The sequence below is a fragment of the Fistularia commersonii genome, chromosome 23 (genome assembly GCF_037954325.1).
Source record: "Fistularia commersonii isolate RoL2024-O1a breed Wild chromosome 23, RoL_Fcom_v1.0, whole genome shotgun sequence".
Lineage (NCBI taxonomy): Eukaryota > Metazoa > Chordata > Actinopteri > Syngnathiformes > Fistulariidae > Fistularia > Fistularia commersonii.
In genome coordinates, this window is record NC_141306.1 from 3,721,483 (window position 1) to 3,960,727 (window position 239,245).

The 239,245-nt window shown below is 44.8% G+C and overlaps 9 protein-coding genes across 11 annotated transcripts in view; 4 read left to right on the top strand and 5 right to left on the bottom strand.

Moving 5' to 3' along the window:
* Nucleotides 1-1,715: 1,715 nt before the first annotated feature.
* ctxn3 (cortexin 3) lies at nucleotides 1,716-8,986 on the bottom strand. The gene is made up of 2 exons (XM_086170435.1): nucleotides 8,767-8,986; nucleotides 1,716-2,980 (listed from the first exon to the last, which is right to left on the bottom strand). Exons 1-2 carry the CDS (start codon nucleotides 8,795-8,797, stop codon nucleotides 2,556-2,558), a joined length of 456 nt encoding a protein of 151 aa, XP_086026561.1. The 5' UTR covers nucleotides 8,798-8,986; the 3' UTR covers nucleotides 1,716-2,555.
* A 3,821-nt stretch (nucleotides 8,987-12,807) lies between these two features.
* prrc1 (proline-rich coiled-coil 1) lies at nucleotides 12,808-27,797 on the bottom strand. Its single transcript, XM_086170221.1, has 9 exons — nucleotides 27,754-27,797; nucleotides 25,427-25,593; nucleotides 24,338-24,706; nucleotides 23,198-23,343; nucleotides 22,973-23,075; nucleotides 21,770-21,933; nucleotides 20,760-20,863; nucleotides 18,042-18,144; nucleotides 12,808-15,571 (listed from the first exon to the last, which is right to left on the bottom strand). Exons 2-9 carry the CDS (start codon nucleotides 25,521-25,523, stop codon nucleotides 15,362-15,364), a joined length of 1,296 nt encoding a protein of 431 aa, XP_086026347.1. The 5' UTR covers nucleotides 25,524-25,593; nucleotides 27,754-27,797; the 3' UTR covers nucleotides 12,808-15,361.
* A 1,174-nt stretch (nucleotides 27,798-28,971) lies between these two features.
* On the bottom strand, nucleotides 28,972-42,418 carry LOC147220675 (long-chain fatty acid transport protein 6). The gene is made up of 10 exons (XM_086170222.1): nucleotides 41,944-42,418; nucleotides 39,849-40,049; nucleotides 39,223-39,381; nucleotides 37,350-37,474; nucleotides 36,319-36,513; nucleotides 33,586-33,676; nucleotides 33,308-33,506; nucleotides 32,288-32,385; nucleotides 31,246-31,376; nucleotides 28,972-31,167 (listed from the first exon to the last, which is right to left on the bottom strand). Exons 1-10 carry the CDS (start codon nucleotides 42,416-42,418, stop codon nucleotides 30,991-30,993), a joined length of 1,851 nt encoding a protein of 616 aa, XP_086026348.1. The 3' UTR covers nucleotides 28,972-30,990.
* Nucleotides 42,419-45,225: 2,807 nt separating this feature from the next.
* megf10 (multiple EGF-like-domains 10) lies at nucleotides 45,226-103,111 on the bottom strand. 2 transcript variants are annotated; one of them, XM_086170595.1, is made up of 25 exons: nucleotides 102,978-103,111; nucleotides 91,875-92,010; nucleotides 88,195-88,296; nucleotides 87,117-87,217; nucleotides 84,923-85,015; nucleotides 73,671-73,917; nucleotides 71,933-72,053; nucleotides 69,810-69,946; nucleotides 64,535-64,747; nucleotides 59,445-59,619; nucleotides 58,854-58,974; nucleotides 57,975-58,138; nucleotides 56,108-56,210; nucleotides 55,813-55,959; nucleotides 55,456-55,590; nucleotides 54,678-54,806; nucleotides 54,477-54,605; nucleotides 53,999-54,127; nucleotides 53,663-53,791; nucleotides 52,196-52,417; nucleotides 51,348-51,463; nucleotides 51,132-51,255; nucleotides 51,008-51,052; nucleotides 50,718-50,930; nucleotides 45,226-49,109 (listed from the first exon to the last, which is right to left on the bottom strand). In XM_086170595.1, the coding sequence occupies exons 2-25, from the start codon at nucleotides 91,991-91,993 to the stop codon at nucleotides 48,943-48,945; spliced, it is 3,381 nt and encodes a 1,126-aa protein (XP_086026721.1). In that variant the 5' UTR covers nucleotides 91,994-92,010; nucleotides 102,978-103,111; the 3' UTR covers nucleotides 45,226-48,942. The 2 variants fall into 2 exon arrangements, with proteins under 2 accessions (XP_086026721.1, XP_086026722.1); XM_086170596.1 differs by lacking the exon at nucleotides 102,978-103,111 and adding an exon at nucleotides 94,503-94,601.
* A 7,123-nt stretch (nucleotides 103,112-110,234) lies between these two features.
* Nucleotides 110,235-116,522, top strand: chsy3 (chondroitin sulfate synthase 3). The gene is made up of 3 exons (XM_086170888.1): nucleotides 110,235-111,221; nucleotides 111,312-111,595; nucleotides 111,953-116,522. The coding sequence occupies exons 1-3, from the start codon at nucleotides 110,663-110,665 to the stop codon at nucleotides 113,513-113,515; spliced, it is 2,406 nt and encodes an 801-aa protein (XP_086027014.1). The 5' UTR covers nucleotides 110,235-110,662; the 3' UTR covers nucleotides 113,516-116,522.
* A 4,155-nt stretch (nucleotides 116,523-120,677) lies between these two features.
* Nucleotides 120,678-131,914, top strand: lmnb1 (lamin B1). The gene is made up of 11 exons (XM_086170751.1): nucleotides 120,678-121,179; nucleotides 125,924-126,080; nucleotides 126,163-126,288; nucleotides 126,914-127,084; nucleotides 127,880-128,005; nucleotides 128,118-128,338; nucleotides 128,499-128,727; nucleotides 128,805-128,909; nucleotides 128,996-129,115; nucleotides 129,229-129,354; nucleotides 131,000-131,914. Exons 1-11 carry the CDS (start codon nucleotides 120,821-120,823, stop codon nucleotides 131,039-131,041), a joined length of 1,782 nt encoding a protein of 593 aa, XP_086026877.1. The 5' UTR covers nucleotides 120,678-120,820; the 3' UTR covers nucleotides 131,042-131,914.
* A 3,875-nt stretch (nucleotides 131,915-135,789) lies between these two features.
* slc27a6 (solute carrier family 27 member 6) lies at nucleotides 135,790-161,318 on the top strand. Its single transcript, XM_086171108.1, has 10 exons — nucleotides 135,790-136,351; nucleotides 143,093-143,302; nucleotides 144,746-144,904; nucleotides 146,783-146,907; nucleotides 150,415-150,609; nucleotides 155,558-155,648; nucleotides 155,722-155,920; nucleotides 157,602-157,699; nucleotides 158,418-158,548; nucleotides 159,914-161,318. The coding sequence occupies exons 1-10, from the start codon at nucleotides 135,865-135,867 to the stop codon at nucleotides 160,088-160,090; spliced, it is 1,872 nt and encodes a 623-aa protein (XP_086027234.1). The 5' UTR covers nucleotides 135,790-135,864; the 3' UTR covers nucleotides 160,091-161,318.
* A 19,678-nt stretch (nucleotides 161,319-180,996) lies between these two features.
* slc12a2 (solute carrier family 12 member 2) lies at nucleotides 180,997-231,177 on the top strand. Of its 2 annotated transcripts, XM_086170597.1 has the most exons (27): nucleotides 180,997-181,937; nucleotides 203,038-203,157; nucleotides 204,787-204,862; nucleotides 206,664-206,759; nucleotides 207,714-207,853; nucleotides 207,974-208,084; nucleotides 208,176-208,284; nucleotides 208,360-208,484; nucleotides 208,998-209,082; nucleotides 209,167-209,327; nucleotides 209,410-209,517; nucleotides 210,198-210,321; nucleotides 210,509-210,610; nucleotides 213,412-213,567; nucleotides 214,319-214,418; nucleotides 216,518-216,629; nucleotides 217,225-217,365; nucleotides 218,706-218,812; nucleotides 219,675-219,754; nucleotides 220,903-221,046; nucleotides 222,416-222,463; nucleotides 223,853-223,975; nucleotides 224,696-224,807; nucleotides 228,124-228,210; nucleotides 229,284-229,419; nucleotides 229,573-229,640; nucleotides 231,015-231,177. In XM_086170597.1, the coding sequence occupies exons 1-27, from the start codon at nucleotides 181,389-181,391 to the stop codon at nucleotides 231,148-231,150; spliced, it is 3,456 nt and encodes a 1,151-aa protein (XP_086026723.1). In that variant the 5' UTR covers nucleotides 180,997-181,388; the 3' UTR covers nucleotides 231,151-231,177. The 2 variants fall into 2 exon arrangements, with proteins under 2 accessions (XP_086026723.1, XP_086026725.1); XM_086170599.1 differs by lacking the exon at nucleotides 222,416-222,463 and having other exon boundaries at nucleotides 181,254-181,937.
* A 3,429-nt stretch (nucleotides 231,178-234,606) lies between these two features.
* Nucleotides 234,607-239,245, bottom strand: part of minar2 (membrane integral NOTCH2 associated receptor 2) — a 5,801-nt gene continuing 1,162 nt past the window's right edge. The window contains exons 2-3 of the mRNA XM_086170600.1: nucleotides 238,937-239,191; nucleotides 234,607-236,655 (exon numbers count right to left, since the gene is read on the bottom strand). Of these exons, the coding sequence (XP_086026726.1) occupies nucleotides 236,455-236,655; nucleotides 238,937-239,191 (456 nt within the window). The 3' untranslated portion in view covers nucleotides 234,607-236,454. The remainder of the gene's footprint in view (nucleotides 236,656-238,936; nucleotides 239,192-239,245) is intronic.

Sequence of the window (239,245 nt, forward strand, 5' to 3'; positions counted from 1 at the left end):
ATCCATTATCTCGGAAAAACAGCGGGATTAATCCAAGGAGCAGGTATGAATAACCCCGGCCCTCGAGCATACAAATGAAATTATTCGAGATCACAGAAAACCCTTGGCACGTCAAGTGTATTAATGAAATACCTATTTCGGCCTCCGTACTTGAGAGGATCCCGGTGACAAAATAGAAAATAACAATTGGCATTTTTTTTTTTTTTTTTTTTTTTTAATGACACAGTATCAGGTTTCTAAAGCGATCACAAAGAAAAAAAGGTTTTCTACGTTCGGTATTTGGCACAGTGAAGTCTTCCACAGCACAAAGAGACAGTCGTAAGCTAAGACAGTGAGGTGCGGCAAGGTCAAATGGCTACCCTGTATGAGGCGAGGCACCGCGGGGGTCGTCTTTGACGTACAGCGTCCGTCGCTGTAAACCGGAAGAGTTCGACAAAGGGGTGACGGAAAATCGCTGCGAGGTTTGCACAGGCGCCGCGTGGTGTGAGGCTGTGACGATTAAGCTTTCCGGACGGCGACATTCACCGTGTCATCAGAGTCCCATGTGAGGATCCGTCAACTTCGTCTCGGGATCGTGGTTTTCCTTCAAGTGCACATCGCGATCCGTCGGAGGGCCGGGTGTTGAGCCCAAATAGCTTTATTATTGTCTCAAGTACCGAAAGAAGCGGTGAATATTCGTACGGTTTGATTTTTTTCCCCCCGCTGATCTGATCACCTAACTCCTGTTTAAATCACCGTATTTCATTTCTAAAGCTCCAGGCCGCTTAACTGACAGAATATGTAGATGGATTACATAATCGAGCCTCCTTCCCCCTGCAAAGCGCCAAGTATCGCGGCTCCGCGCTCTGCCATCCTGCACCCGGCGAAGTCATCGGGAGGCGATGTGCGTCCCCGCCGAAGCACCTCGTTATTCATTTTCAGTGCGAGGTAAGTGTGCAGGTACGGGCGCGGAAGACAGGCGGGGCGACGAGTGGCCGCAATCCTGTCGAACAGCAGCGGCGTCCGTCTCGAGACTCCGGCTCGAATGTCACGGGGCTTTTCGGACGTTGAGCACACATGCAGAGATCTGCTTTCGGTTTGTCCGAGACAGGGCCGCAGCGCTCGCTGCCTTTTTCCTCTTTTTTTTTTTTTTTTTTTTTTTTTTTAGCGTTAAATTATTAACAAAACCGACAGAGACCCTATCGCTGGAAAATACATCAAAGTGAAAGCGTAACTGTTTCGAACAGCAGAAACCGTCTTTGGGAGAATTTCACTGCGGGAGGATGTTTGATTTCTTGGCATGGCATCCATCTACATATACAACCCGTGGCACTTAAATATGACTTTGGCTTCTTCGGACCAATTAACTCTTTGCCCGCCGATGACAAGATGCACGGTTTCGCCAACATGTCGCGGCTGACGCTGCTAAAATAGCTTAGGAAAGGGACCACTGGCATGCAGCGAAAGAAGCGAGCATCATGCTGTGCCACGTCATCTCGGATGGCGGCGGCGGCGGCGGCAACGAATCTGCAACGCAAGCTGCTTCCACGCCGAAGCCACTGCGGCGGCGGAGGCACAATATAGCACGGTCGACGTTAGCCGTACTCATTAGCATGCTAATCTAAATGTATTCTTCTTTCATTGTTGTTATTGTTGTTGTTTTTTTAATGTAAAATGTAAACAACAATGGATTAACCAGGATAAAATGCTCTTTTAGTCTAAAACTAGAAGCTCTGTTTGTTTTTTTTTTTTTTTTTTTAATGTATTCCATATTGACATATTCATAAAACTGAATATTTCTTGGCTGTTGACAGACCGGCTAGTTTGGTCGTGAAGGTGAGTGCTGGCTTGTATCTATATGAAAAAATTAAATCAAATGAAAAATAAAACAAGATAGAAATATATAAAATAAAATAAAATAAAATAAAATAAAATAAAATAAAATAAAATAAAATAAAATAAAATAAAATAAAATAAAATAAAATTAAATTAAATTAAATTAAATTAAATTAAATAAGCCAGTGGGGGAGGAGTTTAAAATTACACTTTCAGTAGTAGCCAACGCTCGTCTTGCCACTGTGCCACTGGGCGCTAGGGTTGAAAACAAAGTGTGTTTTCGAGGCGCAGCGACTGCACTGGGGGGGGGGATTAGACGTGGGTCAAGTGAGCGAGTGTTTGTCGACATCGAAGGAAAAACGTGTGCAACAGAGAGAGGGGGAGCTGAGGTACGAACTGAGAAACCGACGGAAGAACGAAACGAAGGAAAACAAAACTCCCGTCCTTTTCACTCGGCGCGTGACTCGCGAGCCGTCCGACTCGTGAGCCGTCCGAAACGTCCGGATTTGCCGTTTGTGCATGTTTGTTGTTTCCACTCGGCGGACACGGCGGGACCCCCAGCCAACCGCCGTCCGGCGAGCTTCTCTTCTTGAACGCCATCGCCCCGTCAGCTTCTCAAGGGTGACATTCGAACGAGGCGACGTGAGACGATCCGCTTTGGCGCCCCCTGCTGGCCGACGACAATGGACGTAAGCATGTGCGGACGTTCTCCAGGACAGGTGGGTGTTCTTTCCACAGCGCTAAGCAAGAGTGTAATCGAACTGGCCCTTCTCCAGCCCGTCCAGGCCGTCGGCCCAGGTGGAGGTCGGCATACTGCGATACGGGTCGAGGAGGATACGGAAGCATCTCACGATGAGTATGAGGAGGAAGACGAAGAGGAAGATGACCAGGGCGAAGGTGGTCTTCTGTTCCAGGGACATGGCAGTGATGGTGGAATCCGACGAGGACGCGGAGGAAGAAGAAGAGGAGGAGGAGAGGGCGACGAAGTGCCCCCCGGCGGAGTGCAGCAAAGAGGAGAGAGCAGAGGTGAAGGGCTCTCCCTCCATCATCCAGGAGCAGAAGTGTGCAGAGAGGGCAGGACACAGATACTGCAGCTCCCCTAGGGGGCGCTGTGGCATCCTCTTCACGCCGGCTCGGCCCCGCCCCTTCAGATGGACCTCATTCCCTGGAGAAACAAGCATCGCTTTTCAGTCAACTGACAACAAAAGCGACATCGATCTCATTTTTTTTTTCGTTTCACGTCGGGGTCGTCAACACCCCCCAGCTCCGCATCCAGCGGGAGGTTTATGTAACTTTATCACATTGCATGGTGAAAATGTTTTCCCTTTTAGCACATCGCTAGCAGCTTATGGGTTAATGAACATTTTGTTTTATCCATGCAATCTTCCATTCATCCTGCGGTCATGCTCGCAGGGGGTGCCGGAGCCTTTCTCAGCTGTCATTGGACCAGAGATGTACCGACCGCAGGACCACATACAGAGACGGACAGACATTCACGCTCTCATTCACACGCCTCGGCATTTTTCCGATTTATTCCAATCAACCTCCCGCATGTTTTTGGACTGTGGGAGGGAAAACCGGAGAACACTGCGCCAGATTTTTTCCTTTCATTTATATGTCATATGGAGGCTCACAACCCTGCATTTACTCATTCACTCAACCATTCAAACATCTGGGCTGCTTCGGGTCTCCTGCAGGTTTATGGACTGTAGGAGGAAACCTGAGAACCTCGACGAATAAGATAAGATAAGATAAGATAAGATAAGATAAGATAAGATAAACTTGATTGATCCCCATAGGGGAAATTCAGTTATAGTAATAGTTATAGTGCGAACAAATATGAATATAGATACAAATAAAGACAATTAGGAGATAGCAAAAGACATCCACAAATAAATAGATAGCAGAGAGAACAACAACAACAACAACAACAACAACAACAACATCAAGGATGAGAATGGAAAACAGAAAAAAAAGACACTAAGGGGGAAAATAGACAACCAAAATGAAAACAACAGGGATAGAAACATAGACAGAGTGACAATAGCAATGACAAAAATAAACAGAAATAAGCGATTATGCTGAGACCAACAAGGATAAAATAGACAACGGAGAACCATGGTTGCGAACCGCTGCACCACCTTTTTATTTTATTATGATATTTCATGTGCGGAGTTTGAATTGGATTAACGGCTCCGATTATCCGTGCGTTCATATTCAATAAAGGCGTCGGCCGTCTATCGGCCCGGTTTCTTCTCACCGCAGCAATCACGGGCTTACAGAAGTCCATTTCAGGGCAGCAGATACCGAGACCGGTGCTACATGATTTATGGCAGGGCAGTTTTTGCTCTAGTTTTTGCTTCCCGCCAAACCCGATCGGCCGCGAACGCCCTCCTCCCGTTCCGCCCGGGGGGGTCACGGAGCCCCTCTGGATCGTACTTCATCAGAAGATTGGCGAGTTACAGGCGGCGCCGGTGACAGATTCAATTTATATTTACCGCTCGTACACCCTCCGCCTGTCATCCTCGTGCATAAACACGTTTTGTGCACGAGGTGTGACCATCCGTTCAGCCCGATCCTCCTCCATCCTGCGTGATCACTTTGATTGAGTGATGGCAGAGAGCCTTGTTTTTTATTTATTTTTTTTTAAAGCCAATAAAAACATGCTTGTCTGTACACTTTGCGATTTCCTCCATCAGTTCAATTAATGCCGATTTTTTTTTTTTTTTATCTGTTAACTCTAAATGCATAACGACGATCTGCTAATGTTTAGATTTACCCGTAAATCTGTCCAGTCCTTCCGTGAAGACGATGGTTGCTCTTGTGTTTTGGAAGCACCGGGAAACTAAAGGTGCTTAGAAGAATTAGGGAAATTGAAAAATATAGCGGGCGAGGCAGGTTTTGCGTCGCCTCAGTTTCTGAAATCGCTCTGGATGGCAGCTCCTCCCGTGAATTTTGATTGTTTTTTTTTATGCTGAGACAAAAGGAAGAAGTGAGGGAGCCTTACACCTTTCATACAGGCCAACTTTCATGAAAAGGCGAACATTTCCTCTAGTCTCCTTGAGCTTTTACAAATATTTCAGCATTAAATGATGAATGAATGAATTCATTCGTCATCTAAACTGCTTTTCCTACACTTAGGGTCGCTCGGTTGGAAATGGGCGAGAGACGGGGTTCATCCTGGACCGTCCGCATATAGACATGCAACCATTCACGTTCTCATAGAAACGTCCAACATTCACCCTCTTAAACAGAGACACCAACTATTTAAATTCAAGTCCCGTTGCCGTGACAAGAGGATTTTGACAATAATTCACCATAACCTGGATGACTGAGAACCTCCACTGACATACAAACCATCACCCTCACATAAGGAGACATCCATCATTCACCCTATCGTATATTTTCAAGATGGCAGCCTGTCGCAGCAGCTCCAACTATTTTTACTTCTCTTTCTGTATTTATTTATTTATCCATCCATCCATTTATCTCCTCTCTTCGTTCTTCAGTTGGCTTTTCTGTTTATATTTACATCCATATTTATTGTTATTGTTGCGCTGCTGTGACAAATAATTTCCCCCATTGGGATCAATAAGTATTATCTTATCTTATCTTATCTTATCTTATCTTATCTTATCTTATCTTATCTTATCTAGACATATAACCATCACCCTCTCATATATGCAATTATGCAGTTGTCTTTTCTATTTATGTATATATATATATGTATATATTTAATTTATATTAATATTTATTTATATATGCATATTTGTATTTAATTTATATTAATATTTATTTTTATATATGCATATTCATATGTAATTTATATTCATATATATTAATGTATATTTATATTTATATTCATATTTATTGTATTGTAAAGCTGCTGTGACAAATTCATTTATTAATTTCTTAATTCTATTAAAATTCCCCTATCTCCTATGGGGATCAATAAGTATTACCTTATCTTATCTTATCTTATCTTATCTTATCTTATCTTATCTTATCTTATCTTATCTTATCTAGACATATAACCATTCACCCTCTCATATATATATGCAATTATTCAGTTGCCTTCTCTATATATATATATATATTCATATCTACTGTTATTGTTGCAACTAGACTTGAAGTAGCCTCTCGGATGAGGCTACTTACGTCTTCAAGATTTGTCAGAAGATTTCCACAAGTATTCACCCTCTCATCCCACATCTGAGCAACTTAAGTCTCCAATGAAGTTGTAGTTTTGGCCTGTGTGAGGAAACGCGGGGTGAACATGGAGACTTCCAGTCCAGGACCCCCAACATTTCAGCATCTTCATCCTGATTCAGGAGCTGCTCGATCCACAAAGGCGTGCCCTTCGGGGGGGGACCCGGAGGAAAAGCCGAGCCCGAGCTCCGTGCACTCGAACCCCCCCCTCCTATGATGAACACGGCTTATAAAATAATGTTCTCATCCGTAATCCGTCATTATAGAACGGCGGCGGCCTGAGGCGGAGCTGCTGTGACCTCCTTGACGGAAGGGGACAGGCCTCCTCTGACATCCGAGGTGCGGTGAGATCATCCTGCTAGAAAATACGGCGATAACCTTCCGTATTAATGCCCGTGTAATAACCATTAGGCGGCGGGTAATAAAGTTTATCGCTGTCATGGGTCAGCTCGCCGGCGCCGGGTCAGATTCCGCTTTAAGTGTTTCAAACATAGCCGAGCTCTGGAGTCTGGCCCGTTCATACGGGGGCGCGTGGAGGAGGAGGAGCGGGAAACCCCGGCGCGTCGGACGTCCCCGAAGGAACCGTTAGACGGATAAGATGGTTTATCGATGTGAGGGGACGACCTTCTGCATGTCATGTGACGATGAGGTCGGGGAGGGGGGCCGAGCCGGTGACCCCCGGCTCTAATTCTGAGCGGCGAGGTCAATAATCACCAGATAAAAGGGGTTTCTGTCCTCATATCTGACACATTCATTCATATATTCATTCATTAATGCATTATAGATACTGCCTATCTTGCACTTGGGGTGCTGGAGTCCATCCCAGCCGAGAGGCGGGGTTCACCCTGGGCCGGTTACCACGTGTAGAGACACATTCACCCTTTCATTCATAAGTCAACCATTCACCCTTTCATTCACATATCACTTAAAGACAAAAACAATTCACTATCTCACTGAAATGTATTATAGAGATATTCATCCTCTCATTCAAACATCATATAGAGACATCCAAATATTCATCCGTCATATAGAGTGATTCAACCATTCACCCTCTCATTCAAACGTCATGCAGAGACAAGAATCCATTCACTCTCATTGAAATGCAAGACATTAATCATTCACCCTGTCATTTAAATGTCATATACGAACATTCACCCGTCATATTGACATACTGCCATTCACCCTCTCATTTACCTGCCATAGAGAAAAGCAGCCATTCAATCGCTCATTTAAATGCAATATCGAGACGTGCAAACATTCACCCGTTCATTTTGAGATACTGACATTCGCGTTTTATTTCGAGACAAAACCATTCACTCATTTAAATGGAATTCGGAGATACAAACATTCAGCCTGTCATTCACATGTCTTGACATCTTAGGGCGGGGGTGGGCAAACATTGGCAGACAGAAATTTGACAGACGGGACGGGTCAGCACAAGATATGATACATATTAAAAAAAAAAAAAAAAACGCATGAAAAAACGCTTTGAAAATAAAACCAGCTTGGTTTTGAAGCTTGCATTTCATGCACGAACCGTTTTTTTTCCCCCTTGTCGCGTCACGTCCAGCTCATACATGCGTGTCAGTATGTCAAGGCTAAATCACAAAGCCAATCAAATTCTCAACTGTTCTCAAGTGGCTCCAAAAATGAAATAATCAACTTTTTCTCATAAAGTATGAATTCTGTACTGATCTTTGGCCGGCCGGATTATAAAGACCGACGGGCCGTATGTGGCCCGCGGGCCGTAGTTTGCCCGCCCCTGTTTAAGGGTCTTCAATGAACCTCCCACGCTGAAGGAGGAACATGGAGGAACCCACGCAGACACGGAGACGGAACCGGGAACCTTCTCGCCGCGAGGAGGAAGCGCTCGCCACTGCGCCGCCCAACCCGAACAATTTGGCTGAAGTGGTGGAAGGTCGCCTGGAGGTTTCATGGCCACGGGTCCTGTCTCAGAGCATCCTTCAAACATCACACCTTCATCACCCTGCAGCAGCTCCAGACGCCTCCACCCAACCGCCGTCCGTCCCACCCGGAGGAGGGGGGGGGCCATGATTATCCGACACCAGAACCGAAACCTTCTCGGGACTTGTTGATCCCCCTGACTTTAATAATAATAATAATAATTATAAAAACAAAGCAGAGCCGCAGTTTTAACCTTCAGCCTGAGGGGTGAGCTTAAAGAGCTTCCAGAGATGTGACACCAGATCTGCTGTGACCCCACAGGCGTCCTCCCTCCAGGGGAAAGCATGTGTGTGTGTGTGTGTGTGTGTGTGTGTGTGTGTGTGTTTAGTCTGAGACTAGATAGGATAACGCATAGTGTATTAGAAATGCACGAAAGCTTTAGGTCATTGGGCGCAGCGCGATGGAGAAAACGCAACATCATGACGGCAGGAGTGTGTGTGTGTGGGTGTGTGTGTGTGTGTGTGTGCGTGGAGGTTGCAGAGTGAAGTTGCCAGACAAGGACGCTGCAATATCACTTAAGGTTCCCGTCCGCGGGCACCATGACGCGGACAGGTGAGACGCGCACGGCCGCACGCACGGCCGTCCACAGCCGCGCAAGGCTGGACGCACAGTCAACAAGTGCAAAAGCATCCGTGTCGCAGAGACGCGTGCACGCACACCTGCACACACGCACGCGCGCACACACACACGCAAGTGTGCGTGTGTGCAAGTGTGTGTGTGTGTGTGTGTTTGTGTGTGTGTGTGTGTGTGTGTGTGTGTGTGTAGGGGGGGGGGTACCTTTGTGTGTTCGCAGGGACGTCGGCTCCATGTCCGGGGTTACCGGGGGGGCCGGGGGTTCTGGCCCATCCTACCCGCTCCTCGGCGCCTCGCCGTCGGCCGCGGATGCGACAGGGACCGGGAGCGATTCGACGGAGGGTGTGCTCCGGCTGGATGCCATCCCAGGCTGCGCGGCTCCCGGCTCGGCTCAGCCCGCTCAGGCGCTTCCCGGCTCCGCTACGAGGGAGGGGGCGGAGGGTCCGGAGGGGATGGAGGAGGGGGGGCGGATCGGCCCAGCCCACATCCCGGCTGCTCCCCCCCGGTACCCGCCTCTGTCTGCCGGACACGGCGGCTGCAGCATCCCTGTCAGGACACGATGGGGGAGATTGCGACAGAAAATTATCTTTTTGTGTGTGTTTCCAAAAACATATAAAAATACTTTCATATCATTTATTTCCCCTTAATTCCATTTCATTTCATTAATATACTCATGAGAATTAAGTTGGTTTTTTTTACATTATTTTTTTTTTATTATCATCTTCATATTTAGGTTGTTTTGGTATTTACTTTATTATCTAATTTTGTGCTTTACTTGCCCCCTTCAAAGATTCATAATAACATTCATAATAAGAACAATGATGATGATAAAACTCTCCAGAAAGTGGTTAAAAATCGAATTGGTCGTTAGTCATATATTCTATCAATAATTCATTTATTCACTGAGTCATTCATTATCTGCTTATCTTGCACTCAGTTGTGGGGGGCCAAAAATAGTTGCCACTTTTGCATATATTTATACTGTTTCATATTCTTTATTTCTATTTCTCATATTTTATACATATTTTCCTTCTATCTATATATGTAAGATAAACTTTGTTGACCCCCACAGGGAAAATTCCTTTGTCACAGCAGCAGTTATAATGTCAAAAAAATTAAAAAAAGTGAAATAAATATGAATATAAAAGAGACAGAGGGGGGCAAAACATCCACAAATTATTACGAATTATTAGGATTGGCTGGAGGAAGGTAAAGCACAAGAAGAAGAAGGTGGAAGCAAAGCAGAGGGAGCGGGCGACTTATCTTTCCTTAGCTAAAAACAAAAAACCAAGGTGGACGTCTAATCTCTTTTCTCTGCTCTCCAATCGCTTGACCGCGTTATCATTCCACCCGGATCACATTTGCTCCCCCCTTGAAGTCCGCTTTGGTCTTAGCGTGTTGCACGAGGACCTCGAGGGGAACATCTTGACGTTTATCGACTACCAAAAGACACATCCGGCTGGATCAAACACCGAAGAGGGGATTTTCCCGTTCCGTTTTTATCCCACCAGGACGAATCTCGCTCCTCACTAAGAGCCGGCGTGGAGGAGTGAGGAGCTCCTGTGGTAAGAAAGGATTTTCCCCCTCCGGGCGACATGAATCATTGATGTGAAAACACTGTATACCCTTCCTCCGCTTTAATTGAAACCTCAGCAGACGAGACTTTTTATTCATCGTCGTCCAAATTCGCGTTGAGGCCGAGACGCGCCCGGAATGCCGAGAGAGTCCGGGAGAGGCGGGCGGCGGACGAGCCGTCACTTTCGGGATCCCGACCGAGCTGATTCGATTTTCGCCCGGGAGGAGCCGCTCTGCCGCACGCACGCTGTTTACCAAAGGTCTGCAGGTCGGCCTGCGGATGCGTCGTCGGAGGTTCGGTCAACACAAGCGAGCAAATAAAGCTAGATCGTATAGTTGTACTATGTTTGTATTTCTTGTGCGGTTGTACGAGAAAAGTACCCATTTCCATCGTGCTGTTTTCCTGTTTCGGGACAGACAAGGGATAATCTTATCTTATTTACCCGGTTATATCTCATTTACTGGGTTTACTCGCTCCGGGCGTTTATTTTGCCATCGGCTCAGGCGGTTATCGAGATAATCTCGATAATATTCTCCATCCCTCGGTTCGAGATATTTGGAAGGCGGTGAAGAGCCGACGGGCTAAAACAACATTTGGTCCTACAGATTGAGGCATAATTACATTTATGAATCTAAATCCTCCCCTGCCGTCCCATTCCAAAGTGTAATAACAGTATTGGGCCATGAAAACCTTCATGTATATATATTCATTTCTTTGATGAGAGCTCATACATGTATGTGTACTTGATCTCTGCGATTGGATTAAGCCTTACTGTGCAATGAAATGCAGTTTGGTATCTAACCAGAAGAGATATAACAGAAATGTTAATATAAAGAGATTGAAAGGCCGAAAAGATGGAGTTGAATTAATCTTTTTCCAATTATGGGGTTGCAGCAATTTTACGTCCACACTTACGGCGATTTGACTGACGAAACAGCGATTTGGTTGTATTTTATCAGACGCCATCCACAGTCTGGAGGTTAAGCGAAGCGTCCGAGTTGTCCGAAAGTATGCCGACCCCGTGATTGACGGGCGAAGGGATCGGGTGAAACCCCGCCTCCCGCCATAAGCAATAAGCAACATAGACAATGACAGAATGAATGGATCGTCGCTCTACAATCGTTCGTCGTCCAAACCGCCGATCCTGTCATTGTGCGAAAGGCCGGTTCGCCCTGGAGCTCCGGCCTGTCACAGCGCCGCACAGATTCCAATGAACGTCCTGCATGTTTTTTGGACAGCGGGAGGAAACCCTATCGGAATTGAACCGGCGCTGTGAGTTAGAAGCGCTAACCACCGTGCCGCCATGAATAAACAATCATGCAGAAAGTAAACAGCAACCAGGATGTTTTACATACACACACACACCCATGCAGAAACCAGATACAGGATGTAGAATGGAGACTCCAGCGCCTTTTCACACTGAGGGCACTCTGGGTCTGAAGTGTTACAGGCACAGATCGCGGGAGCGGAGCTCTTTCTACATTCGGTCTGACCTTGTTTGATATGTACAGAGCGCTACTCTACGTTATTATTTTATAAACGCGCCAAGGGCCGGTCTTATGAGCCAATGCGTGCTGGGAGGCTCCCGGCGCTTCCACGCGCTAGTGGAAAACAGACGACGCTTAATTTATTTTTTGATCATAAACACAAAAATGATCATTTCTTTCTGGCGCCTCATCATGACGGAGAAAACCGACGTTGCTCTCGATTCGCTCCGTTTCGCGAGAGGAACGGCTAAATTAGGCCACATGGGGTACAGTGAGGTACTGCGGCGCTACCTGACAAGAAAGTCTGTCAGACTGAGTGGGGAGGTAAAGACGCGAGGTGGACGCCCAGTACTCCCGACGGGGACGAGAAGATTAAGTCAGTCAAGACTCGGAACATCCATTTGCGATGAATAATTAATTTGCCCGTGTCTGCTTGAGCTAAACTCGCTGTGACTATGAAAAGCGCTAGCTGACGGTGATGCCGAGAGGCCCCAGAGAAGATGAAAAGATGTTGTGTTTGACGTCGCCTCGTTTACACCTGGAAGGGGAAAAAAAAAAAAAAAAAAGCCACACGATCACATGACCGCATTTCCAATGATACTGTTTCAATACAAAGCACCGTGGAAAAGTTATTTATTTGTGTAAAAAGGCACATTTACAGGCACATGTAGTACACCGAATGTTCTTTTCAGCCAAACGTCCGACAGACAGTCCAGCGAGCAGAATTTAGAGCAGAATGCTGGAACGGGACATATATTTGAGCGTAGTTTAGTCGCCCAAAAACACAGAACAACTGTGCTTTTGTGTCATAATTTATACTTGCTTTCCACACAAGCAAGAGGGTCGTCCTCCGAGACCACAGAGATGGCTCTACACTTGGCAAGTCATTTAACACCTTCTTCGCCTCTGGAGCGGCTCAGGTTCTTTACTATTTGGGTGTGAATCTGCGCTGGTGATTAATTTGTGCTCCGCAGAATAAAAACAAAACTATTAGCCTGGTGCTGGATGCCTTCATGCACCAGCTCAGACAGCTGCGGCAGCCGGAAACAACACCTACATAGACGTTCGGACGTGAGCGAGGTCCAACGGAGAGCGGACGAGTCTTCTGTTATTACAAACAGGGACGGCAGGTGTTTGCTATCACGGCAGACGAACTCACCGGCATTTGAATTTCAGACGGACGGGGGGAAAAATCGAGATGGACGAAAGTAAACGCCAGCTGTTTTCATCCAACCGTCGATATACGCGGTTTCATCGGTACGTGATCGCAAGGAAACAGCTCCGGACCCTTCACTCTGGGACCCAGTCATAGTGGACTTGGCAGGTTCCTGCACTTCGGCGCCGGGTTTTAGAACATGGTGGCGCAAAAAGCCAGAAGTAGGGGTCGTCAAGTCGGGAAAAACATACATTCCTGAACCTGCAGGCCACTGCTGGCTCTCCTAAGGGCTGAGAGAGTATAAATTGTATGAAAAGCTCAATTACGACCATGATGTTTACGTGTACTAGTTTCTTTAAATGTATAACTATGCTCTTTTCATTTTTTTTACTGGAAATCTTATAATTTCCGAGTTTTGGGACCGATAAAACTATCAGCAACGCCTGCCGGACGCGGCTAAATCCCACACGTTGGCTGTTTGCGGAAGAGCGAACACCTGCCTGACGTCCCTGTTATTATATTCAAAACCGTGAATGCAAAACTGGCTTCTGGCTGCACTTTACTCATGCAGATACAATTATTATTATTTTTTCTATGTTCACAGGGGTGTAACAAAAGCGAAGGGGTTTTGGCAGCCAATTTTGCAGCAAGACACATTGAAATTGATTAAACGTGATACTACGACAATGACACTACATTCAAAATCATTAGCGCTGCCCTTCGGTTCGTCGTGGTCGTGTCCCAGTTGTACTCCGCACACGATTGGACGATAGAACCCGCACATGCAAACGGCTCCAGTGATGAATCGAAGGACATATCAGCCAAACGAAACCATATTTTGGGCGTTTTAAGGATACTGGGGATGACAGTCAAAGGAAAAATTGGGTTTGTGCTGTTTGGACCGATGCAGTCGTGGTCCATGACTAATGAAGCTAAGGGCAATAACGCATCATAACATATCCTGGAGGAGACTCAAATGGTTGCAACTAGCTGTCTCGATATATTATAGTAGCCACAAGAAGTTTTGCTGAAGGCTCTCCATCCGGACATATTGTGTCACGCTCCATTCGGGAAAATACGACAACAGTACTAAACCACCGATGACAGGATAAAGAAAGCCGGAAAGGCTTTCTTTGAGAGCCTTCAGCCAATTTCAAACACATTATTTTGGGGACTGTAAGTTCACATTTTGTGCTCACTTTCTGGTTAGAACCCACTCTCCCGCAAGAAACCTTTCTTCACACTGAGACTATCACTCTGGTCATTTTATGATATCTAAAAAGTATTGATGCTAAATGCACCGACGTAGCTGAAGGTCAAAAAGACATTGTCTTTAGGCGCAAATCCAACCGTGGAGGCCCCTTGACACCACCGGCTTCTCCACTCTTCTCTTTGGACACCCTGAGTCAAAAGTCCATTGAAATTCTTTTCTACATTGTGCTTGTTTGTAACAGGTTTCCCAAATGACTTGCACTTTAGACTGAAGGTGCCTTCTGAATAAAAAAAAAACAACCACCTTATAGTGAGGTGTAATGGCAGCCTTCTGCTGATATTAGCACATCAAGCTAGCAGGCTAACTTGCACAGATAAATATAATGTATCTTTTTCAACATTGTGCTTGTTTGTGGTGTATTTCTAAATGAATTATTTTACACATAAGAGTGAAGTAACCTTCTTAAACGAAACAAAATCTTTGTCTTTAATTTCTATAGTGAGGTTTCATGGCAGGCAGCTACTGTTATCAGCAAGCCAAGCTAATAACTGCTAGCAGGCTAACTTGAGTTGTTTACCTCAAACTTGCTCAGCAATTTGGGATTTTCAGTCTTATCTAAGAGATACTGTCATTACTCCAAACATAAGCCAATCATAAGCAATATAATTCACCTAAATTTCTCCCACAATCTTGTACAACAGATTAGCTATTTAGCTATTGCCCAACAATTTCAAGACTTCATCTGTGCTGTGTTCAAGACCGAGCAGCCTGGAGATCGGATTGGGATCGAGTTCCCGGTCTACCTGGACTCACCCTGCACCTAAACCGGACCGGGTTCTGACCGTTCCTGGTCTGATGGGGTGCGGTCGGGTTCATTTCCCTGGTGACGGGCGGCGGCGTTCCCTCTGCGTTTTGGGTTCAATCAGGCCAAAGGCATTTTGAATTAGGTCGAGTTATTCTCCCAAACGATGTGGGTTTGTTGCACAGATTTGGGTGAAATGGGTCAACGTTTATACGGAATACAACTGGGACACGAGCCACGGCGGCGAGAGTCTCTTCAATAACCTTTCCCGAAAACAAAATAAACAAGAAAATCGAATATTCAACGTTAATTTCTCAAGAGGACGAAGGTTGATTTTTTTCCTTTTTTTTTTTTCCATGTGATGTTACATTAAAACCCTGCTGACAAGGTGTGATGTCAACAAAGGTCTTCAAACAGATGTGCGTCTGGCTTTGTCCTGCGAGGACACTCGGGGGACGGAGTGCCGTGAGGGTCCTCCGTCTCCGATTAGCTCCTCGTTTCCTCAGAACGTTCCCCGGATCCTCTCCTTCGGCGAGACGACGACGGCGGCGGCGGCAGCTCAGCGTCACGCAGTCCTGGGCGGCAGCCGCTGTTTGTAGATCCCGGCCAGGGCTTTGGCGGCAGAATGGATCATCTGGCGTTGGGTCATGCCCGTCATAGCCTGGTGCCAGTCCGTTCTGTTGATGTTGGGGAGGCTGCGCTCCAGGACTTCGCCCACCGTCACAATCAGGCCCGACCAGCGGAGGTTATAGTCGGGAGGGGTCAGGGACTGCGCCTGCATGGGCGGGGCACACAGGTCATGTCATGGGCATCTTCGCGAACGGCGCGTATGTCGGTCGACAAATTGGCACGGAAGTTGTTCATTCTGTTCACTGGTCAGGAATCTCAGCTCGGTTTATCTTCTGGAGTTTCCACCAGACAGAGCTCTGGTGGAAACGTGTTTTGTTTGCAAAAAAAAAAACAAAACAAAAAAACCCAAGACGAAATGAACTACCGTAATTTCCGGAACATTGAGCGCACCTCAATATAAGCCGCATCGGCGAGCCAATCGTGGGCTTCCTTCCGCGCACTACAACCGTCAAAGCCGTCTTCTTCCGTGTCGAAATCGAATTTCCCGGTCATTTCATTGGTCTGATGTGACGAGGATAAACGTTTTAGCGGCGTGAAGCTCGTTAGCGCCCCCCCGCACAAAAAAGCCCATGTATTAGCCGCATCGTTGTTTACGTGAAAAAAGTCCCGGCTTATCTTACGGAAATTACGGTAATTCTGGGGTCGGACATCATGACCACCCTGCGTGGTCGCCTCAGTGCCTCCGTGACTCTCGCGGGGCCGCCATCTGCTAAATTTCACGGCGTACTGTTTTGGGAGATGGAAGCGATGGTGGCGACTGAGCACTTGAAAAAGAGAGACATCGAGTCATCGACATTGAGACGCTCTCCTTCTTTCTGAAACCGGCCTCCATCTGCGCTGCGTGAGGAGAGGACGCCGGGGGTTAGGAATTAAGTTGAAGGCTTCACGGCTTTATGGAAATGAGCTCGGGCTGGCAGACGCCGCGGACACACGGAGACAATTACAAAGAGCGCCAGGGGGTGTTAAGGGGAGACGGGGACGGACCAGGTGGCATTAGAAGCGAGGAAAAAAAACAAACCAAAACACACAGGTGACCTTCGGCCGACGCGGGACAGATCGCACCTCCTTCGGCCCTCGTGTGATTTAGTTTTACGCAGCTTTCGCAAACTGTCCAAACGCTAACGCAGTGGTTCTTAACCCGGGTTCGATCGAACCCCAGGGGTTGGGTGGGTCGGTCTCAGGGGTTCGGCGGAGGTCAAGACACACATTGGTGATGACATCACTGGCCGCGGGTGATCACGCCACATAGCTCGGCCTATCCGTGCCGCGGGGATTTTGGCGCGATCAGTTGTAGTAACTTGTGACTGTCGTGATGGTACGTCACGTGATTTCTTTCTTAATATTTTAATCCCTTCATACTAATTATGTCGGGCAAAAAAAGAAAGCGGTCGGAAGAACACGTACAATACGGATTCACATGTATGACGGAACGTGATTGGAATCGATGTCCTAATTGCATGATTTGGAATGGCAAGATGAGCAATTCTAGTCCAGCACCGGCAAAACTAAGGGAAGGTTTCTTTCAGCCGCATGGAGATGGGAACTACAAGAACATAGCGCTCGCTGAATTCAAGGTGAAGGGAGCCAGATTCGATGAAAAGGCTACTCTGCCTGTTCTTTGTACCCATCGACGAAACGATCCTCGATCCAATAAAGAAGGGTTTGGTGAATACGCATGTAAAACAGGTGGGGTTCAGTACCTCCAACAAGGTTAAGAACCACTGCGCTAACGCCAGACATGAACGACGACGACAGCTCGGTGTTCTGCGTTTACACGCAAAGCTCAGCGACGTGCACCTTGAGCGCCACACTCAAAAACAAAACACAGAAGAAGAAGAGGAAGGCAACAAGGACAACATGGAGAGCGAAGTTGGCGCATTATTCGTGCTCACGGCTGGAATAACAACCTGGATTATCAGACGGGATGAAGTGTTTTTCTGCAGGGTTAAGGGCCATTCGCTAACGCAGGACTTATTTTGGTCAAAATGTCTATGTTTCTCGGCAAGCCCAGGAAACCCTCTGTGTTTTAACAGGCTGGAAGAGATTAGACCTGTTCGTCCGTCAATTTCTCAAAGCTCTTGTCTATTTTGTCAGCTGCCCGGTGAATGTGATAGCTTTTAAAAATAGAGCTCCGTTCTAGAAACGGAGGTCCACGGTTCCCCCGCTGACTGATATGCACGAAAAAAGGGCCTATTTCCTGAAAAGATTCGAGGAACTGCGAAAAGTTCCGACAGTGTGAAAGGCGCTGATGTCACGGCGGCTTCGAAAGCCGGCTTTTTTCCAGCTTAGAAGGTTGAGGGAAGCCATCTATGTAAATCCTGACCCCATTACGTCCCCGATCAAACGTATTTGATCACGATGTAAACGCTAATGCTCCGGACGCGTCGGCTGCAGCCGGTTTGAACCGTTTGAACTGCGTACCAGGGAACTCATCCCATGAAAACAAACAAAAAACAAACAAACCATGACATCTGAAACCGTCAGAGTCCACAGAATATCAATAAAATTATGCAGAATGGAGGACGTGCATGCAATGACTGAGCTCCTGGAGCACAATCATTGCATGTTTAGTGAATATTGGAGGCTACTGACTCTGCCTGAGCGCTGATGCGTACCTGCTGGACGTGTTCCAGAGCCAGAGGGGTCGCCTGTGTGAAGACCTCCGATCGGATTCCGAGGCCGGGGTCCTCCAGGATCAGACAGCCGATGTCGAACCACCTGGAGACGACAACTGCGTGGTCAGGGTTCACGGCTCGGTCTGGAGAACACCGTGGGCGGCGTCTTCCCACAGCTGGGAGGACTAATGATTTACAATGATGCGATCATGGATTTAGGACTATTTGATTGGGGCCTTGCTAAAAAAACACACCTCTTTAAAAGTTCCGTAATTTCCGGGCGATGAGCCGCGACTTTTTTCACTTAAACAGCGATGCGGCTAATGTATGGATTTTTTTTGGGGGGGGGGGGGGTAATGCGAATGAGCTTCACGCCGCTACAACATTTATCCTCGTCACATCGGACCGATGGAATGACCTGGAAATTCTGAGTCCGTTCAACTCCTACACCGAAGAAGACGACTTTGTTTTAGTACGCGGGAGGAAGCCCAAGATAGCGATGGGCTAGCTGGTGCGGCTTATATTGAGGTGCGCTCAATAGTCCAGAAATTACGGTACTATTCTTATTTTCTTGGAGTCGGCAATGTAATACTGAGCCAATCCATGATTTGTGGTTATTTATGGTCTTATTTAGTCATTAAATATCACAAAAATGGCTGGATTTTATTTTTAAAAACACGTAATCAAATGAATCAATACATTTCAAAGGCTGGACTTTGTATTTATGAATCATTTAAGACTTGCGATGTTCAAATGCGCCTTTGTTATAAAAAGAAAGCAATTGGGAAAGTGGATGTAATAAACAATCAGTCTGAACTGCCGCAGTTTCAAACTCCGCAGGCGGCGTTTTCTCTTTCTAACAAGCAGCCACTGCCGTCTGACAGCTACATGGAGGAGTCTGGAGAAACGCCGTGCCTCCAAGAAGTCTCTCCTGTATTCTTCAGAAGGCAGCGGCGCCTGTGAGATAGTGTGTGTGTGTGTGTGTGTGTGTGTGTGTGTGTTTTCCTTGTCAAAGCGAGGCGGCTCCTTTCCCAAACTTTTCCTCGTTATCGATCAAAACTAAAAAGTGTGCTGTCAGGAACCGTCTTTAAATGACTCAGGCCGGGTTCTCCGAGGAGCAGTCGGGACTTTGCTGAGAGCAGAAACACCGCAGCTGTCGGTTTATAACAATTACTATTACTATGGACTATTTAAAAATACATAAACAAAATAGATATTGGTCTAGGGAAACATTTTTAAACGTCTGAATGTGCGTTTGTTCCAAGTGGGCTCCGCTTTGCCTCGCGACTTTTCAGATAAAGGTGTAGCAGGAAATAGATGCTGAGCTGAAGCAGCTCACGGTTACCGTTCAGGAAGCGAATGATCTCGGGAGATGCGGCGGCGAATCCATGGTGATATTCAACGACGTGACATATTTGAATATGAATGACAGGTCTGAGCGCCGCCGCCTCGCGGCAACAAAGGTCCCCGGTTCGATTTTGACGGGGGGGTCTTTCATTGTGGAGGCTCCGTGTTCTACAGGGGCTCCGTCTAAAAATGTACGTCTCGAAGCCGAGCCTCGGAAAGGCTTTTGAACGGAAGCGTGACTGGCTTTATGTCTTTTTATGACACGGCGGATAGACGATGAATGAATTCATTAATCTATTTTTGGAGGAAATGTTTTCTCACCATATGCTGGTAACTTGTGTTACCAGTGAAACAAACACCTTCTCTCTCCCGATGCGTCAACAATCTGAAAAATGGGGAAGGTTCCTGTCGCGTCTAATGCGTCACGCGCCGATGCATTAGAACAGGAGCCTGTTTGACCGGGAGAGCCGTAAAAGCCAAATATTTCTAAATATGTTTCATTGAGAGCCATATAGTATTTTTAACATGCAATAAATTAAATATGTCTTACTTTTAATGCGACCTCTGGCGCCGCATGGATTTGTTCGAAGTGCCGCTTTATATTTGCCCGTTTTATCGATGCAATTTTATCAGTCATACCGCAGATCCGAATGTAAATTTTTGCACGGTAATCATCGTCTTTTTTTCTGTTACAAGGGATGAAGCGGATAAACTAGTTGGCTATCTGATATAATTGATTTATCCACCTTTACAACGACCCGGACGTGCTCGGGAGCCATTGGTTCCCGACCCGCCCGACGGGTGACCTGTGAAATTTATCTACAAAACTACTTTCTGTTTACTTTAAAATGACACGGCGTTATGAAGAAATATCACAAGAATTTTAAAATCAGTTCCAAACTGATCTTTTTTTTTGTCAACTCAAAATTATCTGGGACCCATATACCGTCACCGGAATAGCCATATATGACTCGCGAGCCATAAGTTTCTGCATTAGATCGAACCTGGAGCTTCATGTCATTAACAACCGCATCAATATCTAAACCTAACCTCAATAAAAGCAGAGTTTGTTTTTTTCCAAATGTGTCTGATTTGACCGAAGAGAAAACCAGGTTCCCCGAATGACCTGAAAACAGATGCTTCTCCGGGTTCTTCGAAAAACGAGCAGAAAGGGCCCGCCTTTCGGTGTCTGTCGCAGGCTCGGGAGTGAGAACGTGTGGTGAAACTAAGAGCGCTTACATAATACAATCGAACATATTTGTTTGCTCTCGAGACTAAACGGGTATAATTTGCCCAAACGCCGCTGAATGAAAGGTTTAAAAACTCCCTCCTCTAATCCTGGAGGACGTCTCCTCTGTCTCTGAGTCTTACTTGTCAGGAAAGAGCTCCGCGATGAAGTTCTCCAGGGAGACCACTGGCTGCTTCTCGTGTATCACGCCGGATCGTCTCAGGCTGTCAATTCGCTCCTGAGCCCCCTGAAACAAACACACACACACACACACACACACACACACACACACAGATGCATAACTGCAGACCCGTCGGTGATGCTCAGCGTGGAAGTGCAGTGATGCTGCAGGGGAATGTTTGCCATGGTTGAGAGTTGGGGAGGCTATGTGTCTTAGATTAAAATACTAATATGATGGAAAAAAAAAAACCAACAAGATCTATCATTTAGACTGATTTCCTGAAATGTCAGATATGGTGAAGCTCCTCTATGAATCCATGCAGAGCGACAGCGGCTTGGCAGCGGGATCCCAGTGAAAGATGGTATCGCGCTGACGACGGGTTGGGACAGTGGAAAATTTTCAGCCGAGGCAGCCTAATGCTGGGATCATGACATCATCATTTTTGTTGATCAGCGTGGCGCCGTGTGGCTGGTTAGAACAGGCCGTGAGGTCACGGCGAATTGAGGGGTTTGACTCTTCGGGCCGACAATGACGAATTCAAACCGCTTTCTGCTCAAACACCAAAGTCACTGGAATGGTTTATTACATCATTAGAACAGGGTTCTCTAGCAGGACTGACGGTACACCAAAACCTTACTCATAAAAACACTGTATTAATAGAAAAATGTGTGAGTTTTTGTGCAAGAGCCGTGAAAAAGCATCAAAAAATGAGTGAGACATTGGATAAAAATGAGACAAAAATGCTCTTGAATCTTAAAACTTTGCAAATCAACAAATACTCGGGAGCCGCAAACAGTGGAACCCGGCTGCAGTTCACGGCAGTCGCCACTAGAAGTCAGTCTGAGAAATAATGCATGTCACGTGCGCACAGCAGAGATACAGAGGCACATCGGGAAGTTGCACCTGATGCAAAAAAAAAAAAAAAAAAAAAAAAAAAAAAAAGAGAGGTTATGGGTGTGTTTGTGAACTGACCTTGACTCCGGCTGCGTAGCCGACGGGCTGCGGGGCGATGTTGGACTGACCGGGCTCTCCGGTGACCATGGCCATCCCGAACACCTCCTGGAAGGCGTCCCGCACCGCGTCCACGTTCGTCTCTTTATCTGACGTCACCACGATGTCGATGTCGCCCCCGGACTCTGTGGAGCAGCGACGCGGGGCGCATTTACCACACACTGTGTCGGCGGTCAGTCAGAACGCTCGGACGCTCGGACGGATATCGAACCAAAGACACGGTTCTCCTGACCACTCATTAGACTCCAGCCGACTGTCCGTAGGCAAAAGATGTTCTACTCGGCACTGGCAGTTTAATATACCAGTTTAAATAACCCCTCATCCTTCACAGCAGCTGCGATCAACACCTTGCACACTGATGAGAGACGTCTGCTCTGCAATCACCTCTATCCATCATTCTAATGCACTGGCTTGCAGGGACTGATATTTCCATTATTATTTTTGAAGAAATGAATAATAATGTCATGGTGGATGTGAAACGTGAAGGGCTGGGAGCGATGCTGGATGTACTGCTGTCACCGGGGGTTCCCGAACCTCCCTTTCATGTCAGTCTCAATGTGAAGTTCCAAAAAAAAAAAAAAAAAAAAAAAAAAAAAAACCTGGGTTTCCCCGAGTTTCCTTGAATTTCCTTTACTTTGCAGCGAGCGCCACGCTCACCTAACAAAGACAGAGCGGAACAAGACGGCACAGACATCATCGCTTGGCGGCCGCTTGTTCAGCTGACAATGAATGAATGCCACTTCCTGTCCGACTGCCTCGGCTGCGCTGCTGCCGACCGCCACCAGGGGGCTTCGGCTACGACGATGACGACAACAAAACGATGTTTGTCTTGCCCTCTTCCTGAATCTGCTCATCTACTTTCTGCACTGACTCATCCTAGCTTGGAAGGGTGTCCATGACAACAACCAGGGGCCAGTCATTTCTCTTTGCTTCAAAAACATCCATTAGGACCCCAAACTTTCCAGACAACACCACCGCCCGAACCGAGACTTTGTCAGTAACCTCGAAACCAAATGTAGGTATTGGTTCCTTTGGTCGACACCCACTGCGTTAGTGGAATCAGGGCTCTTTCGATTGCTTTTAAACCAGGGAGTTTGTCGTTTGCGTCGATGACAAAGCAGCGGGAAGAAGAGGGAGAAAGACGGTCAGCGCAGCCGGACTCACTGATGTACGGAGCCATCCCGGGATCCAGGGTGGTGATCATGGATTCCACCGAGTGCTTGGTTTTATCCAGGACGGTCTTCACCATCGGGTTCCCCGCCACACCCTGCGGGCGAACGTGTGCCACTAGATCAGTGCCTCCCCCCAGGAAAACGGACGACCGTTTTTCAAATCATTTAGGAAGATTCCTTGACGTGAGAGTGCGAGGCGAAGAGTCGGCGGTGCTACCTTGAAAAACCCCCAGATCCCTCCTCCGCTGTTGACGTCCGCAGACACCCTGGGGTCGTCCTGCTCCTCCGGGAACGTGATGGGGGACCTGGCGTCTAAACCCCCCGACATGACCGGCTGCTGCACCATGGGGTTGGACACCACGCCTGGGGGTTCGGTGGAAGCCATCGGGGATTAATCGATGAACCGAGTTGGTGCCAGATTCACTCGAAACGCAGAACACTGTGGCGGCATCGCGGATGTCCGCGGCCAGCAATTAGATAATTATAAGAACAGCTCTTTCTGTTCGCCAGAGGGACAGCGAACGAGAGCCGCAGCGCCGGGCTGATGGGCATCCTAATCCATCGACAGCCACTGTTTTGGTGGAAGTATTTATTCATTCATGCTCCGATGGCTGCGTTCTATTACCCGGCAGCTTCCCCCCTCCCCTCCTGCGCCTGTCGCTCAGAGCTCAGCTTGAATCAACAATCAGCCGAAAAGATGATACGTTTTTAATTAAAAACGCCACCGATCCAAATTAAATGACGACTCCATATCATTCTCAAGCGACGTGACCTGGCCCATAAACCGACGAGGGCTCAACTATAATGTGACTTTGTAATATAAGAAAGAATAAAATCCCTTTCCGTGAGAACACCGAACGCAATCCTTATTCCTGGATCAATGCTGTGATCGATCGGTGAAAATACCGAAGGGGTTTAATATTATGATCTCGACTCCTGTCTCAAACGGTGTGGTGGCTATTTTAGTTTTTGATGTGATCGGCCGACTGAAAAATGTGTGCGAATACCACAGGGTTGTTTGTGGCAGCGACGGGTCTTCATGCAGAAAGGCGGGGGTTGGAGCGCGTTTAGTTTAAGGATTTTTCAAGAGGTAAGAAAAAAGAAACAAAAGTTCGAGTCTGTGGTGAATCACTTATCCAGCGCGTACGATGTGAATATATGATAAATATCTCAGCCCCGATAAATAAGTCCCCACAAGAAATATGGTTAAAGGCAAAACACATGTGGTACGGGAAAAGCTTTCCAGGAGTTTTCCTTCCGAAGAATCAATTTCGAAAAGAAAGGTTGGAAAAGCTGGCCTGAGATATATACTATTGATATTTTCCACAAATGCTGTGTGCATAATAAACAACGGCACCTGGGAGAGCTGAAGGGCTGGAGAAGGTCGGCAGGAGCGGGGTCTGCGGCGCCCGACCGGCGTGGCCTCGCGTGATGTCGAACCCCGCACTCATGGAGAAGTTGTGCGCGGGAGGCCCGATCGGGGGGGCGGTGGCGCCGGGCGCGGAGGGCGGCGGCGGCCTGATGGAGGACGTCGGCGGGGGCGAGGCGGCGGCGAAGGGGGAGGCGAGGGAGGAGGGAGGAGGGAAGTTGGAGGAGAGGGCGGCGGGGGGAGCGAGGGGGGTGCTGAAGGTGGGCGGCGGGAGGCCGGGAGGCAGGGAACCGGGGAGAGAGGGGGAACTCATGGAGAGGGAGCTGGATCCTGGGGGAGGCAGGGGGCTGGACAGGCCTGAAACAAAACAACCACATTGGACCCTCAGCTATTTCAAGCTTTCTCATGCTCACGTCAGTGTATTTTAGAATAATATATTTACAACAGATATATAGTTATTATCATTTTTATATTTTGTCCATATATATATATATATATATATACTGCTCAAAAAAATAAAGGGAACACTTAAAGAACACAGCCTAGATCTAAATGAATGAAATATTCTTATGAAATACTTTGCTCTTTACACAGTTGAATGTGCTGACCACAAAATCACACAAAAATGATCCATGGAAATCAGATGTATTAACCCATGGAGGTCTGGATTAGGAATCACACTCAAAATTAAAGTGTAAAAACAAACTCCAGGCTGATCCAACTTTGATGTAATGTCCTTAAAATAAGTCAAAATGAATCTGTCTTGCTTCCTGAGTGGACACTATGATTTCACAGAAGTGTGATTGCCTTGGAGTTACATTGTGTTGTTCAAGTGTTCTTTTTATTTTTTTGAGCAGTATATTTACAACAGATATATAGCGATTATCATTTTTATATTTTGTCTATATATACATATCCTTTGTATGCATATTCTTTCTATCGTTATTATTTGCATACTTTACTACCCTGAAAAATGAATTTTCCCGCTGTGGGTTCAATACTATCTGTGTTATCTTATATTGAAAGAATTACAGGTGCGTTTCGAGAGAGCTCTCGGCGCGAATACGCGACTCCTACCGATGCTCATCGGAGGGGGGGCGACCATGGCGGCCACGTTGGGGGGTGGGGTCGGGGTGGACGGGGGTGTGGTCTCGATCCCACTTTCTTCCATCATCTCCTCAGCCTTCAGACGTCCCCTTCTGCCCCAGAAGCCGGGTCACGGATCGGGATAGAGTGATGTGCACCTGGGGGAAGAGTTTGGGGCGACGCTCGGATCATTCCTCCAGCCGAGTTCTGTGAATTCAAATTGGATACTACAGGCCCGGGGAGGTCTGATCCGACAACTCGAGCGGCTCGACAGGTTTGCAGGTTGTTAGTTGAGGATATGACTCAACGTGTAACCGGTGTCTCGCTAAAATAGACAGACCGCTCAGGGGAGGGGGCTCGCTGCGGTAGAGCGCCGTATCCTTGGAGACCATCTGACCAGGACCAGGATGACCTCCAAACGCACTATCATTCACAAATATGCATGATTAGATTTCTAAATTCAGATTTTACTCATGATTTAGACCTGAGCGGGGTACAATGTCAAGCTCTTTTGCACATGGATGTTTTTGTTTCTACGGTACGTGATGAAGGAACCCAGGGCCGCGCAGGGGGGGGGGCTTATCCAGTGACCGTCAACGAGAAGCCAGACGTAAACATTATATTTATTATTTTTTACGGGGGAAGGGGGTCGCCTGTCAATCAAAGGGCAAAACAGACACAAACAACACACCTTCTCATTCAAACTTCATATACAGACATGTAACCATTCACTCTCACATTTGCACGTCATATAGCAACAATTAACCATTCACTCTCTGTGGGGGGAAAACGGAGAACCCGGAGGAAATCCAAGTAGACACTGGGAGAACATAGAGACTCCACACAGAGAGGCCTCCAGTTGGACTTGAACCAGGGACCTTCTATGTTCCGTCTGTAAATTGCCATCTGTTAACCATACTAATCACTAACTATTTGTACATAATCTCCACATAACAATTATCCACCATTTTCACACTAGCTGTACATACACTGCTCATATCTTATCCACCTCTACTTGCACTAGCTGTAAAAAAGATAGTGTTTATTCTGTAAATACTGCATTTATCTGTGAATACTGCACATTCTATACATATGCACTTCTGCAAAGATGCTAACGGCATTTCGTTACTCTGAATCCTTACATTCGTAAGACGAATCTAAATCTAACCAAGGCACTGTAGGTCTATTAAGTATAGGTGGTAATTATGTACAAATTTTACAGTGCATACATTCATTTTCCAGAATTTCCCGGATCTGCAAACATGAAGTGCAAGTTTGAGGAGACACACAAGTAATACCTCGGAAGTATAACCCAGGTGTGAAAGTACTGCGACGGCCCACTTCAAAATTATGAATGACATCCACCCATCTAAGGAATTATTGAGGGTACGCTTTAATATTGACTATAATACTTGTACCTTTTGTGAAGACAACATTGAAATCACTGACCATATATTTTTCTCATGCGAAAAAGTACAGGGCTTTTAGGCTAAAACTCAAAAATGGGTTAAAGACAATTTTCCATCGTCACCAGTTTCCTTCTCAAGAGATGACATAACATTTGGTTTACTTTTAAGCAACAAAAGAGATGAACTATGTGTCAATGTTATTTTAGGCCTGGCCAAGTTCTTCGTTCAAAAACACCGAGTGCAAAAGTGTTCCCCCAATTTTACGTTCTTTATAAAAGATTTTGAATTATATAAAAAAAGTCCTTAAAACTTATGGAAAAATAAAAAAAAAAACGAAAAATATACAGTTTGATGTCCGAGATTTCTTGTGAACCACCAAGTTAAATATATGTCATATTCCCCTGGCAATTTTTTTTTTCTAATCAATTTTTTTTTAATCTATCTATTTAGTTAATTATTTTCTTTTACTTTTTTGAGTCTAGCATTAAACATTTCTAACAAACCTTTAAAAAAAAAAAAAAAAAGTACTGCAATTGACAGAGCCTTCACTGACTGCAGACACTGACAGACAGACGACCACATCGACGTGAGCGTCAACGGGTTGTGACGTCACAGGGGGAACCATCGCCCTCGTCCCCCAGCGGTGGGACGCTCTCAGCGGGAAACGACGGGAGCCTTCGTCGGGGGTCCGGCGGAGCTATACGTTAGCTTCCGCCCGGCTGGAGTTGACCGCCGGGCGGAAGGGGACACGTGTACACACCGTTCCGGCGGAAGAGGAAAAAATAAAGACGAACACAACCGGAGAAACGTCAACGTCCCCACCGACCGGTAAATATCGGGTAACGGAGGCCGGGCGGAGGCCGCCGCCGCCAGCTTAGACACCGAGGGTCCGGCGGTTCGGATACTCACCAGTTTAGCCGGACGAGCTCAACACACCGACACGGACCCGCGGCCGACCCGTTCTGATGACGTCACGTGTTGCCACGTCTCCTACAGGGCGAAGCCACGCCCCTTCTAGCCCAGCCGCGCGAGCCTCCCGGAAGAGCTGCACTGCCTCGCTGGTTCTGTTTGTTTATCTTGATATTTAATGAAATGTAAAAAAGAACAAGGAAGTAAACTAAGTACATATATATATATTATAGTTTATTTGTATTTCTTAGTCTCTCCTTTATTTTTTTTTACTGTTTATACGATTTTCTACTATTATTTATTATTGTTATATTTTTCTTGTAACTGGCACAACAATTTCCTTCGGGATAAATAAAGTTGTTCTTATTCTTATCTTGCATATCAATGAATGACTATTATATACATACATATACCCATATATAATAACAACTAGCATTATTTCTTAACAATACATATCTAAATGCACTTTGGACAGTGTAGGAACACTGTACAGGAAAACACGTTTCTAAACTGTGCATGTGACAATAAACGCTTTGAATCTTTTAATATAAGTGTATACACACACATATATAAATTCAGCAATATTTTTCTTTGAGACTATTTCAAAAGAGGTAAACAGGAAAGATAAAGAAATGTGTCAGAAACCGACTGGATTTACACACACACACACATACATATATATTTGTATGTGTGTATGAACATATATATAAACACATACACACGTAAATAAATATAAATTCAACTGGTAACTCCTTTATCTTGCTGGTTTCCTTTTTGGCCCTTTCCAGCTGTTCTTTAAGAAAAATGTGAAACAAAGGTATCTTCTATTTTAAATGTCCTTTTTCCAAATAAAAAAATGAATAGATAGTGAAACACATCCTGCGTTCATTTTAAGCATGAGATGAGTGGTGGGCATATCAAAAACATCACAAATGTGGGAGCTAAAACCAGACAAAGTGGAAGATAATGATACCAAAATGTGTAATAACACCGGCCTTTACAACAGATGATATTAGTACACAAATAACTATCTAAACTGAGACATCTCGGCATGATTAAATTTGGATTACTTCTTTCACATGAAACAAAGACCGCTCTCATTCACCTGTGCACTTGTAATAGAACTTTGATAGAGCGGCATGACATCTGAAATACTGGATAAACATATGAGATAGATATTTTGAATCACCATAAATAAATAGATTTCAAGGCACATGTTTCTGAATGATTTATTAAAAGCAAGGTGGATTTAAAAAATAATACAGAATACACTAAAAACAAACATCTAACATGGATATAGCCATTAATATCAAATAGTAGACAAAAAATTTGTACATCATCTCTAGACATCATTGCAGAATATTTTTTCTTGACTTGGATTTCTCAAATGTATGAGCTCTTGAAAAAAAGTGTCTAAAATGACCAGTTACTGATGATTTTTTTTTTTCAAAACCTATCTATTGAGGAGCACAGATGAAATGGTCTTCTTCCATCACATTTTGTGATCTGAAGTCAGAAAAGGTGGAGGAAAATGGAGGGAGGTGGAGATTGTGAACTGGAAAGGAGAAGGACGAAGGTTAGCTGTGACAAAACAGAATACGTGTGTGAATGAGAGGGACCCAAGTGGAACACTGAGGTTACAAGCAGTGGAGGTGGAGAAGGTGGAGGATTTTAAGTTTCCTGAGAAATTCATGGAAATGACAAGAATAACTGGAAAAGAGACAGGTACAAATATCTTCCAATGATTTTTTTTTTTTTTTTGCATTATCCTGCAAACGAATAGAAATACAAAACCATCATTTTTTCAAACTTCAAACACAACACAAATTAATAGTTTGTTATTCCACTGTACAAATTCAATGGATATAAATAGGAAAATATGATTTGTTATTAAAAAGATACATCAGTTCTTTCATTTCTAATATTAACATTTAAGTATTGTGTTGTTAAATGAATATTAACATTATAAACTTAGTAAAAAAATTAACAATGTAGTGTATAAGAGTATGACGGTATAAAATAGATTTTTTTTTTAGATATTTTCAAGGCCATGGTATCAAGGCTCCTGGTTTGGATGGAGCAGCACAGCAGTATCCTCCATCCAAACAAGGAGTCTCGCACACCTTCAGAGCCAAGGCTGTTTATAAAATGTGTTTTTCAAACCTGACAAAGCGTATCAAAGAGTATCAGCATAAAATCAGCCTTTAAAAACCCAAGGAAAACTAATTTTGCTGTTGATATGTATGCCATGTATATGCAGCCTCGCTGCGCAGCCGTGAGAGGAAGGTGCATGTCAACGCTCTCAGCATTTTATCCGAAACGGGAGCGATGAGAGCTTCTCAAGGTGGGCGTCCGCCTCCACTAGGGGGCGCTATAAACACCTGCATCACATTCTGGGGGACAATGCACTCTTCTGTCTTTGGGCCATGGGGACACTTTTCATATATATAAAGTAAGGCCACATAGTGTAAAAAACACGGGGGCATTTAGAATAAATACAAATCCCATTGGCTTCTGACAAATTGTTTCATCGAGGTTATTAACGATAGATTTGTCCATAAAGGACGTAGCAATGGGGATGGACAGGCTGACGGATGAAGTTGGACAGGGATCTCTATGGAGTTGGATGTTTTGCAGACGACAGTGTAATCTGTGGCAAGAGGAGGGATGGTGAAGATCGAAGTAAAAGGATGCTGGGTTTGGAACTGCCAGGCAGCAGGTCTGGAGGAAGACCAGAGAGGGGGGGAAAGAGGACATGAAGGTAGTTGGTGTGAAAGGATTTAGAGAGGCTTAGATGGTGGGAGATGATAGACTGCGGTGAACCCTGAAGGGAACAACCAAAAGAACAAGAGGAAAACAGCCATAAAAATGAAATGACTAGTTTCAGTCAAAGTTCACATGGATGCCAGTGGGATCGAGATGTGGTTTGTCCTCAGAGACGCTCAGTGAAGCAGCTGAGGTAGCCTCATTTCACAGTTTATTAACCTGAGTTCTCATCGAATACACACACAAAAAAAAAAATCTCCCCCCTGTAGCCAAAAAGGAGAATTGATATTCCCTCAGTGTTAAGAGCGAATCTTAATTTCATCTCTATGACTGTTAGAAGGCTCCCTGGAGATGCTGCCGACCATCAAGAAAAAAAAAAAAAAAAAAAGCTAAGACCTAAAAAATAAAAATATTTCCGTTTTTGTGTCAAAATTGCATTTTCTTGTCATAATCTTCAAATCCAAAAAATGTTTATAGCCTGATTTTTCCGGTCACGATGTCCTGATACAGAGACGGATCCAGGAGAGAGTAATCCTTGTTGCAAGAATCCAGGAAATACAGAGGATCCCCGATGAGCTCTGGGTCGATACCCTCCTGGACCAGCTTCACCTTCTGCTGCTTGAAGGTCTCCGTCACATCCAGAGCGCTCTGGAGACAAGAGGAGACCTTGACAGTTGCTTCCGCGAATACGGACCCGGAAGGGGACGGGAAACCTGCGGGACGTACCCGTACTCTGAGGAACCAGGGCCAGGCGTACGCAGGGAGGGCTCTCAGCAGATGGCTATGGAGCTTTGGACCAATCAGTTTGTGATCGGGCTTTAAGACGATGGCGGCCATGCCAACCCGGCCCTCATATCCTGCGAAGGAAAGTTCATGAACGAGAAGCAACGTAGTAAAAAGACAAGTCTGAATGGAAGACCACCAGTTTTGGAGAGACACTTTTGTTGCACGTTAAGTTGAGGGTGACCTCCCCCTTTAAGATAAAAAAAAAAAAAAATTAAAAAATTAAACATTCTGTCATTATCGATAGCACTTGTCCTGCGTTCAGGGTTTGCGAGAGGGCTGGAGCCTATCCTTGCTGTGATTGGGCGAGAGGCGGTTGGGTGGTTAGACGTTCCACGAAAAGTAAATTTCCGCCAAGTAAAGACGTGATAACTTTGATGGTATTTTCAGATATATTAACCCTCAGCAAACCTCACTCAACCCTTTATGAACCTCATAACAGTAGTTATGGCGATGAATACTGATGAGGCACCGCAGAGCGAATGAGAGCTTTACAACTCTTTTGGCGGTTTGTCGGGTGGTACAGTATCATCAAACTCTTGCGGATCTTCTGCTGAAGGCGCAGGCGTATGCTGGTGGTTTTTCTTCAGAAACATTGTTATAGGCAGTTGCTACCTCTGCTTTTTTTCTGGTTGAAAATGCTTAAAAACTGCCACGGGCCCGTTTTTCAAATACCGTGAAAAAAAAAAACCCAAAAGAACGTTTAATCGCGAGAACCAAATTCCCCCCCAAAAAACGCGAAAACCGAACCGCTAAGTAGCGAGGGTCCACTGTACGATAATTCGCCCTCTCAAGCGGCCAGATTTAAACGAAAATTAACATCGGTGCCATTCCACTGTTTTTACTGCTTCCGCCGCCCCGCCTGCACTTCAGCTCATTTGAAATCATTTATGGATCCCGCAGAGCACAAGTTACACTTCAAAGAACCTGCAAGCAAGGTGGTGAAGACGTTGCACTGCAGAGCCACTGCAGTTTCGCACCAGACCTGGTATGGAGACTCCATAAACGTTGGCCTCCTGGATGAACTCCAGCCGACAGAGAACCTCAGAGACCTCCATGGTGGACACGTTCTCTCCTTTCCACCTGCGGGAAACAGCGTCATACCTTGGGTGATTCTATGACACGACCCCCCCCACGCGTTAAAAAAAAAAAAACAGGCGATTGACTTTTCTCGTTGGGAGTTGGGTTTTGGGTGGAACGCAGCGGAGGAGGGGCAGGACGAATACCTCGGAGACCGGCTGCCACCTCCAACTCGCACAAGCACAAGCACGACATTGTCTCCTGGTGAACCCACGCGGAGCAGCGGATTCTCTCTTCATGCTGTGGGTTTCAGCTTCATGCCGACACTGGGCGAATGAAGCATTCCTTCAGGGCAAGGCCCAAATCAAACCTTCGGGTCAAGATTTGCCCTCTAAACTTTTACGGAGACAAAAAGCCTCACCGTATTTCCCCGCGTTAATCGGCTAATTTCGAACCATCCGTTTCACAGTTTCCTCTTCTGATCTCCATCAGATTTGCAAACAACACGGAACCATACATACAAACATACACAAAAACTAAATTCTGATATCTTTTAAGCTGGTAATTTCTTTATCTTTTATGAGTTCCTGTGTAGCCCTCAAACTGTTCTTTAAGAAAAGTGTAAAACAAAAACATCTTCTAGTTTGAATTTCCTTTTCCCAAATAAAAAAAAAAAAGACAATACATACTCAAACACATCCTGCATTAATTTTAAGCATGAGATAAGTGGTGGCCCTATCAAAAACATCACAATTCTGGGAGTTAAAAACAGAAAAAGTGGAAAATAATATGATTTTTTTATGACTTTACAACAGATTATATTAGTACACAGATAACTATCTGAATTCAGAAATCTGGATCTTTATGATTTCCTGTTTAGCCGTTTCCAACTGTTCTTTAAGAAAAACGTGAAATAAAAATATTTTCTATTTTGAACCCCCCCCCCCCCCCCCAAAAAAAAGACATAAACTGCACGGCACGGCACCTGAAGGTGTCGCCGACGCGGTCACGGAAGAAAAGGAAGTCCCGGTGGTCTCGGAGCAGCAGGTCTCCGGTGTTGAAGTAGACGTCGCAGGGCTGGAACACGTCCCTGAGCAGCTTCTTCTCCGACTGGACTTTGTTTCCGGCGTAGCCCAGGAACTGGTTCACGGCCGTCAGAGGGGCGACCAGGATACCTGCTTCTCCTGCACGTAGGGGAACGCAGGTCAGCTTCACTCAGAAGGGCTTTTTGGATTTTAAACCCCCTCGGTGGGGTAACTTTACCTCTCTTTGCTGGAATGCACCGTCCAGAGGCCGTCCGGACAGGCTCGTAAGTCTGAGGGTCGTACTTCAGGAGCTCAAATGGCATTGAGAGCTGCGAGAGAACAAATGATTTGATGAGACAAAACTGACCAAATGAAGCCAATAAGCGTACACTGAATAAACAAAGAGGAGCGCTGTTCGTCAGGAGGACGCAAAAAATGGTCGTTTAACTTGTTACGTCCTTAATGGAGGACTATAAAAAAATCCTAAATCAAATTTTGTGTCTCGTCAACTCAGTGTAAGTCTATCGACACTTTGTCATTGGCTTAAAATGAGCATATTGACACAGTGCAAATTAAAACAGCTGGGTAGAAAGTAAAATATTTGGTCTGAAATGCAGTGGATTAGGCAGTATCGAATGGAGGTTCTCAAGTGAAGTACAAGTAGGCTACTTCAGTGGTGAACTTTGTTGCTACCAGTGACGGGCCGTGCACTGCACACCTTGGCCTTCAGTAGTGCTCCATTTATCAACCCCCCCCTTAATAACTGTTTTATGGCTATAAAAAACATCTCATTATGCCATGAGTGGACTGAAAGTGACGGACAAATCTTTTTCCTAGCTTTAACAGGCCTGCTAGCTTCGGAATTGCTCGACCTTTCTTAGCTATGTCCAGCTTTTCTTGAAAAGTCTGTCTTGACAATAAATTTGCAACCACATCATTTCTTCTCTTCCTTCGGCCATTAAGGGTTGACAAATGATATCAACTATTATATCAACACAACTATGTCTGTGTTCGTGCAGCTTGCCACAGATGTAGCCTGCTAGCTCTGGCTAGTACACTCTCTGACTCTCCAATCAAAGGGTGTGCGACACGCTGACGTTACCATAGCCTTCTAGAAGGCCTTGGTGTCACAACTCAAAATCTGATAGGTTGGAGCATAGCCTGTGAATCTGATTCTGCAGGCCTTCAGGCAGATTTCTTTGACTTTGAGCCGGCCTGGCAACAAATAACGGCTGAAATGCGATTGGTTACATGTTTTAATATGAAAATGCATGTCAGGAAGCAGCACAGCCAGGGAAAAAGCTATGAAAGGAAGTGGACAGAGCATTTGGAAATATTTAATGAGTATCCATTGACAAAACATAATTATAATCCGTGTGTGATTCGGATATTTTTTAGGCCAGCAGAGAAGGCCTTGCAGTTCCAGACGGCCCACCGCTGGTTGCTACTCATTGCACTGCAACAAGAAACTGACTTCCAACAGGGAGGGCGCTTGTCCTGTGGACTGAATAATACAGGCTGTTGGCGCCACCTTCTGGTCAGAGCATACATAGCATCAAAATTGACCAAAAAAATGTCTGTCAGGAACTTTCAAAATGAAAAATGAACAAATCCGTAAAAACATTTTCATAGTCGAAATGAGAAGTGAAATGCCGACTCGAATGCAACCTGTGAGCGAAACTGACGTGAATCGCCGGATAAAAAATCCTCAGTGGCCTCTCTGGCCCTTTTTGTATCCTCTCTCTGTTCCCACGAGAACGCAGCCAAGGCTCCCCAGAATGAATTCATTTGCATTTCTGCCGGTTTCCCTAATTTGTTTGGTCATACTGTTGGAAATGTTTTGCACACATAACTAACTGAAGCTGCCCTTTTTCCCCCAAAATGAAAGGGAGAATACACCGTTCGGTTACAGATTTACTTTTTTATGCACGCATGTTTGATGCCGAATGCATTTGCATGGGAAACTAACAGTACTGCGCTGTTTTGTTATTTTCCCCCCAGAGCGGACAACTGAAGCTGGCCAGCCAACAACAGACATTCACACAGAAACAATAAGGACACAAAGCCACGAAAGAAGGAACGAAGCTGTGAAAGGGAGAACGGGAACGGTGGTCCTGGAAACAGAGATGAATGAAGAAGTGATACAAATCCCATCTCTGAAGCCAAATTCGCAGATTCCGGATACCGTAGTAAAATGTCACTGCAAGTCATTGTCATTCTCCTGCTCAATGCCTTCAGCAGGGGAAGACTTTCACAAGTAGAAGTGGAACTTATCGATTAAGAAGAAAGAGTGGAGATGACACCCCTGCTCCTTTTCCATCTCCCAAAAATACGAGAAGCCCAAAACTGAGAATGAAGCCTTTCTCTTTCAGACATTATCATCATGTTTCTTCATTAAGCATCACATCGGTTAGCGCCTCTGCCTAACAGCAAGAAGGTCCCTGGTTTAATTCCGACAGGAGGCCTTTCCGTGTGGAGTTAGCATGTCTCTCAGTCCAAAAACACGCTGTGGCCCAGACTTGCGAATGAGAGCTGGTCTTATGGCTCCATTTGTGGCTTGCGATACTCAACATCACCACTAGATGTCACTACATCCTGTACATTGGTCATTTAAGGTTGCAACTCGAGCTGTGCTTTCTTTCCCTTTGATAATAACTTAGCGTTGGGGGGGGGGGGTTAAACAAAGTGCCTGTCTCTCTCTCCAGAGTCTGTTATTCAGTTAAGCGTGGTTGCATCTTCTAAACAATAGCCTTCCACTGTGGAAAAGAGAAGCAGCTGCCTTGCATGAGGAAGGACATCCTTCTAGCGGAAAGAATCATCAGCACGGCAGAGAATCGATTGCACGCTCCGCAAACCTGCTGACAAGCTGTTTGGAAAGGGCATCTTGAAAGGAGCTTGTTTTCCCGAAGAAAACGGGAATAACATTCGGTAACCAAAAGCAGAAAAGTTGAAAAAAGGGCATCCCACTCACCCTGTTGAAGTAGCTGGCCCTCCCGATCGGTCCCACCTCATCTGTGTAGTTGAGGAAGCCGATGCTGGCTTCGGTCAAGCCGTATCCCTCCCTGATCTTGATCCTTTTGAAGCGTTTGACAAAGTTCTGCCACACGTCCGCCTTGAGGCCGCTTCCTGCCGCGAGCCACACCTTGTGCGCTCGCTCCTCGGGAACCTGGGTACGGGAAGGGAGGACGGCCATGACACACCGGTGATCACCATGATTAGATTCTGGTGTTGTGTTAAAGATGGGACTCATAAGAAGTTTAGTTCCACAGTCGCAGACTTCAAATTGGAAGTCGGAAGTAAATCTCCAGACTCTTATCGAGACCTCCTCGTCTTTAGCAACTAGACTTGAGTTTCTTCACTCGAAGAAGTTTCACCCCACATCTGAGAAGTTTCTTCAGTTCTGAAGTTCGGTTCTTCACAACTGAGGAAGCCTCTCGGATGAAGGGTGAAACGTCTTCAGAACGAATCACCACGACCCGGATGACTGAGAACCTCCACAGACTTAAGAGTCATCTTGGTCGTTCCAAGTAACAACAAGTAACAAGGCTTGTAACAATATCAAACATGTTTGATATTATTGCAAGTCTTTCAGTCTTTATGGTGATGTCACACAATCAATAAGCGATCGCTGAGCGGCAAGAAAACCTGGATAAGGAAGCCCTGTAGGTGGAGCTGTGGGCAGAACAGCCCAGCTTGGACGATGCCAACTCTTCAACATTTCACAGCAAAGTGGAGAATGACTTGAAGAGCAGAAGCTCTGCAAATACCTGCTGAAAATATTGCATTTGCTAATTGCTGAAAGATTCTAGTTGTAGATTTCCAAAACTCTTCAAAGTTTTTAGACGTGAGATCAACAGTCTTTGTAAAATCTCGGTCTCAGACTTAAAATTGTAAAACAGGTTTTTAGATGTGAGATGATACTTTTGCACGAGGCTATTTTCCGCATTTTTTCAAAGTCTTTCGACGTATGGGTGACATTAGAAACGCAGTGCTCCTTCTTACGGCGGGTTGGTTGACCAGGTAGCGGCAGAGCTCTCCGATGTACTGCACCACCGTCACGTCGTGTTTCACGCAGTCCTTCCAGAAGTGACTGGCGGAGAACTTCTTTTTCAGCACACACGTGGCACCTTTGGTCCAGAGGAGGCAAACAGTGAGGAGGGTAAGACTTATGTGCCACCGGGGTTTCCATATATACACAGAAACAATGGAAAATATTTCTTGTGTGAGAAAAGCGTCCTTTAAGGCTTTCCTCCCCGCTTTCCTTATCGGTCTAAAAAAAGGATATCCGAGGTCGCGTTGGGTTTCCTCCACATCCGCCTCGGCTCCCTTGCATGCAATCTTCCCGAAATTGTGTATGTTTGCCTGGATTATATGTATCTGTAGCAGCCCGAGACGTACAAATAAACTCCTGCTGAGCTCACAAAATCATCCTCTCGGCTCTTTTGATGCAGCCATCGCTGCTGTTTATGCACGGCGGCTCAAGGGTGGAGGCTCCTGCAGGCTACCGTGGTTCCTCCTCAGTGGGGGTTAAAGCGAGGGCACATTTCCCATCGTGGGTAAATCTTTGTTATTATTCTTTTTAGCTGCTAGCTCTAATGTGAGAACCAGTAGTATCAATGCTAACCCTTGTTTTCCCCTCAATAATATTATATAATATCTTATTAATAATATTATCTAGCCCAGTCATAATATGATTTATGTGGTTCTGTTGGAAGATCGGTGGTTTGATTCCCGGCTAAATGCCAAAGTGACCTCGGGCAAGACGCAGACATGTTTGTTCTAGCGTGTGCTTACGAACACAGGCGCCATGTTCCCGTGTTTTAGTCCACATGTGTCATGTGTCTCAGGGTTGCAGCCGAGATAATGATGAGCAGACAAAGTCCGCAGAATCATGTCCTGTTTCAGGCTTTCACACACACAGGTGTGCTTCTTTAAGCAAGAGGTCACAGCAAAGTACTTTGCTCTGTACCTGTCAACTATCAGCGGCGCTGATAGCATTTCACATGTTACGACCTGTCTCCAATTATTTTTCTCTAAAACTCTTATTGTGGCGTCGACCTGTTACAACAGCTGCGGTCACGAAATAACCAACAGAGCGATAAAGATGGCGGCTCCTTTCATCCGGCCTCGATGTTACACAATTTCAAACAGCCTCCATCCGAGTGCATGCAAATTCTTATCGATCTTGCTGCTTCATTGAGAAAATAAAGAGGAACCGGAGGGCAGTTGATGTTGATGCCTGATGAGAATTTAGCATCGTGCCAAGTATTTGACATCGAGGTATTAGATGAGTTCATCGGGGTGTGGATGACCTGCATTCCAGGTGCGCTCAGTGCTTCGTGTGTATTGAATACGCCAATGGTCAGCAGCTAACTTTAGCAGCTAATTTAGGCTAACGGTTAACAGCGTGCCCACGCAGTCATCGGTGAGATGTTACAAAAACAAACATATTCAACAAATTAGCATGAGACGCGTGAGTTTCATTCAGTCTTTGTAACTCTTTGCAACCGAAGGTGTGAAAGCGCTCTGCGAGTGGAGACCATTTATTTAGCTTTATCAATAATTACTGAATTAACTGACACTAATGAAGAAAACACAAAATCAGTGTTGTCTCGTTAGTTTGGTTCACAATGGAAAAAAAAATTCGATTTCAGCCACACAGAAACGAGACAAGCTTTGGAGTGGATTTACTTTGCAACTGAATATGTTTAGAATGAACTCGATACTATTGAACAGGTAAAAATCCTAATAATCAGCTTGAACCGCCTTGTTAGCGATTAATATTCATTCCGACGGTCGTACTCTGTTGTTCGGCGCAGCGCATTGGAAATTCTCCGTCGCTTTTTCGTAAAGAAAGCACGGCGGTCGCTCTTACCGAGGTGGATGCATCCTCCGATCCCGAGCAGGGAGGCGGACATGTGGTAAAGAGGCAGGGTGATGTAGAAGACGTCATCGGACGTGGCGCCGCACATTTGGAAGAAGGCCATGCTCATGATGGCTTTCATATGTCCCACACGGGCGGCTTTGGAGAGCCCTGCAACAGAAAGCAGCGTCCAGGAAAACTCAACTGGCACTGACTGCCCAAGACTTTCCATAGAGAGCCTTTCTGCGGGCTCTTTTGCCATGCCTTTACATGAAATCAGCTCAATTTTTATTGATGAAAATAAATTATTTAACAATCCATACACACACACACACACACACACAACTTTCAGCCCTTAATTTTTGGGCAAACAGACACAATGTGATTTTTTTTTCTCCAGGCAATGTCATTGAATGCGTCCGCTTATTCAAAAAGACCAACATTGTCATTCAATCCAAAACGTAATCCAGAATACCCAGAACAAGATGTTTGAGATTACATGGCAGGCCAAGGGAGAGAGCAAGGAAACCTTTTTTTTTTTTTTTTTTTTTTTAATAAAAATCACATTGTTGCAACGTGGCTGGCTGGTTGTGCGACGAGTTCGTAAGGACATAAATGAAGAGAAGCTAACGCAGTACCTGTGGTGCCTGAGGTAAATATGAAGAGGAAGTTTGACATGATGTCAACTTTGGGAAGGCCGCTGAGGTTCTCCGAAGGCATCCGGTCCACCTTGTCCAGTAAACTCTTGAAACCTGTGGAGGGCGATGCATGATTCGCCAACCACACATCCACGTTGTCCTTCAGGTCAGGAAGCACCTCCTCCACCACATGCTCCAAATCTGAATCAACGCAAAGAGTTAGGTTACTGTCGTGGCAGAAATACGTGTTTATTCTAACGTGTGCTGACGCACGCAGGCGCCATATTCCCGTGTTTTGGTCCACATGTGTGTTCATGTGTCTACGGTTTGCAGCCGAGATAATGATGAGCAGACAAAGTCCGCCCAATCATGTCCGGAATCAGGCTGTCACACATACAGGTGTGCTTATTTGAGCGAGAGGTCGCAGCGAGGTACTTTGCTCTGTACTTGACAACTATCAGCTGTGCTGATAGCATTTCACATGTTACAACTTGTCTCAGAAAAAGAAAAAAAAAATCTGTTATTGCAGTGTGCCGGTCAGAATCTTGTGTTACAACAGCTGCAGTCACGAAATAACCGACGGAGCAATAAAGATGGCCGAGGAAGAGAGTTCTCTCGCGCCGCTCCTTCAACCTGGCCGCGATGATGCGCAACTTAAAACAACCTCCATCTGAGTGCATGCAAGTTCTTACTGATTTTGTTGCTTCATCGAGAAAATAAAGAGGAACCGGAGGGGACTTGATGTTGTTCCCCGATGAGAATTTAGCATCGTGCCAAGTATTTGACATCGAGGTATGAGATGAGCTCATCGGGGTGTGGATGACCTGCAATCCAGGTGCGCTCGGTGCTTCATTGTCTCTTCGTGTATTCCTTGCACTGAATACGCCAATGGCTTGCAGCGAACTTTAGCAGCTAATTCAGGCTAGCAGTTAGCGGTGCACCCATGAAGTCATCAGAGAGACTTTGCAAAAACATATTCAACAAATCAACAAAAGATGCGTGAGTTTTCATTTTTGTCTTCCTTGCATCTGGAAATTGAAGTCAAGTCAGATTTTATTCATATTTATACCTCGGACAGAAACCTAGGATGGATCCCTACTCGATGTGGGCGGCCTTCTGTCTCGCCTGGTTGGGGTAGACAGATTAATTGCTGACAAGTAGACACAAGTTTAAAATACTAGATGTGCACTTTGCAGATTTTACTGCAAGGTTTTGTGGCTACAGTCATGGCCAAATGTTTTGAGAATGACACAACCATAGAAACATCTGGCAAACACCTAAAAACCCCGAGCAGTTTTACAGCAAAAAAATATCAATAAGATTGGGTGGCGCCGTAATTTACGTTCCCGGATCACAGCAAGAAGGTCCCTGGTTCAATTCTGATGGGGGGTAGTGTCCTCCTCGTGTCTGCGTGGATTCCTTTAACAGTCTAAAAACATGCAGGAGGTTCATAGGAGACCCTAAATTGCCCAGACGTGCAGGGAAGAAGGGTTGGATATCTCGATATGGGGTCCTGCGATCCAGGATGGACCCCAATGATTGCTGGGGTTGGGCCCCAGGGCCCAAGTGCAGGATGAGCTGAATAATATTTATGAGCTAGCCATATAGCGAGATTGATTTATTTAAAATCGATCTAATATAGAACATTATTTTTTTCTACTTTCTTATCAATTGCTGTTTTCACACTATCGTTTTATTTATTGCCTTTATTTTCATTGTTTCTTTGTATTGTATTGTAATTGTAATTGTATTTTGTGTATGCATACACATGTCTGTATGGGGTCCTTGAGTGTCATGTAAGACACCTTAAAATAAATGAATTATTATTCATTATTATTATTATTAAAAATTATAACTATTGTAATTATAACTTTGCTGGTTTTACAATGCTTCCCTTATTTATTTATTGTTAGATTTTGTCTCACCTATTCAAGAGTGCTCACCGCGGAGGGGGCGGGGCCTAAAGATGCCTTTACGGTACCCTCGGAAAGATGAGCACCGCCGAAGCCCCCCCACATCATTACATCGGCATTGAAGTGCGCTGCTAGCGGGAGGGGGGGCGCGGTCGCGGATCTCGGCGGTGAAGGTGCGGTACCTGCGCCCACGACCAGCGTCTTTGCTCCGCAGCTCCGCAGACAATGAAGAAGCACCCCGCCTCGGATGTTGGTGTTCAGAAAGGCCACCTCGCAGCCCAGCTTGCAGAGCCCCAGCCACGCACAGATGAAGTCCGGTTCGTTGCACATCAACAGAGCCACAGTGTCTCCCTGTTTCACGGAGGCGTCCCTGAACGCGTTGGCGAAGCGGCTGCTCCTCCGGTCCACGTCCCCGTACGTCAGGCTCCGCTCCTCGAAGATAACGAACGCTTTGTCGGGGTTCCTCCGCGCCTGTTGGAGGAAACAGTCGAGGTACGTGATGACTCCCCGCTCCATACGAGCCCGCAGCGTCTTCCTGTACCTCCGAAGGCTCAAATAGTAGCGCAGGTCCGTCCAGAGGAAAGGACAGACGAGTTTCTGGTAGAAGAGAAGAGCCAGCAGTCCCGCCAGGACGGTGCTTAACGTGAAGGCTAGCATCTCGGCGTCGGAGCGCAGCCGCCAGCCGCTCTCTGTGAGGAGCTGTCCGGCCCCCGGCGGTCCGTCGGCTCATTAGCATACCGCTCAGCGGCAGCCAATCAGCGACGAGCGGACGCGCCTTTTTTTTTTGGTTTTTGTTTTCATCACTACCGGGCGCGTGTCCGAGGGGCTCTCCGGCTCCTGACGGCGAGAATTAAAATTAATTCAGAATAATTGTATATTTATTCAATCTTTATAATCTTTCTCTCTGAAAATTTTTGTTTTTTTGTAATTCATCACCATTTTTTGGTCATTGCTTGTAAAAGCATATATGATTTCTATATGGTTCACGCGCTCCTCGGCTCCTGTCTGCGATTGGACGATGCAAATGTGCACGCGCGCCATCACACGAAATTTCAATTTAACATGAATTCAGAATAATTCTATATTTATTTCATCTTTATAACCTGTCTCTCTGAAAATTTTTGTTTTCTGTAATTTATCACCATTTTTTGGTAATTGCTTGTAAAAGCATATACGATCTTATGTCGTTCACGCGCTCCTCGGCTCCTAACTGCAATTGGATGATGCAAATGTGCACGCGCGCCATCACACAGAATTTCATTTTAAATTAAATTTAGAATTTTTTTATTTTTTTTTAATCTTTATAACCATTCTCTCTGAGAGCTAAATACATTTGTTTTTTGTTTTCTGTCTTCTTCAATTAATCACCTTTTTTTTTTTGGTAATTGCTTGTAAATGCAAATATGATTTCTTATATATTTCACGTGCTCCTCGGCTCCTGACAGCGATTGGACAGTGCAAATCGAAATTTCAATTTAAAATGATTTCAGAATAACACCATGACATACTGTTATTTTCTCCTTTAACCACAAACATGTATTCGCCTTACCATATTTCTTGAAACAGCCTTCCATCTGCATCAACCTTTTGCTTCCTGGACATTTAGGGATCATTTGTATTTCTCAATTCTGCTTGTTGAAAGCTGTGGATGTGGATACACTGCAATTTAATGGCGGGACGCCATCACTTTGCAGGCAACATGATCAGCATGAATTCTGGGAAATGTAATTTATGGGCAATGCACGGGTGTGACTTATTTATTTTAAGACAATCAGACCTTTTAGGACGTTCTTGTGGGCCACATAAAATGACGTGACGGGCCACTTTTGGCCCGCAGACCTTGAGTTTGACAGATGTGGTCAAATCTAAAGCAGGCAGGTGACAACAGAAGCTTCAATTCCACTCGTCCTTTCCGTGAGCTACCCTCAGGTACTTTAAGATAGTGCTCTTCAGTTTACCTACTTTATCATCCTGGGATTTGTCACAGCATATTTTACAGTTGTGCTGAAATGGGATTTAGCCCGGGGGGGGCGGCCGGGTTCTCATCGGATGTTCCATCATCTTCCTAAGATTTTCAGGGATCAAACTCTACACAGAGAAGCACCGCAGAATGCAAAGAGTCCTCTGGCCGACCGGGAGCGGGAGGTGAACCTGGAGAAGAATGCTCATTTCAGCCAGATGTCAAGGCCACAGGACTCCAGCCAAATATGTCCCTGTGGTCGAGAACAGCCGAGCTAACACAAGGCCTCTGTTAAAAGATTCTTGAGAGGGAGAGGAAAAACAACTCTCAACTCGTAGCTAAAGTCGTCTGGAATGTCTAGACGGCCGAGATGTTCCCCACGAGAGAAGGGATGAAGGGGATTTGCCGCTGCATCAATGTCCGGTCTATGAAAGAACATGACCGGTGGGTCCTGTGCTGTTCAAGACACGATAAGGACCGTGTCAGTTGTGGGGAAAAGCAACAAGTGGTTTTGGATCTGAATGAAAACGATCAGCTGGGCCGCTCGAGCGGATGATACAGAGCACGGTTTAAAAAAGTACATTTATATCATAATGCTGAGAAAAACATGGTGCGTTTTAGACGACGTGAGTAAATTAGAAAAAGATATACCGTATTTTTCGCGCTACAAGGTGCACTTAAAATCCTTCAGTGCGCCTTATGTATGAATTCTTGTTGTGCTTACTGATCTCGAGTCAACTTTACGTGGCGCACTGCACTTAAAAAATCTGTCAAAATGTTTTGGTGCGACTTTTCTAAGTGATGAAGCCGCTCCACTTGATTGTCGGGCCGTTGCCGCCTGACACGGGTACGTTGTATTAAAAGCGAGTCCCTGGTTGAATTTGGGTTGCAACACCAGACAATGTTAGATAACTAATAATATAGTGCAGGAATACAATGTCGTTCCAACCTCACACTAGCTTCAGTTGTCCAGTGTTGCTGGCAACAATAAATCAATCAGAACAATAAGTAGTACGATTACATCCACCACTTTTTGTTATACCTGTACGCACTGTGCTGCAGTAGAACAGTATGACTGGACATTTGTGTGTATGAGGACCCCCAAAAATGACTTGCTTACAAAGCGGGATTCAAACTAAAGGCTATCAGTCATGCACATAGGAGCAGAGCAGCCGCAAAAGAATTCAACATTAATGAATCAATTGTATGGAAGTGGAGGAAGCAAACAGAAGAACTGAGCCAAGTAAAGAAGCCAAACAGAGTTTCCAAGGGAACAACGCAAGACGGCCACAGTTGGAGAACAAAATTGAACAGGAGGTTATTCAACGAGTGAATAACTTGAATAAAGTTCGACGAAAATGGCTATTTTGTTTCAATTGATGTACCGTATGGTTTATCATGCGCCTTATGTATGAAAATAGACCCGTTTATTCATATTGCGCTTTATGGTTCGCAAAATACGATATTTCTCATTTCACGTGAGTCAGGAATCATCACTACAACATGGCACCATTTTCTGTTTTAATTCCAAAAAAAAAAAAATAGAAGTTTACACAAACAGCATTGTAATGAAAAAACAAAGCTCCGAAACAGAGTCCATTGGTAATAGTGGCTTAAATCATGATCGTGGTGCAGTTTGTGGAGGAAGCGCGCTCTTCTGACGGCGTAAGTGGCGGAAAAATCCAGAACGGAGACGAAAGAGCGAAGTATCTTCAGTGGTCACATAAATATGAAGCGCTCCGGCAGAACACAACGAGACATCATTACAAAAAAATGTCAAGGACAAAGGGTCACCATTCATTTGACTCCAAATGCCACGTTTGTTACCGTTTGAAAATAAAAAAATAAGACACTGGGTGATGTTGAGAACTGAATCAAAACTATATACATTATTTTACAGGATTTCAGACGGGCTCAGCACAGCTTAAGACGGTTTGCAAGGTCGCCATTCGGGTTCAATCGAAACAGGAAAGCCAAAAAGAAAGAGGGGAAAATAAACAGTAAAGAAGGATGTTTGAAACGGTCGTGCATGTGTTTGATAGCGGTGACCGCGTTCTCTCACGAAGCAGAAGTCCAGCTCGTGCTCGTGATGTTTCACCGGTGCTGGCCGGCTCTTCGAATTGCACAGCAATAAAGCTAACCGGGTCGGTTTGGTTGCGTGAGCAGCGCCCCGACACACATCTGACACACACACACACACACACACACACACACACACATTCGATTCGGTTCTTAAGACTTGTGTGTTTTCTCAACTCTGGTCTGGATTATTGGGCGAGTTGCTGAGCATTTTCCCACCTCGGAGAAAATACAGTTGTATAAATATATTTGCAGTACTTTTTGTATTCTCTTATTTTCTACAGAAGCTGCTTCAGCTGTTTCTGTGCTGCGTGAAAAAATTAAATCCTCGTCATGAAAGAGGTTGAGCGGAAGGTTCGAGAGGGGAATCGTCACAAAGATTAAAACCGATGAGAAAAGTATCAGGATGCAGACGTGTTTCAGAATAATAGAAAAACTCCCGCATTTGTACAGTTTAAACGCTTATAAAAATCTATATCAACTCAGTTGATGTGTTACGAAAACACAGGCGACACATCCTTGTAGACATGGGGGGCTTTAGCTGACATCCTCTCATGCATAAATACTTAAAAAAAAAGAAAACTATTGTGCCGATTTGTAATCATAAAAGTTCCCTATTACGGAAAAAAAAAAGTGTTGTAAAGTCTGGACTTCTTGAGACGCCGTCCTGTGGCGGGACGTGCAAACGTCTTGTGATTGCATTCACGCGTTTAATTATTTACACTAAAGGGGCAGAAATATAGATGGATTTAAAATTAAATAAAATGGAGTTTTAATAAATATGGATCACCATGAAACCGCTTTCGCGACTTAATTCATTAATAATGACTTCGACAAGCAGCAACTGCACTTGAACGCCTGGCCTTCTTTCATTGCATTTAAAAGAGAGTGAAAATAGTAACATTCAAATTTTGGATTTGCATCAGAGCTCGCTTCAGTTCTCTCGCGGTTCCGCATTTCACCTTGAAGGCGGTGCACAGAAGCGCCATGAGCGTTGCTGTTGAACCGTGATTACAAACTACAGTGGTCCCTTAAGATACAAATCGCTTTATATGCAAATTTTTTTAAAGATATGAAGTGCGATTCATATCTTATTTCAAATTTAATCAATTAATTGACCAATTAATCAACTAACTGATGAATTAATCGGTTAATTAATCGCCCAATTAATTAAATCAAATTTGATCCTTGAAATAAAATGTCATGATACAAATCCGAAAGCGAGAAAATCAAAATTCGAAATTCGCCCAGTACGCATCTAGCGATCTCCCACAACTCGAATACGCTTCGTGACATCCAGGTACTTCGTACAGTACGCGTGTATAATGTTGCGTTCCTATCTGTTGACTGGCACCATTTTATATCTTTGTGCTTATTTTGTGTATTTCTTTTAATAATCATCACAGGCCCTAAGAAAGCAAGCGGTGAACCCAGACAGAAGATGCTTTCTATGGAAATTAAGCACAAAATAATGTCACCGATATCGCACGTGAATAGAATCGCAATGCATTCGCGATATGTACCATCCTAAAGCAAAAGTAATCCATAAAGTTATGTCTACATCCAAGGGCATTACTATTACGTCGCAAAAAACGACTATACAATGATATGGAAAAATTGGAGAAAGAGATCGTAGGTGATGCCGTTACGTAGACAATCATAAGTGAGAAAGCGCTCTATATATCGTGATTTAAAACGTGAGTCGGAAGAGATGGGAGACAGTTCTTCTGAACCAACTGGGCCTGAATTCAGTAGTGAGGCGCGGGGAGGCGGCTAGTTCGGATACTAGTGCTACCGATTTGGTTTCTGTTATTGTAAATGGAGAAAATTCATTTTGGTACAAAAAAAAAACAACATACAAACCCACTTCAAGAACGAATTAAATTTGTATTTTAAGGGACCACTGTACTTAGCTCAGTATTTAGGTAAACATGAAATTCTTCGAGAAGGGTGGATAACAGTAGCTTTGGTAGATTCATCGCCGAACCGATGTTACTCCGATGTACACCCCGTGATAGATGCGCTCCGTAATCCCACATTAGGATTCTACACCGGGGTCACATCTGGTCCACGTGAGGGACAAATGTTTACATCCGAAAATGCCAGAGGAAGACGTCGAGGACGACGGACGGGAGTGGCTGCGAGGTGCCACCCGTCCTGTCTGTGGACACATAGGTGACGGGTAGAGGGTCTGCTGAGATCCCATGTTGGGAATGGAGATAAAATCAACCTTTAAGCATAACCGTAAAACACTGATGCACCAAATAATAGCAAGAAAACAATAAAAGCATTTACAGACACGCAATTATTTACAATGGAGTTTGGTGGTGGTTGCATTATTTCTTACGTTTACTTATGCGGCATGAACGGCGCTAGAATAGAAACAAGATTTTGAAGGCGCGGCAACGTGGGTGTGTGAAAATGGGAGGTTCGTGGGGTGGATGAAGCTGTTTGGGATCGAAATGAAACGCGGGAGCAAACGGCGTGGAAAAGGAAATGTCTCGTAGGAGTCGCCGTAAAGGTCGATCACTCGTCGGAAGCCGGAGTGACCTCCAACAGCTATTGGAATATCGCAAAACGAGACACGCTCGTGACTGGGATTTAAAATGCGCAGTGCCGTCAAACAGCACAAGTACCTTTGGTTATTCCAGCAACCGCCCGATCACGCCCGGCGCCACGGCCGGCGACACAAACCCCTCGTCTTCCGCACGTTTGCCGATGGAATTCACCGGCTCCCGACATCAGTCGCTAAAACAGAACGTCCCGACCGGCGTCCTCGTTTTCGGTCGTTTCTCCGAAGAAGCTGCCCGACGGCAGCCTATCAGGCGTGGAACCTTCTGCCTCTTCTGATTCGGGCGTTGTGCTTCTTGCTTCCACAGTTGCGTTCAGAAAAGCGAGAAACATACTCCATCCCTTTAGTGGTTGCCCGGTAACGTCCAACCAGCAAACTGCTTCGTTCCTTCTGGGCTTCACTTGAAAGGTCACTGCTGAGAGTCAAAGTGGTACCTCCGTGTTTTTGTGTGCCCGCTCTCTTCCGATATAAAAAGAAATATCAAAATAATATCAAAGTGTAACGGCGATAAAACAGCGATAAGATGCAGCGGCGTATGAATAGCCAGCTCGGAAGCTGTCTGTCACAGGCTCATTCGCCTTCCGGGTCCTTCTTCTCAGAGCCTTGGCTCTCCCGGGCCGGCAGCAGGTCGTAGTGGCAGGGGATGCGGCTGTTCTTCGGCAGGTCGTAGGGATCCTGGCCAGGCGGCGCGTGGCCGTTGGTGCCGCCGGGAGGGTGGACGGCGCTCACAGTCGGCTCTGGGTGGAAGAAAACACAGGGAAAAAATAAATCACCCGCGTGAAGCACCCGACAGGAATCTAAGAGGAATTCGGAGTGGAGGGACAAAGGGGCGGCAAAGGAATGGTTTGTTTTTCGTTTTGACGTTGGAATTACTGAGACAGGACACGTAAATTAAGCAGTGACGAATCTTATATGACAAGTGTTTGATTCTAAATCACAATTAGTCAAATGAATATCTCACATCGACATACTAGTCCTCGCTGTCTTTCCCTCCATCTATAAATCCTTCCTCTAGGACCTCCTGCCTGGTAGTTCCAACCTCAGCACTCTTCTACCCAATTCTTTTCTATCCCTCCTCTGTCCATGTCCAAACCCTCTTAGTCTAACTTCATCTCCAGTACATCCAACATGTGCTGTCCCTCTGATGGACTCATTCCTGATCCTCTGTCCACCTCACTGCCAAAGAGAACCTTAATATCTTCGTCTCTGCTGCCTCCAGCTCTGCCTCCATGTCTTTACACCAGACAACATGGCTGCCCTCAACTCTGCCTTCCATACCTTTCCTTTCATCCTGGCTGATGATCTTTTATCATTACTGACACTTTTCACCACTTCTTCTCCACCCTCTCTATTGCTCTGGAGTCCAGAGTACTTGCAGTACTTGCAATTCAGAGTACTTACAGTACTTGCAGTCCAATGTACTTACAGTACTTATGGGCCAGAGTACTTAGAGTACTTGCGGTCCAGAGTACTCAGAGTACTTGCGGTCCAGAGTACTTAGGGCACTTGCAGTCCAGAGTACTTACAGCACTTGCGGTCCAGAGTACTTACGGCACTTACGGTCCAGAGTACTTACAGCACTTATGGTCCAGAGTACTTACAGCACTTACAGTCAACAGTCCAGAGTCTGGACTCCCTGTAGCCTCACCCTCCCACTTGGGTCTCTCTCATTCACAAGCATACATTCTGTCTTCCTGCAGCTAACCTTCATTCCTCTCCTTCCCAGAGTAGACTTCCACCTCTCTAAGTGTTCCTCCACCAGCTCCAAGCTGTCACTACAGATCACAGTTTCATCTGCAAACATCATAGCCCATGGAGATTCCTGTCTAAGCTCATCTGTCTGCCATCGCAGCAAACAAGAAGGGGCCCAGAGCTGATCCCTGATGCACTCCCACCTCCACCTTGAACTACTCTATTACGCCTACAGCACACCTCACCACTATCTCACAGCAAGCATACATGTCCTGCACCAGTCGAACATACTTCTCTGAGAGATTATTTCATATATATATATCATCTTCTTCTTTCGGCTTTTCCCTTCGGGGGTCGCCACAGTGAATCTCTGTATCCTCCTCTCTCACACTAACTACATTCATATCCTCTCTCACTACGTCCATAAATCTATGATTTTACATATATTTCTATATATATCTATATCTATAGATATATATGTATGGGCAGTAAAAGAGTATCAGTAGAGCAGCCATGTTTTCTGGTTTGGAGACACGTAGAAGATGTGGAGGCTGTGTGTGTCATCAGTGTGTCAGTGGTCAGGGTGAAATGTGGGGCAGGGGAAATTGAATTTGTACAATAATAAGAAATTATTATAACCTTGAGCTCCTCACCAACTTCATAAACATTCTTGTTATCGATAGTGGGGTTGCTGTTGCTGATCTCGGCATAGGGCGAGTCGCGTCTGGCGGGCGACTTCATCTCCACGTAGCCACACTCGCTGCTCTTGGCGGTCAGAAGCGGGGGATCTTTAATTGTGGCGTACGGGTTTTCTGAGCTGTTGAGGGAGCTGGAGCTGGCGTGATAGGGTGCGCCCTTCACCAATTCTGAACGACACAAAACACAGGAACCAATGAGAGCAAGCGTTTAACATGCCAATTTGTTTTAATAATCCGCAACCTACCGTGTAAGGAATTTCCCATGCACCGCCTGTCAATGCCATAGGCCCCTGGTTTGCAGAAAGAAGCAAAGGCCGTGAGCAACGCGGGTCAAATTTTGAGTTTGTATTGAATTTATCAATATCTCACCCAGTTCGGTGAAGCAGTCCCCGTGTTTCCAGTCGGCGGGAAGGGTGCCGGTGTGATCGGGAACCGGATATCTCTTCCTCTGATCCATGTTTTTCAAGTTCACAAACATCTGTCCGTTCTTTCCCTGTTCAAGTGTCACATGAGAGTTATTGAACCGTCAGCTCTGACAACCTTCTGCCCCCCCCGGCCTTTTACCGGCCTCTCCGAAGGTCATACCTTTTCGTACAGAGAGGCGCTAACATGCCGGGGACTGATGCACTGGGTGAGTGTGTGGTAGCTTGGGTTGGAAAAGTAGTTACTGGGATGCGTCTCGCAGGGCGGGGGGTGGGCATCTGTGACAAGAACAAGGTTACACTTTATAAGCTGGATGAGAACTTAGAGAACATGAATTATAAGATAACATTTGCTTTTTCTTTTTCTTTTTTTTTTTGCTCTTCTATTTATTTATGACCCTTGAATAAAAAAAAACCCTTTATGAAATTGATCCAAGCCCAGCTGATATCTGACTGCTCAACAAACACAAGCTGTTTTATTTTTAATTAATATTTGTTTTTGGCGCCACCATGTGGTCACATGTGGTAACTACATGTTTTTTTGACCCTCACAGAGAAAATAAACAAGAGTTCTCACTCTTTTGTGTGAATTTCACACATTCTGTCTGCTCCTGGCATTGAAGTGCAGGACGGGCTTATTCCCCCCTCTTCTTATTGTTCAAGCTCTCATAATCTCATAATTCACAAATCGGACTTGTGATCAGTTCTTCCAAATGTAATAATACATCCCTGACCCAAGTAACAATATCACAACAATAGCACTTTAAACTTGCAAAAGACATATTTTATTGCCTATTTATATATTGTATAGTTACTTTATTGCCTATCTGTATATTTTATATACTATTTTATACAGTTTTATATTTGTATTGCACAGGACTACAGATGGAAATTAGCTATGAGCTATAATCTGGTACAAACATCTCTGCCTCTGTGCTTAATGTATTTGTACACTGTCCTAATAAACTTCAAAACAAACAAACAAACAAAGACATGCGACTCATGCTATACCTGATATGGTGTAATCGGCGGTGACCCTCAGCGCCGGTGTGTAGGTCACCGCAGGCATGGCGGGCTCTTTGACCTTCTGCTTCTTCCTGTAGATTATGAAGAGCAGGAGGAAGAAGAGCACCAGCAGCACCAGTACGATGATCCCCGCGATGGCTCCGATTTGGTAGGTGTCCACGTGCATGGCGGCGCTGGTCAGGCTGTTCAAGCTGCCCACCACCACGCCTGCTGGGGAGCACGGGAAGGGGGAAGGGCAGGGAGGGGTCACTCAATTTGACATCTTTGTCCAAGCACTTTTTTAACATATATGTGGGATGTGGAGGTAAATTCATCCAGTGTTGTCACTGGGTGGGAGTCGGGGTGACCCTGGACCAGTTAGCTGTTTCGATTAGTTTAGATTCAACCATGTTGTCATTACATGTGTACAAGTGCAGGTCAAGCAGTTAAGCATACGACCAGAAGTGCAAAAAAGCAGCAGGTGCAGATTTGAAAAATAAATTAACAGCATATACATATTATATGTCATTAATGTCATTATTATGTCAATAATGTGATTTACAGATAGGGTGCTACAGATTGATATGTGCATTAAATGTAGTCGATTCTAGACAGGACATTTTTTTAGGCTATTGAATACACCTGAATATAAGCCGCACCGGCTGAAAATAAATAAATACATATGTGTACACATATAGGTTGCACTTGTCTATAAGTCGCAGGTGTCCATGTTGTAATATGAGATATTTACGCAGAAATGTTTTTTTGGGGGGATTTTAGTCAAATACATACACATTCACAAACACATACTGGAAAAGCTTTTTTCTGAACAGCGCCTATAACACGGTTGATGAAAATAATAAATAATAAATAATAAATAATAAATAATAAATAATAAATAATAAATAATAAATAATAAATAATAAATAATAAATAATAAATAATAAATCTATCCCCGCTTTGTCCTGCTCCAGCTGAACGCTATCTTGGTCTCCCTCCTTCGCACTAAAACCATTAAAGTCGTCTTCTTTGGTGAACGGCCTCAGAATTTCACGGTAATTTCATTGGTCCGATGTGACGAGGCTAAACATTTTGGCGTCATGAAGCTCGTTGGCCTAAAAAAAAATCATTGTTGACGCTGCATTTTTAAACCCGGAAATAACCCGGAAATTACGGTAAATAGTGCAAAAATAATTATATCCAGTACTAATCTACAGGACTGCCAAGTGGTTATTGATTTGGCCACATATAGATACAACCATTCACCTTCTCATTCACACGTCTGTTTAATTTAGGGTTTCCAATGAAGCTCGTGCATGTTTTTATCCCATGTGAGGAACCCCACGCAGATATGGCGAGAACATGGAGGCACCATGAGGGCGAGAACATGATGGCAAAAGAGCCGTCTCGGCCAATACACTAGGAGAGAGGAGAAGCCAGGACATCGCGGGAAGCGACGATGCGCATCCTCACCCTGGTCACAGCGAGCTCCCTTCCAGCCCGGGCTGCAGTAACACGTTCCGGTGATGTGATCGCAGGTGGAGTTGTTCAGGCAGTCGCACACCTGCCGGCAGCCGTAGCCGTAAGACCCGGGTGGGCACTCTGCAGGGAAGGATGGAGACCGATGTGGAATTCCGACTTGCAAAACACACAGAACGGGAACCCAAAGCGCCGTTTGGCGGTTCGGGAGCCGCGTCCAAATCGCCGCTCGGTTTCACAGGATGTGCATGTCTGAGCAAAAGCGTGCGTTTTTCGGAAAGGTTTCGAAATGTAGCGACCCGACGGCGGGTGGGATGGGGGGGGACCTACTTTGCTCACAGTTCTGTCCCATGAAGCCAGTGCGACAGGTGCACTGACCCGTGATGTGGTCGCAGTCGGCTCCGTTCCTGCACTGACAGGTCTGGGAACAGTCCTTCCCGTAAAATCCTAACGGGCAGCCTGCGGGTGGAGGGGACGCGATTTTTGAAAGAAAACCATAAAAGTGCTGAATTTAAACGCTCAGAAAATGATTTTGAGGGTCAGAGAAAGGTGACGGATTCATGATTTAGCGTGAAAAAAACTCTTTGGTGTTAAAAACTACTGCAAATCACTTATTCTCATTTAAAAAAAAACAAAAACATCCCAGCTCAGTGCAGGTCGGGTCAAAAAGTGACAAAGCAGTTTGGAGAATGACTATGAGCCTCACACATAATCGGGAATGTTAGCTTGAAGATCAGGTGCGCATATTGATTTGTGTGTGTGTGTGTGTGTGTGTGTGTGTGTGTGTGAGGGAGTGTGTAAAACTCACGCTGCGTGCAGTAGAGGCCGGTCCATCCAGGCGTGCACTTGCATTCCCCATCATATGCGCTGCAGTACGCTCCGTTGTGACAGTTGCAGGTGTGGATGCAGTTTGGTCCCCACTGGCCGGGTGGACACGCTGCAGGAAAAGCCAGGTGAAAACATCAGATCCCGTCGATCCTTCGAACCCTCGGCGCCGGGTTGGACCTACGCTGAGAGCAGTCGCTGCCGATCCATCCGGGGTAGCACTGACAGGAGCCGTCGATGGGGTTGCAGGTGCCGTTGTTGGTGCAGCTGCAGCCCCAGAAGCACCGCTTCCCGTAGAAACCTCCGGGACACACTGCACACCACACACATCAAGTTAGCTAGTAGGCTATTATTCATAAATAGCTAAACGTGTATTTGAGATTCATCACTGGGAACTGTAGTCAATCTTACCAATACCGTTTACATTATCGTGTATGTTTACATTTACCTGCACTTTTTAAATTTCATACATCAGGTTACGACTATGTGTTTATTGTTATTTATCTATCAATACTAAATGGACAGCAAAGTAAGAATTTCATTGTACGAGAATCATGTTTCCAGACTGTACACATGACAATAAACTCTTTGAATCTTGAATGTGTCAGGGACCTAGCGCAAACATTAGCAGCCATAGCTTTTAGCTTTTTAAGAAAGTCTGGGATTATCCCCTTATTTATTTATTTTTTTTTACATTCGCGTATTCATTAATTATCTAGCTCATTAATTATTCTATTTAATCATTCATTCATGCTTTTATTGATTCATTTATTTTGACAATTTGACTGGTTAAGAAAGAAAATAACCATCAAAGCCGTAACATGTTAATCAAAAGAAATGAAATGAAAATGGTAAAACATAAAAAATCAACAAAATGAAATTCTAGTTCTAGCTGGGTGAGTTTTGGCGCCCCCTAGTGGTCGACAATAACCGACTCCGGCGTGCCGTGCCGCGGCGCTCACCCTCATTGCAAAGCGCGCCCTTGAAGCCCGGCAGACAGTCGCAATGTCCGGACACGTGGTGGCACGGCCCGTTGCTGTGCACGCACTGGGGGCACATCTGGCTGCAGCGGTGTCCGTAGTAACCAGGGGAACAGACTGCGGAGGAAAGAGGAACACGCAGGTGAGGAAACATCAAGAAGGGTTGCAAGTGACGATTTATAATATTTAGCAAAATGGAACGTGAGAAAACGCGCTTGTTCGGACGACCAGTCGTAGGGAGGCTTTGCATGTGGTGAAGGTGAAGGTGAAGGTGAAGGTGAAGGTGAAGGTGAAGGTGAAGGTGAAGGTGAAGGTGAAGGTGCAGGTGCAGGTACGTACTCCTCTGACAGGTGGCGCCCCTGAACCCTGGAGCACATTCGCAGGTCCCTTCGTCCGGAGAGCAGGACGCTCCGTTCTTACAGTTACAAGGCAGAGAGCAGTTCGGGCCCCAGCGGCCTTCTGGACATGCGCTGTCGCAGTGGATACCTGCACGTAAACACGGGTGCTCAATGATCCTTGGACTCCTCCCTTATTCTTAGCCTATTCCCTGTATCTTATCTTAGATATAGTGACAAAAAAAACACGAATGTTCCCGAAAATGTTTTTCGGTTTGGGGGTCAGCGGTCGCTCCTACCCGTCCAGCCGGCAAGGCAGCGGCAGTGTCCGGTGGAGTGGTGGCAGCCGTCAGCGTGACTGCAGTCGCAGCGTTCCCTGCAGTCCAGGCCGTAGCTTCCATCCTGCCAGTGGATTCAAGTTCACGTTTTGTCAAACACACACACATGCAGTGGAACCTTGGCTTACAAGTGCATCAACTTGCATCTTTTCCTAGATGCAAATTGCTAATTTGATTTTTTGCTTTGAGATACAAGCTGAGATCTGAGTTAAGAGCAGGATGAGCGAATAACACCTCCGTGGCCGCTGCTTTTCATAAAATTGAGCCGCCCGCCACTCGCTAGTCCAGGAGTCGCCAACTTTTACCAGATTTGCCAGATTTACCACATTTGGACCAGTTTCCCCACAGTAAAGCAAACACCTGGAGCCACACAACCCTTTTGAAATTTAAAATGAATTACCACTGCATATAATGTTATTTTTTTGCCTTTTCTTTGCCTATCTTATTGTTGTTGGTTTTTTAAATCAATGAACAATTGCACAAAAAAACAAAATGGCATTTCTGCATGCGACAAAACATTTTCAACCCTGAGAAAAAGATGTTGAGTTGAGGGTTACTTTTTAGCAAAATACTCAAAGTCTATTTGAGTCCTTCTTGTACTTGAACTTCAATTTTCAAACCAAAAAAATATTTGACCACGATTTATTTTGATGGTAAAAGATCACCATACTTTTCAAATTCAAAGTGACATTTTTAATATGTACGAACTAAAGTAAAATGCATTTTTATGCATTTTAGGATTTTTTATTTATTTTGGATCAATATTTTTCACTACCTTTATCTCTACTTATCACTTATCATATATATTTATACATGTGCAGGAAACCTCACTCATCATTTCAGTTTCACTACCCACATCTCCTACTGAGCGTCTGTTATTTCTATAACCATTCTTTGCACAAGACATTTCTTATATTTGTTATTTTGTTTTCTGTTTGTTATTTTATTTTCTATTTTCTACTTCTACTGTATGTAGTCTAGTTCAATTGTATCTATATCCTTTATTTGCATAGTCTTCCCTTTCATTATAATTTGCACATTTTTCTACATAATAATTCTGAATTTCCCATTCAAGGATCAATAAAGTCTTTCTTCTCTTATTCTATCTTATCTTAAGCGATTAAGCGATAGAGCGCCGAATAAAAACTCTACCGCCTCCGGCATCTTTGTTTGATTTTCAGGCTAAGTACAATTTTTGACATTCTCTTTTATTATGTATTATCATTTTTTTCATACATTACCATTATTTATTTTGATTTAAAATGATTAAAAAAGTACATTTTACCAATTTCAAAGCAAATCATTTTTAGCGTTTCAACTGATTTCAATGGGGAAATTTAATGGACTTACGAGCTCGGTCGCGGGACCAATTAGGGTACTCCCAAGTTAGGGTATTTATACATATATATATATATATATATATATACTGCTCAAAAAAATAAAGGGAACACTTGAACAACACAATGTAACTCCAAGTCAATCACACTTCTGTGAAATCATAGTGTCCACTCAGGAAGCAACACAGATTCATTTTGACTTGTTTTAAGGACATTACATCAAAGTTGGATCAGCCTGGAGTTTGTTTTTACACTTTAATTTTGAGTGTGATTCCTAATCCAGACCTCCATGGGTTGATACAATTGATTTCCATTGATCATTTTTGTGTGATTTTGTTGTCAGCACATTCAACTGTGTAAAGAGCAAAGTATTTCATAAGAATATTTCATTCATTTAGATCTGGGATGTGTTTTTTAAGTGTTCCCTTTATTTTTTTGAGCAGTGTATATATATATATATATATATATATACGGACGTGCACGGTCCTCACCTGGCAGTGGACTTCGCATCGCTCCCCCCTCCACCCCGGAGCGCAGGTGCAGCGGCCGTCCAGGGCGTTGCACGCCGCTCCGTTCCCGCAGGTGCAGCTCTGGTTGCAGCCCAGCCCCCAGGAGCCGCTGGGGCAGTTGATGGAGCAGTCCACCCCGTGCCACCCTGGACCACAACATCCACAATGTAGCTTACGCTTTTACACCAACAAAAAGTGAAATGCATCGGTTGCCGTCAGATGGTACGATCCAGGGGGGTTACAAGACTTTAGCGCCGTTTAGCATTGTTGAAATGTGTCAAAATAATGACTGAAATTGGAAAAAGATATACTTTATAGATCTCCGTACAGGATTTTTTTTTTTTTATGAGCAACAATGACAATGTTGATAAAAATTAGTATAAATATAATTAAAATATAGCAAGAGTGAACAAGGGTAATCAACAGAATGAAAAAAAAAAACAAAAAAAAAACAAGGATAAGAACAGAAGCAAAGTGACAGTAAGAATGACAAAAATAAACATGATGCGAATGGAGTGAGACCAACAATGATAAAAAAAAAATATATAAAAAAAAATCAAAATTGACGGAGTTAGGGCATGATAGGAACTTCCGCATCATCATGTATCTTTATATTTTGGTTTATTTTTTACCCCTCTTGTCATTCCATTCTCATCCTGTTTATATTTATGCTTGTTGTCATCGATTCCCATCCTTGCTATTTTCTTCATCCTTTTAATTGTCTCTTCTATTTATTTATTGTTATTGTTGCGCTGCTGTGATAAACAAATTTATCTTATCTTTTATGTTTTGTTTGAGTGTAATTCCCATTCCGTCCAGCAGGGGCCCGCCATCCGGCCCGAACCGCCGTGTTCTGCTCACCTGGTCTGCAGAAGCACGAGCCGTCCACGGGCGAACACTGGGCTCCGTTCTTGCAGCTGCACCTGGACGAGCAGTTGACTCCGTGGGATCCCGCTGGGCAGGGGACGGAGCAGTCGGGGCCCTGCAAGGGTCAACGCCGTTACAGATCGGAGGCGAAGTCAGGGGCCCACGGGGAACATGTGAGCTGGAAGCCGTGGATTTACAGCGTTTCTCTCCGAAAGGCACGACTGAACTAATATTAATAGAATATTCTTCTGCACAGCTGATGGTTTTCGAGTCGGGAGTGCTGTGTCTAAGAAACTTATACGAGGGCTTTGTAGCGTTCCTGGAAAGTAGCCGTGCTGTAACTCGCCTCTCGTTCTTACGCGATGTTGCACATCATGTTGGAAAGTCGTAATCTGTGATGTTGTAATCACACCGCAATATAAGGATTATTGTGCTAAAACAGGGATTATGAGTCGGATCCGAGCTGGCCGGAGATGAAGGGATGGGTCAACGGACATCCCAGGATGCGGCGCTCACACGGAGCCCCAAAACGAAATCAGATCCGGGCCTCGGTTTAAGCGCCGAATCCCAGACGAGAGGATTTACCATGAATCCCGGGGCGCAGGTGCAATCCCCCGTCACACTGTGGCAGTCGGCGCCGTTCTGGCACGGGCACACCTGTCGGCAGGACTTGCCGTAGAAGCCGGGCGTGCACGTCTCGTTGCAGTAGAGGCCGGACCAGCCGGGTTTACACGTGCACTCCCCCGACATCGGGTGGCAGCTGGTGAAAAGGGGAGGAACACACAGGTCGTCACGGAAAGGAAGCGGCGTTTTTGTGCAGAAAGTGTGACTCGCCGTGTCGGGATTTAAATTTTTCAATGGGCTGCCAAAGCAAAGCTGGTTATTAGAGGGAGGCGTCAAAGGCGTCGCCTTGGCAACCCTCTCATTCACTTCCCGTAGGGACATTCATCCATTCACTCCCTCATTTGAATATCTCAAACATGCAACTCAATCATTCGAGATTTTTATAAAGACAGACAACGTTCCCTCATTCATTCATCCTCAAGGGTTCACTGACACATTGATATGATATAGAAACATTCACTCATTCATTCACACATCATATAGAGACACACAACATTCACGCTCTCATTCACACCTCATGTCATATGAAGAATACGACTCAGTCATTTGCACGTCATTTAGAAGGAAATAAGCATTCATTCATTCATTCATTCATTCATTCATTCACAGGTCGCATAGAGACAAACACCATCACCCTCTCATTCAATTATCATACAGAGGCAACCATTCACTCACTCATTCACATTTCATATTAAGACGGACAACCGGTCCCTCATTCATTCATCCTCTACAGTTCACTGACGCGTTCACACCTGATATAGAGACACGCAACCATTCACTCATTCATTTGCACGGCATATAAAAAAAATAACAACATTTACCCTCTCATTATATAAAGAATTCGACCATTCACTCACTCATGTGGATATCTTATACAAGCACACATAATAAAGGGACGTGCAAAATTCACCCCTTCATTCACTTCATATAGGAACATTCAACCATTCACTCACTCATTCACGTTTCATATTAAGACGGACCACCGCTCCCTCATTCATTCATTCATCCTCAACAGTTCACTGACACATTCACACCTGATATAGAAACATGCACCTTCATTCACTTCATAGAGGGGACATGCAACCATTCACTCATTCATTTGCACGTCATATAAAAAAACATACAACCATTCACTCACTCATTTGAATATCACAGAGACATGCAGCCAGTCCCTAACTCATTCATGTTTCTTATTAAGACAGATAAGAATTCATTCATTCATTCATTAATTCACAACAGTTTACTGACACGTTCACACGCGATATATAGATGTGCAATCATTCCCTCATTCATTAGCACATGATGCAGACATACAACATTCACCCTCTCATTCACTTCACCCCTTCGCCCACTCATTCATTCATTCACATCTCGTATTTGAACTCAGGCGTGATATACAGACGTGCAACCATTCACTCATTAAATTTGCACGTCATATAGAGACAACCAACATTCAACCTCTCATTCACATGTCATATGAATACATTCAACCATTTACTCACTCATTTGAATATCACAGAGACATGCAGCCAGTCCCTCACTCATTCATATTTCTTATTAAGAATTCATTCATTCACAACAGTTTACTGTCACATTCACATGCAATATATACATGTGCGACCATTCACTCATTCATTGGCACGTGATGCAGACATACAACATTCACCAGCTCATTCATTCACTCACATCTTGTAATCGCATTCATGCGTGATATACAGACGTGCAACCATTCACTCATTCATTCGGACGTCTGTATAGAAATATACGGCATTTACCCTCTCATTCAGAAATCATAGGACAAGGACATTTAACATTTGCTAAATCTTTGGCATGATATTTAGAAACAAATAAGCGTTCACTCTGTCTTTCACACATCTGGACAAATTTCGGGTGTCCAGTGAAGCCCATGCATGCTTTGCTCGGCGCTCCTCCGCTCAAATCCATCGCTACCTCATCATGTCCTCCTGACTTCCTCACTATTTTCTGAAAGACGGGGAGTTTTCTGTCGAAAAAAAACAAAAAAAAAAAGACAAAACCAAAAAGCCCCCCCCCCCCTGTCGCCCGAGGCAAAAAGTCCTGCGTGAGCTTTGCCGCCCCCCGGCAAACCCCCGGGAGCCGTCCACTGAGAAGAAAGGTGGACTTTTATGCAAGCGGCCTTTTAAGACAGGGATATTATTTGAACTGAGAATCCTGCGTAATAAAGGTCCCCTTTAATAACACATCAACAAAGTGAGAACAGCTGTTTTGGGAAGATCAGGGTCCCTTTTATGTTTCTGTCTGTTTCGCAATCCCCCACCAGTCTTGTGACCAGCAGGGAAAACACGAGCCGGCGGGTGTTGAAAAATAAAAAAATGTGAAAAAAAAAAAAAAAAAAAATCCGGCTATTTATATGGGAAATTTAATTTCGATCGGGCCGGAGTTGCATTGTTGACGACTTGATCACATTCACACACAAACACACACACACACAGGCCCGTCTCAGATTAGAGATAGAACCCGTCGCTTTTTGTTTACTCAAGTAACACTAAACCCCATTAGCCCGGGAGGGGAAATCCAGCCAGGATCATGTCACGGATTTGCTGTCTTACAGGACGTTTGACTTGCAGGCACGAGACAAACGTCCGAAAACAGGGACTTTTTGGGAAAGGGGGCGGAGTCTCCATGCACTCCTCGAGTCTGCGTGGGGTTCTTCTGGGTTCTCCAGGTCCAAAACCCTGAAAAGTCGGCTCACGGGAGATCCTAAATTGTCCGGACGTGGGAATGAACGAATGAACGGTTGTGGAGATTGACGTTGTACGTCTACGTGTGGCCCTGGGATGAAGCGGCGCCCGGTCCGGCGCCCGAACCCGGCCTCTCGGCCAATCACAGCTGAGATAAACTCCAGCTCCCCGGCAAACCCTGACCACGGGATAATTGGTATAGATAATGAAGGAATATTGACCCATTTATGGCATATGTACTCCAATGTAGGTTGGAGACACACTGTTCCTGGAGACAAATATGGAATTCACTAAAGTGAGTGTTCCTCACACACACACACACACACACACACACACACACACACACACACACACACACATACAACCCTGCAGTTTGGCCTGAAGCCTCCATGGGAACAGAGCAGCCATGTTGTTCTATCAACCACATTAGATGATGAAGAGCCTTGCAATGTTTGCTTTTCTTTACAGGATGAGTGTTTCTAGGTTGGTTTTATCTCAAATTAACCTTTAAAAACGGGGGCACTTAAAATCCCCCGGCGTTGCATGATTTAAATGTTTCCGATTTGCAAACAATCGTAACCACTGTGAATTTGTTTCAAATTTAAAAGAGCATGGAACCAAAAAAATTGTGAATAAACAGTAAATTCATATATATATATATATATATATATACACATAAACTACTACTTCACATTACCACTTTGCCGCTTATTCCTGTATATTGGTACATATGGAGATATTTTTTTTTAAGATTATACTTTATACTGTTACACATCAGAGTTTATTTATTTTATGTAACTGTTACTTATTTTTTTTTCACTTTTTGCTGCTGCTGCAGCAGCACAATGTCCCAATCATGTCATAATTGAAATATCTTAATAAAGCTAAAAGTGCGCAGAAACCAAAATGTCCTCAATAGAGGACGTGGGGGTTACGAGTGAACTCAATCCAAACAAGGGTCTAGAAACATCTTCACAAACATGCAGGTGGTGTGTATGTGTGTGTGTGTGTGTGTGTGTGTGTGTGTGTTTGACTGACAGCTGGTCCACCTGACACAGCAGGCCCATTGAGCACCAGCAGAACAGCTGCCGGCTGGCGACACATGCATCCCGCCAGCTGCGTCGTCCCAAATGATGGGTCAGCTGTCTGCGGTGGCGAGCCTCACCTCCGCTCTCTCCACCCATGAACTTGCTTGTGGAGGTGCAGCTACTAACCGATTAGTAATCTCAGTCATCCAGGTCGTGGTGTATTGAAATCTCGTTGAAAAATCACAGCAGTTACTGTCAATTCTGGACTATAGGGCGCATCTTTGTATAGGCCGCACCTGCTAATTTTTAAAAGAAATTGTACATAAATAAGCTGCACTTGTCTTTTAGGTGTCCTGGTTGAAACATGAGATATTAACAAAGCGAGATGTTTTTTCAGAACACGTGGCGAGGCGACCTTACGTGCAGCAGCTTCCTTCTTTAACAGCCACACTGATCGCTTTCAATTTGAAAGCGGCATCAAATGTTTTTACGCGCGTCTTTTTCCCAATAGGGGTGTGTGCTTTTAGCGCAAGATGTCTGATCTGAAGAATTATCGTAAATGCGGGTGGGTTTCCCGAAACGGTGTCATTTGACCACTGTGACGGCGTCGGCGGAAAGAAGGTACCGTATATTAGCCGCATCGCTGTAAAAAGCGTAGCGTGTGAAAAAAGTAGAGGCTTACAGGACTGTCTCAGAAAATTAGAATATTGTGCTAAAGTTCTGTATCTTCTGTAATGCAATTAACAAAATAAAAATGACTTTTTCATGATTTTGAGATAGGATTTTTGAGTTTTCTTAAGATGTCAGCCATAATCAGCAATATTAAAATAATAAAAGGCTTGCAATATTTCAGTTGATTTGTAATGAATCCAGAATGTATGACATTTTTGTTTTTGTAATTGCATTACATAAGATAAAGAACTTTATCACAATATTCTAATTTTCGGAGACAATTTACGGTATTTACGGCCGGAATTTACGGTATATTCGAAAACTCTCTGCAGGTCATTAGAACTGAAGGGGCCTCTCGGATAGGCGAAGAAATTCAAATCCAGATTTTGACAAGCATTCTTTCATTCAGTTTCTACGCCTGGAGCCAATCTGAGCGGGGCAGGAGGCGGAGCTTAACCTGTCAATCACATTATGGGATGAAATCGGAGAACCTGCCTGGACACCGGCGGGGAATGCAAAGTCCTAATAAGAAAAGGTTTTTGTCGCTTTGGGTTTGCAAACGACATCCCATAATTCAAAAACGGTCACACACTGCACAGTTCTGAAAATGGGTATTTTTTTTTCCCTTTACCTGAGGGTGTTTTCAGCAAAGCACGGGCACTTCCTGTCACAACGCAGGCCGTAGTTTCCCTCGGGACACAGTCGCACGTCACATGTCTCCCCGGTGTAGCCCGGCTCGCACAAACACATCCCGTTGCTATGGTAACACTTGGCGTTGTTCTTGCAGCGGCACGTCTTGGCGCAGCCGGCCCCGTAGAACCCGACCGGACACTCGTCCTGGCACCTGCGGACACATGAACGCGTGATTTGGACGTCATATTAAAGTGTGAAACCGCGTGCACGTTGATCCTCCGGGTGTGCGTGCGCGTGTGCACGTCCAACCACTTCCAGGGATATCGGGAGTCATGTGAGAGTCTTATTTTGGAAGGATTGGACCCCTTTCTATAGGAGCGATTGTGCGGATCTGACTGTAACTAGCGTGTCAAGAAGTGCGCGTGCACATCCGACCCCCCCTGTTACCCAAAGCAGGGGGGTCAAAGGTCAGCGCAGCCTACGGCGAAGGTTAGATATCAACACCAGCCAGGGTCTCCTGTCAATCAACCCCCTTAACAACACACCCATACTTTTTTTTTTTTTTGGAGACAGCTGTTATTGCAGGGGCGACGCCCAATATTGACAGCTGGTCAACATGTCAGCGTGATGTAAACACCGCTGGACGGACTTCTGTTGACCTCCCCGGGCCCCCTTGGCTACATTCTAAGGTTTTGTGTTTGGAGAGCAGCATCCTGGGGCATTTAGTGAAATTGGTAACCGGACTACTCCCGGTAGCAGACTACTCCCCATTTTTACCATCTCAGCAACCCCAAGATTGTTACACAAGACGCCGTGTGTCATAAAAAGTCGCCATTATTCCCTGAAGGCGTCACTGAATGATGAGAAAAGAGATTTCGCAGAAGAGTACGAGGTCACACTGACGTCAAGCTGCGAAGTAAGAAGAGTGTAATTAGACACCGCGTGTAGTTCTATGAAGTGAATTCCTGAGGCTTGGTCGAACCCACGCAGGCTCGGCAAACGGGATCAGTCCGATGACTCAATCGGAATCGGGTATCGAACCGGCTCAACCAACAGAGCCGGGTTTTTGGACCGCGGGAGGAAACCGGAAAACCTGGAGGAAACCCACGTTGACATGGGAAAGACATTCAAAGTCCACACAGAAAGGCCCCTCTGTCGGAGTCCAACCGGGAACCGTCTTGCTGTGAGGTGGAGTGCGAACCGCTGTGCCCCCTGTGCTGCCCAGAAAAAAAAAAAAAACTGACATTGATGACTCGTGTGCAGCGGCAAACAAGTGGGTTTTCAGCTTTGCTTCAAAGAATCCACAGATCAGGCTGTTCCACAATGTCGGTGCACAAAAACAAAAGGTCCCTATTTCCTAGTGGACACAAAAGAGAAGAGCCTCTGGGAAGTGCGGTGCGCGTCCAGGCATATTCGGCTTCACCCGACGTGACAGACCCGGGGGAACCCCTTCACTCGGAAATTCTATGGGTTTAGAAACATGAGATTCCGCACGGGTGGAACGGAAGATCCAGGCATTGACTCGAAGCGGCCAAGCACAACAAACTGAGCGGTACCATCGGGGTTTCTTGGGGTGCAGAGTTGCACGGTATGCTCGAGGATCGGGTCCATCCACTGCGATGGCTTTTTGCGGTGCCGATGTTTTTAGGTGCCTGCAACTGCAGTCGGACGTGAACTCTGAACTCGGCACCGCCTCCGAGCGGAACGTATCGCTCGACAACCATGGCGACATTAAGCACGCAAGGGAGGCACCCGGGCTTTTAACGACATTTGAAAAGGCCGTCGGGATCTGGAGTCCAAGTACCTTCGCGTCTTGTGTTCAATCGCCCCAGACCCACGCTGGCTGACGGACAAATTCAAATTCGGGATTCTTACTTAGAAGTCAACTTCAAAAAGCTCTCAAACAAAACCTGAAACCCCTCATTCAGGTCTGACTTCCCCCCCGCCGCTCTCAGCGCTCGGCCGAGAAAACAAAAAAGGGCTTGGCAACCCGGACCGGTCCGAAAGAAATTAACCAACACGAGAAAAAAAAAAAACGACCAGAAGTAGAAACTGACTTTTTTTTTGTTGAACATCTGTGTTTAACAAAAAGTAAATCAAGGGCACCAGAAGAAAGGGTCACGGGGCAGCGGCCGCAAACCTGCTGTCTGTAATGGGAGCCGCTGCGGTTCGGCCTCTCGGACGTTCCTGGAAGAGGCTAATGGGGCCAAACCGACCGCTCAGAGACGAGCTGCCGAGGATCCTCATGATCTCCTCCATGATTAGAGGACAAAGATCCACCCGGCCCGGCCCGCGGATCACGCTGGGGCCGAAAAACAAAACGCCCCCCAAGGACAAGTAAGAACAGGGAAGAAGGGGGAACAAACATGGAGGCCATTGTTTGCTCTTTCTAAGAAAAGCAGATGAATTCCCTTCCATTCAGAATATAGAACACATGCCCATCTATTCTTTAATTCCTTTCCCTTAACGCTCTTTCTTTTGGAATATTCATCATGCAGACTACTAAATCTGATTTCCTTGTGTTTCAGAATTTGCTCACTCAGTTTCCTCTGCAGCCTTTCCTCTGCAATCTTTACCGAAATGACGGCTCTATCTGGAGTCGTCCGACCGCACCGGCAAACGTGTCGCGACTCATTCGGCGGCGGCGGCGGCGGCGGTGGGTGTTGCTCCTTCCTGACGGGGCCCCCGCTGCGCTCTTAATGGATTCCAGCGGCTTCGGGTGGAGCCTGACCAACCTATTTACAAGCGGCGCTACACCATGACGTTTGGCTTCGCTCAAACCCTTATTTACTCATAAAAGGGCACTCGGGAGGGCTATTCCTGTCTCATCACTGGCCCGCCTAAGTATATGCTGCGCGCTCTCTGATATTGTTAATTATATGGACGCAAGGCGGCACGCGGCAAACAGCTAAGATCAGTCTGAGAAAACACCAGCCAGCTTCCTGGTCTTGATTTCTCTACGGTAATTTGGAGGAGGCGGATGAGTTAAGCAGATACAGATGAGTAGAACCGGAGCCTGTTGGTTCACTCCTCCGTCGCGAAGAAGGCCGTGAGGGAACGACGACGAGCAGAACAATGCGAAAAAAGACCGATATTCTTTTTCGACGGGTGTAAGCAGGAAGGAATTCCGTTTCGAATGCCCGTACAGCGATCCCTCGCTATAACCGTTTACTTTTCACGGTTTCGCTACTTCACGGATTTGCATCGTGCATTGTGATCTGCATTCTGATTGGCTAAAAAGTCACTCCGCTTCTTCTCTCCCTGTGCGTCAATAACGTTGCAGTTTAATATGTACACGTACGTAAAACAGCTTGCCAAATTTACATTACGTACGTGCAAATTCTCTTGCAATTTCCAATTTCTCTGAAACCAATAATGTTGACAAAACGCTCTGGACTGACAAAAGGGCCCAAAAGGCAGCGGAAGATGCTATCTAGCGCAGATAAAGTTAAACTTCTGGACATGCTAAGGGAAGGTAAAAGCTATGCGGCTGTAGGTCGGCATTACGGAATTAATGAATCTTCCATTCGTAAAGAAGGAAGAAAAAAACATAAGGACGACAGCAGCAATAAGTTTCGCAGCAGCAATAAGTTCGCGGTGGGCGGTGCTAATCTCCGCAATTTGAAGCCTTCTGTTCACATTGATGATTAAAATTATTATTTGACGGTACAGTACAGAAGTTATTTGTTGAAAAAAACCTTTCTAAAGTACAGTACTTTTATTTGTGAAACACATGATTGAGCCTGTAAAATGGTTTGTTCTTTCTTTTCAATGTATAATAGAGTATTTAATTGTATAATAATTGTAAAAAAAAAATAAAGGTTTCTATTTCTCGGCTTTTGCCTATCACGGGTTCTTTTTGGAACATCATAACCCCCGCGAAAAACAAGGGTATGCTGTATAGTCCCATGTGTGCTTTCATCCTATGCTGTAAAGCAACGTGTCCACCAGAGGGCAGTGCCGAGTTCACTTCCAACTTCCAAGTTCTGCGTTCTGTTTTTTAGACAATAACAAATATGGCAACGGCAGAGGAACTCGTGATAATGTTCGTCCTACGAGAGTGAATAGTTGTATGCGTCTATATCATCGCCTTCATAAAATAATGGCCTACCGCCCCTCACACATCTAAAGACTTTGACAAAATTTGGAAAAGACTTGTGTAAAATTACCATCTCACATCTAAAGACTAGAGTTATAAGTCTCAGCCTAGTCTGACACTGAGATTGTACAAAGTCCCTGGATGTAAATGCAATGTTTTCGGTGGGTATTTGCAGAGCCTCTGCGATTTCAGTCCATTGCGTTTCTTTCTCGACCCGGTGCTGGTATGTCGGACAGTTGATATCGTCCAAGCCGGGCTGTTCTGTCCATAGATCCACCTTCTGGTCCTCTTTCTGGACCCTCCGCATTGATCGGGATGTCCTTCGCCGTTCCCCGTTCATCCAAACCGCAAAGAAATACCGTCTCTGTTGCCACTCTGGTGATTATTTGTCTTCTAGGTTTCCTGCTCCGGTTTTGTTGGAGTTCATTATTGGTCGTTGGTTGTGTTACGTCACCGCAAAAGACCGAAAGAGTTGCGATAATATCAAACATGTTTGATTTTGTCGTAATCCCAAGACTAGGAAAAGACTGAGCTAGGACTGCTCCAAAACTGTAAGATTACCGCCTTACTCTTAACAACCCAGACGACGGGGGCGCGTTACGACTCCAGTTAGACTCCAGCAAGACTCTTAAGAGTTTCCCTCTGATTTACAGTTTTATGTTTTCGATTGTGAAAATCGCAAGGTGTAAGCCCGGCATCGAATCATTTTTTCAGAAAACCCAAAAAGCTGAGCCATCCGTTGAATAAGGAGTTGATTTAGGCCCAAAAAAAAGTTTTTTTTGTCAAAAAATGGCAAATATTTTAAAAGGGTGAACCCCACCTCTCGCCTGGTAACAGCTGGGACAGGCCCCAGCACACAATTATTTGCTATAATGATTAAAATTCCGAAAATTCTAATGATTTTTATTCAATTTATTCACTGATTCATTTCTTTCAAGTATTGCTGCTCTTGACTTTTAGCCACATTGTCCTTGCGATAAAGTTATTAACAAACACCTTCAGGGGACAAAAAGCATCAATATCGTGGAAAAAGTACCATGAACTCATAACTCAATGTTGTTGTCGTCAATCCCTCGTTGCCCCTTCGTTTACATCAGTGGTTTCCCGACACACGCGATGTCCAACACACACAGTTTAGCTTAGCTTAGCCTAGCGGTGATAAATAGTGTCCTACCGTTCCCCGGTGTACCCCGGGCTGCAGAGACACTGTCCGCTTGACGAGACGCAGAAGCCGTTGTTGTGACACTGGCACTCCAGGGAACAGTTGGGACCGAATCGGCCCTCCGGACACGGCTGGCCGCACACGGTGCCCTGCACGGAAGATGCAAGGTCAAGTCAAAGTCTGCGTTATTGTCAATTTCTCCGCACGCACTGGACATACAGAGGAATCGAGGAGATGTATCTCACAATACTGCTGTGACATGACATTAACAAAATGATAATAATACTATAATAGAGTGCAAATTCACAGTAAAGTGCACTTTTACATTAAGTTGAATCATGAGGTATGAAGTTTTAAGTGCATGCAAATACAGACTGATATTTGACGGGAGTTGACAGTTTAATGCAAAGCAGCGATGTGAGGTCGGGGGAGGCAAATGTCAAATGTAAAATGAAAAAAAAAATTAAATGGTTATATTCATCAGTGATTTGCACTATAAAGGTCATTTAACTTCACCAGTTTTTTATTCAAAAATGGCTGGATTTTCACATTTACAGCTCAAATATTGAGAAGAGACATGCGGTGAGGCTGCGGACTGTTGAGCCTCAACGTAGATTGAGCAATGACAGCTGACTGTTGGCATGTTCTGCACTACGGCTGCATCGCTGGTTCTCTGTATGTCACTATTAAGATGTTGACCGTAATTTCTGGACTATTGAGCGCACCTCAATATAAGCCGCATCGGCTAGCAGATCGCTATCTTGGGCTTCCTCCTGCTAACTAAAACCGAAAAAGTCGTCTTCTTCGGTGTCGGAGTTGAACAGACTTGGTCATTTTATCGGTCCAATGTGATGGGTATAAATGTTTTAGCGGCGTGAAGCTCATTACCCCCCCCCCCCCCCCCAAAAAAATCCATACATAAGCCGCACCGTTGTTTACATGAAAAAGTCGTTGCTAATCGTCCGAAAATTACGGTAAACTATTTTGGTCCGGCGGCCACATGCGGCCTAGTTTAATGTCAAGGGGGCCAAACCGGTCAAATCATAGCGTAGTTACCTAGAAGTAACACTATGTTCAAATGTTTCCTTTGTTTTAGTGTAAATGATAAAACTCTTTACATGTAATGAACTGTTCCTTTAAAAATACGTGACAAACAACCTTAGATTCATTAAGAAAAGTGAGTGCAATTTCAACAACACTTTGCCGCAGTTCTGTCTTCTCAGTACTCTATGCATTTTGTTGTATTTTTCGCCATGGCGAGTCTCATAGTGGCACCCAAACCAAGGGGTTTCCTATTTTTCTACAGGTTTCTTATTGACTTCAACAAACAAATAAGAAGTGGTCCATTTATCTTAGATAACCCTAAACTCCATGTCCACTTTTCTCTTTTTAGACAACGAGGGTGTCGGGCCAACGGAAAAGCAGGTAAATATCTGGACAAAATGCTATTTACAGAACCAGAAGTCGTATTTCTGCTATGAGTTCTGAGTAACATAGTGCCATGTTGCTAAAACTGACTAAAACAGTGCACCCGTAGCAGACAATATGGGAACTGGATTTTAATTTTTAAAAAGTAGGGCATGATTTCTATGTATTTTTTCAAACTGCAGATTCTTTCCACGGACCGGATTGGACCCCCTGGTGGGCCGGTACTGGCCCACGGGCCGTACGTTTGACATCCTCGGTTTTACCACATGAACTTCATTTCCAATGCACAGTGCTTTTTTTTGTCAACAACTACTTTTGTGTGCTAAGCGAACGTAAAACAGCTGCAAAGAGCCACTAAGTGAGGCAAGCAGTTCCCCTGCCTCACGGTAGGGGGCGCTCGTGATTCCAGCGATTCCTCGGCTTATTCGGTGAATAAGCTACTCTGTAGGATTCATGTGTTTGTAAATCTGATTGTGATGAAGTCAGTGCCTCACCAGCCATGAACCTCACCGCACATCACTGGTGCAAAGGTCAGTAAGCGGGACCATAATGGTACCTTCTCTTGTTTCCAACGGACGTGAAGAGTCGGGCAGAAAAAGCGTTACTCACACCCGAGTATAATTTCGACTTGTGTTTCCTCGAGGAGCGGTGTCACACCGCCGGGGAGTGTGTGTGTGTGCTGTGTGTTTGTGTTTCAGTGTGCATACCATCCAACCCGCGGGGCAGGAACACTCTCCGGTCACATGGTGACAAACACCTCCGTTCTGACACGGACACCTCTCCTCGCACTGCTGCCCGTGCTTCCCCGGAGGACACAGGTCTTCGCAGCTGACGGGAGAAACAATGCATCCGCTCATCTGAATGAATCATCAAATTTTTCCCGCAACCGTGTTTAAACTCTCGACTTGACATTTATGTTTTTCGTGTTAACTCGCGCGGCCGGTCGGTTTCCCCCGAGCGTGCCATGGATCACCGAGGCGTGAGATTATTTTCTCAAATCACGTTTATCCTTCCCAGGATCTCGTTTGAAAAAAAAAAAAAAATGCACTTCTTGAACTTTCTCATGCAGTGTCATTGCTTGAAGCTACTCTTAGCACAAGGCAGCTTTGTCATCGGCGAGCCCGGGGAGGCGGGGGAACGGCCGCGATCAGGTGAACGGTTGCACTCGACAAAGCCAAGCCTGCGTCCTCGTCTATGGAGCTCTTGTTTTTAGGGCCAGAAAACTAGAAAACAGAAAAACCCTTCTGCCTGGAAAGAACAACAACGTGGTTTCATGTAACGGATGACAGACTGTCAAAGGATCTATTAGATAATGTGGCTTTTCTATGAGAAACAAAGAAAAAATGTGCTTTTTGCGTGTGCGGGATCTAATTTATTCATCCATCCATTCACTCATTAGTCTATTCATTCATCCATCCATCCATGATCTACCATTTATCCTGCACTCCGGGTCAAGGGGATGCTGGAGATGATCCCAGCTGTCATTGGGTGAAAGGCAGGGTACACTTTTGACCTGTTGCCATTCATTCATTCATTCATTCATTCATTCACTCATTGTTTATTTTGCTTTTCCTGCACCAATGTTGGAGCCTTTCCCGGCTGTCATAGGGTAAGAGGCTGGGTACACCTTGGACTGGTCGCCATTCATTCATTCATTCATTCATTCATTCATTCATTCGTCTATTTAATTTATCTTGCACCAAGGTTTGCAGGGTGGCTGGATCCTTTCCCACTTGTCCTTGGGTGAAGGATGGGGTACACCTTGGACCGGTCGCCATTCATCCATTCATAAATTCATTCATTATCTATTATACTGATCCTGCACCAGGGTTGCAGGGTGGCTGGAATTTTTCACAGCTGTCATTGGACGAAAGGCAGGGTACACCTTGGACTGGTCGCCATTCATTCATTCTTTAATTCATTCATTCATTCATCCATCTTCTTCCACTCACCCTGCACCCAGGGTAGCACTGATGCTGGAGCCTACCCAGCTTTCATTGGACAGAGGCTTAGCACAACTTGGACTGGTCACCATTCATTCATTCATTCATTCATTCATTATCTATTCCACTTATCCTGCAGCCAGGTTAGCAGTGTGGCTGGATCCTCTCCCAGTTGTCATTGGACGAGAGGGGGGGTGCACCTTGGATCCGTCGCCCTTCATTCATTCACCCTCTCATTCACACATCATCGACATGCAAACATTCCCCCATTCATTCACAGATGGGACCCGACATTTAATGTGATATGCAAATGCAATGTGGGGAGTGAGGAGAACTGTGTGCTTGCTAAGACAAAATGCAATTGATGTGTTTCAGTGACTAAAAATGAGGAAAATAAAAAACGTCCGGACTGTATTTGAACCCTGGCTCGAGTCAAGTATGGGATACTTTGACGTAAGTGCACTGTCACCGTTGTCGTTTGCAGCCACATACTCCGACTTACAAAGCTCCGGTGTATCCCGGCGAGCACGTGCATTCCCCGGTGACATGGTGGCAGGCGGCGCCATTCTGACACTGGCATTTCTGCTGGCATCCGGCGCCGTAGGTGCCCAGCTCGCAACGCGCCTCGCAGCGCCAGCCTCGGTGGCCGGGCGTGCAGATGCACGCTCCGGTGATGGGGTTACACAGCGCTCCGTTCTGACACTGGCATCTGTTGCTGCAGTGGGGCCCCCAGTGGTCTCCGTCACAGGCTGAGGAGGACAAAAAAAAAAGGGGGGGGGGGGGTTACTTCAGCAGGAGGAGGAAATAAAAATAACATGATACTACGTCAAATGTTGGAAGGAAAGGAAAATATCTGTTGACTTTTACAATTTTCTGCCAATTCCACCTTTCACATTCTGGTCTAAAGCTCCAGCTTTGACACCATTGATGCGACAACATTATTATATACATATATATGTAGATATATGAATATAAATTTGTATGTGAATATATATGTATGTGTGTGTGTGTGAGTGTGTCTCTATGTACACACACATACACGTCACATATATATGTTTAGATAAATATTTATGCATGCCTGTGTATATACAGCACATACATACATGTATACACACCTCTTTATACAGTTTATATTTAGATGGATATGTATGGATATATTCATACATATATATGAATACTGTCAAAAGCATTTCTCGCTCCAACAATATTAATGCAACAATATATGTATATATATAGATTTATAATTATCATTATATTATGATATATTATATTTCTTCTTCTTTCGGCTTTTCCCTTCAGGGGTCGCCACAGCGAATCAACTTTCTCCATCTAACCCTATTCTCTGTATCCTATATCATATTATATTATATTATATCATATTATATGATATAATATTACATTATATTATATTATATTATTTTATATTATTTTATATCATGTATAAGGACCCTTCTTGTACTCTCTGTATATATGTATCCTACACATAGATGCATATCCATATTTATCCAAATAAAGTGCAGTGGTTGCACTATATATATATATATATATATATATATATATATTTATTTTTATTTTTTTATTTTTTTGCGGAATTGAGAAAACGCATGTTCGTGTTTCCTCGCAGAATGAAAGGAGAAGTGTTCCTTGTCGTTGCAGAAGAAATGATCGTCATCGTTCACTTTCACCGTGATTTCCACAAGCGTTACTGCATAGAGACGTCCCGTTTAAATCCCAATTCTTAGGTTCTACATGTATGCTAATGATTTAGAATATGAATTACACAAGCGAGGGATGAGCAGGATTCAAGTGTGAGCCATTAAAGTTCATATGAGATCATTTCATCCTTCAAACTTGTCATCAAGGGGACGTCCTGGGGGTTTATATTTAGTGGAAGCCGAAAGTGAGACCGTTAACCAAACACAGGCGAGGAGTCAGCGGGGTGTTTTTCATTTCTCCCTTAATATTCACCAGTTATGAAAACAAGGCACGACAGCGCGGGGGAGAATCTCATCATGCATGTCAGCTGATCGGCATCGCTTTCAAACCACTGATGATTGACAGATTTGACCCTTCATTCATCTACAAGTTCAATCTTGTTGATAGAGTTACGTGTAGCGCGTGCTAGCGGGTTGCTACATCAGACCTGGTTTTTTTTTTTTTTTTTTGGGTCATCCTCTCACGGCATGGCAGGAATTTGACCTGAGTTTGCCCCCCCGCCGCGCCTCATTTCCAGACCGTCACTGTCACGACACCTTGTCCTGGAGTTTGTGTCTCAAGCGCCACCAGATATGGTGTCCAAATTTGCAAAATAAGATTTAAGAATCCTCCTTTTTTTCTTTTTTTTCTGTATTATTTCAGCCCTCCGCTTTGACAGACTGACTTGTTTACATTATGTGAAACGTTCCCTGAGGGTTTGGCGCGAGCCGGGCGCGGCGGTCACCCGGTCCTTGCAGAGGAATCCCCCGACTGGGGCTCTAAACGGGAAGTGTTTCGGCGAAAGGAAAACCCCTTCCTGGACGCTACACCGACTACTTCCTGTCGCTCCCATTTGCATTTGTTTGAACTGACGCTTCCCATCAACGCCGATATGTTGTTTAAATCTGCCATCTTGCAGCGCCGATCCACGCCTGGTGGGCCGGATTGTGGGATGTTGATGCGTTCAGTATTAAAATTTTGAATCAAACTCATTCACTCTGATTCTTATTCTAATACTTATTCTCTTTCATTTGTTCTTATCCTCGTTGTTGTTTTGGTCGTCTATTCTTACCTTGGCTGTCTTTTTTTTTTTCTTCATTCTATTGTCTATTCTTGTTCTCTTTTGTTGCTCTCTGCTGTCTATTTATTTGTGGATGTCTTTTGCAATCTTTTAATTGTCTTTTAAATGTCTCTCTATTCATATTTGTATTTATTAATACTATAACTGTTATGCTGCTGTGACAAACGAATCCTATGGGATCAATAAAGCATATCTTATCTTATCTTATCTTATCTTATCTTATCTTATCTTATCTTATCTTATCTTTCATTATTTATGCCGCTTATCCTGCAGACAAGTGGGCTGAAGGCTATCCCATTGGACATTGGACGAGAGGCCGGGCTCGAACTGGACCAGTTGGCAGTCAGTCGCAGGGCTGCAAATTGAGACATACAACCATGAAATCAGCCTCTAAAATCAAATTAATCATGCAAATGAATTAATTTAAATTAATTAAGTTAACTTTGACAGCCCTGCACAAATCTCTTTGTTCTAAAGAGGAAAAAGAAGAGCACTTCTCCTTGCAGACAGGAGCAACCGGGGAATCGAACCACCAATCTTTCAGAGCAGAGAAAGAAAAAAATCTTTCATTCGTTCTTCTATAAATCAGTCTGATTTTTTTTTTTCCCGTGAACCGGTCACAGATATTCCCGCAGACGAAGCGAGGATCGTGGTGGATTGTGTTTTTTAACGTCTCTACGAATCAGGCTGTTCTCATTTCCAGCGCGCACAAACAGAGCCGGGACGTTTGTGTGCCCGGCATGCAAATCAACGCGACCATGTCAAAGCCGTTCGCCATTCTGAAGCTGTTCAAGTGATTAACAGGCCCCTTTTATTCCGCCCGCATTAGCCCGCTTCAATCCGAGCATGCTTCCTTTCCCTCCGGGCGGCGTGGCCCTGTGTGAGGATCAGCGGACAAAGGGGAGGAGGAGGAGATTAGAGATAGGAAGATGCACATGTAAAACCCTCTTGCATTCAAGTCTGGCATCCTGGTACCTTTGTGAAACCTGACCTACATTGAAGAAAGGCCAAACTGCGAGGGCTCGGGGCTCCTCATTCGCTCGCCTGAGAACAGCCTGTTCCCATTCATCTGCCTATTCAAGACTGTAGTATAAAAAGAATAAATAAACAAATAAAAAAAGGCTACACTGTGACGGTCACAAGGCTGGGCTCAGCAAAGTGGAGGTCACATGGTTTTATTTCACTGGATATGAACGAGGAATTACACGTTTTTGTCACACCAGGTGCTGGTGAGGTCCGATGGCTAACGCACGGCAAACGCCATAACAGATTCCGGCGCTCCCCTGCCGGAATCGACCAAAGCATACAAGTCTGCCCCGAGAAGAAAGACTTCCGAAACGCCAAAACAACCAGGTTGGTGAAATGGGTTTCGTTCAAAGGAGCACTTTCAAATCTTGACTTCCAAAACCGGATAGCATACCCCTTCACCCCTTCACCCATTCCCCCATTCACCCATTCATCCATTCACACACCGGCTAACACAGCCATGGTGGCAGTGTGCTCATGCGAGGTCCTATCCGGGCCATCAGAGGCAACTTGCGCTTGGTCACAACTTTGGCTTGACAGCTGGAGATGGGAATCGAACCGCCAATTTTCTGATTCCCTTCCTTCCCACCCTCGCAGCTAGCGATTAACCCTTCATTGAAACATCATCTTGGCAATCGGACTTGAATTTCTTCACTTGAAGACGTTTCATCCCCCTGTCTGATGAATTTCTCTGTACGAGTCTGGTTTCCAGGATGTCCAGCATGAAGTGCGTCTGTCTTATCCTTTCATTTAGAAGATGTCGTTGAATTCTCTGAAGGATGCCTTCTGCTCTAACAGAGGAAAGTAGATGTGGGCTGTTTGGGGTGATCTTTTGTTGTTCACAATGTAGGTTGGAGCATCGGTGGTTCCTGTCGTCTGCGAGTGTCCTGGCCGTCTTTTCTAACTCCCGCACAAGTCGAATGGTTGTCACGCCAAATTGTACAGCAACATGTCTGTGGAGGTTCTCAGTCATCTGATGAATTCTTGTCAAAATCTTCTTGTCTTGGCAACTGGACTTGAGTTTCTTCACTTGAAGACGTTTCACCCCTAACCGTCGGTTCTAATGAAACCTCTCGGAAGAGGTTTCGACACTAATTTTGACTTTGCACACTTGTATACAACTTTGTGCGCCGGAGTTTCCAGGTTGCTGCTCGAGGACAGAGGTGAGGTCGTACCCCAATTACTTGTATTATAACACAGCCCACGTCTGTTTTCGGTCCCTCGGCTGGCACGTCCACTTTCTTCTGAACTTGGCTGCACTTCCTCATTCACACCCATCTGCATCCTGCCTTACTACCAAGCAAGCGATTTTAATAATGCTTTACATGTTTTGTCGGACACGTCCGGAAGCCCGCGAGCCCTCCCCTCTACCCTTTTTCTGGGCCTCTTTCTTTTGCTCCACTGTCACGACGAAATTTTGGGGGGAAGAGGAGTTCAATCTCAAACCGGTAATTTGAGCTGCCAGTTGTTGAGAGTTGGCTCCCCCTTTTCATACTAAGGAGGGTGGGGGCGGCGGCGGCGGCGGCGGCGGCAGAGAGGGGTTCTTGTTTTCCCGTCTATTCAGTGATTACCCAGTCCACCAGGCATGGTGCACTCATGGGAACTTAAAAAACGTCTTTCCCACTGATAGAAGAGGATTCCTGCTGAGGAAAGACATCTGTAGCGTTCCCATTTCCCTCCATGTCGCGTGGGAACATCCTCCAGGTTCCTGCCGTTAAAACGTTAAAATCTGCGACCGGCACGCAACGAGCCTGCATGGGAGACGCCGCAGACTCAAAGGCAAATCATAACGTGACAGCGTTTGACCAAACAGATGGCGTGTCCGCCGTTTCTGAATGTCAAAAGACAGCCGACTCATCGGGAGCCGATTCAGCGACAATATTTAGGATATTCAATTATTTGGCGGCACGGTGGCGCCGCGGTTAGCGCTCCCGCTTCAAAGCTACAATCCCTAGTTGGATTCTGACATAGAGCCTTTCTTTCTGGAGTCTCCATGTTGTCCCAATGTCTGCGTGGGGTTCCTCCGTGTTCTCCGGTTTCCTCTCGCAGTCCAAAAAAATCCAAGAGTTTCATCAATTGCCCAGACATGTGAATAAGAGGGTGAATGTCACGTCTCTATACGTGTCCACTGGCAATAGAGCCTAGCTGAACTCCGCCTCTCGCCCAATGACAGCTGGGATAGGGTTCCTGAGTGCAGTATTGATAATGAACAAATAGAAATATTCAATTTTTTCAGTCATAAATATTGGTAAATATCAAATACAGTCACTGCTAGTCAGACTCACAATGTACTTGACCCTATCCCTACAAAGTTGAACAAGTGTCATGTGAAGAATTCACTTGTCCATGAAAGTACAAGCCTTTTTTGTGGTTGATATTTGACACCAATTTGTTTCCTACAAATGACAAATTAGGTCCTGAGGCTTTTCTAGAAAGGCTGGCAAGGATGAAAACAACAGGAGGTTAAGAGTTCAGCGGGCCCGGGGGGGCTCGGGGTGACATGATTCAGCAGGAAAAGCCCGAACGAAGGCCAAGACGGCTATTTTATGGATGTGAACGAAAGGGATTTTACAAAGGAGACTGTTCCCCGGCAAGATTGTTACTCTGGTCTCTCTGACAAATAATCCCATTACTAAGGGTTTGATTGTTTCACTTGGGTAAAAACCTATAGACGAGGTGAGCAATATTCAAACTATGGCAGAATCCACTCAGAAGCTTCTCCTGCAAACTCACTGAACGTCTTCGTGTGGAAGCAGGGATGAGTGTCAACAAGGAAAATGTTTGTTTTGTTTCCATCCCTTCCTGGTTCAGCCCACTGAGAGTCTCCAAACGTATATCATCCATTGAACCAATTCATGAGTCGCCCATATTGCCCTCGGGCTCTCTCATTTTACAAGTTCCCAGGGGGCGTGGCTTGATCTACTACACTGGTCTTGCCGAGCGTCCTCCGTTGTTACTTCTCTTGTGAACATTAAAGCTAATACTGTATCGTTTCAGCTAATAGCATGTATCTGTTAGCGCTATCATCATTGGTTTGTGATCATTTTTGTACCTGTCACTACCACATCTTTCTCGCTCTCTCTTTCTGCCCCGACCGGTCGAGGCAGAAGGCCGCCGACATTGAACTCGATTTTGTCCGGGTGTCCTCTGGTGCTTGCTCCTGGAAGAGAATGTCGGGTTTCTTTAAATCAGGGTCATCAGACGACTGGGTTGTGATTCAGCGACGTCCAAACATAATCGGACTTGATTTGGCTAGTGGAAGGCTGCGCTAGCTGTGTTCGGTGTAAAATGCATATCAGTGCGAGTCACGTCCCGGCCAGCTGTTGTTGTGCCTAAACTCTGGGAGCTGAACTTGGGCCTCCTGAGCGTCTTGTGTTGTTGTCATGTGTGCTGAATCATAAGCCCCATCGCCTCCAGTCATTTCCTACCACACAATTTTTCTACTATTATTCCTGCTACCCGCTGAACACTGCCATCCCCCATTTCCTGTTTCTGGCCCCTAAATTGATCCTCAGACTTATTGTTGGGGTCTGCTGACCTGTAAAGAAAAGAGCCGTCAGACAGAGGCCTTTGGAGTGTCTTGGGGAAATTAAAGTCATGTTGAAACACGGCGACTGACTGACCTAATACACTCAATACACAGGCGTTTTTTTCCCTCTGCTCTCAGTGACATACAATCCCTGCCGTGCTATCTGCTTCCAAAGCTATAGTTATAGATCAGGACACATAATGTGGATGAAGGAGCGAATGTTGTATGCTCTATATGACTTGCGGATGAGGGAGCAAATGTTGTATGTCTCTATATGACTTACGGATGAGGGAGCCAATGTTGTATGTCTTTATATGACTTACTGATGAAGTAGTGAATGTTGTATGTCTCTTTATGACTTGGGAATAAGGGAGCGAATGTTGTATGTCCCTATATGACATGTGAATAAGCAAGTGCATGTTTTAGGTCTCTATATGACTCGTGGATGAAGGAGCAAATGTTGTAGGTCTTTAGAAATGAGGGAGCCAATGTTGTATGTCTCGATGTGACTTGCAGATGAAGGAGTGAATGTTGTACGTCTCTATATGACTTGTGAATGGTGTATGTCCCTATATGACGTGTGAATAAGCAAGTAAATGCTGTATGTCTCTATATGATGTGTGAATAACCCCGCAAATTATTGCATTTCTCTATATATGAGGGTGAATTGCTATAATCATTAAGATGTCCAACATCCACACACACACACAGACAGTAAAATGGTTTAATCTTTACTGCGAGCTATGGGACTCAATACCCTGGTGTCACTGAGTTCACCATGGGATTGATATGTTGCCCCTCCCTGTCGGGCCGGACCCTGCTAGTCATGCAGGCTCACTGCATCTCTACTGCCCTGTCAACGGCAATGAATGATTGGGCGCGTTTTATTCACAACAGGTGAAATCCACTGGACGGCCACGCTCTGGATGCATGTTCAGACTTGCTCCGGATGTTTTTGGCCTCATGTGAGCCTACAAGAATAGAATCCGTTTCATTTCATCCCACCCCTGCTCGTCCCCCCACCCCGAAAGTGTTTTCGTGTCTGGATACATTAATGCTCGTCCTCGGCGGCGCTCGGATAATATTAAAGGGACCAGCGTGGTATCATCATCAGCACTTGTCGGAGCAGAGGCTTCTGCTGTGTGTGTGTGTGTGTGTGTGTGTGTGTGTGTGTGTGTGTGTGTGTGTGTGTGAGCAGACAGACAAGCCAGGCCCCGTGGAGCCCAGGGGAGCCCCGGGCCTCAGACACAACAATAAGCTCCTTTATTACAAGCTGAAAGTGAAGACAGCGGGGTCCCGCCCTGTGGGCTCTTTATACAGTATCAGCCTATAGTCCTGACTGGAGACTCGCTGCCAGGCTCTCCGAGGAGGGAAATAACCATCCGCGGAGAGTCGCCGGGATCTATACGAACATCTCGCTACGTTACGCTGAGTCCGGGATGCTGTTGGATCAGCGTTTTTTTACGGCTATCCGCCCCCATCCACTAAAATCAAATGTTTGCATTTTCAATCGCAAACGCCGGATCCGGAGCCAGCAGTGGGGTCAGAGGGTCAAGACTTGTATGTCTTTGTATGCCATATGAGGGACTGCTGAAGGGTTTATATCACTATATGAGGGGCAACTGTCTCTATATGATATGTGAGAGACAGAGTTGATGGTTGTTTCTATTTGACATGAGAATAAATGAGAGTGAATAGTTGCATGTCTCTATATGACATTTGAATGACTGAGTGAAAGGTTGTATTCCTTTAATTTTTTAAATCCTTGTTATAACTCCATTCTCCCCCCTGCTTATCCAATTTTGTTGTTTTTTTTTCATTCTGTTATCTATTTCTATTCTTGCTGTTGTTGTTGTCACTTGTTTCTTCTATTTATATGTCTCTTCTATTTTAGATTTATATTCATATTTATCAATACACTGCTGTAACAACGAATTTCCCCCATGGGGATCAATAAAGTACGATCTTTTAGACTTGTGAATGAGTGGGTGTGTAAATGGTTTTACGTCTCGATTGGACGTGTGATTGAGAGGGTGGATGGTTGTTAGTCTCTATATGCCATTTGAATGAGCGAGTGAATGGTTGTATATCACTTTTAGTGAGTGAGCGGGTGAATGTTTGTATGTTTATATGGCCTGGGAATGAATAAGTGAATGGTTGTTTTGCTCTATGAGGTACGAATGAGTAGGTAAATGGTTGTATGTCTCTATATGAGGTATGAATGGTTATGGTATGTCTGGAAATGTGGCCCCGACAGCAACTGGTGAGCGATCCAGGGTGAACCCCACCTCTCGCCCAATGACAGCTGGGATATTCTACCCCCCGACCCTGACCGCAGGATAAACCGTGTAAATATAATGAGTGAATGAATGAATGATTCCAGTTTGGCATCTCCAACCCAAGCTGACAGTCTGTTCCTTCCGATGAGAAGCAGCCATGATGAAAACTGGGTTTTAGTTTTTTGTCGTTCGTCAGCGTCAACTGTTTTCTCCACTTGCCGAATCCCAAGTGGCCGAAAGGGATCCGCTCCGCTCCGCCCCGCCCGGTCGGTCGGTCGGTCGGTCGGTCGGGACTGTTTTTCTGGAGTTCGTCTTGGAGATCCGTGCCGCTGCCCGCTTGCGGTTTTGGAATTTCCGAATTAATGAGCTGCGATTGGAAAAATCTCGTCATTTTTTTGGCCGAAACAAAAAAAAAAAAAAAAAAAAAATCTATGGTTGAATGTTATTGTGCTGGTCCTCATCAGAATCACCTCACAGAAAACGTCTCTGCCGCCAGACGCCAAACGTTTTCCTGCACCGTCGTCCCCCCGCGGTGCAACGCAGTTTCGGAAATTCATAGTTTTGGCAGCCGGTCAAAGCTGGCAGCTGGTGGGCGACGGCTGCGCGGCCGCGTATCATGCATCACGTTGACGTCCGAAGCCCGGAGGCCGGAGCGGCTGCTTCGCCAGACTTGATAAATGATGTCAGACGGCAGAATGCGCCGGCCGAGCCTCGACAGGCCGCCGCGAGGGCTATCGCCGTTCTCCGGCAGATTCATAGCCGGATCTAGGCGTGTGTGAGGTTATTCCGTTTTCATGCTCACGCGCCATCAATTTCCATTTGAAACGTCTGCCCCGGAGTCTCACTGTCAGCCTTGAGGCAGCGTGACCTTTGACCTTTGAATTTCTAGGAGCCGTAATTCACAAAACGATCATGAACGCACGAATACGGGGAGAAACCCTCTCAGAAAGGATCTGAACAACGGAACCAGCGCTTCCGTGTCGCAGCAAGAAGGTCTGACGGGAGGGTTTTTCTTTGTGGGGGTTCACTGGAGACCCGGATAAGCCGCTACTTTTTTCCACTCTCTTTGAACGCTGCGGCTAAAACAGCAATGCGACTAATTTATAGATTTTTTGAAATGACCGTGAAATTCTGAGGTTGTTCAATTCCGACACAGAAGAAGAAGATTTTAATAGTTTTCGTGCGCAGGAGGGAAGACCAAGATAGCGATTTTTGTCATCTGCCGTGTTACAGGCACTGTTCAGAAAAAAACATTTTTGGTACATATTTGTAGATGTTATATTATATATATATATATATATATATATATATATATATATATATATATATTTTTTTTTTTTTTTTTTTTTTTCCCTTTATTTAACCAGGAAAGCCCCATTGAGATTAAAAACCTCTTTTTCAAGGGAGTCCTGGCCAAGAGGCAGCAAAAGAATACGATTCCATTTAAAATGAAATTAAAGTGCGATACAAATAATATAAAACAGTTACAAATCTGTGAAGATTTAATGTATTTGTGTGTATTTAATAGAAAAAAAAAAATTTTAAAAAATGTTTCTGTGTAACATCTTTCTCTGTAAATATCATAACATAGAAACCTGTGACTTATAAACAAGTGCAGCCTATATATGGACACATATATTTATTTTGTTATTTTTAGCCGGTTTGGCTTATTTTATGTTCTTTCTGACTTGTGAATGAGAGGATGAATGGTTGTGATCATGGTGAACCAGCCGGATAAGTGGTTTAGATAATGAATGAATGAATGATATAAACAGAAGCATCTGTATCCACATTGAAACCCCGACCAGACGTTTTTTGTGTTTTTGTGTTTGAAGGGTTTCTCAACTCCCGGGGATCATGAAACGATTTGATGGAAAACATTAGCAGCCACCAGGGGTAACAGTTGTCTTCACCAGATGCCAGCTCCTCGCTCCTCGCCCTCGACGTCATGCGCGCACGTCCGAGCCGCAAACCCAAAAAAAACGCCGCGGCGTGTTTGCGTCTGTAAGACGATCCCGACCTTCCCCGGGTTTTTTTTTTTTTTTTTTTTTTCTTCTCTTTCCCCCCCTTCTGGTGAGTTCAGAAGGTGAGACTTCACAGCGGACGCGCAAACACAGACGGACGGCGGCAGCTGGAGGACTTACCGCTGGAGCAGTTGGAGCCCCCCCAGCCCGGCTCGCACTGGCAGGTGTTGGGGGCCATGCAGCGGCCGTGGACGCAGCTCTCGGCGCAGTGAGCTGGGCGAGGAAGAAGAAGAAGAAGAAGACGTGAGAGAAGAAGAGCACACAAGGAGACGCGACATCTTGGTCGATGTTTTGCATCCAGAATTTTTTTGTTTAGAGAATAACTGCAAATCAGATGAATGAAGCCTGATTAGCTCACTGGCATCTTCTTCCATGCACTTCATTTAGCAATTACAGCACTGTCGTGTGTGTGTGTGTGTGTGTGTGTGTGTGTGTATCGTGCTGACATCTCTGCGCTGTGACCAATTTCACATGAAATTTATGAGCCAATTTTCAAGTATAACACCAACTGGCCCCAGGACAGCGGATGTAAATCATTCCCTGGCTCTACCGCGTAAAGTTGCATCTGTATTTTTGTTTATTTTATGTTTTTCTCAGAGAGAGAGAATAAATAAGAGAAAAGCGAGACGTCATTGGATTTTCGGACTTTATTAACTGGATGTAAGGGGAATGTGGAGCCGCGGGGAACCGATACACAATTTTGTGCAGTAATTTATCTAATTACTGTACAATTATAACTATATATAATTTTAAAAATTATAAATAATTTTTTTAGGTAACATAAAAAATATATAGAAAAATGAAATATAAAGATATATAAATGTAATGTAATACATATATTTATATATAAATATACAAAACGTTATATATATATATATATATATATATATATATATATATATATATATATATATATATATATATATATATACAACTTTATTTGTTCCTGAGGGGCAATTGGGGGGCACATTTGGCAGCAGCATGAAAATTGTGAACATTAAGGATAAAATGTAATAAAAATGTGATAAATTGTAAAATATATATATATATATATATATATATATACACACACATATGCACATATTTATGTAAAATAAAAAAGAGAATCATACATATAAATATCTGTCTGTGTATATACTGAATATATATATTTACACACACACACACACACACATATATATATATATAAAATTATATACTATAAATTACATTATATCATAAATTATATAAAAAAAATTTTTTTTTACATTTTATCCTTGATGTTCACAATTTTGATGCTGCTGCTAAATGTGCCCCCCAATTGCCCCTCAGGAACAAATAAAGTTTTTCTGATTCTGATTCTGAGGAGGAACCTGATGAATAAGCTTTTGAGGCGACGTCGCCACATCGGGGCTCGAGTTTGGGTCTTTCACGCTGTTACGCGACGGTTTACACATGCCTCCCTGAGGAAAATTTACTAAATGACTGTACTTCCTCGAAAATGTTCCTCAAGGTAGCCCCGAGAGAGTCGCATGTGACAGTTGCTAAAAAAAAAACACACAACTGAGGATGAATTCCCCCTCTGAACTCCCGCGGCGGATCATCACACCCCCTCTTCATCTTCGTCTAAATCTCCGGCTACTCGCGCTGCAGCGTGTGTGAAAATAAAGGCTTCCTTTCACGGACGCAGTTGTTGTTTGCCACCGGCCAGGGCGCCGTCACACCTGTTGCGGGCGGAGGGAGTGTGTTCGGGGATCGGCGCTCACGGTTGACGAGTGAGATCCTCATTGTGGCGACGCGCGGGGTTGACTCAGGTTGTGTTGTTTTTTTTTTTTTTCTGTGCAAAGGTCAAAGGTCTCCCGCACACCCCTTTTTCCATCTGAGACTAAAAACTGGCTTTTCATCGCAGCTGCAAGGGGACCAATCAGCACTCGGCATCAAGTCAGGTGACCGCCATTCCCGCTCCTTGCTGATTCTGTGCGTTCTTGAGAATACCTGCTCTTATTGTGCCGTAACATCGAGGATAAGATGTGCACTAAATGCGCTAACCGCTGCTCCGCTGTGCCAAGGATATATTTTCAGGAACACGGAAGTCGATAATTTATCTTATTTTTATCAAAACAGCGCAACTGTGGGACCGACGTGGTTAATCATGATTAAAAACATCAACAACGCTCAGATTGTCAGTTTGAGGTGGAGCATCTTTCTTGCGACACAAAATAATCTGAAAATAATCAAAATAATAAACAGTAAACTGGCAAAGTTTACTGTTATAAATAGAATACAAATTATATTTTGTGTGTGTTTATACAGGCGTGTTTGCAGGAATACTCACGGGAGCAAATCTCTCCGTCTTCGAAGAAGCCCGGACAGCACTGGGACTTTCTCCGGTACATGGTCTTCTCCCCGCGGCGATAAGCCGTCCGGTAGCTCACCCTAAACACACACACACACACACATATAGGAAGTGATGTCATACTGACCATCACACTCTCAGGCCAAGCAATGCCACCAGACACATAAAGCACTTATGGGATGGATCAACCTGGATAATACACTGCTTAAAAAAATAAAGGGAACACTAAAAAAACACATTGTGGATCTGAATGAATGAAATATTCTTATTACATACTTTGTTCTTTACATACTTAAATGTGCTGACAACAAAATCACACAAAAATGATCAATGGAAATCAAATGTATGAACCCATAAAGGTCTGGATTTGTGGAAAAAAGTGGAAAAACACACAACAGGTTGATCAAACTTGGATGTAATGTCCTTAAAACAAGTAAATATGAATCAGTGTTGCTTCCTAAGTGGACAGTTTGATTTCACAAAAGTGTGATTGACTTGGAGTGACATTGTGTTGTTTATTTGTTACCTTTATTTTTTTGAGCAGCATATAAATAAGCATAAAATACTGTGTGCGGTTTGTCTGTCTTGTTCTTAGATAAGATAAGATAGTATTTTATTGATCCCCATAGGGGCTTGTTTGTCACGGCAGTGCAACAATAACAATGACAATGAATATCAATATAAATGTAAATATAAATATAAATAGAAGAGACATATAAACAGACATTCTCTGTTGCTGAATTCTGTTGAAATTCCACTTCATTCAGAAAATATGATAAATTCTCTCCACTTTGTATGATTCTTTTGTCACTGTGTGGTTTCACAACATGAGATAGGATTCAACCACCCCCCCCCCCCACACACACACACACACACAGAAATGACAGCAGAGCTACATCAACCGAACCAAATATCTTCCACTGTCTAACAACATTATCTAACATCAGCTTAAGAATGTATATAAAAATAATATCAGCATTCGTAATAAATCTTCATGTACACACACACACACACACACACACACACACACACACACACACACTTTGGGGTAACTCACCTGTGTCTGGTGCATTTGAACCAGTTGAGGATGTCGGTGCAGCTGGTGTAATAAATCTGATCGAATGGGTGGGCATACGACTCCTGCACCGTCACAGAGTAGCTGAAAGCACAGGAAGAGGCAGACGAGGGATCAGACTTGTGTGTGTGTGTGTGTGTGTGTGCGCGTGTGTGTGCATACATGATCAGGCGGGATTGGAGACCCTCTTTGGTGAACTTTGTGCACGGCTGCCTACAGTACTGTGTGTGTGGCCCTTCATTTCTGAGGCCTCATTTGTCAGCTCTCAGTGAATGTGCCACCGCAAATCAGACAGACTTGGAGTGGTGGGGTTGGAGGGGCCAAAGGTACCTTATGACTGCCTCGTGAACACTTCTGACCACAGGCTTTGGGTAGCGAGCATCTTGCTTCCCTTCCCCCAGAAAAACACGAATAAAAAAATTAGCATTCGCTCTTCTTGTCTACAGTACCGTTGAATAGTACAGTGAACTTTTTGGTTTTTCGGTTGTACTACCAAGGCGCTTTCGAGACGGCGGGTCTGATCCGCGGAGGGAGGGAAGAGCATCGGGGTGAACTGAGTGCATCTGCAGCTGTTCCTCAGATTATGCCATGAAAGGCATTATGGGCGGGAAACCTGCCAAAACGTCTCTTCTTTTATGACTCAATAATGAGTTTTCAGTCGTCTAAGACTTTTCTCTGTACTATTGTGCCTTATCGCCGCATAGCTTCCTGTTAAGCACCGTGATTTTTAATTGGTCTTACAGGATTTCAGTTTCACGCGAGTCATGAACCGTCTGTAAAATCAAAGGTTGTGTGTTCAGTTGCTCAATTGCTCCATTTGGTCGGAGAATCAGATTCAGAAATACTTTATTGATCCTTTAGGGGAATTTGCTTTTTGTTACGGGAGCAGCTCCCACTCAAAGGGTACAAGATAAAAAAATATAAGCATCAGATAAAAAAAGTATTGATAAAAGTCCATTTAAGAACTAAAAAATATGTACAAGTATATATGTAAGGAAATATCCGGGCTAATAGTAAAAAAGAAAGAAAACATTCATTTCTATGCAGATGACACACATATTTATCTATTAATAAAGACAGTTGTGAAGTTTTGGCCCTAAACATTCACGAACCCCTCAAAATCTACAGATCACGTATGTTCAACAGACATTTGTTTGACACCTTGAAGTTGGTGAAGTTGACGAATTGAACTGTCTTACTAGAGAACCGGTAGCATTTGAAAACTTGTTTCGGGGCTGCTGTTAACATGCCTAACATGTTAACATGCCTAACATGTTAACAGCCTCTTTGGTCGATCAAGACCAAATCCTCACGCGACAACAACAGTTTCTTTCCCGCAGCAACTGGTCTTATCAACAAGGCCAGTGACCCCATTGACACTCCCCCCCCCCGAACCCACGGCCTTTTTTATGTCACGGTAACCACACCTGCAAAAACACATTTCTCTACTAGTACATGAATATAAGCTGCACCGGCTAAAAATAACTAAATAAATATACGCGTACATATACTTGTCTATAAGCCGAAGTGTCCATGTTGTAACATGTAACTTTTTTTTTTCCCCATCAACCCATATTTATACCCTGGCTATTGTGTCCAACAACAGGCCCTGAAAAAATTCCTGCGATTGGTAACTTAATTGACAATAAAACCAATTTCGTTTGCGAAATCTGACCGCACAGTCATGTTCTAGGATTTTTTTAGTTTCAACACTGTAACACACATTCAATCTCTATATTCAGTTACTTAAGATATTCTGATAAGAGTCTACATTTTTGACCGTTTGTTTGCATAACGAATATTTTTGACATACTCATATATACATATATACTATATATACATATACACTCCTCAAAAAAATAAAGGGAACACATTCTAGGTCTGAATGAATGAAATATTCTTATTAAATACTTTGTTCTTTTACATAGCTGAATGTGCTGTCAACAAAATCACACAAAAATGATCAACGGAAATCAAATTTATGAACCCTTGTAGGTCTGGATTTGGAGTCACACTCAAAATGAAAGTGGAAAAACACACTATACGCTTAATGTCATGTCCTTAAAACAAGTCAAAATGAATCGTTGTTGCTTCCTAAGTGGACAGTTTGATTTCACACAAGTGTGATTGACATGGAGTGACATTGAGTTGTTTAAGTCAGTGTTAGTGTGCCGTGAGAGATCATCAGGTGTGCCGTGGAAAAATGCCCACTTTCACTTGACTGCTATGCAGTGTGTGTGTGTGTGTGTGTGTGTATGTCTTTGTCAAAAAAAAAAAAAACTCACTAACCCAAGCTTACTGTTCTGTATATTTCCTGTGCATCTTGTATGTGCAAGTGTTATTTGCAGTCCCTATGTCCTCTATTGTAAGAGTCGCTTTGGATAAAAGCGTCTGCCAAATGTAATGTAATGTAATGTAATAATGTAATGATTGGTCCGAAAATTGTTTATCCAAATAATGTGTCTTCCTATGTCTATGTGGGCAGCGTGGCCCATTCGATGGCAACGGGTAGTGAATTAACCTGTGCGTCTGTGTATCAGAGTGATTAGTGACACTTTGCGTGATACATTTTTAAAATAAAAAGTACTTGTATCTGCGTAAACAAACAGGCAGCGTTGTTGAAAACTACCAGGACGAGTGAGAAAGCAGTGAAAGCTGTTATAAAGTCGCTGAATCATCTCTAAATCCAAACAGCCGCACACCGAAGCAAAACATTAATACTACCTGCCGGCAAAATCATTGTAGAAAAAATGCTCGGCTCTGGTGTTGATAAAGAAATAGGCCGAGTTCTCTCAAATAATACCATTTTCAAACATATTGATGACATGTCTTCAGACATTGAAAAAAGTGTTCCGAAAAAGTTGCAAATCAGTGGGAAATTTGCATTGCAACTTGACGAATCTACAGATATTAGATATATTAGATTTCACACTAAATAAATTGAGACTAGGGTTTCGTTCTGATTCGTTAAAAAATGTTTTTGACATATTTATTTGGTGGTGCGCCGTGTGATTTTTCTAATGTAAAATATGTGCCATATATATATATATATATAATACACAGACAGCATGTACTTTATGTAGAAATCAAGCGGCTTCTAAAATTTGGGCATTTCAAAGCATCAGCCCTTCCTGTGTTTGAAAGAGATGCTTAAAAATGTGTCCGGCTGTCGGGGGGAAAAACGTGCATCGGGACGATTTCATTCCAGACGGCGTGAAATACTAAACTGGGTCAATTGTTTCTCTCCAGTCTCCACAGGTTTTGTACTTTTTCCTCTCTCTACTGCATTCTCTGCAGGTATTCCAACCCCCAGAGCTGCTCCTGCTCAACACCCACTGGTAAAAATTACTCACACTGATCTCTCTCACTCTCTTAACCCAACCGGCAGATGGCCGCCCACCTAGAGTCCGGTCCGGTTCAAGGTTTACCCCGGTTAAAAGCCTTTTTCTGTCTTTTCTCTATAATTTTTTGAAACCATTGCCAAGTGTTTGCTGATGGAGAATCTATCTTGGGTATCTGAGTGTCACCCTGCTTCTTATGCAAAACTCCCTGAGATGAATTTGAACACTTAATATTCACGTGTTACTTCTTTAACCATCTCGGGATTAGCGCTCGTTTAAATAAAAAAGATCGCGGTAAACAGTTTATGTCATGTGACTGACCTTTCCCAGTGGCTGCAAACATTGGGATCCTCCAGGTTGAGAGAGGAAGTGATACAAGGCAGGAAACAGAAGGCCACAGCCAACAAGACTGTCCGGTGGCACCGCAGCGACAGGGCCATGTCAGTCGGCGCCGCACCTTTGGACGGGAAAGGATAAGAGAGGGAGGTGACGGTTAGCGTCTCGGTTACCGTCAAGCAGAGAAAACCCCACAGAAACGCCCAAAAATGTGAAAAACAAGCCTCTAATATTCAGATTCTGGCTCCATTTTCAAATCCCGTAACTCCAGTATACATCATAGAATATAAAACGTCCAAATAACTGACAATATATTTGATTTTTTTTTTTTTTATATTATATTATTCATATCATTTTTATACAATATATTTTATCCTAAAATGCTAATAAACCTGCTCTACCCGGGGCGATTGCCCGACCGTTGCTGTGACAAATACCGAGAAATTTGACCCGGAAATCGAATCCGGTTTGTACCTGTCCCCCTTCCGCTCGGGAAAAAAAGGCAGATGTTGGCGGGTGTAGTTTTTCGTCCAGTGTGAAAGACGTGCACGTGCGTGAGAACATCTGGAGGAGTTGGACTCTGGCGTACCTGCAGCCCGAATGTGACACATTCGCCCGAGGGTCGATAATGAGTCGCCTTTTTCAAAAACTTGACACCGTCACCGGACGCTTCCCCGCAGGAGTTGTTGCAATTGTTTGAACGTTCTGGTCAGAATGAGAATTCAACAAGACCGACAGCTTTGCAATTTGCAGCGTTCTTTAACCACCAAGCACATTAGTCAACAAAAACACACGTATACACAGGTCACAGACGATTTGATTAAATGGGGTCTTTTGTTGAGCGAACAAAATGTTTGATTGAAATGAGTTGTCGTACTTTGTTTATCGTGACGATAGAATTTCAGATTGTTTGTTTGTTTCCTCGTTCTGCCTTTTTTATCCATCTCCGATCACAATGATGAGAAGGATTGGATAATGTTCAACGCACCGGTTTAACGCAAAAACTCAAAACAAGCCACTGACGGAATCGGCTTCAGTGCTCCAAAACGAAACAAAACAAAACCCAAAACAAGCCACTGATGGAATCGTCTCCAGTGCTCCACGCATATAATGTCTGAAAGAAGAAGGACCTGAAAAGGGAAACCAAGCGAAGCCCATCCCTATTGAAAGAACTATGGAGAGCCACCTTTCCTTGCGTCACCAGGAACAGCCCAACGGACACCGATGAACCAGGATACAAGGAAGGCGCCTGACCCCGAGCCAAAGTGCAGAACTGTAATTGTGAGGCCAGTCAGGGAGACAAATAATACTTCGAACCATGTACATACACAAGCCACAACCGTAGCGAGGGCAAGGAAGTCCCAACGAATGAGCATACTTTGGTCCAAGAGTGTCTCAAACGTCTTGGAGTCCCACAAGGTTAAGTTATAAGGTCATTCATCTTCATTACCATCCAGTTTTGGGACAAATAGGCATAACTTAACCAGTTAACTTATAGTTAACTATAGTTAACTCTATTTCTCACAGCAGGCACGCCCTGATGTGCTGTGGCTTGTCTGGGCGTCCACTCCATTCCCTGGCCTTTCAGACAGAAGTCACGTGACGAGGTATAAATAGTGCACAGGCGGGCCAGGGGCGCCAGGGGCTCCAGGGTCTAATTAATTAACCCGCAATTACTCAGATTCAAGTCTACAAAAACCATTTACCTAATTCACCGGAACAAAATCGTCGCCCTGCATCACGAGGCTCCATCTTCATCAGTGGACCCCAACCCTGGACCGATATCGGTTTGCAGATCAATTGCTACCGGTCAACTAAGAAAATCTTTTTTGGTACACATGATAGTTTTTTCATTAGACCTTCCGGATCTAATTTCTAAAAACAACTGCTGCACTTAATGTACTTAATATATATATTAAATACTGCCAACGGATAAAATTTTTTATTATGTGAGCCTGAGATGTTTGAAAAAAGATATAACAACTTGATCAACCCTGTTAGTGTGATACAGAAAAATTGAACGAAACGTAAATATAAAAAAATGCAAAAGTATTTAAGTTGTGGCCAATGATAAATGAGGGATGGGATACTAGATATTAGATATTGGATATGGGATATTGGATATGCGATATGGGATATTGGATAGGCCGGTCTTTTAGAATCTAGGGTCAAGAAGAAGTTGGGAATTCCACACCTTGTTTATATTTGTGATGAGAGGTGTCAAGCTTGAGGCCGGTGTTGGGTTCCTTTTTAAATTTAGCGCCAAACACAACTGGTTATCTCAGAATGTCTAAGCGCAATCGAGCACTTTAAACTTCACCAGAGCTTGAACGGCGTGAAGCATCCACGATTCGGCACGGCGGTTCCAAGCAGGAAGCGCTGTACAATTATAAGAAAAAAAAAAAAAATGTGATCCAAAGATAAACGTATCACTTAAACCCACTTGGAGATTTTACCAGCAGTTTTCCCGGCCTGTGTGTTTAACGCTTGAGAAACAGCTGGCGACAGCAATAAACAATACGGCTCAAGATGTTTGACTGATAGCTCTGCGTTGGCAAATTAAACGTACGGAGGCCGGCGAGTTAGCGTTGCCGAGCGGGCAATTTCACAAACCTGGAGCAGGTTGGTTGCGGTAGCCTGCGAGACGTCTCCTGCGCCTGTACGGCCGCTTTATGGCCCGGCGGGGCCGGCGCTCTCTGGTTTCATTGAGCTGCAAAGGCACAGCTGCAGCCACCAACGCAGGAGCCCTCCCCGCCCTACGACAACTGCACTGCTGCACAAACAAGGGCCATGCTGTGCGTGTGAAAGAGCTCCAGACACACAACCCCTAAAGGAACGGATTAGGCAGGGCCGCACAACTTTGATACACTGTTCCAGGCAGCGCAGTGTTGACGCCTCTCTGTCCGCGCACGAAGCACTGCCAGGAACCAGGACCTGGTGTCTGAAGTCCCTCCAGGTCCAGACAAAGGCTGCACTCATGCCACGGACCGATATTTATCTGCCAATTCGTGCACTTTTTGGGACCTGATTTCTCGGAGTGTGTGTCAAACCTTTAGCCAATCCTGCGCTCGCCCTTCCGCTCTCAGTCCACGGTTTAGCGTTTAAAGAGACTTCTCATGGCAAAGAAGTGGATACTTTGGTTTCCATGAAGGCACGCCGTTCAAATACAGCGGACGTCTTGTTTAGATCCTTTAAAAATCACGCCGAATTTTGCAACTTGCGAGATCGGACGGGATATCTAAATCCGTGAGCTCAACTGGTGTTAACCACTAAGACCAAAAATATGAAAATGCGCACGTAGAGTTGGCCAGCAATTTGGCATGGTGCTGTACGCCGCGACTTTAGGGCTGTTCGACATATTACAAAAGACAGTAATGGTATGTACAGTCGGCCGTGTTGAATGCACAAAAATCGAGCTTTGCGGGTCCACTTTTGAAACGAGCAGGAGCCCGGGCCGGAGCTACGCTGGAAAGCGACATTTCATTTACATAACATTACATTTGTGTCTTCTATGAAACCATTCTGGCCGATTCATCGTGTTTATTCGCAGAGTCCCCAATTCTCCAAAACGGACACAACGCTAATAAACTCAAAAGGCATTTATTACTAAAATCTCAAGCGGGGAAATTAAATGAACGCAGCCGATAAATCCTGATCGGTCACAAAACTTTGAGTCTTATCAGACATTCAATACAAACCGCATGATAATAATAAAAACAATAACGTCATAGTTGATAGTAGTTGTTTTGACTGGCACAGTGTCACCTAAGTCAGACAATACACAACATCGCCGGTTGTCTCTCTCGAGCGCACACTTGCCAACGCTACGCAAACAACAAACCCTGCTGATCGAAAAGGGAGGCACAACTTGTATGTTTGAAATACGAACCGTTTTTGCAGCACGGGTTGAAGCCGATCATCCCGCGGGGGCTTGGCGTATTAGAATACAGCTGGGTTTATCTTTCTTTTGCTTCAAACGTGACACAGGGACATAATAACCGACTGCAAACAAATTAACCTGTCATTGTGATAATTGCTAGAACGTGGAAAACATTATTTACAGCAGAGCCACAACAGACTACATGCAACCTTTAGGAGGGGAGCGGACAACAGCTGCCTGAGTGTTGCCACATGTGGCCTGCGAGCCTAAACGTTGGGCCCGGTTCCACGACATTTGGCGATTTTTAACCAGTTCTGCTTTGCTAAGTAAAAATCCAAAGCACAATTCGGTGAGAAATAAAGATTGTAAACGAATCAAAAACCAGTCCCTCGTCCGCGCACTCCATTTGTTTTTCCGCCATCCTCCCACTGCGGACTCAAACCCGCGGGTCTGTTGTTCATCAGTGTTGGATCAGTGAGCGGTGTTAAATACGGTAAGCGAGCGCAGTCTGAGGTCTTCTTGCCTTCTCTTGGCGGAAGACGAACACACACCAGCACATGATTCAAATTAGGGGGTTCTAAGGGGAGATCAGCTCCTCTGGAGCAGACATGAAGGCCCCCCCCCCCCCCCCCCGCTCCTCCTCCGTTGAATGTCAAGACATTTAGGGGTAACAATGAAACATCACAATTTTGAGGTTATTGGGTTTGAGCGGAGAGTGAGTCGGGACGGCCATGCAAATGAATGGTCAAAGTTAGAACGCTGACAGAGATGTTTTCCAACGGTCAGTCGCAAAAAAAAAATTAAAAATACCAGATTCAAAGCAGAAATAACCATTTGAGGCGGCTGTGGCTCAGATGGTAGAGCAGAAGGCTGGCGGTATGATTCCCGGCTCCCCTTGACTGTACGCCAAAGCGTCCTTAGACAAGACGCTGAACCCAAAGTTTCTGGCGATGGCCTGGTTAGCGCCTCGCATCGCAACTCTACCTCTGTCTGTGTGTGAATGGGTGACTGCTATCTAATGTAAACCACACGGTGAGAAAGCAAAATGTGAGTGGGGACAGTTTACCATATTTACCATCGAGTATCACCAGACAAAGGCAATGACAAGCTCCCGCTAACGTTAGCTTGCTGGGTTCACCGACTGCTACTGACTGTGACATTGTGTCTTCAATCAAGCTACTGTCATTTCTGGACTATTGGGCGCACCTGAATATAAGCCGCACCTGCAAAAAATGACGAATAATATATATATATATAAAAACTTTTTTTTTTTAATTAAATACATACCGCTAACATCCACAAATACGTACTAGAAATGCTTTTTTCCGGGCAGTGCCCGTAGCACGGCTGATGAAAATGATTAATAATAAATAACATAAGGAAAAGTTTGCTTTGTCCTGCCCCAGCTGATCGCTATAAGATAAACTTTATTGTTCCCCGTAGGGAAAATTCTTTTGTCACAGCAGCGTAAAATAAATATGAATATAAATATAAATGGAGAGACGGTTGGAAGACGGACAATAGCAAAGACATCCACTGCAGGGAGAACAACAGCAACATAAGGAATAAGAATGTACAACAGAATGGAACGATAAGGGTGAAAAGTAGACCACCAAACCTAAATGAGGATATAAATCTTCATATATCATATAAATATGTATGTTCGTCTTCCTCCTGCGCACTGAAACCATTAAAGTCGGCTTCTTCTGTGTCTGAATTGAACGGCCTCAGAATTTCACAGTAATTTCATTGGTCCGATGCGACGAGGCTAAATGTTTTGGTATCATGAAGCTCATTAGCCCAAAAAAAATCCATAAATTAGCTGCATCGTTGTTTAAGCCGCAGTGTTCAAAGCGTACGAATAAAGTAGCTGTTATTAATTCGGAAATTACGATTAACCGTTTATTCTGTTTGTTTGTTTGTTTTTTTGATTTCAATCAGGACAACCGATCAGCAGGGCATGCGTACTTGTATGTATTTGTATGTATTTGTTGTATTTCGAAACCACATACATACATACAAACCTGTATTTGTATGTATTTGTTGTATTTCAAAACCACCCAAGAAAGACTTACATTGTACTATTGGTACTTATGGTGCAAATGGTACTTCTGGTAGAACGCTGCTTGACAGTGTAGATTTAATGATGGACTAGTGCGACCTGTTGACATGGAGATCTAACACGCAGGTGCTACTTAACTAGTGGGCTTGGTCTTTGCGGCGCCTTCAAGGTTCACATTTTGACCAACACAAAGACCGACCTCAGCTGACTCGGGGTTCTCGGACGTCGCTTTGGTGACGAGGAGTTTGTTTACATCGCAGCCAAGCGTTCTTGAATCGCAAAACTTCTTGCGCTCAACTACAAATTGAATTTAAAAAAAAAAAAACGTATGGAGCCAAAGAGAAATGTTGTAACTGTTTCGTAAAAATGTTTTACTGGCTTCAGAGGAATCCGATGCGGGACGTCTGTGGGAACGGGGCGATTTATTTGTAGAAATCTGGCGTTTCTCTTGAAAGACATGGAAATGAGTTGCGCTCTTACTTTTCCCATCGAGCCTCATTGGTCGTGCCTGACAAAACAACAGCTGAGGCTGGTGAAGTGGATTTACAGCTGACTCTAATGGACGTTGAGCTGGCCCGACTTTAAGTACAGCTTAGACTGACACAACTGTGACAGGCCGAGACCGCCATGCCCTGTAAACACCATTAGAGCGAGCGTGTCTCCGAAGGGTTGGATATTTTGGATCATCCAGTTTCCAGAAGAGATGAGTTCCAAAACATAAGAGGTATCTCGTGGGGAGGCGAAGCTGCGAAGGAATTGTTCGCTCAAAAAAAAAAAAAACAATCGCTCTTGACTGGCCGAGCAAAAAAAAAGAAAAAAAATTAAAAAAACACAACAAACAGCTGCTGCGTGTGTGTTTTGTCATCGTAACCCTGCTTTAACTTCCGTCCCCGCGCAGCCTTTTGTCTCCCCGCTGTGCCGGCTCACTTTCCCTGGGGAAAACAGAAGTCGCCGAACGCTGAAGGATCACTTCACCTGACACTCGAGCTGCTTTTAGAGCAGAACTCGGCATTTGACAGGAAGGCAACCCACGCTCTACGGAACCGACCGGGGAAAACGTATTCGAGAAGGAAGGAATAAGGTTTAAACCAAACCGGTCAAATGGATGAATAAGTTACCGGCCGGCGTCGGACGAGAATAACAGATCTCCCGACACCTTGGAGAAGTTCAGACCTGGGGGCATCTCAAGAAGGAATAACTCGCAAGAACAAATCATGTTTTGTTCCGATTTTGTCGGTTCTTGTGATGGTGAATGTACCAGAGTAACCTTGCGGACAGGGTTGGGAATCTTGTGCAGAAAGTTTTAGCAAGATCAGTGACAAGCTGCTGTAACATCACGTACAAAAGTAGCGGAGTCTGAAAGAGGAACCAAGAACGGCACCGAAGCTTTCTTTCGTCCATTCCGTCGTTTGCTAACCCCCGCGTTTTTCTACGGCCTCTGCTCGGGTTCTGTTTGCCAAAGATCGAGCGTGTTGTCGATAAACGGACCCAAATTTGAAGAGTCAGCAGCTGTCAAAACGGCCCTGAAGACATTTTTCTTTTTTTTTTTTTGCCACAAATAAAAAGCAGAACACGGACCAAAGATCTGGAGAAATAGGAACGAGAGGAACATAGGATCCTACAGTAACAGCAGCGGTAGCGTTTTTTTTTTTTTTTTTAAGCGATCGGACGAAAAAAAACCAAAAACACCCTTCGTAAAATTTCCCAAAATTCAATAATTAATTAATTCATAGTCTATATTGCCACAGGCAGGGTTCACCCGGAACAAGTCGCGGTCGATCGCGGGGCCAAAACAACCGGCCACTCTCTCATTCGCGTCACCGTGGAGGGAACCAATGATCAGCTGGTGAAACCCGAGTATTGATCACCGATCGATTCCATCAACCCGCCCCCTTTCCAGCCAAACGCTGCAATTTGAGAAAATGAACCCGGCGTTTTTTGTTTTTTTTTTTTGCTCGATGAGACAAAATAAACAACTCGGAAGCTGAGACTCCGACACGAGCCAACGATGGGGTTCGGTAAAATCCGAAGAGGTGAAGGTGGAAACGCCTTCCGATCAACATTCTAACAAAATCTCTTAAAACTCTCGTAAATCCTTTAAATATAACCAGATACATTCCACGGCGGCGGATAAACCAAGACAGCGATCAGGAGGACGTGAGCAAATGTGACTTTCAACCTCAATACCTTATGGAGCAGAAAAAGTCCAAGCATGTCTGAGTGTGTGTGTGTGTGTGTGTGTGTGTGTGTGATTTTGGCAGGTGCAACTTATTAGACTCATTAAAGTCTCCCGGGCACTATTTGTTCAGTCATTTCTCCGGTGGGTGCCTCGCCGCTCTTAACGTAGGGACAGGTGGTCCGTTTGGAAAAGCGGGACGAGAAGCGACAGGGGGATCCAGGAAGGAAATAAAAGCGCCCAGTGTGTTTCCGCGCTTCCATATCTGTCGGGGAAAAAAACACGCTCCTGTTGCACTTCCCTCCCAAACGGTCGCATTTTAGAATTACAGATGGGAAACAAAGGACGTTTCTAAAAAAAAAAAACAGTTGCAGAAAATGTGGAATATGGGTTTGATGGAGAGGAGATGATGGCCAATTTTCATTCATTCATTCATTCATTTTCTATTCTGCTTTAACCGCTTCATAGAGGGACCTAAAATGATTCATCCTCTCATTCACACCTCATATAAAGACATAAAACCGTTCTCCTTCGTGTCTGTGGACGTTCTCAGTGGTGAATTCTTGTTGAAATCTTCTTGTCGTAGCAACTGGATTTGAATTTAAATAGTTGATATCAATGTGAGAGGGTGATTGTTTGCATGTCTCTATATGAGAGGGTGAATTATTATATGTCTATATGAGAGGGTGAATGGTTGATGTCTCTATATATGAGGGTGAATTGTTCTGTTTCTATATGAGAGGGTGAACGTCACATATGAGAGGGTGAATTATTATGTCACTATATGAGAGGGTGAATGTTGGCTGTCACTCTATATGAGAGGGTGACTTATTATATGTTGCTATATGATAGGGTGAATGGTTGGATGTCTCTATATATGAGGGTGAATTGTTGTATGAATTTATATGAGAGGGTGAATGTTGGAGGTCACTATATGTGAGGGTGAATTATTATACGTCTCTGTACGAGAGGGTGAATATTAAATGTCACTATATGGGAGGGTGAATTGTTGATGTCTCTATATATGAGAGTGAATTGTTATATGTATTTATATGAGAGGGTGAATGTTGGATGTCAAGATATGAGAGAGTGAATTATTATGTCACTATATGAGAGGGTGAATATTAAATGTCACTATATGAGAGGGTGAAAGGTTTATGTCTCTATATGAGGATGAATTGTTATATGTCTCTATATGAGAGGGATATGTTGGATGTCACATATGAGAGGGTGAATTATTATGTCACTATATGAGAGGGTGAATGTTGGCTGTCAAGATATGTATGGGTGAATTGTTATATGTGTGTATGAGAGGGTGAATGTTAGATGTCACTGTATGTGAGGGTGAATTATTATCTGACTCTGTATGAGAGGGTGAATGTTGGATGTCTTTCACGCCTCATCTAAGAGGCTTTTTCAGAACTGAACCAGTTGCCGTGAGACAAGCATTCACCCTCTCATTCACATGTAAAATACAGACACTGGATTCACTCTCTCATTGACAAGCCGTTTTTAAAGAATTCAAGACTTGTTGTTACACAGAGCGCAACAAAATGTAGAGATAGCAGCTTTAAGGTTCGGTGTAATCAAAAACAGACACAAACCAACCTTAAAAGGCAGGACGCAACACAATAATAGCAGCATCTCTGCGTTAGCGATAAGACAGAAAAAATATGAGACTAAAAGTATAATATAACATCTAGAAAGATAAACAGATAAATATGGAGAAAGAAAAAAGGATGTGAAAAGTGGAAAAAAGATTCAAGTGTTCAGGGTTGTACCAACTATTCGCCCTCTCTACACATGCCATTGGATTCACATCTCATATAGACATTTAAACATTCACCCTTTCAATCAAATGCCATATTGAGACCTACAATTCACTCTGTCATTCTCACATCTGGGCATTTCCAGGTGTCCTGTGAGCTTCCTGCATGTTTTTGGACTGTTGGAGGAAACCGGAGAACCTGAAGGAACCCCCACCCAGGGGAGGAGATGGAGACTCCACACAGAAAGCTTCCAACCGGGGACCTTCTGGCGCTCGCCGCCCCGGGGTCAATACTAATTTGATCTGTGTTCGTCACGTGCGCCAACACAGGATGGATTTCCATCCTTCCTTACTTTTCCTGCTGGTCATAAACCTCACAAACACACACATGCAAAGCTCTCACACCCCTGCAGGCTTGGTGTCTGATGTTGTGGTCTGGTATCCATAACTCGCACACACACGCACACACGCGCACGACAAGATGATAAACGTCCAGACACCGGAGCTCCGACCGCTGGAGTGGAGAAACATCTCGATCGCGTCGAATCCCTCAGAGCTTGGGAGCTAAACTCGGAGTGAAACTTGTGATTTCAAACCCCCCTACAGGAACCTCAGAGCGTCCTCCATCAGGCTGGAGCTCTGCATCCGGCCCTGGAGGCGACCCCAACACCACATCCCCTCAAGCGGTGTGTGTGTGTGTGTGTGTGTGGGTGGGTGTGGGTGTGTTTTCTTGTATAGCATTTTTAGAATCCCCAAGTTTCTTTTCCACAGGGAGTGCAGCAACTCTCCAGTGGGAATTTACACACACTCCTCCTAAATGATACTTAAATTACTTCATTTCACTGCGGTGTTTTTTTTTTTGTAGAAAAAAAAAAGAACTATGTGTTTAAAATTAATTTTAAAAAACCTGTCTGAGTGGGAAAACATAAGAAACGTAAGAAAAAATAAGTTAAAAACAAAAAGGAAAGTGGATATGAAAAAAATATTCAGGTGTAAACATTTCTGTTAATTTCTGCACGGTTGGATTTCAAATCAAATATTATTTTAAGTTTTGTTTTTTGTTTTTTTAATCCAGTGGATTGGATTATCAAGAACCAAAATAAACGCAAAGCAATTCGTTTGCACTGTCAAAAATATAAATAAAAAACAACAACATACTACAAATAGTGGTAGGAAGTGGAGGTGTGTGGTGGAGGTCCTACCTCATGGGTCCACTTGTCCGGTAAAATGTCCCGATCAGAGGCGCAGGTTCCCGGGCAGCAGGGGGTCCGGGGACCCGGAGGTCATGGAAGGATCCGGAGGGAGGAGGGGAAAAACACAAAAGCGTCCGTCGGAGTCTCAATCCGCGCACTGAGGCAACTTCCACCTCCCACAGCCTCTTCCATCGACGCTGCAAGCGCCGCGGCGATGACGTCAGAGGTCGCTCAGCCAATGGGAGGCGAGCTTTGGAAAAGGTCAAGTTTATCTGGAGTCAGAACTTCATCCTGACCCTGGGGCAACATCAGCACAAGACTGAATCCCCCAATGTGTATTTGGGGATTTCTTGTTTTATTTTAAGAATATTTGGAACTTTCAAATCCCCTGAAAAAATCTCTCTCTCTCTCTCTCACACACACACACACACACACCCATTCTAATACTGTCTTTTTTTTTTAAAGCGCCTTTCCGAAAAAAATCACTCACACCTTACAATAGAGGACGGTTTTAATGTAACTGTTTAATTCCACAAACTCATCAAGCATCAAGTATGAAGATTTTTAATTGTTATTGTGCAGGCACAGTGAAATTTTGCAATGAGAGCTCATGCAACTCATAAGTATTTGCTTGAATTATTGCACAGCTGCTCCCGGGGAATCACCAAAATATCGTTTTTTGTTTTTTTTTTGCATTACCTTTTCTACTATATTGCAATTTTTCAACACTCCCATCCATTATACCTCCATTTATACTGCTATGCATTTTCTCTCCAGGACACATCACATGTCACCTCCACAGAAATTTCCTATGTAAACCGTCTGATTTAAAAAAATTACTCTAGGCAGTAATATTTTTATATATAGTTAATTCTGTCCTGTTTTTGTTCCCATTCCCTGCACATTCTTCTACGCTGTTGTGACAATTAAATTTCCTTCGCGTGGGATCAAAAAAATCAACTCTTATCCTCATTTTTATCCTTAATATTAGCTATTTCAGTGCCCCACCCCACCACACACCCTAATTTCAGACATTTTTCTCCCACAGTCATTAACATTCTTGCATGCCACTGCACTGTTTTCATATTATGTCGATTTTATTGTGATGCTATTCTGCATATAATTACCTGTATCCATGTTTAACCCCTTCAGACGTGCACATACAAAAACTTATACAATCAAGATTCAAGAGGTTTTATAGACATTTTGTGAAGACTCATGGCTAGAGGCGTGCATAAAAAGAGGGACAAAAAAAATACACACTCAAAATAGATGAAAATAAATGTATTTTACCAGAACTTTTAAAATGAACAAGTTGAGCCTCCAGATTTTTTCTACTGTTCTTGTTTAAAGTGTCGGGATTCCAAAGCCGGTGAGACTGGACCGTGTCTTTCACCTCTGAGATTTTAAGACGAAGGAGAGGATAAAAAGAGGTCTTTCTGAGAATAAACCATTTATTTTTCTTTTTAAATATACTGCATACGAGATAAGACTTGAGGCAAGGTGGAGCTGGGAATTGATCGGCCTGCAGAGACAGAAGTCAGTTTCCTGACATTCAATTAGACCTAAAAAAATGTTTTTATTAATTAATCACTCCATGCTTATTCATTCAGATATTTTCCAGAGAAACCAGTTTGATCAGGATCATTCGCTCCGTGTGGAAAAAAAAAGACTTGAAAAGATGTCTTTTTTTAATACATGTCACCAAACTGAACTTGTAAGCCATATCAGATAAATAAAAGAAACACTAACTCCAAACAAGTTATGAAATATTACATGTTAGCACCAACCAGAAAGGACTTTAGATTAAATTGGGTTATTTCCATTTTCATGATGCAAAGTCGATGAACCGAAACTCAGACGAGGAAACAAAAGGGGGGAGTCTGATGAAAGATACAAGATCTCAAAAAACATGTTGGAATTTTAACTTTCGAGCGGCTCTTGAGTTTACAAACTTGATTTTGCTGTCATCTACTGGTGAGATTCTTACCTGCAGCTCATCCAAACCAAACCTCCTTCTTTTCCTTTGGGCTTTTTCCCCTCAGGGGTCGCCACAGCGAATCAACCTTCTCCATCCAACCTTATTCTCTGTATCTTCCTCTCTCACACCAACTAACTTCATTTCCTCTCTCACTACGTCCATAGATCTTCTCTTTGGTCTTCCTCTAGACCTCCAATTCCTGCATCCGTCTACCAATATATTCACTATCCGTCCTTTGTACATGATCCAACCATCTCAGTCTGGCTTCTCTGACCTTCTCTCTGATGGACTCATCCCTGATCCTATCCATCCTGGTCACTCCCAAAGAGAACCTCAACATCTTCATCTCTGCAACCTCCAGCTCTGCCTCCTGTCTTTTTGTCATTGGTTTCCAGTCCACACAGCATCGCTGGTCTCACTACTGTCGTCTACAATTTTCCTTTCATTCTGACTGATAGTCTTCTATCTCTTCGTACCCCTGACACTTTTCTCCACCCATTCCAACCTGCTTGAATCCGTCTCTTCACGTCTTTTCCATCCCCTCCATTGCTCTGGACTGTTGACCCCAAGTACCTGAAATCCTCCAGCTTCTTGATCTCCACTCCCTGTAGCCTCATCATTCCACCCGAGTTCCTCTCATTCGCACACATATATTCTGTCTTGCTGCGACTAACTTTCATTCCTCTCCTTTCCAGAGCATACCTCCGCCTCTCTAGATTTTCCTTCACCTGTTCCCTGCTCTCACTGCAGATCACAATGTCATCTGCAAACATCATGGTCCATCGTGATTCCTGTCTAACCTCATCTGTCAGCCTATCCATCACCATTGCAAACAAGAAGGGGCTCAGAGCTGATCCCTGATGGAGTCCCACCTCCACCTTGAACTTCTCTGTTACCCCTACAGCACACTGTACCAGTGTCTCACAGCTAGCATACATGTCCTGCACCAGTCTAGCATACTTCTCTGCCACTCCAGACTTCCTTATACAATACCAGAGTTCCTCTCTCAGCACCCTGTCGTATGCCTTTTCTAGGTCTACAAAAACACAATGCAGTTCCCTCTGGCCTTCCCTGTACTTCTCTGTTAGCATTCTCAAAGCAAATACTGCATCTGTAGTACTCTTTCTAGGCATTGAAACCATACTGATGCTCACAAATGCTGACTTCTGCTGTCAGTCTAGTTTCCACTACTCTTTCCCATAACTTCATTGTATGGCTCATCAACTTTATCCCTCTATAGTTACTGCTATTCTGTACATCCCCGTTATTCTTAAAAATGGTTGCCATCCAACTTCTTCTCCATTCCTCAAGCATCATCTCATTCTCTAAGATCCTCTTCAATAATCTCGCCAGAAATCCATAGACCACACCTCACCACTGTGTCACTGCTCGCCAAGCCTGAGGGCACTTGGTGTGTAAAGGCACAGATAGGAGTGTGTGGGCGTCCAAGAATTGACAAATGACCTTCATTGCTGATGAGATTAAACATTTCTAAGTATTGATATGAAATGCATTGGCGCTAAATTGCTGTTCATGAGGAGGAGGTGCCAACTTTTCAGACATTTGCACAGGAAAACCCTGGAATGTTCACTTCCCCTTCAAGTGGAAATTGGCATTTGACTGACTCTTGTAATTAAAAAGTCTATGAATACTTATCGAGACCGATATCCATTGGGTCAATATCTATCCAGCTAATCCCGCAGGCTGTCATCAGGCTTCGTATAGAGAACATGGAAACTTCACACGGAAAACGCGTGAAAGCTAATGCTAATGCTAATGCTAACATTATTCATTGATTTCCATGGAGAGCACAGACAGCCCTTCATTAGAAGTTCTGAGAACAGGATCTGTTTGTTTTCACCCGTGGATGTGATTTCCTCACAGCAGAGTAACTGCCTATATTTTCCGACAGAGAACCGGAGCACCAAACCTGCAGTTAGGTTTAGAGAGCGTTCAGCAAATATTAGATTTAGGAAGAAAACCCTCAATGTTTGCTCCGAGGAGTTTTCGGGAAGTCAGCGACCGAGGCTCCGCCGAGGCGGTTCGGTTTAAGGCTGCGAGTCCGGCGTTTGTCCGGGACTGAGTGGAGGAAAAAAAAAAAACAGAGAGTCCCCGGAAATTCAACCACCTTTCCGGACTAGCGGGAAATGGAAGTCCAGAATAGAAGTCCGCCCTTTTCCTCGCAGCCAGAGAGACTTCACCCGAAACGTCGCTCTGCATCCGTTATGAAAGATAAGAGATGGCGACGAAACCGATGACATGAATGTGCAAAAACTTAGTTCCTCATCTGGAGACGAACGGCCTCGCTAAAAGAGCGTGTGTGTGTTCAGACGTGCAGAGACGAGTTGAATTGAATTTGCGTGTCATGAAGTTGACAAGACATTCTCTATCTACACCGCTGAGCCTGCGCTGGATTCAGAGAAGGCTATGAGATTGAAATTTTAAAAATTTCAGCGATGATAAATGAAGTTTTGGAGGTTCACCGCACTGCTGTTTATTCCTTTTTTGTGCATTTATGAATCTAAATGTGAATAGCTCTAGAACATGTGCAACTACGTTTTACATCGGATCTTTTGGGTGAGATTCAATGAACGTTTTCCGATCATGCATGTTTCATACGGATCACTGTTTGCGGAGGTAATTTTTGGTTGCAAACTGTGAAAGGTCATTTTCAAAAGTGAAAATAATAAAACCATATTTGAGGTATTTTATTAGTTACCTGGGTTTAATGAGCATGAGTGAAGTAGTTCAGGTGTTTTGTGACATCTTGTGTGGAAAAGAACTTCATTAATTTATACCAAAATCAAATTAAGAGTTTATTTCCTGTTTCATCTGTGATTACATATCAAAATGTTTTCCTATCTCTATATGTTAGGCCTTATATTTGAGTCTTTAGGGGCATGCAGTCAAGATTTGCCCCGGATCATCAAAAGACCTCTGCACACCACTGGTCTGGGAGCAGAAAAAAAGCCCACACTTTTGTGTTATTATTTTATGTTATTATGTATTGGGAAACACCTTAGCATCAGCTTAGTTATAACAAAAGCTTTATCTTAACGTGAAAGAGGAAGGATATGAGGCCCATGTCGAAAGCTTCACCACCAGGATGCGAGCAGACCGCATCCGCCCTACTGGTCCTGCTGAGCATCTCTGCAGAATCAAGCCAGGTTGGAAGTCACCGGAAGTAGCTCCTGCTTTGCGGAAGTGGTTAAAGTAGCTTGACAGTTGTTAGTTTCAAAAGTTTAACCCGTTTCTGATGCATTTAACAATTATTTGCCCGCAAGTTTGGTAAATGTTAAAATTGAAACATCATCGCTTAATTCATAATCGTATATAAAAGACGAGTAACGGATATTAGCACTGCTTCTACGTGCTGTTATATCTGCTGCTTGGGTGGTAAGCCTTCAAAATAAGATGCAAGAAACCTCCTGTTGTGTTCATTTAGAGGTTTGTTGTTGTGTGAAAAGTGTTAACATCGATTATGTTATTGTCAATGCCTGGTTTCGGTTGACTAGTGTTTAAAACAAACGGGTTCGGTGACGAGACAACGTGTTAAAAGACGTTATGCTTTTATTGTGAAAAAGGGGATGCCCAACCGGAAGAGTGTGTTGACGGGAAGTCCGGCTCTTTTCAAAGAGTCGACTCTTTCGGCTCGGCTCATTGAAAAAGAATCGGAGCTCTCTCGGATCCCAAAACAGATCATCAATCACGATCAGAATCAGAATCGGTTCACTAAATGTTATATAGTTTACACATTCAACTAATTTGCTGTCGTATAGCAGAATACGGAATAATTATAAAAATAATATTTTAGGTAAAAAAAAAACTTCTCTTTTAGCCTAATTTTGCAATAATGAATGATTTGTGTGTTGATATGCAATTCTTCAGACACTTTTTTCTTTTAGAAATATACAACCGGATAGAACCATAACAATCACATCATTAGAAGCGTTTTGGTTTTTTTTTGTTTACATTTTCTTATACTTTGTATGATATTGATTTTAACTTATAATATTCATAAACCTCTACCGCATTGTCCGCTTTCTGCTGTGCAAATTGAAATATCCCCATTTGTGGGATGATAAAAGGCGTATTGCGTTCTCTTCTTCTAGGGGGGGAATGTGGAGCCTCCAAAAATCAAGGATAAAATTCTTTGCACTGGCTGGCATTGAGAAATGCCAGATGCCTCAGCTATGATATGTGAATATTTTATATTTTTAATAAATAATATCATTTTTTATGAAAATAACATTTTACCTTATATTTTATTTGCCCTGTTTTTGAAAAGACTTCTAGGATCTTCCCACCATTACCTCAAGGTGTCTGGATATCTGCACCACCCCAACTACGAAACATGACTTCATTCCTCCACTTCAAATCATAGCTCAAATTATATGCCGTCAAATGTCAAAAATAAAAAAATTGTAGCATTTTAGTCAGGGAAACACCCGGGTAACGGTTAAATGTCCATTTAATGAGCAATAGCTGTTGTTGGCCACAGCCACGCCACACAAGCCTGCAATATAACTAACCCTCAATGCCTATTTCCAGGTTAAAAAGAAAAAAGAAAAAGAAAAAAACACACCCACAAAATTCCCAGCAACCCCAAAATCCCACAGAAACAAGCATCAACATGAACCCCAACATTCGTGACTCGCTTCAATATTTTTTATTTTATTTTATTTTTTGACATTATAACTGTTACGCTGCTGTGACAAGGGAAATTAACCTATGGGGATAAATAAAGTTTATCTTATCTTATCTTATCTTATCTTATCTTATCTTATCTTATCTTATCTGTTTAAAGCAGACTAGTCCATCTGATGCCAAGTGCTCTGACACTTATTGTTTCTTTTACATGTATTCTGTGCATATGTTATGCCAGTATGGTTTCCTTGGGCGTTAAGTAAGACACCATCAAATAATATGAATTATTATTATTATTGTTGTTGTTATTGTTATTGTTGTTGTTGTTATTATTATTATTATTATTATTATTATTATTATTATTATTATTATTATTGTTATTATCATTATTATTATTATTATTATTATCAAAGACTTTGGAGTAGAGCTTGTTGTGTCCCTCAAAATAAAATCCCGCCCCTGCCTGCATCACCAGCAGAGAAGAGCGCAGGAAAAGCATGCGTCTCTCAAGACGGGAGCCGAATCTTCTGATTCGCAGCTGAAAAAGAGTCGGATCGTTCGGAACGACGCATCCCGAGGAGCGGAGATGTTCACCGCGATGACACATCGGCTCCCCGGACAATCCCAGTGAACCGGGCTCCGGGTCGGACCTCTTCAACCTCCGCTGGCCTACCGATGACGTGAAGCTACGGCGATCGGGCGTGGAGGAAGGCCGGCGGGTAGCCGCGGGGATCACCCGGACACCCGGGGGAGCGAGACGGGGGTGGGGGATTCGGATTCGATCGACATGGATCTCGGCCGTGATGCGTTCAGGGACCGAGCCGCGGTCTGACGCTTTTCCGATGGGACGGATCGGCTTCCAGGACGGGCCCGGCGGAGGGGAGAGCGTCTCGTCTGGCTTGCCCGCGATGGGGGAAAGTGTGTTTTCCCACATCTGTTAGGGCACCGACTTGCCACGGAGATGTCGGCCGGCCCTACACGTCAGCACCTCCACAGACAACGGCGGCATTCATCCCCCCCCCGCGCCTCCGCCCCGCATCCGGAGCCCGCGTCTTAACGAGCAGCCATGGCTCTGAAATCGCGGAGGCAGTGGACGACCTTGATCGCGGGCGTCTTGCTCGGCTTCACCGCGTCCTCCTGGCTCCTCGTCCCCCACGTCCTGGAGGGTCAACGGCGGGGGGTGTCGGCGTGTCGGCGCCGCGACGACCCGGCCGACAGCAAGCTGCCGCGGGAGACCGCGGCCGCCCGCCCGCCCCCGGCGGCGGCCACCCCGCCACCCCAGACCGGGGGCTCCTCCGCGGGGAACCGCAGCGGCGCGGCCGTGGATCGGCCGGAGCGCTTCCTCTACGTGGGCGTGATGACGGCGAAGAAGTACCTGGGGACCCGGGCCGTGGCCGCCTGGAAGACGTGGGCCCGCTCCATCCCCGGGAAGGTGGAGTTCTTCTCCAGCGCCGGTTCCGAGGAGATCCGCCTCCGCCACGCCGTCCCGGTGGTCTCCCTGGCGGGCGTGGACGATTCCTACCCTCCACAGAAGAAGTCATTCATGATGCTCAAGTACATCCACGACCACTACCTGGACAAGTATGACTGGTTCATGCGGGCGGACGATGATGTTTACATAAGAGGTGATTACAGTGTGTGTGTTTTTTTTTTTTTTTTTGATGATTTACACATTTGCACCCCTAACCCCCACCTCCACCTCCAACCTCTCTCAGGTGAGAAGCTGGAGTCCTTCCTGAGGTCGCTGAACAGCAGCAAGCCTCTCTACCTGGGTCAGACCGGCCTGGGCACGCCGGAGGAGTTCGGCCGTCTGGCCCTGGAACCCGGGGAGAACTTCTGCATGGGAGGCCCCGGGATGATCTTCAGCAGGGAGGTGCTGCGCCTGATGGTGCCCCACATCGGCACCTGCCTCAGGGAGATGTACACGCCGCACGAGGACGTGGAAGTGGGCCGCTGCGTACGGCGATTTGGTGGGACGCAGTGCGTCTGGTCCTACGAGGTACGCCGTTCCTCAGCATTTTTATATCTTAAGGAAACGCCGATCGGATTTCATGACTCGTGCGGCACGGCGAGGAAGTCCCTGCTTGCGGATACTTTCGAGGGTGAAACCCGCCTCTCGCCCGGTGACAGCTGGGACAGGCTCCGACCCCAGATAGTGCATGAAATATTCCGTCAAACTTTTGTTTGTGATCCCCACGGCTGCAATGCATTCATTTTTTTACCTCCCGCTTGCATCGTTTCCAGAGAAGCGGTAGCCTAATGCTTCGGCGTTCCCCGGTATTTGCTCGTATTTGCTCGCGATTAGCCGCGGTCTCGAACTTCCTCGTTGTAATCACGTGGAACCTGTCGCCCGCAGATGCAGCAGCTTTTCTACGAGAACTATGAGAAAAACAAGAAAGGCTTCATCGAGGAGCTGCACAGCAGCAAGATCCACAACGCCATCACGTTGCACCCCAACAAATGGCCCGCCCACCAGTACCGGCTGCACAGCTACATGTTGACCCGCGAGATCTCCAGCCTCCGTCACCGCACCGTCCTGCTGCACCGCGAGGGCCTGGCGATGAGTCGGCTCAGCGACGTGGAGGTGCTGTGGGAGGACCAGCAGCTGGGCGCCCCGCCGTCCTTCATGCGTTACCAGCCCGGCGACAGAAACGACGTCATCGAGTGGGACTTTCTGACCGGCCGCCATGTTTACTCCGCCGTGGAGAACAAGATGGTGCGCCAGAGGCTTAGGAATTCGCTGCAAACCGCGCTGGACGACGTTGTGCTCCAGGTTATCGAGATGATCAACGAGAATTCCAAGCCGCGCGGCCGCGTCATCGACTTTAAAGAGATCCAGTACGGCTACTACCGCGTGAACCCGTTGCACGGCGCGGAGTACGTCTTGGATTTACTGCTCCTGTACAAGAAACACAAGGGACGTAAAATCGTCGTGCCCGTGAGGCGACACGCGTACCTCCAGCAGTCCTTCAGCCGGCCTTTCTTCCGAGAAACGGAAGAGCTAAACGTGGCCGAACTGGTGGCGGCGATCAACTCCGAATCCCAGTCCCTGTCCTTCCTGTCCAACTCGCTCAAGTTCCTGTCGCCGTTTCAGTTCCAGGAGTCGACGCAGGAGATGTGGGAGCAGAGCCAGAGGAAGGTCAACATCCTCGTGCCTCTGTCCGGTCGCTTGGACACTTTCGTCCACTTCATGGAGAACTTCGAGAAAGTGTGCTTGATACCCAAACAGAACGTCAAGCTCACCGTCATCCTGGTGGACGGCGACGGAGGAAAACACATTCAGTTAATCAAAGATTACCGCAAGAAGTATCCCAAAGCCGATTTGTCTGTAATCCCCGTGACCGGCAACTTTTCACGGGGATTTGCTCTGGAGCTGGGCTCCTCGCAGCTTGATAATGACACTTTACTGTTCTTCTGCGATGTGGATCTTATCTTCAGCGGCGACGCCTTGCAGCGCTGCAGAGACAACACGGTGCAGGGGAAGCAAATCTATTTCCCCGTCGCGTTCAGTCAGTACAGCCCCAAGATCGTCTTTGCCGAGAAGCCCCCGAGTGACAACAGATTTGCGCTCACCAAGAAAAGTGGGTTTTGGCGGGATTACGGCTTCGGGATCGCCTGTATCTTTAAGAGCGATCTGCTAAAATCCGGGGGGTTCGATACCTCCATCCTAGGCTGGGGAATGGAAGATGTGGACTTGTACACGAAAGTTGTCAATTCTGGTTTCAAAGTGTTACGCAGCCAGGAACCAGGAATCATCCACGTGTATCACCCCATCCACTGCAACTACTCTAGTCTCAATCAAAAGCAATACAAAATGTGCCTTGGGTCGAAAGCAAGTGCATACGCATCGACAATGCAGTTAGCAGAGCTTTGGCTGGAGAAACATGCCGAAGCTGCGTATAACAGGACTTCGTCATGACGCCGTAGCTTTTCCGGACACCTCCGTGCAATTTTACCTCACATCGGCTCCGGCGCAGACAGACAGCAGCGCACTTTTGCAATGCGACCGAGAATACGCGGCCTTCTTTGGCTGGGAAATTTGATCCGGATCGGACGAGAAGACGACATTTAGAGAAAAGGGGAGCTTGAGCCAAACCGCTAGAACCACACAGAGTCCCGTCTGAAGCGGACTCAGAGCAGGCAGACTCAACCTGGAAGGAACCCGTTGGACGTAGCGCAGCAAAGCGAAGTGCAAGATTAGCGCCCTCCTTGCTAACCTACTTAGTGCGGCTGGTAATCCGTACATTAAGCCTTACACTGTACAGACATGGTCGTGTCTTTTATTGTCCAAAGGTGTATCGTTAAATTTTGCTTTTCAAGTCTTTTAAAAAGGTACAATCGCCGCGTAATCCGACCGAGCAGCAGCTTCATCCTCCGCTACCCAAGCCAAAAGGCTATAGCGTATTAGCAAGGAAACCCGCCTCTGTTTTCAAGAAGTCACGACGTGCAAAGTATGACAGGAAGACGAGTTCCGTCCACGCAACAGCTGCTTTCATTTCGAAGACACCTCATTAGCCGGGAGCTTTGTGTCGGACCCGGGAGTCTGAGAAGACTAATCCCGGATCCCTGTTGCCAGGTGATGTGCTTTGCGAAGGTGACTCACTCGAGCTCCTCGAGGAACAAAGTGGAGCCAGGAAACGAACGCAGGCTGCGCGAGCCGGTCCGGGACGTCGGCCGTTCACCCATCCGCCCGTCCACAGGTGGGGAAAAAAAATGCAATGTTTAAATGTGTGATAGCGCGGGCGCAAAGTTTCACGATGCAATCGCAACAGCAGGTACAATCAATGCCTTTTCAACCAGCCAATGGCCGGGGTCAGACCCATCGCATCCGAAAGCTTCTGTTCGCAATAAGGAATCAGCTGGGTAGTACGGTAAAAGCAGTACGGTAGCAACAATCGGACCGTCGGGGACTTTGGCATCACTCGCCCTGCGACGATTGGGGCAAAATGCTAACGGGAGTGGTAAGAAGCTCCGTTGGTGTTTAGAGAGTTCTGGTGAATGCCAGCAGCGAATCGGGAACTCCATCCCGGTGGACAGAGATGTTACATAAATGCAATCATAAGTTCTCGCGCATGCGGATCTTCCTGGATGAAGTTATCGTGCAATGCGCAAAGCCGCCAGGCCATCATCTTTTCGAATGTCCTCATGAAGACCGACCGTTTGCACCCCCCCTTCCAACGCTGCTGTTTACTCATCTCGCGAGTGTTTTCCCTGACGTCGGTCGAATGTAACTACCCGCAAGGTGCTAAGTAGTGATAATTCCACTCACCCGAATGCTGAATCCAAACCAAGACTTTACGGAAAGAGCCACATTGTAACTCAAATACAGATGTGATTGTTACTTTTATCGTCGTTTATTGCCGTTATTTTACAGGGAAAGTGCGAAGGTGAGTAGATACAACAGGTGATGTCGCGATTCGGTGACGAAACTCGTCCGGCCGTCGTCGGAGATGTGACATAACCTTGTGTCGAGCTGTACGTGGAGATTTTGTCGCCACGGACGTGTCGGCGTGGACCGGGATGCTGGTTGTTTACATTTAATGCAACTCACGACTCCCTGAGGATTCAGTGCAGGTCAAGGTTTTACTCCGGACTCGTAAAATCTTTCGTTTTGGTGGCAACAGTCGTGTCAGAGGTGGACGAACGGCAGGTTGGAGTGAAATTTCTAGAAGACTACTAATTATTGGTCCGTTTGTTGATCCGAAAAGCCAAAAAAAAAAAGGTATCTTGATTTCTCGTAAGGCGTTATCCGATGTTATTTTGATTTGCTCTAAAAGGGCCACGGGAGTGTCCAAAAATGGAAATCGTGGTCTCAAAGACCTCAGCGGTATTGCACTGTCCCCCATTCAAATTGGACGTTATGTGAAAAGAAACGGGGGCGGAAAGGAAGTCTTATCCCCTCGCCGCTCTCCCCATGCGTGTCGAATTAACAGCCGATTTTACTTTGACCTCGCAAAGTGAAAGGAATGCCAGACCTCTCGGCCAGTAATTCTGAGAACCGCCCGGTCACGTGGCTTGACGGTACATTCACATCGCTAGCTACTTCCAAGCGCGTCCCGATTGATTGCGTCATATGTACATTATCCACCAAATTGTATTTTTGAACCGAGTGAGATATGTTCTCTTGCATTTCCTGAAATGTCATTAATTAACCAGTGATGTGTTTTCTTAACTGCCAGTCAGGAGGGCGTTTGTACTCCTGCCTCAGGTCCATAGTCTCACCTAGTGCACTGCAGCCTCGTGCTTTAGATTTCATACCCACTGCCACTGAGTGCAAATAAAGTCTGCTGAATGAAAAAAACCTGCCAGTTAATTTTTTTCTTTTAAATAGCGTAGGCCGATTGAGACACCGCTACAACCAAATTCCGAATTTTCTCGACGTCGAAAGAAGACGCGACGAAGCCCGGCCCTCGTTGCAAGATTTAAAACAAGCCAAATTACCGTTTGTTTGTGTTTTTTTGTTGGTTTTTTTTGTTTTATTTCTATCCAGTTCTAGGCTGCAGCCGTACGCACCTCTCCTTTCAGCAATACAGAAACAATGAGTAATAAAATAGCTGATGACTAACACACTCAGGTATATGGGTAAATATACTGGTAATAATGTAATCACAATATTTACTCATTAAGCATGAAATAACCTTCAAGAGAAAACGAGACAGTCACAGTGCTACATTCCATAAACATTTTCCTCTTCATTTCTATGGAAGTGTATTGCAGGATGATGCTTTTTTTTTTATTGGTATATATATATATATATATATATATATGAATATATATATATATGAATGCAATGTTTTTGGAAATGTGCACTTCCATGCAAGTCTAATTTGTATCTTGTTTATGTTTCAGCCTTTCAGACATAAGTCTGTAGGCAATAACAGCTGGTGTATTAAGAAATTAATATTTATAATAAATATTTAACCCCGTGTATGTGTTGCATTGTGTGTTTTTACCTTCATGCTGTATCAGAAGCTGAAGTGCAATAAATTTTTGTTACACAATCATATGCACGAGTGTAAAGGGGCTTGTTAATGTAGTTTTAGAATTGTCGAAATCTTCTTGTTGTAGCGACTGGACTTGAATTTCTTCTCCTGAAGAGGTTTCACCCCTCATCTGAGAGGCTTCTACCGTTCTTCTGAAGAAGAGTTTTCTTTTAGAGTTCTATTTTACCATAATAACAATCTACTGTGCCTTAAGGCACTGTCAAATAAGAAGATCAAGGCTTAAAGTCCAAAAAATTCAAACATTTTTCATCTTCGTCTTTTTGTTTATGGGTTTCATGTTCTATTCCAGCGATTGACGGGGAGTCCAGTCCAGGGGGACTCCTGCCTTTTTCCCCAATGACTCCAGAAAAAGCGCAATAGATATCAAATACTTGGAATTTCAGCTCTCGGCTGGTCAAGAAATGCCACATTCGTTGGTTGATTAAGCCTGTGTGAAGAAAGCGTTGTTGCAACTGATTGAGATAAGTTATTCAGCTAAGACGGAGCTTGGAATTCCATCAGTGATTACTAGAACGAGAGGCATTAATCCTTGCTGACAACATTATTTTACACCACTGTTCTCCAGGGACAGCTGAGTGACTTCAGGAGAAAAGTTTTACATCCAGCGGCTTTATCCAACCAAGCAGATAATCTGCTCAATTTAAATACTAGCAACAATCACTGGACCGGCCAGCGACTTCAATCAGAGTACATGTGTTACATGAAGGAATTCCCCTTATTTTCACCATGGGACCTTTAGTATTTCTAGTGTGACTCAAATTGAATATTTGTCATCATCCTGTCTGACCCAGCTTTGGACTGCGACGTCAAGTTAGCCAACTTTGTTTGGCAGTGACAAGTCACGGTGCCTCCGAGCGGCGGCTCGACAGAGGAAGATGATTGCCCTCGCTCATGTCATCTTGTCAGTCGCTGACCAAAGGTTTGTTGTCGAGCACGAATCGATACGGGCGTTCGGTTTCAACCCTTGACTCCTGCATGAGAAGCCCATGACATTGATGTGAAAATTGTTCGACCGCGCCTGATCGCCAATATATCGATGTTTTGTCAAGTTTTTGTTTGTGTTTGTTGGTCAAGTGCAGCCAAAGTTTTTTTTCCATTTTAAAGACGACTGTTAGACCAAACATCGATGTGCTTACTCTGGCCTTCTGAGATTTGTACTGTAATTTTTGGACAATTGAGCGCACCTGAATGTAAACCACACTGGCTAAAAATAACTAAATAAATATATGTGAACAAATATAGGCCGCACTTGTTTATAAGCCACAGGTAACATTAAGTATTTACACATTTACACTGAAAGATGTTACACAGAAACTTTTCTTTTAAACTTAAAATTAAGTACATACTGGTAACATCCACAAATGCTTTTTTTTTCCAAACACTGCCGTTGACATGGCTGATGAAAAAGATTAATAGTAAATAACGCAAGGAAACGTCCATCCATCCGTCCATTTTCTATCTTCACTTTGTCCTACTCTAAAACCATTAAATTTGTATTCTTCAGCGTCGGAATTGAACGGCCTCAGAATTTCACGGTAATTTCATCGGTCCAATGTGACGAGGCCAAATGCTTTGGCGGCGTGAAGCTCGTTAGCCCAAAAAAATCCATAAATTAGCCGCATTGTCGTTTAAGCCGCAGTGTTCAAAGAGTGTGAAAAAAGTAGTCTTATAATCCGGAAATTACGGTAATAAGAAAATTAACATAGTGCTGATAAACTTAACTACTAGCGGCCTATTTGTCGCATTGTGCCACGTTATCGCCCCAGTGCTCACGAACCATTGGCTCGCGTTGCAAAGGCAACGCTCTTTAGACCTTGACCTGAGACCTCAGTGCCGTTAATCCCGGGTTCGGAAAAACCTCCGAGGGATTGTGACGGTTCTACTCCCAGCCAGCTTGGAAAGCCAGGAGATGGGAGATCTGCAGCTCACAGGATTTTGGTACTTACCTTGTTTTAATGAAGTAATGAATATAGAGACTAACTGTCAAAGCAGACAGAAAGAGGTGTTGGATCAGGTGCTATTGGATCAATTCTGCCTTCAATTTCCATTTGTATAAATTTTTTTTGTCATCAATCTGTTTATTTGCGGTCATGCAAGAAATTATTTGTTTAAAATGTTAAAATCTCCCGGTGGATTTTCAGATGAAAATTGGGTCGCAAGACAAACGTGAGAAATAATTTTGCTGATAAGATGCGATTCTCACAAAATGAATTTTAGTAGTGATGGTTATTGGACGTTTATGAACACTAGTCTAGTCTGGTCAACTATTTTCACATCAGCTGAATTTCGATGGTGATCACATCCTGTTCTACATTCCATAAAAAAAAAAAAATTCTTTTTTATTTCATGTAAAATCCGACCTGCAGAAAGCCTCGGTGGTCATAAAATCAAGGTGTCAGACCGACTAATGAAAAGGAGCAGGACAAGTGACGGGGATAATCTTTCTTTGAGTTCCAACGGCAGTTTGTCATCTTGCTGTGCCATTTTCTGTATTTTTTCTCCACCAGTGCCCTGCGGGTGGCACCGTAGTGACGTGAACGATGCCCAAGAGGCGTGATTTGAGCATTTACTGAAATGTTAAGGAAATTCCTTAAACTGGCGTTTGTTGAATGCTGAAATTGAGAAAGCCCACGGTACCAGGGGTCGAGGAGATCAGATCATGCTCTCCCTTCTAGTTTGTGTTATAGTGGCCAAAACACGCAGGCAGGTATTGAACCAACTGGCTAACTGCGCCTTCAAAACTCTCCCAGCTGTTTCTCTCTAGGTTCAGGGAGTTAAATTGCCTGATTTTTGTGCATCCAAGGCAAAATATGGATAGGCACGTTACCTTTATTTTTTTTGGCAGTCTCTCTTAAGTATCTAAACACATGGAAAGTAGAGAGGGTTAGTGATGCTGTTTTAGTTATTACTAATGCAGCTGCTTTGTCACTGAAAACTTTGCACTCTTCTTCCTCTCTGTCTTGGTCCACATGTCATTTTAAGTGTTTGCTAATTTCCAACTTTTGTTCACGCCTTTACAGTCATTGTTTGGGCTAAAACTGAACAGCAAAACAAGCAAACAAAAAAAAACTATACAAATTTGAAGTAAGAGTGTTTTCTAAACAAATGTATTCTCTCTGTCATTGCTGTTGAGCAGAGAATTTAAGTGCTACAATATGCAACTATTTCATCTGTCTTTTTCCAACTTGCACACTGGACAATATTTGCATATTCCTGCAGTTGTTCTGCAGACTTTGGCAGATGTGACGGCTCAGCCCCTCCAAAGGAGGCGCCTAGAAATTCCTTCAACCCTGGAAAAAAATAATGTCTATAGTATCAGATAGTTTCTTACACTACAAAACAAGATTTTTTTTTTTTAATTAATTTGTCCAATGGAGTTATTCCAATGTGACAAATGTTTATATCACAGAGAAGGATTTTCCGCTGGCCTGCAAAGAACACAACCAGACAACAATGGACAAGATTATTTTGTCGAGAAATTACTTTTTTTTTTTTTTTTTTTTTTTCAGAAACGTACAATTTTTACAGTTATTTCACTTTTAGACTCAAGTGTTAACGATTACTTTTCTTGAAATGTATTTAAAAAAAACACGGCTATCAGCTCCAAGGCACAACCAGACAATGGAAAAATTATTTTCATAAAAATAAAAGAAGATGTTTTTTTTTTACTGTTTTTTTCCCCTTTTAGACTTTTCTTCAAATATAGTACAAGATACATTTTGTTATGTTTTGCAGAGTCAAAAAATAGTGTTATACTTCCAAAAATGTTGTTTAACCGCGGTGTTTTCTTTAAGTCCTGGTCCTAGTAATAGCGGTCGAAAGACAGCCGTTATCTAAAAGAGAAAGCAGCGCTTGTTATTGTCACCGCCGGTGTGCTTGATTTCGACACACCGACCTCACATAAAGGAAAACCCTGTGAAAGAAGACCCCGCCCGCTCGAACAGCTTACGGTAAACGAATCGAGCGAATCGAAAAATTGAAATTAGGAAAAGGCATTGCGTCGGAGCCCGCGATTGGTCGATTTCACACTACGTCACACTTCGCGGAGCCGCCATATTCCCAAGCCAAACCCCTCTTTCATTCCGTTGAAAAAAACGCCGGACACTTCTGGGAGTTGCTCCACCGACGTGCCGGTCGCTAAATCGGCACTCCCGCACAAGCTACACACGTAACGTCGGATTAAATCGCTTTTTTCGGTTGTTTTATTCGACGTTGAAACGATGGCGACGGCGGCTGCCACTCCGACGAGCCAGCGAAGCACGTGCGGCAGCGGCGGCACACCGCTAAGCCCGACCCGGATCACCAGGCTCCAGGAGAAGCAGCAGCTCCGGGACCTCAACGACCGACTGGCCGTCTACATCGACAAGGTCCGCAGTCTAGAGTCCGAAAACGACGTCCTCCACCTGCAAATCAGCGAGAAGGAAGAGGTGAGGAGCCGGGAGCTGAGCGGACTCAAGGCGCTGTACGAGACGGAGCTAGCCGACGCCAGGAAGTGTCTGGATGACTCGTCCAAGGAGCGGGCCTGGCTGCAGATCGAGCTTGGGAAGATCAAGTCCGAGTACGACCTGCTGCTGCAGAAGTAAGCCGATGCCATAAAGCACTTTACCCGGTGGGAGCGGGGGGTGGTGAGCTTGCAAAACCCGGACGCCGGCTTTTTGATTTTCGAGCCACTTTTTGCGGCGCTACGAGGTCACGAAGAGCCCCGGTGACAAAGAACCGCGCGTCGGGATCATTCCCCCCTCCCGTCCCGCCGCACGGTTGTGAAGAAGCCGGAAATAAAAAATAAAACTTTACAGGAAAAAACAAACATTTAGGTTAAATAAGGATCGCTTCCATTGACTGACAGCTGATTCATATCCACCCGTTACTCTTTAGCTGCACGAAATGTAAATGCTTAACTGCTGAGCAAAATCGTTTCCGTAATCTTTAAGAAATGCAACCCCTTTCCGGAGTGCAGATCGAAAAGATCTTCTTAATCCGCGCAGATCTGGAACTGAAACTACCGTCCTTTCTAAAAAAGAAATAATTGTAGTATTCCCATTCCCTGTTGTTGTCGCCACAAATGACAGAAATGCAGATGCTCATCTGAAACCGTCGTGCATGTATTAAGCATTCCATCAGTCAAATCAACTTTTTTATAAAGCACATAAAAAGCAACAGCTGGATTAAACTGCGTCCAACGTGATGTGGTATGTACGCATCATCTTTCTGCTGTGTGCAGAAAAATGCCCCAGCAAAGAAGAATCCAGGAACAAGTCTAGCCATCAGATAGAACACTCCCTCTTACTTGACCTTTTAGCCGAGTTCGTGTGTGTGTGTGTGTGTGTGTGTGTGTGTGTGTGTGTGTGTGTGTGAGGGGTGTGTGTTCACTTTTTCTTATACTGCTGGATCAGGTCTGTGTAAAAGGGGCCGCTGGAGCAGCTTTAGTTCTGCGTCCGATGCAGAATGGCTGTGTAAACCAGGGGTGATGTCATGGTCGACGTTGTTTACTTTGGGGTCTGCAAAGTTTTCGGGGGTGGGGGCTCAGGAAGCAAACGCTCCGCGATTTCATTCCAGTGCGTCCAATGTAAAGTTGGTTAGTTGGTTGGGCCGCAGCGAAAACAAAAGACGGACTTTTTCCCAGATGCGGTCAAATCACAAAGAGTGATGTCATCAGCAAATGCAGTAAAATGAGATAAGGTAATCCCGCGGTCGGCCTGCGACCACAGCGGGAGCCGTGGAAACCAGCCTGAGCTCGACCGATCTTCAGATCTAACCCGCTCTTTGCCAGAGCTGATTCGCATTCAATTGGGTTACCAGTGTTGAGAAAATACAGTTAAATTCTGGTGTAACAGAGATACATTTCTAGACAATCAGGCCGCCGCCTAGTCTGTCATTGAAAATTCACCCGACGGATTGTTTGTTTAGTACTTTCGCCCTGGGAAGGGAAAACAGTTTGTTTGGGTATACTTGTCCCACAGAGGGAGGTGGTGCAGTAACTTTCAATTTCAGTTTTTGGTGTCTGTTTCAAGAGGGTATAAATCAAACTGCCAATAAGATGGCTGCTTAGTGCTTTACTGAAAAATATATAACAATCTTACACAACCTGGCCACAATCTAATGTGCACTTGGCCAAATGGTAAATAAATGTGTAAGTTTGACCAGCCCGAGGATTATATATCATGGCCTCAGGGCACCTGGTCCTCTGGGCCATATGTGATATCCTAGTCACTTCATCGGATGTACAGCAGCCACATGTTTGCAGACATCGGTGTCTTTGTGTGTGTGTGTGTGTGTGTGTGTGTGTGTGTGTGTGTGTGTGTGTGTGTGTGTGTGTGTGTGTGTGTGTGTGTGTGTGTGTGTGTGTGTGTGTGTGTGTGTGTGTGTGTGTGTGTGTGTGTGTGTGTGTGTTTACCATATATCTGGACCACTTGACCTCAGCACCTGTCAGATAAACAGCTGTCGACTTATGGGCACGAAAAACCTGTGCACATTTGACCGATTGGAATCACAGACCTCGTGCTCTTGACCGGCAGGTTCCCTCGGCTTTGACGTTTGTATTTGTGGGGAAAGTGAGCGGCTTCTCGCTGCATTACACTTGTGTGTGAAGTCGTAACAGGGCGAGGCTTTAGGCTGCCAGTTGAAGGAGCATCGGGGTTTTACTTGAGTAACGCAGGAGAGAAGTTTTCCAAAGTACTCCTACTATTTCAATCCACAGGTTCTTTCCATATTCAAATAAATGAAAAGAAGTAATGCCATTATTATTATTATATGTCCTCAGGTAAACAATCAATAACCTTAATCTAACAGAATTTCATTGAATATATGTTGGAATGTGTCTGTATCAGTGTGTAGTGTGCACAGGCTAATTGTATATGAGCAACTTATGATGCACATGATCTTTTTGCTTTGCTATTAAACTCAGCCTGTTTGATGCAAATCAATCCCGACATTGTGACAGCCCAGTGAAATTTATGAATGACAAGTGCTGATCGAGAGTTTAGAGCCCAGCAGGGGGCCTGCGAACAGAGGAAATAGTGTGTGTGGTCACACACCCGAGACGGGAAGGCACAGGTGGCAGTGACAGCCCGCAGCCGGCGCTCAGGCCAGTCCGTAAACCCATTAGTCCAGTTTAAACTGGCCCAGGCGGCGACTGTAATTCAATATGTATTCAGTGAACATCTCCTCAGTCCTACCGAGGCGTACGGCTGCCTGACCAGGCAGGAGACCCGGTCAGTGTCCCATTAGGATATGAACCAGCTGGAAATAATACTCCGCACCAGCAGACTGTCATTAAAAGCTGTTGCATCCCATGACTCCATCTGCCAGCAGGCCGGCGTCGCAAGAGTCATATAATGAAATGGTTGTAGTTAAGTAGAGGGGTAAAAAGTGTGTATCGGTATCTTGCGGAGCAAATTAGCCGTAATGTAAGTATTTCCTCTCAAAAACCAGAATGACCCAGTTTCACACTACGATTACAAGTGTTAGACAGTCCCCACTCTCCAACGCTGTCTGATCCGTGTTCGGGATGCGTTAAGGTGTCCGGTGTAAACCGAGGCGTTCACCCTGATAAGCCCACGTTCCACTTTATACAAGGGATGTGCATTTCAGCACCCGACGCAAAACTCAGTGGATGAAATCTGAATGAAACGTTTCCGAACATGCTTGAGCCGATGGATTTTCCTGATTGTCAGCAACTTATTTGAAAGGTGACTACTAACCAACCGGTCAATCGCAGTCGGGTTGAGGTTGTCCGTCAGTCCGCCGTTACGCGCAAGTGAAGTCGCGACGCGCTTGTCAAGCTGCGTGTCTGCATGACTGACATCATGAGCGCGTCATCCGCGAATAACGAATTCGCCGAAAAAGATTCCCGAGCACCCCCTTCCTTTGTCGACCAAAATCGTCCCCGAGGGAAAACAGGAAGCGGAGGCGATCCGTGTTTTCAGATAAATTCACCCGATTACCTACTCCAAAGGCATCTTTGGTATTTGTCTCATGTTATTGTTGGAATGCTGTTGTGAAGCGAGAGCCATAGGGCCTCCGGTTTTTCCGCCGACCAGTGTTTTCACCCGTAAAATGACGGCACAGACATGCCGTAGTGCGTTCTGCTCATACTTCACTCAGTCTAACACACATTCCTGTGAGCCTACTCCAACCCTGAGGCACGCCACTCGCAAATAAATGGCCACTGTCCCCGCAGAGGTTCTCCCAGCAGAGCGCTCCGCTCATAAAAGCTCCTGTTGACACTGTAAAACCTGTCCTTGAGCCGGGGAACCGATATTCGAATTGTTCGAGGATGGACTTTGTTTGCCCGCAGTTCTTCCAACAACACGCTCAGAACATTAAGGAGCCGATATGAGGAAAATGGGTTGGAAATAAAAAACAAAAAAAAGGAAATGGTTAACCTGTGAAGAAGTGACATAATGGAATGTTGCCTGCGGCGACGGGGCCAACCCCCCTTCATTCCTCGCCGTGTCAAAGCTGACAGAGGACTTTATTGGCTGTAAACTGGATGACATCTGGCGGCAGGCTGTCTTTAAATGGCTTTTCGCCGACGCGCCGCACATTGACACCTTCGGTGGCCGTTTGAATGACGTCTCGACGCCTTCCCTCGCATCGGCTCAGGAACTGAAAGCGTTTCCAATGGCGACGACTCTTAAGACACAGTTTCCTGTGATGTATGTTTCAGGGTTCCCACCCAAAAATGTGACTCATGAAACCTCAGCTGAAGATGAGGAAGGCCACCAAGGGCTCTTACATTTACTGATAAGGGATTTATTCATGATTCACAAGAATTCCAGTGTGTTTTATTTCTTACGCACATTATTAACTGCAAGGCTGTTTGGCATTATTTTTCATCCTGACGGCCTTATTCTTTGTCCAATCGGAATCCCTAAATCTCGAGTTAACGCAGGGACCCCGAGTTGACCCCTTTCGTGGAACGAAGTGGAAAAACGCTCTCGTCTGTATTCACATGTCTTTGTGCTGGAACATAACGCGAACACACAATACACAGTATTCAGTCCACACAGGAAGTAACCATGTTATCTTCTCCACAGCTCCACCACGGGTTCTAGGACAGTATATCATTTTGCGAGCTCATCCTCATCCGAATAAATATGAAGGAAAAGGATACTATTTTTTTTTTTCTCCCCTCCAAACACCACATTTCTCGTAACTCTACAGAGAAATTGGGATGTGGAGGAACCCGTTTAACTCCACTGATAGGTTCTCCATGTGGTCTAAATGTATTGAAATGCTCATCCTTGGAATCACGTCTCTCTCACGCTCTCCCCGACTGACTCGCGGATTCTCGATGCCTTTCCATTTCGCCGCCGACGCAGCTTCAGCAAGCGGGACTCGGAGGCCACCGGAGCCCAGGCCAGGCTGAAGGACCTGGAGGCTCAGCTCAACTCCAAAGACGCCATGCTGACCACGGCGTTGTCGGAGAAGAGGGGCCTGGAGGCCATGCTGGCCGACCTGCAGGAGCAGATCCAGGAGGTAGAGCGCCGCCGCCGCCGCCCGCCTGTGCCCGTAGCCCCACCCGGATCGGAAGAGTGAGATTGCCGTTTCTGTTCGCCAGCTCGACTCCGGCCTCGCCCAGGCCAAGAAGAGCCTCGCGGACGAGACGCTCCTCCGCATCGACTTGGAGAACCGCTGCCAGAGCCTGGTAGAGGACATGGAGTTCCGTAAGAGCATGCACCTGGAGGTGAGACCGCGGCGCCCGCTGTCAACACGCGGGAAACTGACGAAAGAACTGTTACGATAGGCCTTCCTTCCTTTTAAAACCACGTCACAAGGCCTCGCTTTAAATAGTCAGCAAAACCGTGGCGTGCAAGTGCATCAACTTACGGTTTTCCGTGATTTGAGCCGTCGGTTTTTTTTTTTTGCCTTGCGCTTTGCATTAAAGTGCAGCATAAAGTTACATTCATAATAAAGTGTAGTATTAAACGTTAAGCAACGGAGCATGAAACTGTTTATTTCATTTGCTGGCATCTCCGTCCAACTTTCAAGGTAAATACAGTTTAATAAAACCAGTTTATTTCTTTACATATTCTTTTTTGTGCGTTATTTCTCTTTATATCTTATTTGTTATTCATAAAGTACATTCGTTTTTCTTATTTAATGCACGTAACCAAAAACAGAGGACCTGAACGGATTAAAAGCGTTTCAGTTGACAGGGAAATGCGACATTAATGTTGTGATTTCTTTTAAAGTTAATCATCTCTGCTGTGATCTTGCCTGAAAAATACATTGAAGAACTTCAGCCGAGCTTCTTCTCCCACACTGGGCTCAAAACGCCCCCCTGGACTGAGCGTGTTGTATTTCTGCAGGAAGTGAAAGAGGCCCGGCAACGGTACGAGAGCCGCCTGGTGGAGGTGGACTCGGGCCGGAAGGAGGAGTACGAGTTCAAGCTGACACAGGCGCTGTCTGAAATGAGGGCCCAGAACGAGGAGCAGATCAAGATCTACAAAGACAACATGGAGGGCACTTACGCTACCAAAGTACGCGACGCGTCAACACTCTTGACATAAGTGTGTGTGTGTGTGAGAAACGGGTCAGAGTGTGATCTCTGTCAGGAGCAGAAAGTTAAAGAAAACGCTTTTGAAAAGTCAATCGGGGAGGGAATCCTCGAGGAGCCACAAAGATTTTTGAAATGCTTTTCTCGCAAATTGGCATTTATTTTCCAAAGCTTTGTCAACCTGTTTGACTTCGTGCCGTTTGATTGCTGCCAAATGCATTTGTAAAATGAAATGCGCGTTCATCGATCTTCCCTCGGTTAATATTTCACCGGTGTCGCCCTCGCCTCGAACCCGGCGCTCTTCCACAAACTGTCGTATTTGTCAGGAATATCACCGGGCGGTTGCAGATGTGCGATACTCTGCACTCCGACTCGCATTTCAAATTAAAGTTTACTGTCGACAGCTTAATTAGAAGTGCAGTAGGACCAATGACCCCTCTCTCAAAAATCCCCCTGAGCAGCTGTAACACACACACACACACACACACACACACACAGCACCAATCTATAAAGTAACACTTACCCTCAGAGGGTAAAAACACATGGCATTAAAAATGTCATTTTACCATTTAACACCTTGTCTCACTGACGGGATTTTTTCTTCCCCCCACTTTTCTTTTCATTTTAATTCTTTTTTGTAACAGCGTTGTTTCCCAGTCAGTGTGGAGAGGTGTCACACAGGAAATTACCACTGACGCTAACTTCCTCTTTCAGATTGTAGTATGTGAAAAGGAAATTGTATGAAGCTTTGCGCGTGTGTGTGTGTGTGTGTGTTCAGCTGGAGGACCTGCGTCGCTTTTCTGAGATGAACGGAGCGTCGGCCAACATGGCCCGCGAGGAGCTGAGGGAGTCCACCCTGAGGATGGAGAGCCTCAACGCCCAGCTGGCGACCCTGCAGAAGGAGGTGGACGCTCTTTTCCGTTGAGCTCAGGAGCCGTAGTTTTTTTTTTTTATTGAAATGTTGGATCAAATGTCCCTCGCTGTCGCTCACCGTCGCCTCAAACCCTCCCCGTCAGACCCGGGGCTGGCGCGACCGCATCGCCGAGCTGGAGGCGGCGCTGGCTCAGGAGAAGGACGCGAGCCGCAAGCTGCTGACGGAGAAAGACCGCGAGGTGGTGGAGATCCAGGCCAAGATGCAGCAGCAGCTCAACGAGTACGAGCAGCTGCTGGACGTCAAGCTGGCCCTGGACATGGAGATCAACGCCTACCGCAAGCTTCTGGAGGGAGAGGAGGAGCGGTGAGACGAGTTTTTACAATCTTCTTCCGGAATAGTGACCGAGTCAGAGATTCTGCACTTTAGAAGTATGAAAAGTTTATCTCCGAACGAGGTCTGTTTTTTTTCTTACCGTTGGAGCTCCTGCGCTGACGCCCCCCTTTCTTCTCCATCTCCTCCAAAGGCTCAAACTGTCTCCCAGCCCTTCGTCTCGCGTCACGGTGTCTCGGGCTTCCTCCAGCAGCCGCAGCGTTCGCACCACTCAGGGCAAGAGGAAGCGCGTGGACGTGGAGGAGCAGGAAGCCAGCAGCTCGGTGTCCATCGCCCACTCGGCCTCGGCCACGGGGCCCGTCGGCATCGACGAGATCGACACCGACGGAAAGTTCATCAGCCTCCAGAACAGCGGGGACGAGGTGCGCCGCCCGCCGGGAAACGGAAGTCCGCCTGGCTTCGTGTCGCTCGAGTGCTAACCTTCGTTGTCCCGTGACAGGACCAGGCCATGGTGGGGTTTGAGATGATCAAGACCATCGAAGGGGTATCAGCCACCTACAAGTTCACCCCCAAGTACGTCCTGAAGGCAGGACAGAAAGTCATGGTGAGACTTCTGAGGCGCAGTGTTTGTCTGGTCAGCAGCTTCAGGAGGGAAGACCCTGTAGCCCCAAAAAAAATTGTCTTTGTCAGATTTGGGCGTCCGATGCCGGCGTGACCTCCAAACCTCCCTCGGACCTGGTGTGGAAGAGCCAGTCGTCATGGAGCTCAGGGCAGGACGTCCACGTGGTGCTGATCAACCCTCAGGGCGAGGTGAGACCAAGAACCTCCTCAGCCGCGTCTCCTTCCGGATTTCCCGAGAAGAAGTCGAGCGGCGGTGGCGTCCAGGTCCCAAAGTCAAACGCCGTCTTTCTTCTGCGTGGCAGGAGGTGGCGAAGAGAACCACCACGTATAAAACCGCAAGGGAAGAAGAGCAGGGCGAGGAAGACGATAACGGGCTGGAGGTCGCCGAGGAGGAGGAGGAAGAGGAGGAGGACCTCTTCCAGCAGCAGGTTCGTCCACACCGTCTCTCACAGCGCTGAGTTCCAGGTGTTTCCAGACACGCTTCCTCCATGTGGCAAACACTGACCCCTGGTGGAGACTCGCCATATGTGATCGCCTGTTCCGTAAAGGCGACGTCTCAGCGCAGCCAGTCCTCGATTTACGTCGGCCACCAAACCCGTCGAGGGTTCGGGATCTGCCGAAGGCCTCTCCATCTTCTTGAAAAATCCGTTCCAGGCCAGGTTTTCACTGGAGAGGATTTTCACGTCTTCACGTATACACTTCTTATCGCCAAGACAGTTGTGTAAGTTGGGCCAAATCAGTTGGCTGAGCAGTTTTTCCGAGCGTTTTATTATTTACAATTCCATGTCCGTGTAGATTGCTTTCCTTCGGGGCGCTGCCGTCAGAAGTGTCCAAAAAAAAATCAACACAAACAAAAAAGCGAATGTCGCACAATCCAATATGGCCTACGACCGGTGAATGTAAACTCATACAGTGCCGCGTGTTGACGTGATTTGATTTGTTTTAACGTCGCACTTGGGAGCGATGGAACGACACTAAATTTCTGAGCGATGGCGACCCAACCATGGAACGCCGTAAGTTGAAGACAAAGTGCAGAAACTGCTCTTTGAGTTCCACGCCTTTCAAAGGATAGGCAACAGAAGGTGGAGGTCTACCCGCATCTGCATGAAAGGAACGGTATTTGAGAAGAAGGGTTAGCGGTTCATTGCAAACTATCGATCCGTGGGGGCGAAGAAGGAGCCGGAAGGCGAAGCTCTCGATCTACTTTTAGAAGGAGAACCAGATCATGGAAACCAGTGGGGTTTTGGCCATTTGGTCAGGACGGCTAGCCGGTGAGTTGCTATGGGTGTGTCCTACCTGCACGAGGCCCTGGGGAAGATACTGGTCTGGGAACGCCTCAGGGTTCCCCTGGAAGAGCTGAACGGGGAGAAAGAAGTCGTGTATGAACAGCACTGAATGCAGGCCTCGAAGAATCGTTACATTATATTACATTTGGCAGACGCTTTTATCCAAAGCGACTTACAATAGAGGACATAAGCACTGCAAATAACACTTGCAAATACAAGATGCACAGGAAATATACAGAGCAGTAAGCTGGGGTTAGTTTTGTTTTTTTGTTTTTTTCTGACAAAGACGTACACAAACGTACACACACACACACTGCATAGTCTAACTTGGTGCCTAACCTGATCTGGGGCAGCTCAAGCATCAGCGCAGTAAAAAGTCCTGAAAGAGAAAAGTTTTTACCTGTTTCTTGAAGGTTGAGAGAGATGATGCTAGTCTTTTTACTTCCGGAAGTTTGTTCCACCACTGAGGAAGTAGAACTGAGAACAGTTTTGCCTGAGATCGCTTGGAGCGAGCAAAAGGCACTGCTAGTAGGTTTGTATTAGAGGAACGCAGCTCTCTGCCGGGAACATAAGGTCTTATCGCCGGGAATCCCAATGAATTCATTCCCGGATGATCCAAAACCGCAGACACGTCAACATGTTGCCACTCAAACTGACTGTGGGTGTACAAGTTTGAAAGTTTCTCTGTCTGTGTGTGTGTGTGTGTGTGTGTGTCTGTGTGTGTGTCTGTGTCTGTGTGTGTGTCTGTGTGTGTGTGTGTGTGTGTGTCTGTGTGTGTGTTGTCCAGGGCGACCCTCGCACGGCCAAGAGAGGCTGCTCCATCATGTGATCCCGCGGCCGCCGCCCCCTCCTCTTCTGAGCCTCGCCACTCCGCTGCCAACTTCATACTAGAACTATTTTTCTATCTTTTGTAGTGTATTTCAATACAATGTATGGATTTTATTTGGCCTTTTCCTAAGAATTAAAAAAAAAAAAGAGAAAAAAACAGAAAAACATTTTGGTAGATACTTCACGGATACCAAAACGATGATAGTTATTTGAAAAGAAACTTGTAGATGGAAAAGTTTTGTTTTTAAAAGATGCAATGTGGCTCGACACGACGACCGACCGTCTTTTAAGCAAAGGAGTTTGTGTGTAACGTTTTGTTTTTTTTAAATTTTCTTTTAACTCTGTTACATATTTTATTACGAGTTATTCTATATTCAGCCTTTTTTAAATGACACGGAAAGCTCCCGGAATCACATGTTAGGCAAATCCACTTTCCCGGGTTGGAAGGGCAAATACACTAACTAACCCTGAATTCGGTCCGTGGTGACTTTTTCAGTCCGGACCTCAACTAAATAATAATTTGGTCATTTCCGTTCAATGCCAACCCTCTAGTACGCGTAGATGGACTTTAATACCACGATTGTATATTTATATGGAAGTCAGAGGATTGTTCTTGTTAGCTCCGTGGTCCCTGGTTCGAATCGGCCTCTGGCGACACCTGTTGGCCGGATCAGGAACGACATTTGAGCTCCATGTAGCAAAGGAATAGTTACTGTTCCTCACTGACTCACGAAAAAAAAAAGGTGTCGCACCACTACAATGTTGATTGTATTCTTTAACTTGTTATTTGAAGTGTTGGAAGTACCCCTGTTGGTGTTCATTTGCATGCTGTGGTTGTAATCCCAATAGTGGAATTATTAAATGTTTTTTCTTTTACATGTATCTACTCGTGTCTTATTTTGGATGATTCTCTGACTTTTCTTCCTATGTTTGGGATGAAAGCGAATGAGTTTCAAGAGATAAGGGGCAGATTTTTTGGGACTCGGCTGACCGGCTCCTTAATGTTTCCCATAACTAAAACCAAATGCGTAAGCAGGATTTGCAAGTTGACCAGCCCCTTACGCAAGGGTATATTGTCTCCCAAATTGTTAGCGCCTCCATCTCCAAAGCAATAGGGTTCCCAGTTCGATTCCGACTGCAGGCCCTTCTGTCTGGAGTCTCCGCTTTCCTCCCACGGTCCAAAAACATGCAGCAGGTTCACTGGAGACCCTGAGCTGACCAGGCGTGAATGCAAGCCTCTCTGATGTACAAAGGAAAGGATCCATACTTGTATGCTCCCAAAAAACTTGTGAACGGTTGTACGTCTCTACTTTTCCGATCATATTTGACAGTTTGACTTGAACTGTCGTAGACGGCGGCACCGACGAAAAGGCAGGAAGCGGAGACGAAGATGCTGAAGTTCTCGTTGGGAGTGACGAGCCTATCAGTGGGACAGCACATGTTAGATGTTTAGATAAAGTCAGACTGAGATGTGAATGTATCTACAGAAGGATGCCGGCAGACAGGAGGTCTAGAGAAACACCAAAGAAGAGTTATGATGGAGCGAAAGAGGGTTAGATAGAGGAGGTTGATCGCCTGGGGCGACCCCTGAAGGAAGCAGCCCAAAGGAACACAGTTTTACTCACTTCCTGATTTGTTGGTGCAGATTTCGGTTAATGATAAAGAGGTCCAACGTGGCCGGGCTAAAAAGGGGTATTGTTTCATGAATAAATCCAGTTACTTAACTGTGCAATATTTCATTTCATAACAGCTACACTACAATTTTTCCTTTTATCATACTATTGTGCACTCCTTACCTCACTTGTTTACTAAGACACTTTATAGTTTCACTGAGACACTTTATAGTTTATAGTTTATTTTTATTTCTAATTCTGCCTTTTTCTTTTTATTATTTATTACTGCTATATTTTTTGTAACTCTGGCACAACAATTTCCTTCGGGATTAATAAAGTTGTTCTTATCTCATCTTTTTGTGTATCTTCCCGAGGTATCCTTAGACAACAATATATTGTTCAAGATGCCATTAATGCCGGGTTGTTTTCATCAATAAAACAAAAATGAATGTAAAGTGAGCTTACTATCTAAAACCGATGACGTTGGAGTCCAGAATTGACTGCGAACACTAATAAGTGCACAAAGATAAAGCAGGAAATGATGATAATGTAAACTTAGCAGTTTAACTGTGACAGCGATTCCAATTAAATAAGGACGCTCCTTGAGTTTCCAGTGGTTCCTCTGCTTTCCCTCTTGGCTCAGGCCTGGACACCAAATCAAATTAAGGCCCTGGTCCCCCCGGCGGGCGCGGCTCAGGAATCCAAACCTGAACGGCCAGTGAGACGTGCCAGTCTTGAGCAAATGCACCTCACCCTCTTTACCTTTTTGGAGGAACCATTTGGTTTTCATGGTGTTTCAGGCCGGCCTACACACACACACACACACACACACACATACACACTGTGCGGACTGACCTGGCGTGGGCCGTTAATGGAGGCGACGTGACCGTCATGTGACGGCGCTTTGCAACGCCGCTGCAGGAGGAGTGACGGATAAAAAAAAAAATACAGCTACGGGATTGATTTTCCTTGAAGGGAAAGGGTTTTACATCGGTGACCCGCTCGACCCGGCACGAGCTTTGCACACAAACCGTCCCGAAGGATCAGAATCAGAGAAGTTTCATTTGTCCCAGAAGAGCAACAAAGAGCGGATCTAGCGTCTAAAAATATATAAAATAAAAATCTATAAATACAGGTAAAATAAATTTAAAAAATAAGATAAAAATGAGGTGAAAAATCGAGTGAAGTGACTCCAATGTCTGTAATTAAACTATACATCTGTACAAGCGGCTGTAATGGGGAAATATAGAATAACATTTTATTTTTCATTGTTGTTTTTTTTTACCACTTTGTCATTTTATTGTTTTTCTTAAACATATTATTAGTATTTTTTTTTTTAAATCTAGATTTTGTTTATATGTACGTCCGTACGTTGTCCTTGAGTGTGAAGCAAGGCACTTTAAATTAAAAAGTTTTATTATTATTATTATTATTATTATCAATTAATGCTGCAAACCCCCTTGTACCTGTTTGCCGACACTGGGACTCGGATTATATACTTTGGAATCAGAGTGAACTTAGCTTGCAATGACAAAAACACACTTTGGACTCTTTCTCTTCCCCGGTTACATAATCCGTTTAGTTGTAGATATTTAAATGTTTACTGACAAATTGTCAGCACGTGCCTTGGAATATTTATGGAGCTATCAATAATTCCGCATAATGTTATTAACTCTTCCTAGTATTGGTTGTTATTTTTTCCTTACAAAAGTATGGTAAATAAAATGTTGTAGAATGTCCCTTAAATGCCATTGCTGTTTGCATTTAAATTTAAGTTTCTGGTTGACTTCCCAAGCAGGTTTTGATGCTTTTTTTGAACGTTGCTGAGGGGTTCGGAGGGTCAACTGTCAAAACACACACACACACACACTTATCTGAGGTTTAAAAAGGGAGGGAAGAGCCCTGAACAGATCACTCCTCCACAGCAGGTCACATGACGCCACACCCACAAACAAGCGTCGTCAAGCTTCCGATGCAAAAGAGGCGCAACAGGAAATAGGAACGACTCCGCTCTTTTAAAATAAAATACCCACATAAGTCATTTTTATGATTTTGACTGTAAAGGATGGGTAATTTAATGGTCAAAAGTGATTAAAGTGGATGTGATAAAAAATACGGGCTGGTCTTTATGTGGTAATAGAATTAATTTTGACAAGAATTAAGCACGATGTCAGAAGATTTTGAAATGATTTGGAAAACACTTAATTTTATAATTAATTTATGAAAAAATTAAATTATAATTAATCACCATAATTATAATTAATTATTATAATCATAAAAATATCATTATAAAATGACAAAAATCATTATCATTAATCATTATAAATTATAATCAAAGATTATGCTGATGGTGATGGTTGTTGCATGTGAGAATAATTCTATTATTAATGAATGTAACATTAATTATTTTCATAATTATTATGAATGAAAAATAGTATTATTATAAAATTATTATTGTAAAATTTTAAAATATGCTACCGCATAGCCGTTGCATGTGAGAATAATTGTAATTATTGTAATTGTAATTAAGTAATTTATAAATATTGTGATATACAAATTATTATTATTTTACCAGTATACAATATTAAATTAATAATTATAATTATTAATTATGCTGGCAGTGATTGCCATTGCGTGTGAGAATTCAAGGTGGTGGAAACTTTCTTAAGATAAGATAAGATAAGATAAGATAAGATAAGATAAGATAAGATAAGATAAGATATCCTTTATTGAACCCCATAGGTGAAATGGTTTTGTCACAGCGGCATAACAATGAAAATATCATAAAATGAAAATAAATGTAAATTAGAGAGACAATTAAAAGATGGCAAAAGACATCCAGAGGTGATAGACGGCAGAATGAATAACAGCAAGGAAAAAATGAATGGAAAAAAAAAAAGAGTATTCGTCTTTTGTTTTGTCTTTGTGGACCTGCTGCTGTTGCAGCAGCTCAAATGGCTCGGAATTGTGAGGAAACTGCGTGAAGACATGGAGAGAGAGCGATAAATCCAGTTGCCACAGGAAAAAGATTTTGACAGGATATTTGTAATTGACAACCCCATGCTCTTATTGTGAAGGAACCACTTCCGGCGTACCGGTGACATTTCCCGGGTATTGACGACGGCGCTCCGGGGCCCCCCAGTCTCTCCCCGGCGTGACAGCCAGCGTTTATCCCGGGCGGCGCGCCGCGGCGCGGCCAGACTCCGCAGACATGTCCCCGTCCCTGGGCTGGCTCTCCGCCGCGGTCGCGGGGCTGCTCTCCGCTCACGTCCTCCAGAAACTCTTCTTCCCTTACTTCTGGCGGGACCTGGTCTTCCTCCTGAGCCTGCTGCGCTACGGAGCCCGGCTGGAGGTCTACAAGCGGACCTCCCGAGTCCGCACGGTGCTCGACCGCTTCGTGCAACAGGCGCGGCGCGTCCCGGACAAACCGTTCGTGATCTTCGGCGGCGTCGCGCACACCTACCGGGACGTGGAGCTGCGCTCCAACCGGCTGGCCCGCGTTTTCGTGCGCAGCCTGGGGTTGAGGAAGGGGGATTGCGTGGCCGTGCTGATGAACAACGAGCCCGATTTCCTGTGCGTGTGGTTCGGCCTCGCCAAGGCGGGATGCACGGCGGCGTTCCTCAACACCAACATCAGATCCAGGGCGCTGCTGCACTGCTTCAACTGCTGCGGGGCCAAGACGCTGGTGGTCGGCGCAGGTAAGAACCGGGCCTCGGTTACCCGCGTGGAATGCGTGGAAATTTGCGGGACTTAATCCGAGGAAATAAGAGAAATATTCCCGTGATCATCGTTTCAATTCACACGCTGCAGAAAGGGGATTGAGGAAGTTTATTGTGTGCAAGCAGGAGGGTATAAATGTCAGAAAAATGAAAAATTTGAGATTAAAAAATGGTATATATTGAAAAAAAAAATAAAATAAATAAAAAATATATATATATATATATATATATATATATATATATAAAATAACATGGTGATTTTATCAATAGTAATAATTATTATTATTTTATTTAAGGGGATTTACTCGACACTCAAGGACACATCTGTAGAAAAAAAAATAAGATTCCAAAGAAATTCTGAAAATATGAACAAGAACAACTTTATTTATCTCGAAAGAAATTGTTGTGCCAGAGTTACAAGAAAAATATTGCAATAATACATAATAGTAGAAAAATTGTATAAGCAGTAAAAAATAAGAGAAAAAGGGAGAAGAAGGAATACAGATATAAAGGGTTTTAAATAACAAGTGAAAGATAAGGAGTATGAAAAAATACTGTACATGTAACTGTTATGAAAAATTGCACAGTTATGAACATATTTACAGATAAATTATTCCAACAACTATAAAAGTGGTAACATATATCTGTTTGTGGACATGCACTGGGCGAGACACTTTTTTCACATTTCATCATCACCTTAAGATCCCCAAGGTTGTTTTTTTTTTTTTTTTCCAGAAAACACAGAAAAATTGAGTAAGGTGGAATAAGGAGTTTGTTTAGGCTTAAACAGATATTAACAGGAGTAACGTGACGAGAGACGCATCAACAGCTGGTAGAAAAGGTGTTGATGTGGCCTTAAATTTAGATTTAAGGCCTCTAGATATTTACGGCAATGCTTATTATTTTTATTTCAAAATAAATAGGAGTAGAGTGATGGTTTCGACAGGAGAAGCTCTGTTGATGTAAAAATGCTATATTTAAAGGTCAGGTCTTTGTGTTGTTTATCCTTTTTTTTTTAGATTTCTTCTTCGGAAGACTCCAAATTTTATAAGGAACATTTTGTGTGAGTCAGAATTGTGTTCCTGCAGAGTGTGTAATTTTTAATTAAATTAAACAAACTTCATTTTATTGTGGCTGGAGGGGCTGAGATGGCCTCATTAGCACATGGAACGCAGCTTTAACAAGAGAAAAGAAAAGGAAAAGTCTTTTTTTTTTTCTTTGTTAAGCAAGGCGGTAAAAATCAATGAATGAATAAATAAGAATAAGAGTTTAAAAAACAATTTTTTATGAATAAATTTATATCAAATCGTCTTGAAGGTCCCAAGTTAAAAAAAAAAAACATAAAATAAAAAAATGAATAAATAAAAAAAATTAATCTGTAATGTTTTTGCCTGAGGCAAAAAGGGAGTTGGGTAATTATTCAAGTCAAAAAGTCAATAAGGGCTATAACTCTATATTTAAAGTAACTTTAAGACCCTTTATGTGCTGTTTGATGCGTCTTGGTGTTTCGGGTTTCATCGGCCCTTATTTGGAACCGTCTCGTGCGAATTATCCAGAAAAATCCACCGGGAAGAAAGAGCCGAGCCTCAACAAACAGTTCAAAAGTCCAAAAACTCAAGTGAGTTCGTATTTGAACATCAAGTCGAGTCACGTTGTATTTCAGTGGCGCTTACAGCAGATCTCGACTGCACTTTAATATTTACCTAAACCCAACGTGAACAAGCGTTTACCCAGGCAGAAACCCTGGCAGATCCCGGCTCCATGTTGGCCGCTTTCTGCCTCGAACGGCCGGGGTAGAATCGGACGGATGGTCAAGAGGGACAGGCTCAGATGCTAACAATAACAGTAGCGCTAACGACGAAAGTGTCAAACTCAAGGCATGCGGGCCAGATGTGGCCCGTCGTGTCATTTTATGTTGCCCGTGAGAACGTCTCAAAATTAACGTGAAAGGTATGCATTAACCATAAATTACATTTCCCGCGTTCATGCCGATCATGTTACCTGCGAAGCGACAGCATCCCGCTAATTCAATTGCAGTGTATCTGCATCAATGCGATTTTCAACAACTTAAATTGAGAAATACGAATGATACATAAATGTCCAGGAAGAAAATAGTTGATGCAGATGGAAGGTTGTTTCAAGAAAGATGGGAAGACGAATACATGTTTGTGCTTCAAGAAAAACCACGGTACGTCTTTTGTGTTACGTCGATTGTTAGAGTACATACGATCTATGTCGGCGTTTTGACACCAAACACGGAGCTAAGTATGCTAAAGCTAGCCTTCCAGATGAAACAACAAATTGTCCAATTATTAAAATGCAAAAATCCTGCAGCAGTGAAAGCTATTATTTTTGTAGCTGAAGAGTGGCGGTTCCATGTTGCCCGTAAGAGGGCAACCGTTATGCTGATATATTATGCTGTATCACGCCTAGCTGGCGTGATACAGTGATCGCTTCGATATTTATAAAAGAAACGACAGTGAGGTCGACCAAGCCACGCCCCCCTGGGAACCGGCCAATGAGAGAGCCCGGGGAGGCCCGGAAGATATGAGGTCGTGCACTGATGAGCAGAATCAAGCGGACGGAGAGAAGACGTGAACTTTCCTGCGTTCAAATAGTTCTGTATTCCACCTGGAGTTATGATATTATGCATATTGGAGATGGTTAATAGATCTGCAGAGCGCAGGATGTTCACGGGCGGAGCGCTGGAGAACAACGTCCTGGTTCATGTCCAACAGTGACGCGCGCGGAATGGCACAAAACGGCATTTGATTTAAAGACGGAGGAATAAAATAGCTCAAGTACTTATTTGCATAATGTGTGTTTCTGTGCGAATGGAGTGTGTGTGTGTGTGTGTGTGTGTGTGTGTGTGTGTGTGTGTGTGTGTGTGTTACTCTCCGCCCAAATGGGAGACGCCGCTCTGCGTGTCACCACGGCCAACTGCCAGATGTTTCTCCGTTGTCGGAAAGGACAAAAAAGAAACTAAAACAGAGCTGTTAGTCGAGTTAATGGTTGATGTAACCTAATCAGGGTGGACGCAAATAGGACTGGAATAAGCTGATAATGCTGATGTGGAGCGGGCGTTAACCGATGGACATGTAACACATGGACATGTAACACGTTACGGCAAATCAACCTTCTCCTTCTAACCCCAGTCTCTGTGTCCTCCTTCCTCACGCCAACTAACGTCATATCCTGTCTCACTACGTCCATAAATCTTCTCTTTGGTCTTCCTCCTGACCTCCAATTCCAGCATCCGTCTACTAATATTTTCTCCTTCTTTCAAAAACATCTAACATGTGCTGTTCCTCTGATTGACTCATTCCTGATCCTATCCATCCTGGTCACTCTCAAAGAGAACCTCGACATCTTCATCTCTGCAACCTCTAGTTCTACCTCCTGTCTTTTGGTCATTGTAACAGTTTCTAGTCCATACAGCATCGCTGGTCTCACCACTGTCTTGTCTACCTGTCCTTTCATTCTGGCTGAAAGTCTTCTATCCCTTCGTACCCCTGACACTTTTCTTGTTTGAACCTCCTCCAACTTCTTGATCTCCATTTCCTGTAGCCTCACCATTCCACCTGGGTTCCTCTCATTCACACACATATATTCTGTCTTGCTGTGACTAACCTTCATTCCTCTCCTTTCCAGAGTATACCTCCACCTCTCTAGATGTTCCTCAACCTGTTCCCTGCTCTCACTACACATCACAATGTCATCTGCAAACAAGGAGACATGAACATATGAGACATGGACACACAACACATGAATATTTAACACATAGACATAAGAGACATGGACATATAACATATTGACATATAACACATGGACATATGACATGGTATGGAGAAATTGGTATGGACATAGGACATAGGACATGGTATGGACATAGGACACATGGACATAGGAGAAATAGACATATAACATGGAAATAATACACATGAATATACAGCACATAGACATAGGAGACATGGACGTGGAACATATGGATATATAACATGGAAATATAGGACACTGACATAAAAGTCATGGATATATAACACAGACATGAGACATGGACATAAAACATATGGACATTTAACACACAGACATATGACATGGTATGGAGAAATTGACATAACATATGGACATAGGACACGTGGACATAGGAGAAATAGTTATATAACATGGAAATACAACACATGAATATACAACACATAGACAAAGGAAACATGGACATGGAACATATGGACATATAACATGGAAATATAGGACACTGACATACAAGTCATGGATATATAACACAGACATGAGGCATGGACATATGACACATGGACATATAACACATGGACATAGGAGACATGGACATATAACATGAAAATATAGGACATTGACTTACAAGTCATAGATATTGAACACAGACATTAGACATGGACATATAACATATGGACATTTAACATATGGACATGGTGTAGTAGACATTTCCTGTAGGGCTGACCACGTTCCACCACACACTGTCGTAGGATTGTCACCACTCGCGGAGGATGAGTCGCCCAGCAGTGCTGGGAGAGAGTGGATGCTTGAATGTCTCTTTATGATGTGAATGATTGCATCTCTCTATATGACCTGTGAATGAGTGAGTGGTCGCACATCTCTATATGTGGCCCTGTGATTGGTCCAGGGTGAGCCCCGCCTCTCAACCAATGATAGCCGGGACAGGCTCCATCATTAGGATTGGTGGTAATGAACAAATGAATGAATGAATGAATGAATGAATAAAGTCTGGCTGCTCCTCAGGGAGCTGGGCATGACTTTAGCAATAGCTTCGCTAGCAAAACTTTGATTCAGGGGAGTTTTAGCATTTTGTCACCATCACAAACATCAACACAGTCTCATTCAGAATCAGTCCTCACCTGCGACCTCAGAAGAAAGTTATTGGAATTGTCGTGTCTGCGCACTTGTTAGCGGGGATGAGACTTGAGAAGGTTGTCGGATGGTCCTTGCGGAGCGCTGAACTCAGCAACCGGTAGAATCACGCAACATCCTCCCGGCCTGTTTCAAGAAGGGAATCAAATGATTCAGCCGAACAGAAGTGGGCCTCTGTGAACGCTCGGCTGGAAGAATCCAGATTCTGCACATAATGGGATTCTCCGTGCCGGAGACCATGTGACGGGAGGACAGGTCGCCGCTCAACTCGACAGGCATGATGTTGGTTAGGAAGCCTGTCCTCAGCGTAACCCTGGCGTCACACGAGGACGACTCCGAGACGGGGAAGCAACCAGGCAACCAGGACGAAACGGGGTCGGGGGGGTTAGCAATAAGCTCTAACATGGCGTTCTCATAAAACATCTATCTATCTATCTAGCTATCTATCTAGCTATCTATCTATCTATCTAGCTATCTAGCTAGCTATCTAGCTAGCTATCTATCTAGCTAGCTCTCGCTATCTATCTATCATCTGATTACTACTCTAGCTAGCTCTCGAGCTTGCTACCATGTATCTTATTGCTACTGTGGCAAGCTATCCATCTAGCTAGCTAGTTAGGTAGGTAGCAAGCTAGCTATCCATCTATTTTATTTATTCATTTTACTCCAAACTGTAGCACACTTTTTCCTGCGGAAGGACATGGACATTTGAGGAAGACACACACACACACACACACTCACACATATATATACGTTGTAAAAAAAAAAAACTTTCACTCTCTATGCTGACCGCGTCATGGACATGCTAACAAAGCAACAAAACCAAGCTGTTAGCTCGGCACCGCACAGTACTCAATCTCTGAAACTAAACAAATGCGGCGGTTATTCGACCTCAACTTTCAATTTTTTCTTATCATTTATTTATTCAAATTCAGATTTTTGTTTTGTAATGAAGGTTGATTTCCTCCAGTTAGGCAGAAACATCTGAAATAAATATATATATATATATATATATATATATAAACATGTGTATGTATTTATGTGTGTGTGTGTGTGCGTGTGTATATATATACACACACATATGTAGGAAATAAGGGGAATTGATGTTTATGTGTACCTACGTGACATTTATAAGTGAGTGAATGGTAGTATGTCTCCATATGTTGTGATATAACAATATAAATATGTACATATATATATATATATCGTGAATTGTGTCGGATATGTGCATATGTGTATATATGTATATCAAATATAAATATACAATATTTATATTGTCATTTATGTTTACATTTATACATATATACACTGCTCAAAAAAATAAAGGGAACACTTAAAAAACACATCCTAGATCTAAATGAATGAAATATTCTTATGAAATACTTTGCTCTTTACACAGTTGAATGTGCTGACCACAAAATCACACAAAAATGATCCATGGAAATCAAATTTATTAACCCATGGAGGTCTGGATTAGGAATCACACTCAAAATATGTAAGTGTAAAAACACACTCCAGGCTGATCCAACTTTGATGTAATGTCCTTAAAACAAGTCAAAATGAATCTGTGTTGCTTCCTGAATGGACACCATGATTCCACAGAAGTGTGATTGACTTGGAGTTACATTGTGTTGTTCAAGTGTCCCCTTTATTTTTTTGAGCAGTATAGATTGTGCATTGTGTCAACCCAATGATTGCAGTCATTGTAAAATATCAACTGTTGTTGCAGAACTTGTCTGCAAGCATGCGGTACAAGATATTCACCATGTCATACTTAGTTTACGACTCCTGATGTGACTCTGCTGCCCCCCACAGATTTAGTGGACTCCCTGAACGGCATCTTGCCCAGCCTGCTGGAGGACAGCATCCAGGTGTGGGCCATGAAAAGCCAGAGCGAACACACGCAGGTCAACACCCTGCTGGACCTCGTGGACGCCGCCTCCGACGAGCCCATGGCGGCGGCGTTGCGTGCCGTCACCTGCCTCAAAGATCCCACCCTGTATATCTTCACCTCCGGAACCACCGGTGAGTCCCACGGCCTGACATGATCCACAGTGGATGGACACAAAAAGCGGAGATCCGGCGCGGATCGTGCCCGGAACCGAATATTCCTGGTTTGATTCCCGACTCCTCTTTGTGTGTCGAAGTGTTGTTGCACAACACGCTGAACCCCTAACCGCTCCCTGCCACTGATAGATGGCGGCCAACTGCTTATCGTTCATCCATGATAGGTTAAATGCAGTGAAGGAATTTGGGGTAAAACACCCTGGACATGCAGCGCCAACTCAGTCCGAGGTCTTTCGCCCTCCTTGTCTCGTAATTGACATTTAATCAAAGCTATTCTGATTTTAGCGCGTGATAGGATCTCGGCGGAGGTATTACTAGGAGCCTGGCCCCCCCGGGACGTCGTTTTTGATACAGCTAATGCCGCCCCGCTGTCCGTCGCCATCACATGCGCTGCCGGTGACGTCAAAACACACAGGGAGCGCTCTCAGTGCGGCGAGGTCAGACGGGACTACAGTGGAAACCCAAGATCCGCTCTAATGTGGAATCCTGATCAGGCGTGAAGCCCCGGCCACCCTCACTTTGCATGACTTCATCTTTGTGTAATTGTTTCGTCGGTGTCCCAGAAAGAACAGCATCGGACACCAGGCTTAGATACCGGGAATTATCATTAAATCCTTCTATGTTATCACTATCATGCTGCTGCTGAAGGTATGTTTAGATGATTTTGTCACGTCCAATCAGATGGTCTGGACCACACAGTCTATAGAAACTCAATATTCCCCAATGGGCAAGCATTTGTAGACAATGACGGAGAAGAGCTGCACCTTACCAGCGCAGAAACCTCGGACAGATACCAGCTCGGTGTTCGGTGGCCTTCTGCCTCGAGCGGTTGGGTTAGAAATAGCTTTAATATTCATAAAATAGGAAACAATGGACAGACGACTGCAGTAGATCTGCGTTAAATCAAGCTATATGAGGTCACTATCGTGCCTTAGTGAAGGGACGTCTGCAGGCGTCAGTGCAGACAGGATAGTAACTGTCACGGAAGGACTGTGCAGAAACCATTTGCACTGGTGAGTTCGCCGAACGATGAGTTGATATTCAGCCGGATTCGGCCCGAATTCAAATCCCACTTTGATCGACATGGGCCTTGGAAATAAAAGGGAAATTAATCGAGCTGGTGTTCAAGCCCAGGATGTTGCACGTTCCCTACCAGCCTGCTTGGGTTGTCCAAGGTGCCCTCATGTAAACGGTCGGTAGGTTAACGGAGGAAATTGGGGGTTTGAATGAAGGGGGGATTGACAGATGGAACCCCAACACAGGTAGCCTAAGGGCCATCGTGAAAAGGTATTCAAAGAGTGTAACAAAGGATGCATATATTCTTTCATCGTAACAAAGCGTGAACCGCAAATGATCAAGACAACGCGTTAACTTTTATTTTTACATCATTTGCTTCCTCAGGGCTCCCAAAGGCAGCGGTCATCACTCACCTGCAGAGCTTGAAGGCGGCCGGAGGGTTTTGGGCGTTTGGGGCAACCCAGGATGACGTGATGTACATCCCGCTGCCGCTTTACCACAGCGCTGCCTCTCTCATCGGGATTGGAGGAACCATCGAGCTGGGTGGGTCACACATTGCCGAGGGGAACGCGCAATGATAAAACTAAGTTTGGTAACCGTTGCCTTGGATTTACTTCCTAGCTGATTTCCCACGGTGTCCACTGGCTGGAGTGTAGCTTCCAGTAAACGGGATCCCTTTTCGAGGACGTGCCGTTTCACCCCAACTAGCAGCTTAATGAGAGCTTTGAGACACAGGGGAATACTGGACTCGATTGTGGAGAGTTTTTGGCTCCTATGTTCTGCCTGGCATGTCCGCATTGTGAGCCATCGGAGAGTGGGGGGTCAGGAAACATTGCTGTCCAACTGGAAAATCCAACAATTAGCACAACAGTTGGTTAATTGGTCTGAAGGTCAAGCTGTATCACAACGTTGAATGTCATATAACCCAAATCACGATGTGGAGACGTTAACTGATCGCCATAAAACCGGTCCAGTCTATTTCATTTGTGAGCCGCCCGATCACAACACAGTTCTATCCTGAGAATATCCATGTGGAGCAGGTCTAGATCACACCTTCACAGAAACCCAATATTCCCTAATGAGCAAGCATTTGGTAGCAATGGGGAGGGAAAAACCACCTTTCCAGCTCAACGCAGGCGGCCTTCTGCCTCAACTGGTTGCGAAAGAAAGATAGAAAACAAGAGTGTGACAGAGACATGAACGGTTCAGCTTTGTTTTGTCCCTCTGCCAAGGTTTGTAGTTCAGTGTCCTCGGCTGAGCTGCGATCGATGTGACGAGCTCCGGCGAGGTCGACGTCCTGGTAAAGATGTTGAACCTGATGCTCTTCATCGGCTCCAGTCCTGTCGCCTCACCGTGAGGCCGAGGTTCCCCGTTGTGGAGCTATAAATGAGATTTACGAAACCAAGCGCAGCTGCAAACTGTCTGAGGCCGAAGCGTGAGCTTCTCCCCTGCGGTGTCTGAACAACGAGGTCGGCTCAAAGTTTCATCTTTCGCCCGCAAGATCGTTGCCAGGACAACGCGCTCGTCATCTGCCCTTTTGACGGACATTGGCTCACTCACTGCGCGGACTTTTCCAGGGACCTGTTTGTGGCCAGAGTGCATTCGCTCACTGAGATAAACACTTGACTGTCGTCCCAGGTCAGGTCAGACAGCAGACACTTCGGGTTAATATTTCACCACATTAATTTCCGAAAAGCTGTGTAAAGGTAACAGGGCACTGGACTGCAAATGTTGCCATCAGGAACACACACCGTGCATGTGTATGTGAGGATATAAGCAGCAGGATGGTGGTCAGTATGGATGCCCAGGACAATGCTGCCTTCCCTATGATAGAATTCATTGAAATATTATTAAAAATCTAAATATCCATTATCTAGACCAGCCGACCGGCTGGGTTGCTGGTGAAATGGAGCCAATCCCAGCTGGCTATGGGAGAGAATTAGAGTTACAAGATAAGCCAAAAATTACATTCATAGCTTTTGTGTCCCACTTTTTGATTGATCTATCAGGCTTTTACTTTATTTTATTGTATTTTATTTTAATACATCCTTAGAGGGTAACAAGATGACTTTATATTGTAAAATTTTATCCTATTTTATTTATCTTTTGTTTTGTTTTATAGAGCCTTTGATTTTCCTAAAAACGTCAAAGAAATCTGATTTATCACTATAATTTAAAATTTTATTATTATTATAATTATGACTTATTGAATTATTATTATTATTATTATTATTATTATTGACATGGCCTAAAGTGCAAGCTTTGTATGTGTCCCTATTTTAAATTGCTGCAAAGCAAGAAACACCCTAATAATAGGCTATGTACAGCCTACTATTACACAGTAGCACAGCAGAAAATGTAATCACAATAATCATAATAATCATTCTTATAAAACCTGATGCCTTATCTGTTGCATCACAGGCTCCACTTGTGTCTTGAAGAAGAAGTTCTCCGCCTCACAGTTTTGGAATGACTGCAGGAAACACAATGTGACGGTGTTCCAGTACATCGGGGAGCTGTGCAGGTACCTCTGCAACCAGCCCAAGGTAGGCCTCTGCTCGGCCTCTGCTCGGCCTCTGCTCGGCCTCTGCTGCCAGCATTCACAGATACGGCACATAATTCATTCATACATCCCTGTGGACATATTGCAAAAGCTCAGATTTATTGATTTCTTTTCTTAAATAACCCACCGCTGGCTTTGGAACTCAAATGTTCTTCATAGCTAGTTAGTTTACCGGGTCGTGACTCATGTCTGATTTCCTCTGAACAATGACTCTTGTTTAACAACTTGAAGAGCTCAGATCATATCTCTCTGTTAAAGATCTCAGAGGAGTTATTGTTAAATTGTTTTACAATATTGGATTTTTTTTTAGTATCCCCTCATCTAGATTTTCTGAAATGGGTCCTTTTAAATTCATTTCTGCCTGAGGACACTTCAGCATGCAGACAGGGGGAGCTGGTAATCGAACCAGCTGCCTTCGGTGGGATGTTATCCAGTTGTGTTGGGGTACAGTGACGTGTTTAATATGAAATATGACAATTCAGTGTGTGTGTGTGTGTGTGTGTGTGTGTGGGTTGGCAACAGTCCCATCTGGTCTTTTCTCCCATCTAAAGCTTTGATTATGGTCAGCCGCTGCTGATTCCAATAGCTTGACCTCATTTACCTCCATTGGCGCGTCCGATAAGCGCCGCGCCCTCGGCGGGCGGTGGCACAGACAGGTTGAGTCAAGTCCAAAACAAGGAGAAATCCTTGATTGCCGAAAGAGGGGTAAACAGAGTCCCATCGGCGGGCTGACGCACGGCGGTCGGGCAAACAACGCCGCGCACGGCCGAGGCAGGAGGACAAGCAAGATCTTTGTTTTCAGGGTTGTGTCCTTCCATGTCAGACACACACACACACACACACACACACACGCACACGCGCGCACGCACGCAGTACGAGGGCAGAGCTCATTCTTATTGAGCGCAAACTGAAAGTACCCTTTGTCCACCACGCGTCCGTTATTTTGTGCGGTGGGCGGAGGCCCCGGCCACCGCGCTGCTGTCGTCCCGGCCCGCCGCAAATTTGGATGTCAGAGGTGGCTGGCGATGACGTAGGCGTCATTAGCAAATGTCCAGAAGATTTGCCTTGTAATTAGTGCGTGTGCGTGACTGGAGCAACACTGGTTAATGATTCACAAAAGCTGGTTTTCATTCGAGCGTGAGCTGAGGGAGAAGAAATCTGTTACATTGTTCCGAAAGCCACCCGGCGCTGAATGAGGATTTTAACCCCAACTTTGTTCGAGCGCTCTCAGCTCAGAAGCTTTTTCGTGTATTGCAAATTTATTGGGTTTGCAGGAACATCGATCTTGATGCCATTGCGGTTAAACTCCCATCTATCGCTGGCGTGCATCACCAAGGAATCCATCTGTGACTCTAGGGAGGGATTACTCAAAACTGGTTGTGGCTCAGTTGGTAGAGGGGGGCGTTCTTCTATCAGACGGTTGCTGGTTGGATTCCAGACTCCTCCTGTCTGCATACTAAAGTGTCAAAGGTCAAAACACTGAGCCCCCTGGTGGTGCTGGCTAGCACCTAGCATTGCAGCTCCACCGACATCGGTGTGTGAATGGTTGAATGGAGTGTAAAAGGAGCAAGTGGAGATCATTTACCATTTATCAGTCAAATTTTCTTATTTTTGTTGAACAGAGAGGGATAAAGGTTGGTCACAGCAAGACAAATACATGTGTGTGAATGAGGGACCCAAGAACGGATTCAAGTGTACCCTGAGTCAAGAGTCCAGAACAATGGAGAGGGTGGAGAAGAGGTATAGAAACTGGTTCAAACAAGTTGGAACGGTGGAGAAAAGGGGTGATAAAAGTGTATCAACCAAAGTGAAAGGAAAGGTGTATAAGACAGTGGTCATAGCAGAGATGCTATATTGTTAGGAGACAGTGGCATTGAGGAAAAGCTGGGGGTAGCGGTGATGAAGATGCTGAGGTTCTCCTTGGGAGCAAGGAGGATGGAGAGGATCGGGAATGAGTCCAAGAGAGGAACTCTGGTATTGTATGAGGAAATCTGGAGTGGCAGAGAAGTATATTACACTGGCGCAGGACATGTATGCTCGCTGTGAGACAGTGGTACGGTGTGCTGTAAGGGTAACAGAGAAGTTAAAGGTGGTGGTGGGACTCCATCAGGGATCAGCTCTGAGCCCCTTCTTGTTTGCAGTGGTGATGGACACGCTGACAGATGAGGTTAGACAGGAATCCTACGTCCATAATGTTTGCAGATGACATTGTGATCTGTAGTGAGAGCAGAAAACAGTTAGAGGAAACTCTAGAGAGGTGGAGGTATGCGCTGGAAAGGAGAGGAATGAAAGTTTGTCACAGCAAGATAATATGTGTGTGAATGAGATGAACTCAGGTGGGACGGTCAGGCTATAGGAAGGGGAGATCAAGAAGGTGGAGGATTTCAAGTACTTAGGGTCAACAGTCCAGAGCAATGGAGAGTGTGGAAAAGACGTGAAGAAACGGGTTCAAGCAGCTTGGAACGGGTGGAGAAAAGTGTCATGGGTACTATGCATTAGAAGATTATCAGCCAGAATGAAAGGATAGGTGGACAAGACAGTGGTGAGATCAGCGATGCTGTATGGACTAGAAACTTTTACAATGACAAAACGACAGGAGGCAGACCTGAAGGTCGCAGAGATGAAGACGCTAAAGGTTTTCTTTGGGAGTGACCAGGATGGATAGGATCAGGAATGACTCTATCAGAGCACATTTTAGATGTTTTGGAGAGAAGGTCAGAGAGGCCAGGCTGAGAAGGTTGGGTCATGTAGAGGAGTGAATGTGAATATATTGGCAGAAGGATGCTGGGGTTGGAACGGCCAGACAGGAAGTCTGGCAGGAAGACCAGTGAGAAGATTTATGGATGGAGTGAAAGAGGACATGAAGTTAGTTGATGTGAGAGAAGAGGATATAGAGAATCGGGTTGGATGGAGGAGGCTGATTTGCTTTGGCGTTTTATTCACTTCTTGATTTGTTTGTTAAGAGTTTGGTTAATGATCTAGAGGTCCAACATGGTCGGGCCAAAAAAAGAGCCTTTTTTTTCATGAATGAATTCAGTTGGTTTTCGTGTATCTTCGCTGTGGCTCTCGGGGCTCAAGCCAGATGTTTTCTTGGGCATCCTTCGGCCCCCTCGGCCCCTGCAGGATCTAAGGATGTGCCCACACCGAGGCTGGACAGAACAATATGTTGTCCAAGATGCTGTTGATTCCGGGTTGATTTCATAAAACCTGTAGCCTGACATCGGCTCCTCTCGCCGCTCTGTCCTGTCCTGTCTGCCCTAAAATCCTCCTTTTTGGCTTCATCTCAAATCTCAACCCCGACAGCTGCCTGAAAAGGGGGAGAGGGATGGTGGCGCAAAGCGAAACGTGGCTCGGAGTCCCAAACAATATGGAGGCCTATGTTGTCGTTGTTTGCGAACGTATTCCTTTCCAGCTTCACGCGTTTATTCATTAACAAATCCTCGCTTTCACCCCCTTTCCATCTGCCCAACCCCGACCCCACGTCCACCAGTCGGAGATGGACAAGGTTCACAAAGTGCGGATGGGAGTCGGGAACGGGTTGCGGCCGGACGTCTGGCAGGAGTTCCAGAGCCGCTTCGGGAAGGTGAAGATGTGCGAGGTTTACGGCTCCACGGAGGGGAACCTGTGCTTCATGAACCACATCGGCAAGATCGGCACCGTCGGACGCTCCAACTTCTTCTACAGGGTGAGTCGGGTTTTTTTGGACCACGCGATTCTCTATATGACGTGTGAATCACACAAACACCCCATTGTCCATCAGAAATGATCTGATAGGCCGAGGGCGTTTGCCGCCAAGTCTTTGAGCCGCGTTCAGGGCCGATGTGTGACGCCGGGCGCCGCATTATCACGGATTCTGGTTCGTCCGGTGCATAAGAGGTGGTGTTGATGTTTCACGCCAGAACGGTCGTCTCCTCTGGGCTCTGGGATGTCCTCGCATCACGGACGCCCGACGGCCGACTTGACAATGGTGTTATTTAAACATCGTCCGATGATTGTGTTTGTAAAGATCAGAAAAAGCGGCTGAGGCTCCTCTTAACACCGAGTGATGGGTTTCCTCTTATTTCCACCATCTCAGATGATATCTGCTTTATCAAGGCGTTATTGAAAAACAATATTCGGACCGTCGATCGCCGCCGTGTCCACAAGACTGTAGCTGTGTTTTCTGAGCTCCGGCCTGCATTCTTGTGTGAGCATCTCAGCAATGCCTCACTGACACCGAGTCCGGCCCAAGTTATTCAGGGTCACGGCAGCTCGGGACGGGGGGAGCGGGGGGGACTCCAGCTGACGGTGTTATTTTCTCCCGCCGCTCTGCAAGTTGAAGGAATTTAGGGGGCTGATGTTTTCGCTTGATTCGCTCCTCCTTTTATTATTTCTGTGACGTTCTGTAAACTGAAAGACACGCCGGCGTGCCGGCCGCAGTCCGCTGAGCGCTGACGTGGTCCAAGGGTGTGTTGTTTTGGAACAAGTTCGCCACTTCTGTCCGTGAAGGCTCTCGGTCATCCAGGTCCGGGTTTATCGTCAAATCTTTGGGAGTTGCTCGTGTATAACTGCCATTTAGCTTACCTCACTAGTAGGTTGAATGGGTTTTAATGGTGCTGTGAATTATACGGCTAATATGTATATTGTGTAAAAACAAAAGCAACCTGTTAGGTCCGGTGTGTGTGTGTGTGTTTTTGTCAGCTTCTAGAGGGCTTTCCCACCTTGCAATATTCAATCAGATTGATAAGAGGCTTTGTAATCAATGATGCAAAATCAGTTGCATTACAATAATTCCCTTATCCTCTACCTAACATGCTAACATTACAGGACCGTCTCAGAAAAGTATAATATTGTGATAAAGTTCGTTATCTTCTGTAATGCAATTACAAAAACAAAAATGTCATACATTCTGGATTCATTACAAATCAACTGAAATATTGCAAGCCTTTTATTTTTTTCAATATGCTGATTATGGCTTACATCTTAAGAAAACTCAAAAATCCTATCTCAAATTAGAATATCATGAAAAAGTATTTTTTATCTTTTTAATTGCATTACAGAAGATAAAGAACTTTATCACAATATTCTAATTTTCTGAGACAGTCCTGTACTGATTTGCATGCTAGCACAAAGCTAATATTACTGACTTTCGTGCTAGTACAAAGTTAGCATTTCTGATCCACTTACTAGTAGACTAGTAGACTAATGTTACCGACCTGCATGCCTGTGCAAAGTTAACATTATTAACCTGTCCTAGCGCCAACATGTTAAGTATTGAAGTGCTAACAGAGGCTAGAGGTGCTCTTGTGCATTTTGTTTTCTACTTCCATCTGGAAGTTTCTCATATACCGTAATATACCAACTATAAGCTGCTCCTTTTTTCACATGTTTAAACCCCACAGCTTTAATTATGATGCGGCTAATGTATGTTTTTTTGTGGGGGCTAACTAGCTTCATGCTGCCAAAACATTTTGCCCTGTCACATCGCACCGATAACTAAAAGGCCGTGAAATTTTGAGGCCGTTCAATTCCGACACTGAAGAAGACGACCGTAATGGTTCTAGTGTGCAGGAGGAAGACAAAGATAGCAGATTACTGGTATGTATTTAAGTTAAATTAAAAAAAGAAATTCTGAGTAACATGTTTCTGTGTAAATTTCTCATGTTACAACGTGGACACCTGACAAGTGCGGCCTATATATGCACACATATATTTATTTAGGTATTTTTAGCTGGTGCTGCTTATATTCAGGTGCGCTCAATAGTCTGGAAATCTCAGAAACTCAGAATCGTTCCAAGATGCGAATTAAAATGTAATTAAAATGTATTTATTTTGTTAACCCTTTATTTTTCTGTAATTAATTTATCCAGAATGAAATTGTTAAACTTCCGGCTATGATGGCAGTATTTAATATAAATATCAGAAAATCGTTTTGCTGAGCTTAATTTCATTTTAGGGAGGTCCCTGTATAGTTCAGCTCACCGCAGATTTCAGTGCAAGCCGAACTGCAAATTTAGCAGCCAAAATAAAAAAAAATTTAAAAAAAAAAAGAAAGAAGTGGATTCATCTTTTTTAAACACAGATAAAGAAGCACTTGATAAGATTAAACAGGCGCAGCAGGGCGTGCCGCCAACACACAGCCTCTCCGGTCTCTGCAGCACTACAGGGGTTTGCTAGCGGCTGAATCATGCAAACCTATTTCTAAACGGTTAATGGCGGCCCAGGTGTATTGCTTCGTGTCACCGGTGTGTGTGTGTGTGTGTGTGTGTACATGTATGTCCCATATGAATTCTGAGCAGTGAAACGGAAGCAAGCGTCGACCCCTCCAGTGCAAACAGGTTTAATTGTCATGAGTGGCGGTGGACCGGCTGCCGGCTTTAGGAGGTCCTCTAGGTCAAGTATAATACAGGAGCAGGTGTCCTGTATGTCGCAGGGGTCTTTGAGAGGTTAATCCGTGCGTGCTTTTAACACGCTATCATCAATTTACCATCGCTTCGTCTTACTCATGTTTTTACTGAACCCCCCCTGTCTGTTTTTATAAGGAGTAAACTCCAAATTCACAGGTGGGATTTATTCCAGATTTGTTTTTGAGTTTTTTTTAAACTTCACCAACACTGGGCTGCCCGGTCGCGGAAACTGCACGACCCTACGTTTAAACACACAGAATAAAAAGCAACATCATAAGGTTTTTATAAATGAAATGGCACTCCCTGCCTTCCTGCCCCAGGGAGCGTTTACCAGGATAAAACCCAGGGGGATAATGAGAGTTACAAAAGAGTGACAGGGGATTTCTTTAGCTTTAAGCTCTGCAGGATCACAAAGCCCAACAAAACCTAGTTATAAACTGATGAAGGGAACCGAACCATTATATTATATTCTGTTCTATTCTACTTGACTGTAACACAATATCTTATCTTATCCTATCTTATCTTATGATGACAATGTATGATCATGAATGATAATATAGATTGATATTGATATAATGACGATGTGTATTTTTTCAGAAATCAAATATAGTGTTGGACGTCAGTATCAATTAACAATTTATGGATCAATTTATGGAATTGTGAGATGAATCTTATCAACTTTAAAGGTAAAAAAAAAAAAAAAAATGGAATGTCAGTTGTTATTAACAGTGACATTGGTGAGTTTTCATAGGATCATTCAACCAATGGGTCACCGACGGCAAATCTTCTCCGATCAATATCGGGCAGCTTGCGCGATTGATAGCTGTAAAAGGAAAGATGCTGCTGTTTTATAAATCTGTCATCATTGTCCGGTCTCCTATATTTTTTGTTCTCCGGTCGCATCTCGTAAAGGGAGTTAGGCGGTGATGCGATCACCGGGCCTATGATTTAACCGTAAATCTGTTTAGCCGGATGGGGGAGATGAAGAGCAGAGTCGGTTGTTATCTGCACTAATACCTGCCTGTGCTGCTGCTGCTGCTGCTAATCACAAGTTACAAAAGAGGGGCAGGGGATTTGTTTTGCTTTAAGACTTGAAATTAGCTATTCTTAGACCTGTCTTGTTGGCCAACTCAGATAAGTGTGTGTGTGTGTGTGTGTGTGTGTGTGTGCGTATATATATATATACATATATATATGTGTGTGTGTGTGTGTGTGTATATATATGTGTGTATATATATATATATACATGTCCTCTATAGTATATATATGTGTGTGTGTATGTATGTATACATGTGTGTATATATATATATATATATATATATATATATATATATATATATATATGTGTGTGTGTGTGTGTGTGTGTGTGTGTGTGTGTGTGTGTGTGTGTGTGTGTGTGTGTGTATATTTATATTATACCCCCAGTATACATATATACTTATATATACCTTCACTTTTCTGATTTGTGTATATATGTGTCTGTGTGTGTACATACATATATACATGTGTGTATGTATGTGTGTGTGTGTGTGTGTGTTTACATATGTGTATACATACACACACATACATCTATGTGTGTGTGTGTGTGTGTATATATATATATATATTATATGATAATCATTACTGTTGTAGTTGTAACAAAACTATGATAATAATAATTTTTATTCTTATTATTATCATGGCACTGCAATCCACTGGTGCACTTAAGTGCAGGATAAGTGGTGGATAATGAATGAATGAATGAATGAATGAATGATAATAATAAATCATATTTCAACAGGTTGCTTTTGAGTGGTGATATGAAGGTGTATAAAGAGTTCCTAATGTATGTGGTCATGGGGTTCCAGAGGGTTGGGGGCAGCGGCGGGAAAAGCTCTGCTCCCTAAAGGTTCTGCACTTGTTTTTGATGACGCGGGTCAGGAGGTTGGAGATGGGGAAGGTCAGCGAGACAGGCTCTGTAAGTGAGGAGGAGGAGTTTGCACTGTAAACGATATCGTGGGGAGCTGATGTTCTGTTGCAAGATGGTGGCGATTTGGTCTCTGGAGCGGGTGGAGGTGAGTTTTGTATATATGCTAATTTTCGGCGTAGTCGTATTGGTGTCAACTCTGCACTAATGTGATCAGATCTCTCCATGAAGATGGTTTTACCCTCAATAACGTTCAGTGGAGGCACTGAACGGGCTTGATGCCATTATTATACATGTACGCTTCAACCAATCAACATAATCAATACCTCCTTCTCCCACAGCTGCTCTTCAAGTATGACCTGGTGAAGTACGACATGGTGAAGGACGAGCCTGTGAAAGACCAGCAGGGCTTCTGTCAGCGGGTGCAGATAGGTGAGAGTACCGACACATCCGGGGAAGCGTCCGCCGCCGCCGCCATCCGTGACTTTCTCACGTGTCCTCTCAGGTGAGACGGGGCTCCTGCTGTCCAAGGTCAGCGCTCTCAGCCCCTTCTTCGGCTACGCCGGGAGCAAACAGCTGACGGAGAAGAAGCTGCTGAGGGACGTGTTCGTGAAGGGAGACGCCTACTTCAACACGGGCGACCTGATGGCCGAGGACCAACAGGGTTTCATCTGTTTCAAAGACAGAGTGGGAGACACCTTCAGGTAGAGAGGACGGGTTCCGACTCCTCCGTCTCCTTCTCCAACCTCCCTCCATTGCCGGTTTCAGGAGTTTCAATCAACAACGGCCTTTTTATCAGCTTGTCCTGAAACAGCTGGCCGAACGGCCCGGTTGGCTGTCGAGCGGCCCGTCCATCCGTCAAACATCCGATTCGCTCGCAGCTTCTTTAGCAGCTCCACCAGGCCTCCGCCGGGGCCTCCTGGTGGTGCAAAGCCTTTGTCGGGATCAGATGGTGTTGCCGTGACGTTCAAAGTTTCTGCTGGCAGGCGTCTGCGTTCACTATAGCCCCTTTCACACTGTAGGAACTTTTTACAGCTCCGAGATCGGGGGTCGGCAACACGCTCATCTTTACACTGCGGGTCTGAGTAGCTTGGCAAAATAAATTTTAAATATTCAATTGAAGTGTATTTCACTTGTGTTAATTCCTATTTTTTTTTACTTTTAGTTTTTAGTCGGAAGATTATTGTGATCTTGAAATATTAAATAAAATTATATTTACTATTTTTCGCCGCTCAAAATAGCGTCACACTTGCGGAAGCCGGTATACCCGCCAGCCGGTAAAGTCCCGATTTGCAGCTGCTGTGCGCAGAAGTTCAGGAGCAGAAGTCCCATAAACCAGGTAAAATAAATATTTGTGAAGATATTTTGCAAAGATTTATTTTTTATTGTTTACTGACACAGTGATTTTTTTTCCCGATTTATTTTTAAAATTCAGGTCAAGGCTCCGCTACATGCTCTTAAAGCCAAATGCTCAAAATGAGTTCATTACGTAAATAAAATTTTATTTTCCCTGTAATACTTTGTGAATTTCAGAAGCAACACACTAAATACTTGTTTATACAAAATGTAAAGGTAATAAAAGGCAATATATACAGTGGTGCCTTTATTTTAGACATCAAAAAGTAATTGCGGCTCCCAGTGTTTTCTTTTCAGAGGAAACCGGGTCCGAATGGCTCTTTGGGTGTTAAGGGTTGCCGATCCCTGACCGAGGACGTTTTCAGGAACTAGGTCGTTTCTTGGAACCGTGGACCTTAGTTCCTAGAACTATTGTAGCTTCTTCTACAGTTCCTTAGGTACTCATGTGATGTCGGTTCCTGGTGATTTGTAGAACTCACAAGCCACGGCCATTATTAGATACTTCTTTCGGACCGAGGGCCGCCAATTTTTAAAGCTATCTTGGTCCGCTGTTTTTGTGCGACAGAATGGACAGAACCAGCGTGAAATGGACCGACGAGGAGGTCCAAGTTTATTGGCTTTTTGGCTAAAACATGGACGGAGTTAGCTAACAGTGGGGTTCTTCACATGGTGTTAACATCAAAACACCCAAATCCACCAGATATTCCACGGTTCTCATTTCCACCATGCTGAACGTGAACGTTGCTGCAGCTCCGCTCTCCATGTCGTCCATGTGGTCTTCCTCTCCTTCTTGGCAGTGGTTTTGTTTTTGACTGATGGCGCTTAACTGCACGTCTCGGACGTTTACTTTGAGCCGGTCCCTACAGTGATCACTTATTCCCACCTTTTCAGAACAGCGCTTCTTGTGTGATGAATCACCAAAGTCATTCTTACAACAACAATAAGATGTTGGTTCTGACTTCAGGTTATTCAAGGCTTCCTGTAACAACAATAGATATTTGACTAAACCCTTGTCTCTCCTGATTCTAGGTGGAAGGGGGAAAATGTAGCAACAACAGAGGTGTCAGAAACACTGGGCCAAGTGGAGTTTATCCAAGAAATCAATGTGTACGGAGTGGAAGTGCCAGGTATCAGCCAATCTCTCTCTCTGTAATATAAATATATTTATACACACACACACACACACACACACACACACACACATGCAGTAGTCGCTCGCTATTTCGCGGTCTCAGATTTTTGATCCGCGATACAAAATTGTCACATGGATCCAGATTTTTAATACAATTTCATATTGCAGATAACAGGTTGCTTTTAAATGTATTTCAATTGTCTTTATGGTAAAATAAGCATTTTCCTGGGTGCCAACCAATCACAGCATGGTGTTCTGTATCCCGGGCTCTGATTGGCTCAGCGAACATCATTATCTGCATCTCTTGCACACAGTATGAATTCAGAACCTCACAATGTCCATGTCATTTAGGAACTGTTAGTGTGGGGAGCGTCATAAACCATTTAAATATATCTAAATAATAAAATAAAAATATGGTCGCTACTTTGCAGGTTTTGTTTACTATGGCTAATTTTTTGACAAAAATTACCTTTTTTTTTTTTTTTGCCTGAATCAACTCCTAAGTCAACAGATGGGTAATTTTTTTCTGAAAACCTGAAAATATGACCTATGATTATTTTAAAAAGGCGAGGGTGTGTGATTATATTGACACACTGCTTATAACTTCAGTAGCTTCCAAACTGGAAATCTTCCCTCAAAACTGTCCAGTTGTAAATGATTATTTTCACAGAAATGTTTGGGTATTGTTCAGTAAGCGACAGCGCCCTCTGCAGGTCAGGAGGGCCGAGCGGGGATGGCAGCCATCATCACCAGACCGGGCCTGGCCTTTGACGGACCGAAGCTGTTTGAGCACGTGGAGAGGGACCTGCCGGCGTACGCACGGCCGCTCTTTTTACGACTACAGGCAAGCTCCCGTCGCTTATTTTGAGTTTGCATGACGATGGCTCGTCACGACGAGGGCCCGGGAAGTTTCCCCAGCCTCGACAACTCGATATTTCTGTTTCTCTTTGTCCGATCTTGAGTTGTTGATATTATGTTTCACGTGGAGATGTCAGTCGCAGACATTGCCGATGTACAATGTATGAACGTCTACTGACCGGGATGCACCATGGAACCGTCCCGAAACTTTTAACCCTCTTTGTTTTTATATACAGGACTGTCTCAGAAAATTAGAGTATTGTGATAAAGTTGTTTATCTTGTGTAATGCAAACAAAAATGTCATACATTCTGGATTCTTTACAAATCAACTGAAATACTGCAAGCCTTTTATTATTTTGATATTGCTGATTATGGCTTGCATCTTAAGAAAACATTAGAAAATATTAGAATATCATGAGAAAGTCATTTTTGTTTTTTTAATTGCATTACAGAAGATAAAGAACTTTATCACAATATTCTAATTTTCTCTGTATAACCTGCAATAAAAAAGACAAGAACAGTGTTTGATAATAGACAAGATCCTCGGTCTCCTTCGGTAACCGACACATCCGGATTGTAGTGCATTGAACTGCAGTTTTCTTTGTAGGGAAGAGTGAGAGCCAAATATTCCCCCTGCATTGTGAAAGTGCGTCCGCAGTTTGTCACGACGGTTGTGAGCTGCTCAACTGGTTTTTGGTGGTGGGAAAGAAAGAAAGAAAGAAGGACCAAGGAAAGGACAAAAGGAAGGAGGATATGGTGTTTTCTGTAGTGAGTCTCAGCGGCGTCTGCGGCTTGTCGGAGGGTTTAGATGGATGCTCCGTGGTGAGGGGCTCGTAACGCAGGCGGCTAGAAGAGGAAGATAAATACCAATCAATGAATTTCTGCAAACCCGCAGGAAGCAGCGGGGACGGGATCCCGAGGCGGGACGACCTGTTCAACCTGCCGGGAGTGAGAACAGCGTTTGAGGCGTCCGTCTTTCCTTTCCATTCTTTCTTTTCTCTCTTTCGCGCCTTTAAAAAACCTGCCGAGCAGCTCACAGCCTCCATGACGGCGCGCAAAATATTTGGCCGTCGCTCGGTGCGTCAATCAACGTGACGCTTTACGCTACAGTGAAGAACGGCACCACGTTGCTATTGGAAACCGTCTAATGAAAGATGGGAAATGTCTAAAAGCGAAACTCATGTCTTGGTTTGCATCAGTAAGTCCCGTCAGCCCGTTTACCCCAACGTGACTTGATTAACTTCTGCTTTATTTTGTGTCAATCTGATCTTCCAGCTTTGGACTGAATGATGTCGTTTTAGATTTTAACACATTTTTCTGCCCCCCCACCCCCCCCCCCCCACCCATCAGGAGGTGATGGAAATGACCAGCACCTTCAAGCAGCAGAAGTTCCAGCTGGTTCAGAGCGGCTTCAACCCCTCGACAATCTCGGAGCCCCTCTACGTGCTGGACTACGAGCAGAAAAGCTACATTCCTCTCACGGACAGTATCTACCAGGACATCCTGTCTGGACAACGCAAGCTGTAGAACTTACACGTCTGACATTTAGGAAACGGCTCGTGAAGGGGGATTCGCGATAGCTCTGCTCCCGGCAGTATTTTTTCTTTTATTCAACGGAAACCCCGGCACTTGCTGTCGAGGCGGCTGCGGTGCGAATGGAAAGCAGCGGCCGACGCATCAGATAAGCTGAATTGTGAAGAAGCTCGTCTGTATCCATCCCTGAAGTACCGAAGGAGTTATTTTTGTACAAAACATATAATATAAACTGAATATATCACCATGAAGTAACACTTCAAAAAAAATTCTCTTACTTCCCTTTAAAAACACATTAAACTAAAATTGTGTTTAACAAGTTACCCTCAATTTTTAAGAGACACGTGGCTTTATTTGGACACTCGTGGCTGACAAATAGTGATACATCAGTCTGCGAGTTTTTGAAGGTAATTCTAGTGAAAAGAGAGAAAAAGTAGCGGGAAAAACAATGGAAATGAGCACTTGAGAAACCTAATCTGGTAAAAGTAAAAAACTACTTTTAAGTTGCTTCAATACACGAGACTTTCCAATCTTTCGATTGTGTTTGCGGTGCCAAATAATAACAAAAATGATTTTTAAGAACAGCAAGCTGATAAAACAAACAAAGATAGTGTCTTCGCTTGAAACATAAAGTTAGTATTATCTATGGAGAGCCTCATAATTACAATTATGTTCTGTAAATGTAAATTGATGCTGTCTCTGCTTGTAATATCACTCTTTGCCTCTGGAGGGAGCCAGAGTGACGCAGAAGAGCAGTGGGCCCCGGGAGACGCCCTCCGGCCGAGGAGAAGCCTCAAATTGGAATATGAACGTTCGACAAACACATGCCACAAAATAAGTGTCTCTTTTTATTAATTTAACAGTTTAAATGCGTTTAAATGACATGCTCGTATTATTAAAGAGCAATAAATCAGCTCAGGATCGAGAGGCCTTGCCAGCAATAAAGGGAAGAACAATACAGACGTAAGAATCCTCCTTAAAATACTAACCAAGAAGTAATAGTGATCGTTCAGTGTCACTTGCGATGAGTAGGATGTGAATGAACGAATGAACGAATGAATGAATGAATGTTCAGCTTGTGTGGTTGAGCAGGGAAGCCAGCGTGAGCTGTAGGCCCACTGCGGAAGGGCAAATAAGCATCGCAGCCATTTCCATCGAATGCCGTGAAAGCCTTGTCTTATCGAGTCAATTCTCAGGTTAATCAATAAACTGATATTATTTATTATTCCCGGAAAGTCCTTTTTGCTTCAGTGAATAAAATATAAATTGGTATGACTTTTTTTTCAGAAATGGATCGAGTTTTGCTGTCTGGATTGAAGGTGGAAAAAGGTTACGGGACCGGTTTCCTTTCACGACATTGAAGTCACGATCATTTTATTTCATTTTGCGACGAAGATAACTTTAGTGTCCAGATTGTGGACTGTGAACGTTTGAAACTGATTGATTTTATAATCCTCCTGAAGTCATCCCTCAGCTTAGATATTTTTACTTTCCTTTGGTTAACCCTGGATTTTAACCCATGCTGGACAAACTTTGGTACATATCTGGATCTGAGCTAAGTAGCCAAGGAGGCGTGCGCTGATAGTCAACAAGTTTAAAGTAAAGATTTTTAACCACTCCACTCTTTCCTCATAATAAATGTAATAATAGTGTCGCGCTACTGGACGGTGAACATGATGCGCATAACAAGATGCTTGAATATCATCTGGATGTTATGGCCTTTAACAAATACTCAAATGTCTTACAGCTAGAATGTGTGATCTTAAAAGCTGTGCGCAAATCGGGTGCACAAACACTCGGCTGCTTTAACTTCCTAAGAGCTGAGCTTTTGCTTGGTTTGCATTTTTAATTTCTCCTTGCTATTTGGGGCTCATTGGGTTCTGATACGTTAATAAAAAAAGAAAAAGCATCGTCCTTTGACATGACCTAGTTTTACATAAATATGAGGTCCCCATACAGGGACATTGATTTTTTTTGTAGAATATTATAAATAAACCCAAAATGTCAAAACCCAGGTCTTTGAAAGTTGAAGCAGTTGATTCTCACTTTGAAATGGAATAAAGTTCCGGTAGTATAGTTTTGTAATACACATATTTCATGGGTAATCCCACATAAAGTGACAGTAGGCGAGTAAGTTCAAAATGCAGCCTCGGGGGGCACGGAGCAGTGTCTCCCTGAGCTGGTCCCAAGCCCGGATAATGCAGAGGGTTGCGTCAGGAAGGGCATCCGGCGTAGAACTTTTGCAAAGGCCAAACATGCGAATCAACCATAATAAACAAGTCATACCGGATCGGTCGAAGACCGGGTTAACAATGACCGCCATTGGTACTGATGACCTACAGGGTACCATTGGAAATTGGGCTACGCTAGGTCAGAAAAGGAGAGGAGGAAGGTGTGTTCGGAAGCAGAGAGAGAAAAGGAAAGGCAAGAGTCTGGGACTGAGAGTAGGGACTTTGAATATTGGGACTATGACTGATTGAAAAGGTAGAGAGTTGGTCGACATGATGCAGAGAAGGAAGGTGGATATGCTGTGTGTCCAGAAGACCAGGTGGAAAGGTAGTAAGGCTAAAAGCTTAGGAGCAGGCTTTAAGTTGTACTACACTGCTCAAGAAAATAAAGGGAACACTTAAAAAACACATCCTAGATCTAAATGAATGAAATATTCTTATGAAATACTTTGCTCTTTACACAGTAAAATGTGCTGACAACAAAATCACACAAAAATGATCAATGGAAATCAAATGTATCAACCCATGGAGGTCTGGATTAGGAATCACACTCAAAATTAAAGTGTAAAAACAAACTCCAGGCTGATCCAACTTTGATGTAATGTCCTTAAAACAAGTCCAAATGAATCTGTGTTGCTTCCTGAGTGGACACTATGATTTCACAGAAGTGTGATTGACTTGGAGTTACATTGTGTTGTTCAAGTGTTCCCTTTAATTTTGAGCAGTATATTATGGTACTGACAAGAAGAGAAATGGAGTAGGAGTTATTTTGAAGGAGGAGTTTGTTAGGAACGTTCTAGAGGTGAAAATAATGAGTCTGAAACTGGAAATTAAAGGTGTTATGCTCAATGTTGTTAGTGGCTATGCCCTGCAGGTGGGATGTGAATTTGAAGAGAAGGACAAGTTCTGGAATGAGTTAGATGAAGTGATGCAGAATATTCCCAGAAATGAGAGAGTGGTCATTGGTGCAGACTTCAATGGACATGTTGGTGAAGGCAATAGAGGGGATGAAGAAGTGATGGGCAGATTTGGTATCCAGGATAGGAATGCAGAGAGACAGATGGTGGTAGATTTTGCCAAAAGGATGGAAATGGCTGTAGTGAACACTATTTTCCAGAAAAACAGGAACATAGGGTAACTTATGAGAGCGGAGGTAGGAGCACGCAGGTAGACTACATCTTGTATAGACGAGGTAACCTGAAAGAGACCAGTGACTGCAAAGTAGTTGTAGGTGACAGTGTAGCCAGACAGCATAGGATGGTGGTTTGTAGGATGACTGGTGACAAAGAAGATGGAGAGGACAAAGGCAGAGCAGAGGACAAAGTGGTGGAAGCTGAAAAGGGAAGAGTGTTGAACAGTTTTCAGCGAGGAGTTGAGAAAGGGTCTGGGTGGTCAGGGTGAGCTTCCAGATGATCGGACAACAACAGCTAGTGTTATCAGGGAGACAGGTAGAAGAGTACTTGGTGTGTCATCTGGAAGGAAAGTAGATAAGGAGACTTGGTGGTGGAACAAGGAAGTGCAGGACTATATACAGAGAAAGCGGTTAGCAAAGAAGAAGTGGGATACTGAGAGGACTGAAGAGAACAGACAGGAGTTCAGGGCGATACAACATAAGGTAAAGATAGAGGTAGCAAAGGCAAACCAAAGGGCGTACGATGACTTGTATGCTCGGTTGGATAGTAAGGAGGGTGAGAATGATCTATACAGGTTGGCGAAACAGAGAGATAAAGATGGAAAGGATGTACAACAGGTCCGGGTGATTAAGGACAGAGAGGGAAATGTATTGACAGATGCTAGAAGAGTGATGGGAAGATGGAAAGAGTACTTTGAAGAGCCAATGAATGAAAGAGAGGCATGGGTAGAAGAGGTGACTATTGTAGACCACAAAGTAGCACAAATTAGTAAAAGTGAAGTGAGGAAGGCATTGAAGAGGATGAAGAGTGGAAAAGCAGTTGGTCCTGATGATGATATACCTGTGGAGGTGTGGACGTGTCTAGGTGAGGCAGCGGTAGAGTTTCTGTCTTGATTATTCAACAGGATCTTAGAGAGTGAGAAGATGCCTGAAGAATGGAGACAAAGTGACTGTGCCTATTTTTAAGAATACCTACAGAACTGTGGCAACTATAGAGGGATAAAGTTGATGAGCCATAGAATGGCGTTAGGGGAAAGACTACTGCAAACTAGACTGAGAGCAGAAATCAGCATTTGTGAGCAACAGTATTGCTTCATGCCTAGAAAGAGTACTACAGATGCAGTATTTGCGTTGAGAATGCTAATAGAGAAGTACAAAGAAGGCCAGCGGGAGCTACATTGTGTTTTTGTCGAAAATGAGAAAGCATATAACAGGGTGCCAAGAGAGGAGCTCCGGTATTGTATGAGGAGGTCTGGAGTGGCAGAGAAGTACGTTAGACTGGTACAGGACATGTATGCTAGCTGTGAGACAGTGGTATGGTGCCAGACATGTATGCCAGCTGTGAAAATCCCGACCCCTGAAGGGAAAACCTGAAAGAAGAAGAAGGCTTGCAAGTTCAAATTTGACGTACTTATGAGGAAGAAAACATATCAACATATATATATTTTTGCAACTGTTTTTCAGATGTTTTTCTTTCAGGTCGACAAATGTGCTGAGAAATTATGTGACTTGCAGATCAGTCGTGTGATCTGGCGCTCCGTGCACGGAGCCTCTGATCTCAGGCCTGGTTGCAGATGGGGGAAAAAAAAAATGAATACTTTCCTGGATAAAGTTAATCTTCTCTTTAGGAGAACAATTACTGAGATGGAAGGTCTTTGAAGGGAGGATTATATTTTCCCAAGCTTCCAGGACACTCAGTTGATAATTACATGGTCCAAGTGGGAGAAGTTGTAATTCATTTTCTGAACAGCAGAGGGTGCTAGAATACTTAAATTCACCCAGACAAGCATTGCACCCCTTGTAATAGCAGCACCTTTTAATTGTCCAGAATGTAAAAGAAGATTTCAGCAGTTTTAAAAGTGTAAAGCTGATAATTTAAGGGTTCAGAGGTGTGTACGGACTGGCCTCCTCTTGAAACCGACAAGCCTCCAAAAGACACTGTGACATTTGAGAGTGTGTAAAGGAGCGTCAATATTGACATGCAAAATGTTTACTGTGATTCAAAGTTCATCCACTGATCTTCTTTCTTTACGCTCCAGCTGCCGGGATAAATGGGGGCTCCGGGGACACAACAAGCAGCCATGTGTACAGGGTATCCACGTGAAACTTTCCACTTCGTAGACGCTCCCGCCCTGATTTGTTGGTCGATCATCCCGAGTTCGGCGATGACGAGCGAACCTTGTCACTTTACAGCTCCTTGATGTGCATGTAAGTCCCTCGCTGCTCTTCTATGATGCAATTCCGGAGTCTTACGTTAAAGGTCGTCGCTGCCCGATTTACGATTGTGTTAATCTATTCATTCATTCATTCAAGATATATACCACTCACGTTGCGCTCAGGGCTCATAAGATGAGCGTTGTCATTGGACGAGAGCCGTGTTCCCCCTTGACCCGTCGTCAGTCGATCACAGGGTTGCATTTGGAGACGTACATCCATTTTCATGTCAAATAGAGTCATGTGGTCATTCACTGCGATTCATACATCATGTAGACATACAACCAACCATCAGTTCATTCATTTATCGACAAACATCCGTTCAACCTCTGATGGGTGACACGAGTTCCGTCACTACAGGACGATTGCAGAAACGCCACCGACCGGGACTGTATCTACGAGGAAACGTTTATCTTCCGGATAAATCCGGCGCGACAACCCAGCGGGTCAGATAGGGCGTCAAACAAGAGGAAATAAACGAACGGATTTAATAAGACCGTTGACGTGAAAAAGATGAAACCTTCGCAGCGTCTGCTCGGGTGTGACAAATTGAGTTTAAGGCAGAGCGGCCTCCTCGAGGCTGAGTAATGGGATTATAAGGCATGTTTTGGTCTTATCCTGATCAAAACAGGTCCTCCCCCCTCATCGGTGCGGGAAGAGCATTGGTTCTTCTTTGAATTCCACACCTGGCGGATCTGAGCGCGGCCATGAACGGTGGTTTCTGGGAAGGCGAGGAGCTGCCGCGCCGGGTCAGCTATGTGCTAATGGTCTTGCGCTGTTCTGAGAGGTCGTATTGACACACGAGGCCAGCGATCTTCTCCGCACAAACCCGCCCGAACCTCCTGCACATCTTTTATTTCTGCAATGTTTAAAGGTCTTCTTCTTCTTCTTCTTCTTTCGGCTTTTCCCGTCAGGGGTCGCCACAGCGAGTCAACTTTCTCCATCTAACCCTATTCTCTGTATCTTCCTCTCTCACACCAACTACCTTCATATCCTCTCTCACTACGTCCATAAATCTTCTCTTTGGTCTTCCTCGAGACCTCTTGCCTGGCAGCTTCAGTTCCAGCATCCGTCTACCAATATATTCACTATCTCTTCTCTGTACATGACCGAACCATCTCAGTCTGGCTTCTCTGACCTTCTCTCCAAAACATCGAACATGTGCCGTCCCTCTGATAGACTCATTCCTGATCCTATCCATCCTGGTCACTCCCAAAGAGAACCTCAACATCTTCATCTCTGCAACCTCTAGTTCTGCCTGCTGTCTTTTGGTCATTGTAACAGTTTCTAGTCCATTTTGGTCATTGTGACAGTTTCTAGTCCAAAGTCTAGTCCAAAGGTGACAGGGTCAAATTAATGTTGGTAAGATTTAGCGTTCGTTTTTCACGGAGTAGGAAAATGTTTATATACCTAAAGGAGCATCAAGATTTATCTTGCCTTTTGCCCATTCCCTTCAGGGGTCACCACAGCCAATCACCTGCCTCCATCTCACCGTCCCACACCAACTAACTTAATGTCTTCTTTCCCTCCATCCATAAATCTCCTCTCTGGTCTTCCTCCATTCCTCCCTCCTGGAAGTTCTAACTTCAGTATCCTTTAACCCAGATCTTCAGCATCCCTCGTCCATACGTAGCCAAACCATCCCGCTAATCTCACCTCCGTCTTCTACACCTTTCCTTTCATTCTTTTATCACTACTGACACTTTTCTCCATCCGTTCCAATCTGCTAAGCACGTTTCTCCACACATCTCCATTGCACTAGAATTTTAATTTTTTTATTTTAAATCCTCCACTTTCTTGATCTCTACTCCCTGCAGCTAGCCAGTCCTTCCCATTCCAGAGCATACCTCCACCTGCTCCCTGCTCTCACTATGTATCACCGTGTCATCTCAATGGACCAATGGAGATTCCTGTCTAACCTCATCTGTCAGCCTGGCCATCACCACTGCAAACAAGAAGGGGCTCAGAGCTGATCCCCGATGCACTCCCACATCCACCTTGAACTCTATCTCCACTGTCTCACAGCGGGCATACATGTCTTGCACCACTAGCACACTTGGCTGCTGATTTAGACTTCCTCATACAACCACAGTTTCCCTCTCCGCACTCTGTCGTGTGTTTTGCCGTATGATTTTATCCCATATTTTCATTTGAACGGCATGAGGCAGTCTTGCTTTCGCATAGCATTTAAAAAAAAAATCCCGTCACACTCGATTTAGCACGAGTCCTGTGTCTATATATACTTCCTTTTAGTTTACTTCCTCAACTTTTTGAGACATTTAGATGAGACAATGCACCAATACGGTTTGTATGGCCGTGTCTTTCTTCACCGTGCTTGTCGGCAAAGCCAAAGGTTTAAACCCCTGCAACGTGTACCCTCACTTTCATGGCAGCGTGCTCCTGCTTGTCAATACAGACCGCCGTTTGCAGTGTGTATAGAAATGTTTTGGCCTGCATGACGTCTGTGATGGTAACCCACTTGTTTTGTGTTGAGCTGTGCGCAGATGGAAGCTCGCTGGGATTGCTGGCAAGCGTGTCCATTCATCAGCAAAAACCCGGAGGTGTCACTCAGGAAAATACCTTTTAAAGTTTTACCACATTTGCGCTTTAATATGTGGTTCATAAATAGATAGCAGAGAGTTAGCGCTTGGTTAGCGCTGCTGCCTCACAGCAAGATGGCGTGTCTTCATGTTCTTCCTGTGTCTGCGTTGGGTTCCTCAACCGGTCCGAAAACATGCATTTGACACCCGAAATTGCCCAGATTTGTGAATGAGAGAGTGAATTGCAGTTTGTCTCTATATGAATGAGTGAAAGTTTGCATGTTTCTATATCACATGTGAATGGTTGTATGTCTATTGTGATCTGGAATGAATGAATGAATAAGTCTTGATAAGGGAATGGAAAAACATAAGGGATGCAGATGCTGATAAACACACGGTGCAGAACAGCACGGTACAATTAACATCCAATTAGCTGTGTCAGGGTCCCACTGTGTTTCCCCTGCCGGAGCCATTCGAGTCCCAGATGGCAGGAAAACGAATGGCCGTTCGGCTGAAATGTGACCCACATTCAGCATCCTTTCTCTCCCAGCGGAGGATCGTCGACGTGTGACCTCCTCGGTCAGCGATCCCTCCTGAAGTGACACATAAATGACAGAGCTTCATCTGCTCCCGATGCTTCAATCAAAGTCCAACTCGTTTAAACTTTCTGCTCTGCAATCCACCAAGCGGCTGTAACCCAGATACAAGGTCCTCCCAGATGTGTTACTCCTTTGACACGACCCCCTAATATTTATCCAAACATTGCATTTGGTTTGTCGCTGGTCTCTTGATTTCTTCTTGGAAGCAAACATGCGATGCTCCGATTCCTGTGACGCAAACACGCGAGCGTTTTGCGGCTCCAAATGTCAGGAATCTGCCGTTGAATCCCCGATAAAGACGCTGTTTTGTAAATTTAAAAGATGTTTTACCGGACATAATGAAAAGAAAGAAGAGCTGAAGGTCGCGGAGATGAAGATGTTGAAGTTGGATAGGATCAGGAATGAGTCCATCAGAGGGACAGCAGATGTTAGATGTTTTGGAGAGAAGGTCAGAGAAGCCGGACTGAGATGTTTAGGTCATGTACAGAAGAGGGAGAGTGAATATATTGGTGGACAGATGCTGAAATTGGAGGTCTAGAGGAAGACCAAAGAGAAGATTTATGGACGTAGTGAGAGAGGAAATGAAGTTAGTTGGTGTGGACCCCTGAAGGGAAAAGCCAGAGGGAAAAGAAGAAGAAGAAAAATGTTTTACTGGACATAAATGAAGAGCTCCAGGTTCAAAACCACTGTGAACAGACTGAAACGCTGCATTACAGCTGCTCATTTTGTGCATTGAAAGAGTGCGAATACCGATGTGTGTGTGTGTGTGTGTGTGTGTGTGTGTGTGTGTGCGCGTATACTCGCGAAGTTACCTCGCAGGGTGCTGCCGGAGCAGGTCGTGTGAAGTCGCCCTCGAGTGAAAGTCACACCGCCCTGTTAGCCGAAAGGCCACAGATATGGTCAAAACAAACGGATGTGTGATGATACATAAACTGGCCGTACCACCATGCCGCTGAGCGCTCTGCTGGGGGAGATGCAGCATCTGCAATTCATCCAGATACAAATAAATGCAGTTCACGTCCCGGGCTGCGGTCTTTCAGAAACGCGCTAAGTGGACGAGAGTGAGTTGTGTGTGTAACCGTGGGGTTCGGATGAGAAACCTCTCGGGATCCTGACAAAGCCCATCATGTTAATGGGAATTATCGCGGTAGATGTTCCTTGCGTCATTCGTGACATCAGCGCTCGTGTTGTCATCGCACATTTGGCCGGGCTGAGTGCGCTGTTTGGAAGCAAAACCGCCGCTTTTTTATGTTTCACGCAACAGAGCTGCCAGGCTTTGCCTGGAAGGCTGAGAACTACAAACAAACTACAGTTGCTCCATAATGTTTTGGGGGCAAAGCAGCCACTCAGCTGTGAACCAAAAGAAACTAAAACCAAGAGCGCGTGTGAGATGGCCTTTGTCCCAAAGTATGGAAAATAGGTATCAGTCAAGCATGAATATAAATACACATGACTTTTCTCCTGAAGGGTCTTTAAATGACCCAAAAAGCAATATATAAATCTAACGTCTAATATAAACCGAATCTAAAAACAATTTCCCAAGCATGGGATCATTAAAGTCTCATATCTCATCCCATTGAATTTATTATTATTATTATTGTTATTATTATTATCATTGTTATTGTTATTGTTATTATCATTATTATTACAATAATTATTGTTATTATAACAATATAATATTCAAAATTATATAATATAATGATAATTGTCATTTATATTTTATTTTTCCTTTTTATTGTTGTTGTTGTTATCATTCTCTCACTCAGACATCTGGACAATTTTGAGTCTCCAGTTAACCTTATTATTATGTGATATTTTCTGACACGGGGTAAATGTGTGTTGCCCCGAAACATGACACACTGTATACCATAACAAAAGCACCAAAAATACCAGTACCAAATAAGATCCCAGGACCTTCCCAGGTATTTGTGACATCCCACCGACAGATGACACCCTGCAACCCCGATTTCCCGTTTCACCAATGGGACATTATGTATTCAATGACTCCAAGGTTGTCATTAACAGGGTGTTTCCCCGTATGACGGATTCAGCGTCCAACGGGAATAAACTCAGTAAAAGTACAAATTCTAAATGCTCTCATTAAGATGGAGTGTCCTTTTGTAGCGCTCAGTGCACTTGAGTTGCCTCCGCGGTCCCAGGTGGGGTCACGTGAACGCACCGCGGGGACGTCGTGACAGCGACCCGGTTTCCAGTGGCGACTATCTCTTTCACCACCCGGTCGTGAAGCCGGCGGTAGCAACCGAGCGTGGATTAAATACGCCAAGGGGCCTTCGGGCCTGAGCTCGGGGGCCGACCCTCCGTTTCACCGACGCCGTGGATTCGGCTGCTGTCTGTGGTGCTGATCCCGGTTGTGGGAATCGGCGCGTTGCGTTTTAGCTCCCGGCTTAGAGCGCATCACCTCACGCAAGGCGTGGTCGCGCCAGGCCTCCGTCAGGCCGGTGGATGGTGGCGCCTGGCTGACTGTGGTGAACTCAAAAAAGACCCCTGGGGAGCTGCTAATGTCCCCCCTCATCCCGCCACCATTTCCATCATCATTAACTCACCAGACGGAGAGCTCCGCCCTCCAGCCCCCTGTTGGAGGTGCTGTTTCCACCTTCAGACGCCAGCTGTGCGCTCCCGTCTGAGGCCGGAGGCTAGGAAGTCATTATCCAACCTAGACTCGATTGATTCATCGCTTCCTGTTTTGTTTTTTTTTTTTCCCAGGAACTCTCCGGTGAAAGCCGGGAGCTTCTCCGTGCAGGTCCTCCCCGCAGTGAATCCTGCTTTTTCTCCACGCCGGTCATCTGGCCTGAGCTTCGTTCAGTCACCGTTTACCGTCAGAACTGTCAGCTCTGCAGCAGCAGCGCGCCGCGGCCCGGGGTGATAAATCACCCTCTTCAGATGGGAGGGGACTCCAAATCGCCAGGCCTTGCCGTATTTTGCAGACGTTCCCATGTCGCATGGAGATTTTCGCGTGTCTCCCAAGGCTGGACGCGCCAGGGTCGCGTAAGTTACGGGTCTGGTAGTTGGCTTCCTGTTTGGACCCTCTGAGTTAGCTTAGCCGCTAACAGAAATAACCTGGGTGGGAGGCTGGGGGTCAAAACCTGTGACACGCTTCTCATCTTGCAGTGAAATGAGCTGTACAGTTTGAGAGGATGTGAGGAAAAGGAGGGACCCCTCCCTTTTATTTCACCAAGAACTATGAACGCCACCGAAGAGCTGCACCCCGTGAAAAGAAACCTCACCGGGCCCCTTTACTGGCGGCCAGGAGGGCAGCGAAGCTCCCGCTGAGCAGAAAGCAGGACTGAACCATTTCACGTAAAAGGGGGGGGTGGAGGGGTCGGCTAATGTTTCCGAAACAAGTAAAGATAGTGTTGCGAGTGTATTGTAAATTAAATACATTATAAGATAAGGTATAATTTATCGATCCCCATAGGAGAAATTCTGTTGTCATAGCAACGAGAGTAAACAACAAGGGCGGGAATAGACAACCAAGATGACAGGGATAAGAACAGAAACATAGGGACAATAACAATAACAATGACAAAAATAACCATGATGCGAGTGGAGTGACACCAACAATGATTAAGAAATAAATTAATTTGAAAAATGAGGAATTAGGACATTAGCCCGGATGTTGTGTTGTCCAGACTGCTGTTATACAGTCTGATGGCCGTGGGCATATAAAAGCGCGTAAAGCGTTCAGTTCCGCACCAGGGTGGGATGACAATGAGCTGCCCATCAGCCACGGCTCGTCTTGCAGGGGGTGGGAAGGATTTCCAGGATCGCTCCCTGTCTGCCCACAGATTCAAGGTGGTCCAGGTTCAGTCCCACCACTGAGTAGGCTTTTTAATATCATAATAAGTTTCATAGTTTCATGCTTTTTTTTTCTTTGGGCCCTTAGCAGTCAGGAGACCTGCATCTGCAGAGGACAGTGGTGGAGTCCCCCGAGGCAGGCGGAGACTCAAACCTTATCTGTAACGCTGTCACTCACCTGGGGCCCCTAAACCAGACGCTGGTTTTGGTTCACCCCCCCCCCCGCAGGGACCCGGCAGAACAAAACAGCTCGGCTGTGTAAAAATCTCCTGCCGTACGCTTGCGTTACTGTTTTTGGCACGTTTGCATGGGAATCAAGGTGTCTCGAACCAAACTGAACTTTCATTCATTCATCAGCTGTTTGGCTTAGGTGGCCGTTTAAAAGCCACTTCTTATGTTACTACACTTTCCCTGCTAGATTAGATTAGATTCAACTTTATTGTCAATACACATGCAAGGATACAGTAGTAATGAAATGCAGTTTGCATTTAATCAGAAGTGCAAAAAACAGAAGTGCATATGTACTGAATGTGCAGTATTTACAGAATAAATGCATTTTTTTTCCAGTGCAAGTGGATAAATATGAGCAGAATATGTACAGCGAGTGAAAATATAATTGTTATGTTCAGATTGTGCACAAATAGGTGGGGATTAGTATGATTAACATGTGACAATATACAGATGGAACTATAATACACAGATGTCTTATACCAGTATATAACTTTTTCCTGCGTGGGCCAAATAACTTTTCCCCTCTCTGACGGGGGGCAGGGACAGTTTTTAACAAAAAAATGTGACGATCACAGAGGTGTCTAAATGTAAACATTTATTTTTTTCCAGAAAGACACACATAACCAAAAATTAACCCTTTCTGGGATCTTGACAGGAAAAAAAAAAAATCAGAATATAAATAATAGCATTATTAATGAAAAATTACTCTGTCTCGTCTCTTGGCAGATGAGAAAAACAGCCTTTTCTTTGAATTGAACAAAAAAATAATCGTTTGTCCACTTCAGGTTAAATACCCTGCGTTCTGAATCTATTTTTCTCTTATCTAATCTTTTCGCCATTATTCCGTGTTATTTGACAGGGGATTGTTTTTTGGAAGGGGTTTCGGATAAGGCACAGACTGCAGAAGGGTGGAATCGAATGTTACGTTCTATGTTTGTACAAGTCACAATTACGTGGCCAGAATAAATATTAGAATATTGTTCAGAGGCCGGGCAAAAGTTTGAGGACCACTGTCTCATGCAGTATCGCTACAGAATGGATAATATAGAGATGTTATAGGAACAATTATACAGAATTTTACATAATATACAAGTATATACAGGACTGTCTCAGAAAATTAGAATATTGTGATAAAGTTCTTTATCTTCTGTAATGCAAGTTAAAAAAAAATTACTTTTTCATGATATTCCGATATTTTGAGATAGGATTTTTGAGTTTTCTTAAGATGTAAGCCATAATCAGCAATATTAAAATAATAAAAGGCTTGCAATATTTCAGTTGATTTGTAAAGAATCCAGAATGTATGACATTTTTGTTTTTGCAATTGCATTACAGAAGATAAAGAACTTCATCACAATACTCTAATTTTCTGAGACAGTCCTGTACAAGTATAAATAGTGTAACCAGATGAGCAGCTGCCAGATGCTATTGAAAAGAATATATTATACAGAATAGTTATACAGAAATGCATACTACATAGAATTCATAGCTTGGAAAAGAGAAATGGCCACTTTCCAACCGCTCGTCGACGTCCCTCCTCTTCGGGTCGAATCAGATCGAATCCTTCGAGCAGCCCTTCTCCTTCGGGGCCCCGAGTAGCGTCGCCTTCGGCCAATCCGCGATACGAACAGCGTTTCAAACGTGACGAATTTCTAATTGTCCTTTTTTTTTCCCAAGGTTATTTTCAGAAGGATTGTATCCGCTGGAGGAATGTGTTGTGTGTAACCAGACCCCCTCCCACCCTTCCTGCACCAGCAGTGCTTGCAAATAGCTTCCTCACCCACGTGCATTCAAACTCTCCGAGCACTTAGCGTGGAAGGCCGTCTATCACGGCACTGACAGGCACATTATTACCACCGCGGACGCAAATGTGCTCCGCGAGCGTCACAATTTCAACGCTTTTCCATCACTTTTGCAATATCGTAGAATTGTTTTACGGGTGAACACGGCTGAGCCGCGCGGACAGATGTTTGATAGCTTCCTGACGATAAACTCATGAAGTCTGTGCTGTTTTATGATCTGATGATCTGTGACAAAGCTTTTTTTTTTTTTAAATTATAATTTCATTTATTATGGATAAAATTTTCATCGTCAGGCAATCAAAAAAAAAAAAAAAAAAAAAAAAAAAAAAGCACACCTGACAGTTTGTGGTAGAAAATTAATACCCAGGTCTGGTTTCAAGCCATAAAAAAATAAATAGCATAGCAAAAAAAACAAAAGACAGAGCAAATTTAAACATCTGAACAAGTAAGCACGACAATTTAGCAAAGGCTAAAGTTAGACCAGTTGGCACTAAATTTACATGTATTATTATTGCACCTCTGAAAAGACATATTGCACCTTTATTGTGTACAGTGCATGTAAAGTGTATAACTTGCCAGTCTTGCAGCGTTGGTGTCAACAGTGAGTGTTTCTCGGGGTTTGTCACTCCGATCAATATTATTGTAATGTGGAACAAATCAATCCCGCAGCTCTAAACACATCGGGAACCTTTATCTGTTAGCTTTGCCAAATATTCTGTTAACTCTCACTTTCACCTCCATTGTCAAAATAAGGGACTTTTTTAGCATGAAGATATTCACGTGCTTAGTTTAATGTTCATTAAAAACAGCCCAAGGAGTCACTAATGTCATTTTCCCTGTTTTCTCAGAAGACAGAGACTCAAAATCACTGATATGTGACACAAACAGCAGCGTTGCAAAAATAGCTCCAGACAGAGGCACCGGCGGCTCTTTGATATTTTCTATCTATAACGACGACCAAACGCAACAAACGCTCGGTTCGTAACACTTTGTGCGGAGCGGGAGGGAAAGTGCAGGAAGAGGGATGACCGGGAAGCCAGCGGGCGCGGCTTGATCTCCAGTATCGCAGCTTTTAACACGTCATGTCAGATATTAGCATCTGACTAATAGCACGGCTGTTATTTGTCCGTGGAGGTTCTCGGTCAACCGGGTCGTGGTGTATTCTTGTCACGGCAACTTAACTTTCTTCGCTTGAAGATGTTTCACCTCTCATCCGAGAGGCTTCTGCAGCTCACGGCCCGAAGAACTGGAGAAAACTCTCGGGCGGGGGTGAAACGAAATTCAAATCCAGAGGATTTCGACGAGATTTTCTCGACTATTGTTATCATTCATCCCCCTTTGTCTCAATCCCACCGTCTTCCATCTCTTTCTCTTCCGACACCAGCCGGCCGAGGCAGACGGCCGCCCCACATCTGGCCGGTTGTTTGTTTCGGCGATTGAGACACGCCCGAATATCCAAACAAAATCCAGCTTTGTCGTTCTGTCCAATGCTAACATTGTCAGCGTCGCTAATCGGCTTACGGGCGTCGTGAAAATGTTCAGACCGCGTGGATCCGACATTCGTGCAGTTCGGTGTGCGTTCTCCGCAATGCCAGACACATTAGCTAAATAGAGTTTGTGTGACTGTATATTGGAAACACTGTAACATCCAATTAAAATGTGTGTGTGTGTAAATGGATTGTTGCGTTTCCCAGTGGGTGCAACGAGAGCTTCAGAGAGCAGCTGCCTCACGCTGTAATGATCTCCTGCTGCAGAGAGCAGCCTTAACTGGATTAGCAGTCCTGCCGGCTAATGAGGAGGGCAAACCGACCGGGTGGGGGTCTGACCTTCCGCTCAATGGCGGACCAAACCGCGGCGGTGGAGGAGTACCGTTTTCCGTCACAGTTCACGCTCTTTTACCCCGATTTGAAAGGGGGGCCGCTACGCTCGGGGGAGGGTGACGTCAGGCCGGTTGTTCATCCGTCTGCTCCGAGATGTAGCACAGGCCGCAATCTTACCGACTCTCTACCGCGGCCCTTTCGGACACATTCGACATGCTTTTACGTGCACGCGGTCGGGCTGTGATAGCGCGTCGTATCAACAACGGCTGGAGAGACAATGCTGTTTGGTATTTTGGCATCTTCGGTATCAACAAAAAGTGAGACAAAATGAGTAAAATTGAATTTTTCAACACGAAAAATACATTTTTGCTCGTCACAAGGATCTTCACCTGCACCCGCGGCCTCAAACGGAGGGGAAACGTTTGAGAAACCAGCCGACTCTGTCCGGCGTTTAGAGGAAAGTCATCCTATCGTTCTTCCTTGTCTCAACTGCAGATTGACGCAAGACTAATATCAAATCGGCGCATCCTGATATTCTCTGATTCTGTCGGTCGAAAACTGGATCGGATGGGAACCGGACAGGAAAAATTGAAAATGATCTCGGTCGTCAAACAGTCAAGTCGTATTTTAATCCAGCGCTCCCCGCCGTGAGCGAGCGCTTGATTTGAAACGCTGACGTGTACCGGTGTAGAAACCTTCGGCGGCCTTCTGCCTCGAAACCGGTCAGGGTAGATAGAGAGAGAGAGCCGGCGAGAAAGCAGGAGTGCGATGAGAGAGTCGGGAGGGACAGGCGCAAATGATCTCATCATAATAACAACAGCAGCGCTAACAGCTGCACGCTTCCGGTGATGTGATACAACACCGGCTTTGATATGCATGGCCGCCGCCGTCGATCAAGCCACGTCTCCCCTGGGAACCTGCCGAACGGGAGAGCCCGGGACTCGGGAGAGGTCGCGAAGAACGAAACCCCTTATGAAAAGATTTTGGAAAACTATCCTCTCACACCAGCTCACGTCAAAAAACGACTTTTTAGAGTTTCAAGTCTCAGCCTAGTCTCAGACTGTGGATCTTACGTCTAAAGACTTTACAAAGATTTTAAAAATACTTGTGGAAAACTATCCTCTCACACTAGCTCACATCTGAAGATGAGTTTTTAGTATTGAGTCTCAGCGTAGTCTCAGACTGTGGCTTTTACATCTAAATACTTTGCAAAGATTTTGAAAAGACTCGTGGAAAACTGCAACTTTTCTTATCATGCTGGCACCAGGTTTCCTGTTTCCGGTTTTGTCTGAGCTCATCTATTTGCTGTCGATTCCGCCTTTATGGTGACGTAACACAAAGGCTTGCGATAATATCAAACATGTTTGATATCGTGGGAGGCGATTAGCTACAACTGAGCCAAGACTGTAAGACTACCAGCTTACGCTTAGTGACAAAGATGACGGGAACAAGCTGTGACTCCGGTAAAACTTGAAATTTCCCTCTGACTTCCAGATTTAAGTCTGCAACTGGAAAATTGGAAGATGTATGCCCGGCATGATAGGGTCTGGGAGAGATCGCCGCGACCTTTACAGGGGGTAACTGCGTTCTCCGGGCTGATCACATGAGATTACATTATATTCATCTTTACTGTCATTACACGTGTACAAGTAAAGGGCAAAAAAAAATGCAGTTTAGCATCCAAATTGACGTGCAAAAACAGCAGCAGGTGCAGATATAATCAATACAATACTAGAGACAAATGATTTAATAGTCTGACATGGTGTAGTATGTCAATAATGTCTGGGTTATTTACAGATTGGGTACTTTGTATGTATTACACAGATGGATATGTGCATTAAATGTAGTAAACTATAGGTGGGAGCTATGGACATAACAAGAGTAAAAGCACAGATGATGAGTTACGCTAAAACAAAATCCAATTCCCGATCAATCCAAAGTGTGTTTGGTGGAACCCCGACCCCTCCACACCCCGTTTCATGTAATTGTGAAGAATATAACAGATCGCAGCCACTCCTGTTTGTCTGCTAAACACACACACACACCTCAGCATGCTGTTTTCGGTGGTCCGCGCCCTCCTCGAAGGCTGTTTGCGAGCCGGTCATGTAAGAACTCCATAATTCATGAGTCCCCCGCCGCTCTCATTGGCGGGCAGGACTGCTGACTCTCCTTTCACACATACAATGGCTACTTAACCAGAAACACAGAAACAAACCGGCTATAGAATTGTTTACATCCCAAATAGCACTGTTGTGGTGACATCATGCCGGAGGCTCATCATGATAAAGGGCTGTCACCTTATAGAAACACTATCAGTTTGGTGGTGTTGGTTGTTTGTGTTTTAAACAGAGAAAACGCTTTTTCCCGATGACCTGAACGCCTCATCAATATCTTGTCAGAGTGTGTGTGCTCTTATTCTTTATAACTGCGCGTCCAAGCCACGACATAACATACCAAAGTGTCATTACCATTAAAAAAATAATAAATATTTCAATGAAAATAGAGCTATATTTTAATGTTTCTTATGGGTAAAGGTTAAATAAAGGTAAATGTGCTATTTATCTTCCTGTTGCTGGGTGACATTCAGGCTCGGGTTAATGTATTAGATTATAACCATAGTGCTTTTACTCGTGTCGTGAGCGTGGATTTGTTTTAAGTGACAGCTCAGCGTCTGTCGCCGGGTGTGGGTGAGGGAGAGGGACGGACGGGGTCATAGCATTCATCCAATCACTTTAACGCCAAGACATAGGATCTGCGATCAATTCGATTACGCGTTGATTGAAAAGGTCGGGGTGAGGAGGCCGCGTGTCACATTTCCTCCGGTTAAAAGATCAAGCGTTTGCCTTTCACAGTTGGACAATTGGATGCGCGCAAATATCTGGGGGTCCACAGACAGCCCCTCGAGACAATCCCCCAACGCCAATATGCGGCCTCGGCATGGCTTTTACTTTAATTTGATTTGATTTCTTTTTTCTATAAAGGTGGAGGTTTGTCCTCTATGTCTATCACCGGTCCTTTTTTTTGTCAATATTATTCCTATTACCACCACTACTTCGACTACTTCCGACTTTGTTTTAAGCAGCTTTGTGGATTTTTATTTACAGAAAAACGGAATACTTGTAAGCGGTGAAAAATGCAGTCGGAATACAAAAGTGACTCCATCTTGTAAACACCGGCTCCTGGACGAGGAGAAACCTTTCCCGGTATTTATTTGGTATGCTGACGGCATGAAACCTTTAATCCAAATATAGACATTGTTTTCTGACTTTTTCATGGTCAGAAAATCCCAAGTTGTCTCTGTCTGACCTGCAAACCCACAAGGGAGGTGTTTTCAAAGAGACAATTCAACATAGGAAATGTGATCAAATCACTCCTTTACTGCATGATCACAACTTTTATTGGATATTCATCCCTTTTTTGCATATGAATGTGACTAATTTCAACTGTTTACTCTGAAATCCTTGCAATACAGGCTTTTTGTGCACCTCCTCCTCGTCCTTTTCTCTCTAACTCACAACGTCATGACAGCTATTTGGATAGTGTAACGCGTTCTCGCGATAATAGCCACTGGGAAACGCGACGACTCAAATCCCGCGAGATCTCACTCAGCGGGAGCCCAACCTCCAGCGATACCGACTGCGGTAGGTATTGTAAGAAAACCAACGTTCGTTACGATGTAGTAGTTCACCGGAGTCGGTCCGATTTGTAAGAGAGTCGTTCGAATGATTCATTCACTAGCCGTTCTCAGTGAGGAATCCCTTGTCTGTTGTATTTGGAGGAGCTTTTCCTCGAAAATAACCATCTACATGCTCTGTATGGGCATGTTTATTCCTGATATTTATCTGCAAATTCAATTAAACCGTTGCATTCGTCTTTATATGGATTTAGGGAAAAAGACCCTTAGATTAGGATCTAATAGCATCACTGAAGATTCTTTTATTTTAGCCGTCAAATAATAGATCTATAAATTGATCTCACCTGTCATGTAAAGCAGCGTGCAGGACAATGATGTCATACAATCACCTGTGATGTCATAACGTGTAAACCGTAACACAAAGCGATGTCATACAACTTTAAAAATTATAATTAAAGATTTATACTCAGAATTGACCTGTGACAATTCAACAATGTCACAAAACTTAATGATGGAGATGTGATTCCATAAGATCTCTTTAAAAAAGTAATTTATTTATCAAACCCTGATTTTTTTTTTTTTTAAACCCATTTTTACCCATTCTTATTTTCAGAATTGACCAATGACAGCTCAGCTCAGCCACGGTTGATGGAAGCTGATTGGTCGAGGCGCGATCAGGTGGGCGGGATCTAGGTAGGATCCATCATGCTCTCAGCGATGATCCGACACACCGTCCGGATCAATCGAACCGAGAAAGTGAACCAACGCGGCGGCCCCCGCTCGGTCAAGTGCACGCCGGCTGTTCGTTCACAAGAACGGTTCGTCCGCAAACGGCCCCCGCTCGTATATTAGCAGCCGGGGGAAGCGCCGGGAGTCTAGGAGGAGCTGCGGCAAGGTCGACGGCAGCATCCCCGCGCCGAAGCACCGGAAGAGCCCGACTCAGCGGCGCCCAGTCCGGAGCGAACCGGGTGTTTATTTTTCCTTCTCAACCGCCGCGGGAGGGGGAAGGAAGAAAGGAAGGAGGTAGAAAGTGGCGGAAAGTTTCCTGGCTGTTTAGCCGTGAGTTCCGAGGCAGCTAGCGAGCTACCGCGACCTCGGCGGTCTTTTCTCCCGGCGTGCCTGCCTCCTCGGCCGGCGGTTGGACTCCTCCACCTCCCCCCTCCTCCGCCTCCTTCACGAAGGTGTCCGCCGGGCCACAACGTGGGATTTTTTTTTTGTTTTCTTTTGGTTTTTTTTTTCTTCATTCGCCTCGGTTTTAAGTCGCGTCTTCCCTGCCATGTCAGCGCCGTCGTCCACGCCTTCCGCCCCGGCTGAAAGCACCGCGGCAGAAGCCGACTCCCTCGCCCCGGACGCCGGCCAGAGGCCGCTCGGTCCCACGCCGAGCCAGAGTCGCTTCCAGGTGGACCTGGTGTCCGAGGCGGCGGGGGCCGCCGGAGACAAATCCACAGGCTCCGGCGACAAGGCCACCCCGACGGAGGCAGGCGACGCGGGCACCGGCGGCGAGGAAGCCAAAGGACGGTTCCGGGTGGTGAACTTCGCGGATCCGAGCGGAGCCGCCGGCGCGGCCTCCCCGGAGGCGGCCACGCCGGCGGAGGGGCTGCAAAACGGGGACACGGTGATGAGCGAGAGCAGCCTGCATTCCTCCACGGGGGGCCAGCATCACTACCACTACGATACCCACACCAACACCTACTACCTGCGGACGTTCGGCCACAACACCATCGACGCCGTGCCAAACATCGACTTCTACCGGCAGACGGCCGCGCCGCTCGGAGGGAAGCTGATCAGACCCACCCTGTCGGAGCTGCACGACGAGCTGGACAAGGTAACCCCCCCCCACCTAACAGATGCATACACACACACACACATGCACAAACACACATGCAAACATGATCCGTCTTGGAAGGGGAGGCGCAGGGGGGGGGTCTCTATGCATCGTGACGGTCGGACGCCGCGACCTCCGGGTTCTGCATCTTCCACCGCATTCCAGGCGGCGTTTTGCTGCGGAAAACATGCACCGATTCTAGGTCACTGGATGTTTAGGAACGGTGCAAAGATTGGAGCCCCTTCCCAACCCCGTTTGTGTTCCCCTGCAGCCGGGTCCTACCGGGCTGGGTCATCCGTAGATTGAAGTGGATATATTTGAAATAAGCCGAGAGGACACAGGCTGCAAAGGTGCAAACAAAGAAAGTTGGTCTGGAAAGGTCAGAAACTCTTTGTGTTGAGTTTAGGGGAAGCAGTAGCAGGAGGGTTGGTGGTTTGATTCCCACCCCGTCCAAGTGTCCTTGATCAAGACACTGAAACCACCCCCTTTTTCCAGTTGCTCTGGATGACTTACTGTGTAGCGCCTTGCATGGCAGCTCTGCAGCTATCTGTGTGCTTGCGTAGTCATGTAGAAGCGGAGATCATTTAGAACTAAAAATATAAAACTTTTTATTTATACGGACCTGCTCAAATCCTCATTACTAATGTCCAGGAGTGCGAGGCGTTGGAGGGCCCGACGCATGAACAGCGTGGACAATAATCATTGCATTAACATACTTCTAATTTATTGTTGTTTTTTTGTTTGTTTTTTCACTATCCATCTGGCTTCACTGCGATAAGCAAAATAAGAATGTCATTGTACGGGGAAACGGGTTTTTGGACCGTATGCGACATCAGACACTTTGAATCCTGACTAACTAACATGGCAGCTCTGCGGAGTCGATGCCGCAGTTGTCAGCTCCCGGCGGGGGGTCCCACCGGGGGCCGAGGAGGGGGGCCGGCGACCTCCCCGCTCCAGGCCTTCCACTACCCTGCTGTCCCCACGGGACCCGCAGCCTGTGTTAAGGGCTTGAAAGTTTCAAGTGTTCAAGTGTTGTTTCGATCAAGTTTTCACTTGAAGGTGCTGGAATTTCCATAAAATCCTGATCCACACTGACTGCGAGGCAAATAAACTATTGCTCGCTGTCAAACGCAGCTGTGGCGATGAAAGGATGGAGAGGCTTTTTTATGTTTGTTGCCATGAAACCACTTGATGATTTTAAAATTAGCCCGCCCTTTCCTCCGGGGACACGGCTCTGAACATGGGAACGCGGCCCCGGCGACACAGGAAACAAGACTCACACGGAAGCCGGACAACCGGCACGCCTGGGATATGATGGGATCCACGTCATCTGCACCTAAAGTTGTTGTTTCAGAAGTCGCCCAAACACGAGACCCTCTGATCGGGTTATTTGGTACGCGGGTCCAAGCTGGCAGCGGCAGACAGACTAGCCCCCCTCCACGGGCAGCAGAACTTTTCTGGTTTGATCCTCCGCCGGAGTGAAATCAGCTGCCATCAGTAAGACACACCGACATGTGACCCCATCCTGCTCCCCCCTCCAGCGTGTGTTTATCCCTCCTGGAGTAGACCTTTAATTATCAAGGTTATATTTTGATAAACTTCAAAGTTAGTGTTGGCAGCGGCGGCCCGGAAGGACGCGATGGATTCGCAGCGGTGGCTCGCTGCGGAACAGCTAGCTTATTCCCCGGGACCAAGCTGTAAACATTCCCGCTATGAATAGAAGACATTCATGCCTGTGTGTGTGTGTGTATGTGTGTATGTGTGTATGTGTGTATGTGTGTATGTGTGTATGTGTATGTGTGTGTGTGTGTGTGTGTGTGTGTGTGTGTGTGTGTGTGTGTGTGTGTCACCATCACCAGGCCTTTTAACTTTGTTTCACAGTGTTTTTCCCAAATTGGATGCAACAGATGATGATAATCATGACTCTTAATAAATCAGTATGACCGCATGAGGGGAGTGTGTGCGTGTGTGCGTGCGCTCGCGCGTGTGCGTGCGCTCCTATGTTCTATTAGTGTCATTGTTAAGCCAGTTACTGTAAGAGGACTCTGATCTTTGTCTCCAGAGTGTTTTGACTCATTCGATTGCCGGCCGAAACATCTTGCTGTTTTATTTCTGAGCGCCGTAGCCGCCCAGCATCCTCTGAGTGTGTGTGTCCGGTCTCCAAGCCCTTTGTTTGTCGGGGAGAGGTTGCATTGAAATATTCCATGTGTGATTATCATCCAATTTCTTTTTCTTCGTGTGTGTGATATGAGCGGTAAGCTGATGGGGGAGACAAAAGCAAAACTGAACACAGGCAGCTGCCAATGACCTGAATCCAGGAGTTTGTGATGTTGCTTTCGGGACAGAAAACGGTCCAGCCTGAATTTCGTTCCAGGACCTAGCTTCCTAGGAAGTGTCACAATCGTCTGTGTTTGTACCTTTTAAGTGTGACACTCAAAAACAAACCACTGCAAAGAGGAAGAAAAAAAACAACACGGAGAGCAAAGTTGCCACAGCGTTCATGTTCATATCTCAGACCGGTTGAGGTGTTTTTTATTTTCTCGCTGCCCTGCTTTGCCGTGTGAAGAACCTGGTTAGCTGTTAGCTAATTTCGTACTTACTTGGCCGAAATGTTGATGTTTTTCTACGAGCTCTTGAAACCCCTCTGTGACTATAGTTTTTTTTTTTAAAAATGGCGCTCCGCAGTCCATAAGAAGTGTCTGGTATTGGCCATGGCTTGTGAGTCCCACCAATCTTCTACATTACATAGTTCCTATGGAAAAGACCCTGCCTTGGATTAGGAGCTAAATCGGTTCTATGAACTGAGGTCTGCGGTTTCTTCCCCGTTCCTTTTAAAGGTGTTTGGAACCGCAAAAAGTTTCGACCGTGCAAAAGCGGCTTGTTTCTTATCTCCAAACCTGCTCCTCCAGCCTTCAGTCACATTGGAGGCCGCGCTGAACGGCCTCGCCATGACCGTAATCCTCAGGAAATATCGGGATTATCGGTCCAGCCTGAGTCATGAAGGAACATTCCCGACATATTGCTGAACGCGTCCCATTTTGCTTCTGTGGGATTCAAGAATCTCACGAGTCGTTTTCTGAAAGAAGTTGGATACTTAAATGTTTCGCTACCTTATCCTGAGCATAATCTCTGGGGCAAGTTCTTTGTGCAGCACGAGTTACCATGGAGATTTTTCACAATGAAACATTATATGGATAACCCGTTGTTGGCCTCTCCGAAGCGCACGTCTGGTCTTGAGATGTTGTCGGCGTGCGATGATTCAAAGTCTGGCTTTTATTGCTGGGAAGTAGAATAAGAGTTCCCTGAAGGTTGGGGGTGCATGAGGAGAAAATAATGGAAATTCCATTCCAGGCCTCCATTGTAATGACTTACGACAAGGCGCAATTTTTTTTTAATTTTTTTATTTTTTTTCTTCCCCTTCCCTGTCGTGTGGTCAAAGAAAGTTTTCGCCACCAGAACCTAGATTTCACCGCAGCTCTGGAGTGTCTGTTTCCCACATCCAGCCTGTGGAAGCTGGCGTGTGCAAAGTGGTCAGGAAGTGATGGAGAATCTGCCAGTGTCTTTCTGAGCTGGCGGGGCACTTCATGTTTTTGGTGTTAAATGTTGATTTATACGACTTTGCATGCTCGGAGTTAGTTTTCTAATTCATTTTTTTATTAGGCACCACCTGCTGTGGCAGGTCCTGTCTGTCAGTACACCCTTAGCAGTATTTGCAATTACCATGATCCCGCCGAATATGATGGAAAATACCGAGCTGTTCACACGGTGACAAAAATGCCACCTGAAAATCACAGAGAGGAAAACGGGTCCCAAACATTTATAGTTTCGGACACAAAAGAATTCCACAACGCTTCTATAATTAGTTGGCAGCGGACAGAAGCCCGTCCAAGGCCGCGTAAAGATATTCTGAGATCTGCTTTTAACACCGAGCTGACTTCCTAACGTGTAAACCAGCCGAACAACAGGATAACACACAGGATGTTCTCAATCCCCCGAAGGGTGTTACACACACCAACGATCTAAGAAGAGTATTTAAACATGAACTGCCCTTGTTTTACAAAAGTAAAATACTGCAGTAAACTAGAAGGTAATATCTGCGATTCCCGTCCGGCCGGAGCTGTCGTGCAGTTCCGTCGGCGTCCCAACCTGCATGGATTAAACACTAAGAAGATCTCAAATAGTGTTAGCGGGTCTTCAGATGGGGTCTGTCTGCGACTCGGTCACGTTCGGGTGACATTGACTTTGTCCGGTGCGGCGCTTGTGAAGAAAATGAAGGAGGCTGAAAGGCAATCTCCCCTTCCTGGTTCCGTAATCTCTGGAGGAGGCGAAGAGCCGTCCTGGTATCGGCCATTAAAGTAGCCGATGATGAAAAGCTGCTCCCGTAACTCATCGAGCCCACGCAGCCCGGACAGACTTCCCATTGTGTTTCCCGCTTCAGATTATGTTGAGACTTACTGGCAAGTGTCTGGTACAGTTGCGGGAGAGGGGGCCGCTTTCATCAACTCAATATTACGGCTGCGAGCAGATCGGCTCCATCACCGGACGGGACGTATTTAATTAGCCGCTGAATCTGGGGGTTTGTGCTCGGTTTGGAGGTCACGTTGAGCCTCGCGTTTCCACTGTAGTTTGTCCGACGTCCCGGGGTCGTCGGCCTCTCTTGCCGCCGGGCCCCGGATCGAAATCTGGGATGGAAATTCCGCTGGCCTAATTGACTGTTGCCCATGGAGTTTTCACATCGATCGACGCTCCGGCAGCGCACGCATTAACTGGGCCACGGGCGATGGCGGCACGTCACAGAACGGTTGAAACTCGAGAGGAGCCGATAAGGGCCGCGGGACGGGAGTCATTCTCGTCTCCAGGTGAAGGGCGTTGTTACCGAGCAGGAAGCGCAGGCGCGCCTCCCCGCCGTCTGCCTCCGATCGGGCGGCAGCGTTTCGCTGTCGTTCCGTATCGATGCGGTGACAGGGCGGATGTGCTCAACCTGATGCGACCAACCGTGAGCGGGTTGGGCTTTAATATTGACGCCTGACTGCGGGTTACTCCGGTGTTCCAACCGCTCTGTCGCAGCCAGATTCATATCGTGTCAAAAAATCACAGTGAAGGAGCGTTTTGTTATTCCTGGAACCTCCCCAGGAACCAGGAGGTTCTTGGCGCCTTCGGACAGCAGATGAACCAGGAACCTATCGACCTCAGCTCTTAGAACAAGTTTAGGTCTTTTTCTGAGGCGGAGTGGTTTTGTGGCTCCACAGAAACTGGTAACGTAAGTGCTCGGTGGACCTCGTAAGCCACAGTCATTACCAGCTACTTCTTGCAGTGCACCATTTTTTAAAACGTCAGTGGTTTTCTTGTAACAAAATAGACACAACCAGTGAGAAATGAACTGTAGAAGAGTTCTAAGCTCTTCTGGCCTGCTACGCCACAGAAGGGTTCTTAGTTGGAGCAAGAGACAAAATGGTCTGGGAACTCAAGCCATGGTTACCATGTCTTCTTCAGGTGTTGTCTAAATGCACAAAACATTCTAGTGCCTGAAAAGGTTCTAGGTTCTGCCCAAGGTTGCTGCGGTCTGAAAGCAGCTCTTGTTTACCCCAGCTCCGGCACTTATACAACACTCCTAGTTGCACACTGTGACGGCACCTTTGGGCGGGTAAACTCAGGCTTGAGAGTGAGGACTGGCCGAGACCGCCGACGGGTCACGGAGTGTCTGAAGGAGCCGTCTCATTGATCCACTCTCGGTTTGATCGCGGATTAAGATCTCTGGATGTGTTTGGATCGAGGCATTGGCCACAAACACAACTTTGTGCCTGGTTTGTCGAATGCGCTCATCTCTTGAGGTTTTTTTTTTTTTTTTTTGAGGCGAGAACACAACCACCCTTTTTGGATTTGATTTTTATAAATGTGGCCTCTCTTTCCCTGCCCTGCACTTGTTACTCCGCTCCTCAGCGCGTTATGCTTATCTTCGTCAATGCCATTCGGACCATGACGTGACGGGGACAATCATTTCAGCGCTAATTATCCCACTATCATGGCTCTGACACGGTTATAGTCACGTACAACTGGCTTTTGCAGGAACGAAATTGACAGCGCTTCCTGCTTTTAATAGTCTCTATTATGACGGAGGGGAGGTCGCTAGGCCGAGGTAAGAGATGATGAAGTGGCGGATCCAGAGGCTCAGCTGTTTTGACAATGACAGGTTCCTCTCATTGGGTTCTAATCCGCCCATTTCCCTTTTACCTTGTTGCGTCCAAATTCAAATGCTAAACAAACGGAAATTAATATATCCAATACCGTTTGAGTGCAATTTTGAATTTTTAATCTTTATTTTGGAATTTGGATAAAATAGTGCTTCTTTGAAGCGCGCTGTGTTCCGAATCTCACTCCCGTCAAAGAATCGCTCCCACCAGTTTATTGGACGCGCACCAGCTTTTGTGAAGCCTTGAAATCCCTGACAAAGGGAGGTTAGTGGCACAGCAATTCCTCAAAGCCTCTTCGGGTTATTACATTTTTTTTTTTTGTTGTCGCTGTTTTAAAGCCATAAGAAAACATTTGTGCAGTCTTGGGTTTCGGTCGGGTCGTTAAGCCGGGAGAAGCTGGTGGAATAAACGAGGATGGTGACGCTGCCAGCAGCCGTTTCCTGACGCACAGCGAGGTGTAGCGTTCGCCGGTCTTTTACAGGAGATGCTGCAAGCTGCCTTTGCACAATGGGACCTTTGTCTGAGTGATGTTGTTTTTTTTTTTTTTTCTTAAGGAATCTCCCCCACCCCTCTTTTCTCCCCCTGCTCCACCCTTCGCCTTTTTTTTTTTTTTTCTTCCTTTATCCTTCACCGAAGGTTGTACATATAAACAGGAAGTGAAGGACGCCCCCGGCTTCTGCTGTGGCCTCCGACAGCAGAGGGTCTCTTTTTGTCCCAGCACCAGCCGCGGCCCCGTTGCCGTACAGCTGTTGTAACACACGCCAGCCGTTTGGCAGCGCCTCGTAAAGATGTGGCTTCTTTTATCCCCAAATCCATGTGCGTCACGTGGAGACCGACGTCAGAAATAGCACAGCAACCCAGCCGAGAGAGTGAAATATCAGAGAGCAGATAGCGCAGGCAGGCCGGGACTGTCTGATTATGTCATTTAGTGCAGTGTTTTTTTTTTGTTTTTTTTTTCTGCAGGGAAAGAGTGCTGCTGAATAGAACTGCATTAAATAACCAGCAGGGCGTCCAACCTGCTCACAGACCAATGGGGGGGGGGGGGGGGGGGGTGAAGTTACTATCGAAAACAGAAATGTTGAAGCCAGTTTCTGCAAGCCTGGAACTGAAACAAGCAGCTTTCTTACAAATGTCTTTGCTTGAGTCAAGCTTTGGTTTTTCTCTTGAAAAAGATGGGTGTCAAGATGGAAGCCGTTAAAGATAATCTTTTCCAAAGTATTCACTCGGGAAGTTTTGCACAATGAGTATTTGAACTACATGCATATATTGCAGGTTTTAGGGCTGTGGCCTTTTTGCAGTTTTTCAGGTGGATACTGCTAGGATTGCGATGTTGGCGGTTCAATTCCCAGTTCCTCTTGTCTGTCTGTCAAAGGGTCGTCGGGCAAGATGCCGAACCCCAAGCTGCCTGTATCGGTGTGCAGGTGAATGCTGTCCAACGTAAAGCGCTTTGTAGACCGCAAGAAGTGAAAGTGCTCTACAAGTTGAAACCTTTCTCATTTCCTCTCTGCTGGAATTGTTTTTCAGCGAGAGGGTTAGGCAGGCCAACCAGCTGCCATGATCCTGTCAAACATCTCCTCGGTCTCTCAAGCCCATGCCCTGATGCGACAAGAGGTCTCTTTTATTTTTATTTTTTTCCTGTCACTGGCAAAATGCTTCCTGTGCCCATTCATGAAGACTTTCACTTTAAAAAGACTATTCCTGCTCTCTCCGCTCTCGGCTTACACGGCCAAAGTTCGAAAAATATTGCAAACAATTTGCTACCGACCATGCATGCAAAGTGACAGGTTTTCTTTTCAACTGTAACTTAAGACTCACTACATGCGGTCGTACTTTTTTAGTGCGCTTCTAATGGCAGGGCGAGAGATCATGTGATGTTCGAGTGAGGACAGAATGGCTACTGTCAGTTATGCTACAGATTGCTTACTGGGCGCTCTCACTAAATTCAGCAATTCTTCAGAATAATGGGTGCCCTCCGGTCAGAGGTCACTTAGAATCGACATTATGACACACAGAAGCTCACTGTCCTCTTTGAAGCAGTGTTTAACCAATCGTGAAAACTGGTTAAAACCAAAGAAACGTGTGAAGTCTGTCCGATTGCCCCGATCACTAAAGATAGACGAGTAAATTAAATAAGACCCAGTTGTCTAGGAGAAACGTTTTGTCCTTTCGTCACGCTTAAATAAGTGTCAAACACGAGATTTGCTTTTGCTTTACGATGCTTTTTGAGCACAAAAATATAGTCGTCTATTTTTGACAGCGGAGCGCTATGCATGGATTTAAAAAAAAAACAAAAAAAAAAACAACAAATCAACACGCCTGGGACTTGTTTGTCTCCCCATATCTTGTTTTTTGTTTTTCAGAAGTTAAAGTTAAAAAACTATGCATTAAGGAATTGATTTTCTGAGGGGGGACTTCGGAAACATGAGGATTCCCGGCTTTTTCACTCTCTTGGCAACCCTTTCATTTCTGGAAGGCATTAGCTTATGTAAGTGCAGACTCCTATAGAGGGAGCCATCTCCGGGATAGAACACATTTGAATATTGAATCGAATCGCTTTACTGTTAAACCTCAGTGATAGTTGTGCATCCATGTTCATATATTTCGCACCAGGTAACCGTAAGATAACAGATCTCTTTCCCCAATGACTTTTTCATTGAAAGTGGAATTTCATCCATTTCAAGAAACAAAACCGCGATGACCTTCAAAAGCTCGTCGCCTGTGGCGTGCTCTTAGAGCCGTGCACGACATATCGACCGGCTGCTCCCAGCACTGCTACACTCAGCATTTCCACCGGCCACATTCACTTGGGGGCTCGGTCACATGATAGCACCACCTCTCCTCCGCCTAGTCCTCCTCACTTTTGACAGTGGTGGCGCAAAACCGGATAGTTACAGCTGCCGGGACTGGCTGTGGTGCTGCAGGAAAAAGCATCAGAATAAACGATGGCAATGAAGCATCTTCATTCAGTGGCTCTATTGGGAATTTCAGCAGTTGAAATTTACAAATCAAACCCAATTCAGTCATTAAAGTGAGCAATCATCATCTGGAGGTAAATATTGTATCACTGACATGAAACCAGGGATGATCATTTTGAAACTGTCAAAAAAAAAAATCCTCAAAATATGCCCCTTTTGATAGATGGAAATTCCTATTTCCACCTCCCGAGTGTTTTCCTGGCACCAGTATTGAAAGTCTCCCAGTGATGCATAAACCTTAACACTTAATCTAATCTTAAGTGCTCCTGTTCAAGTTTGCCTCTTTTATAAACAAGAATTTCCCTTAACCAGCCTTCTAAGAAAAGAATTCAAGGTTCCCATCTCTTAGCTCTTAACCTTGAACTGAGGACACTTTGACATGAAGATCTTCTGTCTGTGACTGGTGTTGGATGCCACCCTTCTGCGGGAGTGACGGGCGGGCTGTTCAGGCATCCCCGCAGATGAAGCTGTAAGACATTTTGACGTTGGTCTAATACGACAACCCCCGCCTCTGCAGTTTGGCCTCTTCGATTAAAAAGAGGGAGGCATGGCCAACTTCCTGTGAGCTGGCTTGTAGCATCATGGAAAACTGGCAGACGTCCCTCTTTGATATATATATGTGTTTACTTGCCTCCACATGTGGGGCGTCATGGCAGGATGTGGCCGGCGATCCACTCAATTTGAATTCAATTACAAAAAAAAAAAAGGCCCTGTTCCTTTTAAATGCTTGTATACAAAGCACATGGGATTGGAAGCCACAAGTAAACAGAGGAAGGAGCGAAAGAAGACCGTTTCGTTCCAGAAAGCCTCTGTAGCTTTTACCTTAAATTGGAGTTCAATTATTTTTTTTCCTGTAACTTTTGCTACCAACAGTGTTGGGAGCATTTTTGAGAGGCACTTAGGATGTGCCTCAAAAGCTAACAACCCTCAAAGTAGAGATGTTGGTAACGCATCATACCTACAGTCCACTATTTCTAAACCCCTTTTTTGTCCATTGGCAGAGTATAGATTTGATATGTTGTGACAGGAACTGCTTATGTTTTGAGTTGTATTAACTGAAAGCAAAGATCAGAGGAACACCTTTTTTCATGCCCAGGCTCAAATCTCTCAAAGATCCCCTAAGGCAAAAAGGCTGTTCCCGCACTGAGGCGTAAAGATTTATCTGCATGACATAGTACGTAACCCTACCAGACCGCTGGAATTGTGAGAACACAAGATCGTGTGACAAAATCACCTGTGTTTGTACATGGCCACAACAACAAGAAGCGTTTGTCCGCCTGGTTCGGAATAGTCTCAGGAGTTCAGGAAGAGGCAGTTCTGCTGGAATTGGAAGCCACAAGTAGCCAGTGGAAGCCAGTGCTTGAACACTGAAGCAAGAGTCTTCTTTGTGAATGCCAGCTCCTCTCCAAACCAGATCACTTTCACGGCGCTTCTATGAATTGAACCGCCTGATTTGGCAGGCCCCAGCACTGGAGCCAGTGTCCCAATTTTGGCCCCAAAATATTCTGACTTGTATGTGTTTGGTCCAGAGAATCAGACATTAGGCTCGATCAGAGGTATGAGGTACCTCTTGCTGGGTTGGAAGCTGCTTTTTCCCCGTTTGACCAGATTCTGTCTGTTTGACTGGTCGAGATAGAGGGCCTCCCACATTTAGCTGGGATCTGTCCAAGGTTTCTGCCTGGTAAAGAGCAGTTTTTCCTTGCCACTGTTGCCAAGTGCATGCTCATGGGGGAATGTTGGATTTCCAGACCTTCATGGAAAGTGTAATGAGACAAAGGTGTTGCGATTTGCCGCTGTACAAATAAAATCTGGCTTGAACTGACTTTTAATGGCCAGGGAATCCTAATGTGACCCAAACCTGAGGTCTTAGTACCGACATGCCGAGGACTATGTGTTCGCAGCTTTCTTTGCAGTGCTGTGGTTTGGACAATATCCACGGTTGTCTGTTTTCAGTAGGGATAAGCGTGATAACATTTGCTAGCAATGCGTGCAATGATTTGTTTTTAATCTGTGCGTGTTTCAGGGGGTAAAAGTAGGCCTGCAAAGGTTATCGCCATCAAATGAATGTTTGTGAAGCATTTGTTTGTCTCTTTTTCTTCCCCATTTTTGATGTTTAAAGGAGCTTGCTGTCAGATAGTATCAAATTCTTTCTGCCTCAAGCGGATAAGCAGATTGGTTGAGCAGTGACGGTATTTAAATTAAGCATCTGATTGTAAGAGTGATAGATTTGGTCGAATGTAATCGGCTTTAAAAAGTTACATTTCACTTGACTTGTCTGTTGAGACAACAACATCATAGCAAACATTTGCTGTTGTCGAGATTGCAGAGAGGATTCTGCAAAATGACTGCGGCTTTCCAAACAAAACAACTGTAAACAGAGAAAATTCAGTCACCTTTCTATTGAGTCAACATGAAAGTCCAGGGAAATTACCTGTCGCCGCTATAGGAAGCTCGTCGGCAGCAAACGCACACCCTGCTAAGTGGATGTGCTACGGCCGCACAGCACTGAAGGAATTTTGTGTGTTTTGCTGTCATTTAATTACATATTAGATGTTTGAATATGAAAGGCTTTTCTACAAAAAGATTAATCTCGGACTACAATAGCAGTTTGAAAGACCTGCAAACATCTGGCTTCTGTCTGCGCTGTGATACTTTACGGACAATCAGCAGACGGCCCGAAGTTGTACGACTTTTTCGTCTGGATTTGCACGCAGTCTCAGATGTTTGGAAAAATCTCCCTCAGTCCAAGAACATGCAGGGGATTCATCGGAGATCCTTAATTATAGATTTAGATAAAATTTTCACATACTTCCATGACTGTGCTTATTAATTGCCGTAATCTAAAGCCTCATCAAGTAACTCAAAAACCATGACACTTTGCTTTGTACTGAGCTCTGAAGAAGTAAAAAAAATATATCAAAGAATTTCTTTAAATGTTTGGCTTGAGCGCTAATCCCACACTTTGGTTCGTGCCGTGGTTTTGGTTCAGTGTTCTTTTGGCAAAGTCAGATATTGGGGGTGGTCTCAAGCAGAAATGAAGACTAGAATAAAAAAGAATGTACTTTTAATGCAAACTAATGAGTGTTGATGCCAAATCATAAATCTTCTTGGCAGCGAACGCTGCCGTGTCTGCAAGTGTGGATACAGTTTACCATTCTGCATGGCAGTGTGTTGTTTTTAAAAAAAAAAAAAAAAAACTCTCAGCACCAGCTAAGTAGATTAAAAGCTGATGGTCAAAAGAACTAAAACAAAAACCGGTCTGTCTCTGCATGCGGTCTATAACTACTACAAACAACCGCAAGTCACTTCCCAAAGCGGCAAATCCACCCGGGCTGCGACAAGGAGCAACAAATCCCCCTCCAGCTTTTCGCAGGTTCCTCACTCCTCACCTCTTTCACGGCCCCGCCGGACTCAAACTGTAACTCGACACAATTCTAAAACAGAAATCCAGTGTGCCATTGGCGGTCCATCAACACGCCTCAGCGGGCAGCGGGGGAAAGCAGCTCCGGGAGGGCTCGGCGCAGTAAAAGAGTAATGACAAGAGCGGTGGGAGGTTTTTCCGCACAATGCCGAGATGCCCGAGTCGGCGGACATCCGATCGTTCCTCCATCGCTGCCCACCTGTAATCGTTATCCATCGGCATCGGCCGCGCTCAAAAGATGCTGACGACGACGGCGTAAACTAATATGTCGCCCGAACACAGTGTACCGTTGGGGTACCGATGGGGGCCGTTTGGGTTATGTTGACAAATGTCGAAGGAAACAAGCGACACCTGCAGGCAGTTGGTGGACTGACCATGTCTCGGTCCGTCAAGATGAGTCCAGGCCGGTGGCTGAAAGAAAGATACTTCACTAGATAGTTCTTTGACCGTCCATGGCGGACACCTTGTCATCAAAACAGAAGCGGACATGTTTTTTTTTTTTTTAGGCCTCTATCATAAATCACCCCAATAACCACGCTGCCAAATGAAACCACCGCAGTTGCTCTTTAACTCGCCCCCTCAGGTGGGATCACAAATCTGCCTGGGCTCCATTTCGGTGGCCTCGAAGAAGCGACTTGTAACATTGCCTGCAGAACAGCTGCGCTGTGTCATGTGACTGATGGAAAATGCTGTGACATGAAGCCCAGAAAATTATTTCAAGTACAGGGGAAAGGATTTACTGTCTTCCCTTTACCATCATTGAAATGTTGAAATCTGTTTTCACAAATCCGTATTAAAATTAGTTTAGAAAACCAATTTCTCCACCATCTTTGCCAGTATTACCTTTTGCTTCACACAGGATGGGTCCCAAAAGGTGATTGAAAGTTTAAAAACTAATAAGTTGTGTTGTTACTGATATCTGCTGTGATGGATAACATAATCGCGGCCAATCGAATTGCTCGATAAATAAAACCGACTTAATGAAAATCCGTAATGAAGAGATGGGCCGGTACAACAGGCTGCATCAGTCTAGATCCACCTAATCAATTGGAGACCATAGATAACCTAGACCCGCATATAAATTAATAATAATCTGATATTTCATCAGGACCAACTCTGCCTACAGTGATGTCATCAAAGAAATTTCCTCAAGTTTGTCACCTTCGACTCCAAAGTGCCTTCGTCCTGCATAACCGCACACAATCCTGCTCGCAATGAAGCTGAGCGGCAGCGGTGACGTCTGTTTTTCCGTGATGTAGTTCCTGGCAGTTCCAGCTGCGTCGACATAAACAGAAGCCTTATTTGTTTTTTGATCGGGACGTATTGCATCATTTGGGATCGCTTACCGGGCGGAGAATTAAGAAGTAGCGTGCGCACGTGGCGCAGCTGTGCTCAGGTGATAAGATGGGAACTCCTGTCGTGTATTTAGCCAGTCAGGGCCGCCATTAAGAAAACAAACAAATGGTTTCTATGTTGAAGATTTCTTTGGCTCTTTTCTAAAATCTGTTTTTAAAGAGGTCTACAGTGTTTGGGAATCGATGTTAGATTGAGGGGAATGCTAAGAGCTAGTGTAACAATTTTTTTTTGGTTTGTTTTTTTCATTTCGTTCTCCGTGCTCTACCAACATGTTGATTCAGTAGCACATGATAAAGTTATTTAATTTAAAAAAAAAAAAAAAAAATTCTTCCACACTCAAGTTTCCTTTCAGTCTTAAAAAAAAATGCACCCTGATAGCTCTTAAAATATTACTCCTCTCCAGACCCAAATCCATTTCTGGTAAAACCTTTCTGATAATCTGTCCATGATTTTTTTTTTTTTAGTAAACCCAATTACTCATTCGACTGTAGCCCCCTGAAATTGAGCTGCGGTCGTGTCAGTCAGTCACACGTAGCTCTCCATGACCTTCAAAGTCTGCACACGTTGGCCCGAGAGCCGTGTAACTTGGAGAGTCTAATTGTCTTCAGTCACACAAACTAGATGTTGGAGGCACGCTACAGTTTGCAGCGCCACGCTAAGCTCCCGATGCTCGGCCATTGTGGTGCAAAGCCGGCCTTTGTGCGGCTTCAGCCATGTGGATGATATCGACCAACTCATCTAGTGTCGCCTGCCCGGCTCTCTGTGCACTGGCCTCAACATGCACCGCGTCCACTTCTTGAGCTGAGAGTGACCACTTTGAGGGCTCCTCTACTAGTAGTTCAAGTTCACATTTTTGCATGAATTAAATAATAATCTGCAGTAAATAATGCGCTGTTTGACAGATAGACTTTCATCAGTGAAAAATCCAGAAATTGGAATATGCTTTTATGTTGCGTGTTTCACTGCCGCTTACGTGACATCTCCTACTTCCCTATGAAGTCAGGCGTCTTCTGGACCCTGGCTTCAGAAGAAATATGATGTGAGAAAACCTCATTCCCGGGAGGCTCATGGCTCTGAAACAGGCAACTCGCTGACGTTTCCGCTTTGATCGGCGACTGCGAAAACCGTCGTCACGCGCCAGAGTTCTTCAGCAACACCAGGGAGACCAGAACACACTCAGACTGCAGGGCTTTGGAGAGGGCCAGAATGGAAGGACGTCAGAGCGGACGTGAAAAAAAAGTTGTTTCTAACTTATACAAGGGGTGGTTGTGTGTGTTTTCTTTTTCCCCAGCTGTCATTAGCGCAGGGTCAGTCCTAAATGTTTGTGTTCTCCACCCAACATGATGTTGGTTAAATGTTTCACTAAGTGTTTGGTAAGAGGCTCATGTGCTTTTCCTCCCCTTTTTTCTACCCAACATAAAATAAAACCGTGTAAATTAAAACCAAGTTTGAGCGAAGATGACGATGTTGAACAAATATGAAGAGCGCAGGTGAATCTTTATAGTTGCGTGTTTTTGTGTTTATTACCTAATTTAGGATTCCTTTTTTTAGTGGAGAAACTTCTTGGCCGCGGCTCTAAAAACAGGGTTTCCACTTAAAATAGGCTACTTGAACATGGAAGCATTTTAAATGTTTTTTTTTTAATTTTTTTTTATTGATTCATGCATTATCTAATATCCTGCACTCAGAGTTATCACTCTCGCAGCAGTCATTGTGCGTGGGGCGGGGCTCACTCTCTCGTTTACACATCTTATGGAAACATACATTCACCCTCCAGCTGTTTCCATCATAAAAAAGACAATCATTCACACAGTATACAAACACGCAACCATTCACTTTCTAGTTTACGTGCGATATAAAGATATGCATCCATGCTAATTTAGGGTTTTTGTGGCAGAAAGCGCCAACCTCTGCACCAGCGCGCCGCTCTTACGCATCTTTTATTCACTGAAAATGACATGATGTTCACAATGCTGCCCTTCAGGACCTTATCCAGAGCTGATTAACCTAAACAAAGATACAAAACTGGCGTCTTTTATTCACTTGCTAAGCTAGTGGTAGCAGTGTTCCAAAGAGAAATGTGATCAAACATGTTTTGGGATTTTTTTTTTTCCCCCCACATAAGCACCCATTCTGCAAAAATGAGCCAAAAAAAACATAATGTGTCTGAATCACCCGCATTCCTGGCGTTTAACATCAAAAACGCTGTAAATTGTTGAAAGCTCCCCGGCTCCAATAGCTCCGTTGCGGTAATCGTGTAATTACACAGTGTAAAAGAGAGCAAGTGGATTTTGCTGTGGTGCGAGAGAATGACGTGACAAGGCAGAGGGATGTGGAGTCTGGCGTCCTTCTGCAAATCATCCAAACAGATGCTTCCCTGGCTGGCCGTGTCCCTAATGCCTGACAAGGGCAGCAGACCTTGGGTTTTTTTCCCCCCCCCGTTGCATAAGAACATCAGCGGCGTGACCTGATATCACCCCCCGCAAAGAATGTACTGTTCCGTTGCCCACCTGTTTGAATTATTCCTGCCAGAATGCGTTTGATTATCTTTCGGAGCCGCCACGCTGACCTCATAGCATATAAATTGTTGATGAAGACGAGGGAGAGGAGGATATTATATAAGCGGGAAAGGCTGGTAGACTTTCAGTTCCAGCCAAAATGACGGCCCATCTGAGATCACATTCCTTCCCCCTTCCCTGCCACTGATAAGTATTTCGTGACATAAACCTTCCCTGTCGATGACTTTCGCACCCCTGTGTGTGCGCATGTGTGTTTTTGCATGTCTGTGTGTGTTTCCAGTACGAAATTAACGGGACATTGGTTTGAGTCATGTTCAAAAGTAGGTCAACGAAATGGAAGAGAACAGCTAATATGCAGCGGAGCGGCCGGAGGAAGCGTTCGTGCCATCCGGCTTCCAGAAATTATATTGTAATCTTCCTTATCAGAAAACAAACAAAACAGAATATCCTCCGATTCGAAGTCATTGATTTCTGTCTTCTTTTTTTTTTCCTTTTTGCCCCCCCCCCACCCCCCCGGGATTCGGCGGGATTCTAATGAAATGGGTTCAAGCCCAAGCGTACGATGGATCTACACCGCTCAAAAAAATAAAGGAAACACTAAAATATGACATCCATAGATCTGAATAAATGAAATATTTTTATTATATACTTTGTCCTTTCGATAGTTGAATGTGCTGATGACAAAATCACACAAATCATCAATGGAAATCAAATTTATTAATCCATGGAGGTCTGGATTTGGAGTCACACTCAAAATTAAAGTGGAAAACACAGGTTGATCCAATGTTGATGTAATGTCCTTGAAATCAAGTCAAAATGAATCCGTGTTGCTTCCAAAGTGGACAGTTTGATTTCACACAAGTGTGATTGACTTGGAGTCACATTGTGTTTCGTGTTCCCTTTATTTTTTTTGAGCAGTGTGTATATACCGTAATTTCCGGACAATTGAGTGCACCTCAATATACGCCGCACCGGCTAGCTGATCGCTATCTTGGGGTTCCTCCTGCGCACTAAAGCCGTCAAAATCGTCAGAGTCGAATGGCCTCAGAATGTCCCGGTCATTTCGTCTGCCAAATGTGACGAGGATAAACGTTTTAGCGGCGTGAAGCTTGTTAGCCCCCCCCCCAAAAAAGTCCATAAATTAGCCGCATTGTTGTTTAAGCAATAGTGTTCAAAGCGTGTGGGGAAAGAACTGGCGGCTTATGGCCTAGAATTTATGGTAGTTTTTTAATGTGTTTATTTATTTTCTTCACCGCTTATCCCGTATTCAGAGTCGTGGGGGGTCGGAGCCATAGCTACTGTCACTGTTTGGTGAGGCAGGGGTTCACCCTGGACCGGTCGTCACGTATGGAGACGTACTGCCATTCACCCTCTCATTCCTTGGTCTCCGATGAACCTCCTGCATGTTTTAGGACTGACGGAGGGAACCGGAGAAGCCCCACATGGGGAGAACATGGAGACTCCACTCAGAAAGGCCCTCTGTCAGAATAGATCCAGGGATCTTCTTGTTGTAAGGCTTTCTTCTATGTAGTTTAAATAATTGAATTTAAAAAGTGCGTGTTAAGTGTGTTAAGTGTACTCACAGTAACAACCCTAATTTTTTTCACATGGGACTTTCCTCTCCTAACAAAATCAACCCCCCACCCCAACACACATACACACATATTAGTTTGAACTCCGCTTTCACATCAGGACTGAAATATTAAACAAACACCCTGCTCCAAAAAAAAAAAAAAAAAAAAAAGGCAGCTTGTTTTCAGGACGCGTTGGAAACGAGAATGACCGCTTTGGGTTTTTTTGATAAACAGAAGGTCAGTGCTGCACCGGAGCGTGCTGGGAACAGATCCAGGTCCTGTGTGTCCGGGAGACGCTTAATCCGATTAAGACGTGTAATAGCAGTCAGACCTTTTTCTCAAGGAAAAAGTCATGGAACGTGGAAGCCTAGCAGGGTTTTCGGTCAGGTAAACAAGCCTCATCTTGACGCCGCGCGGCTCATTCTAGCCCTGACGCCACAACAATGGGCTACGTCGCCTCGGTGACGTTCCACCGGCCATCTTGGCTCCCGCCCTCGGATTGTCGGTATGTCCTCTGGCCCCGGGCAGGAGGAGCAGATAACACACGGGGGTCGGCGCCTCCCCCGGGGTCTCCTCCGAAGAACAATGGGTGACGCTGCAATCCAGTCGGAGGGATGAGTCATGTCGAGTCACTCCTGTCGTGCGAGGAGGTTGTGTCATTTCCTGCTTTGCTGGCGTCGACCGATCCCGGCGTCGGCCGGCTGCCAGGAATCCTCCCTCCACCTTGGATTGATTGGGTGTGGAGACCTGACATGTAAAGTGACTCCAGCAGATCTCCTGCGTCCCGCCGGCCACATCTATCTCTTCCTCTCGTTGCAAGTGTCCGTTAGAGGAGGGAGTGCTTCTCCTCTTCCTCTCTGTCCGCTGTTTATCTCTCCGCCGGCGCCATGTTTCCTCACTGCTCTGACATATAAGGTCATTGTTTTTGATTTAAAACAAACATTCACTTCTTCTTCTTGTCAGCTGTTCCTTTCAGGGGTCACCACAGCCAATCATATGCCTCATATGTCTAACCCTCTGTATCCCTTTCTGTCACCCCAGCTAACTCTGTGTCTCCTTTCACTCCATCCACAAAGCACCTCTGCTCTTCCTCTTGTCCTGCTCTGTCCACGTCCAAACCATCTCTGTCTCCAGAACATCTAACAAATGTTGTTCGGATGGACTCCTTCCTGATTCACTTCAATCTCTGAAAGCATTAAAAGATTAAGCCTCCAAGTAATAGTACACTTGGATACATATTGTTTTTAATTATTTAATTGGACTAATAAATCGGAGGTTCCCACAAATCCTGGAAAACCTGGTAACCTTTTTTTTTTAGTTTTTCCTTTCCCAGTCCAAGAAAAACTCATGGAAATGAAGAAAATCCAATGGGCTGGAAAATCTTGCGGCTTTGGAAAACGATTTTCCCGTCACAATGAATAACTCCGATGTACGAAAGGACCCGGTTTGTTCCCGTGGCTCATATCAAACTTTCAACTAGTAGCTTTTGGTCTGGGAGAACCAATAAGCACAGAGTAATTATTTCCTTTTACAATCGGTATTATACGTATCTTGTTTTTGTATAAAGCTCATTTTCATCCATTCATTATCATTCGCACATTCTATAGAGGCATACAACTATTCACAAGTCTGGGCATTTCAGGAACCCCGGACACGAATCCAACATCGACCCTTCACACAGAACGGCCCTGTCGGGACCGAACCAGGGCGGACACGCTAACCACTATGCTGCACTTATATATTCGTTTTATTGTTATAATCAATCGGGTGGATCGACAAAGTTGACCACATTGGGAACATGTTTGCGTTCGATCCCCGTCCGTCCCTTAAAGTACCTCCTAAAAGTAAAAGAACACCGAAAAAGACATTTTTGTCTGCGTTCTGTAGAACAGAAGATAAACAAGCCAGTGCAGGGAATGGATGTTTCAAAGGTGCCTCACGAGCCCGTAGTATCACGGTTTCGACAACAATAGCCAGGCCTCCGCAGCCTGCCGCCCAGGGCCAATTTCACCTGCTTCATGGTGCAGCTTTGTAGACAAGATAATGGCCGGCTTTCCATTCAGCTTTTCTGTGGAGGTTCATTGTCTCCAGTGGTTGGCGCTCATTGGCTCCACCGATATAGGGCCCGTCTCCTAGCACCACCCTTGCATTTCATTCCCTCCCTCGCATACGCAGCATTATCGGCGGACTATTAGGGGATGATATTAATGCAGTGGAGGGAGGAAGTGAAGTGAGTGCAGAGGGTTGCTGTGCAGGCATCTTGTCTTCATCTTCTTTCACCGCGAGTGTGTAAAATGCTGCAAATGCATGGAGGGAGGCCACCAACGTCACAACTGTGTGTGCACAGTGGGGAGGCTTCCCGTCCAAACACAGCGTTTCCCACACATTTGAGACCTCTGTGGCAGCAGCTGGAGAGCATACATGAGGCGCTGTCTATTACACACACACACACACACACAGTTCACCCTGCACTCAACTTAGCCCCTTAGGGATCCTGGAACACAATGTATGCTCGCTTAATTTTAGCTCTGAGTTCTCGTTTATACCGCTTTTTGATTTAATTAATGGTGAAACTTTTTTTTTCTATGTGTTTCATAACTGTGCTGGAGTTTTCCATGGACATGGGGATGTGCAATAAAAGCCAAATGGCCGTAATTTATTTCTAATATTGTCCTCTATTTAGCTTTGTTATGCAATAGCAGTAGGTATTTTGTTGTGTGTTTGTTTGTTTTCTTTCTCATTGGAAATCCACCATTTATACAAATCACACAGTTCTTTTCATATTTTCAATTGTCACCTCCTGATCAGGTGTTTTTCTCAAATTAGCCACATTTACCATTTTCATTGGACCTTGTTTTATTTATTTAGTAATTTGTTGAAAATGCAACAATCCTTATCAATTTAAAGCCTATTACTTTGATTTAAGAAATGTATTGGAACTGATGCATTTAGGACTTATATATGCAGTTTTTGGCACGATTGTTACCATTAATGAGAAACCAATTGTTAAAAAAAAAAAAAGCATTTTCTAATGTTTTGTTTTTTTTCCCCCTCTCCTTCTCAGGAGCCATTCGAGGATGGGTTCGCCAACGGCGACGAGCTGACCCCTGCCGAGGAGGCCGCCGCGAAGGAGGCGGCCGAGTCGAAAGGAGTAGTGAAGTTTGGCTGGATTAAAGGTGTACTGGTGAGCGACGCCTCGAAAAAGAAGCCTGGATTACTCATTAGCCTGCAAACTGAAATCGGACGGTACTCAGCATTCCCTTTACTATCATGGCGTAACAGCCGTCTTGTATTGATGGGTCCATCAGGCCATTTGATCCCAACTGCCCTTTGACGTTTATCCCCTTCCTTGTTAGGAAGATAACATTTTGAATGAAATGATGGAACCTCCCTTCTCTTATAACCCGTCCGCATGTGAACACTGTTATAGAATCAGCTTGCAGAAGTTGAAGTGAGACTCTTACCTGCAGGGACACGCTGTGGTCCATCTGCATCCGCGTGTCCACCCCGTCCAGGCCTTTAAGGTGTGGTGTCGGCGGGAGCTCTTGTCACCGCAGTGTGTGTACACACCATCTGTGGCGTGTTGCCGTATAATTTCCAACTCACATGCAAGTGGTTCGCGCCGTGTTGAAAATTGTAGCGTCTGCGTGCGAATTAACTGCGTCCCCGGGACCGAAGGCGACTCGGACGCGCGTCCCCTCTAGGATGATCGCAGGATCTTTTCTTCCCCGACGCATCTGGATCTTATCTCTCTGCTTTTCATTTCAGCGCGACGGGCACTTCCTTCCCCTCTAAAATAAACCCCGCTCATGTTCGCTCTCTGGCCGAGTGCTGTTTATGATAACCGTGATCCCATAAATGTGATACTTTGCTGATCCCTGAAGGGAGCGGGGGGATCTTCACTCAGGTCACATGAAGGCTCTGTTCTCTGTCTGTGTTAAAGGCAGGAATGGTGCCTGCCGACGCGTAAATATGTCAAAACATCACACCGTTTCCGTTCTGTGATGAATATGTGGCGACGCTCACCCAGTTCTGAAACAGAACCTTCATAAAAGTTAGAGAAAAATAGTAATTATATCTTGTGTGCATTTGTTTTGCTGCTAAATATCATCTTCGTCTTTCTGTCTAATTATAATAAAATATATCATTGACTTTAAGACATTTGGGTCCAATCATTGTCGAAGCTATGAATCGGAGACCTTTAAAAAGAAAGCTAGAAACATTAGGTTCTGATTAAAATGACTGGATTTATCCTTTGAAATTTGTTTAACCTGTTAAATAATGCACCAGAGGAAGGTAAATGCATTTTAAATGTTTTAACCTCACTCAGAATAAGTTCCTTGTTCCTGGTCCTGCAGTCTAAAATGTGGTAATTGCTCAGGCCAATATATTGATATGTAGGCAAACGGTGTAAGTGGGTTTAGATTTTTATTTATTTTTTTGTAATGTGGATGGATCAGTGAGACAGCCAGAAGAGGAGCTGGATTGGATTCTCTCACTAGCAACCCCTGGAGTGCTGCTGCTGCAACCCTAGCTCCTTGTGAACTTTCCACCAAATGCGCACGCTCTTTTCACGCATCTCAATTGAAAAAAAAAAAAGGTGAAAAGGGGAGCACCAAACTCATGGGGCTTCTGTTTTTTTTTTTTTTTTCCCCCCATTCTTAGTAGGCTTCATGTTGCTAGCGTGCCTCAAAAGCAGCAGCAGGTTGTTTTTGACTTCCTCTATCCTTCAAAATACACTGATGGAGTAACACAACTGTTATTCACCTCTACTTATCAGACTTTTAAATGTAATAACATGTCTCCTCTGCAGGTCCGCTGCATGCTGAACATCTGGGGTGTGATGCTCTTCATCCGCATGTCATGGATCGTGGGTCAGGCCGGCATCGGTAGGTGGAGGCGCACACGTCAAAACCTGTCGCATCTGTTTATTTACAAGGGGACCACGTTGAAGGGCGGTTGGACAGAGGAACTGTTGAAAAGCACCGGATGCGACACCTTGTTCCTTTTGCAAATGTCGGCTTTGCAACGTCAGGTTGTGTAAAGCGAAGATTAGACAACGGGGCTGGTGTCCGAAGCGACCTCTGCACGCCACACATCTGAAAACGCCGCCTCCGCCAGACGCAGCTGTGCGGTGGCCCCGTGCACGGGCGGCCTGCCGGGCAATTTAACATTGTGCTTCACCTGCTGTTTAATTGACTGTAGTGACCTTTAAATTAGCTGGCAAAGCAGAAAATTAACTAAGACAGGGAAAATGGCAGAAAATAATAATTTTGGTACCTTTTAGTTAGCCTCTCAAGAAGGGCCGTTATTACAAGTTGATATTGATGAACATCCCAGTGTTGAATTTTTTTTTCTTTTTTTGCTTGTCAGTTATTTTTGGGCCATTAAATGACAAAATGATCGACGGTGCACGTATTTTGCAAGATGTTGCCACATCTTTTGCTTTGTCCCGGAAGTGACTGAGTTACCGCCCATGGAAACCACCACGCCCAAACCCATGGTGTCATTCCTCGGTCTGCTGTCAGGCTCCCCGCGAGGAGTCGTTCAAAGGAGTCGGATCGTTCTTTACTGTTAGTCACAGAAAACCCCGACCCTGCCTTTTGAGACTGATGTGGAGATTTAATGAAAAAGAAGACACACGTGGGAACAGGTGTGAATTACTGTGTTGGAAATGTGACCCATTTCCCTACTTAACCCACTTTGCTTGCAATAATTCTTACTTAGTAGCTGCTTTCAGGCACTAGAAGCCCGTCGCTCTCAGCTTTGATTTTATTTGACATCTTCCTGTTGTTCTTTCTTCTTGACACGGAGAAAACACTGATTTGGTCGCCTCTCATAGACTTGACACGTCCCGATAGAAAACGTCGACAAAGGCCTGTGCAGTATTTATCGAAAAAGTAACACGTCACAGTTTTCAGTGATTTCGCTCCGAGCCCCCTGTGGCTCACCCGGAAATTCTATGCGGGCGGAGGAGACGTGAAGCAGATGTGGCGGAGAGCGTTTGGGCAGCTGTCTCCTCTTTCAAAGTCACCCTGGTTTTTAAAAGCAAAATCAAGGGGTAAATATTTGGATAACACCTGTCGTTGGCAAATTTCATCACGCGCTGTCGGACGTCGAGGGAAGCAGACAAAACTGCCATCCCACTTCCGAAGATGCGTGGTGAGGGTGTTTACAGAAACCTCGTCGCTGTCCTGGCACAAACATGGGACTCATTGTGTTACGGGCACTACCGTTTGCACTTTAAACCCAAATTCCCACCCCTCCCGTTACTGGAATCTCACTATCCGACCGGCAAAGAGCGTTTGATCGGTAGCCTGAGTTTTACTTTTATGAAAATCCTGTCATGGAACTGACACGTTTGAATGTCGGCCCACACGCGGGCCATTATTTATTGACACGCCGGTGCTTGTTGGGTGGTCATTTCAGGCCCGACGTGCAAAATCGCACCAGTTATCTCAATTTAACCCGCCAACCGTCCCCCGCCCACCCGCCATCACTCTGACGTGAAATAGCACCGCTGAGTGACACATGTGGGAGACTTGGATGTGGTAGCTGTTACTTTTCACGGCAATCTCTGTGCTGTTGGAAAGCCTTGAAAGCTGTTAATGGCTCTGCACATTCTTTTCATTCAGGGGCGTTTCTCAAGATTATTTGTGTTCGTTTTGTTTTTTTTTTTTTTCCCCACAGCGCTCACCTGCTTGATTGTTGCCATGGCCACCGTGGTGACGACCATCACGGGCCTCTCCACTTCAGCCATCGCGACCAACGGCTTCGTCCGAGGAGGTAACGGAAGAATGTCGCCTGGTTGCCTCTAACGCTTGTCTCCTGCCCGTTCCGGCGGGAGGAAAAATTCGTTCCAGATTGTTCCGCGCGGCACGGAGGTGAATCTAAGCGGGAACCTGCTCCGCCTCCGTGATCTGTCAGGGTGTATTTACGCATTTCCGTCTCACCAGACGAAGCAGGTCTGCTCGGCGGATTAATATTTCATCTGACTAATACCTTCTAAGCACCTTCCAAAACAAGTGGGCGTTCTAAACCCCGGCATGCAAGGGGTCTTTAAATTCCTGAAGTCAGACAGAGATGGTAGTTTTCCACGTTGTCCATGTTAAAATTCTTTCAACACATGATAATAATAATAATAATAATGATGATAATAATACACGTCTCCTTACTCGACACTCAATGACACCGTACAGACCTACAGATACGTAAAATACAGATTTAAAAGAAAGAATAAAAATGTCAGTGACAAAAAGAATGAAATTCAAAAAACAAAAAAAAAAAATAAAATAATTTGGAAAAAATAATCATAGCTGACTTCAAATTATTTATTTACATTCTAAAGCAGATGCTTCTTCACCCATCTCATGGTCTTGAAACTACCACCACAGCTCAATGTTTCTCTCACATTCACCCATATGTTATATTTTTTTCCAATTGTGTCAATAACCTGAGCGGTCGTCCACACGTCCCTGATGAGAGTTGCTTTTCATGTACTTATGATTTGTAAATGAGAGTAATTCTAAACATGCATGCCCGCTCTTCCCACCTGTCAAAGTATTTTAGCCGTCGGCCAGTGACAAACGAGAGTTGGGATTTTCTCAGCTGTTTTTCCGACCGCCTGTGGAGGATCACCACAATCTTGAGGAGCAAGAATTTTGGTTTCCCGCGGCCTCGGAATTTCCAACCACGCTCTCACCAACGTTCTCCGTCTTGTCCCTCCCCCTTCTCCATAAGGCGGAGCGTACTATTTGATTTCCAGGAGTCTGGGTCCGGAGTTTGGAGGCTCCATCGGACTGATTTTCGCTTTCGCCAACGCAGTGGCCGTGGCCATGTATGTCGTGGGCTTCGCCGAAACCGTCGCAGAACTTCTCGCTGTGAGTCCCATGACCATCGTTTTCAAAGAGCAGGCCAGGCGGTCCAGATCATGAATTCTGACCAAGTATGAAATGAAAAATGAATATTCCTCTTGAACATCTCTGTCTTATTTTCCTCAGAGTGTAGACGCCATTATGACGGATAATATCAATGATATCCGAATTATCGGCACCATCACGGTGATCCTTCTGCTGGGCATCTCCGTGGCGGGAATGGAGTGGGAGGCCAAGGTGTGACGGAGTGCCCTCGCCTTCTCCGTTAAAACTTAGCAAGCTGTTGGCTGAGGAGTTCAGTTCTGAATGTTTCTTTTTTTTTCCGCAGGCCCAGATCTTCTTGCTCGTCGTCCTCCTCACAGCCATTATCAACTACTTCATCGGGACCTTCATTCCCATCAAGGCCAAGGAATCCGTGGGCTTCTTCGGCTACGACGGTACGTCAAGTGCTGGCATTTCAAAGATAAGCGAACCGCGCGCCTCCTCCCTGATGCTTGTTTGTGCTCCGCCAGCTTCCATAATGTGGGAGAACATGGGTCCGGACTTCCGAGAAGAAACCTTCTTCTCGGTCTTCGCCATCTTCTTCCCCGCTGCCACCGGTATTCTTGCCGGAGCCAACATTTCAGGAGACCTCGCTGTAAGTGTATAAAATAATATTTTATTGGTTCCCATTATTTAAAACCTCAAATGGTCGCCAGCTCAGGCCTCCTCAGGCTCAGAGGTTGTCCGAAAGAGAAGCTAGCTGTTTTAAATTGATCTTGGCCCGGAGTTTAATCAGCTCCGTCATCTGTTGGATTATTTCTTTACAATTGGACTGTTAAGTTGGGTCAGATGGCTCCTTACATTCGATATTAGCTGCGTTCCCGTGGTACGGATTTCATAAAGTTGCTATGATTTAAATCCGGAGTCCAGAGGGCGCCCTAACTACTGTCTCAGGAACCCCGCTTACATTAATCCTACATCTGAAACGGAGACATATTTCTTACTTTCATATCTAATGCCCCTAATTTGTCCCTCGATTGACACCATTCACGGCACTCGAAGTGCCTGTTCTACAGGCTTGTCTGTCCGCTGCATGTTTTTGCCCATTTCCTGGAAAAAAAGGCGACGGATTATCTTCTCTAATCTGGATTTTGGCTGTCTGCTGCAGGACCCCCAGCTGGCCATTCCCAGAGGAACCCTTCTGGCCATATTGGTCACGGGCATCGTGTACCTGGGAGTAGCCGTCTCTACAGGTGCGCCGGTGGTTTCAGATCGTCCCCATCGGCTTCTCCTTCACAAAGTTGTCACGCTTGAAGCTCATCGCTTTCTCCATCCAGGCTCCTGCATCGTGAGAGACGCCAGCGGGAACATCAACGACACCATCAGCTCCCAATTGATGGCCAACTGCACCGAGGCCGCCTGCAAATTCGGCTACGACTTCTCCGCGTGCAAGATCGACGCCGACAGCTGCCGTTACGGACTTCATCATGACTTCCAGGTACGGAGCGCCAGCTGCTCCGGGCCTGTGAACGATTAAGGGTGCAGAGATAAAGTTGAATTTGTATCTTGACTGTGTGTAGGTCATGAGCGTGGTTTCTGGTTTCGGGCCCATTATCACCGCCGGGATCTTCTCTGCCACGCTGTCCTCGGCGCTGGCCTCGCTGGTCAGCGCGCCCAAAGTGTTCCAGGTAAGACCCACTTCCATCTTCTCAGAGGTTCGTAAAAAGGTAAAATATTGAGGCGGAGTTGCCAGCGGGAGCTTTGAGCTCTGAAATGAGACACTTTAGTCTGCTAATATTTTGGTGTGTTTTTTTTTTTTTTTTTTAACAGCTTGGGTTACGTTAACATATTTGCTACAGAACGAGCACTAATGTCATATTGGTATTATACATAAAATAAATCAATCCTGTTAAGAAATCTTCACCTCCTTTTAAATAAAGTCATTTTCTGTCAAATAGGTTTTGTTTTGTTGTTTTGCCTGAATCAACTCCTTATTCAACACATGAGTCCGTTTCTTTTATTTTTTTGTTTTTCTGATGTGATTATTGTAAGAAGGATATGCCTTTTTTTTTTTTTAAATATATTGAACACCTCGATGTTGGAACAACTTTGACCCAGATTCAGCGTATCAGCCCCTAATTTAAGTCCACAAAATGGCAACGTTTCATAACGACAGCAATCACAAAGTGTTCCCTCGCTTCACCTTCAACTCATCCAGCGAGGCCTGGCTCTGGACGCGCCCTGTGATTTCTGTCATAAAACATATCCTTCATCGGAAACGGCCTTTTGGGGAGGGTGGAGGGTCGCCAAACTTTACTTGTCCTGCAGATACGACTGACGACTCATCACAGTTTTTTCTGCTCTACAGGCTTTATGTAAGGATAACATCTATCCCGGCCTGAGCATGTTCGCCAAGGGCTACGGCAAGAACAACGAGCCACTCCGCGGGTACATTCTGACCTTTGGCATCGCTCTTGCCTTCATCCTCATCGGTACGGCTGCTTTTCATTTGTTTTCAGCCAAATAGACAATGACCATAGCTAGTACTGCTTTCACATGTGCAGCCGCTGAGAGGCACTGCTACATCACCGTGACATTAGTTCATGGATCCCACTAAATGGTATGAACTTTAAGAGGTCACAGTAGAGCGGCCTCTTAACCATTCTTTTCTTCCTGCAGCCGAGCTAAACATCATCGCCCCCATCATCTCCAACTTCTTCCTGGCGTCCTATGCCTTGATCAACTTCTCCGTGTTCCACGCCTCGTTGGCTAACTCGCCAGGTAAGGAAAGGGATAAATGGCCGCGAACCAGAAAAGGCCTTCATTAGAGACTCATAACGGATTCCAGAGTCTAATGGGGAACAACCGGACGGAGTCACGAGTCATCTGATGTTCGGAAGTGACCATGATTGAAAATGATAAGCTTTCAAGAAGAATTATGTGAATCCGAGGGAAGAGCCTCAGAGAGCTTTGCGGCGAGAGCCCACGGAGACGATCTTGTCAGTCCCTGGAAGCTCTAATTGCCCATCTGAGGTGCAGTTAATCTACCAGGGTAGTTTGATGGTCCCTTTTGGTATCTTCCTTTTTAAAAAAAAAAAAACAGATGGTCATCAGCGCATCAATAGCTAAGTGGATTATTAGCGCCGCTGCTTTAGCCCGCTAAGTAATAAACCACTCCAGTGCAACCCTGAGAAGAGCCGAAATGTTAATTCAAACACTTGATGGCTCTAGTCTTATGCTAATATGGCAGCCAGGGCTGGAAATGAGAAGTCAATTTTGTAAGCGATAATCCCCCCCTCCCTTTTTTTTTTTTCTTGTCATTTAGAAATAAGAACAGTGCTATCCTAGATCTGCCCCCCTCACCCCCTAAAAAAAGTCATAATGTGTTTTTATAAAGTGAGGTGAGGTAGCCTGGACTTTCACTTTGTCAGGGGCAAAGCCCCAATCACCAGTACGTCGTCAATAGTGCCTCCTAAACCGCCGGCCCAGAGACAGCGCTATAAACTTTAATCCTGTAAATACATCCTTGATGGCGTCCCGCCGCGCTGGAAGCCCTCCCGAAAATAACTCGCTGTAATGCAAAGCAGCCGCAGCACCTTTTAACCGCGGAATTGGGAGTTGTAATCTATGACTAACACTCTCCCAGGCTCAGGGTTTGACATGATCTGGATCTTCATTGACATATTTACGTAAGGCGGCGATTAAGGTTCAAAATGACCAGCGGCTCAGTGTAGTGTGACGTAAAGAAACGATAAAATCCATGCTGTATTCAAGCACAAAATCAATATTGGGAGCAATAGATTTTATCTAAGGCGCCTTAGGCGGCACTCAGGGACACCTTACATACGTTTACAAAAAGCACAGATTTAAAAGAAACAATAAAATAAAAGAATAAAACAGACAAAAAGGTAAAAGGAAAAAAAGGGGAATTAATAAATACAGCTTTTAGAAATCAAAACAAGCCCCATCATTGGACATGCTATTTTCTGAATGAAGCTAATATTATATTTTTAGACGCGAGGTATGAAGTGAAATAGACTTGTTATCATGTTGCATCTTTTTCTGGTTAGCGGGAGGTGCGTCCCTGTGCTCGTGACATCGCAGCGAGGGTATTGTAGACACATGGAGTTGGGGTGTAGCCAAGCTAGATTAGGGTCCAGGTCCCCCGGGGTACGCCGCCCGTCATCTCTGCCACAAAGACGTCCAGCGGTGATCCGCCGACGATGTGATTTCCTCAACTCTGCGGCAGGGTCTCTCTGGTGTCAGTTTTGTGCCCGTCCAGGTAGAATTGAGCCGACGTGCATCGTCCTCGCGTCCCGCCTGCGGAGGAAACTCTGTACAGCTGCCAGATATTTCCAGAGCCGTCCAATAAGATCAGGTTGACATGCCAGCTCTTGCTCAGGGAAATGAACATTTTCCTTGGTTCTTGAAATATATATCTGTATCTCTGGACTCCGAAGACTCAAGTCTCTTTGTCTGAAAAGTGTCTGTTTTCCATGAAAATGCTTGTAAAAGTGTGAATGAAGCCTTATATCGTTTTCCAAGCCGGACTCTTGGATTTATTTTTATTTAATTAGATGCTTTCATGTATAAGTTATTCAAAGATCTAATTATTCTTCAGGTTCAAAATCAGCTAAAATGTTATGTTTTTTGGAAGAATATTTATAGTAGTATTTTACCAAAGAATAGATTGGAATTGGTTTAAGAGTAATGGAGTGCATGTTTGCTGGATTACTTTCCACTGAGCCCAGTACACTGGGCAGTATTTCAGTTTGTTCATGCTATGTGTAAACTTTGTTTTATGGAGCTGTTTGCTTTTCTTCCCCCGACGATACCAAAGCTCTAGCAGACTTCCAGGTACACACACTTCTATCTGCTTCTAATTCCTCCAAGCAGATCATGTAATTACACGGACTTAAATGGTACATGACTCAATTGACGGATAATTGGCTAATGGATTTTTACTGCTGCCCGAACCGCAGCCATAAACCCCATTTTGGCGCCGCAGCCGCATCACGGCCGATCCGATGTAAAATGTGTGTGTGGCTGCAAGAGCGACAGCACGGCCCATGTACCCTTTATGTCCCGTGGTTTGTATTAGACTCGTCATTGTGTAACCGCAGTCCGACTGTATCCCATCACTAAAAGCCCATTAGCGTAGTTTCCGTGGCACCCCGATAAATGAACATGGTCCCTTTTTATAGCTGGTATAATGTTCCGGTCTCCAGTCTAACAGACGGCTAACTCTCATTTTTTTTAACCCCAGCCCACATCCAGTCCCCACTTTGCTCATGCCTTTAACCGTGTCGTAATCTCCACAATTAATGATAAAAAAAAAAGAGAGAAATAAATGTTCAGGACAACGGGAACATTTGTGTTTTTAATCGCAGGTCTGCAAAAACTCGGCCCTCCCGCCGGCCGAGCTCATCACCCAACCTTAACACGAACCGCTTCCCCCCCTCATTTTTCCCATGATCATTAATGTCGCAGAGGCTGAGAGGTGGATGGAATGAGTTCATAGCGCTTTCACTGTGTTTGCCCGCCGCCCGACCGCCCTGACTTGCTTTCTCCTGGCACCCCAGGGTGGCGTCCCAGCTTCAAATACTACAACATGTGGGTCTCTCTGGCCGGGGCCATTCTGTGCTGCGTGGTCATGTTCGTCATCAACTGGTGGGCGGCCCTCTTCACCAACGTCGTCGTCATGGGTCTCTATATCTACGTCAGCTACAAGAAGCCAGGTGGGTAGCCGAGCCGTCCCGGTAAGATTTGCATTTGTGGATCCCGAATGTTCCAAAGGCACAATCGTCCATCGTGTGTGCACACCTATTATTAATATTATTATCATAGGTGCAAAACCAGTTGGGTCAGAATAGTGCATTGCTACATTGCATGCCCAAACTAGCTGTACTATTTTATAGATTATCATTTAAAATACAGTACAATGCTAACATGGCTTAAAAGTACATTTCAGTTTTGGATCCTACACTCCAACATGAGAAGCAATGACCAAGATCCTAAAATCTTCTAGCGTGTGGTGATAATGGACGAAAAAAAAAAAGAGTTTCAGTTAAATTAAATTTCCACACACCCTAGTCGGTTGGTTCATCCTGCGCTCAGAACTAATAGGTGTTTGGATGTACAGCAAAAATGATCCAGAAATTAATATGCTGCACAATTTATTAGCTTTTCAGTGATTTTTGCATCTTCGAGACGCCGTTGCTGATAATATCTGAAAACAGGACAACACAAACACAGCTGGTGCGGCAAAAAGCCATGGAAATACGAACGTAGACCCCTCTAACTTTCATCATTGCAGCTGAACACACACCTGCACACACTCAGTTTGGACATGCAGCTACACACACACACACACACCCTTCTTGCCGCCCGCAACGCCACATGGGTCGGCGTGTGGCCCAGCGGGATGAACCGCAAACACACGCCCTAACTCCACGGTGTGTTTCTGCCCGCGTGCGTCCTCCCGTCCAGATGTGAACTGGGGCTCGTCGACCCAGGCGCTGACCTACCACCAGGCCCTGACACACACACTGCACCTCAGCGGGGTGGAGGACCACATCAAAAACTTCAGGTACTAAACACACAAAGCACGCACCCGCTTACAGGAAATAATATCCCGCTCCTCATGTGAATAGATTTGATTCAACTTTGTTGTAATTCTACAAAAACGTGACAACGAAATGCAGTTCAGCCTTTAACCAGATGTGCAAAAGTACACAGTGTGTACATAATCTAGTCAACCGTTTTTACATGATTTACAGATAGGTTGCTATGAACATATTATTCAGATGGATATTTGCATTAAAATTTGTAAACTATGCAGATAGTCAAGTAGAAATGTGCAGGTGACAAGTTATGTTGTGCAAAACAGCAGTTGAAATTGATGTTAAATTGTACATATAAAAATAGCGGATGACAGTAGCTGTTACTAAGGTGTGTGTGTGTGTGAATATTGACAACAGATTACTTTTTTTTTTCTCCAAACTGTTTTCAGTGGGAGTAAATGAAACCTGGTGTCTGACTGTCCAATTCATGTCAAGTCGTCACAACACAGCTGTCTGGTGACGCTTTCCATGTAGCGCAGGTCTCACACACTCTTTAAGATGATTGACTTGGCGACAGCGGCGAGGAGATAACTGGCTTTTACCTGGCCTTTTAGAAACCTCTGACAGATCCCAGCTCAGTGCGGGCGGCCTTCTGCCCCAACCAGCTGGTGTAGAAAGAGAAGGAGAAACTGAGAGTGCAAGAGACGGGAGGTTGGGAGGGATAAGCACAAATATCTCATGCTAATTATTACAGTAGCACTAGCACTTGCATTGGTATTATAAAATAGTAGTTTTTATATGCCCAAAATATTGTACGCAGCACATTTATGATGCTGTTTTTTGTTTGTTTTTTTTTGATTTGCTGGTTCAGATGCGGATTCAATCTGGTTTTGTCTTGAATTTTGAATTGGACTTTCTCACCTCCGTCCACGCAATTCGTTTCACACGGCCTGTTTTCAACGCGTTACTCACGGCTGTGATGGAAACTCTAACAACCAGTGAATCCGTGCGCGTTGCGTCTTGCTGCCGCGGCACCCAGAACTCCGTTATGTCATTTCCGAATGACCCTTCCTCCCCCCGAAGCCACTGTTTAAATAGCACAACTCTGAATGATATCACTGACTGACAGGCTGTACCTCTGGCTCTGAAATTGATTTGAGTTTCTGACCCCTGCTGTAAAGGATACAAGGTTTAAGTCAATACAGCAGTTAAACTGTTTACTGTGTCATGGCAGCAACACGCTGAGTGCTCAGGATCGGGTTTTATCGGCGGCCAATCATTTCCTGGAAGAGATTTTACGTTTGTTTCTACTGTTTATCCTCAAACGCCGACCAATACCGCTAAAGTGATTTGCACAGGCCGTGCGTCTTACATGTTTTCAGCCCCTGGGTTTTAGCACATTCACCGTTCCCATGACAGCAGAGCCAGGAGCAGATTAGAAGGCATCTGATGCGTGTCAACGGAGTTTCCGTCGCGGCTAAAACTCGAGGTGCTTAACATAGTTGCTTTGATGTGCGCTACTCTGCTCCTGTCCTGCACCGAGAAGACGAGAGGTGGAGGTCAGGAGGAAAGAAAAACGGCGGCAGAGCACGAAGCTCCTGAAGCCAGCGAGCGCATAAACATGACATGTATTGAAAGTACATTAATATTCAGCTTATTTTGGGTTAAGTTGGTGTGTTTGGCAGCACAGCGTTGCCATGGTTAGCGCTCCTGTCGAGTCAAATTTTTTGCATCGCTCGGCGACGAGGACACGCTGCAGAAACCTGGGACGGATCCCAGCTCGACGCAGGCGGCCTACTGCCTCGACCGGTTAGGTTAGAAAGATGTAGTAAGCCAGTGTGAGAGCTGCTTTGCGTGGATGTCAGCATGTTCTCCTGGGTCTGCACGGGTTCTCCAGATTCCTCCCGCTGTCCGAAGACAGATGATTGAAAACTTAGATTGTCAGAAGGTGTGAATGACAGAGCAAAAGGTCGGATGTTTCTTCTGGTTGGATGTTTGCCCCCGTCCTCGTGACCGCCGGGATCGGCTCCAGCCCCGCTGCAGGACAAGTATTATAATGAACCTTTGTTTGTTTTGTTTTTTGTTTGTTTGTTTGTTTGTTTTTTGTAATTGTAACTGGCTACAGACCCCAGTGTCTGGTCATGACGGGTTACCCCAACTCCCGGCCGGCGTTGCTGGACCTGGTCCACAGCTTCACCAAAAACGTGGGACTGATGATCTGCGGCCATGTTCGCACGGTGAGCACACAGTCGGTCTTTCACACACTCACACACACACACACACACAAACAACTTAAAACACTTGATATTGGTTGAAAATAAATCCACGTCCAGTGGGACACAGCTTTTTATCTGAAATGGTTACTAATCAGCTTAAATGTAATTTGCGGAAACCATTGACAATAACATAGTCACGGTTTTGTTTTTTCCCTGTTTCAAAAAGACTACCCCCGTGAATATTCACTCTCCATTTCTCTTATTTAAAGGGAATTCTATTAATTCATTTAATCTGCGAAGTCTCGCCCGCGGGCTCGGAGGCAAGACTGACTGTTCCGCGTTTTGTTTCCAATGAAACCTCCCGCAACGTGTAATTGCATCACAACTAAAAGGTCATTTCAGACTGGATTAATGGCGGCTCTGTGAAACTCCATAAGTGGCCCCTAATCTGCTCTCCCTCAGAGAGGACAGAAAGAGCTCCGTTAAATGATGTAAACATGACGCGCTAATGGCCACGATTTTTGTGACGGCCGCAATTCAAAAGCCTCCTTCTGTTTTTTAAGACGGGGTAGCGAAGCAGGCATTTGTAACACAAACTTTCCGTTTCCTCCCACAGGGCTACAGGAGACCCAACTTCAAAGATCTGGCAGCGGAACAGTCCCGCTATCAGCGCTGGCTGCTGAAGAACGAAACCAAGGCCTTCTACACACCGGTGTTCGCCGAGGACATGAGGCAGGGCAGCCAGTACCTGCTCCAGGTGGGGAGACGTCACATGTTGATATTTCTCGGGAGAAAACTGATATCGCTGTGCAAATATCAAGTCCCAGGAGGTTTTGCGCTCGCTTTGAAATAACACAGCAAGTGGCAACAGGTAGCGGCTTGTCTCGCGGTTCCACAGGTGCTTCCAGTAGCACCGTTCACACACATGTTCACAGCGCTTGACATCCAGATCTACAACAGAGAAACCGTCAGATTCACAGAGATTACGGAGTGTGAGTCCGACCCGTGTGCCGTATCGGTCATGTGATCTGTGAGGCCTCGGTTTAACCTGAACACTCCAGTCCTGCGGGAGTGTGTTTTCGCTTTGCGCAGCGCTTAGAATGTAGAGGATCCACATTCTTGATCATCCCCGTCCTGAGTGATTCATCCGCACTGCCTTCTGCAATCAGCTACTTTTTTCACCTGGTTATTTGCACCGTAGTGTAGCGGTGAGCGCCGCTGCCTCACAGCAAGAAGGTCCCAAATTCGATCGCAACATGGGACCTTTCTGTGTGGGGTCACCGTGTCCCCCCAACCCCGGTCTGTGGTTTCCTCCCACAGTCCAACAACATTCAGAAGGTTCATTGGAGACCCTGAACTGCCCAGACATGTGAATGATTTAATGTTATGTCTCTACGGTAGTCCCTTGTTCACGTTCCAGAAACCGTCATAAACTATAATCCACGAAGTAGCAAGCATATATATATATATATATATATATATATATATATATATATATATATATATATATATATATATATAATTTAAAATATGATGACCCTCCCAACACTCTTAAACGCTTCCTGTACTCTTACATGACTCGCGATCTCGCATTAATGTAAAATGAACAAGGTGAGATGGTAAATCCATGCTGCACGCAGAAGATCCAGAAATTTATGCTATGTTGGTGAGTCAATGAAAACTCAGGATACAGAACGCCATGCTCTGGTTGGTCGCCACCCTATAGGATGCTTAATTTACCATGAAAATAAATGGAAATAATAAATGTAATAATACATTTATACTGCAAAACCATTGGTATAGTGAATGTTATTTGCAATTTTAGTGAGAATGTGAAAAGTTAACCGCAATATGGTGAGGGACAACTGTATATTTTGCCTTTTGATTGACTGTCTACCTCTCGCCCAGTGGCAGCAGGGATGAGTTCCTGCAACCCCACTGCTTGATAAGTAGTATAGATGATGAATGGATGGATTGATAGTAAAGGTGGTGTGAGAAAAGATGGGTCAGATAGAGCAGCTGCAGAGTAAAGAAAAAGATTTACTTTGACAAGATTTTGATTCAGATTTTTTTTTTTTTTCCCCTCTCCCTCTGAAGGCTGCAGGTCTGGGTCGCCTCAAGCCCAATACCCTGGTGCTGGGCTTCAAGAACGACTGGAGGGACGGCGACATGATGAACGTGGAGACGTATATCAGCATGATCCAGTAAGCCCGGCTCTTCCGAGAGACACACCCGACGCCAACAAATAAAGAAAAATGGACCTCGAACATCTCGAATGCGCAATATGGATCCCCTCAGTATACCGTCTTCTGATTGGACGGGATTCTTGGGTCGTAGTAATAAAGGCCGTCTGCGTTCGCCGGAAAGGGGCCTCGCACCCTGCTGCACATCGACTGGAATGCTGCTCTCCAGAAAGAAGGAAAAAAAAGTCTTCATTCAATATTTACGCAGCTGAAAAACGGGATGGTTCCACGTGTTCCTCGGCAGCTGCAGACAAGCTGCAGGAAATATTCAAGGCGGCGGCCAAAATACAACATCAGCACCCGAACGATCGGGCAATGAACGGCATCGAAAATGTTATTGTTCCGAACGTCCGTGAGCGTAATGGTTTGAGCGGTCAGGCTCACAACAAATACTTTTCCGTAGTAACAGTACATTCCGCACGTCGGTCATGTGAGAGGTGAAGGAAGTGCTTAAGTCGAAGGAGTTCCTGATTAGGAGGCCGGGGGATTATGGGCCGGTCCGTCACGGTCTAAGGCTGGGGGTGGGGGGGCAGAACCCCGTGCCGGCCCAGTTGTTTGAATCGGGTTTGCCGGGAAGCGGGCCGACAGAAAGCAAAGGCGAGGCGGTGGATTAAGGCATTAGAATAGAAGGTCAGATTGTACGTTACGGTGAATGCACTCGGCCATTTACCATTTTCTGTCCGGTAAGGCGCTTTCGGCGCGGAACCGCTGCTTACCTCCGCTTGCAGGGCCGGGGAGGTCTTAGAAAAACATATGGTGTGCAGTGACGCGTCTCCCTGTTTGACTCAACCGATCTGACTCGCGCTTCCCTTTTCACTGCTAGCGACTCATTCGACTTCCAGTACGGCGCCGTCATCCTGCGACTCAAAGAGGGACTGGACGTGTCCCATATCCAAGGGCAAGGTATTGGACACACACACACACGCACACACACATCCAGAGAAGTGTCACACCGGTTGATTAAGACCATCAAACTGCTTTTTTTTTTGCGGAGCATATCTGCAAGGCGGCTGCTCCGTCGACAAGAGTTTATTTGACAAGAAACGCCAGTCAGTCTTTTTTTTTTACATTACTTCTGAATTATTGGAGTAGTAAGATCAATCTGTGGAGTTGGTTCGCTTCATAAGTGATTTGCTTTTCCGCCTTTCTGAATTCTCTCTGATGGGCTTGGCCGCAGGTGTCCGGCTGCGTAGCTTTCATTTAGAATATTAATTCTCAAGCTGTTGACCTGAGCTTTGAGTCCTTTGAGTGTGAACCCCCTCACCTCCTGGGGGTTTTGTGTTGTATTTTTTTTTTTTTTTTTTGTGTGTGTGTGTTTTTTAAAGGCACCAAGGCCTGCGTGACCTAAGCTGTTTCTCATCCAGGTACAGAGTTTACTTTTAGATGAACCAACTCCTGTTGTCGTGGGAGTGATTCACCGCTATCGGGGAAGCTACGAGCAGGAGAGGAGATCACCTTACGGTTCTAGCTGCTGTGTTTGGGGGTGGGGGAAGCTCCATGCTTATCAGGGGAAGACCCCTGATTTCCTGTTTCCACCAGCGTCAGTCTCACGAGAGTTCTGGTAGTCATTCTGATGTTCGGCTTGGTTCTCAGCGCTCGAAACGCCCGGTTTCCCCAAAAATAAACTTCTCCGTGCTGAAGAGAACCTCCTTTATCTGCACAATGAAGTTGGTTACTTCAAGCTCACAGCAACATGGTTCCTGGTTGGATTCCAACAGGGGCGCCTTTCTGTGAGTCTCCATCTTTCTGCCTGGGGTTCCTCCAGGCTCCTACCTCAGAAAGTTTATTGTAGGTCCTAAACTTCCCAGATGTTTGAACGAGAGGGTGAATAGTTGGATGTCTCTATATGCGGCCCTGTGATTGACCGGACTCGCCTCGTGACGGCTTGGAAAAGCGCCGATCAAACCAGCTGGAAGGAATCACGTGCTGAGAGACTTTCAAGCTCTCCGTGTCTTTAACCAGACAACCTCAAACTGAATTTGAATCAAACGTTTTGTTTGTTTGGTTTTTTTTTCCCCCACTCACTCCCGCCATGTTTCCCGTCCTCCCAGATGATCTGCTGTCCTCCCAGGAGAAGTCCTCGGGGATGAAGGACGTCATCGTGTCCATAGACACCAGCAAGGACTCTGACGGGGATTCATCCAAGCTGTCCTCCAAGGCCACCAGCCTGCAGAACAGCCCGGCCATACAGAAAGGTAAGGCAGCCTCTGCAGCCGCTCATGGATATGCTGAGAGCAGAAGGGTCACATTACACACACACACACACACACACACACACGTGTGCATGTCTTTGATCGTGTTGTTCAAACACAGCAGAATCATGACAGAAGACGCACACGAGCGCACACACACACACTTCCCTGACAGGAAGTCGCCCCAGTGACCCAATAACCCAATGATCAACCCACTGTGTGTGTGTGTGTGTGCGCGCATGTGTGTGTGTGTGTGTTTGTTGGGATGGAAATAAAACCTCACTAATGCATCAAGACTGCTGCTGTGAATCAGCTGATCGATCGAAGTTCATTTTTTTTTTTTTTGCCGGCGGTCTCAAGTTCATCCCCTCCTGGTCACAGTGTGAGGACCATCTTCTTGAACGCCGCGTCGGCTCGAGAGCCGCCATCTCAAAAAAATCCCGCCGCTTCTCGCGCCGAATTTGATGCCTTCGGGCTTCGTGTTTTTCCTCGGTACGTCCTCCCGCTCTACCAACCGTCACGTATTGTCCGACGGCCGGGTTCCAACGCTCCCGCCGCGGTGAGCGTTGGTCCACCAGGTCGGAGCTCTCGCTGTGACACAGTAATTGTCACACAGGACGGTGTGTATCCTCCGGTATTCCGCAAGAAGGTCGACTGCAGACTGAAACTTGTCGGACGTCTCTGTCCGTGGCCGTGATTGACAGGTGACCCGGTCCAGGTTCAACCCTGGAATGCCCCCGGTCCTCCTGTGTTAATCATTACGATGATGGTTTGTTAAGCCTCTTAATTCGAACCACGATTTCCAACCGGGTCTTTGCTACATGGCTTTGGCACGCTGGACTCATTTTCCATCCCCCCTCCTCAAACACACACACACACACACACACACACACACATTGAGACTCCCAGCTGAAAGGTCCGACTCCAGCGTGTTTAATTCTCTCCCATGTCCCTGAATGCCCCTCGCTGGGTCAAGTGTGTATTTTTTTTTTTTTTTTTTTTTTTTTTTTTTTCCAGCAGGCCGGTCCGACTTCAACGCTTCAGGGGAACTTTATCCTCGTGTTCAAATGTGGCTGAGCGAAACCGAGGTTTTTAGAGAAGTCTGCCGTTGGTTCACGTCTGCTAAGACTTGATAAACGTACGTGATAGTAAGGAGAAATAAACGTGACACGGGGAGATGCAGATGGACGAAGGCCTGGGTGCCGTGTGACGCCGATAAAATGGGATTCCTTCGTTTTTCCTCATTAAAATGCCTCCCCGGCGTCGCGGCGGCGTCCTCTCCGCCGTGAGTCAGCGGCGGCGGATCGCCATCTCACCCCAGTTCTCATTTCATTTTATTTTCTTCTCTCCTTTTTGTCTCGCACTTCCCCAGATGAGGAGGACGACGGGAAAACTCCGACTCAGCCCCTGTTGAGAAAAGGCAGGAGATCCACTTTCTCATGGGTTGCCTCGAAACCTCGCCCTTCTCTTTCTCTCTCTCCTTTTCAGTTTGATTCCTCCCCGATTCCTTCGCTCACCCCTCTGAAGGACGTTCACGTAAACCCCTCGTCCTGCGCCGCTCACTCTGCAGGCTATTTTAAGTTCCCCTTGTATTAACACACTGTCCCCCTTGCTGTCTGTCTCCTGTCCCCCTCCACCCCGCCTAGCTTTTTTGGAAAATAACTTTCTTCTCCTCTCTTTCTCCCAACCGCTGTCCTGTCTTCTCTCCTCTCCAGCTTGTAGCTCGAGCCCGGTGTGATTTCTATGTGCCTTCTTCTTTAGCCGTAGTTCTTGGAGTGTTTTTTTTTGTTTTTTCCTGTCGTGTGCCGGCGCTTTGGGTTCCTCTCTCCTTCGCCCGCGGTGGGAGTTTAGTCTGTCGGCTCTCTTTCCAGGATCAAAAAACGCTTGTTTTTCACGATTCCAGCCAATCCTGAGCTCCTCGCAGCTTTTCTCCCCCGCCCTTATTTGTTTGCTGTCCGACGCGTGACGGTGTTTCCTCTGCGCTCGCCCGGCCCAAACATCACAGAAAGATGTTTTAGCAACCGGGCAAAAAAAAAAAAAGTGATAAAATAGAAGCATTAAGATCGGCCTCTGCGTCCTGTAGCCGAGATCTCGACCTTTTTGCCTTTCGCAAGCACTCAAACTCAAGAAATCTGTCCTGACACACACAAAAAAAAAAAGAAAGAATACCAGGGTCATAAGACTCAACGTGATTCCTGTAATGAAGTTTGAGTATCTGATGAGAATTGTTTTTTTTTTTTTTTCTATTTCAGCTTTATTAAAATTTCATGACTATGATTTCCGTTTGATTAGCAAGAAAACCCAATGACCAGGATTCATTCATTTAATGATGAAATTCAAATTAAAGGTAAAATCAACAACAGTTGTTTTGATGCTTGTTTGAAATGCGTATAATCGTGAACACGCCGCCTATTCCGAGCGGCACATGGATCCCGATAAAGATAAAATAAAAAGCCCAGGAGTGAAGGAGATTTATTCTTCTTTATTTTTATGTATTTATTCGGACAGAACCTTGAGGAAACACCGTTCACCACCGTGACACTGACGTTTGCTAACTTACCTTTCTTGGAAATGTTCAACTCGCCCAGGTGTATTTTTCACAAATACATTAATATATATGAATACACACACACACACACACACCAGAAGCTTGACTTTGTGCTGAGCCAGAAAAGAAAAACTGCATGATGGAAGCTGTTTTGTTTTTCTTCTCTTTTCTTTTTTTTTTCCCTTTTTACTTATTTGCCGTCCTGTAAACAAATTGTCCGTCTTTTGTGGGTGTGTTCGTGCTCGGCCGGCGCCACCGCAGATAAGAAGAGCCCGACCATGCCGCTCAACGTGTCCGACCAGAGGCTGCTGGAGGCCAGCCAGCAGTTCCAGCAGAAGCAGGGGAAGGGAACAGTGGACGTCTGGTGGTTGTTTGACGACGGAGGTGAGGGTTTCGGCGGGTCCCAGAATCACCTTCACATCGGAGGACTATTTCTATTTATCACCGTGACACGAACGTCACGAGCACGGGAGGGACGTGACCGGTTAGAAGCAGCGGTCAAATAAGGCGTGAATTCCAAAATTTCAATTTGATGGCAAAAAAAAAATGTTTTCTGCTTCTAGAAATACCACGAAAGTCTCTGGATTGAGTGATTGATTTTAATTAGGATTGTAAATACACACACTCTAGTGCTCCTTAGCCACACATTCATGTGTTGATTGGCAGCACTGACAGCGGCAGTCTGTCCGCCACTCCTTTCTCAATCGGCCGGCGCTCAGTTTTTTGGGGCCGGCGGGATTTTAAGGACACAATCACGGTCCAGGGCCAGTTTTTAAGATACTTGACGGGTGACACTTTGAATCCCATCAGCTGCTCCGCCGTGGACAGCTGAGGCCGCCTCGGGCCGAGTTTTACACATTTGGGGTGTGAAAACCATATTCAGTGGGAACAGGAAGTGACAAGGTCCTAAAGACTGCGATTAAAGTCCTCATGACCTGCATTTGTCAAACACGTGGGTTGAACAGCTTGATAGGCTAGATATTCCAAGAGGAGTCATGACTCCGTGTAAAACACGCGCTGCTGGAAAGATTTCATAGGGGTTTGGACACACACACACTCCTCGATTCTTTGAGCGACTGGTCAACATTGGGACGTGTCCACCAGGTCTGACGTTGCTGATCCCCTACCTGCTGACCAACAAGAAGAGGTGGAAGGACTGCAAGATCCGCGTCTTCATCGGCGGCAAGATCAACAGGATCGACCACGATCGCAGAGCGTAAGCGCCACACACACACACACACACACTCATACAGAGGCTTCAAGTTAGAAGGTGCGCATCATTAATCTTATCCATTGATTTACAGACCAACTGGTCGCTTTCTAAAATACCCGGTCCTGATTTATTGACCGTCCCGACACGCTTTCTATACAAACCATAAAAACATTGACCCGGCCGATACCGAGCCCCCTCGGATCCCCTCCCCTCTCCCGCCCCCCGTGCAGGAACAGCGCGGGGCCAGACATAACAAAGCTCGGTCCAATGAAAGGAGCTGTCCAGCTCGGGGGGGGCAGAGTGCAGTCGTCTGCTCTTCTGTTCAGCTGCTGCTGACAGCGTGTCACGCACATTGTTTGTCTGCGGCCGCCGGCACGTTACTATTTGTTTACACGCCGGAGATTAGACGGTCACACCCGTGATGTCTCCGATGCAGTTCTTTTAATTTGAAGACCCATTCATTTGACATGACGGGAACGGAGGGGACGACGAAAATCAATCACACCAAAAGGCACATTTTAAAGCTAATGGGGGAAAAAATACACGGATAAAACAGTAGCGATTGGTCTCATCCGTGTTGTCCTCCTCAGTAACTTGAGCGGAACCGTCGCCATTAGCCTTTGTTAATTATTAACTTCTTGTTGAAGCCAATCCTGGCGGCGGTGCTGATGCTCCAGATGTGTTGCCGAAACATGTTTGACAAGTGCCTCTCTGCTCGTTCCACGATAAAACAGATCCCACATCGGTTTTAGAGCTTAGAGCCGGGATGTGTTTTTGTATGAGGGTTTTACACCATAAGCCAAGAATTGGTGATTTGAGTGGAACTGAGTATGTAGCAGTCCCACTTTTATTGCGGGGGGTTACATTCCAGAACCAGACGCGATAAAAATGAAAAAACACGAAGTGGTGACCATATTTTTATTATTCATATATATTTTTAAAGCTTTGTGACCATCCTTCACCCTCTTAACCTTTCCCACGTTCTTATTAGCCTGGTTAGCATCTTCCTCTGCCGCTTAGGTTCAGTGCCAAATGCCTTAGAAGATGCAGAAAGTTTGGACATCACAGCAGGGGTTGAATTAAATTAAAAACCTTTACAGATAATTCACACCAACACAACACAGCAGACTAACACGATGAGTGTCAATGTGAAATGGAAAAGGCAATGCCGAATGCGTGCTGTGCAAAGAAGGATGCTACGGTCACTGAGCCAATCAGAGCAGAGGATTCAGAACACCATGGTCTGGTTGGTCGCCACCTTAGAAAACGCTCATGTCACCATAAAAATAATTTTACTCAGATGTACTAAAACACCCGTGGTACAGCAACAAAAACCTCCTCTCTACATTAGGTTATAAAATAAAAAATCTGCAATACTGCGAGGGACGACTATTCACTTTATCTCCAGCAAATAAAGTAAGAAGAAATCTCAATAAAAACGCATTGCAACTTTGTAAACTTCTTCACAATGGGAAAATAAAGAAAATGATGTTGAAAAGGGCTGTTTAAAAAAAAAAAAAAAGAAAAGAAAATTTAAACTAAAAAAAATTGTTATTAATTATAAGCTCTCCACAGCCTGGACCCTGTCTCTGCACTGAACACACACCTGACACTCAATCTGACCATTTTTGCATAATCCTGAACCTTTGAAACACGCAGATTTTTACCATAAAGGCATCTCTGTCACTCACTCACACACACTTTCACACACACACACACACTCTCTCTCTCTTCTTTCTGTCCCTCTCTCATTGTCCCGCACAGCTGCCTCCCCGCCACCTTTTGTTGTATAAAATTAGCTCGGCGGTGCTAGCGTCCCCACCCTTTCATCTCTGTGTGCGAGCCCATGCCTCTATGTGCTTTCAAACCCCCCCCAGGTTTGTTTACCGCGGACGATTTCAAGGGCCGTCTGACATTTCAGCGCTTCTCCACCCCCCACCCCCACCCCTCCCCCAGCGGTGTTTTCATCTGACCTAAAATAATGAGTTTTTGGTCGCTGGGTTGTGCCTGCGGGGGTCGACAGCGGCCGTGGCGTGAAACCAAACCCGTTTGTGAACCGCGGTTCCTCACAGTTAAAGGGAAAAGTCAGTGCATCTCAACCAAAGTTGCTTAGAACCATAACTGTTTTTTTTTTTTTCATTTTGCCGTTTTTTTTTTTTTTTTTGTTTTTTTTTTGGCTCAAGAAGAGGAATACAGTGCAACCTCAGTTTACATTCGCGAACCGAATCCGTTTTTCCCCATTTAATCAATGTAAATCCCATTGTTTGTCAGCCCCCAAAAACATACTGCACTTTTTTTTTTGCCCTTTTTCATCTGTTTTGGGGGGGGGGGGGGGGAAGGAATTTCAGATTTATTATTACTGTATTTCTGGTGTTCTTTCTCCTCTTGCTAGCACTTTCTTTCACTAAATCCGCAAAAGTAAAGGCTTCTTGCAAATGATACCTTCACTAATGCTATTTTCAGCAAGCTTTCATTCTCCAAACTTACTAACTTTTCTACTTCTAAGACTTGAAACCTTTTTGTTACTCTAGCAGGCCCTATAGCCACTTATCTACCGCATCTTTGTTCAGGATTGTACAGATGGTTGACTTGGTCGTGGTGCTCGGTTAGATCTGTCATATGAACATCGCTGTCGTGTTGAGCTGTTATTTCCTTCCTCAAATTGACTGTAATTCTTAACTTCTTCTTAACACTCGTAAGTGTTTTTGGGAGCCCTAATGAGGGCTAGCTTACATGAAAAAAAAACATTTATGAACGATGTAAATAACACAGAAGGCCACACACGACTGCCAGCTAAGTTATAACGCTACACGGAAGAAATCCCAGGAGTTTGTTTATCTGTGTGTTTGTGCACTGAGGCTTGTTTGCAGCTCGATTCAAAATTTAATTAAACTCCATTCCTTTGCCAATTTGTTTGTGATTGTTACGTTGTTAAGCCGAGGTTCTACTGTGCACACTTTGCCGATCCCAGGCTAAAAAGATAGCGGTCATTTTGTGGCCAAATCACAGATAATCTTGAATCTGATGGGTTTTTTTGTTTTCATTGCTTTTCGTGGCTGCCAGCTTTTCCGAAACCGGCGTTTTGAGGTCGGCCTTGAATGAGATTTGAGCAAAGAGGAAATGACCCCGATGAGCTGCATTCTGAGGCCCTACCTGTCTCCACGCTCGGGCTATTTCAAGCCGACCTCAGGGATGACCCCGGGCTCTTATCTCCGCTCGCAGCACGCTGAATTTCCAAATACCTCGCAGCTGTTTTTCAGCTTTTACCCTCTTTGTTTTTTTTTTTTTGTTTTTTTTTTTCTTTCCATTTCCTGTGCAGGATGGCGACGCTGCTGAGCAAGTTCAGGATAGACTTCTCAGACATCACCGTGCTGGGAGACATAAACACCAAGCCAAAGAAGGAGCAGTAAGTCCTCAATAAACTATAAGCTCCGTCTCACGGCCCGGACGTCTTTTGTTTTCCCCCCGATCTTTCCGGTCTTAGAATAACGTCATTCAACAAAAGCCGCCGTCGTCCTACAGAAACGTACGATGATTAAAAAAACAATAACTCCGACATAGTTCGGCGCCCGTCTCTCTCGAGGCCGGACGCCAGAACGCCTCTGGCCGCCCGCCGTCTGGAGCTCGCCGGAGTAATGAAAAGATTTTGTCTTTTTATTTTTGTTTTCCAAAAGTGAAGTCATAACTGCCATCAGCTGTGTTCACGTCGGTTCAAGAACGGCCGTGATTCCGTCTGCGGAGCGCGTCTGAAAGCGTCGCCAAGTGTGTTTGACCAATGGATGACAGACACACACACACACACACGCGGTTGTGTTTGTTTGTCGTTCATCTGTTTGTGGCGTGTTCCCACGTCACGACTCCATTAGCCAGAGATCAATAACATCTAGCCGATGGATTCAATCTACTGCTTAATCAGCATCAGCCATTTGTTTTTTTGTTTTTTTACATTGTTGACCTTTTCAGTTATTTCACAGTCAAAAGCACAGGAGTTAATTTAACCTTTCATTTCTTGACCAATTCAGAACAGTTGATAGCGGTTTTATTTTTCTCCTCTTAGCTTGCAGAGGACTCCAAGTCGTGCTGTTCCGGGTGGTTTTCGATGTTAAATAGGAGGCGGTTTGAATCTTCATGTTTCTTCATAGACTCTGATTGCTTGTCTTCGGTTCCACTGACTTTTTGAGACATCAATTTCACGGTGTGTGTGTGAGTGTGTGTGTGTGTGTGTGGGCTGTGTGACATTTAATGAACATCTGGTGTTCCGGGTGCGGGTGTGAGGCTCCTGCTGGGCTTCCTGGAGTTTAATGTCATGTTTTTATGATGATCTCTGGCAAAGGTTAAGGTGCCGTCTGGCTTTTAGTCGCAAAAGTGAAGGAATTCAGGAGTTCAGTTTGTAGTTTAATACCAGTATTTTATGAAAGAGCCAGTAACATTTCTGCTTTGTGAATTTTGAAATGCAACCAAATGATGCTTCTCGCGCAGCGTGACGGCCTTTGAGGAGATGATCGAGCCGTACCGACTGAAGGAGGACGACATGGAGCAGGAGGCGGCCGAGAGGCTGAAGAACAGCGAGCCCTGGAGGATCACGGACAACGAGCTGGAGCTTTACCGTGCCAAGGTCCGTCACGCCGGCTCGCATTTGTGTCTACGGCTAACGCTTTGCTAAGTGGTCGAAGCCCTGCGGACGCATTTGGCCCCCGGAATCGGACCGTAAGGCACCGGTGAGCCTGCGGGGGCCGGCACTCACTTTGTTTCTGCTTCTGCTCCACAGACCAACCGTCAGATCAGACTCAACGAACTGCTGAAGGAGCATTCAAACACAGCCAACCTCATCGTCATGTAAGTGTACGCCTGACACATGTGTGTGTGTGTGTGTGTGTGTGTGTTTGTATGCAAAACACCCAATCAGAAATTAGACTTGAGTTCATAACGTTTGTTTAAAAAAAAAAAACAATGAAATGGAATTTAATCCGTCCTCTGGCCCCATCTAGTGGTTGTATCTGGATAGGTTTTATCCTTTGGAGGAAATCGTCTTCAGGTTTTTTTACACCCTTGTTCGTCGGGGTTTTTTACGGCATTATGCGTGTGTATGGGCTTGTCAGTTCCATGTTTTAAGCCCCCACAGTTGTATTTGAATATTTTTTGGGATTAAGAATAAACTACTTGTTTTTGTCTTTATTAGAGAGCCGGGAATTACTTTCCAAACCCCCGTGAACTTCTGTGTGATTCTACATAATGAATTCACAATTGGAATACTTTCCCGTGTTCCCATCCAATGCAAAGCTTAATCTCAACTTGAAGTATAATTTCAAGAATTGATTTTTCAAGGATTTATTTCTGTTTCATTTGAGCCAGTAATCTGCATAAAGTGAAGCAATCCACCCCTTGTATATTCGTCTTTTCATCCATAAATCAAAACGGGAGCAGGATTTAGACCCACGCGAGTGAAGAAGTGTTCCTTTCAGCCTCCTCCGTCTTCTATCATGTCTGAAATACCCGCTCTGCTCTCGTCCTCCTGCAGATGTCTCAGATTAGTGAGAATAAAGAAAAAAAAAAAGAAACAATGGACGATTGAAGGCGGTGTCTCCGGCATTGAAAATGTGCGTCAGCCACAAAGATAGACAAGAACTTCTGTGATTGCGTGTAATCACCGGTCGCCACTCGCATTGTTGCGAGCGTCTCCGCTGGAAATGAATGAACAGATGGCGTCCGAGGCCGAGGCCACTCCGTTTTCATTCTGCCGCAGCCTCGTTCTAATATTAGAGGGGCGCGGCGGCGTTGGCCGAGGCGTCGGCACATAAGGAATCATCGGGGAAAAAAAATGACAAAACACCAGGGTCCTTCTCTATTGAATGTCCAGGATGAGTCAGACAATGGCCTCGTAAGCCACCCGCTGATAGGGGTTTTAAAGGACGCTATTATTAAGCAGGTAAACAGTTTATGCTGCTTGTTCTTCATAGCGTTGGGCATTTTCATCTGAGTCAGAATTCGTCCCGCGAAGCGGCGATTTATTCAACTGTCGGTGTTGCTCAGCTCTCTATTTGCACGTTCAAAGCTGCGCTCAACTTTAACTCGCACATTTTGCTAATACTGTTTACATTTTCATATTGTTTCGCATTTCCCTGCGCCGTTTACATTTATCATTTATGTACGCCACCGTGCATTTGACAAGTGGAACCTTGAAATGGGCTTTTCCCCTTTTCCCCCCTGCAGGAGCCTGCCGTTGGCCAGGAAGGGCGCCGTGTCCAGCGCTCTGTACATGGCCTGGCTGGAGGTGTTGTCCAAGGAGCTGCCGCCCATCCTCCTGGTGCGTGGCAACCACCAGAGCGTCCTGACTTTCTACTCTTAAGAAAAAAAAAAAAAAAACAAACAAAAACATCCACGGAGAATCTTCACACCTTTCTGCCTCTGGGAGCAGACCCACGTATAAATACATCCCAGTTCCAGTCCTAATCCTAACGGTGCACCACACACACTCCAGAGACGCTCGAAAACACAGCCATGATGAGAAACGGAAGCCGACAGCCCGAGTAAAGATAAAGGAGGTGATACTGGAAGACGCCCCGCATACGATGGAGGAGCGTGAGGGTCGGGGCGGTTGTAAGGTTGCCCGCTCTGCTCCTTACTTTCTATTTATTCCACATCGTCTGTTTTCTTTCTCTCTCTCTCTCTCTCTCTGCCCCCCCCCCGTAAGCTCTCGACTTCTCCTCACGTCCTCGTGACAACTTTTACGTCAAATTAATTTTCTCTCAGGCTCCAAAAGTGGCGGGGGACCACCTCGATGTCACCCGCGTGGCATTTCACCCCTAACCCCTCCCAACCCCGTTTGGTCGTGTTTTGCGATGCAGCAATAATCAACCCGTTGTTTTCCCCGGAGTTCGGAGAGAGAGAGTCACGCAGAATGCTTTGCAACACCCTTTGAAGCCTTATGGATGTGCCTTCCAGTTGAATCGGATCATTAATCTCGACATTGATAATATTATATTGGCGGATACTAGCTAGTTTTATTGCGTTTTTAAATTTGATTCCTTCTTAGTTGACACATTGTATTTGTGCGAGTGAGCTGCATGAATATAAACGAAGGGTGTCCCACTGATGGCATGAAGACTCTTCTTTCTCTCCTTCCCCTCCTCCCTTCCCTCGGGCCATTTTTCTTTTCTTCACCTTTAAGTCTTCCTTTTTAAAAGCTGTTGAATATTAACGATGCCTCAACTCCTCAACACAAGACACAATCTAGCTTTCAGGCCGAGTGCCTAGAAAATGTGTATATGGGTCTTAAGTTTAAGATCTTGCTGGTTTTTGTTTTTTTGTTTTTTTTTTTGTTTTTGTTTTCCACCCAATTATGTGAAGCTAGTTTTCCATTAGCGGGAGGGGGGGCTAGCTCTCCAGTTTAGCTGCTGATAGACTAAATGAAGTGTTTTCTTCTGTTTCTATGTTCACATGTACGGTTCTTCCCCTGGGAACAAAAACAAAAAAAAAAAAAAAAGAAAAAGAAAAAATACTATCCAACAAGCTAGTAAACCTTGCCTTAATGCTAGAACTAACGATTGTCCTGAGTTCTTTTTCTCTTGTAAGCCATACTGGCTGGACGGTTCTGTGGGTGAATGAAGCTAGCGATCCATCGTGACAACGTGTATTCGGCAATTCCGTACTGTATATGCATCCTACCTTTTCTTTCTCACCGTCCGCCTGTTCGTCGTCGCTTACAGTCAGGTGTTCGCCGGGTCAAGCGCATTTAAACCCTTTTTTTTTTTTTTTTTTTTGTCGTTTTTCCGTCTTTACCCGGATGTGCGGGGATGGACTGCGGGGCCCCGGTGAGGGCGGAGGGTCGCCGACCCACCGCACACTGGAAGACTCGCAGGCAGGACGAATGTGATATCTAGAATGTGTCGAGGCCGAGCGAAAATACACCTCTATGCATATGAGCTTGTGTTGCATACGTACTTGTAATAATAACAATAATAATAATAATAAAAGTCCACCGCTCCTTCATTTGAAGGGATCTTCGTGCCTCCGTTCATCCGAGGGGCCCCCAAGGCACTCTTGTAAGGGTCCCCTTCAGAAAAAGGTCACCCAGAAAAAGACATGTATTGAATAGGTCACGTTGATTTCCTGTTTAATCGTTACTGTGTGCTAAAAGAAAAATAAATTAAAAACCTGTTACTGAAGTACAGTTTCTACTTGTTTAATGAGGAAACTTGTAGCTTATTCTACCGGTGTATTAAGGCTGAACACAAAGTGACTCTTGGAAGTAAAAGTTCTGGTGAAAGATGTGAAGGTTGCCTCATTTGCCTCAAGCTATATGAAGAGATTTTCCTTTTTAATGAGTAAAAAGTTCAAGCTTATCCAGGGGCTTGTTTAATTTAAAAAAATGCTGAGTTTAAACAAAACGGAGGGGTTTTTTGGAGGGGGAAAGCGTAGGTTGCGACAATCTCAAAGCCTAGAGGTTGGTTAGCAAGATGGCTAGCATGCTAACCGTTGACAGGGATTAACCAATCAACGCCTAGCATGCTAATGTACGGAAACAAGGCAAAATAATCCTGTGACAGGATTTTTGTGTTCAGTCTAAATCTGGTAGAAAAATCTTGTCAATGTGGTTTTCTTGACTATTATTGGATGTATGGGCTGTGACATGAACAGAAAAACCTCTGCTAGCTATGCAGTCGCAGCAGAGCGAGACACTGTCCATACAAGCTAATCGGGCTAATGGACACGAGTTTGGGGAAAAACTGCCACAAAACCATGGAATAAAACAGGGTTCTCCTTATTTGTAATGTGTTTATTTCTTTTTCTCCCAAAAATACTACGGTTCCAGCATGTCATTCTACTGTATTCTGAATTTTACTGTATGCAATTTCAAAAGAGGAATGTGATGCTTAGCTTAGTGGAATGTATTGTATAATAGCAAACGTTAGCGGCTAGCATACAAAGTTGTTTTCTTCTCTGTGTACTCGCTCTGTTCGCAGTATAATTCATCAGCACTGCAATATGAAGATGAAAACTAATATATTCTGCTTTTTTCCCCAAATAGTTAATCTTTTGGAGAAACTGGTTTATTTATTTTAATGGTCGCCTGCGGAGCTTGTCATTTGCGGCGCTGTTATTAAATCGGTCCGGGTAAATAGACGTAAATCGCTCTTGACTGATTTTTCAGAGCATAAAACGGACCACTAAAATAACAAATTCAGTGCAAAAGGAAATTTGAAATCCTCTTGTCAGTGGAGGTTTGCTCGCTGCTGATTTATGCTGCATTAGTTGCATCTGTACCTGATAAGAACTTGCCAAGTGGGTGATCATTGACACACACACACACACACACACACACACACACACACACACACACGCACATACACACACCCGTGGACAGACATATCCTCCCATTTCTGTCTTATCTCAAAAAACATCCGTCTGGACATGAAGAGGTGGCGTTCCCGTCCCCGGGGCCTCGGAAACCAAATTTAGGATGTTCAGTACATTTCGAATCTGAAGGTCTAAAAAACAGTAACTTTTGAATACTTGAACTGTTAGCAATTTTTTTTTTTTTTTTTTTTCTCTCAAATCTCTGTAGACACTAATCTGACCAGACGTTGGTTGAAGTTTTTTTTTTTTTTCTTTTCGTTTTTTTTTCCTTGTCCTAAATTCCTGGTCATTTTCTTGTAACATTCTTGTTTTTATTCATTCGTTATCCATACTGTTTACCCTGCTACAGGCGATGATGTATAGATTCTAGTTTAATGTAACAGCTGCACATTCCCATATTTCTAAAGCATCAAGGATGACAAACAAAAAAGCTGAGTCTTTTGGATAATGGAAACAAGAACTGATTTATAAAGCAAGCAAAATAGTTGAGGGAAACAATGTGGTTGTAAAAATAGCAAAACAAACCAATAAATAAATAGACACAGTTTGCAGGAGACCACAAGACCTTATTACACAATTATCGAAAGTATGACCAAAGCTTACAAAAATGTTTAAAACTTTCAGCATATTCATATTAATCATATTTAAGGATTTGATAAACAATTGCCGTTTCCATGGTTACCCCTAGCTTGAAGTGTGACAATTGAAATCTCCCCCAGCTGGATGTTGTTTTTGTTTTATTTTTTGTTTCGTTTTTGGGAATGCTCACCAAAACCAATGTTGAGTCAAACAATCTGTTAAAGAATTGCATCACTGTCTGTTGTTACAAAATAATAATTTCAACTGTTAACAAAATATTTGTGAGGGGGTTTTTCCCAACATGTGGATCCAGCGGGATGGGGAATCCACATCCGGGGGGCCCAAATGTCAGTGCGCAGTTAGAAGAGTTCACCACTAGGGGGCGCTGTGGTGCATGATCACAATCAGGGGGCTGGTTATCATCTGCTGTGAAACACACACACACACCCTCACGAAGCAGTCACATCACACATACACACACACACACACACACACACACACACACACACACACACACACACCGAAACAGATCTCTCTATATTTGTATATTAAAAACAAACTATGTAAGCCTATATATACACACTTATAAATGTATCAATACGACCTGGACGAGCTTTTGACTTCAGTAGTTTCGCTCAAAGGGACTCCGGTCGATATTTTACAGCCAAATAAAAGTGTTAGTGTTGTTTTTCCCCCTCATTACTGTCCGGATATATAGACTCAAGCCTGACTCCCGACCCTACCGCTGAACAAACCAAATGTCACCCGCACCCCCCGCCGCCTCGCCGGTCGCTCTGAATCACTGTTTTGTCTTTGTTTTGGTCTAAACCCTTTCCCACCCACGGTTCTCATGGCGAAGCCGCGGTAACGTGTAAAAACACAGCCTGTCGATCCGGACTGTCGCTTTTTCGTCTGCATTACAAACAGGACCTAATCTGTCATAACTATTTTGTAATTTTATCTAATCAAAATGTAGGGAGGTGAATCATGTTGAAATTGAATAGGGAGAGAAGAATTTTTCTTTTTTTTCTTTTTCTTTCAGTGCTTTGGTTTTGGATGTTAAGTTAATTTGCATGTACTTTCATTTAAAAAAGAAAAGAATTGTGTCTCCTTCTCCTCTGTCATCCATGTATTTCTATCCTTTCAATGCCTTCTGAAGACACAAACAGCCACCCGTTTCCTGCTTTCACGCTGACGCGGATGGAAAGGACCCAGCCGGTTGAAGCAGTAATGTTTTGATACGCTGTACTGTTCACAGTCACAGATGTGCTTTTTCTAACATTTTAACATTTATGATTACCAATACTTTGTACATCTTTATTGAAATAAATAAACCGAATGAATGAAATCAGCCCCTTCCTGCTCTGTCCTGTTCCTTCTCAGGTCTCGTTCTGACCAAAACAACCGGCTAGGGGTGAATAAATAGGATTTAATACGTTAAATAATAATTTGTAATCAAACCCGATCGTTTTCTCACGTCGTTTCTGTGCAGCGGCTCCGTTGGAAAACCAATATCTTTAAATGTCTCGAGGTGAACGTTTCTGACCCGCGTCACCTATGTTGCCATGGAGACAGAGATGCACAAATAAAGCAATATCGAATGATATATTTGACAATTCAGCTCCATCAGGCGAACGAGTCTGACGTGACTTCGGGAAAGTGTAGGTATTTTCCCGGGAGCCAGAGGAGCTCCTCGTCCACGCCGACCCCATCCTCAGGCCTCGCTTCTCAGAAGCACCACGGGCACGATGATGACAACGAGAACGGCGCACACAGATAAACCGATGGCGGAGATGAGTTTGCAGAGCCGTCTCCTCCTCTGCTCTGCCTCCTTCTTCTTCAGCAAAGAGTCAAATCCTGGAGTGTAGAGATCCTCCAGCCAAAAGTCCAGATCCTTGGGGGTCTTCTCCTCCTCCTGCAGGGACGGCAACAAGAACGTAGATACCTGAACCGAGCGTTGTGTTTTCTTACTTCTTTTTTTTTTTTTACTCGTTTTCTAATCATTTTGAGTATTTCTCAATATATTTCACTGATCCCCTGATAATTTTGAATTTTCAATTATGTTGATAAAGTTCGATACCAGTTTATACAACCACAATTTATTAAATAGCCTTGAATTTTCTTAATTCTTTTTATCATTTCTTGATACTTTTGAATATTTCATTTTTCATTTTTTTTAAATTACATTTTAAAGTTGAAGTTTAATATTAGGGTCTCAAATATATTTATTTTAAAAAACATTGCATTTTCTTATTACTCTTTACCAATCACTTGATAATTTTGTATATTTTAAGGTTGATAAAGTTTGAGTGTATGGAATTAATTTTTTGAATAGTACAGTTTTCCTAATGCTTTTTATTAATTATGTGATCATTTTTTAATACTTGCTTTATATTTTTTTTACTAATTACCTGATAATTGTGATTGTTTGCTTGATATTTTTTTTACAAATATTCTGACTTCTTTGAAATTTCAATTATATTTTAAAGTTGACAATTTTTTTTTACAAATGACCTGATCTTTTTAAAAATGATCTTCATGTTTTCTGCTAATTACTTGATCATTCTGAGTATTTTTGTAGTGTTTCTTTATCCTTGTTTCCTGATCATTTGTAATTTGTAATCCTTTTTTTAAATTTGATCAAATTTTATACCAGTTCATACAAATACAATATTTAAATAGCCTTGAATTTGGCATCACAGCGCAAAGCCCCTGAGTTTGACTTTTTTTGTTTAACAGCCTTGAACATTTGAAATATTTTTTTTCATTTCCTGATTATGCTGAATATTTTCAGATTATGTTTTTTACAAATTAACTGAAGCTTTAGAATCTTCTGTTAATTTTTTTTTCCATATAACCTGTTCATTTTGAGTTTCTAAAAAAATTTTAAACTTTGATTTCAAAATATACAAATACATTTTTTAAATCGCTTTGGATTTGAATCACTTTGAATATATTCTTAACATTTTCTACTAATAACCTGATCATTTTGAGTTTTTGGTCCAATATTATTTTACAAAATAACCTGATAAATATGAAGTTTCAATTGTACAAATAATATTTGATATCTGCATATACAAATATATTTTTTCAAATACCCTTGAATTTTTTTTAATACTTTTTATGAATCGCCTGACAATGTTGAATTTTTTTTTAAATGAACCATGTTTTTAATAATTATCTGATAATCTTTTATATATTCTAAAACTTTTTTTGCAAATTACCTGATCATTTTGAATTTTTAATTATATTTTAAAGTTGATAAACTTTGATATCAGGATATACAAAAACATATGTTTTCTTTAACAGCATTAAATTTTCTTACATACATTACATTTTACTAATTTCCTGATCATTTTGAATATTTTCACACTATATTTTTACAAATTACCCAATAATTTTGAATATATACAATTAATGCAAAAGTATTAAGAAAATTCAATGCTATTCAAAAAAAATTTTCCAAATACTCAAACTTTTTCAACTTGAAAATATAAGCAAACATTCAAAATAATCAGGAAATTAGTTTGAAAAATTGATTCATATTTTTTACTAATGACCAAATAATTTTGAGTATCTTCTTTGTATATATTTTTTTCTAGTTACCTGATCATTTTAGATATTGTCTGAATATATTTGACAAATTACCCGATAATTTTGAATTTTCAATCGTATATTTAACATTGATAGTTTTATATCAATATGTACAAAAAGATATTTTTTCTTGAACAGCTTTGAATTTTCTTATCTACAATACATTTTACCAATTACCCAAACATTTTGAGTTTTAACTTGAATTTTTAGTTGAATGCTCTGAGATATTTTCCTCACTTCTTCTTTCATTCGGTGACTTTTTGTGTGTGTTTAAATTCTTGCTGATATATATCTTTCTTTACAATGTTTTTTTCAACCGTGAGGGGCAGAAAACAGAAGCTGGCTGGGATTTTTGCGTTAAAATCGGTCCCTGACATTTTGCCTCCCTCTCTTGTTTCTGTGCCTGCGGGACAGCAGGGCAATAACAGACTGTCTGAAGATGGAGGCCGGATAACGTCAACAAATCTGGCGTTGGTCTTGAATCTAATCTAATAAAACGGTCCGCACATATCGGGTTTAGCCTCTGTACGTCCGGCGTTTGTCGCTTTGCACCGAACCCGTTCGTCCGTCCGCCTCCATCACATCCGACAACCTCCCGGTACCTTCAAGAAGCTCGCCAGGTTGCCGTGGATCGTTTGTGTGTCAAACTCCTGGACGGTCCAGGACGGCTTGGACTGGTCGGCGCCCGCCTCGCCGTCCGTCAGCCTCGCGTCGGCGTACAGGGGGTTCCTCTTGATGGTGGACGTGAGGGTGAGCGGCGTGATGTGCTTGTCCAGGCGTCCGTCCACGAACGCCACGGGGCTCCTCGGCGACGGCGGCGACCCGCTGCCGGCCGTCCTTCGGTGCTCCAGAACTTTCTGTCAGCACGGCAGGGATAAAGAAATTAATTTTACCGGGATTTAAATATTCAT

Bases quoted from the DNA above. Each gene is read 5' to 3' on its own strand.
- chsy3 (XM_086170888.1), top strand. From the start codon at position 110,663: ATGGCTCTGAAATCGCGGAGGCAGTGGACGACCTTGATCGCGGGCGTC. The intron at 111,222-111,311 runs GTGATTACAGTG...AACCTCTCTCAG, and splicing joins CGATGATGTTTACATAAGAG to GTGAGAAGCTGGAGTCCTTC. The intron at 111,596-111,952 runs GTACGCCGTTCC...TGTCGCCCGCAG, and splicing joins AGTGCGTCTGGTCCTACGAG to ATGCAGCAGCTTTTCTACGA.
- lmnb1 (XM_086170751.1), top strand. From the start codon at position 120,821: ATGGCGACGGCGGCTGCCACTCCGACGAGCCAGCGAAGCACGTGCGGC. The intron at 121,180-125,923 runs GTAAGCCGATGC...CCGCCGACGCAG, and splicing joins TACGACCTGCTGCTGCAGAA to CTTCAGCAAGCGGGACTCGG. The intron at 128,006-128,117 runs GTGGACGCTCTT...CCTCCCCGTCAG, and splicing joins TGGCGACCCTGCAGAAGGAG to ACCCGGGGCTGGCGCGACCG.
- LOC147220675 (XM_086170222.1), bottom strand. From the start codon at position 42,418: ATGCTAGCCTTCACGTTAAGCACCGTCCTGGCGGGACTGCTGGCTCTT. The intron at 39,382-39,848 runs GTACTGCGTTAG...TTTCTGTTGCAG, and splicing joins ATTTACCTCAGGCACCACAG to GGCTCTCCAAAGCCGCCCGT. The intron at 33,507-33,585 runs GTAAAGTTACCC...CCCTACGTGCAG, and splicing joins GTGCATTCCAGCAAAGAGAG to GAGAAGCAGGTATCCTGGTC.
- megf10 (XM_086170595.1), bottom strand. From the start codon at position 91,993: ATGGCCCTGTCGCTGCGGTGCCACCGGACAGTCTTGTTGGCTGTGGCC. The intron at 88,297-91,874 runs GTCAGTCACATG...CTGTGCTTTCAG, and splicing joins GTTTGCAGCCACTGGGAAAG to CTACTCTGTGACGGTGCAGG. The intron at 54,807-55,455 runs GTGAGCGCCGCG...TGTGGTGTGCAG, and splicing joins GGGCGCGCTTTGCAATGAGG to TGTGTCCCGGAGGTTTCTAC.
- ctxn3 (XM_086170435.1), bottom strand. From the start codon at position 8,797: ATGGAGCCGACGTCCCTGCGAACACACAAAG. The intron at 2,981-8,766 runs GTACCCCCCCCC...TTGTTTCTCCAG, and splicing joins GTCCCTGCGAACACACAAAG to GGAATGAGGTCCATCTGAAG.
- slc12a2 (XM_086170597.1), top strand. From the start codon at position 181,389: ATGTCAGCGCCGTCGTCCACGCCTTCCGCCCCGGCTGAAAGCACCGCG. The intron at 203,158-204,786 runs GTGAGCGACGCC...TCTCCTCTGCAG, and splicing joins GCTGGATTAAAGGTGTACTG to GTCCGCTGCATGCTGAACAT. The intron at 213,568-214,318 runs GTGGGTAGCCGA...CCTCCCGTCCAG, and splicing joins CGTCAGCTACAAGAAGCCAG to ATGTGAACTGGGGCTCGTCG.
- slc27a6 (XM_086171108.1), top strand. From the start codon at position 135,865: ATGTCCCCGTCCCTGGGCTGGCTCTCCGCCGCGGTCGCGGGGCTGCTC. The intron at 143,303-144,745 runs GTGAGTCCCACG...TTGCTTCCTCAG, and splicing joins CTTCACCTCCGGAACCACCG to GGCTCCCAAAGGCAGCGGTC. The intron at 158,549-159,913 runs GCAAGCTCCCGT...CCCACCCATCAG, and splicing joins CGCTCTTTTTACGACTACAG to GAGGTGATGGAAATGACCAG.
- prrc1 (XM_086170221.1), bottom strand. From the start codon at position 25,523: ATGATGGAAGAAAGTGGGATCGAGACCACACCCCCGTCCACCCCGACC. The intron at 23,344-24,337 runs GTGCCGTTGTTT...CCGAACCCCCAG, and splicing joins CAGCCCTTCAGCTCTCCCAG to GCGTGGTGTCCAACCCCATG. The intron at 15,572-18,041 runs GTACGCATCAGC...CCGCCCATGCAG, and splicing joins CTCTGGAACACGTCCAGCAG to GCGCAGTCCCTGACCCCTCC.